Source organism: Chiloscyllium punctatum, chromosome 42, assembly GCF_047496795.1.
Source record: "Chiloscyllium punctatum isolate Juve2018m chromosome 42, sChiPun1.3, whole genome shotgun sequence".
Lineage (NCBI taxonomy): Eukaryota > Metazoa > Chordata > Chondrichthyes > Orectolobiformes > Hemiscylliidae > Chiloscyllium > Chiloscyllium punctatum.
The window spans coordinates 24092279-24364471 of record NC_092780.1 but is presented as its reverse complement, the minus strand read 5'-3'; the positions used below and the strand labels follow the sequence as shown (position 1 = coordinate 24364471).

General features: G+C 41.2%; 1 protein-coding gene across 5 annotated transcripts; it reads right to left on the bottom strand.

Annotated features, from left to right (window-relative positions):
• Positions 1 to 40031: 40031 nt before the first annotated feature.
• On the bottom strand, positions 40032 to 262548 carry LOC140465833 (neurabin-2-like). Of its 5 annotated transcripts, XM_072561666.1 has the most exons (12): positions 262453 to 262548; positions 254002 to 255684; positions 120690 to 120822; positions 118603 to 118723; positions 112511 to 112615; positions 95094 to 95229; positions 79284 to 79439; positions 67769 to 67822; positions 62577 to 62806; positions 56684 to 56780; positions 45851 to 45916; positions 40032 to 44192 (listed from the first exon to the last, which is right to left on the bottom strand). In XM_072561666.1, exons 2-11 carry the CDS (start codon positions 255550 to 255552, stop codon positions 45887 to 45889), a joined length of 2613 nt encoding a protein of 870 aa, XP_072417767.1. In that variant the 5' UTR covers positions 255553 to 255684; positions 262453 to 262548; the 3' UTR covers positions 40032 to 44192; positions 45851 to 45886. The 5 variants fall into 5 exon arrangements, with proteins under 5 accessions (XP_072417767.1, XP_072417763.1, XP_072417764.1 ...); XM_072561662.1 differs by lacking the exon at positions 45851 to 45916; XM_072561663.1 differs by lacking the exons at positions 45851 to 45916; positions 262453 to 262548 and adding an exon at positions 261944 to 262086.
• Positions 262549 to 272193: the final 9645 nt, after the last annotated feature.

Genomic DNA, 272193 nt, shown 5'->3' with positions numbered 1-272193 from the left:
ATACCCATGAGCAAATCCAATGTAGTGTACAAAATCCCATGCAAGGATGCACAAAACACTACATAGGACAAACAGGAAGACAGCTAACGATCCGTATCCATGAACACCAACTAGCCACGAAACGACACGACCAGCTATCCTTAGTAGCCACACACGCAGATGACAAGCAACATGAATTCGACTGGGACAACACTACTATTATAGGACAAGCCAAACAGAGAACAGCCAGGGAATTCCTAGAGGCATGGCACTCATCCACAGATTCAATCAATAAGCACATCGACCTGGACCCAATATACCGGCCACTGCAGCGGACAGCTGGAACTGACAACCGGAAGTGGCAGATTCGAACCACTACAACTACCGGAGGAAACATCACAGAAGCGCTTCACAGGAGGCTCCCAAGCACTGAGGATGTCACCGAGACAGGGGACGAAATGTCTGCAACACAAATTCCCAGCTCGGCGAACACAACCACAACTTATTAGTAATATCAATAAGCAAACAGATTTTAAAGCTGTCAAAGAACTATCAAACCGTTATAGGGATCTGTCAAGACTGTCAAGTTATTTTAAATTAGTGTAATTCTTTTAAGCTTTGAATAAAATGTCTAGTTTTATTTTAGTAGATTGCTTTCTATTTCACTCTGTTAACATAAGCCTGATTATTTCCAATCCTGGATTAGCTCTTCATGGTTGATTTCTGAAGGATCCATGATCAGAGTGATGAGTCATCAATCTCAAGAAAGTGGTGACAGTTGTCACTGGCCTGGTAATCCAGAGCACCAGGTTAATGTTCTGAAGGCATCAAATCCACTACAGCAGATGGTGAAATTTGAATTTAATATCAAGCTGGAATAGACTCCTAGTGTCATGGTAACCATGTCATCACCAATTGTTGTAAAAACCCATCTGGTTCACTAATGCCCTTTAGACAAGGAATTCTGTCCCTAGGTCTGGATTCTTAATGTGAATCCAGATCCACAACAATGTGGTTGACTCTCAACTGCCCTCTGGACAATTAATAATGAATGATAAATGCTTCTCAGCAAGCAATGCCCATATACTATGAGTGTATTTTAAAAAATATTATTTACAGCAACAGATGCTTTTGGGCTATTCATGTAGAACAATGAATTTCAATAAAAACAAAATGCTGTGAATGCTGGAACTCTTGAATAAAAACAGTGAGTGCTGCAGAAAATCAGAAGGGGTGGCAGCATTTTTAGAGACAGACACAGGGTGAACATTTCAGATCCAATATGACTTTTCCTAAGAACTGAACGTTTTTGTTGAGTTTTTCCAGCACATTATATTTTTGTTTACAATAACTTCTAATGCCTAAAGTTGTTTTGGACTCTTTGATCTGATACCATGAATTCCAATGTCTGTTGAGCTAGAATAAAATGTTTGTTTTCTCGTAAGGCGTAATTGAGGTTAGATCATTTAAGTTTAGTCAATGTGTGCTGATGAAAGTTTTCATTATCAGTGTAGCAAATTATGTGATACACTTACTTTATTTAATAGAACTTCACGTTTTGTCTCCTATGCATGGCACCTGAGCTGAGTTGGCATGATAAATGAAAAGCTGAAAATGTGTTGCTGGAAAAGCGCAGCAGGTCAGGCAGCATCCAAGGAGCAGGAGAATCGACGTTTCGGGCATGAGCCCTTCTTCAGGAAGAGTGTGTGGGGTCAAGGAGGGGGGGGGGGACTGCGAGGGATGGGGGGATGTTTCATAGGTTTGTCTTTATTTTAAAATTTTAATACAGTGCCAGCGCCCCATGGCAGACTTTCTGCCTATTCCTCATCTGCAAAGGTTAATGTCAGGACCCTGAACAGCATTGATGTACAGAAGGATCTTGGAATTCAAGGCCATAGTTCCCTGCAAGTAGCCACGCAAGTAGATAGGGCAATAAGGAAGGTGAATGGCATGCTTGCCTTTATTGGTCGGGGAAATTGAGTACAAGATTCAGGCGGTCAGGTTACAGCTTTACAAGACTTTGATCAGGCCACACATAGAGCACTGCGTTCAGTTCTGGTCACCATGTTACAGGAAGGATGTGGAGGTTTTGGAGAGGGTGCAGAAGAGGTTTATCAGGATGCTGCCTGGATTAGAGGCTATGAGCTATAAGGAGAGGCTAGAAAAATTTGGGCCGTTTTCTCTGGAGCATGGAGGCTGAGGGGAGATTTGATAGAAGTCTATAAACTCTCTTCTCAAAATTCGCTAAGAAGTCTATAAAATTATGAGATGCATAGATAGGGTTGATGGTCAGACACTTTCCCAGAGTTGAAATGTCTAAAACTAGGAGGCCTGCATTTAAGATGAACAAGTGGAAATTTCAAAGGTGATGTGAGGTGTAAGTTTTTTACACAGACTGGTTGGAGTCTGGAATGCACTACCAGGGATGGTGGTGGAGGCAGATACAATAGAGGCATTTAAGAGACTTTTAGATAAGGGCATGAATATGCAAGGAATGGTGGGAAATGGACAAGGGCAGGCAGAAGGGAATAGTTTAATTTGGTGTAATGTTCTGCACAACATCATGGGTTGAAGGGCCCATTGCTGTGCTGTACAGTTCTATGTTGTATCAGACACCCTGTTTAAGTCTTCTCAGGTTGATCACCCCAGTTTTCAATCCAGCCCTCTGCCCAGAACAAAAATGGGATAGTCAGGTGGCCATTTTTAAAGGTCAGGTTCATGGTACCAAGAATTAGAGTCATAGAGATATACAACATGGAAAGAGACCCTTCAGTCCAACTCGTCCTTGTCCATCCTGACCAGATATAATAACCTAATCTAATCCTATTTGCCAGCACTTGGCCCATATCCCACAAAACCCTTCCTTTTCATATACCCATCCAGATGCCTTTTTAATGTTGCAATTGTACCAGCCTCCACCACTTCCTCTGGCAGCTCATTCCATACACGCACCACCCTTAGCATGAAAATGTTGCCCCTTATGTCACTTTTAAATCTTTCCCCTCTCACCTTAAACCTATGCCCTCTAGTTCTGGACTCCCCTGCCTCAGGGAAAGACCTTGTCTATTTACCCTATTCATGCCTCTCATGATTTTATAAACCTCTATAAGGATAACCCTCAGCCTCCCACACTCCAGGGAAAACACAGCCCCAGCCTATTAGGGGTGGCACAGTGGTTAGCACTGTTGCCTCAGAGCACCAGGGTCCCAGGTTCGATTCCAACCTCGGGTGACTGTCTGCGTGGCTTTTCTCTGGGTGCTCCGGTTTCCTCTCACACTCCAAACAGGTGCAGGTCAAGTGAATTGGCCATGTTTAATTGCCCATTGTGTTAGGTGCATTAGTCAGAAGGAAATGAGTCTGGGTGGGCTCCTCTTCGGAGGGTCAGTGTGGACTTGTTGGGCTGAAGGGCCTGTTTCCACACTGTAGGTAATCTATTGATCTGTGCACCTGACCAAAGAACAAAAATTGGGGCCTTAGAGTTTCCTCGCTATCCTTGCAATTCTAATGACTTGAGTATATGCTCTAAATATCAAGTGCCTTGATGGCAAATATTAATCATTGCTGTGATGAGGTTATTTACACATTGATAAATTTGATCATTTTTACTCACTTCTGTGCTGCTGATCATATTTGTTGTCTATGTCTCTTTGTTAGATGTTGAGTTAATCAGTCATTTTAACCTCATCGGTAATACAGTTTTGGCTGAAGTGAAATATTTAAATTAATGCTAAGTGCAAGGTTACTTATGATTAGCACATCATTTTGTCATTTAAATAGAGGAAACTAGATTTTAAAATCACATTTTCTGTAATGGATTTCATGCAGAGTATAATTGCAATCAGGTGAAGTTATAAATAGAGGATTGCATTAAGCAGCAAAATGAGTTTACAGAATCTTCCATTTCTAGAAGGGGAAAGAAGGAGTGAGAGCATGTTAGGTGGGTGAGAATCAAAAATTCAGGATCCCCCCATGGAATAAACAATTGAAATTAAGTTCTCTGATCTTACAAAGGTGCAAGTGCCAGGAAGCCTATTTGCATGTACTGGCAGCACAATCAAACAGTAACTCCCTGGAATTTAGTCTTCTGTTCTAACCAAAAAAACCCTGCTCCTCAGACCTTACTGCATATAGGGGGAAGCTTAACTTCTTCCTGAATGTGTAAATACTTCGATCCTGTCCCTATAGCGACACACCTTTAATCAAAGGCTGCATTAAGTTAGAGTTTACATTCTGGCAAATACAGTCAAAGCAACAACTCTGAGAAGTGAGGTCAAGGAGAAAGAGCAAAGTGGAATAAAGGTCAAACGGGCAGGTATGGAGCACTGTTCATCCACAGGTGAAAGGGTAGTCATCACAACATTTTCTTCCCTTTGCTGGGTTGGCTGGCAAGGGAGAATAATAGAATGTTTAAGGTGTGCTCCTTGCTGTATCAAGCTCACGTTCAGGGATGTGTCTGGTGGTACTGTTTGGCAGAGGGTATGCTGACAGTCATAAGGAGAGTCGATGTGGTTGTGTAGTGTTATTGTTAGGGATTGTACACTCTCATGACAGAGGTTCATGGAAGGAATGAATGCAAGTGGCCTCAAGAAAGTAAGCTGTAACAAAATAGGGTGATACAGTGGCTCAGTGGTTAGCACAGCTGCTTCACACACTGCCAGGGACCCAGGTTTGATTCTAGCCTTGGGCAACTGTCTGGGTGGAGTTTGGATCAGAGCATCTGCAGTCCTCATTTTTGCCTGTATGGAGTTTGCACGTTTTTCCTGTTTCTGCGTGTGTTTACTCCAGTTTCCTCCCACAGTCCAAAGATGTGCAAGTCAGGTGAATTGATCATGCCAAATTGCCCATAATGTTAGGTGCATTAGTCAGAGGGAAGTGGGTCTAGGTGGGTTACTCTTTGGAGGGTCAGTGTGCACTTGTTGGGCAAGGGACCTGTTTCCACACTGTAGGGAATCTAGTCTAAAAGTTTGATTAACCAAAGGAAGGAAAATCTTAATATTGAGAGACTTTGCAGGTTTCAGTTGCAAGTGAGATTGTTTGAATAGACAAGTCCATGATGTGCTTATTATAGTGTTATTAGTATTTATTATATTGATTTTTATAATAACTTTAATTCTTGCAATGCGATAGTTTTTTATTCCTGCGTATTATTATTGTCTTGTCCCCCTGTTATTCCACTTGTCTCCCCCTACCTGCCCTCCTTCTTCTCTTCATCCCCTCTTCTCTCCATTGGCTCTGCTCCCTACTACACTCCATTCTCTGCTCCCTAGCTGTCTCCTACCCTCTTCTACCCTCCTAACATCCCTCCCATTCTCCTTCTGGCACCTGTCCTTCCAGCTTGACTGGTGGGGAGAGGAGGGTCATTGAGTGATCATGGGGCGGTGATGGTCCATGCTTTGTGTTTGTAGACCAAGGACCAGTCTGGGAAGATGACACGAGACTCTCCAGAATTTCATTACTCAAGTGCTCAGGAACAGCAGGCAGATGGGGGCTGTGAGGAAGTGAGTTCCAGAACTTTGACCCAGAGGCAGTGAAGGAGGACAATGTATGGTTTCAAGAGGAACTTGAAGGTAATGGCATTCCCATGCATCTGTTGCAGTTGTCCACTTAGGTGGTAGAAGTCACAGGTTTGGAAGGTGCTGTTGAAGGAGCTGTGGTGAGTTGATGTATTGCTATTTTTCTTTTCATCATCATATACTTTTAAATCTAATTCTACTGCACTCTTATTTCTCCAATGTTGCAGCCTTTTCATTGTTGACTATTTGACGATCACCTTGCCATTTCTCTGGTTGAGCACCTCTTTGCTTCACAGAGTTGGTCACTCTGGAGGAGTGGACACAGGGGTCACCTTGCTCAAATGGGCACAGAAGGATCACAAGGAAGGTCAATGGAAATGTTGATGGAAACTCCTGGGAAGACATGAAAATATGTTGTAAGGAATGTTTATTATTGTTTATATCACAATAGGAAATTGCATTTGATGCCCACGTACCTGCATTGACAAATATAACAAGCAGCGATCACTCTTGAATGCTGATGATCACCTTGACAAATTCAATAGGTTCAAGCATGATCATCTGTCATGAAGTCACAGAATCCTCCATCATGGAGACCGGCCCTTCAGCCCAAACTGGTCCATGCCTGGCCTGTGATCAGGCCTCATTTCCAATTTCACCATCTGATGCCCATTGATGCTAGCTGCAGCTTTGGGCATTTTAATTCATATTTAGATGTTCATTGTTTTGTTTTTACTGGTGAGAAACCTTCCAGCTACTATCCCTCAGGAAGAGGGCAATTGAATTGAGGGCGATTTAGTGGTTTGGATCAGAAGTTGGCTAACTGAAAGAAGACAGATGATAGTGGTTGATGGGAAGTGTTCATCCTGGAGTTCAGCTACAAGTGTGTACCGCAAGGATCTGTTTTGGGTCCACTGCTGTTTGTCATTTTTATAAACGACCTGGATGAGGGCATAGAAGGATGGGTTAGTAAATTTGCAGATGATACTAAGGTCAGTGAAGTTGTGGATAGTGCTGAAGGATCTTGCAGGTTACAGAGGGACATAGATAAGCTGCAGAGCTGGGCTGAGAGGTGGCAATTGGAGTTTAATGCAGAAAAGTGTGAGGTGATTCCATTTGGAAGGAGCAACATGAACACAGAGCACTGGATTAATGGTAAGATTCTTGGTAGTACAAATGGCAGAGATCTTGGTGTCCGTGTACATAGATCCCTGAAAGTTGCCACCTAGCTTGATAGGGTTGTTAAGAAGGCATACAGTGGGTTAACTTTTACTGATAAAGTGATTGAGTTTCAGAGCTATGAGGTCATGCTGCAGCTGTACAAAACTCTAGTGCGGTCGCACTTGGAGTATTGTGTACAGTTCTGGTCACTGAATTATAGGAAGGACGTGAAAGCTTTGGAGAGGACTCAGAGGAGATTTAGTAGGATGTTGCCTGATATGGAGGGAAGGTCTTATGAGGACATGCTGAGGGACCTGAGGCTGTTTTCATTAGAGAGAAGAAGACTTAATTGAGAAATACCAGGGTTAGACAGAGTGGACAGTGAGAGCCTTTTTCCTCAGATCGTGATGGCTAGCACGAGAGGACATAACTTTTCTGATGAAGGGCTTATGCCTGAAACGTTGATTTCCCTGCTCCTCGGATGCTGCCTGACCTGCTGTGCTTTTCCAGCACCACATTTTGATTCTGATCGCCAGCATCTACAGTCCTCATTTTCTCCTGTGTGACAGCTGCCAAAGGTAGTTTCTTTACCCAGAGAGTAATAGCAGCATGGAATGCACTGCCTGTAACAGTAGGAGACTTGCCAAATGTGAGGGCATTTACATGGTCATTGGACAGACATATGGATGAAAATGTAATAGTGTGGGATAGATGGGTTTCTGATTAGTTCCACAGGTCGGGACAACATTGAGGGCCGAAGGGCCTGTACTGCACTGTAATGTTGTATGTTCCAAGAGGATCTTTCTCCTTTCCTGGAGGAACTGGACCAGTACCTCAATTGAGGTGTCAGTGAATCTCAGAGCCAGGTTCTGTCTGCTGTGAGATATGTCCAGGGAGTAGGTGGGAGACACAAAATACTGTGTGACTGACCCACAGAGAGTGAATGCTTGCCTTATGCTTGTTAGATATAGCGCCTGGTAACGTTAAGCTACTCCTGTTCAGCCTTGCCCTGTAAGATTTGCCACAACTCACGTGTATTTGTAATGACCTGAAAACTGTGAATACATGAGTAAACATATTCTACCCCAGATGGAAGTGATGACATCTTGAGACACTCAGCCCCAAATTTAGAGTCTGTAATGGAAGGTGACACCCTAAATCTTAGCTGGAGGAAGAAGAAAGAAACTGGTGTGGAATCACATCAGTGTGTCATTGGTTTCATTTCGGTCTAATGCATGGTAAAGGCACACGAGGGCAAATGCTTATCTTGAAATTTTAGGCTTTTTCTGCTGCCTTTGTCTGTTGTTGGAATACAACAAGATTTCTTTTTAATCTTTTTTAATACCCTTCATTAAGACATAATGGAGAGCTGTTTATATATAGTACCAGTGATAACCCCCACAAGGTTCATGGGGAATCACTAATTAATCTCCCAGTGGAATGTGTTGAGTCTGAATTACCTTACTAAAAGGCTAAGGTGTTTCCAGTTAAAACTTATCACTTGGGCCCTTAATGAGGGGAATGTCCCTAGCTCTGAGCCAAGAGACCTGGGTTCAGGGCCTGCCTACTCTGGAGATGTATCATAACATCTCTGAAAAGATTGTTTCAAAAATATATCATAAAGCAGACCAAGAGGACTCTCATGGCACAGCGGTAGTGACCTTATTATTGAGATAGGAGGCTGAGGTTCCAGTCCCACCTGCTCCAGTGGTGTGAACAACATGGTTAGGACACTGTTGGAATATTGTGTGCAATTCTGGTCTCCTTCCTATCGGAAAGATGTTGTGAAAGGGTTCAGAAAAGATTTACAAGGATATTGGCAGGGTTGGAGGATTTGAGCTATAGGGAGAGATTGAATAGGCTGGGGCTGTTTTCCCTGGAGCGTCGGAGGTTGAGGGGTGACCTTATAGAAGCTTATAAAATCATGAGGGGTATGGATAGGATAAAAAGACAAAGTCGTTTCCACGGAATGGGGGAGTCCAGAACTAGAGGGCATAGGTTTAGGGTGAGAGGGGAAAGATATAAAAGAGACCTAAGGGGCAACTTTTTCACTCAGAGAGTGGTACGTGTGGAGGCTAGTACAATTGCATCTGGATAGGTATATAAGTAAGAAGGTTCGGAGGGATATGGGCCAGGTGCTGGCAGGTGGGACTAGATTGGTTTGGGATATCTGGTTGGCATGGACGAGTTGGACCAAAGGGTCTATTTCTGTGTTGTACATCTCCATGATTCTATAATATTGCTGAACAGGCGGATTAGAAAAAGTTATAAAGTGGACCCAGATATGGATTTGCAGAACTGCCTGTTCTGGGCTGTGACTAACCTATGGATGTCAAGAGTAGTGACTTGAATTTGGTGTTCAACAATAAATGATGTTCTTTTCTGGTCAGACTTCCTCTGTTATTTTAGTATCATATATAAATTCTACATACTAAATACATGTTTGACAAGTGAATGGAAATGGTGGATTTTGTACATACAAACCATTGGGCCTAGAGTTTCCTGGATTTCTCTGTGGAGTAAGGAAGCGGCAGAAACATCAAGGATGGTGAAGTCTTCTGCCAACCTCACCTTCACCAGCTTGGATTTTTTGCCCCCGCCAAGGTAAACACAAAGAATACTGGAGAAACGCAACAGATCTGGCAACATCTGCGAAAAGAGAAACAGGATTAACATTTCAGATCTGGTATGACTTCTTCTGGACTCCATTTGTCTCTCTGCACAGATGCTACCACACCTGCTGACTTTCTCCAGCATTTTTGGTGTTTCTTTCTGGTTTCCAGATTTGAAATGCTTTGCTTTTATTAGAGGATTAGAAGCAAGCAGAAGCTAAAATTATGTGGCATATTGGTTCACTGGCTCCATCTTTCCTCTGGGAGATTGTTGTTGTGGGCACATGTGGTGGGATTAAGGTTTGTTAAGGCCACTTAAAGGATAGAGTCGAGAAGTTTGGCACTCCAGGTCCAATGGTTTATTTGTACAAAATCCACCATTTCCATTCACTTGTGAAATAGGTATTCAGTATGTGGAATTTATATATGATACTGAAATAACTCAGGAAGTATGACTAGAAAAGCACAGCAGGTCAGGCAGCATCTGAGGAGAAGCAGGAAAGTTGAAGCTTTGAGCATAAGCCCTTCATCAGGAATGTCTTAAAGAATAGGCCTGCTGGGATTTTTCAGATACCCATTTTGGATGCCTGGCGGTGGACAACAAGCAATTGGCTGATGGGGCACCTCAGAGATGAATGGAAATGTAGATTCTGTATAAACAGGCCTTTGAGCCTAGGTTTTCTTCCATACTTCTGTTTGTAAATAGAGTAAGATAGCAGCAAAAACATCAAGGAAAGGCAGATGGTGAAGTGTCCTGCCGACTCTATCGCCTGGCAGACTTAGAGGCTTTCCTGACCTGCTCAGGGAAAGGAACAATCACAACAGTCTCCTGTTGACGAGATTCATCACCTTCTCTCTACAGTAGTGGTCTGGCTAGCTGAATCAATTTTTTTACCTAAATGTTTGAAAAATTGTACTACCATGTTGCAGCATCCTCACTAGTTACTGTAAATTGTTACCCCTCTCCAGTATAAGTTTTCTGACAACATCGTCCAGCCCGTAGGCCTAAGCAATTACTCTTAATTGGAGGGCAAAGGCAGCCATTAATTGGTTACCTCAGGGAAAGTCACAGCAGACTGTCACCCTTTGGGGTTTGAGTTCTGACTTATGCTTCCCACTCCTGGAGGGAAACTCTGGGAAGAATTTGAAAAATAATATCATAATCATTGAAAATAAACCAATTATTTACACACCTCCCACCTTCACCTTATTAAAAATTTGGGAAGGTCTGTACTTTCTGCCTCAGGGTAGTGTTGTGTAACTAATGCAGCATGTTTGCATTAATATAATTCACATATCTCTTCACATTAGCACAACAACAAAAAAAAATGGCATGTGGAAACACGCCGCTGGGAACTCTGGGCCAATGGCTTCTTCTGTTCTTACATTTTAAAAAAAATTCTTTTGCTTTTTTTCCTTTCAACCTCACTTTCAAATTATCTGAGACAAAAGCATTGTCAATGTAACCCAGCATACATTTTTTTTTCAATTCCCTAAGGGAATAATGCACAGTACACAGAAACATACAGCAAATTCTGCCCTTGAATTTACATCAACTGGCATTCATGATGAGACGATAAAGTATGCCAGCAGTTAAAATTGTTTGTTCAGTGTATACAGTGCTCAGTGCATTTCCTCAGCAGTAATCATGATGTGGAGGTAAAGTAAAGCTGTACACATTAGCCCCTAAGCTTGAGAAACTACAAACACTTTTATAATGAGGGTTTAACTTAGAAATAAACACATAGCATCATTTCAGTTGCAACTCGGTGAAAATTTGACTCCTAAGTGTGATATTTCAGAACAATATTTGCTTTCATATTTTCTCTGAAAGAAAATGCCTATACTCCAGCTTGGAGATATTATTGCAAGAGGGTAAATAAGAACACTCCAAAATACTCTCCTGGGGACAACCCATCTTGCATGTACCAAAAATGGGTGCCGATGCATTGGTCCTTTTCAACGAAAAGGAAATGAATACAAGGTGAGAAATGGAATGCTAACACATTACCAACCAGTTAGTGTAGGGGTCTAGGGTGAATCACAATGTCTGCATCACACCACCTCACCCTATATCACTCTTGGGAGTCACAAGTCATGACACAACTACTGGTTCAATTGGTAAAGCTGAGTATTTTTCAAACATATTTTTCTTCTGAATGATGTCTCAAGCAGTCAAAACATTCTGTTCCTTTATGTGTGACTGGGGCTTAAAATGATTGCGTGAGTGGAAATGTTAACCTGTGCACCAGCTCCTGTGTGAGGTATTGCTCATCAAAGTTGCATACTGGTCTGTTCCAGCATAAAGTCAAATTTGGTTCTTCTAACTTTACCCACTGAAGAGAACAAAAGCTATGCCAGAGCTGAAGAGAGTTCCTCATTAACAGCCTTTGGATTGAGAGAACATTCGATCAGGAGCCAGGAGTCAGGTGTGCACACAGCACTAACCATTGAGGATCAGGATCTGGGGGGGCCTGAACTCAATGGTCAAGAGACATAACTCAGAAAGAGAGAGAAAGTTTGCAAGGGCAGGGAGAAAGAAAGAAGTTACAAGGCCAGGGAGGACTAGGGAGATTATCAAGGATGAAGGTAGAGGAAGGCTACAAGGAATTAGGAGAGAGGGAGCCCACAAAGTGGAGGATGGAGCCTGAAAGGTGGCTGTGTGACTTGATGAAGGCTGCAAAAAAATGTGAGCAATTCTAACCTTGTCAATAAAGGAATACTCAGCTAACTAGGAGCCAGGAAAACTGAAAATCCCTGAGGTAATGCATTTTTGGAAAGGAATATAGAATCTGTAGTTTAAGGCTGCAAATGTTCAGGGATTGCTGCACGTAAATTGGTGGAGACTGTATTGGATGCTTTTGAAATGAACATTGTATTGATAGTAAAATGTAAGCTTGAGATGAACTGAAAAGAATTGTACCTGTCTGGTTACAATTTTCCAGCTTTGTGCATCTGAGATGGAATCAACAGTCCACTGTGAGCTCACTGGTTGTTGAAGGATGTTTAGGTGATAAGTGCATCAATTTTCTTTGAAGGGACAATCCTTTTGTTGCTAACTTATGCCAGTTGTGATCTGCCAATTTAAATACCATGTGGGGTCTAAGAAAATAATGTTTGAATTTTTCGTGGCTTTAAGTTTAATGGCAAATTGGTAATTATATGGAAGATTGATGGGTGTTTGTCTAATTCCAGTTTTGTGTGAGTTCAAATACATGAAACGTTGACGCAAATACAGATTTACCACGTGACTACATGATCAGTCTTAAAATACGTAAGTGCCAATGAAAAGTAGTCCCGAAAATTAGTAAGTAGCCCTTGGAAGGTCTTAAAATTAGTGCATTGAGTGAGGGAGAACAAAATATTTTCATCCCTGTTCCTAATTCTGAAGGATGTCATGGGGAGGTCTGAAGGATTTGAAGTGGTGGTGGAATAAGGGGCCCAAAAATACATGCAGCACCAGAGACTACTATTTCTCTCCCTGGCCCTGATGTCAAGGACATAAATAGTAATATGGAGACAATTCAGCAAGCTACAAACAGCAGAGAAATAACAATACTGACTTGTTTGTTTATTCAAATATGAGGATGACCATTGTTAAATAATGGCAGTTAATTAAACAGGAAAGTTTATAATCTAAAATCAGCAGATGCACAGATGCACGTGCATCTTACAATCAAGGATTATTTCTGTCTCTTTCTGAGCATGTACCCTCCCAGAGTTTGGGAAAAGATCAAGTGGAAACAAAGTCTTTACTCAGAGAGTAGTAAGGGTATGGAATGCTTTGCCTGCAATGGTAGTAGATTTGCCAAGTTTAAGCGCATTTAAGTCATCATTGGACAGGCATATGGACGTACATGGAATAGTGTAGGTGGGCTGGTCTTCAGATCAGTATGACAGGGCGGCGCAACATCAAGGGCTGAAGGCTGCGCTGTAATGTTCTATGTAAAAGTCCCATTGCAGGCTATAAGAGTTGAAGAAAGAGAAAAATAAAGCTGAGAACTTGCCGTACCCACAACTTGAATAAAATGACAAATGAGCCTGTCATCACCATTAATTTTGCTGCTATCTATATTCTATTAAAGACTTATGAGTTATGTGCCCATAAGCATGCATTGCAAAACAAAAGGATTGTATTAAATTCAGTAGCATTAAGTGAAAAAAATTGTGCATAATCACAAGTCAAGATCTGTAAGAGAATATGCATCATATTCTGCATAACCCAGCACCAAAAGACAAAGGATAGCAAGGCATTATTTTATTCTATATTTTATAATCATTCGGAATGATGCTTCAGCTTAATAAGTTTGTTTGATGCCTGTGTTACCCACAGTGTTGCTCAGTGTTGCTAGGATAACGTTTATGTATGGAAATGGTGAACAGTGGTCTTAAAAATCCAGAGCTTGCACTGCCAACATTGATGCCAGGTCTGCACACATTGGCAAGCTTTATTGCAGATTCCACAGGGTTGGACAGACACATGTGACATTTTGGGCATATCTCTGCAATTTACCTGCTTGAAATAAGTAGAATTTAAGATGTCTGCCTACCACTGAGGACCGTCACTCAGGCCTCACCCCTTCCAGGATTCCTAATGTCTTCACACTCAGCCCTTTGAGTTAGAAAACTGATCAAACAGGAGAAGAACTCATATTTCTTTGAGATTTAACTCATTCACTTATGGATAATTGTAGCCATTTCTACTTTTTAGTATTTTTCATCTGACCCAATGTTCTATACCCATCTTCACCTCGGAAGTAAAATGAACAGAGAGCAAAGTCAGATGATTTCTATAATGCATAAGGTGGTCGGTTCGCTGGATGGCTTGTTCATGATGCAGAATGATGCTAACAGTGTGCATCAGCTGAGGTTACCATGGAGGATTTTCCCTCTCAACATCTCTCCTTGCCTGAGGCATGGTGACCCTCAGGTTAAACTACCACTCATTTCTGTCTCTTCAGAGACCTAGCCCTATGGTCCAATAGGACAACAGTGACTGTACTTAGAAGCAGATGGAATCCAACCTGAAATGTCAATTTTTATACCCCAATGTATCTGAATAATTTCTCCCTAACAACACACAAGGATTAGCTTTTATGCCAGTTTTCAAGGTCAAACTCAGGGGTTGGTTTTGACTTTTTGGACACTCCATACAGTCAACAGTATGATTTAAAAATTACCGCAAATCTAAAGCCCGATTATCATTTAGTTAGAGCTGGGGAATGCCCTGGTTATTGAGGATGGCAAAACAGAGTCACAAATATTTTTGGTAGGATTGTTGATGTCACTTGTCATGGAGTAGTCTGATGGATGAATTGCAGAACAACTGAGAACTTGATGAATGTAGATCTTGTCCCAACTCTGAGAGATGAATGCCACAACAGCTTTGTGTTAGATCCGCTGCTAAATCAGGGCCTTTGTTGCCTTAATTTGCAGCATTTCATCTAACACTAGGCACCCTCCATCAATAAAACATGGGTGTTAAACATGATAGACAGCGCTTATCTTTTCACTGTTGATTGTTGACGTAAAATGGGGAGGGGGCTGCTTTAATCATTTGGAAAATAAGTCTTCTAAACAGAAATTAGAACTTGTACAATGAAAATATTGACAAGGGATTGAAATTCATTAGGATTGTCAGAGTCACGTACCACAACAGTGTGTTTTGTTTTTAAATTGGGTAAAGGAAATATCTCCTTTGATGAATTTACATGCAATCGTAGTAAGCAATGCCCAAGTAAAAATCATGAATATAATGAAGGTAAACAACCACCCTGTCATGTTCCAATGTTACAGCTTCCTAACACCTGTTGCAAAGAGTAAATACTAATGGGAAATACAGCACAAGTTGACATGAATAAACATCCATAAATCTGCCTTCAAGTCTGTGGGATTGGAAGAGGTGGCTTTAAATTTTATTGGAAACGTGCAGCCTTGTTAGAAGAGAAATTAGAGCTAACGTTATTCAGAACTAAGGAAGGGTCACTCAACCTGAAACATTGACTCTGATTTCTCTCCACAGATGCTGCCAGATGTGTTCAACGTTTGAAGCAATTTCGGGTTTTGTTTCTGATTTTCAGCACTCGCAGTTCTTCGGTTTTTATTTAGCCTTATTAGAAAATATTTTCATGTGGGTTGCTGCAAATGAAGGTTAGTGGGTCTTTGTTGCCTTAATTTGGGGCATTTCATCTAACATTAGGTACCCTCCACCAACAAAACATGGGTGTTAAACATGATAGACAGCCCTCATCTTTTCACTGTTCTGTGCTTTTGATCGTTGACATAAAATGGGGAAAAAGCGATTTTAAAGGCCAAGGATTGTTGCACTTTAAAAAAAATCTGAAACTCATTGTAAATGCTTTTTACACAATTACTTGTTCAAGAAGCATTGGAAGCATTGTTACAAGTTAGAGCCAGGGACCTATAAAAGGAGCTTTGACCAGCAGCATGCAGCTGATTGGGCTGTGGACTTGGCATCACTTGTTGCCTTCTTTCTGGCAATAATTATGTGATTGGCTCCCAGTAGCTGAACAGCCTGGGAGTGAGAATATATGGAGCTTTTAGAAAGGGAGTAGTTGTGTTTTTACTCAGCAGTAAAACGCTTCTCAAGCCTGTAGAAAACAAATTCATTTCCATTCATTTGTACTTTAATGTACTTTTATTTTAATTAATAAACCAGAGATATTTATGTGTGAATCAGTCACGCTGACTTCGATTGGCCCATCCAGTCCTTACTGCCAATAGTATACTATTACATTCTCACACGAGCCCTAAATCCTTGAATGTTACAACCCTTCAACTGATTAATCAAGTATTTTTTAAAGGTGAGGCTTCCTACATCAACTATCATCCCAGGCAGTGCACTTCAGATTCTCACCACCCTCTGGGTGAAAAGGATTTTCCTCAAATCCCCTCTAAACCTCCTGCCTTTCATATTAAAATTATGCCCCCTTGTTATTGACCTTTTGACTAAGGGGAACAGTTATTTCCCTTGTCTATGCCTCTCATAATAGTACACACCTCTATCGATCCAAAGTCAACCTTCTCTGCTCCAAAGGAATCAACCCAAGCTTAACCAACCTCTCTTTATTGCTTACGTGCTCCATCCCAGACAACATCCTGGTGAGTTTCCTTTGCATCCCTTCCAGTGCAATTACATCCTTCTTATAGTGCAGTGACAGGAACTACACACTGTACTCCAGTTGTGACATAATCAAAGTCCTGTCCAGCTCCAACATGACCTCCCTGTTCTTATAATCTATGCCACAACTGCTAAAGGCAAGTGTTTCATATGCCTTCTTACCTATTCTATTAGTATAAGATTTACTAACAGTGAAAGAATCTAGAGACAGAGATCAAGAAAAACACTCTGATGAGTAAAAGAATAAGTTCAGCAAACATTGTGGTCAGGGATGACTGGACTGTGTCTCCTTTGAGGCAACAGTGGTTAACAATGACACCTCCCGGGACCAGGGACCCAGGTTCAACTCCGGCCTCGGGCTGTGTCTGTGTGGAGTTTGCACATTCTCCCCATGTCTGCGTGGGTTTCCTCTGGGTGCTCTGGTTTCGTCCCACAATCCAAAGACGTGCGGGTTAGGTGAATTGGCTGTACTAAATTGGCCATAGCATTCAGGAATGTGTAGGTTAGGTGCATTAGTCACGGGTAAATGTAGAGTAATAGGGTAGGGGAATGTTCTGGGTGGGATACTCTTTGGAGAGTTGGTGTGGACTTGTTGGGCCGAATGGCCTGTTTCCACACTATAGGGATTCTATGTTTGACTGTATCTGTATGAAGAGGGGGAGTTTTATAAGTGGGCTACAGTTTTAACTAGGAGAAAGTGAGGACTGCAGATGCTGGAGATCAGAGCTGAAAAATGTGTTGCTGGAAAAGCGCAGCAGGTCAGGCAGCATCCAAGGAGCAGGAGAATCGCATTTCGGGCATAAGCCCTTCTTCAGGAATGAGGAGGTTGTGCCAAGCAGTCTAAGATAAAAGGTAGGGAGGAGGGACTTGGGGGAGGGGCATTGGGAATGCGAAAGGTGGAAGGACGTTAAGGTGAAGGTGATAGGCCAGAGGGGGGCGTGGGGGCGGAGAGGTCGGGAAGAAGATTGCAGGTCAAGAAGGCGGAACTGAGTTCGAGGGTTGGGACTGAGATAAGGTGGGGGGGGGGGGAACTAACTAGTCAAGGTTTTTTTTTGTCAATGGTCGTAGTTCTTTTTCCATTAATGAAAATCTATTATTTAGAATACAAAGTCATTCTTGTTCAGTACATAGACCTGGTCTGTGCTTTCTCTCAACCTAGTTCTAAGGTACAAGAAAATTGGTGAATTTGCATACCATTTATTTGGGATTTAAGACCATATGAAATGATGGTTTTCAACCTGGAGTATCAGTGACTATAAATCAGGAGGTAATTGCTGCAGGTTTCCTAGCTTCTAACCTGTTGTTGTAGCCATAGTCTATATATGCCTGGCCCATAATACCTGCCTCTCCCCCATTTCACAAGGATAAGGAGGTCGAGGTGGGTGGTAGGCATTCAACTGCTTACCTTTGACATGGAGGTCCCAAAGCACCATGAGCGACAGACTGTGTTGGAGACTAATGTGAGTTCTGGGAGCCTCTGGTCAATGGTAACCCTCAGAAAAATGCCTAGAATCCTTCTTCATAGAATATATACACTGTGCAAAGAGACCATTGACCCATTGAATCCATACCTACCCTTTGAAAACCATCCCACTCAGACCTGGTCCTTCTACCCTATAGCTGTAACCCAGCATTTATCCTGGTTAATCCACCTAACCTGTACACTATGGGCAATGTCGCATGGCCAATCCAATTAAACTGCACATCTTTGGACTTTAGGAGGAAACTGGACCATCATTAGAAAACCCCTTTCATAGGGAGAATGTGCAAATTCCACACACAGAGAGTCACCTGAGGCTGGAATTGAATCTAGGTTCTGATGCTATAAGGCAGCAGTGCTAACCACTGAGCCACCATCTTGTTGGACATGATCATTGTCCTCTCTCGCCATTTATTTGCCCAAGTCTGAATTCTGCCTTGCTGCATTTGGACACCGATTGTTTCAGTATTAAGGAGTTGCGAATGGAGAGCACCATGCAATCACCAAGAAATATCACCATTTATGACCTCAGGATAGGTAGGAAGCCATTACATTTCCAAAAGCACCTTTATGGAATGGAATTGTCTTGTATTTTGTATTGGTGAATGGATCTTAAAGTGTTGCATTGAACTCCTAGTGAAAAAGTGCCAACCAGAGGCAGGTGTAACATTTGCATAATGACAATCTGGATTCATCCAAAACGTAAAGGTAAACAAAAATCAACAGATGAATATCCACTCTAAGCCTGGATGGTTGGATGTGGATCTCTGGACACACACAGTAAGACAAACATGGCTCAGGGATACACAGGATTAGCAGCTTAATGTTCCATGATGCAAATGCTACAGGAAGGACAGAAAGGGAGGCAAGATAGGAGGGGGCGTGGTGTTTTTGTTAAGGGATTGTATTACAGCTGTACTGAGGGAGGATATTCCCGGAAACACATCCAGGGAAGTTATTTGCGTGGAACTGAGAAATAAGAAAGGCATGATCATCTTATTAGGATTCCTGAGGGACAGGATGTACATATATTTGGAAAGGCAAGGACTAATTAGGGATAGTCAACATGGCTTTGTGTGTGGAAAATCATGTCTCATTTAACTTGATTGAGTTTTTTTGAAGAAGTAACAAAGAGGATTGATGAGTGAAGAGTGGTAGATGTGATCTATATGGACTTCAGTAAGGCGTTCGACAAGGTTCCCCTTGGGAGACTGGTTAGCAAGGTTTGATCTCATGGAATAGAGGGAGAACTTGCCAATTGGATACAGAACAGGCTTAAAGGTAGAAGCCAGAGGGTGGTGGTGGAAGGTGGACTGCCACAAGGATCGGTGAATGATTTGGATGTGAGCATAAGAGGAATAGTTAGTAAGTTTGCAGACAACACCAAAATTGGAGGTGTGGTGGACAGCGAAGGAGGTTACATCAGATTATAACTGGATCTTGATCAGATGGGCCAATGAGCAGAGAAGTGGTAGGTGGAGTTTAATTTAGATAAATGTGAGAATGCTGCATTTTAAGAAAGCAAGTCTTAGCAGGACTTATACACTTAATGGTAAGGTCCTTGGGAATGTTGCTGAACAAAGAGACCTTGGAGTGCAGGATCATAGCTCCTTGAAAGTGAAGTCGCAGGTAGATAGGAGAGTGAAGAAGGTGTTTGCTATGCTTTCCTTTATTGGTCAGAGTATTGAGTACAGGAGTTGGGAGATCATGTTGCGGCTGTATAGGGCATTGGTTAGGTCATTGTTGGAATATTGTGTGCAATTCTAGTCTCCCTCCTATTGGAAAGATGTTGTGAAAGTTGAAAGGGTTCAGAAAAGATTTACAAGAATGTTGCCAGTATTGGAGGATTTGAGCTTTTGGGAGAGGTTGTATAGGCTAGTGCTGATTTCCCTGGGACATCAGAGGCTGAGGGGTAACCTTATAGAGGTTTGTAAAATCATGAGGGGCGTGGATAGGATACATCAACAAAGTTTCTTCCCTGGCATCAGGGAGTCCAGAACTAGAGAGCCTAGGTTTAGGGTGAGTGGGGAAAGACATAAAAGAAATCTAAGGGGCAGAGGGTGGTCATGTATGGAATGAGCTGCCAGAAGAAATGGTGGAAGCTAGTACAACTGCAACATTTAAAAGGCATCTGGATGGATATATGAATAGGAAGGGTTTGGTGGGATATGGGCTGGGTGCTGGCAGGTGAGGCTAGATTGGTTTGGGATATCTGGTTGGCATGGACAAGTTGGGCCGAAGGGTTTGTTTCCGTGCTGTACATCTCTTTGACTCTATGACTCTAAATGATAACAGCGATGCTTTCAAAACCACCTGATGAAGGAGCAGTGCTCTGAAAGCTAGTGCTTCCAAATAAACCTGTTGGATTATAACCTGGTGTTGTGTGATTTTTAACTTTTAACTTTGTACACCCTAGTCCAACACCAGCATCTCCAATTCAAAAGAACAGGCCATGTAAGAACAGGGAATGGATATATATATATTTATATATGTGTGTAGAGAGAGAGAGAGAGAGAGATGACGTTAGTAAGTTTTATTTTAAAACCCTATCCTGTTTCCTGGAGGGCTTGGAGGCATTTGATCAGGAGAGAAGGTGTTCCCAAGTCCCACACAATTATGTTTAGACGTTTCTACCCTTGGCAACTTTGCGTTGTGCTGAATGACCTGAAAAACATGAGCTTTGTTGAGATTTATGGCAGAATTGCATGAAAAGTTGGGTGAGATCTATCTCAATGCTGGGAGCAACTCGCTGCATCTTTTATACATTTGCCAAGGAGCATGCCAAGTTTCTTGCTAGGCCACGGCAAGGTTGCCACACTTAAACAACTAAGACTCCAGCATCTGCAGTCCTGACTATCTCCTAATCGCGGTGAGGTACCAACTAAGATGTTTATAGCTTACGAAATGCATTACTAACGAAACAACTAGCCTCATTAATATGCAGTTTCATATCTTAGCAAACTCATCAAACAAACCTGACGTTGAGGAAACTTGACAAGGAAGCTGGGGCAGGGTACCTGGAGACTTTAGTTTTATGCTTACCCTAAAAGACTTGCATGTTGGATAGCAGACACCAACACCTCAGGATATGCTTCATGGGCACTGGCTACAAACAGACCACATCACTAGGCACTGGCACGTGACATGTTCTCGCCATAAAAAACCCCATGGCACATGTTTGGTCAGCCTACAGGATGACTCTGCACTACAATGCTGCATCTCAGGTTACATTGACAACTATCATTGTAAAGCTGCTGCAAAGGTGTTGTGCACTCAGAGATATACAGTCAGCCTATGGACTGGACCAGACTTCATCTCCAAGCTATCTAGTTGTTGATTTTACGCTCGTCCACTCTGAGCCTAACTCCAACACAGTCTGTCACTCATGCCGCTCAGGGATCTTCACATCAAAGGTAAGCAGCTAAATACCTACCACCCACCTTGACCGCTTTCTATCCTATTGTGGACTGTTATCCTTGTGAAATGGGAGAGAGGCAGGTATTGTAAGAGATGAAAATGAATGGCACAGCTGCTAATTTTGGTGGAGGTGGGGAGGTTTCCCGAGTGAATGGGTAGCACCAAGGGCATACATGAGTCGTTCTGCCTGGGGTTGGGATGGGTGAGAGTGTGAGGCAATAGTGAGAGTGGTAAAGCATGTACCTTGGTTGGAGGATATTACAGTAGCAGAGACTGAATGAATGTGAAGTATTGGAGAGAAGATACATTGGTGAAGTGGAGGACGTTGACCGTCTTCCTCCAAGGCTGTGTATTCCTCCAGCTGGTTGAGACTTTAACCTCTGACCAGGTTGCATGGTCTGGTGTCCCTGGCTGGTCCTGAAGGAAAAGGATGTCCCACCTGTGCACCAGGACTTCTAGGTGCCTGCCCACAAAATGGGACAATAAATCCTCCTTCACTGCCATGTCCGGGACAGACGTCAGGAACCAGGCAGTGCTTGCCTGGGTGTACACAGGGGCTTTTAAAGATGGTACTGGTGCCTGAGGTGCTAGTCAATTCCAGGATATCCCCAGCAGCGGTGCGTTGCTCTGGGAATCAGACAAGTGGAATGTCATGGGGGAAGATAGTTAATGAAGTCAAAACAGAAATTGCTAGAGAACCTCAGCAGAGTCTGTAGAGAGAAAGCAGAATGAATGTTTCAGGACCAATGAACCTTCGTCAGAACTCTGTGGAATCTTAGACAGCGGTCTCTCCCAGTTGGTTGAAATGGACTGTAGCTGTAATGTTTTTGAAGAAGCTGTTTTATTGTCTCACAGTGAATATATCAGTTTATTGTTAGGAGACATGCTCATGATATCATTAAAGTATCATGGCACGTGGCCTGAGGGTATAAAGTTCTCACACTCCATCTTACCTCAGGATTATCTGAAACATGATACACTAGGTGAAGTATGATTCTCTACTGTGAGCTATTATCTGAAGACAATCATGTACATGAGGAGCAGTAGTCTTAAAGGAACCAATGCCATTATCACAGCAGTTTTAACTTACACTGATACAAAAGAGAAACACAGTTTAATGTGGTCAGTGCAAAATTTGTAAGGCAATAACATAGATTGCAGAAACACCACCATGAATTGGGCGGACAGTAACACCTTTACTGAATTACAATTATTCAAACTACCCATGCAATTCTATTTTACAGATCAAACTATAGAAAATTCTGAGAAAAAAGTTCTGTCATTCTTGCTTTTCATCGGCTCATCTAGGTTTTCCTTTGTCAATCAGAAATATCCATAAAAAATTTAGAAGGTACTTGAAGACGAATTCAAGGTAAAAATTAACTTTCAGACTAAGAGGCTGTAACTTATGTTTTACAGACATCAATTCCACAGTCTAGTGATTAATTTGTCCGAAGATGCTGCACGAAGTGTAAGACGGATTTTCTGAAGAGAATCGGTCAGAGAAGCTCATTGAGTTAAATATCGTCAAATTCACCAATGCCTTTCGGAAGGATTTTTAGGGAAGAGAAAGGGCCATACCATTGACATTTTACTTGAGGATGGATATAAGTTTGCAGACACTGTGGCTGGTCAAAATGAATTACATGCTTTAGGTGGAGAGATACTATTGGTGCAGTCAGCAAAATGCATCAAAGCAACAAAACTAATAACAGATGTTGTTTGTTTCACCTGCCCAACAGCTCTCCAGCTTCTCTTGACATTTGTAAAACATGTGGAATTAACAAACATTAGACAGAGTCATAGAGATGTACAGCATGGAACAGACCCTTCGGTCCAACCCATCCATGCCAACCAGATATCCCAACCCAATCTAGTCGCACCTACCAGCACTCGGCCCATATCTCTCCAAACCCTTCCTATTCATATACCCATCCAAATGACATGTCTGTGCAGGAAATCTGATTGAAAGGTGAGCACACACCCCAGAACTAAACTCAAGTGTCTACAACAACAACAACACTGGCAGCAAGCATAGTGTTAAGAAAATGCACAAATGCAAACAGATTTCCATATTGTCATCTTCACACACAATGTTGACAATATAAGGTGATCCGAAGCTTTTACAATCCTTCACATACCCTGAAAAGGCAAGACAAAAGCAAATACTTTAAACCACATCTACATGAGAGTTACTGTCAGCATATTATCACTAGGTATCCTGAAAGTCATGTACCTCAGCATGTGGCACTTCATGATACAGTCTATAAGTGAACTATTTCACAATGAATAAAGGATTAACAGTTCTGTGCATTAGGTAAAAACAAGGATTGCAGATGCTGGAAACTAGAGTCTAGATTAGAGTGGTGCTGGAAAAGCAAAGCAAGTCAGGCAGCATCCGAGGAGCAGGAAAATCGACATTTTGAGCAAAAGTCCTTCATCAGGAATAGAGGCAGGGTGCCTGCAGAGTGGAGAGATTAATGGGGGGGGGGGGGGGGGGGCAGTGAGGGTGAGGAGAAAGTAGCATAGAGTACAATAGGTGATTGGGGGTGGGGATGGAGGTGATAGGTCAGAGAGGAGGGTGGAGTGGATAGGTGGAAAGGAAGATAGGCAGGGAGGACAGGTCATTGGGACGGTGCTGAGCTAGAAGGTTGGAACTGGGGTGAGGTGGGGAAGGGGAAATGAGAAAACTGGTGAAGTCCACATTGATGCCCTGGGGTTGAAGGGTTCTGAGGCGGGAGATGAGGCGTTCTTCCTCCAGGTGTCGGGTGGTGAGGGAGCAGCGGTGGAGGAGGTCCAGGATCTGCATGTCTTCGGCACAGTGAGACGGGGAGTTGAAATGTTGGGCCACAGGGCGGTGGGGTTGATTGGTGCAGGTGTCCCGGAGATGATCCCTAAAGCACTCTGCAAGGAGGCATCCAGTTTCCCCAATGTAGAGGAGACCGCATCGGGAGCAACGGATACAATAAATGATATTGGTGGATGTGCAGGTAAAACTTTGATGGATGTGGAAGGCTCCTTTGGGGCCTTGGATGGAGGTGAGGGAGGAGGTGTGGGCACAGGTTTTACAGTTCCTGCGGTGGCACGGGAAGCTGCCAGGAAGGGAGGGTGGGTTGTTGGGGAGGTGAGTTCTGTGCATTGGCAAAGCACACTGTAACACCAAAACACAAATTTATCTTGGCTCCTCTACCTGACAGACACCAACAATTTAGAAATGGTAACATTACCAGTATGCACAGAACTAGATATCGTCAAAATTCATGAGATTCAAACCATACTCTCTGTGGTAGACAGATTACAAGTGACACAATTGAATTGGTTAATGACCTCATGCATTTATACAGATGTGACAGCATTGACAATTTGAAAGGTGATGACGTATGGCATCAGAAGGATGATGAAGCTCAATTTATTAATTCTCCAATGAAGTGCAATGTACACATTCAGTAGGAGCTTCTAGCAACTGAATGGGATTAGTGAAGCAACATTACGTGTGTTTGAAGAAAGTTGGTGGGATAAGAATTGTCGAGATTGAAGGCACCTCAAACTTTCACTGCAAAGATGTCAACACAAAATAATGGAAGAATTGGTGGAAGATTTAATGCTGGAAGAATTAAATCCTACATTTTACAGTAGAAAATATGTCAAATGCAATGCATGCATATCGGTTTGTCCATCTGGCAGAAGAATCCTAAGAGCTCACGGCATTGGTGATTCCATTTGGACAATACTATTTCTGACAGTTACCATTTGGACTTTCAATTAGCCAAGACATATTCCAGCAACATGTGGATAGGATTATTGATCAGAATTACACAGCTGATGATATTGCAGTCACAGCTCAGTCAAAGGCAGAGCATGATCACAACCTTCATCTACTGACGACAGGAGCATGGTGACAAAGGCTAGTCTTTAACATGAGGAAGCACTATCTGTGTCACCAGTCATGGCGTCTGAACTGATCGAAGCAAGACCAAGGATATTAAACTAATGCTGATTTCACAAGATAAAACGCATTGAGGATGGTGTCTTGGATTTTTCAATTTTCCAGTGTGAGGTCAAGGTATCTCCATTGAGAAGACTGTTCAAGGAGGATGCCCATGTGGCAAGACAATCTCCATTTTAGAGTCTTTAGAGGATTTCTGTGCAACATTAATGGAGAAGTGATTGCCATCCTCAGCTCTGAAAGAAAGTGCAATTGACGTTCCCCCAGTAATCAATTTTCCAACTATTTTGAGACAGATTTCAATTTTTAAAGACAGAGGAGAACTAATATTGTGTTTTCTGTGGTGACAGGTGGAGATCAAGGTAAACCATTTCCTAAACTTCGTGCTCAAAGCCCCAGGAACATGCAATACCCCAGCCTCCTTTCCTCATCTCCTCTGTTCTCTCTCTCCCTCCTCCCCATCCCTCCCTCTCCTTCCTAATACCTCCTGATCCCTCATCTGTTCTGATCCCTCTTTGTCTCTTCTATTTGACTCTTGATTTCCCAGAGCAGGCTCAGGATACATCTATCAAACACCATAAGACCATAAGACATAGAAGTGGAAGTAAGGCCATTTGGCCCATTGAGTCCACTCCGCCATTCAATCATGGCTGCTGGGCACTTCAACTCCACTTACCCGCATTCTCCCCGTAGCCCTTAATTCCCCGAGACAACAAGAATCTATCAATCTCTGACTTGAAGACATTTAGCGTCCCGGCCTCCACTGCACTCTGCGGCAATGAATTCCACAGGCCCACCACTCTCTGGCTGAAGAAATGTCTCTGCATTTCTATTCTGAATTTACCCCCTCTAATTCTAAGGCTGTGTCCACGGGTCCTAGTCTCCTCACCTAACGGAAACAATTTCCTAGCATCCACCCTTTCCAAGCCATGTATTATCTTGTATGTCTCTATTAAATCTTCCCTTAATCTTCTAAACTGCAATGAATACAATCCCAGGATCCTCAGCCGTTCCTCATATGTTAGACCTACCATTCCAGGGATCATCCGTGTGAATCTCTGCTGGACACGTTCCAGTGCCAGTATGTCCTTCCTGAGGTGTGGGGACCAAAACTGGACACAGTACTCCAAATGGGGCCTAACCAGAGCTTTATAAAGTCTCAGTAGCACAACGGTGTTTTTATATTCCAACCCTCTTGAGATAAGTGACAACATTGCATTCGCTTTCTTAATCACAGACTCAATCTGCATGTTGACCTTTAGAGAATCCTTGACTAGCACTCCCAGATCCCTTTGTGCTTTGGCTTTACAAATTTTCTCACCGTTTAGAAAGTAGTCTGTGCTTTTATTCTTTTTGCCAAAGTGCAAGACCTCGCATTTGTTCACGTTGAATTCCATCAGCCATTTCCTGGACCACTCTCCCAAACTGTCTAGATCCTCTGCAGCCTCCCCACTTCCTCAGTACTACCTGCCTGTCCACCTATCTTTGTATCATCGGCAAACTTCGCTAGAATGCCCCCAGTCCCTTCATCCAGATCATTAATATATAATGCGAACAGCTGTGGCCCCAACACTGAACCCTGCGGGACACCGCTCGTCACCGGCTGCCATTCTGAAAAAGAACCTTTTATCCCAACTCTCTGCCTTCTGTCAGACAGCCAATCCTCAATCCATCCCAGTAGCTCACCTCAAACACCATGGGCCATCACCTTGCTCAGCAGCCTCCCGTGTGGCACCTTATCAAAGGCCTTTTGGAAGTCTAGATAGACCACATCCACTGTGTTTCCCTGGTCTAACCTACCTGTCACCTCTTCAAAGAATACCAACAGGTTTGTCAGGCATGACCTCCCCTTAGTAAATCCATGTTGACTTGTTCTAATCAGACTCTGCCCTTCTAAGAATTTAGAAACCTCATCCTTAATGATGGATTCTAGAATTTTACCAACAACCGAGGTTAGGCTAATTGGCCTATAATTTTCCATCTTTTGTCTTGATCCTTTCTTGAACAATGGGGTTACAACTGCGATCTTCCAATCATCCGGGACTTTCCATGACTCCAGTGACTCTTGAAAGATCTCAACCAATGCCTCCGCTATTTCATCAGCCACCTCTCTCAGAACTCCAGGATGTATCCTATCGGGGCCAGGAGATTTCTCAATTTTAAGACTTTTTAGCTTTTCTAGCACTATCTCTTTTGTAATGACAACCATACTCAACTCAGCCTCCTGACTCCCTTTAATTGTTGGGATATTACTCTTGTCTTCCACTGTGAAATCTGACGCAAAGTACTTGTTAAGTTCTCCTGCTATTTCCTTATCTCCCATCACTAGGCTTCCAGCATCAGTTTGAAGTGGCCCAATGTCTACTTTTGTCTGTCGTTTGTTTCTTATGTATTGAAAGAAACTTTTACTGTCGTTTCTAATATTACTGGCTAGCCTACCTTCATATTTGATCCTCTCCTTTCTTATTACTCTCTTTGTTATCCTCTGTTTGTTTTTGTAGCCTTCCCAATCTTCTGATTTCCCACTGCTCTTGGCCACTTTATAGGATCTCTCTTGTTCTTTAATACATTTCCTGACTTCCTTTGTCAGCCATGGCTGTCTAATCCCTCCCCGGATAATCTTTCTTTTCTTGGGGATGAACTTCTGGGGATTGTGGGGATGAATACAATCTCAATGTACACTATCAGCAATGGAAGAGTGACTTTGCTTGGAGGCCTGAACAAAAATTTAACCCTCCTCCAGTGGACCTTCAACATTTCACCTGGAAACCAAACCAATAACAAGCTGCAGCTGGTACCCTGACATTGACACTCCTAGCAACAAGCTCGTCCGTTGTAACCTATTAACTTAATAATAACTCAGACACTCGTGCCCTCGAAACGTGAAGCATATGTTATCTGTAATAACCTTTTTTGGATTCTTCAGCTCCAGAGTATCCACACCGCTTCTGGCAAAGTACCCTTTTGGAGGGAGAGTCACACCATGATGAAATCCATGGCTCACCTGCTTTCTTTCCTAAAATACGTCTACGAGGAGTTAAACGGAGATAAAAGGGATTGCATTAATGAACAGAAGATATGCAAATGCAACAGCACTAGGAACATGAATTATACTTTATTCAGATTTGCTACAAACTTCTTGTTGACCTTTATTCTTTCTCAAACGTAATGCTTCTGCTACGCAGATTAAGCACAAATCCCAGGTCAATCAACTTTTGTCATTTATATTGGACTCCAACACAAATTACAGAGTACCCACAGTGACAGTAATGCTTTTGTTTCCACAAAAATGTACAGTACAGACAAGTGTTAAATGCATTGTTACTAGTGAGTATGAATTTATCAAATGGATAATTATTAAATATATGTACACGACATGTAATGGAGAGTAATAGATTAAAGAGCAAACACAATGTGACATACAAAGATAACACTTCAGTAATGTTAGAAGAATGTACCTTCAACAATATTGCAATATGGGGGAAAATCACAGAGAAAGAAAAGCATTTTATAAAGTGGAACAATACATTAAGAAAGAAACAACACAGGAAGCTGCAAACGATGTTGTGAAATGTACACTGCATCACTGTAAGTAGTACATTAAAATATTTACCGCAAACTGTGTTTTATTAAGACTCATCTGATGCTTTGCTTTCTCAAATTGTGAGCCTGACTGTGCTGATGACAAAGGTAAATCAAGAAAAGTGTCTTCTTAACATAAAAATATCACTTCAATAATTTGAAAATAAGATGTCCCAAGTTAACAGAAATTGATCTGAAAAATGAACACTTCAGTTGAGGCTGCACTGATTGTGTCTCTGCTCATTGAGAAAATTATTTGATGTGGGATGGTAAGAAATACAATAAAGAAAGATATTACTGTCTTTTTAGAAATACATGTGATAGCTCTTACCAAGACTTTAAGCTCAGTCAGTAAACTTTAAAGATTTAAGTATTAGCAGTAAGATGGAAAATAGGTAAGTTATGATCAAACTATCCAAGCCTTTCAGAAAGCAAGCTGTGTACTTCATATAGGCTTCTGTAGAGGTTTTTAAAGGGTTAGAAGGAGATACATGAACTTGATCTTCCGATGGGAAGCTTGTTGTGGCAGCAGCAGAGATAGGAGTCATGCACTGAGATTATGTGTAAGTCCTGACTCACCTAAATTCATGAGAATTGCCCAGGAAGGTGGAACATCTGATGACAAATTATCTGGTTTTTGCAATCTTCTGAAAAAGTCTCCAACTCTGAGGCAGTGTCAGAGATTTCGGAGGGTTCTGATTTGCTTACCCAAATAGTTGGCCAGGAAAGATTAGAGGGATCACACTTATTCTAACTCCTGGCTAAAAATTAAACTGAAACCTCGGACTTAACACTCTTGACTACCCCCAAGCCCAACAATCTGACCTGATGCAATTTCATTCTCTCTCCCTTTTAATCAAAGTTAAAATAATTTTGCATATCGAATTGGCACTGTTGTCACATTTAATTTGTTATTTCATAACTTCACTAATAACAGTAGTACAGAAAGTTGTATGATACACTCAGATAAATAAGCCTCTTCAAATCTTTTGGATGCCTTTGTGAGTAAACAAAGCCAGCATTGTAGTAAATTTATGAAAAGCATCCTTTAGTGTTCACAAAATATAAAGTTGTAAGTAAAGTCTGATGTTTTGAACAATGAATGAATACTGATTGATACAATCTAAGACACAGAACTGTAGAGTGACAAACTGTAATATTTTCCCATTACTGCAAGATTATTTTAAGGTACTTCCTCATTCCAGAAATTCACAGAGAAGCAACTAATTAAATTAAATTAAATTTCTGCAGGCATAGAAAAGAGCAAAAGCTGCTTAAACAAATGCACAGAAAACTGCAGAAGATTCAAGGGTCAAAAAGACCATCCATACATTTGCAGTTTGCTATACAATGGAACATTTACACATATATACATAGAAAATAATTGCAGGCCAGCTGCACATTTTGATTTGATCAATTGCAAGATAATACAGTTTGCAGAAAAAACCTATTGGATAGGCCATACTGCCATGGCTTATAGAGTTTATTGTAGCTTACAGAGTTAGAGTTGCTGGGTTCAGCGCCATTTCTTTATTATTCTTCATTTCTTGAAATGTATGCTGTAGATATTTGGTACTGGATTAATGATCTCAAGCATTTAATGTCATGAACTTCACATTTTAATTATTAATATTCAAGATTTCTGCTTTCGAGTAAACTAAAACAAGTCATACAGTCACTAAGTAAGGAAAATATCAGATAGCAGGCTAACTAAAGGGTTTATCATTGGCTTACCATACTATCATTTACCATGCAAACATGGAAATAGATTAAAATAGGAATACAGAGGCTATGTATACACAAAGAAGTTTATCCTACCATAGATTCTCAATGATTAATATTAATAAATAACTTTGGAAATATGTCTTCATGTTTCATAAATGCTCTCATAGCTATCAAAGAGTTAAACTCAGTGAAGCAATAAAATCTTAGTCATTTTGGTCCTTTGTACTGTAAATAATGACCCAAACTATAAAGAAGCCAGACCTAATTACATTAATAATGCCTGCATCAATTTCTTAGGAACTGAGATGGCAAATATGAAGAAAATATCTGATCAGTCAGCAAACTGGCCAACAAGTGCAAGCTTTTGGACATTGGCCAGTTAACATGAAACTGGTACCACAATGCGTGAGCCGACATGCCTAAATGAAACTTTCAGACATTTGCAAATTTTTGTCTGTGCAAACTTACTACTCGCCTCATATCTGTGTATATATGCACCTGCATATTTTGTGGCAAATAGGCATTATGCAAGATAACAAGTCAGTAATGGTTCACTATGCAGATTCTTGAGGAAGGAGTTATTTTACAAGGAAAGGCTGAGCGATTGGGCCAAATTCATGAGAGTTTTGAAACATGCATAGTTACTTTATTGAAATGTGTATGATTCTTGACAGGGTAGTTGCTGAGAAATAGTTCTCTTTGAGGGGGAAGCTAGATCAAAAGGAATAAGGTCTCCCAGTTGATACAGAAACGAGGAGGAATTATCTCAGAGAACAGCTAACCTTTGGAGTTCTTTCTTCCTAAGAGCAGTGGAGGTTGGGTCACCAAGTATAGTCAAGGGTAAGTGAGGCAGATTCTTTTATCTACACGAGAGTTATGTGTTGGCGATAGACAAATTAATTGAGACCATGATCAGATCAACCAAGATTCAAGGGCAGAATGATTAGATTACTTACAGTGTGGAAACAGGCCCTTCGGCCCAACAAGTCCACACCACCCCACCGAAGCGCAACCCACCCATACCCCTACATCTACCCCTTACCTAACACTACGGGCAATTTAGCATGGCCAATTCACCTGACCTGCACATCTTTGGAGTGTGTGAGGAAACCGGAGCACCCGGAGGACACCCACGCAGACACGGGGAGAATGTGCAAACTCCACACAGAGAGTCGCCTGAGGCGGGAATTGAACCCAGGTCTCTGGCGCTGTGAAGCAGCAGTGCTAACCACTGTGCCACCGTGCCGCCCACCACTACTCTTGTTCTTGTTTCGAATGTTTCTATGGGAGGAGTCTTCCTAGATTTCATTGAGTCACTGACATCATTGTGATGATGTTGGAAAATCATGTGAGGTGGCTAAAAAGGAGCTTCTCAACATCAAGAGCCAAAAGTCCCCTTTTCCAACCAAGTGTTCAACAATGGGATGATATTCTCACACTTTGAGCACTAGAGGACTACTTGCATGCACTAACATCTCATTTTTAGTTAACCCCACATTATGAATATGGAGTTTCCCATTTGCCCACTTGTCAGATAGAAACTAAACAGCAAAAATTCCCAATGTGAAAGTCAGAGTGCGTACCTGGCAACTCCGGCTTGCTCCACTGACTTCCATCCAGGACACCAGTCACCAATATCTCAGGTCACACTCCATGGGCAGTGACCACCAACAACACCCTCAGTTGGTAGACTGTGCATAACGACATTAGGCTACACAAAGGTGTAGTGCTGGTACTCAGGGAGTAATGATGAGAACTGCAGACATAATTCTCAGGTGGTGTGCGCAAACATATGGAGAATCTGTACACGTGGGCCATCCAGTGTGACCCGAGAAGGAAGGGATTGTGCTGTTTTGTGTGTGTGTGTGTGTGTGTGTGTGCGTGTGTGTTGGGGGGAGGGATGGAGTGGGGTTTCTGCAAATTAAAAATGGCTCTGACCATAACTGGAGTGGACAGAGACAAAGGCTCTTAATCTGGGCTCTACTCAAGAACAATGTAAGGCCCTTTAAGAGACAATTGCATTAATCTGGTATTTTCACAGTACAGGCTGAAGTCATGTACATGTGAATGCACACAGTGTGCAACTGTATGGGGTACAAATGCTGATCACAAGCATGTTATTTATCAGTGCAGACTGAAGACAGTCATCTCGATGAAGCAGAGGTCATCACAGGCCACCTTAAGATTTGCATCTGCTGACCACCGTTCACAAAGACAAACAAACATCTCACAGAACTGATGCCCTCTCACCTTGAACTGTAAATAATTAGCAACATGGATTCAGTCCTCATTCAGCACTTACAATCTCCTACTATCTCTCTGTGACACAACTGCTATGCATTCATTAGCACAAGGCTGGGATAATTTACCATGGAACCACAAAGTTGAGAGGGAATCTGATCAAGGTGTTCCAGACTATGAGGGGGATAGACAGGGTGGATAGGAAGGCACATTTTCCATTAGCCAAGGTGTTTTTCATTCAGAGTGGTGAGAATCTAGAGCTCACTGCCGGAAACAGTTGTTGACTCAGGAACTCTCATGTGAGATATTCACTTGCGTGGCCATAGCCTGGAGGACTATGGGCCAAAAGCTGGCAAATGGGATCAGGGTAGTCAAGAAGTGACATGATGGACCAAAGGGCCTCCTTCTGTGATGCAAACATCTTTGAAACTATGATTCCTATGCCAAAATTCCATCTAACGGCATTCCATGGCCCTCCATGTCAGTGTCCTTCACGTCATACTGTGTCAAGGAGTATGCTAAAGATCATATGTGAGTGATGTGAATGCTGACTGCTCACATTACTGAAACCCTGTTCCATTTTTTATGCTCCACAAGTTAATTGTGAGTGTGACTGATGGATCCAGCCAGCGCAGGGGTTATCCTCGCTGTTGCTATGATGCAATAAAAGTGTAGGGAAATAAAGTCAGAGATGTGACACCAACGCTAGGACCAGCAGTAGGTCCCAGCTGACAACAAACAGCCCGTGTCTGAAGAGGTCGCAGGTGAAGATTCACTTTTAAATGCACAGGAAGGACAAATTCTATTTTCCTTGCTGCCACTTCCTTTAGACGAGCATGGTACAATGCCACCACAGGATAAGGATGCCCTGGGACATTGTCACATAACTAACCCAGCAGCTGGAGTGGGACTTGTGAGCTGAAAGGATGCTTGGCCATCAAGGTGACACTAAGGTTTTACACAATTGGCTGCTACCAAGGAGCCACTGGGGACTTGTGTGGGCTCTCTCAAACCTCAACTTACAATTGCATCATGGCTGCAACTGATATACTTTGTGCTAGATCACAACATCTCATCTTGTTTTCCTCATATTGAGGTGAGCAGTGCAGTACAGGGAGTTGGCTTTCACCAACATCACTGGCTTCCTCCAGGTGCAGAGTGGGATAAATTGTACATGCATCGAGATAAATTGTCCACACTATAATGCAGCCGCATTCATCAACAGAAATGAGCGATCATTAGAATCACATTTTGGACATCTGCGCCAGGAAGCTGCCATGATCCTGGAGAAATCTCATTTCAAGTGCTGAATGGTGATTGCACATGAGGCTACTCTCTGTGACCATGCTGATGACTCTATTACACATCCAACTGACTCAGGCCTCATGCTGATACAGTGTAGCCCATTCTTCAACCAGGGCCATTGTAGAGCAGACAGTAAGTGTCCCAAAGGTGAGGTTCCAGTGCTTGGAAGATCCTGGTGAGCCTTGCAGTGCACTCAGAGTGTGTCACACAATCTTTACATGCCATGCTCCGTACATCGTGAGCAGGCAAAGGGGGAATATGACCAACACTGAAGAGATGGAAAGCAGCAGCAATCTTCTGAGGAGGAGGATAAGCAGGTGGAACATCACCTTCTGCATGATAGAATGGTGCAGTATTGGTTGCAACAAACCAAATAATGCTCAGTTCCAGTAAATGAGAACTGGGTGCAATGGTCATTCATTAACCGTTGTTGTTCGAAAACAAGCAGTCCACTTCTGTTTGTCTGTTGTTTGTTCACTTTTGTTACTGAACAGGCGTGAATGTTGTGAACTGTTTAAAGGCTTCCCTGCATATGATGTCCATGTTGTACCACATTGACAATAACAAGATGTTGATTATACTTGACACTGAGGAAAGAGTAGCTCTTCCTCTGACAGTGTCACCAAGGATGGGTAAGTTGTGTGGTGTGTATCCCAAACAGTGATAGGTGTAAGACTCTGCAATGAAATGCCAGCCGTGCCACCTTTGTGTCCTGAGAAGCAGGACTTTCTGATTGTCCTCCCACACCGTACACAGCACAGGGTAACTCCAGACTGCCCACACTTCACCAAGTGCACTGCTGGGCTTCAACTATGGCATTGGCCCAATGAAACCTGGCACCCTCTGAGAGTGATGAGATTTCTGCTCGTGGTGAGTGGGAGAATATATGGAGCAGTGCCATAAAGATGTGGCGCATAAGTAATAATGAGTTTGAGACAAGTGGCGTCACAGGGAGAAACCCTCAATGAAACTTGCCAAAAATAACTGCCAATTTCTGGTAAGATTCAGTGTACTGTCATTACAATTCCCAAACAATCCATTAAAATAAAATCTAGTGACTGTCCAGCCAAGGTCACTTGGCACTGAAGCATCTTTTTCAACACACTTTATATGTGAACATTTTGTACTGCTTTTTAAATCTTGTATTTATTTACATTTTAGCTTTCCCCTATGAGCTAGGAAACTGTAAAAGAACATTAGTGCTGGTGGGGCTGTGTGCATGTTAGTTCACTTTGGCTAGAAAACTAATGTGTGGGTAAGATTAATACCAACAGCATGGGATTCAATCCCCATTTCAGATGTGGTATGCTTGGGAATTGCCTCTTCGCCTTTCCTATGGTTAACAAAAAAATCACGACACTTTGAATAATCACCCACTAAACTAAAGAAGATGACCATGAACATTGATAGTCAATGGGCACATGCCTTGTTCTCCCACAGCTGATGTGAGAGATGTGGATTATTTCCACAGTGATCGAGCAGAGAAGCTCAATTGCAAATGTTTAGCAGCTTGATGTCCTTTGGCTAACACTTGAATCCATGGCCAATGGAATCCTGGATTGTGTACCTTCCTGCTGGTCTATCGGATTCCTTGTTCTGGAAAAAGTTTGTGAACTAATTGTCTATCAATGTTACAAAAATCAGCCATTCAGCTATTGAAGAATGTACACATTATAATTAAAGAAATATAGGCTACTTCTCATTTTGATGGGTTAAGAAAAGTTTTAATTGTTGATCAAATGTTTTAAAGTTAACATCTGTAAGTTGCAGAAATGGTGTGAAACAAGACTTGCAATAATTAATATATTTCACATGACTAGAAGAATAGAAATGTTTTGGGGATTAGGAAAGATGGAAGAGATTCATATGAAAATAACATACATGGACTTCTAAATCCAGATTCTTAAGTTAGTGACAAACTGTTCCTCTCTATTTGCCAAGCATACAAATTATCCTATACAATTTAGCCCTAACCCTATCACTTAATGGGAAAATATTATAGAATTGTTTCCAAATGGTATCTTCTTCCTTCAAATTTGAACCTTAAAGTGAAGTACATGTCTGCCATTTTAGATTTATTTTTATGAATTGGATATTTTATATCCTAGAAAACAGTATAGTGATGATACAGCTATCACCATATTACGAGTGTGCATCATAAAATCACTTCCCTGAACTAAAGAATGCATTGCTTAAGTAAAATTAGGAGAAATTGGGAACACATTGATCATAAAACTACTCTAGGATGAGAGGGCATCATCTCAGAGCAAGAAGTCGCACAGTAAAGAGAGATGAGATGGAGTTTCTCCTTTCAAGGGTTCTAAATTTGTGGAATTCTTTCCCCGAGAGTGCTGTCAAGACTAGGTCATTAAGTATATTCAAGGCAGTAAGGGTATCAAGGGTTAGGAGCAAAAGACAGGCAAAAGGAGTTGAGGATTATCAAATGAGCCATGATCTCATTGAGTGGCACAGCAGACTTGATGGGCTGAATGGCCTACTTTTGATCTTTTGTCTTATGGTATTGACAGATTCAAGCTGGCTCCTGAGCCATCAGTTCCTTAGGAAGAATTATTTGTGCCCATGTACATTAATTATGTGTAACACGACCTGTGTACATTGACCTTTCCCAGTGTCCTTTTGCATGTGCATTTTGGTTGCCAAGCCCATCAATCAATTTCCATCTTTCTTTTAACATTTTTTCCCCTTTCAACCCTCAGACTCCCATTTTTACATTTTTAAAGCCTATCTTTCTGTACCATTTTTCTGTCACCTGAACGACTACCTCATGTGAATGCTATCTTACTTTGATTTTCGATGTTCCAGTGAAATGCTTTGGCTTACTTTAATACATTGAAGGTGATATGCAAATATAATTTTTAAATTTTAGGGATAGAAATTTGCTCTTTTCACATGGTCAGGCCTAAGTACGACTTCAGACAATGCAGTTGACTCTTAGCTGCCTTCTGAAAGATCCGAGCAAGTTCCACAGTGTATTCAAGTATGTGCCTCAACACCACTTCATAAGAGAAGTTAGGGATAATCAATAAATGCCATAATATGTTCACAGCTCCGAAATGATTATTAAAATAAAACAGTTTTTACTTGGCTGTAAGTCAATCAGTATCAGATAGTTATTATATGTCGCTGAAATATCCATTAAATTGATGTTTTATATTAATTCAGTCAAAAAGCTGGATCTTAACTTCAACCACTTATGAACTTGTGAATAAAGTCAACAATGGGTTCCATGCATCCCCACTGTTTGTAAAGTTTACTGCAATGTTATGTACAATAGCAATAAATAAAAATGGAACAATTATATAATAGCTTATTAAGGAACACACAATCATTAATCAATAGCATTATTTACTCAGCACCATAAAATGATCGATTAGGAATGTTATCAAATAACAAGAGTAACATTTAAATAGGAACATCACTGGCTGAATGAAGTACTCAGGTTCCATTATAACTCGAGCACAGGTTAGCCTCTTTAATGATCATACTCATTAAATATAAAGTCTAACAGGTTTCTATGTAAACTGAATTATTATATATACATGCATGTTTAAAGGATAGTTCTTTCTAGAATCTCATCAATTGTTCTGTCAAGCTTTTTGTCACAATTATTCAGCTTGCTTTCCGCTACAGTAAACATTATCAACAATGAATTGAACTGATTTTTACTCCATTTATACCAGGCAATTATCCGTCCTTTGTTGTGCTGTGATCATCAAAACAATTCATAACTTCCAAGATATGCTTCATTCAAGTTTACAGTATCACAAATTAATATAAAATACACTTATAATTACACTTTTCTTGTTTAAGGCTTCCACTTTGAGTGTTGAAACTTCACAAACCATAGTAAGGAAAAGGAAACTGAGAACTAATGAATCTCCAATCACAATGTCTTCATCCAGAAGCCCTACTTCCGGTTTTGACATACGCAAGTTGTTGTCTCACTTTTAAATAGTTCTATATTACAGTAATTATGGTTGAGATTAAACTTCAAAGAATGCAATCCATTTACTTACTAGCTGCATTCACAGACTTGACTAACAGCTGAAATACTCTTGTCATTGTCTAATATTGCTGCAATAACAATAATGCAAGTTCTTAATGGATTAAAAATACAAAAGTATTCTGCAGAGGACGAAAAGTGATACTACTTCATTTAAATCAAGGATGTGAACTATGTTGTGCAGCAACAATGTTAACAATTTTTGTATTTGTTATCTACTTATCCCTTCCTGCTTCCCCCCATGAAGTTTCTGCTATTTTCATGCCTCATTTCCTGATGTTGCTAACTCAAGCCAGGGTATGTTTCTGTTAAACAGCTCTTCAACACCCAGCACAAGTAGCTATTCTGTTGATATTAGCCTTTCTTTTGCATTCATTTAGTGGATGTGGGCTGAATTTACTGGTAAGCTGATAAACATTGACAGGATTTTGTTTCCATCAGGAAAGCATAGTACAGGAGCCAGATCCGGTCCACATTGGCTATCCGCACGGTTTCAATTTTGTATTGGATACTCTGGATAATTTGCATGATAACTTGTCTAACTGTTAACTGCATTGGTATTTCAAGCATGTATGGAAGGATTATTCTGGCAACTTTTTAAAACTTAAATCAAAAACCCTCTGATGAATGATTCTTTTATAACCCTCTCCCAGTGAAGGAGGTGAACACCAACACCAATCAAGAGGCTTATAGCAAATTAGCAAGCTATTTCAGACACTTTCTAATCAATGTGTTCAGCAGCACACTTCTGGAGTAGGTGAGGCTTGAACGCAGACCTCCTAGTTCAAAAGCAGCAACATTACCACTATGCTACAACAGTCCCTTAGCAGCCCATTTTAAACAAATGTATCTCTAGCGGTCAATTCTCTATCAGCCATTGGCTTCAATTTCACCAACAAAGTCTTGATACAAACCTTTGTGAAGTTTTTGTATATAAGAAGAGAAAGTAATCTTCATCATAGAAACCCTACAGTGTGGAGACAGGCCATTCAGCCCACTAAGTCCACATCAACTCTCCAAAGGGCATCCCACCCAGACTCACCCCCTACCCTATCCTTGCATTTCCCATGGCTAATCCATCTAACCTATACATCCCTCAAAACTATGGGCAACACAAGGTGGCTAATCCACCGAACCTGCGCATCTTTGGACTGTGGGAGGAAACTGGAGCTCCAGAGAAAACCCATGCAGACACAGGGAGAGTATGCAAACTCCACACAGTTACCTGAGGCTCAAATTGAATCCTGGTCTCTGATGCTAGGAGGCAGCAGTGCTAACCACTGAGCCACCATGCTGCCCCACCACAGCAGGAAAGATAATTATGTCATTTTACCCCTTCTTGGTCAATCGCAGTGCATCTACCCAAATGTTGGCAGAGCTCAGCTTTATACAGACCCTGTCGTATAATCAGGGGATTTACAATCTCTGAAATTCAATATCACTCCAGGTGGCACATTCACCAAATGAGCCACTATTAATGTGCTGCCATTATATCTGCAGAATAATTTTTTTTTGTTCACCCTCCCTACACTATGCACTATTTATTGATTGAAGAGTGAGTAAGTGATGTACTTGTAAGTCTCTCTATCTCCCTACATATACAGCTCTTCAGCTGATCTTAAAGGCAGACACCCAGGCAAAGTAAATTGAGCTGACCTCAGTTCACCTCTCTTTCTGGAAGCGAACAATCTTCAGTGCCTTCCCAGTGACTTTGTTTATACGATACAGCTTTTATACATATGCTGCTCCTTTGCATTTTTGGTTTTTCGTGATCATACCATTAAATTATTTTAAAGATTCAGGTTTTAATATTGAAAAGAGACTGTGCAAGGGATATGTCAATCTTTTTTATGCAATAACATCTGAAGATGGAAAATATATGAACTTAAAAGGGCACATCCTACAAAAGTGGAATTGTCAACTTTATTCTGTGCTGTTTGAATTCATGCTACACATCATTAGAAGAAATGAGTTCAGATATGTTTAATATACATTCAAAATAAGGTAGGTTTTAAGAGATGACATTCAAATTTAACATGGGGCAAAACACCAGGAGGAGTCTATCTATCATTAGCAAGACATTCCCAGAAACATTAATAACTCTGTTCCTACTAATTTCTTGTAACAACTTGATGTGATCCTTGTTATATAACTTAAGAATCTTTTGGAGAAGATTAATCATAGTAAAAAAAAACAGAAGGTTAATAATTTCATATAAGCTAGATAATACCTTTTCAACAGGAAATTTAATTAACATTCAGCTAACATGGTTGAAAGCCATAAAATAAACAATTTAACTTTGTTGAAGTTTGTATACATTTCACCAAATACAATTATCACATAAACACAAGTGAAATCAATCAATCCCAATATAATCTCAAACAGTGGGCACAGGGCTTAATGCAAACTATTGGCTGCTGAAATCTCAAAACTATAACAGTCTGCAGCAACAGCACCTGTGTATGTAGTTAACAAAAACCCAATATGGCTCAGTGTTTTCTACCTCTCCTTCCAAAATGGTGGAGAAACGGCAGTTCTAAACAAGAATTTGAACCAGGCTAGATGTGTAGCTTGCTGCTTAAGCTCCAGTACTTTCCATATTTGTCTGTGAGTGTACATTGCAATATCCAGTATAATGCAGAGGCATTTTTGTGCTCTTCAAGGTGACGGATGTCAGTGCTAGTGGAATATTTTACTACTTTTTGCACCTTGTATTAACACAAACCATTGTGACGACATGACTAAGATGCAAAGTCATGTTTCCTCTAGACCATTATAATGATGTCCCTTAACTGTACTCTCATTTCATATAACTCTATCACGCTGTGTGATTTGAAATCTAATGTTAATTATTGCTGAGAAATTGGCTCAGACTGACCAATGACATCCACTTCAAATCACTAGAGACAGGAAAAGGACATTGTCACTCTATCAGTTTGGAAAAAGTTCAAAGGACAATGTCACAATGAACCACCCAGTCCTTTGTAACATATTACTGGCCACTTAGTATAGGTGGAAAAGTTATAAGTAATAAGTAATAAGACTTCATGAATTTTCTGTTTCCAAAATTGTTTTTCTCCCCCTAACCAAACCTCCAGTTTGCCACACACAAGCACGTTCCTTACTTTCTCTAGAAAGATCAAGGAGAGAGGAGGTAGACCTAGCTTTCCTTCAATGAGCAGTACAAATAGACTGCAAGGTTCTTACTCCAGAGGCTAATCTAACCACCAGGAGACCACAATCATTGAGTGTAATACAATTCAAGTAGTGGCAATTTCATGACAGTAGAAATTACGATTTGAACTTGCATTTTTAATGGACTCTGGAACTCTACTTCAAGCAATACTGCCATTTATATCTAATGTTTCAATTGGCTTAGAGAGATAGCAAATATCCAGGACTGGTATAAACTTTCTAGGACCCTGATCATCTCATTTGCGAGGTGTTAGGAATATTAAGGCAAGAACAGCCGGCAACCAGCAGTCAGTGAAGAGCCGTGTTGCATAAACAACAATTTTAGTAATGAAGAGGGTTTGCGACATAGAGGTGAAAAACTGCAGGGTACAAGAGGTGACACAGGCTGGGTCTGATAGGTAGCTAGACAAAACTTCAGAGAATTTTATTCAAAATGGTGACTTTAGCAATGATATCTTCAAATGGGGTAGATACCCCATTCTGAAGTCCAATGAAACTTGTGCACTACTGTTGTGGGCTGACTCAGAACACGCTTCGCATAGGCCCCCTGCATTGGGTTTCACTGGGTATCTCTACAAGATGACAGGATTTTTGCTTTTATGCCCTATCATAAATGGAACAGAAGCTTATTATCAAATTTCATCCCTTACTTTAAGCAAGTCACATGTAAATATTATCCAGTTGCATACTCATTTCTCAAAACTTAATTGATTGGATCAATTTCTGCACAGTCTAGGATGTAGCTTAGATGTCCCTACAATTGTTACCCATCCTGTAAAACATTTTTTGTTGCCCACACACTTCTTTCTAGTGTTGCTACATTCAATGAAGTTGCGTCATGCTATGAAATGAACATGTGGAGCACACAAATGAGTATAAAGAGGTTGATCACTGGGGGTTCTCGGGAGGAACTTACTAGTTTTATTGTCAATAATTAATCCGAAACTCAACAATGTACAGTACTTTTTGGGTAACTCATCTGGTCATGATGCCAACAATACAGATATCAGATCCAGAATGGACAGCTTACATACTTGGAAACTTGGCCAAGCTGAATATCCAGCCTCTCCCAGTAGCTTGTAGTGAGACTGGGACAGAGCATGCTGGTAATAGAATGGTACTCATTGGTTAAATATTTATGGACAAGTATAGCAACTGTAGAAATGGAACAACGTTCCATGCAAACAGCAGCATCTACCTCCACACCATACCATTTGTACATATTCCAGTATGAAATTGATTATAGTGTGGACATGTACTTTTATTCTTGTTGGCATGGTAACAAACAGGAAATAGAACTGCAGACTCTTTCGCACATTCAAGTCTTAGTAAGTTCTCTGAAGAAACATGCATTCTCTCTTCACCTGACTCAAACCATCTGTTTCTATCTCACCGCATTTGGAACTAGTAAGCGAGTGGTCATAGCCATTGAGAAGTTACAGGAAAAGTCAGAAATTGGCTTTCGCTAAGGAATAAATCTGTGATGATCAGTGGGTAGAGCAAGTTAAAGGGTTCTAAAAAATATATGCTAGAATGGATTGATATATGTATATATATTCCTTGCACTACCATCCTCCAGCCTGTGGAGAAATCATTCAATCACAATATCAGACTCCTTTGCTTTTGTAATACACAGCTCTAGAACCAATCTTGCCATGTAACATACTGTTTTTTTTTACAGTGCTGCGCTGTTCTTTCTTGTTCTTACATTTTACACGACAAATTACATGGATTTCAGCTATACACCTACACAAACACTCATCTTCATTTCTGTACATATGTAATGTCATTATTGAAAAGATCTACCAAATATGGCACAATGAATAACAATAGGAATGAGTGATTAAGCTTGATAGATCCAAGAGAAGCATGGAATAAAGAAGCAGATACAGTAAAAAACAGCCAAATACCAGGAATGAAATATTTTCAAAATCTTTAACTGAACAACCATCTACTTCATTAGTCCATTACAGTGACCACTATTCAACGTTACATTCCCAGTTTAATATACAAGTTTTTAATTCCACTTCATACTCACTTGTTCAGTAACAAAGTAATGAAATTTGGTTTATCGTTTTAAAATTATATGTCTAATAACAATTTTTGTTGAGACAGGTACTGGTACTGTCACACTGTGCAGATGTAAAATGAACCATCCACTGAGGTGACAATATTATTAGTAATATAATGCTTTCCAATACAGAACAAAATAAAAACACAAATAGATAAAGTAAGTATGGCTTACATTAATTTGCAAAAGTAAATTACATATAACAAGAAAAAAAATACACCATTGGTTGAACCTGCCTTTGAGTTCAGACAGTAAAAAACTTGTGCATTCTCACATGACATAATGACAAGTTACACCCTTCTTTTATTCTTAAAGTAATAGTTCACCAAAGACTTAGAACTAACAGCAACTCTGCAATTTACCTTTGTATTAATGATGCCCTCAATGAACATTCATTTGTTAGAATCTTTTTATTATTTTTATATAAACTAAATAAACTGAATGGGACAGTCCTAGTTCTGTGGCTGGAGGAGCAAGTCCAATCCTAGTGCAGACCAGTTCATTGCTGCCCATTCCTACTTCACTGAGCAGCTCTGATTTGGCCATCTGTTTGAAAGTGACTTGGCAAATTGTTTTATGTAAGACAACAATGCAAAACTTCCCTTAAACACAATCCTTTGCACTGAGTGCAACTTGTACAAACCTTCCAGAGGAAAACAAACAGGAAAATGTCAATTTTCCAAGGCCTGTTGCTCCGGCGTGAAGGTTTTATTTCAAGTACAGGTGATGGAAAGAGATCTTCATGTCTAAATTGCATTGGAATTTTTCATTGACTCTAGACTTGTCTCCAGTTCGGTAACCTGTAGAAAATATTCATGAAACAGCAGTGAGAAGTGTGTCTAAAAGTACATATAATCATTCTTTTCATATATTGCTACCCTAATTTTAGTTATTTGACTGCACCATCCTTTAAGTGGCTGTCATGGAGGCTGGGGAGGGGCAAGTGCATATGGGCAGGACAATTTGCTTTTCTCTGAGCGGCAGAAATAGGTATTTGGATATGCCATTCAGTCCCTGAAGTTTGTTCCTCCTTGAAGTTTATCCCATCACCCAGTCACTTTTTTCTTACACATGCACTGTTCAGGACACTGATCAGCTAGCTCAGAACCAATCCCTGGAATAAGGAGACTCTCTCAATCTCCCGTTTATATCTGCCAGTCAGGGTTCCCTAACAACCCCATTCAAAGATCTCATAGTCAATGAGATCCAACTGCACCTCATTCCAATCACTACAGTTGGTACCTATTTTAATTTCACAGACTCACTTTGGCTCCATACCCCTTTAAAACTATTACTAATTTTTATGTGCGAAAAATTTCTCCGGATTTCATTCCTGAACAGTATGCTCTAATGGTATGTTTACGTCCACTTGTTCAGGACTTGTTCTGGATATAGTTACTCTCCACTCACTCTGTGAAATCATTTTAAACATCTCATTTGAAAAAAATGTTAAATCCTCCATTCTTACGGCAATAAAAGCTTCAGCCAGGCCATTTGTTCGTGTAATTATTAAGCCTTTTAGCCCCGATATTGTTCGGATGAAGCTGCTTGACACTCTATCCATTCAAAGCCAATATATCTTTCCTGAAGTCTTGTGCTTACTCACTACTCAGAGCTTTATGGAAGCAGAGTTTTAAACAACACAGGATAAATTCTATCTGTTTCTGTTCCAGTTTTCTCAGGTTAACATTCTATTAACTTCTTTTTTACTATCTTTTGCACCTGGATACAAAATAAAAAAGAAAATGATTTGGACTTTTCCAAGAATGAACCAAAGAAACACTCTTCAACATTCCTGATGAAGGGCTTATGCCCAAAACATCGCTTCTCCTGCTCCTCAGATGCTACCTGACCTGCTATGCTTTGCCAGCACCACACTCTCGACTCTGATCTCCAGCAACTGCAGTCCTCACTTTCTCCAAAGAAACACTACGATAGTGCTGTTACAATGACTGCAATTCCAGTTGTAAAGGTCTCTTTCCAATTAACTTTCAAAAAAGAAAGATTTGGACTTATGCAATTCATGAACCCGCAATGTCTCAAAGTGTGGCACAGCCAATTAAGTCCTTTTGATGGATAGTTACTTATCTACTATAAGAAATGTAAGAATTGCTTCAATTTAACATTCTTCCTGATCGGACCACATGCAGACCAATTCTCTACCTTAATCAACCCTAGTCATTACTGTTGACTATTGTCATAATTCAATTTAAATGCATTTCCCAATGGATAATGGGCTAGTCACGAACAAGATTTAAGCTCTGGTGACACTGGGATACGGTGAAAACTATCTGATTCACTATCGGCCTCTTTCAAGGGGTCAAAATCTATAAGAGCATAAATCTCTAAAGATGTTCTTTCTTATATTTTGCTAATAGATATGTCATATAAAAGGAAGAAATAATTCAAAAATTTCATTTACATGTCAAATTTTAACTTGGTTGAGTGGGTCGCTTACCATTCAGACACATATTACAACTTGCAAAGGCTGTGATTAAATGTTTTGAATTATGCAAAGATGAGTCTGAAAGATAATATATTGATAGCAATTACATTACTTGGCCGACAAATGTGAGGAGATCAACTCTGAAAAGTTAAATAGATATCGAAAGGACTTCAAAATTAATTTAGTGCTTTCATTCCAAGCCTTATTACGACAGAGGCAGTAACAAAATATTCATTAAGCTTGGCAATTCACATTAATTTATATGCAAGGAGTCATCGACTGTTTTATTATTTGTCAATTCAGGAAAGCAGGGCACTATAGGGATATACCAGGAGTATATAGGTGAATAAAGCAATATAAACCACATAGTAAGGTACCGAAGAAGCACCAGGTGAGCACAGAGGGAGGCCTGGAGGACTGTGGGTAGTGTAATTGTCTGGATGCTTTAGGTTAAAGTTCCACTCTGAGACTTGGTAGTCATGGAAGGCGTGGTAATGGCATGGCCAAACAGGCCAAAGATAGTAACGACTGCAGATGCTTGAAGTCCGAGTCGATAAAACATGGAGCCGGAAAAGCACAGCAGGTCAGACAGCATCGAAGGAGCAGGAAAGTCGACGTTTCAGGTCAGGACCCTTCATCAGGACTGGGAGGAGGAAGGGGCCTCAGAGATAAATAGAGGGGGGTGTGGCTGGGGAAAAGGTAGGTGGGATGGTAATAGGTGGACGTGGGAAAGGCAGGTGGGATTGTAATACAGTACAATCTCGATTATCCAAACATCAATTATCCGAATTTCAGATTATCCAAACAAGATCTCAAAGTCCCATAAAAACAGCATTAGGCAACTCAGCATTCATTTACCAGTTAATCGGCATTATGGTGTGCATTATCACATAACCAAGGCATGTTCAATAACCAGCACTCAAATTACCACTTCCTTAAGATCAGATCAGTTATCCAAACGAAATACTCCCTGCCCGTCTCATTTGGATAATCGAGGCTGTACTGTATATCTTCTCCTACAAAAAAATGTTATTTTGCATTCAACAGTGTTAATTTGTGATCGTCTGCATTCAAAAGTGATCCTTTAGTTATCATTTGACATAAAATATTGGTCGAAAGATATAGACGGTGATCAATTGCCATGAAATAAAATCATAAACAGGTTAAACAATATCATCTGTAAATACTGAGCTTAAATTTGAGTGTCCAGACGGTATTCAACTGACAATGAAAGCTATTAAGAAATCTGTTCAATAGGAAAAACTCTAAGTTACAGCAGTCAGAGCAGAATTGAGCAAGGGGGTCACCAGAAGTGGCAGGCTAATCATAAGGCTAGCAACCTCAGGAGTAGAAAGGCGTTGCTCTCCTCAGCGGATCCAGTGTTTTTTTTAACTTCTTAAAATGCGATGGGGATTGCAGGAAGATGGCATCTTTGAGGAAAGGTTGGGGAGTGGCTTTGAGATGTTACCCCCTTGACACCCCACTCATAGCTATGCCTCCAGCTGCCTCTAAATTGGGGCAGTTGGAGCTCAATGTCCCCAGACTGTCAGACAGGTCATCTTGGCTTCCCATTTGGGGAACTAGGCACATTCCTCACCCGCTAGGAATGTACACCACAATCCTAGGGAGGTGGAGGGCATGAGGAGGTCAGTGAGGCCTTAAATGGCCATAATACTACAGCTAAGGGTCTTGGGTTGTGGCAGGTTCCAAAAGTCCTCTGTGGGCCTTCACACTCAAAGTAATTTAACTGGTCATGTGGTGAGCATATGGCAGGGATCTATCTAGGAGCCAAACCACCCAATTTTCTTCCCCTTCTCCTCCAATCTCCAGAAAGAGGAAAAGTCCACATTTCAACTTCAGCTATCAAATCTTTCTAAGTCCTAGCGGAGACAGTATTTGCACACAGTGAGTATATTGTTTAACATAGTATCAGTGTAGAAATTACTATATGATTATATAGTGGAGGGGGTGCAGAAATCTTGAGGAACTGTAGTTTTAACAAATTTGAGTGGAGCTTCCAAAGCCATAGAAACCAATGACCAGGAGTAGGCCATTCAGCCCCTGAAGTGGCTCCCCTGTTCTAGATCATTGCTGATCATCTGCCTCAAATCCAGAACACCATGCCTCCCCTAGAACTTGATATCATCAGTAACTAAAAGCTATCAGTATTTATCTTAAACTTAGTTAAAGAAAAAGCTTCTACGTCCTGCTGGGGGTAGAGAATTTCAAAGACTTCCTATCTTCTGTGGAGCAATTCTATCTCAATGTAGACCTATATGTCTTGCCTTTTACTCTGATGCCAGCTCCTGTTCAAAGTAGGGAGTTGATTTGCACTGTCTTTGCTGTCAGGACACAAGCAGAAGAACAAGACGTCATTCAGAAAGAATGTGTATTCACCTGATCAGCTTTTCGAGAGGAAAACAACACATATCACTGTCAAAATGTAGTAAACCTATCTGCATGGGTATGTTCGGGTATCCAGCACACTTGGTCAGCTTGAAAGGTTAAAGTTGATAGCATCTCAGAGACTCACAGACAAGAGAATTGGATATCTTGGAGCTATGTTTCTTCCAGATGAGAGACAACATGTCCATCTACTGCTTTAAGACTTGAGGTGTTACAGGCTGCAAGCTCTGGGTCTCTGATGGATGCATGACAGTGGTCAGTTTCAGGGCTGGTACAGGTGCACAGAAGATGGTTTAGTATTTGGGAACAACCACCAGAATGTCCAGCAGGTAGTATCTGGTCTCACTCCACCAGCAGGGAACCAAACCGCCCTCACGGGCTGAGTGCTCAGTCACGGCAATGGCATCGGCGATGGCAAGTGAGCCTAGCGTGGACTCGAGTGGGTCCTGTAGAGACTCCCAGCAGAGGCGGTGAGTCTGGGTTCCCAGCAGCTTCTGTATTGATGAGGCGGTCTTAGTGCCAACTGAAGGCTGCTGCAAAGGCGAGTTTGGGTTCCCGTGGGCATCTATATCCATCGCCATGGAGGCATTAGTGGGGGCTAGTTTAGGCCCAGCGACAGCAGCTGCTTTGGCAGGATGGGCTCATGGCAGTGGTGGAGTCAGGTTTGAGCCAGTACGGTACCCAGCAACATCAGTGGTGGTTGCATTGGCAAGGTCCAGTGAGTACTCCCAGCGGTGAGGATGTCAGTGGAGGTGAGACGGCTCCAAAGTTTGGCAGTTGTTGTCCCACTGGTGGAGGGGTGGCAAATTGGTCTTTGGCAGAGTACTTAACAAGAAGGACTGTGAAGTTGAACACTTTTTCTTCATTTTTCTACCTTCTATGTTTTGGTTTATTTTTCTGCATTTTAAGGGAGTGGCGACACCACACAACACTTTTCACTGCATTTTGTAACAAAATACACATGACAACAAATGAACAAATATCCTGGCAGAGAGATTTGCTGCTACTCTGAGGCTTTAAACTAATAACGTGGCGCTTAGGAGTGGGAATCAAAGTAATAGTGAGAAAAAAGGCTGATGCTGATACAGTAGATACGGAGAGCAAGTCAAATAGTCAAGACAGACACGAGCTTGGCTGAGAATGAGGTAAGACTGATAAATTATATTGTATTTACTTCAATGCAAGAGGCCTGACAGGGAAGGCAGATGAACTTCAGGCACAGTTGGGAACATAGGACTGGGATATTGAGAAACGTGGCTCAGGGATGTATAGGACCAGCAGCTTAATGTTCCAGGGTATAGTTGCAATAAGAAGGACAGAAGAGGAGGCAAGAGAGGAGGGGGAATGACATTTTAGTGGAGGAAAACATTAAGGCTCTACTTAGGGATGATATTCCTGGGAGACCGTCCAGTGACGATATATGGGCGGAACTGAGAAGTAAGAAAGGGATGATCACTTTGTTGGGATTGTATTATAGGCCCCCGAATAGTCAGCACGAAATTGAGAAGCAAATATGTGAGGAGATCTCAGATATCTGTTAGAATAAAAGGGTTGTAATGTTAGGGGAATTTAACTTGAGATAGTGTGAAGAGCTTGGATGGGGAGGAATTTGTAAAGTGTGTACAAGAAAACTTTCTTTTCAATGTGTGGATGTATCAACAACAGAAGGAGCAATATTTGACCTTCTTGGGAAATAAGGCAGGGCAAGTGACTGAGGTGTCAGTGGTGGCGCACTTTGGGGCAAGCGATAATAAGTCTATTAGCTTTAAAATAGTTATGGAAAAGGATAGAAATAATCAAAAAGTTAAAGTTCTAAATTGGAGTAAGGCCAATTTTGACAGTATTAGAAACTTTCAAAAGTTGATTGGGGGAAGCTATTCGCAGGTAAAGGGATGGTTAGGGAATGGGAGGCCTTTAAAAATTAGATAGTGAGAGTTCAGAGACGGTATGTTCCTGTAAGTGTGAAGGACAAGGCTGGTAGATGTAGGGAATGCTGGATGACTGGAAATTGAGACTCTGGTCAAGAAAAAGGAGGCATACATCAGGTATAGACAGCTGGGATCAAGTGAATCCCAAAAGGAGTATAGGGGCAGTAGCAGTATACCTAAGAGGCAAATCAGAAAGGCAAAAAGGGAGTGTGAGATAGTTTTGGCAAACAGAGTTAAGGAGAATCCAAACAGCTTCTATTAGTACACTGTGGGCAAAAAGAATAGCATCGGAGACAATAGGGCCCTTTCTAAGTGTGGAATGCAGGAGATGAGTTAAATACTAAAATTAATACTTTGTATGAGCATTTACTGTGAAGAAGGACTTTGAAGAACATGAAATAAATAGTGATGTCTTGAAAAAATTTAATATTATAGAACAGGAGCTCTTAAAGCACCTAAAGGTAGATAAGTTTCTGGGACGTGATCAGATGTTTCCCAAAGAACTTTGTGGGAAGCCAGGGAGAGATTGCTGGGCCCCTTGCTGAGATATCTGTATCAACAACAGTCATGGGTGAGGGTTTGGAAGACTGCAGATTGCTAATGTGGTGCCACTATTTAACAAAGTTGGTATGGAAAAGCCAGGGATTATGGACTGGTGAGTCAGACATCAGTGATGGGTAAGTTGTTGGAGGGGATTCTGAGGGACAGGATTTACATGCATTTGGAAAGGCATGGACTGATTAGGGATAGTCAACATGGTTTTGTGCGTGGGAAATTGTCTTATTTATTTGATTGAGCCTTCTGAAGAGGTAACAAAGATGATTGTTAAAGGCAGAGTGGTGGATGTTGTCTATGTCGAATTCAGCAAAGTTCTCGACAAGGTTCTGCATAGTTGGCTAGTTAGTAAGAGTTGGGATCCAAGATGAGCTAGCCAACTGGATACAAAATTGGCTTGAAGGTAGGAGACAGAGACTTGATTTTCAGACTGGAGGCCTGTGACCAGCAGTGTACCGTAAGGATTGGTGTCAGGTCCATTGCTTTTCATCATTCATATAAATAATTTAGACATGAATGTAGGAGGCATGATTAATAAATTTGCAGATGACACCAAAATGGGTGGGGGTCGGGGCAGTGAAATAGATTATCTCAGTGTACAATGGGACCTTGATTAGATGGTCAATGGGCAGGGGAGAGACAGATGGAGTTTATTTTAGATAAAGGTGAGGTGTTGCATTTTGGTAAGGCAAACCAATGCAGGACTTGTGTACTTAAATGGTAGGGTACTGGGAAGTGTTGCTTAACAAAGAGACCTAGGAGAGCAGGTGCATAGTTCCTTGAAAGTGGAGTTGCAGGTGGACAGAGTGGTCGGGAAGAAGGCATTTGGCACGCTTGCCTTCACTGGTCAGTGCACTGAGTTTAGGAGTTGGGATGTAATGTTGCAACTGTACAGGACATTGGTGAGGCCACTTTCAGAATACTGTGTACAGTTCTGGTCATTCTTCTATAGAAAAGATGTAGTTAAACTTAAGAGGGTGCAGAAAAGACTTACAAGGACTGGAGGCTTTGAGTTATAGTTATTACATAATACTATATTTAAAATAGCCAATTGGTTCCTCACAATATCGCTTCAGAAAACTATCTCAAACAAATTTCAGAAATTCTTCCCCCTCAGCACTGGTGCTGATTAGATTGATCCGTGACTACTGCACTTACCTTGTTACATACACCTCTAATTTCCTTATGTAGACCATGCTCTGCATCACCACTTGTGTTTGGTGACCTATAAACCATTACCGCCAATGTCTGCTGCACCTTGCTGCTTCTTAGTTCCACCTAAATGGGGTGGCACGGTGGCTCAATGGTTAGCACTGCTGCCTCGCAGCATTTGAGACCCAGGTTCAATTTCCAGCCTTGAGCCACTGTATGTATGAGGTTTACATATTCTCCCTGTGTCTGCGTGGGTTTCCTTTGGGTGTTCAGTTTTCTCCCACAGTCCAAAGACACGCAAGTTCGTGGCTTGCCCATGTCAATTTGCCCACATGACTAGGGATGTGCAGACTAGGTGGGTTAGTCAAGAAAAATGCAGGGTTACAGGGATAGGGTATGAGGGTGGGGCTGGGTGGAATGCACAATGGAGGGATAGTGTGGATATAATGGGAAGAATGGCCTCTTTCACACTGTAGCGATTCTATGATTCTGATTTCACATCCTGTTCATCCACCTGGAGATCCTCTCTTACTAATACACTGACCCTAACCATTATTGTCAGCACCACCCCAACTACATGAAGTGCACACTGACCCTCAAACAGCATTCCACCCAGACCTAAGGATTGGAATCATGCTACTCAATTGGTATCTAAATATACCATGCATAGCATATATTGACCCTTAGTAAATGGTGGATGTGGGTTGGAGAATTGGAACTGTACTGCTATATTGTTATCATATAATAATATTCCAGTGCTGAAGCCTGAAAAATGACTCTAGCTGCACAAAATGAAATCGGGTTGGCTTTGTTTCTTTGTCACTTGAAGACAGACAAACTTTGTTAAAGCACCCAGTTTGTTACCTAGAATGAACAACTTGCATCCCCGTTTATTTACACAACTAGCATAGTAATCTTACACTGACCTTATCATGGTAGAGACACTCCATAGCTTTCCGGACTCTATGCTACTTAGTTATTGCTTTATTAGTGAGTGAAATCAACCTTTTATTTCAAATGTATTTACACAAGGTGTGGGAATTAGTGAATAGGCCAGCAATTATTGCCCAGACGGCTGCTAAGTGTTAACCACTTGTCTGTCTGTTACAAGAAAGATGTTAAACTTGAAAGGGTGTAGAAAAGATTTACAAGAATGTTGCTGGGGTTAGAAGGTTTGAGCTGTACGGAGAAGCTGAATAGGCTGGTGCTATTTCCCTGGAGCGCTGGAGGCTGAGGGTGACCTTATAGAAGTCTATAAAATCATGAGGAGCATAGATAAGGCAAATAGCTGAGGTCTTTTTCCCAGGGTACGGGAGTCCAAAACTAGAAGGCTTCGGCCTAAGATTAGATTCCCTACAGTGTGGAAACAGGCCCTTCAGCCAAACAAGTCCACACCGACCCTCTGAAGAGTAACCTACCCAGACCCATTTCCCTCTGACTAATGCACCTAACTCTATGGGCAATTTATCATGGCCAATTCAACTAACCTGCACATCTTTAGACTGTGGGAGGAAATCAAAGCACCCGGAGGAAACCCAAGCAGACAACATGCAAACTCCACACAGACAATCGCCCGAGGCTGGAATTGAACTCAGGTCCCTGGCACTGCGAGGCTGCAGTGCTAACCGCTGAGCTACCGTGCCGCCCAAGGTGAGAGAAGCTAAGTAGGAGTTTTTTCGAAGAGAGGTGCTGCTTGTACGGAATGAGCTACAAGAGTGGTGGAAGCAAATACATTAAAACGGCATCGGGATGGGTATATGAATACAAAGGGTTTAGAGGGATATGGGCCAAATACTGACAAATTGGACTAGATTAATTTAGAATATCTGGTTGACAAAAACTAGTTGGCCCAAAGGGTCTGTGTCTGTGCTGTACATCTCTATGACAATGTTATGGGTCTAGTGTCACATGTGGGCCAGACCAGGTAAGGGGGGCAATTTCCTTTCCTTAAGAACATTAGTGAACCAAATGGGTTTTTACAACTTTGAACAGTAGTTATATTGTCACCATTGGGTTAGTTTTTGTCTTTCAGATTTTTACTGAATTCAAATTTCACCCTTTGTGGGAATCAAACAATATGCCTGATCGGTAACCAGAGGGGTGAACTCACTGGTCCTGTGATATTACCACCACACCACCACTGTCCCACGCTTCTGCAATTTTGAAGCCTTCTCTGTTCCAGCCTTTTCTTCAGGACAGGAAACTTTCAATCCTGGGCAGAATTCTTCTGGATGGCAGGGTTTCTTGCACTGTCACCAAAAATATCTTTGGGGGGATCTGACTGAGGCTTACAAAATCATGAAGGGTATAGACAGGGCGGATAGAGACAAGCTTTTTCCCAGGGCGAAGGATTCAATAATGAGAGGTCATGCTTTCAAGGTGAGAGGTGGAAAGTTTAAGGGGGATACATGCGGCAAGTACTTTACACAGAGGGTGGTGGGCGTTTGGAACGCGTTGCCAGCAGAGATGGTAGAAGCAGGCACAGTGTGAGAGTGAGGCTCCCCTCCTGCCCAAAGCTACCCCATTGGGTATGCCCCAGACTGTTCCCAATGGTGCCCTGCATCGCCCTGTGTCCTAAGGAAATCAAACAGCCACCTGGGAGGCGGGGGGGGGGGGGGGGGGGGGGTGAGCAAGTGCCACATTCTATTACCCCTTCCCTATCTATTCCCAGTGAAAAATAATAGAGGTCCCAAGGATGTGCTCATGATATCAACATCATGGTTAGGGCTATAAGGCAGAGGTAAAAGTCTTACCCTCAAATTTGTGTCTGTATCATTGTTTATACATGTCAATTTTATCATGAAATTAGAGAACAGGAATAAAATTGAGCTTTGGGGTTGACGAAATCGTGGCTTCGAAATCACTGTTGCCAACACCAGCGACCTAATGCCTAACATTCGAGTTCATACAGCATTCTTACATCAGTTTACCTGACTGTTAAGCGACTTATTTTAAATGCTTTGATCTTTCTGCAAAAAGTTAAATGTCATGCAGCTGCATGAAGTACCGATCTTTAAAGATTACCAGCAGTAGATTCAAGATGTCTAATCACTGCAGCACATTGCCATGCTCTTTCTGAAGATGGGAAGGTTCTTTTTACATGTTTGTATAAACGTTACCTGATGATACTACAAACACTATATTACTGATGAGGTCCCTGTACCCTACAGTTTCAAAATCTGCACAGGTATTAAACCTTCAAAATACATTGTTTTTGAAAATAATTGATATGGAAAGTGTAATGGAAATTGGGTTAAAAAAGTGGCTAAGTCCTTGAGGAGAACATAGCCATATAATTCCTGACAAACTATGATTCTTATTTTTTAAAGTGGAAAACATTCTGTTTCAACCTGTAAGAGGTTTCCCATCAATTTAGAGTAGTACAAGACTGAATTCTCCTGGGTTGCTCCAACAATATAGTGCTAAATGTTTACGTTCCTCTATACTGCTCTTGCCAAGGTATTAAGTGTGTCTGGAGGTGAAAACGTAGTGCAGTTTGAACGCTGAGTATGTTATTCCAGTTCTGAAAGGGATAATCATCAGAATTGAACCACTAGACAAAAGTATTGTTCAACGGAGGCAGCTTTACACCAGCGAACACTGTGCACATTATCAGACAAATTATTTTGTGTGTTTGCATTGTCTGCTTACAATGTGGTCTGTGCTTTCACTTGCATCTTAAATTTACATTTAAAAGTTGCTCCTGTTGTAAATCAGAGATGATGGAATATGTATGCCCCAAAAGCATACAGTCGCGGAAGTAATAATTGCATCCCAGAGGGAAGAGTGCCCTCCAGTGGACATCCTACTCCTAATTCATTTCCTTGAAGGGTTGATGAGTGAACTTCACTGCCAGCATCCTATTTTTAATGAGTTTCAAAACAGACATGATGGATTCTTTATGTTAGAGCCATGACGACTCAATATTAATTATGGCTTATGCCAGCTGGTCAGTTCTGTTGCACCTGTCAGTGCTCCCCAACACAAATTGGTTGAGACAGCTGCTGCATAGAGAGAGAATAGTTCTATTGTTGTCTGAAGTTTAGAAGAATGAGAGATAATCTCAGTGAAACTCACTGAACAAATGAAATTCTTTGAGAGTTTGATAGAACAGATGTATATAGGATACAGAAGTTGACAGTGTGGTGCTGGAAAAGCACAGCAATTCAGGCGGCATCCGAGGAGCAGGAGAATCGATGTTTCAGGCAAGAGCCCTCCATCAGGAATTCCTGATTAAGGGCTCTTGCCTGAAACATCAATTCTCCTGCCACTCTGACACTGTCTGACCTGCTGTGCATTTCCAGCACCACACTCTTGACTCTGATCTCCAGCATCTGCAGTCCTCACTTTCTCCCTGTATAGGATATAGGCTGCTTCTACTGGTTTGAGAGTCTAGAATTAGGAATGCTGGTCTTTGGACAAGGAGTAAGCAATCTCTGACTGACATGAGGAGACATTTTTTTCACTCAAACAGTTATGAATCTTTAGAATTCTCTACCCCAGAGAGCTGTGGGCACTCAATTGATGACTTTATTCAGGATGAAGCTGATGGATTTTTGAGCACTGAAAAACTTAAGGATTAAGACTGATATAGAAATTAAATCTCGACTTTATCGTATGGACGAACAGGTTTGATGGGTAATATGGCTAATTCCTATTGTTTATTTTAATAAGGTTTTCTACCTAATCTTAAAATAGTTAAGGGATATTCGAGGTATACAATATTGATATATACAATAATATTTAAGATAGGCAAATGATATATTCACTGTATTCTACTATTACGAGGAGGCTGGAATCATACCTTGCTCTGAAGTTTCTCAATCTCTTCTTTATGTGAGTTTTCAGTTTCTTCTAAAGTTCTCCTTTGAGCTGTTTCCTTTTTCAGAAATTCTATTTCCCTAAAAAGAAGTTTAAAAAGCCATGTAATAGAAATTAAAAACCTGAAATTCTCAAAGTCCAAATTTCTGTTATTCAAATAATGAGTTAGACACAATGGATAAAGTTTTAAGCTGTTATGTTAAGTTCCTGAGTGTGCTACTGTTGGTGATGTGGTAATCTAAACTGAAGATAAATAATGCACAAGGGGCAATGAGATGAGAACATTAAATACATCTGCAGACTGGAAGCCTTTTCTGAGCATCTATTAATGTTTTATGCTTTTTGATATCATTCAACAGGAATAACTTAGAATAAACGACCAATGATGCTTAAGTTCAAATAACTGGCTGAATTGGAATTTGTTTGTAAGTCATATGCAATTACCTACGCAGCAAAATGTTCTGCAAAATAGCCCATTCACATTCTCTTAGATCAGAGATTGACAGAATTTTCGTAATTTTAAAGACTGAAATGACCCAAAAATCAATAGATTGAACATGACAATTGCAGCAGATTTTGCTTTGGTGAGCATCTGTACCTTTCCTACACATCTCCAAAGGTTTTATTAACAGTTAATGTATTACAGATTAAGAAAAAGAAAGAGAAAATCTATTTCTGTAGTGCCTGCACAAACTCTAGATATCTGAAACGGCTGTACATTGGCAATGTAGTTACTATTGTGATGTAGGGATTACACCAAGGGCAGAATTTAATGGAAACTCCATCGTGAGGTTGATGAAAGGGGTACGTTTATCCTGATGAAAGGGTGCATGCTGAGGATCCATGCTACCTTTAAGCTTCCACCCAGATGAAGTCTGAGGTAGGAAAGCCTGGGAATGGCCTGTCCATCCTGTCACCAACTGGACATTAATTACCCACTTAAAGGCCTGGTCCGATAGCCCGGAGCTTTCCACACAGAGTCATGACAAGCAAGCCTGTGTTGGGTTGTTTGTAAAATACACCTCTGAGGATCGAATGGGAAGATTTGGAGGCTTTGTTCAAAGCTGTACGATTGAGAAATCCAGCCTCGGTAGAGAGTCACCCACTAACAGAAACTTTGAAAACAGAAGCAGAAGTAGGCCATTCGGCCCTTTGAGCCTGCTCTGCCATTCATTATGATCATTGCTAATTATCCAATTCAATGGCCTGTTCCTCCTTTTCCTCCATTTCCATTGATTCCTTTAGCTCCAAGTGCTATATCCAAATCCTTCTTGAAATCATTCAATGTTTGATCTTGTTGGCTTTCTATAGTAAGCAAATTCCACACTCTCTACTTTCGAGGGTAGCAAATTCCACACTCACTACTCTCTTGATGAACTTTCTCCTCACCTCAGCCTGAGACCATATCTTAGACTGTGATCCCTGGTTCTGACCTCCCCCATCATTGAGAACATCATTCCTGTGTTTACACTATCGAGTCACTAGAATTTTATAGGTTTCTATGAAATGCACCCTCATTCCTCGGAGCTCCAGTGAATACAATCCCAAATGATGCAACCTCTCCTCATACATGTAGCGTCAGAGGCTAAGGGGTGACCTTATAGAGGTTTACAAAATTATAAGGGGCATGGATAGGATAAATAGGCGAAGTATTTTCCCTGCGGTTGGGGAGTCCAGAACTAGAGGGCATAGATTTAGGGTGAGAGGGGAAAGATATAAAAGAGACCTAGGGTCAACTTTTTCATGCAGAGGGTGGTACGTGTATGGAATAAGCTGCCAGTAGAAGTGGTGGAGGCTGGTACAATTGTAACATTTAAGAGGCATTTGGATGGGTATATGAATAGGAAGGGTTTGGAGGGATATGGGCTGGGTGCTGGCAGGTGGGACTAGATTGGGTTGGGATATCTGATCAGCATGGATGGGTTGAACCAAAGGGTCTGTTTCCATGCTGTACATCTCTATGACTCTATGTGTCCTCCCATCCCAGGGACTAGGCTCGTAAACCTACGATGCACTCCCTCTGTAGCATGAACATGATTCCTCAGAATGCAAACCAAACCTACACTCAATATTCCAGAAGCAGTCTCACTAAGGCTCTGTATAGTTGCAATAAGACATCCCTACTTCTCTACTCAAACCATCTCACTATGAAATCACCTCACCTGCTGCATCTGCACGTCATGTATGAGATCACTCAGGTCTTGTTGCATATTCAGTTGCAAACTAGTCTTTACATAGAACTACCAGGGGAGCAATGATGGGAAGAGAATTTTGACCAAATTCAATTGAAATCCGGTTGAAAGATACAGGATTCCATATACTTAGTTGGATTCTTTCCCTGTCGATACTCTTCATCACATACATGGTCAATCATTAACTTGCCTTAGATATTTGACACGATATAAAAATACTAGCCCATTGTATTGTCTAAATTGATATGAGTCAGAAATAAGTAGAAAATCCAACTGCTATTCCTATTCCTAATAGCTTTGGACTTTATGAGCATCTACATAGAGAATTCAATATCCCACTAGAGGCTTGAGTGGTAACAGGTAAAATATGGAGTCAATTTCCTGATCCTGATAAGACTTGGAAATGTCATCAAATAACAGATTACCCTAAGGATCACTATCAGAATGTCACATCAATTGTAACTGACTTACACCAAGAATATTCTACTCATTCAATTAATGTAAAAATAGCAAAGGTTTCCACGTAAGGGATGCAAAACTCTCAATGACAGAACTAACTTATAGTGTTGTGGACAACCATCTGAAGGTCCCACAATGAATTTGTGTCAAATTGCCAAATAATTCATGTTAAACAATTGACCCCTTTTAATTCAACCCCACTTTTACAGGTCAGAACATATTGAGCTGATGGCTGTTCCCTTAAAAAGTGAGCTCTTCGTCTACATCCAAATTTCTACAGACTGCATTATTTTCCTGCCAGGCAGGAGGTGGCACACTCAACCTCAGCCCCTCCCACAGCTCTATTTCTCAGAATTGACCAGCTGAAATGCCATTAAAGGCAGCTATTCCATGGTAGGAACAAATAAGTAAAGGCATTCCAATGAATTAACATTAATGTCACTATGTTTTGAGGTAAGCTCAGCATCTGGCAATACCACTGAAGAGAAAATACAGAGACTTTCTGATAGAGACAACAAAGTTCGGAAATTCAGTTTGGGCTCACATTGGATGCCAAGCTTGTGAACTGCCTGGTTCTGTCTCAGTGTCTGGAAAGGCGAACAAGATTGACTGCAAGTGTAGAGAGTTTGTTGCATTGTTCAAAGAAGGTTCAACTTCTCTAAATGTGATATTCTGTTCATTCACATGCTGCTTATCAAGGGAACCATTTTACTGATTTATAACTGACCTCTCACTCAGGTGTCTATTAGTCCACTTTCAGAGGGCAAGCAGAATGCAAATAAAGAAATGAGTGAGATTGCGTGATTTAGTTTGGACCACAGTATTTTTCTGACGAGATATTTTCTCAAAGTCATGAAAATCTGAATACTAAATTTACAGATAATTCGAAAGGTAGAAAACTACATTGTGAAGACAATAAAATGAGTACAACGGGATCTTGATCAGATGGGCCAATGGGCTGAGAAGTGGCAGTTTGAGTTTAATCTAGACAAATGTGTGGCTCTGCATTTTGGAAAGGCAAATCAGGGTAGGACATTTACACTTAATGGTAAAGTCCTGGGGGAGTGCTGCTGAACAGAAAGACCTTGGAGTGCAGGTTCATAGTTCCTTGAAAGTGGATAGGACAGTGAAGATGATGTTTGGTATGTTTGCCTTTATTGGTCAGTGCCTTGAGTATAGGAGTTCGGAGGTCATGTTGCTACAGTACAGGACATTGATTAGGCCACTTATGGAAAATTGCGTGCAATTCTGGTCTCCTTGCTACAGGAAGGATGTTGTGAAAATTAAAAGGGTTCAGAAAAGATTTATAAGGACGTTGCCAGGGTTGGGTCGGAGGGTTTGAATTATAGGGAGAGAGGCTGGGGCTATTTTTCTTGGAGCATTGCAGATTGAGGGGTGACCTTCCAGAGGTTTATAAAATCATGAGGGACATGGATATGATGAATAGCCAAGGTCCTTTCCCAAGATAGTGAAGTCCAAAGCTAAAGGGCATAGGTTTAAGGTGAGAGGGAAAGATTTAAAAGGGACCTAAGGAGCAGCTTTTTCACACAGAGGGTAGTGCGTGTATGGAATGCGCTGCCAGAGGAAGTGGTTCAAGCTGGTACAATGACAACATTTAAAAGGCATCTGGATGGGTATATGAGTAGGAAGGGTTTAAGGAGATATAGGCCAAATGCTAGAAAATGGGACTAGATTAATTTAGGATACCTGGTCGATATGGACGAGTTGGATTGAAGGATCTGTTTCCATGTTGTACAGCTCTATGACTCTCATAGGGTTGTGAGACTTTGGACTTATGGGATGGAGGTGGAGTAATTGGATTTGTTTTATGGAGGAGGTGGATTAGTTCTTGTTAGGCAGGACAATCAAAAATTGATGGGAACATGGAATTTGAAACACGAACAGTTCAACCATGATGTTACTGAATAGCAGAGCAGCCTTCAAGAGCAAAACGACCTACATCTGCCCCAAATTTATATATTCTCTGCCATAGGTGCAGGTCATAGTCTGGAAGTTATCCTTGGGAATATTAACAGATTAATGCATGATATTCATGCACAAATTATGTTTCTCTCCTCATAAATGATTTGGAGGTGCCGGTGTTGGACTGGTGTGGACAAGGTTAGAGGCCAACAGGTTTATTTGGAAGCACTAGCTTTCGAGGCACTGCCTCTTCATCAGGTGTGATTTTTAACTTTCTCATAAATGAACTTTGCTAAATTAGTGAACATAAAGATATGATGTTATCATGTTTAGTATTTATCTGCTTATAATAATGCCTCTCATGTGTAAGTGTGCCTATCTGCTATAATGCCAAGATGTTTTCATGAGTATGTTCATCACATGATTTTCCAAGGAACTATCAAACTAAACTAAACTCCTTACCCAAAGAGTGCAGAATCAGCACATTGTATATGTACTCATAAAGAGGCTAATCCCAAACAATGTTTTTAGCATCCAAATGGTGTCAATGATCAAAATATTGACAACGGTACCCTCAGATGTCCAGTTGTAATAGAACTGATCTTTCATCACCAGACATTGCTGTGTATTTCCATCCTTTCCTGTTCTTTCTTTAAAATTTTCACAATTTGCATTTCTTCTCGATCATGTAATAGCCATTCCCCATGTATAAGAATAAGGATTTAAGCCTCTGCTCATCGTTCCAATTGAGGCCTATTAAATAATGTAATCTAATCAGTTTGAAAATGACTGACGTCTCAAGATTTTTGTCATTTGTGGCAACTGATAAACCAAGTGAACAGGAGAGCAAACATTAGCTGCTGTGAAAGATCAGCCAACTTTTGTGGGCTTCAGCACATTAGTTGTATGGCGAGCAGTTTAGGAACCGCTTAGAAGCACTGATAGTGATTTGTAAAGCATGGGAGCTCTTGGAAAGCACAAAGCATTTTCCTGCATATGCTTTAAAAAGTGGAATATTTTAACCATGATTTATTATCTTCTTTGGGTACCAAAACCAATCCTTATTTTTTTGATAAATACAAGCACTCTCCATATCAGATTAATCGGGGTTGAATTTTTCATCTTCACCACCTGGACAGCAAGGTGGTGGTTTCAGTCACTCATCTGTTGAATAATGTGATTTTCAGTCCATTTATCAGAACGTTAATCAAAGGCAGGGACCCAGTCCATTCAATCAACAGCCAGTTGGTGAAAATGAAAATCTCCATTAGTGTAATTATACAGGAGTGGGACGTTGCTTACTTCTGCTGGTACTCCTTGATCAAGCGTTTTGCTTTGCTGTACTTTCTCTCTAGGGCCTGGTATTGAGCCTGGGTCTCTTTCAGATGTTCGTCCACAGCTTGACAGAGTGTTTGGGCCTCCATCCAGTAACTCTCGAGCTTCTCCATACGTTCCTTGTTTTCCTCAACACTCTGCTCCAGCTGGGCCTTCTCCATTCGCCAACGCATTTTTTCCTGTTCTGTTGAATGAAGCTGAATGGACATGAGAAGAAAACAGGAAGATAGACATTGGTTTAGTCAGAAGCGTCATGAAGGATGGTAACCACCAGAGAAAGCTACTTTCCCATTCAAAAGGAAACATACTGTAAAGACTGTTTTCTAATCGTTAGTTCTAATAAAAAATGAGATACATCAGATTAACAAATGGAAGAATCAATATAGAATTTACTTCCACTGTATACTAAGTTTGGAATGCTTATTAACATGTTCACAAGCAATTTTTTTAATTGAGCTATTTTGACAAAGCCATTGACTTCTATAAAATAAGCAGATTAAAGGTTTTATTAGAAAACAAACTAGACATTAATGCATTTAGTAATAAGGTAAAAGCAGCTCATGGGGCACATTCAACACACCCGACGAGGTGTGGAATGTAGTGTTAATGATATGAAAATCCCAAATTGAAAAAACATTCAGACTAAGAGGGTTCTAAGGAGACCTAACTGATGAAAGTTATATTGAACATGCTCGGTAATTTTATGTTGGAATACAGAACGGATGCTAAAGATTCCAGATAGGCCATCAGATAAATGAAGAAGTGCTCGTAATTGTAAAAGCTAAAAAGGAACTTTAGAAGTAATGTCCAGAAACAAAATGTCAGTATTTCAGCCATTTGATCAGAACAGAAAAGTTACACAAATCCCCTTCAGATGTCAAGGTGGAGGACAGCTGAAAGAGGGTTCAATCTTGGCATGACAGATGATGGATGCCACAGAGAGATTACAGTGAGCTGCAGAGAATGTGCAGACAATGGCCAAATCTGCTTACCTGTGACTTGAGGTGTTCAGCTTTGCAATTTTACTGAATGGTGTTACATGGACCTCTGAAAGGTGCTCAATGCAACAAACTGTTGGATGTGTGAGGGGTCATGGAGTAAAAAGTACAGTATCAGCATGGATACAAAACTGGCTGAGTGGTAGGAAGTAAAAAATAATGGTTGATGGGTATTTTTCAGATTAGTGGTAGGTTTGTAGTGGAACTTCCCAGACTCTTGCTTTTCCTGATATATATTAATGATCTAGATTCTTGAAGTGCAGGGGACAATGCCAAAATGTGCAAACAATATAAAGCTTGGAAACGTAAACTATGAAGAGGACAGTGTAGAATTTCAAAAGGATGCTTACAGGTTGGTGGAGGGGCAGATAGGTAGCAGATGAAATTCAATGCAGAGAAGTTTGAAGTGATACATTTTGGCTGAAAAAAACATGGAGACAATATAAAATTGAGGTTACGACTCTAAAATGTGCAGGAGCAGAGAGAGTTGGATGTTTATGTACATCAGTAATTGACGGCAAGATACACAAAGGGTGCAGCTAATAAAATAAATAGTCCCTCATGCATTATTAATCGTGTCATAAAATACAACTGTAAGGCAGTAATGTAGAACCTGTAGTAGACACTAGTGAGACCTTAGCTGCAGTACTGTGTACAGTTTTGGGCACCACACTTTAGGAAGGATGTGAGTGCAGAGGGAACTTGTACATCTTACAAAACAGTTTGCAAGAATTGTTCCAGGGATGAGTAACTTCAGTTATAAGTACAGATTGAAGAGGTTAGGACTCTTCTCTTTGGAAAAGGAGAAGGCTAAGAGGGGATTTGATAATGTTTTCAAAATTATGTGGACTCAAGAGTGAATTGGGAGAAAGTGGTTTCCACTCAGAGAAAGGTTTTGGAATGAGGGATCACAGACTTAAAAGTGATTTGCAAAAGAAGTAAGTGGGATGGGGGAATTTTTTTTTTCACATGTTAAGTGATTCAGGTCTGAAAGGCACTGCCTGAAAGAGCTGTGGCAGTAGCTTCAACTGATATATTCTCGAGGGCATTTGAAGATTATTTGCACAGAATTAATGTGTAGGTTGCAGGAAAGGGTGAGAGAATGGCACTATGTCGTTATGGTCATTCAGAGAGCCTGTGCTGACACAATGACTCCTTCTACACAATTCCATAATTCTGCACCTGTGATTTACTGCCAATTGATTCCATTGGTGGGTCAATGTGCTGTAAGCACCTGAGAAGATTCTACACAACAAATTACACGTACTGCATGTTCAGCTGCATGTCAAATGGTATTTCTCTGTCAATTGCTGAAATTTTCTGATCAACCTCTGCAGAGATACTACTATACACCACTGAAGTAGGTGGGATTTGAACCCAGGCCTCCTGGCTCAGAGATAGGGACATTACTACTGCATCACAAGAGTCTAAGATGTAGATGGAGAGTATTGATTGGATGTTTAAATGAACCAATATAAAGGGAGACTGCTACATAAGCTGAGTGGTATCAGGAGATATATATGTTTTGTTGAAAATCGCAATATTCAACATTTGTGAATCAATACATCCCAAGTAAACACCAGCTTTGGATCCATCCTTCACAAACCCGCCTTTCAGGAGTATTACTGACATTATCCACACGAGTTCATCTTTGAAGGAAGCAAATATACAAATCACAGAGCCCTATGTGACTCCTGGAATACAATTAGCCTGTCAGTGCTTCCTAACCTATTGCAGGGACACAAGCAAGAGATGCTAGTGTCACTGTTCATTTACATCCAAACAGATTGGAAACATGTTATATTTTATTCTAATCTTTTCAGCTGCATGCAAGAGTGATTCAATTACAGAAACATGTGGATAAAGCATTACAAATAGCAAGCAGACGAGTATTTGCATATTGGAATATGATGTAATTCCGAATAATGGGTTTTATCAGATCTGCGTTTAAGTGGGCTTCACTATACTTTGGCAGGAATAACATATATTGTTAAAAAAAAAGCAGTGAGCTAATTATTGCAGTTTGACAAGAGAGATGGCTATATACCAAATAGAAGGCTCTGCATTTCCGGTATTCAGAAATAATGAAATCTATACACAAATTTATACACAGTCATACAACTATGTCAGAAAGAAGGGGAATTTCTGCCTCATATTACAAGAAATATATTTCAGTGAATCAAGTTAGACATTAAGGCATCATGGAACCAGCCAAGAAGTTGCAAGCAGAATTTAATGCAAACTTGATGTTTTTCTTTGGCTGCATGTTTTTCCTGGTTCTACTTAATATCTCAGAGATCCAGAATTCTGTTTAATAAAGACAAGCTGCATGGAGGGAAAGAAACAGATGAATACATGGAGGAAACTAATGATAGAGGTACAAAAAAGGTCTGTGAAATTGAAATTTACTGGAGTCCAGCTTTGCCAGTATATATGCAATGATGAAGAATTTCTGTTCATCAATACCCAATGCTAGGCACCCTGTCTCAAGTTCCAAGGACAACTGTATTGAGTAAATAAGATGGGTCTCTGACCTACTCAATTGTGCATCAGCAGTGGGGTGCAATCTAAAGTAGAGTTGTCTGAAGGTCTAACTACACAATAGTAAATATTTAAAATGTCATTCATGTTTTGAATGCAACTGTGGAGCCTGGCCAGGAATTCAATTACAAACTAAAATGAGGATGAACTTCTCTGCAGCTTGGTCTGTTTTTTCCCGTTGAACGCCTATCTTCCTCTATAGACTTGCTAAGTAGCTGCTTCTAGCAGCTACCTTTTCCTCTGTGTTTCCTTTCAACAAAAGCTAACTTCCGTAGTCTCCTTCTGCACTCTCGCTACCAAAAAGCAGGTCCAAACCACTGCACCGTGACCTCCAGCATAAGTCGGGTGAGGAGGTAGGTCCTGAATCCAAATCAGACAGGACAAGGATCAAATCTTGCCCTGAGGGCACCAATCTGATTCAACCCAGCCATCCAGCTGGATTCAATGACCCCAAGTGGACCAGAAAGCTCTGGCAACATACACATTTACATACATTGTGTAGTATGGAAGTATAAATTGTTTCAGTGGAGTCTCCAATTTTCTTTACATCACATAGCTGACCAAGAATTTCCCCAAGCCGGACCACCTAGCTGTCCTGAAGATGTAATGCCAATGAATGCAACTTTACAAGCACCATGTACAACATCATACGTAAATTAGAAGCCAGGTGGTGTGGAGGGAGTGTTCATGTGGCAAGTCACCAGATGTATGTACAATAGCTGGCACAGTGAGATGGAACCACACAGGTCCTAGGTCACTGTAGCTGGGATGGTATCCTCACTTTGCGGCAGAGGGTTGAAATGCCAACTTTAATGATCTAACATACTGAAGAAGAGCAATGGGAATATGTCAGGTCAAATGGGATGCCCTGGGGAGTCTGTCGCTGAACAGTCTTGTACATTATGTCCTGCTCCAACCTGTCTCAAGGCTTTATGAAAACAGAGACCATTCTGTCAAGATGGGTCAGATAGGCCATTCTGCCAACACAGTCGTAGCACTGACTAAATTGTGCAGGCCTCTCCAGACAGCTCTCACTCATAGCTGCCCAGGAAACTCAGACATTTAATGTCATGGTTTAGCAGGCCAATTTAGACAAGGCCTGAAAAACAGGAGATCATGTCTGAACTTTAAGGTTGTGTTAGATATTGCCACAGCGAGGACAGATAATCAATGCATTCAAATATCTCACAAATAAATGTCTGATTCACAGCAATGTCACTGTCCTGATTAAAACAACGGATAATTTTGACCTATACTTTTCAATTACTGTAGTCGACTCATGTTGAGGTGAGCTATAGTTTTAAACAGATTGTAGATCTGAAATTCTAGTGTATTTGAAATATATTAAAATCTGACAATATTTAAATCTTTAAATTAACAATGACAACATCCACAATCACAGACCTCTTCCATTTTGATGCAGTTCATGAAATTAAACACTTTTTAAATAACCTTCTGGTGAGAGTGCATACCACATAGATTTCAGAAAAGCTCAATAAAGCTCATCAATTGCAACATGCATTTTTACATGTTAGCCATTTCTTCAACAACAAAAATGACTGACAAATAATGTAACATCTTCTTGCAAATATCAATGTCACCGGGAAACAGAAAACGTACCTTTCTTTTCAGCTGCTGAATCTCCGCTTCTGTTACAGCGTGCTTTATTTGAAGCTGATGATTAAAAACAAACCATATTATTATTGATAGCACATGTTGGATTTTTATGTTTATTCATTTGTCTTTTTGATTTCAGATAATACAATTTGCCAAATCACTTAAAACCAAAACTGTTAAAATACTAGGACCAAAAAGTGCACTGCCTTCCAATCAATACAAGAAGTTGTCAACATTGCAAAATCAAATAATATTTTGGACTGTAGGTGATTGTTGGGAGGTGGTGGGGAAGGTGATGATTTGGACTGGAAGGCTGGAGTAGATTAGGTAAGGAATGATTTCAGCAGCGACTGTAGCCAAGATACATTTAATATTGAGCCTTGAACCCCACTTCAATTAGACCTGGGGTGGCACGGTGGCTCAGTGGTTAGCACTGCTGCCTCACAGCAACAGGAACCCAGGTTCAATTCCAGCCTCGGGCAACTGTCTGTGTGGAGTTTGCACATTCTGCGTGGGTTTCCTCCTGGTGCTCTGGTTTACTCCTACAATCCAGAGATGTGCAGGCTGGGTGAATTGCCCATAGTGTTAGGTACATTAGTCAGGGGTAAATGTAGGGCGGAGGGTCGGTGTGGGCTTTTTCAGCTGAAGGGCCTGTTTCCATACTGTAGGGCATCTAATCTAAGAGCTTTAGACGCTTTAGGAACTCCATGTAGCTTGCAAAGGTGGATCCTAGGAATGAAGGGGTGATCAGGGGAGGAGAGGCAATTGAGATGGGAGGTGATTGGGAGAATAATTTGTGGTCCAAGATCCTAGGAAGTTAGTCTGGAGGAGTGGGAGGCAATCAGGAGGAGAAGGTGATGTGGAAAAGGAAAGGGGGAATGGAGAAGAGCTGGGACTGGTCTTCTGAGAATCATGGAATTGACAGCAGCACTCAAATTACTTCCAGCTGCCATTTCCAATGAAATGTTGTCTTTGAAATAATTATTCAGATTGCTTCTTTCAGGGCCACTACTTTGATCCCATATAGATTCAGTTACCTTGATCTGGGGCAGGTAGAGTGGCTGGGTTATGTTTAGCTCATTATCTTGAGCATGTCCTGAAAGGGGCATTAGACTCCCAATCTGTGAATGTCTTTATTGTTTACAGTTCTGACAATTTATTCATTATTCTCAGGTGAGAGTGTGGGAAGACCCCAATTCAGATCCACAAGACCTAAACTGAATTTACCAGATAGTGCGGTAGTTATCACGTTACAACTTGCAGGTGTCCAGCTGCCTTAGATTTTGAGTTGTTTTACAAGACATGAGTAATGGAATGCTGCTGCAAGATTTAAAAGATTGCAACTGGTTTTGGTCAAGAAACAAGAACCTGCATTTTAAAAAGTTTTTCTACAAATGCAGGGGGCATCACAGTACATCTCTTTCAGAAAGATATTGGGTGTACAGTTGAAAATGAAATATTTTTTGAGTGATGGGTAAAGGTTAGGAGGAGTGGGATTGATAGGGTAGCTTTTCTAAACACTAATAAAGACACAACTGGACAAACAACCCCATTCCACATTGTAAAATTTTATAATTATTAACCACTATCTAACAATGCAGGACATGATTACAAGGAGTGATAGAAGCTGTGAATTATTTTCTGCAAAAGGTAACTGATGCCACATCAATTGCTAATTTTAAATGTGAGATCCCACAGATCTTTAGTAAGCAAAGACATGTTATGACATGGCCAATGCAGGTATCAGGATCAGTTATGACTCATTAAATCATGTAACAGGCTTGAGGGGCTAATTGTTCCCATGTAATTCTCAACTTTTTTTTTGAAATTATTGTGTAGTCCATAAAATACTAGAGCAAGTTATAACAAGAGAACTGCAAAATCAATCATGGCTGATAAGCTTCGTTAGCTAAAGATTAAAGATTCTGATGTCAAAAAGATGCCTGCCGTGTATCAGATCATCAGTGTAATGTTATCTTTATTTTAACTGTGATTATTATTTCAGTTGGAAAAGTTTTTAGCAGTAAGTACATTTAAGACTGGATTAGCAACCCTATAGAGTACAGTAATATCACTGGGAGCCCCAAAGACATTATTTCTTAATAGCGGAGTTAAGGGCAGATAATGCCTCTTCCATGGATGCTCTCAATAATCCCAGAAATTCAGAGCGCCACAATGGAGTGGGCGTCTTTTCTGGCTCAAAGGATCCAGCTGGGAACATAGGAAATAGAATGGGCATGACTGATTATCTACTTGTACTTTTTTTTATACTCCATTACCTCCATATCCCTTGATGTTAATACTCTCCAGAAAAGCATGAATTCTCGTCTTGAACATGCTCATTGATTGAGCTCCCACAGCCTTCTTGAGTTGAGAATTCCAAAAATTCACCATCACCTGAGTGACAAAATACCTCCTCACCACAATATGAAATGGACTGTCCCTTAATCTGAGATGTTGTCCCTTTGTTCGAGACTTAGCCTATCCACAGCTACCTTGTCAGGCCCTGGAAGAAACTTGTAAGTTCTATGGACATCACCTTTCATTCTTTGAAACTACAGAGAATACAGTCTCAGTTTCCTCAAAATACAATCCCGCCAACCCAAGGCTTATTTGGTGGATCTCTGTTGCATTTCCTTTATAGCAAGTGCACTGTTCCTTAGCTAAGCAGATCAAGACTGTAGGCAGTATGGTAGGTGCAGTCTCACGAAGGCTCTAAAACAATTGCAGGAAACCATCACCACTCCTGCTTTCAAATTGCCTTGCGAAGAAGGCCAACATACCTTCGGAAGGTACACAGGGCTCATTAGCATCATGAGATTTGCTATTCTGCAGACCAGTGGTCATGCTCAGCTAGTGCACTGTACTAGTGACAAGTCACAAATGAGAACACAGGATGCTACTGTTTCCCAGCAAGGTAGCATTCACTTCCTTGTGTTTGTACATATAGCAAAAACGATGCAAGAACTCTGCAGCGGATTCATTGCAGATGTCAAAGCAAGACCCAAACTAGACCCAAGATTCCCCTGCAACATAGTGAGTTGTCCTCCACATTTTATTCAAGCTGTTTCTGCACCTGTACTGGTTAGGGAAGCATTGGACCAATTCTGCAGCCAACTCCAATAATGTACATCAAGAGGACATAAAGGAAAATTAAGAACACATTTGCATCAAACCTTGTAGATGCTATCCACAATCAACAAATTTTGTGGCAGAAAATGGATGGATGCAAAAAACAGTTGCAGACATCCTGCTGAATTTTCATATTGATGTTGCTGATCATACAGCCCCTGCAGGTTACAGCAAGAGTTCCAACAGGAGAACCTGATATCTCCCCATGGCATTCAATAGCATTAGCATCACTATGCTCCACCATTAACATCCCATATGTCACCACTGAAAGTCAACTGGACGACTTAGATGGATATGACCGCAGATCAGATCTGAGTATTCTGCAGAGTGTCTAACTTCGTAACTCCTCAAAACTTCACTTCAACATATTAGGCACAAGTCATGTGTGCAATGAAATACTCTCCACTCAAGAGGATGGAGGAACACTAAAGGCATTCCAAAGGCTTGACACTATTAAGGTGAAAGCATTCTACTTGACTGAATCCTCATCCAAATATAACATCAAACCCTTTCACTCTGGCTGAATAGATTAGATGCCCTGCAGCAATTCGTCAAGATTTCTTTGGCAACACCTTCAAAAACCATAATTTCTACCAAACCGAAAGTCAAAAGCAGTAGGGTCATGGAAACATCAGCATGTCTAAATTCTATCCAAGTCACACACCAATGGACATATAACATTGTTCCTCAATCAGCAATGGTCATGATGGTGGAATTGCCCACCCAGCGGCATTATGGGAACTCTATCACTACACAGTCTGGAATGCTTCAAAGAAATGGTTAACCATCACTTTCTCTGGGCAATAGTAGTGCTCATTCCAGCAATGCAGCACAAGAATGAATCTTTCAACAAAATAGCTTTAGATTCACAAGTTACTCAGCTATGAACGCGTCACTGTTAAACCAGATTCCAGCATTATCCATTATGAATACTTCCACAACCAAATTGTCTATTATTTGATAACTAGTATGGGCATTTGATTTGTACAGCTGATAAAGACTGTTTAGCTACTTTTCCAGCTTCTTGTATGATACCTTAGGACTTGCTACCAGACAAAAGGCCACATACCTGTCTGTGGTACAGCGTTCTCCCTGCAAAAACAAGTGTGGATTTTTCTCTTGATCATTCACTTCTCCATTCTCTTTCACCCCTTGTGATTTTATATACTGCCAGACTTCATAAACTTAGTATGTATCAAAGGTGAGTTTAATTATTGCCTCAGTCTACATGTCCTTCCCTCAGGGCCAAATCCCACCTGATCCAGAGGTAGACAATAACATTCTCAACAGTCTAATTAGAAAATATCTATATCTGTGTCCAACAGAGGTTACTAAAATTTGTAGCTCTAGCCAATTTTCTACTCCATTAATGAGAGACACTAAGCTCTTCAACCATGTCGTGAAACAAACTCGCTACCTCAGCCACATTTGCTTCCTCAGTGCCTGCCTCCGTAACCAACTCATCCCACAAAGACTCCGGACCACCTTTAAACCAGCAGAGTTCAGACCCGAACAGGACAAACAGTACATACTACAGATTAAAAACACCAGCAACAGTTCTCCTTCAAGATCCTCCGCTCCACGCTTGCAGCAATGCGCCGGCACCTAACCTCTCTAAAGTCAGCCCTGCCTCAGCTGAGGGCCACACTCTCTCAGAATTGCAAAGGACCCACTCTGTACTACATCCTCAGGAGAATTCATCCTCTCAACAAACAGTATTTCAATTCCATCTCAAACATCAAAAACTGTAAGTACAACAAACTTTTATCCACCCACCTCCATAACCAGCGCTCCTCAAACATTCCAGAAGATTCCCCTGGCCTCGGAATCTATTCCGCCATTAGCCATGCGGCTGATGCAGCTCCCACCCCCATGCTGATTGATGATGTCACTTCCACCCCATCATGGCCGCTCACACAATCACTTACACCCCTCACAATTCCTCATGCATCACACGTGACATCACTTCCGCACTTCACATCATCGCTGATGCCACATGCTCAGTGACTTCCGCCACCTCTACTGCCGTGGTCACCACCACTTCCGCCCCCACCAGAGCCACTCACCTACATTCTGCTGAAATGCCCCCCACAGACCCCACCGTCACTATCCCCACCCCCCAGAACCCCGAGGGGAACACTACCCCTGCTCATGACTCCACCCCCATTCCACCCATCATCACACCCACTCCAGTTACAGGTTCCACCCCCACTCTCAGCTCTACACCCACACCAGATCCCAGCTCCCAGCCCTGCCGAGTTTTCACCATCCCCCCAGACCTCCCCCTCACTGAGGACAAACGATCAGTCCTCAGCAAAGGACTCACTTTCATCCCCCTCCGCCCACGCATCAATGAATTTAATACACGCCGTGACGTCGAATAATTCTTCTGTCGCCTCTGCCTCCGAGCTTACTTTCACAATCAGGACTCCCGCCCACCTTCCGAGGACCCCTTTGCCCACCTCCAACACACTGCATCCACCTGGACACCCCGCGCTGGCCTATTACCTGCCCTCAACCTCTTCATTTCCAACTGCCGCCGGGACATTAACCGCCTCAACCTGTCTACCTCCCTCCTGCACTCCAACATCTCACCCTCACAACGCGCAGCCCTCCAATCCCTCTGCTCCAGTCCCAACCTCACCATCAAGCCAGCGGTTAAAGGGGGCGCAGTGGTAGTCCGGTGTACTGACCTCTACACCGCTGAAGCTAAACGTCAACTCGAGGACACTTCTTCCTACTGCCCCCTCGACCATGACCCCACCCCCCATCACCAAACCATCATCTCCCAGACCATACAGAACCTCATCACCTCAGGAGATCTCCCACCCACAGCTTCCAACCTCATAGTCCGGGAACCCCGCACTGCCCGGTTCTACCTCCTTCCCAAGATCCACAAGCCTGACCACCCTGGCTGACCCATTGTCTCAGCATGCTCCTGCCCCACTGAACTCATCTCTACCTAACTCAACACTGTCCTATCCCCCCTAGTCCAGGAACTCCCCACATATGTTCGAGACACCACCCATGCCCTCCACCTCCTCCAAGACTTCCGTTTCCCGGGCCCCCAATGCCTCATCTTCACCATGGACATCCAATCCCTCTACATCTCCATCCGCCATGACCAGGGCTTCCAAGCCCTCCGTTTTTTCCTCTCCAGACGTCCCCAACAGTACCCTTCCACTGACACTTTCATTCGTTTGGCCGAACTGGTCCTCACCCATAACAATTTCTCTTTTAAATCCTCCCACTTCCTCCAGACCAAAGGGGTAGCCATGGGCACACGTATGGGCCCCAGCTATGTCTGTCTCTTTGTTGGCTACGTAGAGCAGTTGATCTTCTGTAATTACACCTGCACCACTCCCCACCTCTTCCTCCGCTACATTGATGACTGCATTGGTGCCACCTCGTGCTCCCGCGAGGAGATTGAGCAATTCATCAACTTCACCAACACATTCCACCCTGACCTTAAATTTACCTGGACCATCTCTGACACCTCCTTCCCCTTCCTGGACCTCTCCATCTCCATTAATGACGACCGACTTGACACTGACATTTTTTACAAACCCACCGACTCCCACAGCTACCTGGATTACACCTCTTCCCACCCTACCTCTTGCAAAAATGACATCCCGTATTCCCAATTCCTCCGCCTCTGCCGGATCTGCTCCCAGGAGGACCAGTTCCACCACAGGACACACCAGGTGGCCTCCTTCTTTAGAGACCGCAATTTCCCTTCCCACATGGTTAAAGATGCCCTCCAACGCATCTCGTCTACATCCCGCACCTCCGCCCTCAGACCCCACCCCTCCAACGGTAACAAGGACAAAACGCCCCTGGTGCTCACCTTCCACCCTACCAACCTTCGCATAAACCAAATCATCCGACATTTCCGCCACCTCCAAACAGACCCTACCACCAGGGATATATTTCCCTCCCCACCCCTTTCCGCCTTCCACAAAGACCGTTCCCTCCGTGACTACCTGGTCAGGTCCACGACCCCCTACAACCCACCCTCCCATCCTGGCACTTTCCCCTGCCACCGTAGGAACTGTAAAACCTGCGGCCACACCTCCTCCCTCACCTCCATCCAAGGCCCTAAAGGAGCCTTCCACATGCATCAAAGTTTTACTTGCACATCCACTAATATCATTTATTGTATCCGTTGCTCCCGATGCGGTCTCCTCTACATTGGGGAGACTGGACGCCTCATAGCAGAGCACTTTAGGGAACATCTCCGGGACACCCGCACCAATCAACCACACCACCCCGTGGCCCAACATTTCAACTCCCCCTCCCACTCTGCCGAGGACATGGAGGTCCTGGGCCTCCTTCACTGCCGCTCCCTCACCACCAGACGCCTGAAGGAAGAACGCCTCATCTTCCGCCTCGGAACACTTCAATCCCAGGGCATCAATGTGGACTTCAATAGTTTCCTCATTTCCTCTTCCCCCACCTCACCCTAGCTCTAAACTTCCAGCTCAGCACTGTCCCCATGACTTGTTCGGACTTGTCCTACCTGCCTATCTCCTTTTCCACCTATCCACTCCACCCTTTCATCCCTGACCTATCACCTTCATCCCCTCCCCCACTCACCCATTGTACTCTATGCTACTTTCTCCCTACCCCCACCCTCCTCTAGCTTATATCTCCACGCTTCAGGCTCACTGCCTTTACTCCTGATGAAGGGCTTTTGCCCGAAACATCGATTTCGCTGCTCGTTGGATGCTGCCTGAACTGCTGTGCTCTTCCAGCACCACTAATCCAGAATCTGGTTTCCAGGATCTGCAGTCATTGTTTTTACCTCACTAAAATCAGAAGCCTAGTTCAGGTCAGCTATTTGTTGAATGAATTCTCTGACCCATTACCAAAGACCAGTTCCTTCATACAATGGATCTATCTGCCAATTGTGAGAATTCTTACAAAGGCACTTTTTATTTACTATTGCTTGGAGGACTTGAAGAATTGTGGGTAATGGATTTAATTCAGATTTTGAGGAAACTCCTGATATTTGAAAAGAAAAGCCTTCTTGTTGAGTTCAGGGTTACAACTATATGTTCGTTTGAAAGAATGGTTGAAAGAACACCTCACTGTTGCATTTCCTGATCAAGCTATGCCTATCAGATTTCAGAGAAAATACTACGTGATTAGTGACTGGACCATACATGTTCGAACATCAATGCAATAGACTCCAGATTCTATACTTTTCCTTTTAGATAAAAGTAAAAAGTTGTCAGAGGATTATATGGCTGCTCTCTCATTCAACAGACATGATTGGTGGTGTGTTTAACCTGCAAGTACTGCTGGCATGACTCTGCATTGCAAATGAGGCAACTGAGCTAACCACGACTTTTCAAGTATAATCCATTTGTTTTTCAGAAAACCATTTTCTGCACAGAAATCTGTTGACTTTTTTCTCTTTCCCAAAGCTGTGTGTATGGTTTTGACAAGTTTAGAGGGATAAGCATTTATACTTCTATATTATTGACTGTGTATACTAACTAATTACTGCATCTTCACTGAATAAATTTTGTTTTGATAATAAGTACATGTTTGTGTTTATTAAGAAATATGGTTCATAGATATTATTGTTTAAGATCTGATATATAAACAAGTATTCAATTTGCACACTGGCTGCAGGAAAGAAGTCTTTCTATTTTAAGTCATGAAGTAGTGAGATCAGAGCAATGATGCACTCTTCTCGCCTCAGTTAAAATTCAATGTACGTTTGGTTTATTTGTTCCTAAGAAGGGGCGGCATGGTGGCTCAGTGGTTAGCACTGCTGCCTCACAGCGCCAGGGACCTGGGTTCGAGTCCACCCTCAGGTGACTGTCTGTGTGAAGTTTGCACATTTTCCCTGTGTCTGTGTGGGCTTCCTCCAGGTACTCTGGCTTCCTCCCACAATCCAAAGATGTGCTGGTTAGGTGAATTGGCCATGCTAAATTGCCCATAGTGTTAGGTGCATTAGTCAGGGGTAAATGTAGGGTAAGGGAATGGGCCTGGATGGGTTATTCTTCGGAGAGTTGGTGTGGACTTGTTGGGCTGAAGGGCCTGTTCCATACTCTAGGGAATCAAATCTACCTAATCTAATCATATATGCATGCTGATAAATCTAGCATTTATTGCCCTTCCCTAATTGCCTTTGAGAAAGTGGTAGCGAGCACTCTTCTACAGCTATGCAATTTCTGTGGTGTGATTCACCCACCGTGCTGTTAGGAAGGAAGGTATAAGATTCTGATCCAGAGAAAGTGAAGGAATGATGATGTTGTTCCAATCAGGAAGATCTGTGGCTCAAAGGGGAGTTTGCAGGTGGTGGTACCCCTATGCAACTTCTTCATTCTTCATTTCATTTAGAGGTCATGGATTTTGGAAGTTGTTTTTGAAGGAGGCTGCAGTGCATTTTGCCTGGGTACACTGCTGCTATTGTTTCTGGTCAATGATAACTCCCAGGATAATGGTGGTAGAGTTCTGAGCGAAGGCATTGCTATTGAATAGCATTACCAGAAGTTAGTAATATCATGACATCATGTGATCGACCATCTTACAAATTCCTTATGGCGTCATGTACTAGAACACTAACATTGAGTCATATAGCATGGAAACAGACCCTTCGGTTCAACCAGTCACATTGACCATGTTCTCAATATAAACTGGTCCAACATTTCTGCATTTGGCCCATATCCTTCCATGCCTTTCCTATTCATGTACCAGTCCAATGTCTTTTGAATGTTGCAACTGTATCTGCATTCACCACTTCCTCTGGCAGTTCATTCCACATACAAACCAGCCTCTGGGTGAAAAAGTTGCCCCTCAAGTCCCTTTTAAATCTTTCTTCTTCACCTTAAAAGTATGCCCCCTAGTTTTGAACTCCCCCATCTTATGGAAAGGACCCTTGCTCTTCACCTTATCTATGCTCCTCATGATTTTATAAACCTCTGTAAGGTCATCCCTCAACCACCTACGCTCCAGTTAATAAAATTCCAGCCTATCCAGTCAATTTTTATACTCAAACTTTCCATTTCCACTAACATCCTGGTAAATATTTTTTGAACCCTCTCCAGTTTAATAATATCCTTCCACAACAGGGCAACCAGAACTGCACAAAGTACTCTAGAAAAGGCCTCACCAATGTGATGTACAACCCCAACATGTCATCCTAACTCCTATATCAATTGAAAAAGGTTCTCTAATCACCCCTGAACCCTTTTTTTTAAACAGAACCTTCTCAGGCAAGCAGAAGATGGAACACCTGTCCTGTTACATTCTCATTCCTCACAGTCCAAGGTCCCAAATTTGCTTTCATTTTCCTTTTGCTGGGCTTCAGTACATATTCCTTAATGCTATGGAGATTAAATGCGGATTGGGTGACCATTTCACAGAATACTTCCATTTATTTCACAGACATGACGCAGAGTTTCCAGTAGTATGGCATTTTAATTTGCCAAGTTGCTTTCATGCTGACATCTCTGACCTTGCCCATTTTCACTGCTCCAGTGAAACTCAGTGCAAGATTGAGAAACGGCAACTGTTGGCACTAATCAGCCATCCAAGCTCAATACAGCGTGTAACAATTTTGCAACACAACCCGATCTTCGTTACTTGTCTTTGCATGTTTCAACCAATGGCTCTAGGTATGTATTTTTCCTTTCTCTGTTTCTTTTCTCACCCCAACATTACTTCCTTTACCATAAAATGATTAACCCTTCTATCATTCAATATCCCACATTCCACCCTATTGCAGACCTTACATTAGTCTTGTACCATCCATCCAACCTCTTGGTAAACATTTGAATCTCTAACTTTTTCCAACTCAGGTGAAAGGTCAGCAACCTGAAAAGTTAATTCTGTTTCTCTCTCTCTGAAGCAGAGTAGTGTACAGTGTAGGCACAAGAACAGGCCATTTGGCCCCCTCAACCTGTTCTGTCATTCAATAAGAGCATGACTCATTTGATTGTGGCCTGAACTTCAGATCTTTGCTTAATCGCCTTCCCGCCCCTTGCTGACCCATCAACCTATGACCGTTGAATCCCTTTGTTAGTCAAGAATCCATCCAACTACGCCTCAAGAGATTTCCAAACTTGCTGCACACTGACAGCATTTCCTGTTTCTATATGGTTTCCAGCTACAGTGGATTCTTGAACTCAAATGTGCCACACTTGTGCCACCGTGTAGAGGTCAAACATTTCTCCAAGGGATGAGAAACTGGACAGCCAACAATTCTAGACTGCTCTTCTAATCCCTGTGAAGCTGGCTACTGAATGGCTTCAACTGAAGGGAATCTGTGTGGAGACACAAAGAAGTGGCAGGGAGGGAGGAGGAAGGGAAAAAATGATGATAATAATAATGCTTTTAAGATGTGGCAGAATGGCTATAATAAATCTCGTACCTCCTTGAACTTATGCACCAGCTTTTCAGGATCCATCTCCACCGGTGAAAGCATATCTTCATTCTCTGCTAGATCAAAAACTTCAATTGCCATGTCATTGTTAACGAACATAGGGCTCATCTCTTCCTCCTCTTCATCCGTCGCATATTCTCCAGTCTGATGGTGACATTAGGCAGATTATAAGCAGTGTTTTCTCTCCCCAAATCCACAAAGTCATTCAAAAGAGAACTAGGGGATAATTACTGAGAAACGGATATTAATGTCAAACTGCTTCTGTCTGTCAGACGTGAAGTATTGTCTAAGGCATACATTAGCTCTAACTCAATGCTACTCAAGATAAATGCACTTGATAATGGGAAATGAAACAACATGAGAACAAAGCAAGAGTATATAATTAGATGATTTAGACTCTTTCTGTCCATGGGACACACTTTTTTTTCAGGTATCTTCAATCATTTCTGTCTGCCTTTCCTCCACACCCATGGAAATGAAAGACTGGATATTTGTGATAAATACCAGAAATGAAAGGAAATAAATTAGTGGAAAATTGCTTCCAACAGCTCTCCCCAATTAACCCTGAAGTGTACTGAAAACGGATGGCCTGGTCACAGCTCCAGCAGTGATGGACTATCGCGACTTATTCTATTCCACAATTGACATGCAGCATGACTTTCAAAACTGCCACCAACACAAAGTTTCACACACGCTGTTCAAGCCGAAAAGGAGAAGACAAGAGAAAGAGACACTTTCAAAAACATGAGCACAATTGTTAAGGGCCATATTAATGCATCAGATACTTATCCTGCACAACCTTACACAGCTGAACAGGTTTCACTTTCAAATGCAAAATATGTGAATCTCTTTAGTGAGGTGACCACTCAGTCATAAGCGTGTAGCCCATCCTATTCTGACATGAAATATATACCTTTAGGAAACTACTACATCTGATCTCAACAATTAATCAAAACAAAATGTAGATTTCAGAACAATTCATTTTAGTCCACCAGGCTAAACTGGAACTGCCTGAAATAGCAACCTTACATGCATTAGTCATTCAATATCTATGAAAGATTTCCCCTACTTGAAATTTCATTAGATGGCCACCGCATATAAATTTCATTTTCTTAAGTGCTGAGCTTTTTACAACCTCAGTCCCATTTGTCTTTATAGTATTTTCGAAAAGGCAGCATTGTAGTTTCTCCAAGAGCCATTTAATTATTTTGACATAATGCAGCTGGACAAACTGAAGGAGGTGACCATGACAACAACAAAATCTTGCCTTAAACTGTAACAGCCATCAGTCTCCCAATTGGTGCTGCAAAGTAGCCTATGTTGTTCCACCTCTGCCAAATATCTAATAAATATAATTTAAAGAATGCTTCACCAAAGAGCTGATTTTTTTAAAAAAGTGATAAATTAATCAAGACATTTTTGAGCTACTTAGCAACTTATTTTTGGCACAGACAGAACCATCGTGTGGCTTCCTATCTCAGACATAGGGTGTAGGAAAAGTCACAAATTATGAAAAGCCATTTCGTCTGGAATACAATGACAACACTTGAATAATGCACCTTTACATCCTAAGGTAATTGAAAGATCTATTATCAGATAAAATTTCATATCTAACCACGTAATGGGATATTGAGATAGAGACCAACAATGTACTCATAAGAAACAGAATTAGGAAGTATTTTGAAGAAGCAGAGATGTTTATGAAGGGAATTCTCCAGAGGGTAAGGTTTAGATGACTGAAAGCACAGACAGCAATGGAGCAGGGAAGACATCTTTGATGCACAAACCGCCAGAATTGGAGGAATGCAGAGTGTTCCCGAGCTGAAGGAGGTTACAGAGGGTGGACAGGGCAAGCAAGGCCATGCAGGGATGTGGATAGGAGCATGGGTATGTTAAAACTGTGGCACTTCTAGACCAAGAGCTGGGTCATTGGGTGAAAATGACTTAATGCAAGTCAAGATAAAGGCAGGTGGGTTTTGGATGATTAAGAGGAGGGTGTCAGATGGGAGGCCATTCAGGAAAGCTTTGACGTAGTCAGGACTGGAAGCAACTGAAGCATGCCTGAGCAGCAGACTGGCTGAGAAGGAATGAAGATTAACAGAGTAGAAGTAGCTGTTCTTAGTGACAGAAAGAATTCAGGAATGGAAAACTCTATTAGAGGGCAGAAAGGTTGCAAGTGTTTTGGTTCAGCATCAGCTGGGGCTGTATTTGGTGCAAGTTAAGGTGTGTTACTAGGGCCTCAAATCTGTCTTCTGTCTTCTGATAGTTATCTGGAAGGAAATTCATGTTCCAAAATTAGTAACAAGTGATAAATGCCAGATAACAATCAGGTAGTTTGAAACGCTTCACCAGCTACACTCAAAGTGGAAATATTGAACTGGATTTTCACGTTCAACATGGGGATGCAAAGTTGGGTGACAGCTTTTAATCTTGCCTATCATAATGTTCCTGATTTCATACTAGGGTTCTCTCATAATTTGCAACTCCTTGAGGAGCTGTGACTATGTCTCCTGTAGACATCTGACTGACTCCATCAAAATTGCAGAGTCAGGGCAAGGGGGTATACCCTCACAATACTGCACGCAAGGGCAGGTTCGCTAAGCACAGGAGATTTCCGCCAGATTATTCCAGTCAATGCAAATTCAACAGGACTGGAATGGGGATAAAAATCCTGAAATCAGGTCCTACCTGCCATCTTTAAATCCCTCCTATCTCTGTTTTAACTTGAATTGAAGCTTGAAAAGCCATTGCATTCAGAATCAACTTGCATTTCCTTCCTTCGTTTACAGTAATTGAAACAATAATAGAATGTAAAATAACTTTCTTTACTTCACTGTCTCTAACAGTACTTATTGTTTTACTCCAAATGTATAGGACATTTATTTGTCATAATATTTTTAACAGACACTGTTCCACATCTCCCAAATGTACATAGAAAACATCCCAACTACAATCTCCAAATTAGTGGTATCTTTTGTAAGCTGTAAAAGTAATTATCAAAAGTTAAACTTTTTCATTCTGGTTTATTTTAAATTTCTCTGAACTCCAGGCAATAGAAAGGGTTTTATTTTAAAACGCAAAGTAAATGTAAGGTAAGTATTCTACGTAAACTATTGGTAAAAACAATAGCTAATACTTTAACTCTGTTCCTTCCTCAACAGATGCCATTTGATCTGATGTTCCAGCACTTTCTTTTTTTAATTCTGCAAACATCATCTCTTGTAACTCATTCCAGCTCTAAGTTGACACAACTTGATTTCCCATGGCTAAATCTACGTTTTTAACATGGTGAAATCAATTACAGATTTGCTTTTAAGTCAACAACAGAAATGTGAAGGCTACGCCCTCTGAATGTGGTTACCACCCCAGATCATTGTGGTTCCAGCATCAATGTACTGTTTTTGAAACATGCGTCCGGTCTACAGAGTCATTGTCTAGCTATTGAACTTTACTGATCAAAACAGTAACTTGCTCCCATTTGAAACTCAATGGACACTGATGAACTCTCCTTATTTTACCACTAGGTGACAGCAAAAGATCCCAATTGTTATGATGGATGACTCATTTTTCACAAGAAATTCAGGTGAACTGAAGTGAAACATTTGATTCACATGAATACTTAATTGTGTATATAAAATCATAATATTGGTGAAAATGTCATGAAGATTGGCTCACCTCTGAATTAAATTTGAAATATATGGAATAACGGGACTATTGATAAGTCATGATATCAGATTATATCACAAATTGCTGAATGGTTTTCTCTTGCTTTGGTTATTTGAAACACTTAATTTTGCCAAAATATATATCCACTAAACAGTGTAAACTGTGCTCTGCATTCCCTTCCATTTTTGTTTTCTAGAACGGGTTAATGGAGAGATTATGCTAACAGTGGCAACCATGGTTAGCACTGATGCCTCACAGCGCCAGGGACCTGGATTTGATTCCTGCCTCAGGCAACTGTCTGCGTGGCCTTTGCACATTCTCTCCGGGTCTGCATGGGTTTCCTTCTACAATCCAAAGGTGTGCAGTCAGGTGATTGGCCATGCTAAATTGCCCCATAGTGTTAGGTGCATTAATCAACGGTAAATGTAGGGTAGGGGAATGTGTCTAGGTGGGTTAGTCTTCGGAGAGGTGGTGTGGACTTGTTGGGCCAAAGGGCCTGTTTCCGTACTGTAGGTAATCTAATCATTGTACCAGTTTGAGGTTGGATTGACCGTCCTTTTAGAGTAACTGAAATACTTTAACTGCACACCTGAGACATCGTGAGACAAATAATTAGAGAAGCAAATGATATTTTGGTATTTATTACAAATAAATGGGAATATAAAAGCAAAGAAGCAATTTTGAGGAGCCTTGGTGAGACAACGGCTGGAATATTATACTGTATGTAGTTCTGATTTCCTTACCTGAGGAAGGATATACTTAAAGAGAGCGTATGGAAAGTTCACTAGACTGAATACGGGGTTAAGGGAGTTCTTCTATAAAGAGAGATTGAGTATTCTCGGTTTCCTCGATTCCCAAGAGTATAAAAGAATGGGGTGATCTAATCCTAAAGGGGTACGACAGGTTATATTCTAAGAAGATATTTCTCCAGGCTGTGAAGCCTAGAACTGGGAGCCATTTCAGAATGGAGAGTCTGACTGAGATGTGGAAAAAATCTTCACTCAAAGTGCTGTGAATCATTGGAATTCTCTTGCCTGGAGAGCTGTTCAACCATCATATGTGTTCAAAACAAAGATCAAAAAGTATGTTGGGTACTGACCGAATCAAAGAATACAGGGATAGTGCAAGAGAAAGGTGTAGCTGAGATATGTCAGCCATGATCTGAGTGAATAGTAGAGAAAGCTTGAAGGGCCAAATGACTTACTCATGTTTTTATCTCTTCTGTTTTTAACCGAAACTAATAGTGTATTCACGTAGCTTCAACTAAATGATGGGTGTGCAGATAATCCTTGGAATCGGCTGAGGGTACATTTGCTGCATTTGGTGGTCAATAATCAAACAAATGGCTTGCTGTGGGCAATCCAATCAGAGGCTTTTTGGTAATCCTGTACAAAGTCCCACAGGAATGCCAGAAGAGGACAGTGTATAATATGCAAGAGTGAGTAGCTGGCCTCCCAAGAGAGGTATTATCTAAAGCAATCTGCACAGTAATCACATAAGAACCCTACAATATGAAAACCTAGTCAGGGCTTTCCAGAAAACTTCCCATCATCCACCCAACATATGCCAGGAAACAAATCTCTCCTCGCGTACGTTGATGTTCTGTCAGATTCCGGTTGAAGGCATGAGCCAGTTTGTACTTCAATTATTCCTTTGTGCGTAAGCCTCTGAAAAGGCACCAGTAACCCAAACTATAACAAGCACCCTATCATCTTCAAGTCATGCTGGGATGGTGGACTGCCACAAAATTGAGGCATAATGGCTACGATCGAAATAGCAGACAGTGGTCTGATTGATTCACTTTCAGTGATTCATCACTTCCTAGAAATCAATGAAACGGAGATGTTATTCATTTCAGCAGGGTGTGGGGTTTCCAATTTTATGTGCCTTCAACAAATTTGTGTACTTTTGAGAAATCAGCCATCTGGAAAGGAGAAGTGCAGTGCTATCTTATGTTGCTGCCTCTTTCATGTTGGAAAAGTGATAAAGTTGTTTCCTTGGCAATCGAGGCTTCATTTATTTGGTGCGTCAGTGTACAGATGGCGTATTATTTTGGCAAACACTTCTGCCAGTAGCTGGGAAGGATATGGGAGTATACAAATATAAAGCTGTGGTCATTGCTTCAGTCATGGGCAGAGCTATAATTGTGGTGGATGTTGTCTGGAGGTCAGACTCAGGGTGACATGTGATTCATTTACTATCTCCCTGGTGACACAAAGTAATCAAAGGCAGTGCCTCTTGGCATATACCCACTAGGCTTAACAATCTCATGTTAGAGTGACTGCCAATTGAAGAAAAAAATCAAGCTTTAATTGTATTTCTGTATCGATGCTCTACAGAAACTCTTTTGTCTTTCATATTGAGGGACACCAAAGCTCTTGCCACTCTGATCAGTTTTTTTGCTGCAATTAAGCTTACATGAACATGTACTTTTAATAAGACAACATCTCAAGACCAGGTCATCAGGCCCATGGAACATGGCAGCTGGGAAAAACTGCAAACTCTGATATGGGATCAATTTACACACGCTTGACTCAACTTAGCTACTGCAAGGACATTCCCCCTCATCCACATCACTGAATCTGCTGGGTGTCCAGAAAGTGAGTGGAATTGAAACTGCATAATGTGGGTCTTGCCTGACAACTAGAGAGTCAGCAAGACCTGTGCCTGGCTTTCATTTGGGAGGGGGGGGGGGGAGGTGGGGAGGGAGAAAGGTCTGTCTTTTCAAGTGCCTGTCCAGAAAACAACAACACCATGCTTGTCAGTTTGATGATGATGCTGTTGTTGGCCCTGAAAAAATGGAGTGCTGAATATTCAGAAGGAGAAAGGTTTCAATCCGTACTCCTGTCAGGTAGACTGCAATGTACATTCTAAAGACCACAGGGATACTACAAAGTATACTCCATGAGAGAAGGTTCCATGCATGTCTATTTCTATATATGTGTTCAGTTGCACTCCCTTCCCAATAAATACTAATGCTTTAAAAGGATGTGCAGCAATGTTCAATTCTTCAGAAGATTTAAATCACTATTTAAGTTATTTAACTGTGTCCGCAGATTACTTTACAGAGTGGCTTTGTACAGGAATTGAGTTATAGTGTATCTCAGGTATACTGACAATTTTGTGTAGGAGAAATCCCTTCACATCAGTGCAGAAATGGTGGAGAATAGCTGTCTATGTGATAAAGGAAAGCCTGTTCCATTTGAATGATGCAAGTTTGTGGTTGTGAAATATAAAAACAAAGATAAAATCAAAGAACCAACTGTAAACTTGACTAGATTGTGTAAATCAGCCATCTGCAAAATGAAGATATCTACAACGCAGTGAGAACACTATCAATATGTCACAATTTTGTTTTATTCATGTGCTTACATTTTGTTTTAAAAAAGCCTTGTCCTCTATATCATTGCTAAACTATGTATTCATCAGTTCAGAGGCCTGGGAGGTTTGTATGAACAATCTATCTGGTGATAATTCTGGTAAATGATTCACCCCACAGCCCTTCCTGTTTCATAGAACACTCTGACTTCCATTTGGTGTCACACTACAGGCGGGAAGTCAGTATGATTATAAACATAAGCATCAGCGACATCATTCTGTGGCACCATCTGTTGGCATTCCAATGCACTGCATTAACAAACAGCCGGAATATTTTAAAAAATTCAAACTACAGCTCTTGTAAATTTGCTTGCAAAGCTTTCCTTATTTTTAGAAAAGGGACACATTTTGAAGCCTACAGCCCAATTTGATTAGAAAAGATTCCACTGAATATGGGTTAGTAAATCAATTTCACTCAGAGGCAAACCAGAACTGCAGCAAAATGTTTGATCGATAAAGGACACATTATGGTGGTTTAGATCAAGCAGTTTGGTGTAGGTGGGATATAGTCATCAAGAGACCAGTTATTGTTTAAAGCTGTGCATCTCTTGGCATTCTAAATTGCCTCAGTGTCTTCAAAGGACTATCTTAGGTTTTAAATACAGCTTTTGTTTTAACACTACTCCTTTTCTGAATATTTACTGCTGAAGAGAGTAATAATGATATTTTGGACAACACGCAATGGCCTGGATTTCTATTTTGCATTGCCCAACACATCACGGTCCTGAATAGGAGATATTATTAGAATGGAAAATACATTAAATCTCCGCCAATCTAGGTTAGAGCTTAATCTTCCCAAGGACAGGTGTGGGAAGACAACAATTCGGAAATTCTCAAATCATACCCCAACCCTCCAACTTTCAAACAGAGGTGGTTCAGGCCCTCAAACTGCTCTCAGAAGGTGGTGAAGCTTTTAAGACAGCCTCCATTTTAACACAAATACAGTTTTAAGGCATGGAGCTGAGAATGAATTCATGAGGCAAGTCCCTTTATTGTGCTGGATCAAGAGGAACTAAAGTGTTATACCCCAGGCCTAAAATTTTAGCAGACCTCCTGAGTGCAATCTCATTTCTCCTACATTCTCTCTCTCTCTCTCTCTCTCTCTCTCTCTCTGGGAATCTGGTTACAACTCCTGCAAACGTCATGGTATGCCACAGGTATAGTGTGTCTGTTCAAGACCTGGATTGGATTCAAGGGGATCAGAGGGAAAAAATGTCCTATTGCTTCCTGTAAGGGAAGAAATAGTGTAATGTAATGGAAAAGGAATCTTTCAGTTCTTGGACTGGTAACTGGAAAAAATGGAAATAAAATGAGGGCCATTTCAATCTGACTTGTAATAAAATTGGAATGTTCACTAAAAGCATGAAGTTAGCCTTCAATGTCTGGGATGGGGAGTTGTTGACCATTTGGAGAAAGGAGTTATTTCACTTGGTGCCTGATCTACATTATATATGATATGCTCAAGTCTGATATATGATGGTGACACTGCTTCCAAAATGAAAGCTGGTGTTCATTCCAACAAACTGACATTCATCACCAAATAATATTTACATTACAATATATAATGAAATTCCTGCAGAACAATATTCCTTTCAAAGACATCAGCGCTTGAAATTTACTCCCAAATAGACAAAGAAAAAATATCAGGGACCCATCTACAGTTAACTGTCAATTTTATCATCAGAGTTCCTGTTAGTGAAATTGTTTTCTGAGGTTTTTAATGGCACTGAAAAGTCATAGGTGAACACAGAAAAGACTTTTAAGGCTAGATTTTCCATGGCTTTGCCACTTTGCTTACAGCAATCCTGAGGTACAAGAAGACAGGGAAGTACTGTAGGTTTTCCTAACGCTTCCTGTCATTAATATTATCTTTGTGAAAAGATCTTCGCAAAGGCAGGTTTCCACAACCAAAAGGAGGCAGTTATGTGAGAATGATGATTATATCCATTATGCCAGTCATAATACTGGCTGTGAGCAATGACAGGAGGTCAGAGCCTGTAAAGATGTGCAATTATTTTTGGGAGAAACAGACTACCCTCCTCAATCCTTCGAGTGTTATTCAATTTGATCCTTCTCATCAATTGCCTCGAAGGAAGGCCATCCTGTTAAGCTGCCACAGATGACTAAGGTCGACGCTATGTATTTTCTTCTGTCTACCAGAGGAAGGTTTCCCAGAGCAGGTAGGCAAGCTGACAGATCTTAGGAAATTTAGTGGTGTCACTGTCATGGAAATTAAGCATTGCACAGTCTGCCAGTCTGATTTACTCTCCTTCCAGCGAAGTGGAAAATCTAGCCTTTAATGCCTTAGGAAAGGAAACACCAGTGATAGAGCTGGCCAGAACAGAATAAAGCAGAGGTCACACCATGCACTGGTTTCAAATCCAAGATCACAAACCTTTACAAACTGACAGCTGTTGTTATTATTGTGATTACTGTTGAAAAAGCCACTGGCTGTGCTGTTCCTGTCATATGAAAAAAGCTCTAAATCCTACAATGCAGTTCAGAACAGAAAATGAAATTATTGGTTATGAGGCTTCATACTGTGATTGGAAAAAGATATAAACAGTGAAACACTGCACTGAATGGCATATAACTTTGATTGTATTCAATACTGAAGGCATTTTTTTCAATCTTATTGTGCTTAACAAATTTGTTTTTCTGGAATTTTTGCTGCAGATTCTAACATCTTAATGGTCCATGCCACCATATCCATATACACTATTTAGTATAGAAATTACAATTCATGAAAAAGGCATATTACCCAATCACTCTGTTTTGATGCAGATCCTTTCTAGTCCTCAATAGTCCTAAACATATGTTGTGCCTGTGTCCTTTTGCACCTTTTCATTCAAGTGCCTATCAAACCTAATCTTGAATGTTAATAGTCCCTTCTTTAATTGTTGACTGGTGCAGTTCATTGTCTCACAAAACTGGAAAGGTTTTACTCCTCAGTCCTAATTGATAGATTCAATTCTTGATCCCTTAATCTCTTCTTTTCTAACCTGTCCTCTTTTCATCCCTATCGAATAATTCAATAATCCCTCTGCTGTAACAAAACATAGTTGCAGTGGCTTTATTTTGTATGTATAAACTCTAAAATACCCTCCTACACCCGTCTCTCTAGCTCACTCTTTCCCTTGAGTACATTGCTCAAAAAAGACCTCTTTGACCAAATATTTTGAAACCTGCCCAATGTCTCCTTATGTGGCTTGATGTCATACTTTGTTTAGTTTGCCTTGGAATGGCTTATTACATTAAATACAAGTTTGTATTGTGTTTATCTATAACTGGTTGCAACATTCAAATGAATCTGCAGTGCAGCCTTTCTATTGCCTCAAAATGCTTCTATGCTGTGGAGTTCAAAAATATACCAATACTCCTACTGGAGTCTTACTAATATTCTAAATAGATTTACCATGGAATTTCATCTTTTACATTCAATACTTCTTAGTTTAAAACATAGTTCCACTGCAGGTGCTGCCTTTAAGATATTGTAAATATGAACGCTCAAATTTATTTGCTCATTCTGATCACCCAGCTTTCTCCCAGTTAAAGTATATACGTTTATAATCAAAATGCACCAAGTGGTATTAAATTTCTATTGGCATTTATATTGTGTGGTACTGCTCATCGTTCTAAGCATGAAGATCCCAGAGTCTACTGAAATCCTGCAATATCGAATCACTTTTCAAATGATGTTTCTATCTATCATGTGTTACACTGGCTTCATGTGTACTCATTCTTGCAGACTTGAGATTGAAAGGTTCTGGCAAAGTTCAGGTCAATGAAAGGACAGTGGGGACACTTTCTTCAGAAAGGCATTTCTTGAAAGTCATGTGTTTTGTGATGACTGCTTGTTTACTGCAGGGTCCTTGCCTGGGCTTAAGATGTGTAGGTTGCACCTCTGGTATAGAGATTGTTTAAGTTCTTCAATTCGTAACTAAACTGGGGGAAAAAGTAAGAGCTTAGCTCTCCCGTTCAGCCTCTTGCTGTAGGTGCAGTGTGGCACCTGGAGCCAGAACCTCACTGTGCTCCTGAAAAGCATCTGGATGAATCTTCAAGTAATGATTTTGCCCCTTCCTCCAAGGAGGCACTAATGCCAGGGCATAGATACCTCTTGCTTCCTTGTGTCTCAAACAAGTGGTCATTATTCCTGTGTAATCTGTGGAAGTGTTGGCAGGTGCTGCCCATTAACTAGCATTATGGCCAGGAGGCAGCCTGACTTCTCCTCATTGTTAAGAGACATGTCTTTAGCAAGGATTTGCTGTCATGTTTATTTTTAAAGCAAGTGTTAGAAATTTGAAGCTGAGCTGTCTGATCTGAGCCCAGTTAGCTTTGTTTTTTTTTAGAAAGGTAGAACAATAGAAGCAGCCTGAAGGGGTGGGGCCAAGCTCCCACAGAGCTAGGATTTCTAGTTTTAGCTTTCAGCAGTTGCTGGGGTCTTGAAGCTGGATGTGGAAGCTCTTATTCATCTCTCTATCACTGGTAAAAGCTAGGATCTCTTCTGGCTGTTCAAATTGCATGTGAGACAATCTGTTTTACTGAATTCGCCTTTGTCAAGGGTGTGAAAATGGGATGTTACTGCATTGGATCAATTGTCGTTTAGTGGTTAAATAATCGATTGTTCTTGTAAGTTTTCCAGTAGAGTTAAGTTATTCCAATGTTATGTTTTTTTCTTATGTTTGTATTTTAACTACAATGTAAAAGTAAAATGTGTTTTGCTTAAGCCAGGTAGTTTGTCCAATCAAATTACATCCAGAACACAACACTTTATACTTGCTTTTTAAAATAAAAAAAGGGGTATAGGTTATCCTATTTATTCTGAGAGGGTTTGGTCTGGTCCATATATAATGTTCACCTCCAAGTGTGGTAGCTGCTCAACATTGATTGGGAAAATGAAACACTGCCTCATTTATCCTCCTTGACAAAAAAAGGTGTTACGGATATTTATAGTTTGTTTACAATTGATATAACTCAGAGAAACAACTCAGCATAAGGGGTTTCAGGTGGAGAGGGAATGAACGATTAAATCTGGGATAACTGTGGTCCATTTTGCTCATTCATTCAATCCATTAGTGAAGGCTTTAGAAAGCCTCAGCCACTGGACTTTTGAGAGAAAATTTAGCCACATGAATAAAATAAACCAGCCCCATCCACATTAATAATGTTATACAGGTATATATCTAAATTCATACTTGAACAGGACAATTGGACTCAATCTTGTGTTCCATTTATCCTTTCAGGGTTGAATTAGTTCTTGCGACATTTTATTAAAAAATAATCAGTTTTCCATTCTTAATCTCCACCAGCTATTCTGAGATGCCAGGAATGGGTTAGATCACTGATCTCAGGATTAACATATTCAAGAGTCATTACAGAGATTCATAAGCTGAATAGAAATGCAGTTGTTCCACAGTTAGTAAACGAGAGCTCAATTTAAAATGCAGGTTTTTTAAAAAAGCTGAACTCAACAACGAAAATGATTTCATTGCATGTGACTATTATAGCCCCAAAGGCTGGACCAATTGCATTACCTTTGGAAAATCCAAAACTGCAAGGGTGACATATTCTGCCATTGCTTTCACATAATGGGAAAGACAATCAGGCAAGGTGGAAAATGGAATACTGTTTTGCTATCATTTGCTTTGATTAGATTAGATTAGATTCCCTACAGTTTGGAAACAGGCCCTTTGGCCCAACAAGCACACACCGACCCTCCAAAGAGTAACCCACTCCCCTCTGACGAATGCACTGAACACTATAGGCAATTTGGCATGGCCAATTCACCTAACCTGCACATCTTTGGACTGTGGGAGGAAACTGGAGCACCCAGAAGAAACCCACGCAGACATAGGGAGAATGTGCAAACTCCACACAGACAGTCACCCAAGGCTGGAATCAAACCTGGGACCCTAGTGCTGTGAGGCAGCAGTGCTAACCACCGAGCCACTGCGCCGTCCCCAATCAAGACCAATTTCTAACCCCTCATTGCTTTTGAGCAAATCGTGAGAGAAATTAAATACTGTTCAATCATAAAGTTAAAGGTGTTTATTGGGTTCACAGCTAATAACAAAAATACTTTAATGGCAGAGGCCCTTTACAGAAATAATATACAGAGGTTTAACTTTATGGAATTAAAAGCCAGCTGAATGTCACAGATAGAATCCCAACTAATTATCCGTTGGTTTGTGCATTTTAAATTATTCAGCATTATTGTATTTACAAATATTTGTAAATCAGACTATAATAAAAGGAACATCACCATAATCTTACCAGACCATCTCTCATTAGACAGAGATGCACTTCTAACAAAGGGAGAGGTTGAGAAGGAGAGTCCTTTGGGGTAACCTCATCTGGTGCAGGAATTAGACCCTCGCTGTCAGCATCAATCTGCATTGCAAATGAGCTGTCCACTGAACTTTGCTGTTAAAATTTTTGTTCACTTCTTGTAAGATTATTCACTTTAAATAAATATGCACCCTCCAAGGAGTACAGACTATCTTGGAAGGCTATTGTGAGGCGACTCAATTTTTGGTGGCAAGAACACCGAGAGAAAATCTGAAACACAAGCTACAAGTTTAAAATGGGTGCAGAAGCAGAGTGACCTGGGTGTATATTTACAGAAGTCATTGAAGGTAGCAGGATAGATTGAGAGCATAGTTAATAAAGCACGGAACATCCTCGGCTTTATTAATGAATGTGGCCCATAGTACAAGACCAAGGAGGTTAGGCTAAAACATTGCTTCAGTCTATTCTGCATCGAGTTCTGGCCACCATATGTTCAGAAAGATGTCAAAGCATTGAAGATTCATATGGTTTCAGGAATGAGGTACTTCAGTCATGTAGACAGATTGGAGAAACTGGATTTGTTATCCATAGAGAAGAGAAGATTGAGAGAAGAATTGACAGGTGTTTAAAATAGTGAAGAGTCTAAACAGAGGTAAAGAATATTCAAACTAGTGGAAACATGAAAAACAATAAAAATGAAGGGAATTGGAAACACAGAATGTTTGAGGCAGGTGCAATCAAGGTTTTCAGGAGGACATTGGCTGAAAATGAAGTACAGGGTTACTGGGAGAAGGTGGGGAAATGGGAGAAGGTGGAGGAAAGGGAAAAGGTGGGGGAATGGGAAAAGCTGGGGAAATCTGGAGTGCCAGTGCAAAATCATTGGGCTAAATGGCATCCCTTTATGCTTTAATAATTACTCTGTGAATCCTGAGCATGCAGTGCCATCCTATGGTGTTGCAAAGAATGTAGTGTACACACTTTCACATTATGTAAAGCTCCAGGATCTACATCTGCGATGTAGTCCAGCATCCACATTTTTTTCACTGGTTTACCTTGGGCCTTTCTTCTACAGGATATAAGACACCGTTAAGACGCCTAGATTGCTCGATGCTAGAGACATAACAGAACTTCCACACAACAAGAACAATGTTCACACTCTGACCTTGCTTGTGATGGATGTAACAATTGAGAAACAGTTCCCACATCCACATAGAAAAGGGATGTCACCTTAAATTAAATGCTCAATACTGGCGTGATGCCATTATTTTCTCAACATTGGCTGGTGGGTGCTTAGCAAAGCTAAACATGAATGTAATGATTTCTTAGGATTGTTTTGTTTAACAAGTTTATTTGCAATAATGTAGGAGCCATTCTGCAACACATCCTTAAGGAAATATCTTGTACTCCCAATGCATGCGGAGGTGAATTCCAAGCTTTGGTGAGTGTGCATTGTGCATTCTGCAAGAGATTTAAAGTTTCTGATAGATATCAATGCACGCTCAATTATAATTAATTTCTGGACTAGTTCTGACAACAAATCGCCAAAGCAGTAAGTTTCAAATTCCAAATGCATCTTTGCCTTTTGGATACTAATATTTGTGTTTCAGGGGTTTTTGAGAATGTCCTTACCTCTGGACCAGAAGACCAAAGTTTAAACTCTATTATGATGGGCAATGGGTATTACCATGCAATCCAAACAGAATTGTTTTCCCCTTCTTTTGTCTACTTTACCTGAAAGGGAGAAATATGATACTTTCTTCCGCCCTGTCACCTAACAAGGGAAAGTTAAAATGTAATGCATAATCTTGAACAGACTGTATGAGTGATGATTAATCTGCTTAACTTAAAACCTAGTGTAGAAAGGTTAAAGAGTGGAGTTACGTGTTTACAGTGAGGCTTGGGGTTAGAGGGAATACATGGAGACTTTTGGAAATCCAGAGAAATAGTGGAAATTGGACTGATGCTGTTTTCTCTGGGTATCTGCAAGTCTAACAAATAAGTGGGTATTCAAGAGAATGCCAATGGAAAATCAACTGCTTTGTCTCAAATCTGTTGGTGACAAGAAATCTGATGAAAGAAGCCTTTTACAGGGGAGAAATGGATTGGCAGGTCATTAGACTTTAGATACCGAGAGTCAAAGAGTGTTAGGATAGGCAGGAATCTGGACCAATCAGATCAGGATATTATTAACAGGCAGAGCAGGCTTGAGGGGTCGAATGGCCTACTTCAGACATTAATGACTCAGAGACAGTCTGCACCATCACAACAATGTTTTCACGTATGCACTTTACACATGGTTGCCCAGAGCCTATCAAGCTAGTTTACATTCCTTGCGTGTGGACCTTGCAAAACAAAGAATTTTAAGTTCTTTCATGTGATACACAGTCAATGCTTGTGTGCCAATGAAATGGGAGTTGAAATTGATTCCTGAAAGGTACATTTATTATGTTTTTGCAATTTTCTTACCTCCTCGTCATCATCGACATATTGCCCGTAATGTTGTTCCATCATTTCCCTCTGCCATCTCTCCTGTTCCAAGGTTTGCCGAATCAGCTGAGCCACTTCACTGGTTTCTCCAGGTTTCTCCCGTCCAATCAAAAACCTAAAATTGAGGCCATTCTTGTCAATATATTTCCAATTGTCTCATCAACATTACAAGGCTGACTTCCAGTCACTGTTTGCTTCTATCTCATTCAGAGATACAGAAGAAAGGCGGGTTTAGTGACATAAACAAAATCAAAATGAAATCTGAAATTAAAACAGAAAACACCAAAAGTACACAGAAGGTCAAGCAGCTTTGATGGAAAGGAAGACGGAGTTAATATTTCAGGAACCTGATTTGATAATAACAGGTCATTGACTTGAGATGTTCACTCTGTTTCTGTCTGCATAGATGCTGCTAGACTTTGTAAGTATTTCGAGCACTTTTTTTATTCCCATAGAAATGTTAAGACCACAGCCTGATAGACTAAAACTACACGGGTTCCCAATATAAACTTCAGCTTGATGACAATCTCAAACTGCAGACTGATAGAACAACAGGAAAAGCTTAGAGCTTCCTTTTACACTTGTAATAGAAATAGAAACATGTAACACTGAAGGTGTGATTATATGATTAGACACAATGGCAAAACCTGGTTGTCAATTCTCTCTATTTTCTCTACACTATTTCTATTAAACACCAAATATGCAGATGTTGCTGGAGAAAGATAAGCTTAACTGGTGTTTTGAGATTCTGCAGCATATTACAGTCAGGTGTTCCAGCACAACCATCAGGTGCCAGTATATCACAATTTTTTTTGGGTGAGAAAGTTGAATGGTATGTTTTAATAAATCAGTCATAGTTGTTAATAGACCCAGTCATTTTATCTGGAAGGTATGGTGAGGAAACATCTAACGTCAGGCTTAAACCTAAAAACCTAAGGACTGAATCTCCTTGCCCAGGTTGGGTGCATAGATTCAGAAAATTCCCAAGACAAAGTGCACTGTAAGGAGATTTATTTTTCCCAGGTGGGGGTGGTTAGATTATCTGGGTTCATTCCCAGAAATGGATGCAGGGTGAGGATATGGCTGGAAGGCCTGCCTCAGTGATTCAGCATTGTGTTGTCTGTGAAACATTCATGAGTAAAGTGTGACTAATTCCCCTTTCCATCCCTGCAGAAGTGGTAGTTGCTGAGTTCAGGTGTTGGATTCCCAACTCTGGGCTTTCTCTGCCAATTCCCAACAGACAAACTCTCAGTCAGTGCTAAATCCAAATGCAACATTTGTTTTGAACATGTGGCATCTTGTCATACTCTGAGGCTTTAATTTGAAACAATATTCTGGGTTAAGTACATACATTGCCCATATTTACTTTCCATGAGCAATATTTCTTACTTGTTCTATAATATTCACACATTATTAATTTCATCTAGCATCATTTGGCCCAAATATTTTGGTTAAATCATTCTATAATTTCAGCAACAATCAATATTTAGTAAAATCCTGCAAATTTGAGCAGTTTATTTTTGAGTTTCTGAATCCAAATAAATGATAAATGCCAGTTAACTAATTTTAGGGTGCCCAGATTTTTCTCCCACTTTGTCATTACATCTCTAAGCTGTAATTATTGTTTTCTACCTAACGTCTATATTTTTATCCATATCTAAATTTATCTCTAATTCCCAGAGCTTTGAATTTAAGTCAAAAACCTTTGAAACAATAACTACCTTCTGGACTCAGTCTCTTAAAATGCAATGTTGACAAAAGTCCTCCTCCATAATAACTGATCTGTATTTTTATTCAATAAATATAACTCTTTAAAGTTGTAAATATAGTTACTGGTCTGTGACATAATTAGGTTCTAGATCCTGTCTCACTGTCAAATATCTGATCAAGGTGAGTATTGTCTTTAGTAACTTCCCCTTAACCTGGGGTCACGAAACAGTGGTGAATTACATTTGCTACCTTCAATTCTAAACACCAGGATTTACTCAATTTACAGAAAACAGTCATTGAGTAAATTTTCCCAATTCCATGTACCCTTTTAATCCCTTTGTGCGAATAATTCTTAATTCAGCCTTGTAAAGACCTTGTAACAGACCACAATGACAACTTTTAGCCAACATTATTTCGGATTTTCAAACATTGCAGATTTCTGACAATTCTTACGACAAAGTATCATTTACTAGGAGGTAGTGTGGTTGATTTGACACACCGAGTGGCCAGACATTCATTTACACCTTTAATTTTATAAGTGAACTTATCTCCTTTTCAAAATACTGACCATAAACAAAACAATACTTTCCTTCACAATTATTTCATCAACTGACATCTGGTAGTTATCAAGTAGGCTGAATATCCATGACTCAGTCTAATCCTGTACTGTAGGCTTGGGTCTCATTATTCTATGTATGGCTTGTCCTGCTTTATGGGTTAATAACTGACTTTTTGTTTGGTTTAGTGAACAATTCCAAAGGAAGGGTTCTTGCGGATTAGTGGTAGTGTCCCTACCTCTGTGCCACGAGACATAGGCTCAAGTTCCATCTGCTCCAGAGGTGTGCCACAACATCTCTGAACAGGTTTATTAGAAAATATATTATTGAAAAAGTTCCAAGTGACAAAGGGATTTTGAATTATTCTGGTGAAGACACAATTGTAACGACACTGTTATAACAAGTGCGTGAAATCTTGATGACTGCTTTTAGTACCTCAGCCTTGAAAGTTATTAATAGTGGGTTAATGGTTAATTGAAGTGCCGGAAATGACCTTGCTACTTTAGGCATCAACTGAGTCACTGCTTCTGATTGAACTGCAAAGAAATTTTATGCAAACACATTTCAATATTATGTATGGTAATTCCTGAACAATATTTTTTTAAAATTTAGATTCCATAAAATTCCTACAGTGTGGAAGCAGGCCATTCGGTCCATTGAATCCACATTGGCCGTCCAAATAGCATCCCACCCTGACACCCCCATCCCTGTAACCCTGTATTTCCCACAGCGAACCTACCTATCCTGCACATTCCCAGACACTCGGGGCAATTTAGCATTGCCAATCCATCTAACCTGCACATCTTTGGACTGTGGGAGGAAATGGGAGCACCTTGAGAAAACCCACCCAGACACAGGGAGAACGTGCAAACCCCACACGGACAGTCAGCCGAAGCTGGAATCGAACCCCAGTCCTTGCTGCTAACCACTGAGCCACTGTGCCGTCCCTTTTTGATTGTGCCAATAAATAAAATAAAATTCTCATTGGTTTCTTTGGAAGCTGCAAATATCTCTTGGCAACCTCCCCTTCTTTTGGGTTCCGTATGGCATGATGGTGGTTGGCATGATGGCCAACATCATGCATTCCATTCCACAGGAGCCTTATGCCCATTCTCTTTCTGCTGTGGGTTTGCAAAATTTAGTGGTTTATAGCTAGGCCAACTTGCAGCAACACTTCGTTCCTCCTCGAGACCTAGATTCAAAATATTATAACATAAATCACTTGGCATAAAGCCTGAGGCCCACCAGTTGACTAGGTGAAACACTGACCACTGTTGACCACTCTCATACTTGACCACCTGCGCTGGCAGCAGGAAATGGGGATGCACTACTGATCATCTCCACAGGGGCAGAAACAAAGAGGAAAACATACTGATTCCAAAAGTGCTAAGTACACACAAGTGGAAATTTCTTCAGAGGAAGTCTGTGCAGTGAGCAACACTTTTTCTATCCAGTCATTACCACTGAGCAAACTAAGCAAAATAAAACAGGGAATTAACTCATGGTTCGGCAGATGCTTTGCCTCAAGCAAACATTTCAGTAACAGAGTGGCCATTATCTCGTCACAGTTTCCATTTATTTTATTACTTCATCTTACAAACACAGGGTTATACAGACAGACAGACTGCTCAGCAGTTTTGCCACTATCAGTATTTGCCTTTGTAAATATGTTACATTTTTAACAAGTGGGCACCTGGATTATGTGCAAGAAAATCTTGTGTAAATCTTATGAGAATCTGTTTCCAGCTGATGCAAACAGACTTCATCCCATCATAGGAACAACTGACGGTTTAAAGAAATAACTGTTGATTAGTGTAACAAAATGTAATAGAAAAATTCAAAGAAACCTTTGAAATAACAAGCAACAACAAAAGGTGATATAATTGGACTAATCAATTATGACTGAGATGAGGATAAATTTCTTCACCCCTTGAGTAGTGAGCCTGTGGAATTCTCTGCCATACAAAGCAGTTGAGACAAAATATTGAATGTTTTCAGGAAGGATATATAATTATGTAATTAGAGCTCAAGGGATTGAAGGGTATGGGGAGAAAGCTGAAACAGGCTACCCATGGACATGTTGAATGGCGGAGTAGGCTTGAAGGGCCTATTTTCATTCACCAATGGGTAATAGTACATGAAGATACAGCAAACATTATTTTAAAGAATGCATGTAAGGCTAAACAAAAATTGACTTCTGGTCTTTTCCTCACCAAACTCTATATGAGGTTTAACACTGGTGAGGGAGAATTGTAGTCAACCTGGGGACAGATCAAGTCCATGAATACACTGGCAAATACCCATTGGGATTGCTATCACTGGGGAATCGGAAACTGGCTTGGAGGTTGAAGTTTGGCAAAAATGTACTGGAGACGAGAATTTGACAGGGTTTGACAGGGCAGCACTGTGGCTCAGTGGTTAACACTGCTGCCTCACAAGGCCAGAGACCCGAATTTGATTCCAGCCTCAGGCGACTGTCTGTGTGGAGTTTGCACATTCTCCCTGTGTCTGCGTGGGTTTCCTCCGGGTGCTCCGGTTTCCTCCCACAATCCAAAGATGTGCTGGTCAGGTGAATTGGCCATGCTAAGTTGCCTGTAGTGCTAGGCACATTAGTTAGGGGAATGGGTCTGGGTAGGTTACGCTTCGGAGGGTCGGAGTGGACTTGTTGTGCCGAAGGGCCTGTTTCCATATTGTAGGGAATCTCATCTAAATAGGCCTGAGGGTGTGAGGAGCCATTTGATCTCCGGAGAGGAATTAAAGATTTATTCAAATGTGATTTACATCAATATTTAAAAAGTCTCTATGTCCTTGGACTGCCATGTATAGCACTTAACATAGCACTGTGCTCATCCAACAGTATTTTAATGCATCTTGGAATCCACACCACTGATTACATCTTGATGTTAACCCCTCATTCCTGATGAAGAGCTTCTGTTTGAAACTTCGACTCTCCTGCTCCTCAGATGCTGCCTGACCAGCTGTGCTTTCCCAGCACCACACTTTTTGATGCGAGCCACTCATTGCCTCAACACTTCAAAATTAACTTCCCAAACAATCTTCTTTGCTAAGTACAAATCTGGCTACTAGAGTTTCCACTTAGAAATTGACCTTGACTCCAAAGGTGACTTTCACTGTTCAAGAATCCTACCTGAAGAAGGGCTTATGCCCGAAACGTCGATTCTCCTGCTCCTTGGATGCTGCCTGACCTGCTGCGCTTTTCCAGCAACACATTTTCAGCAAGAATCCTACCTGAACTGATTTTAACAGGACTTTACCTTGACTGGCTTTTGGTTTGCAACATCTGGGAGCAACAAACTCATCAGGGCCAGCTAACAGAGATGCCAACTGAGTAGACAGAAACACTCCCAGAGAGGCAGGGGGCGCGCTTGCAATTTTTACTCTGCCCTGCGGGAAGAAATTAGGCATGCAGACTCATTAGATCACTCATGGAATTCCATTGCTGACATCCCACCCGCAACTCTGAATGACAAGTTTTACCTTGTCATTCACAGATTTGAAATGTTTGGGGCTGATCTTAGTAGCACAGATGAGAAGTTGTCAAAAAGACAAGAGACAGAGTGTGTTGGGAGAGATGGGCATTTCTCAGACTGGAGAGGAGTTGAAAGTGATATTCCCCAGACAAAGTTGTTGGGAACCTTGCCTTTTCTGATTTATATAAACAATTTGGGCATGAGTGTTGAGGACAAAATAGCAAAAATTTGCAGATGGTATTAAACTAGGGCGAATAGTGAATTGTGAGGGTGATGCTGACAAGTTGGTCACGGGGTAGACACCTGGCAGCTGAATTTCAATGCTGAGAAATGTCAGGTGATGCATTTTGGTAGAAGAAACACAGAGCGACAGTACAGGCTCAATAGCACAAATTTGAGGGGACTATAGGAGCACAGGATCCTTGGCCTTCAAATGCATAATTGCCTGAAGATGCCCAGGCAAGTTGAAAAGTTGTTGAGAAGGCTTATAGGATTATTGGGTTTATAAATATAGGAGAATAATATCAAAGCAAGGAAATGATGCTACATCTCTACAAATCCATTGGTCAGACCACATTTGGAGTACTGTGTTCAATTCTGGACACCTTATTTAAGGAAGGTTGTTAAAGCCCTGGACAATGTTACTGGAATCATACCAGGAATGAGGGATTTCAGATACAAAGAACTATTAGAAAAATGTGGTATTTCTCCTTGGAACAAAGAAGATGAAGAAGTGATTTTACTGAGGTGTTCAAAACTATGAACAATTTTGACAGGGTAACGAAGCATATTCTGTTTCCACTCGGTATTTCGGTAACTAGGGATCAAAACTGTCAGCAAGGCAGCCTAGACAGAGATGAGGAGACCCTTCTTTGGTCAGACAGTTGTTCGAATTTGGAATATGCTGCCTGGGGGATGTGGTGAAGACAGATTCCATAAGAAGTTCCAAAAGAGAACTGGATATACCTTCAAAAGACTTTGAGGGCTCTGGAGATCGGGCTGGAGATTGCGACTAGCTGGGCATCTCTTTCAGGAGCTGGCACAGACATGATGGGCCAACCAGCCTCCTTCTGTGCTGTAAAATTCTACGATCAATACTGTTATGAACAGGGCAGAACACCACCCAGCAGAATACAGCGGAGTCATCAACATTAGATTCCAAGAAAGTCATAACTTCTTGACTGCAATTAAACTGTGGCCCCTGGAGGAGAAGTGCATTATTCCTGCCAGGATAACACAATGGGAAGCGGTTTTGAGGTCAGAACATCTATACATTAAGGAAAACCTTTTTTTTAACTTTTAGTTTTCTATTATCTTCATCAGATCATTAAGTGTGCACTTGATCTTTGATGACCCCAACGATCGTTGATGTATCCCTTGTCCCTCATCCATCCTACGACCTGTACCTGAGCGCAAAAGACTCTTCCTTTGGTTCCTGCCAGCTGATGTGATATCCCTGTCTGCCCTATCACTTTGGTTTTGGGTGAGAAACTGGCTGGAAGCACACAAGCACCACAGCATTAAATCAGGGTTAACTGGTATCATGCTAACATCGCGAGTTTCCTGGAACAACTTGGTGACTTTGCCTGCACACTACGAAGTGAAGTCACTTGGTTTCTTTAAAGGCTGGGAACTAGGAGAGAAGAAAGAAATCAACAAACCATTGGTGGATGCAGGTCCAGTTACAACGTTTAAAAGAAACTTGGATAAGTTCATGAACAGAAATAGTTCATAAAGGCTTGGAAGGACCTGGGCAAAGTGCAGGCAAGTGAGACTAGTTCAGTTTGGGAACATGGTCAGCGTGGACTGGTTGGACTGAAGGGTGTGTTCCCGTGCTGTATGACTCTAAGACAAATTCAAACTTGGCACCTGTTCTCTGGAGCAACAGACATGTGTGCCTCCACATTCGTTTAACGATTTCCCACCAATTATTTACAAAGTCTATTTTTAGTCAGCACAATGCTGCAGCACAACCACGACAGGACTTTGTTCAGATGTGACACATTTTAATAATAAATAAGTGGAAAGACACTTTGCATGATTTATATAGCATTTGTTTGATTTCCAATTATATTCTTCCTGTGGAAATCTAACGCAGATGAATGAATTATTGCTACAAGGCAATAAAAACTGTGTTACTATACCAATTTGTAACTGGAAACTTTTTAACGTTTAATTTTAAATGTGCATTACACAAGATAAAGCTTTGATGCTGTTGCATGTCTGAATGAAATTAATTAACACAAGTATACTCTGTCATTGAATAGTTGACAATTGGATTGAGTTGATTAATTAGGAAAAAGGTTTCTTTTTTTCCACTTTTGTTGTTCTCTGAGCAACCCAGACAGAATTGAGGACAAAAGTGTCTCAACAATAGGGGTATGTTCGCAGTTATAATAATTAGATTAGGCTGGATAGCAATATTTTACATTGTAAGGATAAGCGTACAACTTTACACTTTCAGCAATAAGGACAACGTGGTCTGAGATAACATGGAATGGAGATACAGCTAAAATAGCATTGTTTGTCTGGGTGTGCACAGTCAGAAGTTACACGACACCAAGTTATTGTCCAACAGGTTTATTTGAAATCACAAGCTTTCGGAGCGCTGTTCCTTCATCAGGTGAAGACTATCACATCAGTGCTCCGAAAGCTTGCGATTTCAAATACACCTGTTGGACAATAACCTAAAGTCATGCAACTTCTGACTTTGTCCACCCCAGTCCAACACTGGCACTTTCACATCATGTCAGAGTGTGAATATAAAGATAAGCTCAACAATGACAGTCAGCCAGTTTAACTTAAGTAATGAGGAAGCTTTTAGAAATTATAGTTCAAAGTGAATTTATGTTTTTTTCCAAGAGTAGTTTGTGTGTGAAATAAATTTCTAAAGGAAATGGTGAATGTAGCTACTGTTACAATGTTTGAAAGACATTTAGATAAGTGCATGAATCTGAAATATTTGGTGGGATATGGGCCAAGTGCAGGTAGGTGGGACTGGTTTAATTTGGGATTATGGTCAACATGGACTGGTTAGACTGAAGGGTCTGTCTCCATGCTGTATGACTATAATCTATAAAATTTAACAGTCATTTAGGGAAAATGCAAGTTAATTAGGGAAAATAAACATGGATTTGATGCCAAATTATGTTTTCTAACTTGCTTGAGTTTTCTCAGAGAGAGTTGATGAGGGCAATACTATTGATGTACTACTGTACATAGAATTACAAGTAAATTAGACAAGTGACATATAACAAATCTGTGAACAAAGTTGAAGTTCATGGCATAAAAACAACAATAGTAACATGCTCCAGTATGGAATATTCATCCAACTCTCATCCCCACATATAAAGACGGATGTAAAGGCACAAGAGAGAGGGTACAGAAAAACATTCAGAAGAATGGTTTCAGGAATGAGAAACTGCAGTGACACAGATGGATGGGGAATGTTGGGACTGATTTCCTTGGAAAAGAAACAATTGAGAGGCGGTTTGAGAGAGGTATTCAAAAATCACGAGGAGTCCAGACAGAGTAGATAGGAAAGGTTGAGAACTAGAGGGCACAGATTTTTGGGAGCAGACAAAGAAATAATGATGACAGAGGCAAACCTTTATGCAATGAACGGTTAGGCTATGGAATGTGCTCCGTTAGAGACTGGTCAAGGCAGATTCCATTGAAGTTTACAAATGAGACTGAGATCATGGAGTGGAAATTTCCAGTCTTTGGGACTAAGTGTGGGACGAGTGTGTTTGGTGGAAACTGACATGTCACCTCCACTGCTGAGATAACCCATCCACTGTGTGCCAGTCAGCTCTTTAAGAATTGAAAGGCAAGTGTGAGTGACCTTCTTGGCAAGTCACAGATCCTGGTACTAGTGCCCTGGATCAACAGAACCTGCAGCCAATCAGACACCAGCATTTTCTGGGTCTTAAAGACCATTGGTCTTCTTAGGGGATGTAATGGCAAGAAGCTAAATACTTTTTGTCGTGTCATGGCTTGTGGGGTCACAGGGAGATGAGAATTGGAGACTGGGAAAAAGACATGATTTTCAAAGGATGCAGGCAGAACCTGACTATTCCGGCAAGAAAACAGTGAACTTTCTGACGGACTGGGAAGAGAAGTAACCTGGGACGCGATGGATTGAGGCCCTTAAGTGACCATTAATTTACCACTCAAGGGCCTTAATTCTTGGCCAGTCAAGAAGGGAACTGAAAATGTGTTGCTGGAAAAGCGTAGCAGGTCAGGCAGCATCCAAGGAGAAGGAGAATTGACATTTCGGGCATGAGCCCTTCTTCAGGAATGAGGAAGGTGTGTCAAGCAGGCTAAGATAAAAGGTAGGGAGGAGGGACTTGGGGAGGGGCATTGGAAATGCGATAGGTGGAAGGAGGTAAAGGTGAGGGTGATAGGCCGGAGTAGGGGTGGGAGCAGAGAGGTCAGGAAGTAGATTGCAGGTTAGGAAGGTAGTTAGGGAGCTACTCGAGTAGCTATGATCACCCACATGGGCTCCAGCTATGCCTGTCTCTTCGTAGGATATGTAGAACAGCCCATCTTCCGCAGCTACACTAGCACCACCCCCCACCTTTTCCTCCACTACATCGATGCCTGTATCGGCGCTGCCTCGTGCTCCCACGAGGAGGTTGAACAGTTCATCCACTTTACCAACACCTTCCACCCGGACCTCAAATTTACCTGGACAGTCTCAGACTCCTCCCTCCCCTTCCTAGATCTCTCCATTTCTATCTCGGGCGACCGAATCAACACAGACATTTACTGTAAACCGACCCGATTCCCACAGCTACCTAGACTACACCTCCTCCCACCTTGCCCCCTGTAAAAACGCCATCCCATATTCCCATTCCTTCGTCTCTGCCGCATCTGCTCCCAGGAGGACCAGTTCCATTACCGTACAACCCAGATGGCCTCCTCCTTCAGAGACTGCAATTTCCCCCCCAGACGTGATCGACGATGCTCTCCACCGCATCTCCTCCACTTCCCGCTCCTCCGCCCTTGAGCCCCGCCCCTCCAATCGTCACCAGGACAGAACCCCACTGGTCCTCACCTACCACCACACCAACCTCCATATACATCGTATCATCCATCGCCATTCCAAACGGACCCCACCACCAGGGATATATTTCCCTCCCCTCCCCTATCAGCGTTCTGAAAAGACCACTCCCTCCGTGACTCCCTCGGCTGGTCTACAACCCCCAGCAACCTAACCTCCACTCTCAGCACCTTCCCCTGCAACTACATGAAATGCAAAACTTGCGCCCACACCTCTCCCCTCACTTCCCTCCAAGGCCCCAAGGGATCCTTCCATATCCGCCACAATTTCACCTGCACCTCCACACCCATCATTTACTGCATCCGCTTTGCCCAATGTGGCCTCCTCTACATTGGGGAGACAGGCCGCCTACTTGCGGAACGTTTCAGAGAACACCTCTGGGACACCCGGACCAACCAACCCAACCACCCTGTGGCTCAACACTTCAACTCCCCCTCCCACTCCACCAAGGACATGCAGGTCCTTGGACTCCTCCATCGCCAGACCATAGCAACACGACAGCTGAAGGAAGAGCGCCTCATCTTCCGCCTAGGAACCCTCCAACCACAAGGGGTGAACTCAGATTTCTCCAATTTCCTCATTTCCCCTCCCCACACCTTGTCTCAGTCCCAACCCTCAAACTCAGTACTACCTTCCTCACCTGCAATCTTCTTCCTGACCTCTCTGCCCCCACCCCCACTCCAGCCTATCACCCTCACCTTTACGCCCTTCCACTTGTTGCATTTCCAACACCCCCCCCCAAGTCCCTCCTCCCTACCTTTTATCTTAACCTGCTTGACACACCTTCCTCATTCCTGAAGAAGGGCTCATGCCCAAAACGTCGATTCTCCTACTTCTTGGATGCTGCCTGACCTGCTGCGCTTTTCCAGCAACACATTTTCAGCTCTGATCTCCAGCATCTTGCAGTCCTCACTTTCTCCCAGTCAAGAAGGGAAGCCAGCGAGGAGATTGCAGAGCCTTTGGCTTCGAGCTTTATGTCATTATTGTCGACAGGAGTAGTGCCAGAAAACTGGAGGATAGCAAATGTTGTTCCCTTGTTTAAGAAGGCAAGTCGGGACAACCATGGTAATTATAGGCCAGTGAGCTTACTTCGGTTGTGGGTAAGGTGTTGGAAAAGGAATTAAGAGATAGGATTTATAATCATCTGGAAAGGAATAATTTGATTAGGGATAGTCAACACTATTTTGTGAAGGGTAGGTCGTGCCCCACTATATTGCATTCTTCGAGAAGGTGACAAAACAGTTGGACGAAAGTAAAGCAGTTGATGTGGTGTATATGGACTTCAGTAAGGCATTTGATAAGGTTCTACACAGTAGGCTATTGCACAAAATACGGAGTTTTGGGATTGAAGGTAATTTACCAGCTTGGATCAAAAATTGGTTAGCTGAAAGAAGACAGAGAGTGGTGGTTGATGGGAAATGTTCATCCTGGAACTCAGTTACCAGTAGTGTACCCAAGGATCCGCTTTGGGGCCACTGCTGTTTGTCATTTTTATAAATGATCTGGATTGGGTGTAGAAGGATGGGTTCATAAATTTGTGGATGATACTAAGGTAGGCAGAGTTGTGCATAGTGCCAAAGGATGTTGTGGGTTACAGAGGGATATAGATAAGATGCAGAGCTGAGCTGAGAAGTGGCAAATGGAGTTTAATGCGGAAAAGTGGGAGGTAGTTCACTTCGGAAGAAGTAACAGGAATGCAGAGTACTGGGCTAATGGTAAAATTCTTGGAAGTGCAGATGAACAGAGGAATTTCGGTGTCCTAGTGCATCAATGCCTGAAAGTTGCCACGTAGGTTGATAGGGTTGTTAAGAAGGCATATGGTGTATTGGCATTTATTGGTAGGGGGATTGGGTTTTGGAGCCACGAGGTCATCCTTCAGCTGTACAAGACACTGGTAAGGCCGCACCTGGAGTACTGCATGCAGTTCTGGTCACCGCATTATAGGAAGGATGTGAAAGCTTTGGAAAGGGTTCAGGGGAGATTTACTAGGATGTTGCCTGGTATGGAGGGAAGGTCTTAAGAGGAAATGCTGAGGGAACTGAGATTGTTTTCATTGGAGAGAAGAAGGTTGAGAGGTGACTTAATTGAGACATATAAGATGATAGAGGGTTAGATAAGGTGGACAGTGAGACCCTTTTTCCTTGGATGGTGAAGGCTAACACAAGGGGACATAGCTTTAAACTGAGGGCTGATAGATTTAAGATGGATATTAGGGGTAGTTCTTCACTCAGAGTAGTAGTAGGGCATGGAATGGCCTGCCTGCAACAGTAGTACACTAGCTGACGGTAAGGCCATTTAAATGGGCACTGGACGTACTTATGGATAATAATGGAATGGTGTAGATTCGATGGGGATCAGATTATTTTCACAGGTCGGTGCAGCATCAAGGGTCAAAGGGCCTGTACTGCGCTGTAACGTTCTATGTTCTAAGGCTACCCATGGAGCTTCCTGCCTGACAATAACTGCTAGAGTGGCATGAAGGGGTAAGAGCAAAAGTCTACCCGATAGAAAACATGCAAAGCTAAGCGTGAAAGGTAGTGCAGTGGCACACAATGCACTGCTCCTGTAAAAGCTCAGCACACAAACTCCAAAGGCCATACAGCCTGTTTCTACACTAATGAATCTACACTAAACACAAGTTGCAGAATTTAAAATTTAAACTGCCATCTTTTCCTATTTTAAAATTACAGGTGTAAATGCAAATAATCACCATACTTACATTTAAATTGTGGCCCTTTTTAAAAAAAATTTTAACATCGCTTCACTTCAATTAGGAACCACTGGAGAGGATACAGACTGAAGATCTACTCCAAAAGACTGGTGTGTGACTCTTACAATTAATGCGTTACATGTCAGATGTTATCCCAAGGTTACCCTGACCTGTATGCTGCATGGATATGACTGCACACAAGGAGTGGAATATAATACCTTCCCTCGAGGTGGTTGGGAGCTGTGTGGAAAGATGAGCATTTTTTTGGTAAGGGAGAGGATACTAGGTGGGAACCCTGCAACTTTCCTGTTGCGTCCCTTGAGGCAGGAGTCCTTCCTTCTGAAACTGCCCAACTACATTTCCCAGGGTCAGAGAGCATTCCAAGGGCAGGTCAAGTTCCCAGTGGAAAAACAACAAATCTGGTATTTCCTCCCTACACCTTCCAATGTTCACCTTTTCAACCTTAAAATCCGTATAATTAACTTCTGATCCAAAATAACCATCAACACCACCACCAGCCTCCCTCCCTCCCCTCACCCGCCAACCAAAAGCCTGCTCTAGGTCAGCATTCACTTTGTTCCGATTATGCCTCTGCACAATGTTTGTGAACATTCCATATGTTGAAGGTGCTCTGCGAATGTTGTTGCTGCTGCTTTTGTAAGAACCTTTTATAAGTGCTGTTTTGGACCTGTGTTTCACGAATGTGAATTGATACATACCTTAAGTTTCCTCCTTTAAACAATTATAAGACATTCATTCATTAGTAAGTTACTGTTCTTTATATCAGTTATAAAAGTATAAAATATTTTCTATCAGTTAATGTCATTTCCTGGGCAAAATGCCATTATTTCATTAACTGATTTTTTTTGTTTCTTCCGATTTGCTTTTCATCCAAAACAGTTTTCACTTTGAAACATTCTCAGGCCTGCACTGTTTTGCTATTAACTGCACCATGGGTCCTTTGGGCTTTCCTGTGCATTGCTATAATAAGCAACAGAACAATGTGAGGTTTTGGGATCAAGGGTAAGGCTAGGTTGTTTTCTGAGTCATCAAGACTTCCAGTCCTGCATTATATTTCAGGGCAATTTAATGCTTAAGCTGTATACTCACATGTGCTAATGCCTCCCCAGTCAATCCTCTGGGTATTGTACAGGGTGGCACTTTCAGGACAGGAATCCCGAATAGCGTGGAATAGAGAGCAGGACAGGAGTTAGAGGACAGACGAAATAAAAGGAATGCCCTGAGGATGAGTGAGAAAAATGGTAAGGAGAGGTAATGCTAGAACAGTGTGAAGGGGAAAGGAGTGGGAGGGACTGGGCAAGACAGGAAAAGAGACAAGAGAAGGTGAGCGGTGAGAGAGAGAGCAAAAGAAAATACAGTGGTAGCTAAAACTATATGGAGGGGAGGAGAGCCAGTAAGAGAAGGAAAGGGGGTCGAAGAAGAATGAGGAGACCTGGAGAGATGGGAGAGCAGAAGGCAGAAAAGGGGGAGAGGGAAGGAGGAAGGGACTGGGTTAAAAGGAGAAAAGGGAATGGCCATGTTCAGGAAGAATTAGAGGCCAGGACAGTTAGAGGGAGGGACTTGGATGCAGAGGGAGAAAAGTGGAAGAAAGTAAGTGGACAGGGTTCAATCTGTATTCTGGTTGAAGTAGACTGGGCCCTGTCTCCTCACCCTGCCCTGTCAACCTCAAATAACCAAGGGTGCTACTTGGAGAAGGAGGGTCCACAGATAATTTGGCTGACCATATTAGGAGTTCCTGGGTGGAAAGCACTTCCTGCTGAAAACCTTCTTTGCCTTCTGTCCCTGGTCTCTCCTGCTGCTGCTCAGCTTGTCCTCATTAACCGAGGGAGGATTTGGAGGAAGCAAAGGGCAACAATGAACAGGGTGACAATAACCAACCTCTCCCCTTCTTCCAATCCCTCCTGTAAAGTGTACAAGGAGGAGGAAGAGTAGCACAGAACTCATTGCTTTCTAGGTGAAGTCAATCTTGTGTATTGACAAAATACCTCCAATCTTGTGTCTGAAAAGCTCTCTCCTGACACACCGTAATGAGTCAATTTCCAGTATGAAGGGCACAGTTAAAGCTCAGCAACATAGCTGGCTGTTATTAGAAGAGTTTGTTAAATGAAGTGCTACCCAACATAATGGTGTGTCCTTTAACTAAGTCTCTTTAATGACTGAAAACAGACATCACAAGTGACAAACAATCCCTCAATGATTCTTCAGGCAGTTGCTCCTAATGCAAACCTCAACCTCCTAATTAATGTGGCATCTTACACAGGCCAAAGCATCATTGTGGCTTATAATCCCATTTAAAACAAAAGGAACTAAAGTCTTCAGCAAAACTCAGCCCCTTCATGCCTATATTAACATGTTTAAACTATAGGCTGTTGCACTTATAAATATGATACAAATCCCTATTTACAGGGATTAAGTTTCTCTCTAATTCGTAACTCTCCTGATTGGAATTTTTAAAATCAAATTTTGGCCATGATACTAACAATATTAACATATGGCAGCCAAAGTAACCAAAGGAACCAACAAAACATTGTGTATCATCACACTGAGTGATGCTGCTAAACAAACTTGCCAACTACGACAGAACTGACTGCTTCAGTCTACTTGGATGTTTTCCCAGCTATTGGCTTCACAAACCGGATCTCCTGGCTTCTTGTGAGTGAGCAGTTACAAAAGGCGAAGCTAAACAACAATATCATGCATTTATTTAACACCTTCAACATGACAAGTAGTTTAATAAGTTTGAGGGAGCAGGAGGTTGATCCATGAATAATAGGAAGATGGAAAAGCATAACAGGAGATGGGAGAGAAGAAAACTGTGTAAGTTTAAAGCCAGTGCAGGGGGTTCTTCATAGAAAGTCTGGGCTAGTGGAATGTTCAACTGATCTCAAAATATAAGGGGCAGTGAAAGGAATTGGTTGAGAGTAGCTGAGACTGAATATGTCTGCCGATCCAGAGCTAAAGACGTGAAAATGCCTCCATGGTTGTTGGCTGACAAGTATGGTTACTGTGTTTGAAGCGATCCTCAGAATTTAATGAACAAAATGTCTGATGTGACCTGAAGCCAAGTACACTACAATGTAATTAGCACAAATGTATTGTGATTTTACTGAAAGGGTAACTACAAAACAGAACTGAACTTTCTTCAATGATGTCAATTATTATACTGACTGGGTAATAAAGAAAAAAAAACATTACAAAGGATTCTGCCTTTAGGAGAATTTTGGACTCAGAACTTGAGATGTATTTGTTGGGTGGCACGGTGGTTAGCACTGTTGCCTCACTGTGCCAGAGACCCGGGTTCAATTCCCGCCTCAGGCGACTGACTATGTGGAGTTTGCACATTATCCCCGTATCTGCATGGTTTCCTCCGGGTGCTCCGGTTTCCTCCCACAGTCCAAAGATGTGCAGGTCAGGTGAATTGGCCATGCTAAATTGTCTATAGTGTTAGGTAAGGGGTAAATGTAGGGGTCTGGGTGGGTTGCGCTTCGGCGGGTCGGTGTGGACTTGTTGGGCCGGAGGGCCTGTTTCCACACTATAAAGTAATCTAAAAATCTAATATTCAATATTTGAAGCCATTATTAATGGAAGTGTAACATAAATCTTACATCCTCCAGAGCTCCATACTGAAAAAGTTGAAGTGTTATACTTCCAACAACTGATGGTAGCTGTTACTTCGATGGGAACATGCAGTTACAGGGTATGTAATGTGTGATTGAATGAGTGAGTCAACATCTCGGAGTCTTCTGTCCAACTTTCAGCAGGAGACTGGAAAAACCTCCGTCAAAATTCCATATGTTTATTTTGAAGATCTAGTTGTCTGGGACTTCCATGAATAGTATTACCTGACAGTGCCTTTTGTGTTTCGAAGGACTGAAGCTGCAAAGCTCTGGGTCACACCAACTAGACTGATGCCATCAACCTCCACAATTAAATCATTCACTTGGATTCTGAAAAGAAAAAAAAGGAGGAAAATCAACATTTATTGGATATAAATAACTTCATGCTGTCTCTGCAGCAGCTATTTTGAAGACAGCGATTAAGTCTGCAAAATGTCACAGTCAAGCAGCAAACAACAATTTTGATGTTTTTTTTAGTTCAAATCACAACATGAATAGAAAGTGGCATTGCAAGATGAATAATTATTACAGAATACCCTGCAATCAATTCCTACTTTGAAATAAAAAATGGTTCTCATGGATTGGATGGAGCTCAGATTACATTTGCAGTTTTGTTAACTTCATAATCAACATGCTTGAATAAAATGTTCGTTTGCAATGAGAATTTAGATCATGGTACAAAGAGTTTATTCGGAACAGGATCTGATTAATTTGCTTCAAAATGTATGACATTCAAAAGGTGATGACTTTACACGGAAGTAGTTTTATGACAGAATAGGGCTTGATAAAAACTAAAGAACAGAGATTTTATCTTCAAATTCTAACAGTGATATATCATTATGACAACTTTACTACAAGTGAAAAGGAGGGGGGCAATCCTTTATTTCATATTATTCAAATAAACTAGGAAGCACCATGCATTTTCTATTAGGCAACGCACTTGACAGATTCACTACTGGATCTGACATACGCATAATACAGTATGACCCCAAATCCCGCTGCAGCAATGTTTATATTTGAAGGAGTAATGGAGGGCTAACTAAGGAATCTGGGAGGGGAATGTCATGAGGGGCATGGTTAGGGTAAATAGACCAGATCTTTTCCCTATGTTGGGGAGGGGGTCGGGAGTCCAGAACTAGAGGGGTCTAATGTGAGGGGGCAAAAATTTAAAAGGGATATAAGGAGCAACGTTTTCATATACAGGGTGGTGCATGTATGGAATGAGCTGTCAGAGGGAGTGGTGGAAACTGATACAATATTTAAAAGGCATCTGAATGGGTAATTGTATGTGAATAGGAAGGGTTTGGGGGATATGGGCAAAGTGCTGGCAAATGGGACGACATTAGTTTAGGATATCTGGTAGGCATGGATGAGTTGAGCCGAAGGGTCTGTTTCTGTGCTGTACAACTCTATTACTCTAATTCCAACACCAGTCTCAGGGTTATGCGTGAGCAAGGAATTCTAGTTGGCAATGTCAATCCACATGGTTTTGATTAATTAAAGCTCAGTGACTAATCTTAAGTGCTAAAACAGTTACTTAATAGTACTTCCAAATAAACCTGTTATACTTTTCATGACCTAAGCTGGTCATGTGTTAAACTGACTCCTTTACTTCAAGGTAAACTGGAATGTTTTACAGAGGGGTGGATGACTTTTGACAAAATCTTGCCAGAAATAAGCCCGTATGACCTGATGGGGATAGAGGTGCATCTCAAGACTTATTGAACACAAGGTGCAAGTTTTAATACCCAGACACAAAAGTAGGCAGTTGCTTTTGCTAAGTACAGATGCACAGATTCTCAGAGTCAGCCATGGTTAAAACTCCCCTCTCCGTGGATGGTCTCACTTCTGGAGTTCTGCATGCTGGGCATTCTTAGTCAAACTTCATTATCCAGTTCAAAAGCTCAAAATAGTGCGATGATAATTTTGAGGGATTAAGGGTTCCAAAAAGCAGAGACGTGAATTATGCGGAGTTCCTCAGAGGTTCTTCCTCTCAGCTGCAGTTACTCGCAGAAGGTAGAATACTCACACCTTCACTGACTTGTTTGCAAACTCTTGGAGGGTCTGCAAACTCCAGGGTCATTACTGTAAACAATAGCATTGATTCCATACATTGCTGGAACATTTGACTGAAACCTCAGCAGCACACCTCGATACTGAAAGTGTTAACTTCTGCTTTTATGCACAAGTGCTCCTTGACACATGAATAGATCTTATTTATTATTTATTACAGTGTTAATTATGCATGTGTAACACTGAGCCAAATTTAAAGGGTGTGAATATTCTTGTCTGACTTCAGGCATGACCCTGATCACAACGTAACTTAATCAATTGAGAGCCTAACTTTTACAATTCCACGTCACTGTTTAATGGAAAAGGCAACTTTGACTTTCGGAAAATACATTAGAATTTTATTAGCATTTTAGTACACCTATAAATAGAGTTAAAGAGAATGAGGGTAAATACTGATTCTCAGGAGGGTTTCAGAACAAAAATTATGTGTTAAAATACTTATTTGAACAAAGAGATGAAAACCATTGGATGAGAAAAATATGAAGTGACCTGTTCCAATAACTCATGAGCAGCAGTCACTGAGGGACTTTAAGAAGTAGGTCGCATGCTGGGCATTGCTTATTTGACAGAATCTCACAGCTACAAATCAGGGCTTGAATGATTCATCTTATCATAAATACTGATTATAGCTTGAGTAAAAATTCAAACCAAGTTCGGAACTCCTCTGATCAGAAACATTTAACAATAGCGTGCGCGTGACAGTCCCTCAAAGCAGGCATGGCAAGAACGTGCGTGGAGATTTTTAACATGGTGAGGTACTGAGTTGGATTATCAGCTATAATCATATTGAATAGTGGAGCAAGCCCAATAGGCCAAATGGCCTACTCCAGCTCCTATTTTCCACGTTTCAATGTGGCTGATCACTCTTACTGCTTATACGCATATCAGAAGGCTTTACAGACTGAAACAACCTGTTGGGTTGCACTTCAACACATATCCCATGGTCATCAAGAGGAGACTTTATCCTGGACTTTCTAGTCCAGAGGCAGGGATGTGACCACTGCATCACAAGACATCAACCTCTTAACTGATAGTTTATTCTCTCGAGAAAACACTGATCTTGACTAAAATTACAAAAGCAGAGGAGCCAGCATTAACACATTTTTCTTGGCCGTTTTATTTCTCAGAGATAAGTTACACTTACAATCATGTGGATGCAGCCTATTCTAATCTGCAAGATCTGAGTGAGGTAATTTTCATGTATGGGGCACCATGGGGCCAGGATGTTCACTATGCCTCTCCTGTGAGCTTGTGCTCCAGAGGAGTTTGATTTTATAATCGGTTTGAATGTAATTTGGAACTGGAAGCTTCTGGTCTATTTGTGCTACTTAGGAGCAGGTTATTTGAGTGGTGGAAAATTGGGCAGATATGTCACTTCTTAAAGGGGTTGGGGGGGGGGGTGACATTCTCCTTGTTGGCATGTGGAAACTCAATTCTGGATAAATGAATAAAATGTTGATGGGTTATAACTTTTGGATAAAGAAGGCAAAACACAGTGGCACAGTGGTTAGCACTGCTGCCTCACAGCGCCAGAGACCTGGGTTCAATTCCCGCCTCAAGCAACTGACTGTGTGGAGTTTGCACATTCTCCCCGTGTCTGCGTGGGTTTCCTCCGGGTGCTCCGGTTTCCTCCCACAATCCAAAAATGTGCAGGTTAGGTGAATTGATCATGCTAAATTGCATGGGGAAGGGGTAAATGTAGGGGAATAGGTCTTGGTGGGTTGCTCTTCGCCGGCCAGTGTGGACTTGTTGGGCTGAAGGGCCTGTTTCCACACTGAAAGTAAGTAAAAGTAATCTAATACCAAATCTCAAGGAGTGAAGTTTACGATTAGCATTGGCTGCCTTTGATCAATGCAATCAGTTTAAGATGGAAATCTGGAAGAGACTTCAGGTTTCTCGAATAACAAATAATTCAATCACTATTTGCAAATATCTTCAGTCACTGCCGTGCCCTCACTTACAGCTGCACAATAAACTGCTACTAATATTTTTGCAAACTAACTTTCATTTCCCTATTTACCAAACTCACAAATGTTAAGAAAGGAAATTGAATTATCAGTTCCAACAGAGCAGTACTGAGGAAGTAAGGTGAATGCATCCTTCCATGCTGGACAAGACTATAAAAGTCCAGGAATGCATGTGAAGGGCACAAATATTAACATTGCGAAGAAATTGAATCTATCAAACCACTGTGCAAAACCAGTTATCTAGCGGAACGACAACGCTGTATGTTTGGGCACGTCAAATACAATGGTGTATATTGTTATGTTTCTCTGCTTTGACTTCTAAAACAGAACATAGCATTGCCCTGAGCTACCTATGGCTATTTCACATTGCACTTCAGTAAAAAGCTGATTGCAGAGGAAAGCAGCCCTGAAATAAAAGGCATTTTTAAAAACAGGGTAGAAGTTCATCAGTGATGTTGTTCACACATAAAACAATGTTCATCTTTGATTGGAATTTAAACCAACTGGACAAAACAAAATGATCAAAGAACGCAGTTGAATAGTTAGAAAATGAAATACTAAATAATGATCATCTTTGTTTCAGTAGGCAAGAAACATCCAGCTTTTCTGTCAGGAATGTATTTATAGCCAGCTGCTGCTTTTTTCAACAGTTCCCTTCAATAACCACAACCTGAGACACAATACATGTGTTTCTAGCTGCATGGAAGATCCTTTTAGCTGTGACATAGACAAATGCCTTCATGGAGCTGTCTTAAAAGTGCAAATGCTGGACTACATTAAGATCCACCAACAACTCATTTTCACACCCCGTTGCTTCTCCAGTTCAAAACCACTAAATTATTCAAAACGCAGCCTGTCTTTCACACGTGTTTTCCATTATAACTGTACTGAAAATTTTATCTATTCATTACATCTTAACAAAGGATATAACTTCCCATACAAAAGAAAGCTCAATGATTCACCCAGATTGGCAGCCATAATTTGATCTTTAAGATTTAGTGAAAAGACAGTAGAATACGTTTCAAAGCCGAGATAACTCAAACAAAATTGTGAGCTGGTTTTGGAAAACTACAACTGAAATATAATTTTGGTATGAAAATGGTGACTGCTGCTAAAGCTGATAGCACTGAGCTACTGCACTGAAGAATACTGCTTTCCATTCAGATATGAACAGCGAGTATTTTCAGTCCTTCATGGAATGTATTCCATATTATTGCAGCAAAATAACAAAAGGATTATGGGCGACTGTCTGGTTACATCAATGATTTGTGACATGCTCCATAATAGGATAACCTACCTTGCAACTTCTCTTTGCACAGAATTCATGCCATTTGTAAACCCAGTCACTCTAACCACAAGCAAAAGTGTTGTAACATCAGCAAAGGGTGCAGCAATATCATGGAATTTTGACACATAAATTATTGCATAATCAGGCTCATGCAAGGCTAGCAATCCCTGGAGCGTCGGAGGCTGAGGGTGACCTTATAGAAGTTTATAAAATCATCAGGGACATGGATAGGATAAATAGACAAAGTCTTTTCCCTGGGTTGGAGGAGTTTCAGAACCAGAGGGCATAGGCTTAGGGTGAGAGGGGAAAGATATAAAAGAGACCTAAGAGGCAATTTTTTCACTCAGAGGGTGGTACGTGTATGGAATGAGCTGCCAGAGGAAATGGTGGAGGCTAGTACAGTTGCAACATTTAAAAGGCATTTGGATGGGTATATGAATAGGAAGGGTTTGGAGAGATATGGGCCAGGTGCTGGTAGGTGGGATTAGATTGGGTTGGAATATCTGGCCAGCGTGGACGAGTTGGACCGAAGGGTCTGTTTCCATGCTGTACATCTCTATGACTCTATGACTCTATGACTGTAATTCATGTTTCTTTCATGAAACTAGAATAGAATAACCTTTATTGTATTTTAATAAGCAAATAGTTATGATTTCAATCCAAGTAGAAATCTGAGTCTCACCAACTGAACTTTCACTTGAATAGCAGTTTTTAATCTTGAGGCATTTCTGGCTTTATCCTCTAGCCTTCACTAATTATTTGGTAAATATTTAGCATTTCCAATGCTGCATACAAATTCCATTGCAAGCTGACAATATCTGATGATGAAATATGTCAATTTAGGGCCAAACTTGGTCTTTACCAAAACTGATAGCCAAACATTAGCATCTCTTGCTTTACATTTGCACAGATATGATATTATTTAGGTACATAGTGTTCTTGAATATTGTAAATAACTTTAATTCTCGTTAAAACATAACAAGCCGTACCTGCCATCCCTGTGAGCTGCTCCCCCTTCAGTTACTGTCTTCACAAATATTCCAAGCTTTTCCAAGCCCATATCAGCTCCAGCTCCCATACCAATGATACTGATACCCAGGCCATCACCATCTATAGTCAGAAAGAAAGGTTAATCTCAGTTTTGGAATTAATTTACATACATAGCACTTTCAGCAGAATGAAATATCCCAAGCTTCATTAAGTAGAGAGAAGCATAAGGAACATATACTAAGCAGAAGTTATGAGGAGATTTTAGGACGATGATTGATGGCATTGTCAAGTACATCAGATTTTATGGGATATTTGAAGGTGGAGAAACATCTGGCAGGGCGGAAAGCAGAGGAAACTAACTCCAGAACAATGGAAATATTATTGAAGTGTAATGCTGTGATGGATGAAATGCGTGGAGGTGGGGAATGGGTGCACTGTAGAGCCAGATTAGGGAAATGAAAGGTGACTGCATGTGTGGAGTTTGCACATTCTCCTCATGTCTGTGCGGGTTTCTGCAGGGTGCTGCAATTTGCTTCCATAGACCAAACATGTGCAATTTAGGTGGATTGGCCATGCTAAATTGCCCATAGTCACCAGGAATGTGTAGGCTAGGTGAATTGGCCATTGCAAATGCAGGGCTACAAAGAAAGGGAAGGGGAAGTGTGTCTGGGTGGGATGCTCTTGATGGGCCGAATGGCCTGCTTCCACATTGTAGGCATTCTATGAGAAACTAAGGAATAATACTGAAGTTAGCTGACACAGTCCTTATATTCTGTGTGGCTTCCTCCCTTACTGTAACCTTCTATGATTCAATGAGTAAGATGAAATGAATTCACAAATTTTTGTAGGCAAGATTTTGCTGTAGGATAGGTGAACAAATACAGTAGAAAAAGATTATAAGATGCATGGAATAGAACTTGAATGAGATAGAGTTTATGTCAAATGGAGCTTGGATATTGGAAAAGCTGAGCTTAGAGGTGATGAAAGCATGAGTAAATGTTTCAGAAGCAACGGGTGGAGGGTAGGGGGGTTAATGTTCAAGCACAGTTGAGCTCTGTTACATGTAAAAGACGGAGACATTGACAACAAATCTAGTGTGAGATTTGAAGATTTGTTCAGGGTCAAGCAAGATGCTGATATTGCATTCTGTATTGGCCCATACTGACAGATACCAATAAAAGGCTGCAATTCATTGACAAATTAGGGATAAACTGCAATGACAGAAGAGAAACTGCCAGAAAAGTGCATTTGCTGTGTGGGAGCACTAAACAATGAAACCATGATGGGGTAACAGCATGGAAAACAGTCACTAGAGATGATAAGCTGAAAAGTACAGGGTGGTTAACAGTTCGTGCTGTACCATAGACTAACATCGATTCTCCATTAAACTTCTCATCAGTGTCTCTCAATTTGCATAGGTTTTGTCAAATATTACATAAAAATAAAAAAAAGAACAAATGACTTTAAAATGAGAAACAAATTGCATCTCTAAGCTCTGTTGCCTTCATGCTCTATCCTCTAAACCCTTTGCATCTTAAAAAAATACATTTTGTCTCATTTCTCTGTGTGACACATAATATAACATACACATATATGAAATACATATAAATTTCTCTAATCTTTGGAATTTTCTGTGAAAAATATTAGATCACGCTAATACCATTTAAACATTTTGTGAATACATGTTAAAAAAAATTACTTAATGTTGAAACAGATTACTGTTTATGAATTTCCACAACTATTTCTGCAATTTTACCAGTGTTATTAAACGTTGGTGGAAATGGTACAATATGTCATCTGCTGATCAGCAGTATTATGCTAGTAACTTCACGTGTCCATCTAGTCCCTGACATATTAATCATTTTCACAGCCTGAGAACAAGACACCAGAATTAGAATGAAAGTACTGCAGATGTTGGAAATCAGAAATAAAAACAGGAAGTGTTGGAGAAACACAACATGTCTTGCAGTATCTCTACAAAAAGTGGGAGTGCTTTGCAACATTATAACCTGCCTTAAAACTTTATATCTTCAAAACAAGTAGATATGAAATTAGATTAATATTTTGGAGCACAGCTATAACTTACCCTTTTCAAGTTCCACAGGAAAGAGATCCAGCCTTTCCACACGTTTTTCTAGTTCATACTCTGCTGATGCTGCCATGGGATCCACATCATCGTTTCGTCTGTCATAGTCCTCATTGGAATAAGTAGTGAATACCTGGCAGAACAACAGTGATACCTTTTAATAATAAAACAATTGATGAAAAGTACTCCCATATGATTAGCTTGAACCTGAGTTTGTCAAATAACTGATATTCGAATAATCAAAAGGCAACAGAAATTATACTCGCATGGATGGTTGGGTATTCAAAGGTCTTAACTCTCTCACAGATAAAGCTTTTCCCTTCACACCTTAAACATATCTTCATGCTTCAGTACCTCATACATCGAGTTAAGTTATACTCAGGCCTACTTGCAAAATGTGCCGCAAGTATTTTCTGAAAGAAAATGTTCACGGTCCTCAGTTTGTTTAAAGAGCCTAAGAGAATGGTCTGTCTTTCAGTGTCATTTCTAACAACCTGATATCCACTTAGAAATAAAACCAGATTTAAGTGAAGTGGAAGCAAGGTTGGGTAGGCTTCAATGCACATACATAGCAGCCCCACTCAATAAACAGAAGTTAGAGAAGAGTGTTATGATTCATCTTGTGAAATGAAAATCCGACTCCCAGTTTTACATGAAATCACTTTTAGAAATGTGTTGAAAAATATACTACTCTTAAAAAAAAATTACAAAACACATTTGCAATTACACAATACCTTTTACAAGACACTGCAAAGGACTCGACAGCCAATGAAGCAAAGCCAATGCAGCAAATGTAATAAACCTTATAGCCACTTTGCTCATAGTAAGGTTCCACAAACCAGCAAAATGATAATGTCCAAAAGTGACCAATAATAACCTGCCTTGGATTTGCTGATTGAGGATTAAATGTTGGTTATAGCAACAGGGCTCCCTTCCCTCATTTCTTCAACATAATACCACTGGATTTTTATATCTACCAGGAGGCCAGCAGGTCATTGGTTTAACATTTTTAAAAAAACCTCTGGCAGTGAAGCATTCCCTTAGCCATGTATAGATTGCAAAGCCTGGATAACATGTGTAAGTCTCTGTTAGACTTGAATTAACAAACTCCTAGCTCAGAAGTGAGAATGGCACAAACGATCCAAGACAGAAAAGGCTAACAGCCATGATTTGATTGCCAACTGAAATTGATCTTCAGTCCAGTCCTTGTCCACCTTTCATGGCATTAATCAGAAATTATTAATTAAAAGAAACAAATTTTCAAACCCTTGCTTCCTAAATTTATTTAAGTAGTAATTGCATTTCTAAATATGTAATTTGCATTGAATAATACCCAGAAAAGATGAAATGGAGACAATGGATACCTAAAGTAAATGACAGACATGGTGTAAAAAAAGCACTGATACAATTTCTAATGATGCAGGGTTATTGCCACTATCTCTGATCCAGGATACCTGGCTTCAAGTCCCACCTGCTCCAGAGGAGTGTGATAATATTTTTAAAGACAAATGATCAAACAAAAAGAGTGAGTACATAGGCACACAAATAGGTGGAAATATCAGATCGTATTCATTTATGGTAAATGCTTACTGCGGATGGAATGTTAAAATCACATTATTGCAAAATTATCAGAGGTTATGAAAATTCTCACAAAAGGCTAATTTCTTGATTTCAAGAAACAGCATAACTTGAGGTTTTTGACTCCATTGTTGAGTCATAATTGGGAGAAATAACATATCCAACAATGTCACATAGTTCACATAAACCAGGCTTATATATTTACTTCAGTGTGATACAACATCTTATGAGCATTATTGATAAGTTTTGTTCCATCATGATAACATGTAGAATGTAAACTTAAGGTCAAAGGAAAATAAGGTTGTGCTCATACCCTGAGGTGCAGAGAGGTGAAAGGAAATGCAAAGGGAACATAAACACCATCATAAACCAATCAGGCTGATGCAGTCTCTTCTGCCACTGAAGATTCTCTATAACTTCATTTAGCACTCCATACTGCCTCAAACTTTCAGGAAGTAGCTGTGAAATTCGCATTTGTATTACATTGAGATCTGATCAGTCAACAGATGCAGTTGGAGGAATATGTATGTGAACTAATTATTAAGATTTCACTGCATTATTGCCGCCTGTATGGTTTTCCATAAAACCAGTAAAGTGTTAGAAATTGTTGTTGGCCTCCTGGTTAATTAGTCTAACTAGTGGCTAAATGCAGCCACCACTTCTTTCACATAATGTCCAATTGGCCACTTAAACTGATTGGGGTTATTTGCACCTTGCTATTTTACTTAGTATTTGCATAAATTTGTTTCAAGTTTTTACATGCATAGATGGTTTTCTTTTGTGTCACTGTTGTTGCAGAGTACTTACGATGAGAAGGTTACCATGGTTACATCCACGAGTCTATCTATGAAAAATTGCTGGTCGCAGTTTACTGAGCCTCCTTTAATTTGAACTCCTGATGTTCATGATGGGGGAAAATTAGGATGAAATTCCTACTGGCTGAAAACTGGGAGAGGGAACAGAGCTCCTTTCAGGATGGAATGTTTATGTCTGTAACAAATGTTCCACTGTGTTGTATATTGGAATATGGAAGAGACAGCTAAAATACTGAGGTCACTCATCCACCAGTAGATGCACATAACACATTGTATTCCAGAAATTCAAGATTTTTAGCACAGACATTTGCAATTCTATCGCCAACACTACTGCTAAGACTTAGTCAGATGTAATACACAACTGAGTACAGGTTGCTCTGCTACAAAGCGCATTTCGTTAGCGCAATTGACAAGTCGGACACTGTTTTTAAAGTGCAAACTTTTAAAACGTGTGTTGGCTGTTACATGATTACATCGCCAACACGAAGCGCTGTTTCGAAAGCATGATTTTTCTACAATATGGGATTGCACAAGAACGCAACCATTGCATTATAGAAGAACTACCCGTATATTAAGAGCTATGTTGATTTCTGAAAAAACATTAATACATTAAGATTATGAAGAATTAGATTGTATTTGTGTTGAACTATCTCTAAATTCCACTCTGGGATTAGAGATCTGATGCAGGAGGTCAGGATTACAGGGTTCCTAATCACTGGGTGTTGCCCAGATAGACACACTGAACTGACGAGGTCACCTTGGCCTTCACCTACTGATGTTGTCATGAGGCTTTGCCCGGCTTGCAAAACGGGGCTGAACGCAGTTAATGTGTAAAAGTAGACTGGCAGAGGGCCACAGTCTTTTTATATTCCAAGTACCCACGCATCTCCTTGGAGTGGATAGACTGATTGCCCACTGTAACACCCCAAAAAAGCCAAAACTAGACAGCTACAGCAAGTGTGGGTTGGGAAACTGAGCAACATCTGAGTTTAATAAACTTGACTTGACTGAAAGCCTCCAGTTTTCATTTGGGTTGAATTCCCTCTTTAATCTGTCTTTGTGGAATTTTAGTACTAAACCAGCGACCTCTGGCATGATGTATCAGGTTTTCAGTACATGTTCCTAATAAGTTATATGCACCTGAGATATCTGGCATAAAATAATCTTGGCATTAATGGCTCCACCACTCAGATATCAACATAAAATAATTATTTCCAAAACACAAGTAATATGATTCTAGCTGATGGTACTACTGGACAGATCCCAGCATAGACCCGATATTTAACTTTTGTAGATGGTTCATGAGGTGTTTAGTCATCGAAACACATTGACATGAGGCTGCAAATGTTCTTCAACAACAGAATATAAGTTCATTATGACAAAGAAAAAGAAAAGGCATCTACATGACAGAAAGAGCTTCACTCAAACAGCAGAGTTTCTACCTGTTCTCATCACTATCCTTTCATTGATAATCAATTCCAAAGAAATTTCACTCCTATCTTAATTTTTAAAGTTTTAATTCAACCAACTCTTTCCAATTCCTTTTCCTTTAATCATTGAGACAGTGTATGATTCCTTGCTGATGTGAATGACATGAATCTTTCACAAATCTACACTTTTTCCTTTCCTATGGGGAGAGTTTCTTCCCTCCCACTGCTAGAAATAACAAATACTGGATTGCTTTTTTATACACTAACCTAACACTAGCTTCAGCTATTGAAACAACGATTCAATTTCAAACTGGTATTCAGCAAGTGAACGTGGCTCAGAGATTTTTGTACTGTCCTTCTGTGACATCAAACATGAATGTGCCCATATCCGTGATGCAAGTAAGTTCTGGATTTTCAATTTCCATTTTGACTGAGGACACTGCAATTGCATCTTCAGCCCTTGTATTGGCACCTTCCATGTACTTTGCTTTTGCTCTCTGCACACACTCCTGCTCGATAACGCCTGCTTCTGTTTCCATATGCACATGTGAGGATGCCAGATTCCTGAGCTAGCTTTGGAGCTAGCATGAGCTCAATCTGGATCATGACTGCAAAGAGGAACTTTCCCACAACCTGAAATATTACTGTCCCTTTACTCCTGCATGCTGTCTGGATATGATCGAATTTGCCTAAAAATGAGGCCATTTAAATATTTGGTGACTATCATGGCAAGAGTAGCATCTACATTTCTGACTCTGGGATCATGAACTTGGCATGAAAATCCAGTCAATATTCCCTGTTGGCTCAGGAAACGAATTCCCTTGCAATTTGCAGAAATATTTTCTGTGATAATCGATGGCTATACCCGCATTGCAGACTTCCTTCCACATCAGCTTATTGCCTTCACTCAAAATCTCAGCCTTTTATTGTCCTTCTGCAGGCAACTATTTACTGAACCAACTTCATTTAAAGCTCCCAACATTACTTCTTGTCAAATATTGATTGTTTAAAAAATATATGCAAATGTTCAGGAAAAAAAATTGAAAATCCTATTGTACATTCAGTCACATAAAAGCTTGGATGTGACAACAGTTAAAAAAATGCAATCCAACTAAAGGAGTGTTGATGCTGGATTACTCATTATATTTGGGAAATTATACACGTACTCCATTTTACATTTCAATGTTTTAGTTTCTTTTTTAATTGATGAAGGAGTGTAGTTTATTTTAAGACCTGAGTAGAATGTTATTTGTCTTCTTTACTATTTTCTGTTTAGAAAGGCGTAAATAAAGTTATTTCAGTAAAGCTTGTTTCTGGGAAGCCTGAAGGTGTAGTTTTCTCAGAGCACTTTAAAACAGGAGTTTTCCTCACACCTTGTTTCGGTTTGTCACGGACTCATTAATGGAGACTGACTGATATTCTTCATAGACACCACTTCATCATTAAATCATATGGTTAACAGGAGCAGAGAAAGTGAATTAGATGGACCTTCTTGAGCTGAATATTACCATCTTTGACAAAGTATGATTTTATTTTGAATATTATGAAGTTTTCTCTTTGGCAGGCCGAGCATGCGTTCTTGTGCCATCCTAAGAATAAGAGGGTGGTTATGGTCGGGGATTTTAACTTTCCAAACATAGACTGGGACGGCCATAGTGTTAAGGGCTTAGATGGAGAGGAATTTATTAAGTGCGTACAAAAAAATTTTCTGATTCAGTATGTGGATGGACCTACTAAAGACGGTGCAAAACTTGACCTACTTTTGGGAAATAAGGCAGGGCGGGTGACTGAGGTGTCAGTGCGGGAGCACTTTGGGGCCAGTGACCATAATTCTATTAGTTTTAAAATAGTGATGGAAAAGGATAGACCAGATCTAAAAGTTGAAGTTCTAAATCGGAGGAAGGCCAATTTTGACAGAATTAGGCAAGAACTTTCAAAACCTGATTGGGCGCAGATGTTTGCAGGTAAAGAGACAGCTGGAAAATGGGAAGCCTTATGAGGTGAGATAACGAGAGTCCAGAGAAAGTATATTCCTGTTAGGGTGAAAGGGAAGGCTGTAGGGATAGGGAATGCTGGATGACTAAAGAAATTGAGGGTTTGGTTAAGAAAAAGGAAGAAGCATATGTCAGGTATAGACAGGATAGATCAAATTAATCCAAGGAATATAAAGGCAGTAGGAGTATACTTAAGAGAGAAATCAGGAGGACAAAAAGGGGAAAATAGAATTAAAGGAGAATCCTAAGGATTTTTACATATACATTAAGGACAAAAGGGTAACTAGGGAGAGAATAGGGCCCCTCAAAGATCAGCAAGGGCAGCCTTTGTGTGGAGCCACAGGAGATGGGGCAGATACTAAATGAGTATTTTGCATCAGTATTTACTGTGGAAAAGGACATGGAAAATATAGACTGTAGGGAAATAGATGGTGACATCTTGAAAAATGTCCATATTGCAGAAGAAGTGCTAGATGTCTTGAAACGCATAAAACTGGCTAAATTCCCAGGACCTGATCAGGTATACCCTAGAACTCTGTGGGAAGCTAGAGAAATGATTGCTGGGCCTCTTGCTGAGATATTTGTATCATCGATAGTCACAGGTGAGGTGCTGGAAGACTGGAAGTTGGTTAATGTCGTGCCACTGTCTAAGAAAGGTGGTAAGGACGAGCCAGGGAACTATAGACCAGTGAGCCTGATGTTGGTGGTGGGCAAGTTGTTGGAGGGAATCCTGAGGGACAGGATGTACATGTATTTGGAAAGGCAAGGACTGATTCAGGATAGTCAACATAGCTTTGTGCATGGGAAATCATGTCTCACAAACTTGATTGAGGTTTTTGAAGAAGTAACAAAGATGAGGGCAGAGCGGTAGATCTGATCTTTGTGGATTTCAGTGAGGCGTTCGACAAGGTTCCCCATGGGAGACTGGTGAGCAAGGTTAGATCTCATGGAATACAGGGAGAACTCTCCATTTGGATACAGAACTGGCTCAAAGGTAGAAAGCAAAGGGTGATCAGTGGAGTGCCACAAGGGTCGGTGCTGGGTTTACTACTTTTCATCATTCATATAAATGATTTTGATGTGAGCATAAAAGGTATAGTTAGTAAGTTTGCAGATGACACAAAAATTGGAGGTGTATGGATAGTGAAGAAGGTTACCTCAAATTACAATGGGATATTGATCAGATGAGCCAATGGGCTGAGGAGTGGCAGATGGAGTTGAATTTAGATAAATGTGAGGTGCTGCATTTTGGGAAAGCAAATCTTAGCAGGATTTATACAATTAATGGTAAGGACCTAGGGAGTGATGCTGAACAAAGAGACCTTGGAGAGCAGGTTCATAGTTCCTTGAAAGTGGAGTCGCAGATAGATAGGATAGTGAAGAAGGCGTTTGGTATGCTTTCCTTTATTGGTCAGAGTATTGATTACAGAAGTTGGGAGGTCATGTTGCAGCTGTACAGGACATTGGTTAAGCTACTGTTAGAATTTTGCGTGCAATTCTGGTCTCCTTCCTTGTGAACCTTGAAAGGGTTCAGAAAAGATTTACAAGGATGTTACTAGAGTTCGAGGATTTGAGCTATAGGGAGAGGCTGAACAGGCTGAATCTGTTTTCCCTGGAGCGTCGAAGGCTGAGGTTTACAAAATTATGAGGGGCATGGATAGGATAATTAGACAAAGTCTTTTCCCTGGGGTGGGGGAGTCCAGAACTTGAGGGCATAGGTTTAGGGCGAGTGGGGAAAGATATAGACTACTTACAGTGTGGAGTCCAACAAGTCCACACTGACCCACCGAAGCGCAGCCCATCCAGACCCATTCCCCTGCATTTACTCCTTCACTTAACACTACGGGCAATTTAGCATGGCCAATTCACCGAACCTGCACATTTTTGGATTGTGGGAGGAAACTGGAGCACCCAGAGGAAACCCACGCAGACATGGGGAGAATGTGCAAACTCCACACAGAGAGTCACCTGAGGCGGGAATTGAACCCGGGTCTCTGGCGCTGTGAGGCAGCAGTGCTAACCAGTGTGCCATCATGGTGACCTAAGGGGCAATCTTTTCACATAGAGGGTGGTGCGTGTATGGAATGAGCTGCCTGAGGAAGTGGTGGAGGCTGGTACAATTGCAACATTTCAAAGGCATTTGGATGAATATATGAATAGGAAAGGTTTGGAGGGATATGGGCCGGGTGCTGGCAAGTGGGACTAGATTGGGTTGGGATATCTGATCAGCATGGACGAGTTGGACTGAAGGGTCTGTTTCCGCGCTGTAAATCTCTATAGCTCTCAAACTCGCCTCATTAACCAACCTACATGCCCCTATAGTGCCCATCTCGCCAGAAGCTGGTGGATGGTATGATGCAGAGGATGACGTCCACTTCCTCCAGGGACCAGAAGAGGAGGTCACACCATCAGAAGCTGCCGACTTGGTCTACTGTTGGCACAAGGTCAATGCAGTCTCAGCCATCAGGAGCAACTTCCTGTCGTGTACAAGGTATGTGCCACCATCTTCCCTCTACTGTGTCAAAACCATCAACTCTGCTTCTACCACCAGTTTCCACCAGGCTCATGCTCCATCACTATATCTGTTCCCTTCAACATTTTCCCACACAAATTGCCCACACCACTTAGCCTGCATGCCCTCTGTGCTGCCTACCCACTCACTCTGGAGTCCTCACCAACCTTCTCCACCTGCACCACTACAAACAGCCATGTCACTTACTTTCATTTCACTCGATTCTCCCACGTCACTCATTCCAGGGGAAATCAGCACACAATAGGGCAGCAAAAGCCAAGACTCACTTTGAGGAGATCCTCCTGACACTATCACCCTGAGCAGCTGAATGTCCGAGCGCCAAGTCCCTCGACTGTATCAGAGGCTGCACTTGACCTATTGTGGCAGGACCCACTGTCTGAAGGGCTCTCCCTTTCACTCGCTGTGGACTACTCCCATTAGATTTAAGATATTACCATTTGCTTGAAGTACACACTGCGTTTTCCATGTGTGCTGCAGGCACATAGTGCAGGTGTGAGACCAACATAGCATGGAGTCATGCTGCAACAGGTAACCAGAGGTAACCCTTTGACTGATAGATGCTGACACCAATGACTGGCTTTCTAGCTTTGTATTTGCACAAGTTAAGACAGAAATCCTGTGCACCTTGCAAAATGATAAAAGGCAAGGCAGGATGCAGGAAGGCAAAGCAGGGATGTTGTGAACAGGCAGATAGGTACTAAGTGAGTGTGTAAGAAAACAAGTGAGTAGTCCTGTGATGCATGCTGGTCCAATCCATGCACTACACACTTATCCCTGCACACAAAGTGTCCCCATAGCACCATTCTAATGATAATTCCCACTGCACTCGAAACTGCAGCATTCAAGAGCAAAAGTGTAGTGTAAGTGGATTGCAGATATGCAGAGAGACTGGTATGTACTGAACGCCCATGTCAATGGACATGGGGTGTGTGTAGCAACTATTCATGGAGCATTCCCTGAGAGATTGGTGCTGGGTGTCTAAGGTGAATGTCCAGAGCGGTAAGTAGCAAGCTGGAATTGCCAAGCACCCGCTCTGATGTTCAGATCAGGAATTCGAGTTTCTGCGCAGTGGGTGGTAGAATCAGAAAACGCCTATTCATGCGGTGAGCTTATCGAGGTTTGGAAGTTAGTTATAAAATGTGACTTCTGGCTCCCTGAAAGAAAGGCCTTGCTCAAATTATCACATGATTCTCCCAAATTTCTTGAAATCGTCCATGGTCACTCTTGGCCTGCCAAAATTCCACGCGTAGTATTCCTTTCATCAAGCAGTTCAGGTTTTAAGCTAGAATGCTTTATGTTAATAGTAAACTGTATTTGAGAAAGATTTTGTGAACAATCTCTCCCATTCTGTTTGAAACTAGAGTAGAAATAGGGGATATGTTTCCTCCACTCCACTCAGCAGTCCAGTACCTCATTGCACCCCATTAGTGGCTCAGGATTCTCCTCAGCCTCTTCAAAAGTTTCTGTTGACAAATGAATTTCTGTGATGTATTCATCTGTTTTTATCTTTTAGACAAAGCAGCTGGAAATCACACAGCGGATACACAATTGAGGCAAAACTCAGAGAATCAAAACATCCTTGTATGCTGACATTGCATTTCATTCTGTTTTTATACAAAGCCTTTCAAAAATGGCACAACAGAGTCAAAACCTCAAAAGAACATCAGTCAACTTGACTCACTGTTCTCATAATGATAACAAGGGAACAGGTACTTGAAGAAGGTTGAGGTGGGGAATCACTAACACCGTGATCAGGCTTTGAATGCAGTTCCCCATTGGGAATGTGGCTTTGTTGAATTTATTTCCTCATTAACAGCAATTTTGCACTATTTTCTCTGGCTGCTCAACTGAATTAACCTAAGTCAGGTGCAAATTTCATTTATTAAGCATGCCAAACTGATTCTTAGAAGTAATTAGTGACAAGGTAGTCTTTTTATAAACAATGATTTGCTGTTACAACCTGCAAGGAAAAAGTAAAAATAAGGGGACAAATTCATCTTTGAAGGGACAAAGCAGGAGACAGTCTATCCATTGACGACTAATGTACTGCCAACACTGATTTTAACCTCTGTTAGGTTTATGAAATAATTTTATTTGAAAGCCCAGTGGGAATTTTATTGCCTCATTCCTATCAGCGAGTATAAAAGCGGGGTCGAAGCATGGAGAGAGAGAACTTATCAAACAACATCGCCTTACACACCACCTTCTCATCTGTTCTTGACCTGTCTCCCATGTTGCACTGGGGTGGACAATGACAGAAGTCACATGATGCCACGTTATAGTCCAACAGGTTTAGTTGAAATTACAAGCTTTTAGAGCGCTGCCCCTTCAGCAAGTGAAGTCAGCTCTTGGGCTCTTCAAGGCCCTTCTGTCTCCAATTAATGTCTGGTTAAGGTCTCATTCCATCTTTGGCATGACAATACATGTAGCAGGTAATTAAAGACAGAGGTCAGGTAGGTAGGTCAGCAATTCTCAATGAGTTTTCCACTTCTTCTCCCCTTTGCTGGGGTCTGCTAAGCGGTTAACACCTCCATTTGAAATCTCAGGTCTCACATGAAGTCCATGATTCCATCAGTTTTCTTTTCCAAGATGGCTGGCCACTGCTCAGTGCTGGTACTCGGGGAGAGTGTTACTGGTCAGCAGCTCTCTGGAGTGGGGCATCCCAAAGTAATATTGCTGCAGGGTAACAGGACTTTGTGAGGACAGGCAGACACAGGGAAATCAGTTGGAGGTGGGCAGTGGAGGGAGTTATCTATGCAACTCCGCCCTGACCCCACCACGAAAATCTTTTCTTTTCATTCACACAATGAGGGTATCGCTGGCTAGGCCAGCATTTATTACTCATCCCTAGCTGGAATAACATGCAGGATAGACCAGGTAAAGCTGGCATTAGTGAACCAGATGGTTTTCCCCCAACAATTGACAATGTTTCCTGGTCATCATTAGACTCTGAATTTCAGATCTTCACGGAGTTCAAATTCCGCCATCTGCAGGGTGGGATTTGAACCCAGGTCCTCAGAACATTACCTGGACCTCTGATTAACAGTCCAGCGATAATATCACCAGGCCAGCACCACCCCCTTATCTTGTAATCAATCTTGTTAATTTCATTCAAAGTTTTATTTAAGTAACAAATTTGATTTTGTGTTTAATACCTAATCCACATTGTTGTTTCATAGTATTATTTCATAGTAATAGAAGGAATGTGCCATTTGGCCAGTTGGGCCTGCTCCTCCATTCATTAAGATCATGGCTGATCTATCCATCATCTCAGCTCCTCCTACCTACATTATCCCCACAACCCTTAATTCCCCGACCATGTAAAAACCCATCCAACTGTATCTTGAATATATTTAATGAAGCAGCCTCTACTGCTTCCTTGAGCAGAGAATTCCATAGATTTGCTACTCTCTGGGAAAAGCAGTTCCTCCTCATCTCTGTCCTAAACCTACTCCCCCTAACCTTGAGGCATGTCTGATAGTCCCACCGGCGGAAACAACTTGCCTGCCTCTATCTTATTTATCCCTTTTATAAATATATATGTTTCTATGAGGTCCACTCTCACTCTTCTGAATTCCAGTGAGAATAGTCCCAGGTGGCTCAACCTCTGCTCATAGGGTAACCCCCTCATCTCCAGAATCAACCTCGTGAACCTCCTCTGCACCATGTTCAAAGCCAGTACAATCTTGCTCAAGTAAGGAGTCTAGAACTGCGCGCAATTCTCCAGGTGTGGCTGCACAAACACCTTGTACAATTGCAGCAGAAGATCCCTGCTCTTAAATTCAATTCCTCTTGCAATGGAAGCCACTTTTCCATTTGCATTCCTGATTACCAGTTGCACCTGTAAATCAATTTGCAGCGATTCACGTGTGAACATTTATGAGTTCCTCTGCACAACAACAATGCTGCAATCTTTCACCATTTATATAATATCGACCCATGATTTTTACTTCCAACGTGGATAACCTCACTTTTACCAACATTGTACTCCATCTGCCAGACCCTTGCCCACTCACTTAAACCAAGTCTCCCTGCAGACCCTCCACATCCTCTGCACAGTTTGCCTTCCCACACAATTTAGTGTCATCAGCAAACTTGGATACATTACACTTGGTATCCTCTTCCAAATCATTTATAAAAATCATGAACAATTGCAGGTCCAACACCTACCCTGCAGTACCCAGCTCACCACTAATCTCCAGCCAGAGAAACACCCACTTATCCCAACTTTCTCCTTCCAAGGTTGGTTACTATCAATGCTAGTACATTCCTCGCAACTCCAAGCACTCTTACGGATTATTCTTTTATGCGACATCTTATTGAACGCCTTCTGGAAACCCAAGTACACACCATCCACCTATTCCCCTCCATCACTGTGTTTGTAGTTGTCTCCATTGGAAACAACTCAGATGCCTTGGCAGATTCACTACTCTCAATCCTTCTTATTGCTATTAATCTAGATGTACGTTAGCTCACTGAACTGCAAGGTGCATTTTCGGACGTTTCGTCACCATACTAGATAACATCAGTTAGAGAGCCTCCAGTGAAGCACTGGTGGTATGATCCGCTTTCTATTTGTGTTCAGGTTTCCTTGGGTTGGTGATGTCATTTCCGGTGGTGATGTCATTTCCGGTTCATTTTCCATGGGGTTAGTAAATGGGATCCAAGTCAATGTGTTTGTTGATAGTGTTCTGGTTGAATTGCCATGCTTCAAGAAATTCTCGTGTGTGTCTCTGTTTGGCTTGTTCCAGGATGGATGTGTTGTCCCAGTCAAAGTGGTGTCTTCCCTCATCTGTATGTAAAGATAGTGAGAGACGGTCATGTCTTTTTATGGCTAGTTGGTGTTCATGTATCCTGGTGACTAGTTTTCTGCCTGCTTGTCCAATGTAGTATTTGCAAAGTAGTTCTTGCAAGGTATTTTCTAAATGACATTAACTTTGCTTGGTGTATGTATAGGGTTTTTCAGGTTCACTAGCTGCTGTTTTAGTGTGTTGGTGGGTTTGTGGGCTACCATCATGCCAAGGGTCTGAGTAGTCTAGCAGTCATTTCTGAGATGTCTTTGATGTCGAGGCGAGCGGTTAGGGTTTCTGGACGCATTTTGTCTGCTTGTTTGGGTTTGTTGCTGAGAAAACGGCGGACTATGTTCATTGGGTACCTGTTCTTTTTGAATACACTGGATAGGTGATTTTCCTCTGCACTTTGTAGTTCTTCTGTGCTGCAATGTGTGATGGCTCGTTGAAATAATGTTCTAATGCAGCTCCATTTGTGGGTGTTGGGATGATTGCTTCTGTAGTTCAATATTTGGTCCGTATATGTTGTTTTTGTGTTGACGCTGTTCCCCATTGACTATTGATTCTAATGTAATATCTAAGAATGGCAGTTTGTTATTGTTTTCCTCCTCTGCCAGTGAAGGTATTATTGATGTCATCACTGAACAAAACAAATTAGAGGAAACCTTCAAGACCATCAATAATACCTTTACTGGCATAAACTCCACTAAAGAGGGGGAAAACAACAACAAACTGTCATTCCTAGATGTCGCAGTGGAGCGAACAGCCAATGGGGATCTTCAAACCAGTGTCTACAGAAAAACAACACACACTTAACTACAACACTAAATACTTAACTACAGAAGCAATCATCCCAATACCCACAAACAGAGCTGCATTAGAACAGTATTTCAACGAGCCACCACACACTGCAGCACAGAGGAAAATCACCTGTACAGTATATTCAAAAAGAATGGGGACCCAATGAACACAGTCCACTGCTTTCTCGCAACAAACCCAAACAAGTAGATTAAACGTGTCCAGAAACCTTATCCACTCTCCTCTACATCAAAGATACCTCGGAAATGACCGCCAGACTACTCAGACCTCTTGGGATCATGGTAGCCCACAAACCCAGCAACACACTAAAACAGCAGCTAACGAACATGAAAGACCCTTTACAGTCACCAAGCAAAACTAATGTCATTTACAAAATACCTTGCAAGAGCTATAACAAACACTACATTGGACAAACAGGCAGAAAACGTGCCATCGGGATACATGAACATCAACTAGCCACAAAAGACATAACCCACTCTCACTAGTATCTTTACAGATCAGGAAGGACACCACTTTGACTGCGACAACACATCCATCCTAGCACAAGCCAAACAGAGACACATGCGAGAATTCCTAGAAGCATGGCAAGCTGGAACTCTATCAATAAACATATTGGCTTCGATCCCATTTACTACACCCTGAGACAAAGAACAGGAAATGACATCACCAACCCAAAGAAACCTAAACGCATAAACAGAAAACAGGTCATACCACCAGTGCTTCACCGGAAGCTCACTGTTGATGCTACCGAGTATGGTGACGAAACATTTGAAGACGAACCTTCTAGTTCAGTGAGCAAACTTACATCCAGAACCTCAACTTAAGCTACAAATATTCTTACAACTCACTGCTATTAATCTAAATTCTGATAGCAGTTGGGAAAGGGTGCCAACAGATAGTCTTCAGCAGAAGTGAGGCTCAGTCTCAATAAAAAGAATACGTTTATTATATCAGACTTAAGAACAAGTTACATTAGATCAGAGTTACATGACAGTTCGTTCCCACAGGTGTATTTCAGTGTAGGTACATATTACATTCAACTATCTCTACTTAGCACTGAAATGGAACAGAGCTAGAACCTATCAAAGTTGCTCATTCCAGATACCGTCCTTAAGGACTGACAGCTTAAAAATGTGTTGCTGGAAAAGCGCAGCAGGTCAGGCAGCATCCAAGGAGCAGGAGAATTGACGTTTCAGGCATAAGCCCTTCTTCAGGAATGAGGAGGGTGTGTCAAGCAGGCTAAGATAAAAGGTAGGGAGGAGGGACTTGGGGGAGGGGCGTTGGGAATACGATAGGCAGAAGGAGGTTAAGGTGAGGGTGATAGGCTGGAGTGGGGGTGGGGGCAGAGACGGCGGGAAGAAGATTGCAGATCAAGAAGGCGGTGCTGAGTCCGAGGGTTGGGACTGAGATAAGGTGGGGGGAGGGGAAATGAGAAAGCTGGAGAAATCTGCATTCATCCCTTGTGGTTGAAGGGTTTCTAGGTGGAAGATGAGGCGCTCTTCCTCCAGGCGCCGTATTGCTATGGTCTGGCGATGGAGGAGGCCAAGGACCTACATGTCCTTGGCGGAGTGGGAGGGGGAGTTAAAGTGTTCAGCCATAGGGCGGTTGGGTTGGTTGGTGTGGGTGTCCCAGAGGTGTTCTCTGAAACGTTCCGCAAGTAGGCAGCCTGTCAGGCAATGACTGACAGGCAAAGCTTATCGCATTGATGCCAGCTCTTCCAGGGCATTTGTTCCCTTATACAATTAGTAATATTACACAATAAATCTAACTTAAAATTGAATCCATTCAATTTTATTTTCCCCATAGTACTTTTGTCGCCGTAACTAGCAATTTTTAAAACTATTTTAAATTTGCTGATATGCACGACTGCTACTTAAGAGAGTCATTTACATATCTACCTCTGAGAACAGCACTTCCCAGTTCCAGACAAGGCACCATGCTTTCTTATCTTGTCTGTCTATCAACCTCTATTTAATTATTTATGTGCTGAAACAATTTTAACCCATCACACTTTGCATATCTGAATTCAAAATGTCATACTTCATTATAAATGCAAATAAATCTTAAGATCTTTCTCCTTGTTGTTAACCAACCAGAGAAAAATAATATCCATCAAAAATATACTCAAAAGGAAGAATATTATTCATTGTGTGCTATTAAATGTGACTGTAAAGAGACAGACTAGCTATGACTTAGCAGCCAAAATGATGCAGTGGTGTGTTGCATATTACAGTGCTACTGTTTCATCATGTGGCTTACCAAACGTAGTGGTCCACTGGCAAGGTAATAAGAAAATAACATTGAACTGGAAGAGACCATCGTGCTAGCTTCACTGCAATGGAAATAATGAAAGCATTTCAAAGGTGAGTAAAATACTCGATACAGCATCTCCCCATTACATGAAGCAGCAATCCAGACCACCCGATCAGCACCGGTGGCCCCCACGGCAAAATATCAACAGATCACCCTTTGGTACATTGAGAGGGGAGGGGTTTCATGCGTGTGGTCTTGAAGAGGACTCACACTGGAATTGAAACATTAACACCATTTCTCTCTCCACAGGTGCTGCCAGACCTGTCAAATTTCTCCAATAAGCCCTGTCTTTGTTTAAGAATCTATCCACCTCCACCTCAAAAATATCCAAAGACTCCGGTCTCTATTACCTGCTGAGGCAAAGAGTTCCAAAGTTGCACAACTGTCTGAAAGTAAAGATTTCCTCTCACCTCTGTCCTAAAAAGGGTAAACCCTCATTTTAAACACAGTCTCCACCCCCACCATTCTGGATTCATTTCGAAAAGTAAACATACTCTCAGTGTATACCCTGTCAAGACCACTCAGGATCACTTTTCTACACTCCAATGGAAACAAGCCCAGCCTGTTTGATCTTTCCTTCTAAGACAAACCACTCCAGTTTTCATTCTAGTAAACCACCACTGAACTAATTTTGGTGCATTTACATTCTTCCTTAAATACGGAAACTAAAACTTCACACGGCATACAAGATGTGGTCTCACCAAGGCCATGTAACTGAAGGAAAACCTTCTTACTTTTATGTTCACTTCCTTTCCTAATAAAGGATAGCAATTCATTAGGCATTTTAATTGCTTGCTATTTTTTGTATCTCTGGCTAGAACACCTTGATCCCAGCGTACTTCAGAATTTTGCAGACACTTTCCATTTGTGTAGTACTACACTTTCCCACCAAAGTGAATAACTGATCATTTTCCGCCATCTGCCATATTTTTGCCTTTCAATTAATCGATCAGTCTGCAACCTTGTTATATCATCTTCACATCACACTTTCCGATCTATCTTTGTGTCATCTGAAACAAAATCCTATGCCTCCCATTTCCCTCATGTAAGTCACTGAGATAAATTGGTAAAAGTTGAAGCCTCAGCAAAGGCCCGTATGAATGACAATCTGAAAAAGACTCATTTATGCATACTTTCTGTTTTCTGCCAGCCAATCTTCTAGCCATGTTAATCCATCCTTAAGATCCCACTTTGTGCAACAGCCTCGTCAAATGCCTTCTGCAAATTCAACCAGCCTCATTTTATCCACAGCATATGTTACTCCTTCAAAAGTTCTAATAAATTGGTTGAACACAATTTGCCTTTTATATAGTCATACTGACTCTTCCCAATTACCCCGGGGTTTTGGAAATACCCAATTGTAGTCTCTTTAATGATAATTCTTAATATGTTTCCCATGACAGACGTCAAACTAACTGGCCCACAATTTCCCATTTTCTGCCTCCTTCCCTTTTTTGAATAGAGTGGTTAAATTTTCTACTTTACAGTCAACTGAAAATTTTCAGAATTTAATGATGCTTGAAAAATTAATACCTACTACCTCAAAGTCAGAAGTTACAAGAAACCAGGTTATAGTCCAACAGGTGTATTTAAAACCACAATTTTTCGGAGCGCTGCCCCTTCGTCAGTTGAAGTCATTATGCTTATTCTTTTCCTGAACCAGCGGAGCAAATTCAAGGCTCTCCCTACAACTTAAATACATCATTTGTCGTGACAGGATCTAATATTGTGAAAGCTTGAAAGAATATCTATTTATTGATGTCCATTTATCGTCAAGTTAAAGAACAGTAGTTATTAAAACACTAGTGATCCTCTGAGACCCATGAAATAACGAAGAAATCAATACGTATTGATAAGTGAATCAAGTGGGAGGTGATGTTGGAGGGCAGAAATCAGCTAACTCTGGATCAGTGTAGCAAATATGTGAAACCACTTCCATCCACCACCCCAACATCAGGCACATGTTTTTAATGTTGCAACTGGGTGCAAAGCTTTGAAAGAAGTGTGAGAGCAGGGTATTAGTCTAATGAAGTCATTCTCCAGGGAACTGGTCTGTGCACTCTCAACATTGGATGGGTGCTTTGAGCAAGATTTCTGACCAAAACAAAAAGGGTAGGATTTTAACTCATGCAAAACTCTCATTCATTTTGCAGAGTAATGACAGAATCTTGAGAGACAATTCACAATCCTGGAGGACACGGAAATGACTATGGGGTCAAACTTGATGATTTTAACCACATAGAAGGAGAACACATATAAAACTTTGATGGATAGGGAACAGCATACAATATGAGTAGAAAACAGACTGCCATCCCTACCTTGCTCAGTGGCAACAGCTATAGCTGCTCCATTTTTCAACAGCAGTTGTGTCATAAGGTGCCAAACCAAACTGTATTCACGCACTTAGATCAGAAGCAAGACAACAGTGTGAAACTGCACTGTAAATTTAATGACATGCAATGAAAAGCACTATAAAACCATTTAAACTTTGGGATTTAATGTTCATGGTTTGAAAAATTTTAACACAACAACTGGGGTTTTGGACATCATAAGTCACATCACTGATAGCTTTACTTATTCACAATTTCAATTTTGTGGATACAATGAAGTACAAACTACTTAAGTTAAAATAAAATCCTATACTTAGTCTGCAATTGTACCTATTAGTCTATTTTTATATTCATTAAAATATCTGTATTGATCTTGTCAGAAAGATTCTTAGATGCTATGCTGTTTCATTTCTATCAAATAGACACAAAATGCTGCACTTTCATTGAGTCTATACTTTGCTGCTCGCCAAGTAGTGACTGAATTGATGGAATGGGCTCGAATTTGTGCTTCTTTCACTGTGCACTGGCAATTATCATTGATGGCAACTAGCCCCCTGCTACTAGCAGCAACAAAACCATCCTATTGGCACTTAAGTTCCATCCGGCAGGATTTGTTGGCTGACCAAGTGCTGTGCCTCTCAAATCCTGCTTTATTTGAAGCCAGCCAGCTAGTCAGAGGCTGTCAACCACTGGGAGCTGGAGAATGTCACTAAAAGCTCAGGCTGTGCAGTCATGAAGACCTGCCTGGCAAGAACGGAAGTGTTTTTTATCTGGTGGGCATGGCAGGGGGAAAACATGAAAGACGGTCAGAGGGAAAGCGGCACTGGGATTTGGAGGTCAAAGGCAAAGCCAGGAGGGTAGCTTTCAGCAGTGACCCTCTTGCTCCTAAACAGTGTCTTGCTTGACCCAGATTGGGACAATTAGACGCCTCCTCCCACGACCTGGCAAAGCGGCTAATCTGGCATCCCTGTTTGGAAAGCAGCCATTTTTGGCTTTGCCAGGAAAGCAGGCAATCAGGCCGGTGTTGGGTGGAAACCCTGAAGAGGCCACTAATTGATTACTTAATGACATTATCTGGTGGCAGGTCAGGGAAGCTTCTTATTGCCTAGATTGCGATCGTAGTGATGGTGGGAAGAGTAGTTATCTCACTAATGCCAACCCGCCCAACTACTTTTCAATCCTGCCATCTGACTCATTCCCCCAGGAGTGGAAAATTCCACCCATTGATTTGTTCTTATCACAAGACATCAATGCAACAATGAATGTTGCACCCTGGCACTTTACAAATAATTTAATATTAATTTAACAATATAACATCAGGATTTGTTTTTTAAAATGAACTAAACATCTACTTCGCACAAAAGCATGATTATTAACAGCTTCTTTTGCACCTTGTACATTAACACTAACATTTTTCTTAGGTCCTTATAGTTCATTTGGAAATTAGAAAAAGTAATGAGCCTAATTCTGAAAATCCAGTCTGCAAGGCACACTTTGTTCATTTGATCCCCTTATTACCTAGGGATCCTGGTTCAGTTGCCTTGGGCAACTGCCTGTGTGGAGTTTGCACATTCTCCCAATGTCTGCGTGGGTTTCCTCCGGTGCTCCGGTTTCCTCCCACAGTCCAAAAGATGTGCAGGTTAGGTTAATTGGCCATGCTAAATCGCCCGTAGTGTTAGGTGTAGGGGAATGGGTCTGGGTGGGTTGCTCTTCGGAGGGTTGGTGTGGACTTGTTGTGCCGAAGGGCCTGTTTCCTCACTGTAGGGAATCTAATCTAATCTATCAATAACCATGCGGGGGGGAAATACATCAGTCTTTCTTAGTGACCCATCATTTTTGTCTACTCTCCCTCTTTCCTCCTTCCCCATGACCTAAAGCAGCAGTCCTCCATTAAACTTCAATCAAATGGTCTAGCCACCCTTGGGAGCCTTGACACTGAATATTATGAAATGCTGGTCTCAGGAGCAAGTCACAAAACCTGATGCAAAACAGGAAGCTGCTTTTGCAATCTGAGTTATGCTCTGGTCAATAGCTATTTGGACTACTTGATTCGGAGATGCCGGTGTTGGACTGGGGTGTACAAAGTTAAAAATCACACAACACCAGGTTATAGTCCAACAGGTTTAATTGGAAGCACATTAGCTTTCAGTGCGACGCTCCTTCATCAGGTGATTGTGGTGGGCTCGATCGTAACACAGAATTTATAGCAAAAATTTGCAGTGTGGTGTAACTGAAATTATACATTGAAGAATTGATTGTCTGTTAAGCCTGAAAGAAGTGAAACTATCACTGTATTCTAACAGATGAAAGGCTTAACAGACAATCAATTCTTCAATGTATAATTTCAGTTACACCACACTGCAAATTTTTGCTATAAATTCTGTGTTACGATCGAGCCCACCACAATCACCTGATGAAGGAGCGTCGCTCTGAAAGCTAATGTGCTTCCAATTAAACCTGTTGGACTATAACCTGGTGTTGTGTGATTTTTAACTATTTAGACTACCATTACATTGCTGAAATTTAGCAAAGGGAACCTCTTTTCTAACAAAGCAATTTGGGATTCCATAGCGAGTCAGTGAGAATAATTGGATAGCTCCTTCAGAGAGTCAGCATAGACAAGGTGGACCAAATGGCCATTATGTTATAACTGTATGACATTCTGAAAACTCTGCCCAGTGAGCTTTGAGGTTTGGCCGTTACAGTGCAGGAAATGTGCGGTGTGGAGTCCAGGCAGTGTTGCAGCAGCTGTCATGTGTTGCTTGTGCCAGATCAGAAGTGAAAATGGCAAAAAATCCAAATTACTTCCCATTCTACTGGGAAATGATCCACTGCAAGGAGGCGAGAATAAAGCTTAAAATGGTAGTTTAAAAAAGAAATGCTCTAGGATTTTGCACACCACTCCAATGTTTACATCATGCATTGAGATGGCATGCAAACCACTTAACACTTACAACAGATAGCTTTTGAGGCTGGTAAAGTCATGCAATACCAAAAGGGTTTATGGAAGCAAACTATTCCCATGTTACACAAAAGCAAATAGCCACATTCACTTTTCAATAGTGGTGGTCCATTATAACACCATAAGAAATCCCAGTTTATTAATGGCATAGGAATTCTGGTAGGGCAAAATGAAATTTCTTTATTTAAGCCAGCTTGATTGGAAATATAGAAAAGATAAGTTTTTATGGACATCAGTGCTAACTGTGGGCTAATTTCTGGGACAAGCAGATATGTCTGGGAGGAGTCAGGACCTGGTGGCATTGTCTCTGAACCATGAGTACAGATTTCCAGACTCATGTTCTGGGCACATGGATATGAATCCCTACATGGAAGATGGAGAAATCTGAATTCAATAAAAATCTAGACTTAAAAACATATCTAGGCGAAAGTGAAGGGTTTTTGCCTGAAACGGCGATTCTCCTGCTCCTTGGACGTTGTCTGACCTGCTATGCTTTTCCAGCACCACACTCTCGGCCCTTAAAAAACATATCTAACAGGGTCCCTGTAATTATTGTCTGTAGTCATAAAAACCCATCTAGTTCGCTAATATCCTTTAGGGTATAAATCTAACATGGCCTACATGTGACTCCAGACCCACAGCAATTAGGGATGGGCAATAATTGCTGGCTAAGCCAGTGATGGCCACATCCTTTGTTACAAATAATAAAATAAAGCAATGGCACAGGTAAATAACTGAATGAAAACAGACTGTGCTTTCTCTTCTGTTTTACATTCATGATTATTCTTGAACCTGAAACAACTCAGAGCTACATATTACAAACACAAAACGTGCGCTATTATAAGGGTGGTGCTAATCAGGCCTAGTAACTTTATCCTGTCAATGGAATAATGTGTGCTGTATAATTGCTGATGCCAATATATCATGCCTTCACTGATGCCTTGAGTTTAATGAAAATACCACCTTTATTTTATAACTGTGGTGCAGAGTAAACATGCTTCATTCATCCTTTGATATGGGAGGAAGTCAGTGAAATGTTCACAGTGACGGTCATTTAGAATCCAGGATCTGAGTCTAACTCAAATCTTCTCAGGTTTGTCAAGAAAGTCTTGCGAAAGGATTTTGTTCAAATAAAGCAATGAGAACCAAGATCCCTGTACGTTTTGGGACACAATTATTTCAAAGCAGCATAAATAAATAACAACAGGTTCAAGAACAGGTTTTTCCCTGCTTTATTTAAACTTCTGAACGGAGCTCTCAAATTTCAAATCTAATGTTGTACACCTTCTTTGCAGCAGTAACTTTGTATTCCTCGCACTATTCAATCACCCTATGATCTTTGTATGGTATGATCTGCCTGTATTGCACGCAAAACATTTTCATTGTACCTAGGTATGTGACAATAATAAATCAAATCAAATAAACCAAAAAGGTTTAATATTCCACAATGTTGTATTTATTTTGATGCATTTATTTTGTCTTCTCTGGTACTACACTACAAACCTGGATTATGAAGACAGCTGAATGACCCCCTCTCAAGAAACGTGATTCACTAATCCACTATTCATCACTTGGTAGTACAGAACTCGAATCCTGCTGTCCAATTAAAGAATTGTATTTATATAGAATCCCTTAAGCCCATCAAGTCCACACCAATCCTCTGTAACCCACCCCACTATCCTACCACTTTAATTTACCCCTTGTAATGCACCTAATATTCACACCCCTGAACACTATGGGGAATTTAGCATGGCCAATTCATCTAACCTGCACATCTTTGGATTATGGGAGGAAACCTACATGAACACAAGGAGAATGGGCAAACTCCACTCAGACAGTTGCCCAAGGCTGGAATTGAACCCAGGTCCCTGGCGCTGTGAAGCAGCAGTGCTAACCACCAAGCTACCGTGCTGCCCACAACAGACACTTTGTTTTGAGTTTTGTAAATGAAGGCTGGTTGTGATGCCAGGTAAATACGGCAGTATAGTCCAGAGAATAGCTGATTGACTCAAATGGCATGTTGTTTTAGCTGTTTGTAACAGGCAAAGTGCGAAGTATATTCAACTAGCCCAGGCTTGCAAAAGCTAAAACAAAACATATACTGTTGTGTGCAATTCTGCAACTTAACAATTTAATTTGCTTAACAATCTTAATAACTACACATACAGTCAATTTCACATCATCAGTTAAGTGTGTGATGTGTCTTATCTACACAAGCTAAGAGGCGAGATACATTCATAAGTGGGAAACCATTCTCCGCAAGCAAAAACAACATGTTCAAGACTTTTGCCTTTTTTGAGCCTGTGGTTGCCAGTTGCTTTCTCCACTCTACTCTAACCAACACCCTCTTTCTCCTGTACAATAAACTCCTGCAGTCATTTGAAATTTGGAGCTCTTGCATCCATGTCCTGATGAGTGTGAGAAAGAAAAGCTATTTCTCTTTTCAACAATAATCTATGATTAGGAATCGTACATTAAAAAGGTAAATAAAAATTATACATTAAACTCAATCTGCATTCCCCCCCAACACCATTTCCCAAAATTCTCTCTGGCAAAGAAAATTTGTCAGCTCCTTTGACAGTGTCTGAAATATCTCCTCTAAATTATAGAGTTTATGCTTAGGATTGTGAGAGTAAACCTGTGCATAGGGAGTGAATGATGCAACCCGTTGGCAAAACAGGGTGCACCATTACTGGAGTATCGACCTTCTGTGATTGTCCTTCCCTCCTTCCCATATCTTGAGTCAAGAAGTAGAAAAACAGACTTGCAAGTTGACAGGGAGAAGTCCAGCTTCTGGATTGAGCTACACCACTCCTGTTCAAAACATCCAGGCAAAAGTACACACAATATTCAACTGTGTAAATGTTGCAAGACGCTTTGGGGAAAATGAGTGCAATATGAGTATTGAAGGAAACTGTTCAAGAACCAGTATTACATTAAACTCATCGGTGTAAATTGACTTATTAACATACAACCAGCTATTAATTACATAAATATAGCAGTACTCACAATCCAATAAAAACAAAATTTGGGAGCATGATGGCTCAGTGGTTAGCACTGCTGCCGCACAACACTAGGGACCTGGGTTTGATTCAGGCCTAGGGCAACTGTTGAGTTCGCACGTTCTGCATTGGTTTCTTCCGGATGCGCCGGTTTCCTCCCACAAACCAAAGATGTGCAGGTTAGGTGAATTGGCCATGCTAAATTGCCCATAATGTTCAGGGATGTGTAGGTTAGGTCTATTAGTCAGGGGAATGGGTGTGGGTGAGTTACCCTTTGGAGGGTCAGTGTGGACTTGTTGGGCTGAAGGGCCTGTTTCCACACTGTACGGAATCTGATAACCAGATTAATGACACGGCAAGACAATTTGCTCCCTGCATCTCCTTTTTTTGTGATTACAATGGAGAACTACGAAGTGTGCTGAATTACTAATTTATGAGTGATATACCTTGACATGAGGTCTACAGGGACTAGTGCGTAGTCTGTGTGTCTGCGTGGGTTTTCTCTGGGTGCTCCGGCTTTCTCCCACAATCCAAAAATGTGCAGATTAGGTGAACTGGCCATGCTAAATTGCCCGTAGTGTTCAGGGGTGTGTACATTAGGTCCATTAGAAGGGGTAATTGTAGAGTAGTAGGATAGGGAAATGGGTCTGGGTGGGTTATTCTTCAGAGGGTTGGTGTGGACTTGTTGGGCCAAATGACCTGTTTCCATACTATAGGGATTCTATGATTCCATTCTATGAAATGTTAAAAAAAGAGCATTAATCTACCTGGATTATTCCTAGACAGGGGTTAAATCGCTGCAGGTCACAATCAATCAATCAGCTACAACAGGACTGCAAATGGCAGTACCCTCCAGTGCTAAATCTGTTATATAGTCATTTGTACAGAGCTACAGATGCATGCATTCTAAAGATGAATCTTGTTAAGGCATCTGAATGTCTCACCTGCTGCCTGCAAAGCCAGCTAGAGACCCATGCTGCCTTGTTAGGATGGCCACTCGGATAAATCAGTGAAAAAAAAAGTCATACTTGGAAATGAACATATTGGTCGTACTGGAGCATCATTCTGAGGTATATAAGACCAATTGGACCACAGTAAAAATTTGCAATTGACACATTGTTTTTCCTTAAGGACAGTAGAACCAAACATAATCAAGTAGGCGTGAGGAGTCCAGCAAGGGTCTTTCCCAGAGATTTCCCACCTACGTACATTCCTCCTTGCCTCTGAGCTCACTGCCAGTGTGGGCAGAAGACTCCACCCTAAAGATACATCTTAGGCAATATTTCTTCAAATTCACATCAAGATACCAATTCCCATTTGGGCTATTTCTTCTGGAAACGAATGCACCACTGACCAAAATCACTAACAGTGCACTTTTAACTCTGACACGGTATTGGAAATTCAAGCAAGCTAGTTTATGGAGGAAGAATACAGGACCATGGGAACAAGAGAACAAAAAACAGCTCCTTGTGCATGTTCTGATATTCAATGAGATCATGGCTGATTTGTGACCTAATTCCTTTTGGGCTAAGTGCCTTAAAATCTTTTTTTATTGCAGTTTGTTAAAGTTCCACTACTTTAATTGCTACTTGCATGAGAAGAGTTTCTCAATTTCATTCCTGAAAATTTGGGTTTTATTTTCTCATCTGTGCTCCTTGGACTTAGACTCTCCACCAATCAGAAAAAAAAAGCTTTCTCGGTCTACCCATTGGTCCCGTTAATATCTGGAAAATGTCAATCAGATCATTCCTCAACCCAATAATTATACCAGGTAATGGAACTTTAATTTCCTTAATCTCTCCCCATGGCTTAAACCTTGGAGACAATATATCATTCTAGAAAATCAAAGATGCATTCCCTCCAAAATTGAGGTATCCTTCCTAAAGTGTTCTACCTGTTGTATTTGGGTCTGAGAGGGTTAATGTTGATTCAGTATCGTAAGCATCACCCAATGGGAGGTGATGGCCTAGTGGTATTATCGCTGGACTATTGATCCAGACACCCAAGTAAAGTTCTGAGGACCTGAGTTTGAATCCCACCACAGCAAATGGTGGAATTTGAATTCAATAAAAATGTGGAATTAAGAGTCTAACAATGACCATGAATCCATTGTAGGTAAAACCCATCTGGTTTACTGATGTCCTTCAGGGAAGGAAACTGTCATCCTTGCCTCATCTGACCTACATGTGACTCCAAACCCACAGCAATGTGGTTTACTCTTAACTGCCCTCTGGGCAATTAGGGATGGGAATAAATTCTGGCCTAGCCAGAGACACCTACATCTTGTGAATGAATAAAGAAATGGATGAGGGTTGTGGGGACTGTGCCTCAGAATCTTTAAGGAGTCAGACCTAAGACCAGGTCCTCCTAACAGTCTCCGTAATAATGTAAATGCCTGCAGAAATGCAGTAAGCTCAACCCTCTTTGCTACAAGATTTTAGTTCTTTACCTCTAGTTGGACTAGAGGTTGGTTACTCTCATCCACACCCAAACACACGAGCCTTGAAGAGACATATACCTATAGGGTACAGGTCACAGCACATGCAGCAAGACACAGAACTGCTTACAATCTGGCACATGAATGCACAAGGATATTCTAAAGCAACCTATTGAAATACAGGGTTATTATAAGACAGGGAGTTTCACATTCATTAACTGATTTATTTTCTGAGGCACAACAGAGACAGCAGGTCAGGCAGCATCTGAGGAGCAGAAGAATCGACGTTCCGGGTATAAGCCCTTCAACAGGACATTCCTCCTGCTCCTCGGATGCTGTCTGACCTGCAGTGTCTTTCCAGCACCAAACTCTCAACTCTCATCTCCAGCATCTTCAGTACTTATTTTCTCCTAGCACAACAGAGACAGTCTCATTTTGGATGTAGGTTTGCTCGCTGAGTTGGAAGGTTCATTTTCAGATGTTTCGTCACCATACTAGGTAATATCTTCAGCAAGCCTCCGGACGAAGCACTGCTGGTTTTTCCTGCTTTCTATTTATATGTTTGAGTTTCCATGGGTTGGTGATACCATTTCCTGTAATGACATCATTTCTTATGGAGATATCATTTCCTGTTCTTTTTCTCAGGGAGTGGTAAATGGGATCCAAGTCACTGTGTTTGTTGATAGCGTTCCGGTTGGAATGCTATGCTTCTAGGAATTCTTGTGCATGTCTCTGTTTGGCTTGTCCTAGGATGGATGTGTTGTCCCAGTCGAAGTGGTGTCCTTCCTTATCTGTATATAAGGATACTAATGAGAGAGGGTCATGTCGTTGTATGGCTAGTTGATGTTCATGTACTCTAGTAGCTAGTTTTCTGCCAGTTTGTCCAATGTAGTGTTTGTTACAGTTCGTGCACAGAATGTTTTGTAAATGACATTAGCAAGAACTGTAACAAACACTACATTGCACAAATAGGCAGAAATCTAGCCACCAGGATACATGAACATCAACTAGCCAATGACTTGGATCCCATTTACCACCCCCTGAGAAAAAGAACAGGAAATGACATCACCATAAAAATGACATCACCAACTCAAGGAAACCCAAACATATAAATAGAAAGCAGGAAACACCAGCAGTGCTTTGTCTGGAGGCCCATTGAAGATGTTACCTAGTATGGTGACGAAACGTCTGAAAAGAACCTTCCATCTCAGTCAGCAAACCTACATCCAGAACCTCAACCTGAGCTCCAAATCTTCTCAAAACTTGCTCGTCTCATTTTGCATCTGACCCTGTAAGTGATACTTGATAACAATGAATATCAAAGGCATTGAACTTTACTTTTGCTAATTATGTTGAAAGTATACCAGAAATTTAAAGAAACTAAGTACAATGCTCATTGTCTCCTCTGAGGTCTTTTAGAGCCAAACCTGCAAAGCCAGAAAGGTTATCGCAAGGAAGTTTTCTGAAATCTTCCTCAAATACTTCATTCAGACAAACTCAACTGGTTCCATCCCACTCTATTTAAATCTACAAGCATTTCCACATCTATAAATCGAAGCTTCACAATGCCCATAAAAACTGAAGGCATTCCAACTTATTACAATGTCATTTTCATAAAACACAAGAGACAGGAAATGTGACAAGCTGTTGATTGAAACAGGAACAACCAACCTATTCACTAAAATAATGGCTTTATTGGTTGAATCTGTCTTGGGCAATCATTAAAGAAGCTGAATTACTAGTAACAGGATTAAATGGCATATCAATAATGACCAATGTGTGTAATACTTACGCTAACAATGAGTCTCTGTGCAGACATTAGTCTCAAAAGGCTACTGCAATTCCTCTGGGTGCCCTTCCACATTACTTAGGGCAGAGTTTCAGTTGCTGCCTTATGCCCTTATAAAACCAAGTGAAGAGGCTCATAGGTTGAGGCATCTATTTGGTCAAAGTGACATAGGATTTTAAACAAAAACTGTCTGTAAGAATGACTACAATATACTGACACATATGGAGCAACTCTTACAGCTCTGTGGCAAACAAGGGGATTTCTCAGACTCCAGATATTCCTTTAAGACAGAACTTTAGGGGAAATTAAAACTTTTCAAAATCAGGAAGTTTATTTACAAATCTGCTATCTTTTACCAAAATCTGCTTTAATCTTGTTTCCAAGAAGATGAAAAAGCCCTGGAAGTCCTTCCCTGATAGCACTGTGGGTGTATCTATACTACAAAGACTACAGTGGTTTAATCTGGTAGCTCATCAGCATCTCCCTAAGGGCAGTTCAGGGCGGGCAATAAAGACTGCCCCAACCAATGATGGCGCACATCCCATGAAAGAAATGTAAAAACTTTAACTCAATTAAATTGGAGATTTGTCAGCAGATGGATTCTTACACTACAGTCATGGCTTAAATGGTAAGGTCCTAGTGAGTGTGGCTGAACAAAGAGACTTTGGAGCACAGGTTCATAGCTCCTTGAACATAGAGTCGCAGGTAGATAGGATAATTAGGAAGGCGTCTAATATGCTTTACTTTATTGGCCAGAGCACCAATTATACGAGTTGGGAGGTTATGTTGCTGCTGTACAAGACGTTGGTTAGGCCACTTTTGGAACATTGCATGCAATTCTGGTCTCCTTCCCAGCGAAAGGATGTTGTGAAAATTGAAAACGTTCAGAAAAGATTTACAAGGATGTTGCCAGGGTTGGATGATTTGAGATATAAGGAGAGGCTGAATAGGCTGGAGCATCGAAGGCTGAGGGTTGATATTATAGAGGTTTATAAAATCATGAGGGGAATGGATAGCATAAGTAGACAAAGTCTTTTCTCTGGGGTGGGGGAGTCCAGAACTAGAGGGCATAGGTTTAGAGTGAGAAGGGAAAGATATAAAAGAGACCTAAGGGGCAACCTTTTTAATGCAGAGGGTGGTATGTGTATGGAATGAGCTGCCTGCCAGAGGAATTGGTCAAGGCAGGTAAAACTGCAACATTTAAACATCTGGATGGGTATATGAATATGAAGGGTTTCGAGGGATATGGGCCAAGTGCTGGCAAATGGGACTAGATTAGGTTGGGATGTCTGGTCAGCATGGATGAGTTGGACTGAAGGGTCTGTTTGTGTGCTGTACATCTCTAAGACTATATGACTTGGATCTCTTTTAGATCAGGATGATGTAAGCAAGATGTCAACCATCTCTTTATTGGATGAATACTCAGATTTCATGCCAAAATATCTCTCCTCTTCCAATTAGTTTTCTAGTTGTTTTTCAGAACATTATTATCTGTGACTCCATTCCAAGTTAGCCTAAAGAATTTCCTCTTTTGAGAGTTTCGAAGAGACGCGATGATAAATCATCTGCTCTGCACAGTCAAATAGATACTTCCTTTTTGCAGAAATCCCCAGGACCTATGCTGTTGTGTGGCTTTTCTATGACCTATCATTCAATCAAAACTAATCTGTTTTTACCAAAGCCCATCAAAACTCTGCCCATGCAGGATTTGAGTGGAGGATCCTCAATTTAGCATTTAGCGTTTCATACATTATGTTGTTACATCATTCTGGTAAAGTAAACAGCAACTTTGGGTAAATACCACAGCCTTACTTAAGTTATCAATGGAAATAGACTGAAGGTTTTGGGAAAGGAATCACATCCCCTGGGTTTTTTTCTTTTCAAGATGATTCACTTATTGTTTATCTGCTGCATAATCACTGGTTTGGCTGTGGTCCTTGCACCGAAATAAATAAATAGCTATCAAGACCGATCAGTGCTCTGCATGACAAGCAAAATAATCTTGGTTTCTGCATCTCTTCATAAAGGAAGCAATGTTGTGGACTGACGAGCATCACAGTGGACAAAGTAACAAAAATGCCAAACAATTTTTGGAGGATAAGACTAAGCAGTTAATGTCAGCCTGTCAGAAAGCCAAACCAAATCTGCCCAATCTATATAAAAAAAAAGGGTCATAACTGACTAACTGTTGAACATAGAACATAGAACAGTACAGCACAGAACAGCCCCTTTGGACCATGATGTTGTGCCGAGATTTAATCCTAATGTAAAATATAGTAACTTCACCTACGCACCCATCAACTCACTGCTATCCATGTGCATGTCCAGCAGTCACTTAAGTGTCCTCAATGACTCTGCTTCCACCACCACAGCTGGCAACGCATTCCATGCATTCACAACTCTCTGCATAAAGAACCTACCTCTGACATCTCCTTTATACCTTTCTCCAAATATTTTCAAACTATGACTTCTCGTACCAGTCAATCCTGCCCTGGGGAAAAGTCTCTGGCTATTGACTCTATCTATTCCTCTCATTATTTTATACACCTCAATCAGGTCTCCTCTCTTCCTCCTTCTCTCCACAGAAAAGTCCAAGCTCATTCAACCTTCCTTCATAAGGCAAGCCCTCCAGTCCAGGCAGCATCTTGGTAAACCTTCTTTGCACCCTCTCCAAAGCCTCTGTATTTTTCCTATAGTAGGGCGACCAGAACCGGACACAATATTCCAAGTGTGGTCTCACCAGGGACTTGTAGAACTGCAGTAAAACCTCGCGGTTCTTAAACTCGATACCCCCGTTAATGAAAGCCAAAGCACCATATGCTTTCTTAACAACCCTATCCACTTGGGTGGCAACTTTGAGGGATCTATGCACTTGCACACCCAGATCCCTCTGTTCCTGCACACTGCCAAGAATCCTTGAGGTGAAGGCAGCACGAATAATGATAAATGAAAATTAAGAGCTGGATCTCCCATTCTCTAACTCCTTAAACTAAGGGGAGTGCTCTTGAAGTGAACTTTACCTGACCTTCCCTTATTGATGTCCTGCCTCCATTTCACATTCAATCAATTCACCTCGAACCATGAGGAGAAATCCAGCTCCCTACAGCAGCGGCAAGCCTTTTATCATGTGGTTTGACACCATATATCGAGTTTGGGTTCAAGACAGACTGTTTGAGAAGAGTTGTATTCGGATTTAAACTTCAGAATAACCGTATTTCTGATACAGTAATACTAAACACTATCATGCATGGTGGCTCCAACCTTATAGTTACACTAGGGAATGACTAAACTTCCTCCTCCGTGTGTTCATATTCATATGCTTATTTAAATGGAGGAAAACTGCAGAAAACTGCGACATAAAACATAGAAAGCCAGCACATAAGCCAACAGGTAATCAGGAAGGCTAACGGTATGTTGCTTCTTATTTCAAGGGGAGGTTGGAGTGTACGAGTAGGTAATTTTTGCTGTAACTGCACAGGGCATTGGCAAGACCATATCTGGAGAACTGGCAGCAGTTTTTGTCACCTTCTTTAAGAAATGATATAATTTAATTGGATGCAATTTAGAAAAGGTTCACCTAGTATGGAGGGATTGTCTCAGGAACTAAAACAGGTTGGGACTCTATTCACATGGGTTTAGAAGAATGAGAGATGATCTCATTGAAATATATATGATTGTTAAGGTAAAGGATGACAAGGATGTTTTGCGTCATGGGGGAGTCTTTGACCAGAGGGCATAATCTCAGAATAAAAGGGTGTCCTACTTAAGACCGAAATGAGGAGGAATTTCTTCCCTCGGAGGGTTGAGAGTCTTTGGAACTACTTGTGTGTATTAACGGTTGAGATAGATTCTTGATCAAAACGGGAATCAAGGGTTATGGGAAAAGGGCAGCAATGGAGTGTGCAGTGTAGAATCAGGGGTCAAATGGATTATTCCCTTTCCCTTTTTTTGTGGATAGATTAGATTAGATTCCCTGCAGTATGGAAACAGGCCCTTCAGCCCAACAAGTCCACACCGACCCTCCGAAGAGTAACCCACCCAGACCCATTTCCCTCTGACTAATGCACCTAACACTATGGGCAATTTAGCATGGCCAATTCACCTGACCTGCGCATCTTTGGACTGTGGGAGGAAACTGGAGCACCCGGAGGAAACCCACGCAGACTCAAAACAGACAGTCGGCCGAGGCAGGAATCGAACGCAAGTCCCTGGCGCTGTGAGGCAGCAATGCTAACCACTGAGCCACCGTGCCATCCCCGAACAGCTCTCAAGTTCTGTGTAAATGTCCACTCTAGTGTAATCTGGTCCAGTGTGGTTTAATTCCATCCATACTGTGCAATTTATGATTAGTGACGTGCAGCTCCGTGACCTCAACGCAAAGTGGCTCCAGGGTTCTGAAGCACCTTGCACACAGTAATGTTTGCTGGTTGCAGGTATTCAAAACAACAGCAGCGAGCCTTCAGCTACAATCTTGATCCCGCTTAGAAAAGAAAACACATACATTTAGGATCCCGCCAATGCCATTCTAACCCCTCTCAGAACATCTGACTGGGATTGTTCTTCCTGTTACGCTTTCAAATAGGCATGAGGGTAAAAGCGAAACAGTAATGTCAATATACATTCACATTCACATATGTGAGCTTCCCTGGAGGGTAAGCACTCTGGTGTAACTGAGATCAACAACTTACTTTTTGCTCTCTTTGTAAACTGGCGCAGAGCGGTCTCTTATTGGAGAAAAATAAAACAAATGCCCCCTTAAAGTCACATGCTCGAAGGATTTCAAATACTGAGTTCTCTAGGTTGTGATGAACCAAAGTAAGGCCCCCAGTTCGGAACTGATGAGATTCCAATGTCAAACACGAGAACGAAACCGAATATCAGCAGCTAATGCTCAAACAAATTAAATGCAAATAGCTCATGACTTGGCTCCTTCATCTTTTTATGAACCTGATGAGAACTAAATTTCAACACAGCATGGAATAAATACTAAAGAATATTATATGAGTTAGGAATAACTGACATTGTACCACAAGGGCATTACGTACAGAATGCTCAGCAGGAACACATCATAGTGGATTCTATTAATCAACAGTCAAAGGTCTCAAGCAACCACTTCTCTGAATTAAGATTGACGATATGCAACTCCTTCCAAATTGTGAGAGAACTACAAGGACATAGGCTCCCGCTTCTGTTGACTGCAATAATATCTCTGAACTACTGTGTGCAGTCAAATAAAGGATTAGCAATATAACTTTTATTGTGTTTGATCGTACTGTTTAAAGTACACAGGAAATGAGAACTTCATTATAGATAATCCCCACCATTAATGTCTTTGTGTCTGATTGTATCTTTTAAAGTACACAGGAAACAAAAACTTCATTATAGATAAATCCTCATCATTAATGTCTAGGAATGAGACCCTGTAACTTCAGCAGGCAATCGATCTGAGGATCAGTTAAACATCATTCCTGCAGAATTTATCAATTTACTGGAAAAGGGACTCTTCAGCCTCAGGGACGATACAGCCTCTGATACCAAACCAAAATATGAGCCAATTAGCCTCTCTTTCAGTAGCTAAACCACCTACAGTGTCCCGAAGTAACATTGCAAGATTCAGCCAATCACAAGAATAAACTGCAGAATAACACCCAGAATCTTATCAGCCCTGCAGGCGTGGCTTTGGAGCTAGGAGAAAGTTTTGAAAGGTTGTCTACCTAGCATGCTTTCTGCCTTTCAGAGATCCAGCCGGAGGCAATGTCAGACTGAGACTGGCTATCCATTTGCCAGCAGTGTGTTGCCAATTTAACAGCAATTAAGTACCAACTTGGGCACAATTTGAGCAAAGCCATTGGGGATCTTCATTCTGCAGAGACCATTCCCTCCGCAACTCTCTTGTTAGGTTCACGCCCCCCACCAACCCACCCTCCACTCCTGGCACCTTCCCTTGCTGCTGCATGAGGTTTAAAACCTTTGGCCACACCTCCCACCTCACCTTTGTCCATGGATCCAAAAGGATCCTTCCATATTCAGCAGAGATTTACCTGCACATCCAAACATCTCATCTACGGTGTCTATTGCTCTCGATGTGATCTCTATATTGGGAGACAGGACGGCAACTCATTGAACATTTCAGGGACACATGCACCAAACAAACCCACCACCCTGTGGCCGACCACTTCAGCTCTCCCTCTGACAAGGAAATGCGAACCCTATGCCTCCTCTCAATGCCTGGAGGAAGAACGCTTCATCTTCCAGCTTGGGACCCTCCAACCACATGGCATCAACATTGATTTCTCCAGTTTCCTCATCTTCCCTTTCCCTACCTCATCTCAGATCCAACCCTCTATCTCAGCATCACCCTCATGACCTGTCCAACCTGTCTATCTTCTTTCCCAACTATCCGCTCCACCCTCCCCTCTCACCATAACCACCACTTTCATCTACCTATCGCCTTCCAAACCACCTTTCCCCAGGGCCAAGCCCCTCCTATTTATCTCAGTCTCCTTTGGCCTTCCTCCACATTCCTGATGAAGGCCTTATGCCCAAAATGTCGACTCTCCTGCTTCTGGGACCCTCCTGACAACAATCACACTCCCATATCCCAGCTGACGCTGAAGGTGCCTCGAGCAGGCCTCCCCCCAGTTAGCAGGATGGATGGCCAGCAAAGTTTCCTTGAACTTCCCCACCCTATTCTCTAGAACTAGTGGTACTGGAGGGCCACAGTTATCGTGTATTGGTGTTCCCTTCTTCACAAGTATAGTGCAACAGCATTCACTTATTTCATCTTTAGATTCTTTTACAGGATTTGGATGCCTGTCCTTATTGCCTATCTTTAACTGCCCTTGAAAAGATAAAAGCCTTCTTGAACTATTGCTGTCAATGCTATATGGGTACATCCTCAGTTTTGCGAGGAAGGCATTTCCAGGAGCTTGACCTAGCAACCATGAAGGAATGGCTATACTTCCTAATCAAGATGGCGGATAGATAGAGCTTGTAGGGAAACTTGCAGGTGGCCGTGCTCCCATGCATCGGCCTTCTCGGTGCTATAAGGTCATCCGTTTGGAAGGTGTGTTGAAGGAGTTCTGGCGAGTTGCTGCAGTGCATTTTGTGCGTCGATGGTGCAGGGAGTGAATGTTCGAGTTGATGGATGGGATACCCAATCATGCAGGCTGTTTTGTTCTGGATTGCGTTGAGTTTCTGCCGTGTTGTTGGAACTGTAACCATTCAGGCAAGTGGAAAGGTCTACATCACACTCTTGTCCACTATCTGCAAGGCACAAGACATGAGCATGGAGAGGCAGGAAGTGAGTTCCTTGATGCAGAATTCCCAACTTCTGACTTGTTCTTGTCACCACAGCACTTCTATAGCTATCCCAACTCAGTTTCCAATCAGTTGTAACCCTCAGGATATTGATCAGTGAATTCAGCAGTCATTGAATGTCATGGGGAGATGGTCAAACTTTCTTTTGTTGGAGATGATCACGACTTGACATTTCTGTGGCAAGATGATTTCCTATTTTTACCAGAGTTTTAAGTCTTTCGTGCGTACTTCCGATTTGAAACCTCCATTTGTCGACATTTCGGGAGCTCTCGTAGGTGGATTCATTTTAACACCACAGTCAGGATCACTGTTCAGTAAGAGTCTGCTCAACAATAGCATATAGTAGTGACATTTGTAGTGTCTATCCTGGATAAATGCTGATCAAAAAAAATTAATGTTGAATTGAATTGAATTGATTATCATGTGTACCGAGGCACAGTGAAAAGCTTTGTCTTGCAAGCATTACAGGCAGATCAAAGGCAAATAGCATAGATAAGTAAATAATAGGTAAACAGCGACAAAAACAAAAACACAGGTACAGGCAAATGCTAAGCATCTGTGAGTCCATTCAATATTCTATCAACAGTGGAGTAGAAGCTGTTTCAAAACTGGCTGGCGCATGCGTTCAGGCTTCTGTACCCTCTCCCCGATGTACAGGTTGTAGAAAAACACTGCCAGGCTGGAATGGATCTTTGAAAATGCTGGCGGCCTTTCCTTAGCAGTGGGCCTGGTAGATGGATTCTATAGATTGGAGGTTGGTCTTTGTGATCGTCCGGGCCGAGTTCACCACTCTCTGTAACCGTCTCCGATCTTGAATGATACACTTGCCAGACCAGGTAGTGATACATCCAGACAGAATGCTCTTAATGGCGCACCTCTAAAAGTTGGCAAGGGTTTTCGCCGTCACACAAAATTTTCTCAGCTGCCTGAGGAAGAAGAGACATTGTTGGGCCTTTGTAACCAGTGTATCCACATGAAGTGTCCAAGAAAGCTGGTTGTGGATGACCACTCCCAGGAGCTTGACACTCTCCACTCTATCCACCTCTGTGCTGTTAATGTGTAGAGGGGGCATGAGTAACATCCCACTGAAAGTTAATGAGTTCCTTGGTTTTGACGGCATTGAGAGCTAGGTTGCTCTCATTGCACATTTTTCCAGGTCTTCCACTTCACGTCCGTAGTCTGTTTCATCACCATCTGAGATTTGACCAACTATGGTGGTGTCACCAGTGAACTTGAAAATGGCATTAGTCTGGTGTTTGGTGACGCAGTCATGGGTATACAGTGAGTAGAGTAGGGTGCTGAATACGCATCCCTGGGGGTCTCCAGTGTTAAGTGTTAGTGAGGATGAAATATTGTCCTCAACCTTCACTGATTGTGGCCTGTGGGTTAGGGAACTGAGGATCCAGTTGCAGAGAGTGAGGCTTAGTCCGAGATCACTAAGTTTAGTTATCAATCTCGAGGGGATAATAGCGTTGAAGGCTGACTGTAGTCAATGAGTAGGATTCTTACGTAGCTGTTCTTGGTGTCAAAATGTTCTTGGTAGGAATTTGCGATCCAGACACCAGGTTGCACTTTAACAAAGAAAAGAGTCAGATCAGTTGATGTATCACAGCAGTGCTTTGGAAGTTTTCCAGGGCCAAGTTAACGCTTTAGTTCCAACTGACTGAGAAGCTATGTGAACTGTTCTATTATCTACTTGTGTGGGCACCCTATCTATTAGGATAAGTTTGTTACCAAACTGAGTTGTACTGGACACTGTTGAAGAAGGAGCTTTGGAATCCATTGTCCTCAAAGTCCAAAGATGAGATTCCTTGAATTTATAGCACTTGTTTACTTGGTTGTGACCGGTTTGAAAAACGTGACCCAGATGTTCCTGGTTGGTACATTTTGTAAACTCCATGCAATTTTGGGTAATTTGGGAAATGACTCTTTTGTGCAACGATCAGGAACAACATTAATTGTAAACAGAGTATATAATGTATTTAGGTCTCTGACAGACGTTGATGCAGGTTTCATAATCCAAGTGTTGGATCAATTAGCTCGTTTTGTTTCCTTCAATGTATTTGATGGGTCAGTGGTTAGAAGCACAGTGCACAGTGCAATGAGACCACGCTTGCCCTCACTTACTACAGTATATACTTTGCAAGTTCTTTCTTCCTAATTATTCTTTGGTTTTGCCTTCTTTAGTTGTTCTTTTCTTGGCCACCTTCAGAACACAGAATTGGTCACTGATCTAACCGCACAGCAACACAATGTGACAGTTCTTTCGTTTGCTTGCTTGGTGTGAGAAATTAGGATATGACCATTTATGGCCCAGCACGAACAGTGTTGACATATTAACAGCTGGGGAAACCCAAGAAAGAAACGTAAAACTCGAGATGGGGTGGATAAGTTAAAATTCGAATGTCACATTCAGTTAAGCTATTCCTGTCATTCGCTTGAAAGTGCTGGGCTGCATTCTCCTTTAATCCATGCTGCTGCCATGAGGCAGGACTTTTGTCTCCCATGTCACTCACACAATTTCCTGTTCCAGAGGTCATCGTTCATAATGACAGGCTCCTCAGAGGGAACTGAAAGAGATGGCAGCAGCTGAAACATTTTAAGTAAATGAAGCCAGAGCGAAACAGATCAGCTGAACTCTTAAGACAGTAACTCCTTTTTAAAAGAAAGGACAAATGGAAGAACAGCCTACTTTCAGGAAGTGCCACTCATGACCTGATGATGTCCCAAATTACAGCCAATCAAATATCTTTTGAAGTGTTGGCACTGTTATAATATAGCTAGTGTTCTCACAAGGTCCCACACACAGCAGGAACAAATTGGCTGTATCAGTCCTTTATACAAGATAATCTGTTTCTGGGATCGTGTTTGAGGATAAATATTGAATAGGAGAGTGACATGGGATCTTTTAGTTCCACGCCTCTACATAGCAGGGCAGACGTTGAAGCATTGATTTAATGTGTGTTCAGCAGATAACATCCTTAAGACTATTGGGCACTTTCAGTACTGCACAATATGTCATCCTAGAACTTATGCTCTAGTCCCTGTAGTGGGGGTTTAAACCTACAACCTTCTGTCTCAGAGGCAAGACTGCCTGCTCCTGAGTAACAGCTAATAATTGAAAGATGAATCCTGGAGGCCTGAGTCGAAATAAAAGTGTTGAATAATGGGGTACTTTCCCTGTAAATGGGGTAATGCTGGCCTTCCATCACTCCCTAAGTGATGGATGCTCTCTCTTTCCTGCTAGTCTCTGGATCCACATGTGATCCTCATCCCTGCTTCGTTACAATGTCAGTAAGAGTCTGCTCAACAACAGCATATGGTAATGGTATTTGTAGGCATCTATCCTGGAAAAAAATTAATGTTGTGACGCAACTGCCAGGTTGCAACTGAACAAGAAACAATTGGAGTCAGACCACTTGCTGTATCCGAACAATGTACATGTTCTCAAGAGATGGAACTGGTGTCGGAAGAAAGGAAAAACTTTAAGCTTACTGATTCTCGAATATTGCTGGTATTTCCATGTGACAAAAAAAATCCTTCCTGGTTGCAGCAGTGGGATTTGAGATTGGTATGGGTTCTCTAAACTCTATGCTGCTAAGAGAATTGATAAAGTTAGATAGGAACAGTCAGCTGGGGAAAATTAAATATCCTAAGTCCTGTGGTTTGATACATGATGTCAGTTCATGAGGTCACATGGACCAGGGGCTCTCTGAAATATGGTTTCTCCATTTCATCATAGTGCTGCTATTAGTGAACAGAGACCACAAGATGAAGGCAAGTGGCCATGCCAAAGGAGATCTGCAATGTTTCAGTAAACTGTGTCTCCTTTCAGTGCAATCACACACATTTGTATTCATGATTTGCCTTGATCATGAACGCAACTGAAGTAATTCCAGGCATGGTGCTGAACTGAATAACAAAGAGGTTTTAGGAGCCATCTCTCGCTTGGACAATCCTAATAGAATCACTGATATTAGGAATCACTTCATTTTATCTTACTTCAACACTGTTTCTTTTCATATATGCTTAATCTGTTTTTTCTAAGAAACTTATTCAGAGATGTTATTCAGGGACTTGAACCTGCCCCTCCTGGTCCAGGGGTACAGATACTACCACTGTGCCACAAGAGGGCCCCAAAAAGACTGGTCTTCTAATCTGGGTGAACACTAACTGTCTGTTGAAGGAGCAACTACCTTGAATGTAAATGAAATTACTGAGGACATATACCATGGTGAGTGTACACCATTCAGATTGGTTCCACAGGTCGGCGTAACATTGAGGGCCGAAGGGCCTGTACTGCGCTGTAATGTTCTATGTTCTTTCCTTCTAATGACCTGCACAGTCACATTCCCATTTCAGTGGACAATGGCCCAAGCTTTTACAAACTGGCTGTTTTACCTCAAATTTGCATTGAAATACTAATCATTATCTAATCCTAATTCAATGACAGTTCAGGTTTGCTGCGCAAACGGATTTGCAGTCACCAGCATTCAACAGCACTTAACCTGCTCTGTCGTGAATCCGCTCACAAGCATTGAGTATGCTGAGAGTCAACAATAGACTGGACGTGTCTAACCAGTAGTGTGCACAGCTTTTTGGTAACTAGTTCGTGGCCTTTGTGTGGAGCCACAGAAAATGGGGGAAGATACTAAATAAATATTTTGCATCAGTATTTACTGTGGAAAAGGATATGGAAGATATAGAATGTAGGGAAATAGATGGTGACATCTTGAAAAATGTCCAGATTACAGAGGAGGAAGTGCTGGATGTCTTGAAACGGTTAAAGGTGGATAAATCCCCAGAACCTGATCAGGTGAGATATTAGTATCATCAATAGTCACAGGTAAGATGCCAGAAGACTGGAGGTTGGCAAACGTGGTGCCACTGCTTAAGAAGGGCGGTAAAGACAAACCAGGGAACTATAGACCAGTGAGCCTGACTTCGGTGGTGGGCAAATTGTTGGAGGGAATCCTGAAGGACAGGATGTACATGTATTTGGAAAGGAAAGGACTGATTTGGGATAGTCAACATGGCTTTGTGCATGGGAAATCATGTCTCACAAACTTGATTGAGTTTTTTGAAGAAGTAACAAAGAAGATTGATGAGGGCCGAGTAATAGATGTGAATTATATGGACTTCAGTAAGGCGTTCAACAAGGTTCCCCATGGGAGACTGATTAGCAAGGTTAGATCTCATGGAATACAGGGAGAACTAGCCATTTGGATACAGAACTGGCTCAAAGGTAGAAGACAGAGGGTGGTGGTGGAGAGTTGTTTTTCAGATTGGAGGCCTGTGACCAGTGGAGTGCAACAAGGATCGGTGCTGAGCCCTCTACTTTTTGTCATTTACATAAATGATTTGGATGCGAGCATAAGAGGTACAGTTAGTAAGTTTGCAGATGACACCAAAATTGGAGGTGTAGTTGATAGCAAAGAGGGTTACCTCAGATTACAACAGGATCTGGACCAGATGGGCCAATGGGTTGAGAAGTGGCAGATGGAGTTTAATTCAGATAAATGCAAGGTGCTATATGTTGGGAAAGCAAATCTTAGCAGGATTTATACACTTAATGGTAAGGCCCTAGGGAGTGTTGCTGACCAAAGACACCTTGGAGAGCAGGTTCATAGCTCCATGAAAGTGGAGTTGCAGGTAGATAGGATAGTGAAGGCGGCTTTTGGTATGCTTTCTTTTAATGGTCAGAGTATTGAGTACAGGAGTTGGGAGGTCATGTTGCGGCTGTACAGGACATTGGTTAGGCCACTGTTGGAATACTGCATGCAATTCGTGTCTCCTTCCTATCGGAAAGATGTTGTGAAATTTGAAAGGGTTCAGAAAAGACTTACAAGGATGTTGCCAGCGTTGGAGGACCTGAGCTACAGGGAGAGGCTGAACAGGCTGGGGTTGTTTTCTCTGGAGCGTCAGAGGCTGAGGGGTGATCTTATAGAGGTTTACAAAATTATGAGGGGCATGGATAGGATAAATAGACAAAGTCTTTTCCCTGGGGTCGGGGAGTCCAGAACTAGAGGGCATAGGTTTCGGGGGAAGAGGGGAAAGATACAAAAGAGATCTAAGGGGCAACCTTTTCACACAGAGGGTGGTACGTGTATGGAATGAGCTGCCAGAGGATGTAGTGGAGGCTGGTACAATTGCAACATTTAAGTGGCATTTGGATGGGTTTTTGAATAGGAAGGGTTTGGAGGGATATGGGCCAGGCGCTGGCAGATGGGACCAGATTGGGTTGGGATATCTGGTCGGCATGGACAGGTTGGACCGAAGGGTCTGTTTCCATGCTGTACATTTCTATAACTCTATTTAATCTCCACTTCTTTTGTAACCAAAAAATATTGGCTTCTTTGCACATGGTTTCTGTTCTGTCATGTAAAATGATCCTGCTTTAGTTTGAACTGAACTGTGCTTCCCATGCATGCTCGCATCAAACAACCATACTTTCTGTATACCGAGTAATAATATAAATAATCCATATTGGAAAAACAGGACAGTCTGGTTTCTAGGCATATTTTACTGAGCTGTAAATTTGTTTAAGCAAATTTCAATGCAAAATACTTGACAAGCTTCAAGCGGAGGCAGGCCAGTTGCTGGAGACAAGAAGCTCACCTAAAATTAGGTGTCAAGAGTTATTTAATAACAGACATAAGTTGCTGAGTCCATAACATGTCCAGAAGAAGCTTTCTTGACCTCTGTCTCCTTGACAGCAGCCTCAGTAAGTATTGCAAGCAGTTGTGCAGAAGAGCACAGGTCAGCTTAATATGGACTGGTGATGTCCTTCAGTGGTGCTACAGAAGCTGGAAGGGGTTCCCTCGATCTGCAAGTCAGGGCATTAAAAGAGAAAACAACTCGCTTAAGCAGTTCTTCCAAGACCTCTAGAAAAGAAAGGACTAGTTGCAGAATGTATGCTACCAAAAGGACCCAAAACAGGCTCAAGGCATCTCCTAGCATATTTCGTTTGCTCCAATTTTACTTTTAGATGATCACCAGAAACATCTAAAAAAACAGCAATGACCACTGCAGAGTTGGCCACTCTGCCAGTCCATTCATTCTAAATGTTGTATATTGGGTGCACTTTATGCGTGAGACATGGGCAAAATGAACACTGACTTCAATCCCACTATAATTAGTTGATCAATTAGAATAATTCTTGAGTGATGTAGAAAAATCCATTTGGATAGTCTCCCTCAGTCTCTTTTTCCCATCCAAACTGATCAAAATTGTAAACGACCTATTTATTCCACGTTTCTAAAGTATTACTGTGCTTAGTTTCTCTCAGTGATCTTACAAATGAGGACAAAGTTGGAGCAGCTTACAATGCCCCCAGTGGAATTAGGAAGAGTTTGGTAAATTCATTGGCAATTATAATTCATCTGCTGCATTTTCAGCCAGGGAGAGAAAGTCATTGCTTAGATCTAACTGCTGAGATTCAGATGTATTCAGAATTATTTTTTCTTGATGTTGAGATCCAAATATTTTTCAATCTCATTGTATTTTCTCACATTTCTTTCCATTGCCCACATCATTCAAAGGCTGTGAAACATCCTGCCTTTAACCTCTTATCTGCCTACTGATGATTTGGACGCTACCCACAAGGATGATTCATGAATATTAAAGAAAGAATTTGTACTTATATAATACCTTTCACGTCCTCAGAATGCTCCAAAGTACGACAGAAGTGCTTCCATTGTTGGACACTAAGTGAACTTAGAAATCCATTTGCACACTAGGTCCCACAAAAATGGAATAATTGATCAAGTTTTCTGTTCACATGGCACTAATTAAAGGAAATATGTTATTGATGACCCAAAGTAGAACTTCTGACCTCACTAAAAGGTGGCACCCTGACAGTACAGCATTCATTCAGTCCTGCGGGTAGATGCCAACCTAAATAATGCATGCAACTGCCTGCAGTGGGATTGAGCCCTTGGCTTTTTGACTCATAAATAAGCCTGCGACAGACAAACTGAGACTGACACCGGAGACGAGAAATGCGCAGCAGCATGGCTGATATTTAAGGGAAATGACTTGACATGCTGTAATTTTCTTCAACAAACTCTACAAGGTTCTGGACTCCCGGTTGCAGCACACGCAACTATTCAAACAAACAATGTCATGTGAAAAGTTCGCAAATGCCCTAACATGTGTTTTTGAATGATAGCAACTCACTTGCTATTATAACTCACTTTTCCTGTTATTATCCAGTCTTAGGTTTTCACAGCGACAGGATGTTCAAAATACTTAATGGCCAATGAACTACCAATGGAGTTCAGAGATATTTGTAACATAAGAAATAGAAGACATAATTTACACAAAGCAAGCTCCCAACATCAGCGCTGTGACAATCTGCTTTGTGTGTTGTTGACTAAGGGATAAATCTATCCCTGGCTAGGCCACCAGTGATAACTACTCTGCTTCTCTTCTGAATAATGCCATGGAATGTTTGATATTCACCTGAGACAGCAGTCCAGTTTGCTGTTTGATAGCTCATCTTAAACACTAAATTCATTCAATGGAATTTTCTTACTCCAAAGAACACAGTGAACATCCCTAACACACTTCAATTGGAGGTCTAGCCAACTTTATTAAATTCAGTTCTGACACTTGTGCAGCCAACTGCAAGCTCCTCCTGAAAAGAAATGAATCACCATACAGGCCAAAGCTTTTGGCCAATTTAAATTTATGTAATAAAATGGTCTCTGAAGGCAATGTGTGTCTTGAATAGATTCTTTGTTTACATTTTCTCACTAAAGTGGAGGAACTGATGTCAGAACACGCAAAATTATTTTTCGCGAGCTTCACTGTATTAAAAATTTATTGCTCTGCTCTGGGAGCAGTGTTCCCAGACCTATACTTTAATAATTACTAGTATAGCAGTAAAAACAGCTGGACAGGAATTATTGTAGAGCGTATGAACAGTACAGAAGGTAATAACTGGTTTTCATGATTGGAATTTAGAATAATTAGAAGTCCAGCAAATTAAGACATTGGGTTCATGACTTCCCTTCGCTTCCTGCTACTATTTTGCATAATCCTTTCTCTTGTTTGAATATGGAGCCAGATTTCTGCAGCCCAGCATGCATTGTTACACAGCTCTTTAATTTGACAACTGCATCTCCTGAAATTCAAGGATGACGATTAAAATGTTGACAAAGGGACAAGTAGCTTCCATGGATCACAGCATGCAAGTGATTTCAGAAAACAGAAGTGACTGGATCTAAGGCTTCAGCTTCATTGGTTTATATTGAAAGATGAGGTGGGGTGGGGGGGGCACATATGCAATGAGCTTTTATATCATTTGAAATAGCAGATGGGCCACTCAGTTATCGAATCTGCTATGAACCATTATTATCAGCTTGATCACAAGAAAGAAAGTAATTATATGTTCATTATTAACTGAAAATGTGCGCACTAGCCTGATGAACTGTTTTATTTCTTGCATATTATGTACACTGTCATTTCCTCCACTCCCCCAGAGGAATATTAATGCTTCTACTGGATTCTTTTGAAGATGGGAATGGGATTTGCCACACAGCTTATTTCATTACATTCCTTCACAAGTTAATTGAACTCAGTGGTGAATAGCCTTCCTCAGAGGGGCCCTAGTGCTGAATGGAGATGAACAGTTAATACCTGCAGTTACAAGCTCCTTCTCAATGCCTGTTGCTCAGAATCATTCTCCTCAAAACTGAGAAACTGCAACTGAGATCCTACAGTCATAAACCCTTCGGTCCAACTCGTCCATGCCGACCACATATCCCTAATTCAATCCAGTCCCATTTGCCAACCTGTCGCCCATATCCCTCTAAACCCTTTATGGAGCCATCCAGAAGCCTTTTAAATGCTGTAATTGTACCAGCCTCTACTACTTCCTCGAGCAGCTCATTCCATACACGGAGCACCCCCTTAGTGAAAAGGTTGCCCCTTAGGACCCTTTTAAATCTTTCCCCTCTCACCTTAAACCTATACCCTCTGAAATGGTGAATCTTCCTGTCTTTCTCGTAACAAAATCATGCGAAAAACACCCTTGGCTCTGAAATAATGTCACATCGGTTCTGAATGCCAAGCAGAACCTATCAGAAAGTTTCAAGTTTAAAATATATGGATAAGCATAGAAGGGCTGATTTGTAACTAATGTAGTTTAATGCAGAAATGCATATTTTAATCTCAAAATGTGACTCCCAATTGAAATATTTCATTAAATTTATGGAAATATGTTAAGCAAGACATACTAGTGTCTGTAACATAATCAAGATTCTCAAGAATTAATTACCTTTCTTGACGAGAACAACTGTTGTTTTCATTTCATTTCTCCCATTTCTGTGGTCAGTTATAATGGGAACTCAACTTCCAACTGTACAAGATGCTTTGGTTCAGCCACATTTGGAATACTGCATACTGTTCTGGTTGCCACGTTACCAAAAGGATGTGGATGCTTTGGAAGAAGTTCAGAGGCGGTTCACCAGAATGGTATGGAGGGTGCTAGCTATGAGGAGAGGTTGAGTAGATTAGGATTATTTTATTGGAAAGAAGAAGGTTGAGCAGGGACCTGATGGAGGCCTACAAAATCATGAGAGGTGTTGAAAGGGTGGATAGCAAAAAAGGTTTGCTCAAAGTGGAGGACTCAATTACTCGGGGTCATGAGTTCAAAGTGAGAGGGGAAAAGTTTACGAGGGATATACGTGGAAAGTTCTTCACGCAGAGGGTGGTGGGTGGTTGGAATGAGTTGCCAGCGGAGGTAGTAGAGGCAGGCTCGATTGTGTCATTTAAGATGTATTTCGACGCATGCAAAGGGATACAGATCCTTAGCACATAGGCGACAGGCTCAGACAGAGGATCTGGATCAGTGCAGGCTTGGAGGGCTGAAGGGCCTGTTCCTGTGCTGTAATACTCCTTGTTCTTTGTTCAGTCAGCTCTCTAAGTTTAGTTTTGCCTGTTTTTCTTCTACCCAGCCAGTCTCTGGCCCTTTAATATTTTTTTTAAACACTGCAGCTAGTGGCAACCGGCATCATGCCTTCCGACCAGCTGCAGTTAGGAACATAAATTTGCCAAAATCTTTTATTCTGTTGGAAGAACAGACCTACTTTTCTATTGGCGGGTGTGATTAAAATATCCAGTTCAGCTTTTCTCCAGCCACCTGAAGGAGAACAATGTTAGCAAAGGTTCAGAAGCTCAGTGCTGCAAATAGCAGTTTTGAATCACTCCACAAAAGCTTGCATTAAAAATGAAAATTGCACAAGTATTTCATTACATGGAACAACTCCAGGCTGTGAACAGTTCCAGTCCAACAGAAGTGTGCCAAAATTCACTCTTTCAGTTTCATAGGAAAAACTACCTACTGAAAACCAGATCCTGCATCTCGTTAAATGTGGCCTCTGGAGTTTTCTATTCATGTGTGCTTCAGAGAATCAACAATCCACAGTGACCATCCATCATGCCTGCTACAATAACCTAGATACCGTGGATGCTGGAGATCTGAAACTAAAACAGAAAGAGCTAGAGAAACTCAGCAGGTCTGGCCACCTCTTCAGAATGAGACCTTGAGTTGATGTCCCGTGAGTGATGTGACTCTTCTTCAGAAACTCAGAAGGATCCCAAAGACAGAGAAGAACTCCAGGATTCCAAAGAAGAGTCATGGGACTTGAAACATTACCTCTGTGACTCTCCACAGATGCGGCCAGACTTAACAAGCATTCTGTCTCTATTTATCTAATACTTTTAAAGGTATCAAACATCTCAAGGGCTCAAAGCAGCATTATAAGACAAAGTATGGCAACAGACTACAAAGGAGAAATTAGGTTAAACAATTAAAAGCTTGGTCAAGGAGAATATCTTAAAGGAGGAAAGGGAGGTAGAAAAGTGGAGAGCTATAGAGAGGGAATTCCCAAACTTGGGACCTGGAAAACTGAAGTTGGGATCTGGCCACCAATGGCAGAATAATTATGATTAGGAATGTACAAGACGACAGAAATAGAAGCGCACAGATACGTCCGATCACTGAAGGTTGTCTCACTGGTCTCAGTCAATGAAACAGTGCTCTGCAAGGGGTCCCAGACTACAATGTTAATTAATGATGTACACTCTCTGATTAACATAGTGTTTGTAATTGTAACTGAAAATTGGATGGAAAAGGTAGGCAACTGGGCAAATGAAACAAATAACATAAACTTTTGCTCAACTCCACTGTTAATGGGACAATTCTGATTTTTCTTTAAGTTGGTTATACGCTTATTATCTATCAGTAACCAATCAATGAAAAATGCAGGGATTGGATAATCCTACCATTTCCATCCTACTGTAAAAATCTATATTCCTCTCCTAACAGACCTCTGATCCAACCAATCATTGCTGAACATAATCCCTAACTAAACTAGTCCTACCTGCCCGTTCCTAGCATGTATCCCTCCAAACGTTTCTGATTCACGTACTCTCCCAAATGTCTTTTAAATGTTGTGCTGTGCCCACAGTGACCATTTCCTCGTGCCCACAGTGACCATTTCCTCAGGAGGTTCATTCCACACACTAACCCACCCTCCATGTAAAACATTTGCCCATTTCTTTTTAAGTCTCTCTCGTCTCACCTTAAAGATGTGGCCCCTGATCTTGAAGTTCCCCATCCTAGAAAAGAGACGATTACTATTGCCCCTCATTATTTTATAAACTTTTATAAGGTTTCCTCTCAACCTCCGACACTCCAGTGAAAGAAGTCCCAGCCTCTGATGAAATCTGACTGCTTAGTACAACATAACATACCCATCTCTTGATAATAAATGGGCCAACCATCACCGAATTGCCCATTATCAACACCTTGGAAATTACTATTGATAAGGAATTCAACTGGACCAGCTACCATATAAATACTGTGTATACAAGAACAGGTCAGAGGTTGAAAATTCTGAAGTGAACAAGTCACCTCCTGAATTCCAAGGCCTGACCAACATTTACAAGGCACTAATCAATACTGTACATTCCACGTGCCTGGATGAGTGCAGCTTTAAAACAGTTCAAGTTCAAAAAGTTCTATATGCCATCAAGCAGTTTGCTTGATTAGATTCGCCACAGTATGGAAATAGGCCCTTTGGCCCAACAAGTCCACACCAACTATTTCCCTACCCTATATATACCCCGGACTAATGCATCCAACACTATGGGCAATTTAGCATGGCCAATTCACCCGACCAGCTCACCTTTGGATTGTGGGAGGAAACTGCAGCACCTGGAGAAAACCCACGCAGGGGAGAATGTGCAAACTCCACACAGGCAGTCATCCGAAGCAGGAATCGACTCTGGGTTCCTGGCGCTGTGAAGTAGCAGTGCTAACCACTGAGCCACCATGCCGCTCACTAATTGATTGGCATCTCGTCCATCATCCTAAACATTCACTGTCTTCATCACCTATTCACAATGGCATCAATGTGTATCATCTACATGATGCACCTTCAGCAATTTGCCAAAGGTCCTGCCACAGCTCCTTCCATGCCCATGCCCTCGACCAATTAGAAGGATAAAGGCAGTAGGCACATGGGAGCACCACTACCTGCAAGTTGCCCTGTAAGCCATACACAATCCTGCCTTGGGAATATATCACTCCTTCTCAACTGTTTTGGGATCAAAATTGTGGAATTCCCTTCCTAACAATACTATTCTATGAATGATGCCTACATCACATGGTGGCTCATCATGCACTCAACAGCAACACCCACATTCATGAAAGAATAACAAAGATAACACACAATTTCAGCTCTCAAGAACAGACAGGAAACCAGCAACACAATGAGTTGTGGGATTCTGACCAGTTTCTTTAGCTGCTGATTCCGGGAGTTTATATTCCTGGTACAGACAGGAAACACAACTTACATGGCTCTGGAAAATGTTCCAAATGTGATAATTGTTAATATGCAAAGACATTCATACATGTCAAAAACATGCAATGAATCACATCATATTGCAGTCTCTAGCAGCAAGACAACCTGAATATTACTTCAGTTCAAAACGTTCATGCATTCACAGCAACTTCTTCAGTTAGCGATTTTAACAGCAACCTTAACAGTTTTCAAAACATTGCAGCACAGAAATAGCAGATATAGATTAGATTAGATTACTTACAGTGTGGAAACAGGCCCTTCGGCCCAACAAGTCCACACCGCCCCGCCGAAGCGCAACCCACACATACCCCTACATTTACCCCTTACCTAACACTACGGGCAATTTAGAATGGCCAATTCACCTGACCTGACCTGCACATCTTTGGACTGTGGGAGGAAACCGGAGCACCCGGAGGAAACCCACGCAGACACGGGGAGAACGTGCAAACTCCACACAGTCAGTCGCCTGAGGCAGGAATTGAACCCAGGTCTCTGGCGCTGTGAGGCAGCAGTGCTAACCACTGTGCCACCATATAGTGGTGGACAGTGTCACAAAAGGGGTACTATCTGACTAGCTGCTGTTGTACACACCTCCTCTTATTAAATGCATTTACTGCAATGGAGCTGTATATGAAGGGGAAGAACTTGCTGAACCCCAGGAGTTTATATTCCAGTAGTAAATGTAAAATAAATTGGATGGCAAGAATATTCCCATTTGGAAGTTCATGGTTAGTATGTATTTAACGATGGGGGAATATAAAGTTAATCTACCACAGAACTGATATATTATCGGCACACATCTCCCCCAGTTTTGGGCCCCAAACCAAAATATGCTTGAGACACACCCAATGTAGATTCCACAGCTCCAACAAAATAACCTCTAGGAGCAGCTCACCATTCAAAGGGACTGCAGGTACATGGACTCCTGATGCTGGAAGGTCAAAAGGAGACCCTACAAGCACTCAGAGTCCAGTAGCCCCACTAGTTGAGATGAATGCTTCCGAACTTAACATGAAAGCAGTGAAAGTACATTTTCTCTGGTAAAGACCACAGTCAGCATACTATGATTCCAGACCATGGCCATCAGCTGTGGGCCTGCCAGACAATGTGGGAACTGGGAGAGATCTGTCACATGACCCTTTTAATCCCCACCCACACCTTCCCCATAAATGGTTCAGGCCAAGGAGGGCAGTCTCCAGGTCCCAGGCAGCCAAAATGGACTTTTAATTAACTGTAATTGAGCTCAAGTGGTTACAGGAAGGGCAGCTGATTTGACTCAGAGCTACCTTCATTCAAAATGGCTTTGGGCCGAGAATCTGGCTGTCAGCCAAAACATGGGCCACTGGCAATAAACTACGCATGGGACCGCATGAAATCTGAACCCTGACCAGCTTCAAAATTCAGCTCAGATTTCTGTCTAATTTACTCAGATTTGCATAAAATACCAGCCAGTCAAATTAGGCCATAATGCCTCCACCAATAAAGGAAACTGTATGTGCCGTAACTAATGAACATCCTCTCTGTCTGGTGTTAACAATGACCTCAGAGCCGGTGAAAGCCATGTTTTGTGCTTGGTTCTCAATTTGTGAGCCCCTTACTTAAAGCAGTAAAATAGTCACCGTGCAAATTCAAAACGCATTGTCTAAACGTGGTCCTTTCACACTGACATTGTGCTTTTATGCTCGATTGCTCTTGAAATCTGTAAACAATAGTTCAAACGAGGCATACATTAAACAAGTTTAAAAAAGAATTGATTTAGCTTCACCCCACAAGCCATGATACTTATGATATAACCAAATACACAATTGTATGCTGCTGATTATTGAACTTATGAATGTAAAGCATCTGTCAACAGTATGGAATCTACATGCTAACACAGAGATCCAAGATACTGATAGCTGCCAAGATGAAGCTGACAGGTTATTAGAACCCAGTCAGATGCTGAAAAATACTTGAGGAAGTCAGGAAAATGTTATGGAAAAATCTTCATGTTGCAAAGATTCCATTATCAATACAATTGGCTACAGAAAGCCATTGAAGTTCAGCAGTGATTGCAACAAAATGATTTGAAATTATATAACAAAAGTGGGTTTCACACATAATTTTGGTCCTACTTGCTGATGGTAATAAGTTGAACTTTCCTCAAAGTGCAAAAGGGGATAGCTGAAGGATTAATGCTCACTGATAAGACACAATGTTCACAGAGCATTTAAGGAAGGCTCCACATATCCACCTCCATTGAAGATACAGAGTGCACTGAATGACGCACAGCACAAAGTTTCAGGGTAGCTCAATTTTGGACATAGGGTTGACAAACCAGACAAGATGTTTCTACATCCACAATGGGGGAAGAAAAGAGTCTTGACCTGAATAAAACATGGTGCAATTTTAGATAGTGTAAAACTGCCTCAGTAATAACTTATTTACTTCATGGATGACTGTATTGGCGCCACCTCGTGCTCCCGCGAGGAGGTTGAGCAATTCATCAACTTCACCAACACATGCACATGCACCTGACCTTAAATTTACCTGGACCATCTCTGACACCTCCCTCCCCTTCCTGGACCTCTCCATCTCCATTAATGACGACCGACTTGACACTGACATTTTTTACAAACCCACCGATTCCCACAGCTACCTGGATTACACCTCTTCCCACCCTACCTCTTGCAAATATGCCATCCCGTATTCCCAATTCCTCTGCCTCCGCCGTATCTGCTCCCAGGAGGACCAGTTCCACCACAGAACACACCAGATGGCCCCCTTCTTTAGAGACCGCAATTTCCCTTCCCACGTGGTTAAAGATGCCCTCCAACACATCTCGTCTACATCCCCCACCTCTGCCCTCAGACCCCACCCTCCAACCGTAACAAGGACAGAACGCCCCTGGTGCTCACCTTCCACCCTACCAACCTTCACATAAACCAAATCATCCGCCGACATTTCTGCCACCTCCAAACAGACCCCACTACCAGGGATATATTTTCCTCCCCACCCCTTTCCGCCTTCTGGAAAGACCATTCCCTCCGTGACTACCTGGTCAGGTCCACACCCCCCTACAGCCCACCCTCCCATCCTGGCACTTTCCCCTGCCACCACAGGAACTGTAAAACCTGCGCCCACACCTCATCCCTCACCTTTATCCAAGGCCCTAAAGGAGCCTTCCACATCCATCAAAGTTTTACCTGCACATCCACTAATATCATTGATTGTATCCGTTGCTCCCGATGCGGTCTCCTCTACATTGGGGAGACTGGGCGCCTCCTCGCAGAGCGCTTTAGGGAACATCTCTGGGACACCCGCACCAATCAACCACACCGCCCCGTGGCCCAACATTTCAACTCCCCCTCCCACTCTGCCGAGGACATGGAGGTCCTGGACCTCTTTCACCGCTGCTCCCTCACCACCAGACACCTGGAGGAAGAATGCCTCATCTTCCGCCTCGGAACACTTCAACCCCAGGGCATCAATGTGGACTTCAACAGTTTCCTCATTTCCCCTTCCCTCACCTCACCCTAGTTCTAAACTTCCAGCTCAGCACTGTCCCCATGACTTGTCCAGACTTGTCCTACCTACCTATCTCCTTTTCCACCTATCCACTCCACCCTCTCCTCCCTGACCTATCACCTTCATCCCCTCCCCCGCTCACCCATTGTACTCTATGCTACTTTCTCCCCACCCCGACCCTCCTCTTGCTTATCACTCCACACTTCAGGCTCACTGCCTTTATTCCTGATGAAGGGCTTTTGCCTGAAATGTCGATTTCGAAGCTCCTTGGATGCTGCCTAAACTGCTGTGCTCTTCCAGCACCAGTAATCCAGAATCTGGTTTCCAGCATCTGCAGTCATTGTTTTTACCTCGTTGATTTTAACCCTACAACCCCTGGCCTCTGAATAACTTATTTACTCCCAATCTGCTGGACATTGTTAGGAGAGTGGATTGGGTCAAGCACCAATCAACAAAATGTTGTGGAACCTCATTAATAAGCATTAACCGGTAATTTAATTGGCAATCATCCCTTAACAATCTTCTGAATGGCCGTGCTTACTGCAAACTTATATTTCTTCACCAAATTTGGTGTGTCCACACTAAACACAGCAAACTGATGGAAGAGGAGAAAGTGAGGACTGCAAATGCTGGAGATCAGAGCTGAAAATGTGTAGCTAGCAAAGCGCAGCAGATTAGGCAGCATCCAAGGAGCAGTAGAAGATTCTCCTGCTCTTCAAACTGATGGAAGAACCAACTAGGAAGCTATTGAGCAACTGAAGGAACTATCGAAAACTTTCCCCACTGTCGATCAGTAAAACAAATCTCAATTCGATGTGGAACAGGATACCAAGGCTTTGCACAGATTTGGTAGAGAAGGCAGCTTGATGCTGTTACTTTATGTTTAACGACCGGTGGAAACCAACAAAAAACTGGGGTTAAAGAAATAGAAAGGAAAGATCATTGTGAGATTATCCAAATCAAAGGTATTTGGGAAGTATCATAACATTGATGGAGGCTGTTGTAAATGTTAGAGAATCAACCACTAGCACGCTGCCACCAAACCTCCTTTCTAGATAGTCTCTAACCAATATGTTTGGAAATGTTATGACATCCCTCTGCAGCAGGTAGGACTGGAACCCAAGATCACTGGTTCAGAGGTAGACAAACTATCATTGCCTGTTTGGTGAACTGTGATAGCAAGCCTGAAAAGAGGCACTTGTCTTAACAACAAGTAGTTTTTTTTTCCATGACAGCTATAAATCCAAGCCAGTGATTACATTTCACCTGACCACCCACGACTACCTGGAGTCTGGGAGGACACATCTGACTACACTGGGATTTCGAGCTTCAGTCCTCATACTCCACTTAAGACTGTATGATATATCATATGGAGTATTGTGTTCAGTTTTGGTCACCTGGTTACAGGAAGGATGTATTAAACTGGGAAGAGGGCAGAAGAAGTTTACAAGGATGTGAAGTATCATTCCACAACCACCTGATGGAGCACAGCTCCGAAAGCTAGTGCTTCCAAATAAACCTGTTGGACTATAACCTGGTGTCGTGATTTTTAACTATGGATAGGGTGAACCAACTCAGTCTTTTTCCCAGGGTTGGGGAATGAGGACTAGAGGGCATCAGTTTAAGGTTAGAGGGGAAAGAATAAAAGGGAACCTGAGAGGCAACTTGTTTTTTTATAGAAGGTGGTACACATGGAATGTGCTGCCAGCAGAAGTGGTTGAGGCAGGTACATTAACAACATTTAACAGGTATTTGGACAAATACCTGGATAGGAAAGGATTAGAAGGATATGGGCCAAGTGCAGGGAAATAGGGTTAGCGTGGACAGACATTTTGGTCGGCATGGACCAGTTTGGGCCAAAGGGCCTGTCTCAGTGCTGTAGGACTCTATGCCTCTATCAGATTTACAGTTTCCAACATCACATTTTCAGAACCATTAGTTTACACAACAGGGGTAACCATGGTTACAGAAAGATAACCTAGGATATTAGCAGTATACATTTGTAAACAAATCTCTTTAACTGACCTGTAACTATGTATGATCTGAAATACATACCGGTACCTTTTTTCTGAAACACTGGTGGAGCATTTTTCTACCACTATACAAAACAGTAAAAGCCAATTCACATGAATCAATTCTCAATAAAAACATTTGGCCAGTGAAAGGGAATGCTGCATGGAAAGAAAAGTCGAAAGGAATTAGATCAAAAAGAAACTGTTAAGAAGAAACTGATTCTCAAAGATGTTCAATTCCCTACATCCCTCCTCCCCGAATCCAAAATAGCTCCTTTGAATAAACACAGAATTTTAGCAAACCAGGCGCATTCAAAATAAATGGCTGCATCTTCGAAGACAAAGTCAGTTCAAACAGAAAATGAAAAGCAGCATTGGGCTGCACCCAAACATGCCTTCTGTGCACTAAATGTGAATGTCAGAGACTACAGTTTCCAGAACAATGTTTTCTATTCACTGAAATAGGAAACAGTGAACTCAGACTGGCTCACAATGTTGGCCAATCTGAAATCACTGGGGCTGGCTTTTGCTGAGAGATTCATGCTCATCTCGCTCAGCTCTCACAAAAGTCTCCAAATAAGAACTCTCTGATTGTACAAGTTGAAATGACCGATTTGAATGGCAGCCATTAACAACGGAGAGAGGGAAGGACAGCCAATCCTACTTTTTCAGTTATCTTCACTGAAATCTGCCCTGTTTTCTGTTTCTCTGAACATATTTTTGTAGCATCAGTACAAGTAAGATATTAAAACAAAATTTCTGCCTCTTCATGTTCCTAAGCATGGGGAAAGGAATGAGCACAAATGATAGTTATTTGGTTTGAAACTTTAATTTTCGTACTTCGAATGAACATACGATAATGAATTCAGCATTTCCCTCAACCCAATTATATTAATGCGACTGACAGGAAATTTCTGTTTGAATAGATATTGGCAGGATGGATGTGTGAAGAAATGTAATTTATGGTCTAACTTCCTGATTGTGCCATCTCTGGAATTAAATTCCTTTTGCTTTCACGGTAACAAATCCTTTGATGGTGCAAAAATCTATGCACAAGGACAGTTCCCCAATTCCTGGCCCTCCACTTCTGGAAGCTAAAGGAGGCAAGTATGAGGTCAACATCATATGTTCACAAACAAAGTGGTTCCTCATTTTAACTAACCAATGCATATGAGTGTGATCAGTAATCAAAACAGATTGTGATCGAAACACAGCTTGCACCAGATTAGCCTTTTTATGCATATTGCAAAAAATCTAATGAGGGACCACTGCTGCTTGAGAAAGACAGCACCAAATGGCATTTTTACAGGTTATATAAAGTCAATAGATGTAATTTGTGCAGCTTCAGGGGTGTAATTTCCTGAAATGTTCTATTTCTTAATGTCGGTGACAGCAGGATACCATTTGTCATTGTACTTTTCAACAGTACACAGTGAAGTATGTATTTATTAGCTGAGTCATGACTGCAAAACCACATGATTATGAGATACTAACTGTTGTGCCATGAGTTGCCTGCTAATGTCACATTATCCAGCAAAGTATATTTACACTGGTAACAATCAAGCCATAACATGGAACAATGTCAGAGCATTGTTGAAGGGAATGTGTTGACCACTGAACTTCAAACATCTCGACATTTAATTTTTCTACTTGTTCTGTTCCTCACACTTCTCATCTACTGCTGTTTACATACAGTATAAAGATCTCAGATAGGTTTCTTGCTCAGTGATGCCACACCCAAACTGCTGAGTTGTGTGTTTCTTGAAGCCAATCTGAGCAATCCATGTATGGTTAGGTAACTTTGTTAATATCTTCCAGATTATGACCCATAATTGTGGAAGCATAAGATACCATGAACTTTCAATTCAAATAGAGAATGAAAACATCATCAAATTGAAGATAATTTGTATTTGTATATAGTTCAGAATCAGGAAGCTGGGGTAATCTACGTTCCAAAACTATTGCTATCCATGATGACTGACAACATGTGCAGTTTAAACAGAAGGAACTGGTCAATTGCAAAATTCTGACTGCCGTGATCTTGATTTCAGTGAAGATCAAATTTGAACACTTCTTTCAAAAGTTGTTAACCAAGACAAAATTTTACTAAAACTTCATGCAATTAAGACAAAAAAAAAGAGTTGAATTACTGGAAGCATGAGCTCAGTGTTTTGACTGAGAGTCAAATATTAAAGAAATTAAACTGCCTGCCTTGTGGTCATTAATGCACCATAACATTCTTTTAATGCTTTCTAAATTAGTTTTAGAAGAACTTATTATTTGCCATTAGTGACCACAAGACTAGTAGTTTATGTTTTAGAATATCTGACTCTCAATTAGAAGACTGAACTCAAACCCAAGGGCTGCAGCTAATTTTTGCTGCATTCTAAATTTTGTTTCATGGATCAGTGTAAGAGGTACAGTTAGTAAGTTTGCAGATGACATCAAAATTGGAAGTAGAGTGGACAGCGAAGAGGGTTACCTCAGATTACAACAGGATCTTGACCAGATGGGCCAAGGGGCTGAGAAGTGGCAGATGGAGTTTAATTCAGATAAATGCGAGGTGCTGCATTTTAGGAAAGCAAATCTTAGCAGGACTTATACACTTAATGGTAAGGTCCTAGGGAGTGTTGCTGAACAAAGAGACCTTGGACTGCCGGTTCATAGCTCCTTGAAAGTGGAGTTGCAAATAGATAGGATAGTGAAGAAGGCGTTTGGTATGTTTTCCTTTATTGGCCAGAGTATTGATTACAGGAGTTGGGAGGTCATGTTGCGCTGTACAGGACATTGGTTAGGCCATTGTTGGAATATTGCATGCAATTCTGGTCTCCTTCCTATAGGAAGGATGTTGTGAAACTTGAAAGATTACAGTAAGGATTTACAAGGATGTTGCCAGGGTTGGAGGATTAGAGCTATAGGGAGAGGCTGAACAGGCTGGGGCTGTTTTCCCTGGAGCATCGGAGGCTGAGGGGTGATGTTATAGAGGTTTACAAAATTATGAGGGGAATGGATAAGATAAATAGACAAAGTCTTTTCCCTGGGATTGGGGAGTCCAGAACTAGAGGACATAGGTTTTGGGTGAGAGGGGAAAGATATAAAAGAGACCCAAGGGGCAACCTTATCACACAGAGGGTGGTATGGGTATGGAATAAGCTGCCAGAGGAAGTGGTGGAGGCTGGTACAATTGCAACATTTAAGAGGCATTTGGATGGGTATATGAACAGGAAGGGTTTGGAGGGATATGGGCCGGGTGCTGGCAGGTGGGACTAGATTGGGTTGGGATATCTGGTTGACATGGACAGGTTGGACTGAAGGGTCTGTTTCCATGCTGTACATCTCTATGACTCTTATCAAGTCTTGAAACATAAATCCTCACATTCCTTGTACCATGTCGCTCAGTACAACCTGACTCATAGTTGGGTGGTCAGTGACTAAATTACCTTCCCATCAGACTTGCCTGGTCAAGAGATTTCTGGAGTCCCTGCAAGATGAAAAGTCTCAATAATGGGAAACTAACCTCACAGGCTAGTGAACACCCACTTGGGGGATACTAGTGTTACATCCTGGAGTGAAGTAATGACCCCTAATGCTATCAGCCAATCTTGCATTAATCAATGTTGACTAGTGTTAAAGAAGTTGACAGTTGACATCCATAGGACTAGGCAACAGATAGATGTGCTAGTTGGGGTGGGACAGACATGTAACAATCTAGGAGAAGCACCTTCCAACAAGCTTTGCCTTTACAGCAGGGCATCTCTGATTGATCATGTGTTTATCCACATCACAGAGAATTGAAATTGACAACCTGGAAGACAAAGACATTGGCAGTATAAGCATGCTCCAGCAATTGCACTGAGAGGCAGAAAGATTGAGGACTGACATCACAGTTCTTTCGGAGGTCAAACGAAGTCAGTGCCTTGAACATTCTATTTTAGTAGAGAAGAAAAGCATCACCATGCAGTGGGTCTCTTGGTGTCACCAAGACTTGGTAAAGTTGTAAAAGCATTGAAGCCAATAAGTGATAGGATTGTAATGAAGAGAAATAGATATGAAGCCCAAAAGGTATAAGTATCATACAGTTCCATCTCCCAACAACTGACACGGGTGATGACACAGTGTTGTCTGTGTTCAAAAATCCAAGAGACTACTGATGCATCTTCAAATTCAACTTGGCTCTACCACTGCATTTGAATGTGCATTTTAATAAACTGCCCAACACATTACAATCCCCCAAAATCTCACATGCCTGGCAATGAAATTTAATCAACTCCATTTGTAAAGGTGACTCTATAATGGCAAACAGATTGGATTTTTTCATGTCTTGCTTGTCAACAGAATTTGAAAATGGAGTCGGAATAATGGATTAGCAAAGCTGGGTTTAATGATAAAAATATTTATTAAAGGTTTAAATACGTGGAAACGCGGATTTGATATCAAAGCAAAGCTTGCTGAGTATGAAATATTCCCCATGGCAATTGGTAATGCCACTTTACCATACATGTTTCCCTAATTATTTACTGCACAGAAGCTAAAGTCTTGCAACAAATATGGAGCTGAATCATGATAACGTGTTGTCTGGGGAATGGCATTGAAAAAAATCATGCACTGTACACAGAAGTGATCAAACTTCTCAAATGTGATATTATTTCTTGCTAATGTTCAATACTAGTTAAATTTTTGGAAAGGGATGTGATATTAAAGTGCTGCATTTGGATGTAGAACTCTAGTACCTAATCCACTGTTTGCTGTTCAATATTACTTAGTTCAATCCAGTTGATCAATTGTTTTCAGCCTTAGTTTTTCTCTTTGCTACATGATTTTCAAATTACCGGATATCTCAGATTTTTGTAATGCAAACAGTATTTTACTGTATCAGCTGGAAGTAGGAATGGTTAGATTAGAATTTTGCTCTTAAATCATCCAAGAGTTGATTGCCCCTGCCTGATTGCACTCAAAAATATTGAACAACGTGTGGAACTATATTTAGTTGAGAGTGATAACCATTCCAGGCTTATAACAAGATTGAACTTGCTGCTGAAAATTCAACAGCAGGCAACAGTCTCACTGTTTGGTGATTTACTGTTTTCTGTGCTAAGGTAATGGCACATGGATCTAGCCATGATATTCCTCATGTGGGAAAATCAGTGAGATCAGTAACAAGCACCCTTACAATCTGAGCTTTAACAAAGTAGTGACTTCCTGTCATGAGGCTATCTTCTCTCACATGTTTGGAGATTGGGGTGTGTGTGGGTGTGGGGGGGGGGGGGAGCTGAAGAGGAGATGAATTGTTCCAATTTCCATGTAATCCCACTAGTCGTAGCGAGTCAGCTATGACATGCTTCTCCTTTGTTTTGGGACAGAGGCGCACAAAAGCAGGAACATGTCAACCTGCGAAACTAACTCTTGAACCACTATTTCCAAAGATTGCAATACACATGCCAGCCCACTCTGTTGCTCATTTGCTTCCACCATCTTTTTCAAGTGGGAAACTATTGGGCTTATTTGGTCTTGCGTGTTAGACCGGAGTGGGTTTCTTCTAACTAGTGTCTTGCAGTTAACATGATATTTATTGCATAATAGCAACTATTTCCAGTTCACATTGATCTGATAGAGATGGTTATAGAAAATTTGAGGATTGGCCAGATGTTATATTTCATTCTTAAGAGACCCTAAATTCTTCTGCAGGTCCATGTAATACTATCACAGTACTGCATTGCTAGGTATTAACTCTTTTAGACCCATATCCAACAATAATATGTTAAAATTCTGTCCTTTTAGCTATTGTGAGAAAAATTTCAAATTCAGTTTTCTACCTTTGTAAAAGACATTCAAGTATATTCCAAAAAATTTCAAAGCATTGCTCAACCCATTTATCTGCAGTATTCTGTATCTCCCTGAAACCATGCCTTATTTCTGTTCGCCACAGTGAAAAGTAGGGCAGTTCTCTAAATAACTTTCCATCCTGCAATTACAATGCTTCTATCACCTCCACAACTGAGACTCCTGGGTCTACATGACTTCAGAGCTCACTACAAATGCACCTTGTCCTCAGCCATTACAACACTAACTTTTTCCCACATCTACTGCTCTCCAACTGAACCAGAAGGTAGATTCAAGAAGAAACATCTTTTCTAATTCATTTTCAGATCAAACATAAAAGAAATCAAATCAAATCAAAATGGGCTTTCTGACAGGTTTAATTCTAGTTTATCTGATAAGGTAATATAAGAAATGAATATCTGACACAGTTTTTTTACCCAGCTTGCATCATTTTTGGTATAAAGGACTGGACAAAGGAATGCCTCTCACATATACAGTAATACTTTACAGAAACAGGAATGCTTTCATGTCATTCTTTCATTAATAACACTGCAGTGACTCAATGATTTTATCAAAGGGTATTTTATTTCCATCATGATGTATCACACTAAACTTAAAACTCCAACCAAGTTCCATGAAGGAAAGTTCAAGAGTTTTCAGGTCTGGAAACAGTTTGGAAAGTATAACTGTCCAATGATGAAAGATGCCATCGTTAATGAGATGGGTTCTCAAAAGTTGTTTTTATTTTTTTGTTATATAATTCAGCATTTCATATGTCCTTTTGCAATTGAACATTTAAAGAAATTCTCTGGGTCAGGATGTGATATACTGACAAAATGTCAGAAACATACAGCAATCAAAATGCTCCGACAATGTTGTTAACAAATTGCGTAAAACATTCAGTTATGTTTGTCCATTCACGTTTTCAAGATCATTATTGTTTTTATATCACAACCAACTTTGTAAAACAGTAAAGATGTGAGTTTCATCAGTGTCTGAAAACTAACCCATTATAAATTTGTGAACAGAATGGCAAGTTGACTAGAACAAATCCACTGGTAATTGGCTTTCTAACAGTACTAGCAATGACCTGTTAAACCTGGCATGTGATGAGTGAAAGAAATAAAGAGGATAAATATTACATACCTGCATGTGTCCTATCACTCTAGAATTAATGAATATATCTTGAAATCTGCAGATAATATATACCAGCACTTCACTTTGGCTACTCTGAATGTACTTTTATAAAATAAATTATTTATTGGAATTAAATGACCTCTTATGTTGTTTATTATGGGTTTGTAGATTGGAATCTCACCCCACTCCAGTCCAGCAGGTAAAAGTGCTCAGTTTATCATGATCTTACACACTTAATGGTAAGGTCCTATGGACTGTTGCTGAACAAAGATCTTGGAGTGCAGGTTCATTGCTCCTTGAAAGTGGAGTTGCAAATAGATTGGATAGTGAAGAAGGCGTTTGGTATGCTTTCCTTTATTGGTCAGAGTATTGAGTACCAGAGTTAGGAGGTCATGTTGCGGCTGTACAGGACATTGGTTAGGCCGCTGTTGGAATTTTGCGTGCAATTCTGGTCTCCTTCCTATCGGAAAGATGTTGTGAAACTTGAAAGATTACAGTAAGGATTTACAAGGATGTTGCCAGGGTTGGAGGATTAGAGCTATAGGGAGAGGCTGAACAGGCTGGGGCTGTTTTCCCTGGAGCATCGGAGGCTGAGGGGTGACGTTATAGAGGTTTATAAAATTATGAGGGGCATGGATAAGATAAATAGACAAAGTCTTTTCCCTGGGGTGGGGGAGTCCAGAACTAGAGGACATAGGTTTAGGTTGAGAGGGGAAAGATATAAAAGAGACCTAAGGGGCAACTTTTTCACGCAGAGAGAGTGGTACATGTATGGAATGAGATGTCAAAGGAAATGGTGGGGGCTGGCACAATTGCAACATTTAAAAGGCATTTGGATGGGTATATGAATAGGAAGGGTTTGGAGGGATATGGGCCTGGTGCTGACAGGTGGAACTAGATTGGGTTGGGATATCTGGTCGGCATGGACAGGTTGGACCAAAGAGTCATTTTCCATGCTGTACATCTTTATAACTCTATGGCACCAACACATGAACTGACATCACCAACCCAAGGATACCTAAACACACAAATAGAAAGCGGGCTATAACACCATTGCTTCAGTGGATGCACAATGATGTTATGTATTATGGTGATGAAACGTCTGAAAATGAACCCTCCAGCTCAGTGAGCAAAACTACATCCAGAACCTCAACCTGAGCTACAAATTTTCTTCAAACCTGCCAACAGTATTAAATGTAGAACTCCACTGGTGGTCTAACCAGTGTTTTATTAACAGGTTAGGCATCACTTTCTTGTTTTTGTACTCAAGAATCCCTAATGAAAATAATCCCTAAACGTTCATGGAATCTAAGATCACATATGCTTTGCTAACTACTCTCTCATTTCACCCTGTCACCTTCAAAGATCGATGCATGTCTACTTCCAGGACTTTCTGTACATAACATTTGAAATTGTGCCATCGAATCTAGATTGCCTCTCCCCAGCCCTCCTGTTAAAATGCATCACCTCTCACTGCTCTATATTAAATTCCATCTGTTGCACATCTACCTATGTCCAATTACAGGCATTTTGTATCATCCTCAGTGTTTGCCACTTTTCCAAAATTGGTATTATCACCAAAGTTTGGAATTGTACTGGATAGCCCGATTTTAAAGACAATACTTTGGGAAACAGCACTGTCTACCACCCAACAGTTCAAACATAATCTACTACAGTTTCCTACTTTTTATCATTTAGTCATTTTTATACCAATTTTGCACTGATATTCTTGCTCAACAAGCCTCAAATTAGTTAATCAACCATTTCTGTGGAATCTTGTCAAATGCACTCTTAAAATCCATACAAACAACATCTACCACATTCCTCTTAACTGATTTCCTGTCTTACACCAAATTCAGCTGAAAGACAGTCCATGTTACTTGCTTCCTACAATCTACGATATCCTTCAAACTGTCTCCTTTTTCTTTCATTCTTCCCTACCCCCTGCTTGGCTGTTCTATAAACATACAGCCAACTCTCACTATTAGGAGGAGAAAGTGAGGACTGCAGATGCTGGAGATCAGAGCTGAAAATGTGTTGCTGGAAAAGCGCAGGTCAGGCAGCATCCAAGGAACAGGAGAATCGACGTTTCGGGCATCAGCCCTTCTTCAGGAATGAATTGCTGAAGAAGGGCTGATGCCCAAAATGTCGGTTCTCCTGTCCCTTGGATGCTGCCTGACCTGCTGCGCTTTTCCAGCAACACATTTTCAACTCTCACTATTAACCCTAATCAGATTTAATTGGACAAGGAACTCTTAACAGCAGTGGAATGAGTGGAATTTCTCATATCAGAATCTCACTTTGTGAATGAGGATGGTTGAACAACAAAGGGATTCATGTGAAAAGCTCGAAGCCCAACATCTGCTTTGGTTCTGAGCTAAATGTGAATGGGCTAAAGGTTAGTCAAAAACCTACATTTCATGCTTGCTTATTTTGACCAATTCACTGAAGATTATCAAAAATACTCTTCAGAGGTTATATACTTGAAATTTGTTCCAAGAAAATGGGCTAAATGGCCTGTTTCCACACTGTAGGGATTCTATGAAATTTCTTTGAAAAACAAAATTCTATGAACTTGAACTCAATCTTGCCCACCCTACTCCAGTTCTTCAAGAGCACTTAGAATATCGAAAAACTGTTCTTCAGCTAAAATATTCCTGCCTAGTGTTGAGTCAGACAGAAACTAAAAATCCTATGAATTGATGTAGCATAGGAGTTCACCTAGTGTCCCAGCATAACTCTTTACTTCATCCCAAGGCAAAATTAATTGGCTGTTCACTTCATTGCTGTCAATGTGGTTACCTACATAACCCTCAACTCTCTCCTGCAAAATAACTAATTGCACTTGCATTGTTGACATTTCTGAAAATATGATAAAGTTGTAAATGTCAGGCTGGATTTTCTTTGTGAGATACTGAATTCCGTTGTGAACAGAGCAGACCCCCCCCGGACTTTATTATGGAGATAGCCTAGACCCTAACCTTTAGATTTTTCTAAAGTCAACTTTAAGGCGTTCCAGGTATGCATCGATTGGTCCACCATTCAGCTTTTATCAAAACACACTTTATTCTTCCAACACATTTAAGATCCAATAAAAGAAGAACTGGAATAACTTTATCTTATCAAGTATTTCAATAAAGTAATGCACCATGTAAACACCAATCATCAACATTTTCAATGGAGGCAGTATAGCATAAACACATTCTTGGCAAAGACAATTTAGCAACACAGTTATGATTCTCAAGTTATGTCTTTCTCTAATCTGGTAGACAGAAACATCTAAAGAAACAATCTGCCCTTCTGATTTTTAAGAGGAAGCTTCACTGTATAAGACTTTAGCCTTCCAGCAGGGAACTCAAACTTTCAGCCCCAACAGCAATAAAAAACAACCCACCAACAATCTGAAAACAAAACTCGAGCCTCTTTTTTTGGTCTGTGTGAACCCGACCCTACCCACTCACGATTCTTTTGTCTCACTAAAGCACACAGGGAGAACTCAAAGCTGTCTGTCTAAAGGAGCTAATCTCAGCGCCAGTGTGTCCAAACCCCTCAGCAAGAGAAACAGGACAGAACACATCTCTTAAAGGGACAGTATTGTCATAAACCCATCATTGGGTTGACACTGTGGAGAAGGTACTCACTCAACAGGATATTCCACTCTCCAGAGTGGTCTCCTCCTGCTGCCTCAAGCAGGTAAGTGGATGAGGCCTGGAAGCTTGCCTAAAGTTCTAGGCCCATAATTGCCAGTGGGAAGCTGCATCCAGATAGTTAACTGGAGTTTGCAGCCTGCTTGAATCTGGAGGCTGACTGAAGATTGCCGGTAAATAAGTGTTAACTAACCTTTTTTTTTAATCGTTAAAGCCTCAATCAACCTTGACTTTGTTTAACTGGATATCGACTACATTCAACAAATGACCTGGACAGGATGGAGCTGGTTTAGTGCTGTTTACCACCTTTCCTGGTTCTCCAAGTCAAGTCCGAAATTTTTGTTTATTATGACAAAACAGTTCAATATTGCCTCTACAAGGGCAGACGATCAGCTAGCAACTTAGCCAGACACAAACTGCACTTACTCTCAGAAATTACTTTTCTGATAGAAAATGCAAATGTCTTACTATAGCAACCATCTTTTACATATTCTAATTTATTTAGGTGAATGGGACATCTTGCTTTCAGTTGTACAGCTAACTTATTAAATCACAACATTAGATTAGATTACTTACATTGTGGAAACAGGCCCTTCGGCCCAACAAGTCCACACCGCCCCGCCGAAGCGCAACCCACCGATACCCCTACATTTACCCCTTACCTAACACTACGGACAATTTAGCATGGCCAATTCACCTGACCTGCACATCTTTGGACTGTGGGAGGAAACCAGAGCACCCGGAGGAAACCCACGCATACACAGGGAGATCGTGCAAACTCCACACAGTTAGTCGCCTGAGGCGGGAATTGAACCCTGATCTCTGGCGCTGTGAGGCAGCAGTGCTTACCATTGTACCACCCATTGTGGGCGGCATGGTGGCACAGTGGTTAGCACTGCTGCCTCACAGCGCCAGAGACCCGGGTTCAATTCCCGCCTCAGGCGACTCTGTGTGGAGTTTGCACATTCTCCCCGTGTCTGCGTGGGTTTCCTCTGGGTGCTCCGGTTTCCTCCCACAGTCCCAAAGATGTGCAGGTCAGGTGAATTGGCCATGCTAAATTGCCCATAGTGTTAGGTAAGGGGTAGATGTAGGGGTATGGGTGGGTTGCGCTTCGGTGGGGCGGTGTGGACTTGTTGGGCCGAAGGGCCTGTTTCCACACTGTAAGTAATCTAATCTAATCTAAGTAATCTAATCTGAACAACATCTGTCGTTACATTGAATGCAATGCAGTAAGTTGTTGAGTAATAATATGAGCCAAGTCTGAAAACCAATTAGGTAGAATCACTTACCCTCAAAAGAATCAACAGTGTGATAGATTTTTTTTTGTCTGGTACAATAACTCAATGACATTCTTACAACCTTTACAATGCCTAGACATTTCCTCTACATGGTAATGAGTAACAGAAATAAATGTCAGTCAGCCTTTGCATCAGTGTCCACTGTGGCTTTAGACAAAGGAGTGGGACATTTAATTCCATATTTATCTTTATTTATATTTTACGAAAACATTCATGTCAATGACAAAGCCTTTTTCTCCCCATTCCATAAGGAGTCACCTTCTGCTGTAACCATATACCTTTGCTACTCTCCTTCTGAAATTAGTAAATTTCAGTTTATTAAATTAGTAAATTGGCATTTTCCACCTCTTCTTCTCATGAACAAATTGATGAATATGATCAGTCAGCTGTCAGCATTTTAAACCGATTTTAAAGAACTGCCATTTTGATCCCACTTGACTTCATTCTATCTTGTACCCAATGTTTCTGCTCTTAACTCAGTTGGCTGGGGTTTTTGTTTACTCACTTGTGGGACATGGGTGTCACTGGCTGGCCAGCATTTATTGCCCATCCCCAGCTGCCTTGAACTGAGTGGCGCGCCAGGCCATTTCAGAGGGCAGTTGAGAGTCAACCACAATGCTATAGATCTGAGGTGACATGAGTTAGTGAGGTGGATTTCCAATAATTGGCAATGGTTTCATGATCATGAATATATTCTTAATTCCAGATATGTCTTTTCAAACTGAATTCAAATTCCACCATCTGCCATGGTGAGATTCAAACCTGGTTCCCCAGAACATTAGCTGAGTTTCTGGATTAATAGTCTGCTGATAATACCATCAGGCCATCACCTCCCTTTAATGGCTGGTTTGCAATACAGAGTGACACCAACAGCATGGGTTCAATTCCCCACACCAGCTGAGGTTACCATGAAGGAGTCTCCATTTCGACCTCTCCCCTTGTCTGAGATGTAGAGAACCTGATAATATCTATCATCTCCGTCTGGTGAAACAGCAGCCCTATGGCATTCTGGGAATACAAAGTTAAAAATCACACAACACCAGGTTATAGTCCAACAGGTTCAACTGGAAGCACTAGCTTTCGGAGCCCCGCTCCTTCATCAGGTGGTTGTGGAGGACACAAGTGTAAGACACAGAATTTATAGCAAAAGTTTACAGTGTGATGTAACTGAAATTATACATTGAAAAATACCTTGATTGTTTGTTAAGTCTCTCATCTGTTAGAATGACAATGTCAGTTTCATTTCTTTCATATGAAAATCATACATTTTTTTTCATTCTCAGGTGAACTTTAACAATTAGTGTCAGCCCAGATAATATGTTGAAGTCCCAGTCCAACACCAGCATCTCCAAATCATTTCTGGGAATATGATGATTTTTTCTTTAACCGACACTTGCTTCCGCTCCACCAAAGGCCCACTTCCTACCTCAAAATCCTTCCTTTTCCACTTTCCTTGATAATCCCACTCAACACCTCTCACTGCCCTCTGCAGCCCCACTAATCCCACTATCGTATCCCATTAATTCCAAAGGCAGCACAGTGGCTCATTGGTCAGCACTGCTGCCTCACAGTGCAGAGACCCAGATTCGATTCCAGTCTCGGGCGACTGTCTCAATGGAATTTGCACATTCTGTGTCTGCGTGGGTTTCCTCCCACAGTCCAAAGATGTGCAGGTTAGGTGGATTGGCCAAGCTAAATTGCCCATAGTGTATAGGGATGTGCAGACTAGGTAAATTAGACATTGGAAATGCGGGGTTACATGATAGTGTGGGGAGTGGAGTCTGCATGGGGTGCTCTTCGAAGGATCAGTATGGACTCGATGGATCAAATGGCCTGCTTTCACACAGTAAAAATTCTATAATTCTGTCTCATGTAGATATTTTTAATCAACCTGCCCAGACATGTTATGATGCACTTTTGGTGCAGGTGGGACTTGAACCTGGCCTTCTGGCCCAGAGCTAGGGAACATTGGCACAATAATCAAATAAGCTCTGCCAGAGGCAGGTCCTTGGCTCATGGTCAACTGATGTTCTTCCTGAGCCATTTTCTTGGGAATATTTTTGGGTTTTTTTTGTTTTTCATGAGCTGAATAATTACCCTATAACAAATACATTGCACACAATGAGATCATGAGAGCTTCCAGATGCTCTGCACACAATTCTACATCAGATTTATCCACCCCATCCCTACCAAATAAAATCAACTTGCATTTACTTAACGCCTTTTATATCAGAATAAAAAATCCTCTTGAAAGTCTAGAGAGAAGAGTAATCAGAGCTACATAATAATCTGCAAACTGTTCATCCAAAACGGTTGAATATATTTCCAGTGCTTTTCCTACCAAAGCTCTTTCAGAGTATTGTCCACTTTTCTTGTGACCATTTGAACTTCAATTGTAAATAGTTGTGCTTAAACTGTCCACTTCATGCCACAGAAGGTTGATATCCAAAGAATAGCGAATCAGCATTTTTACCTGGATACAACAACCACATAGTTCACATTTTGAGATGCTTTGAGATGGGAAGCAATTGTGAGGTTGAGTTGGAGGCACAAATATTGTGATGACCATTTCAGCCTGAGGAAACAGTTTCTGGCTATCCATTCTATGCCTCTCATCACCTTGTACACCTTTATCAATTCACCTTTCATCTTTCTTCGCTCCAATGAGAAAAGCCCTTATACACCAAACATTTCTTCATAAGACATGCCCTCCTGGCAGCATCCTGGTAAATCTCCTCTGCACTCTCTCTCTAAAGCTTCCTCATCCTTTCTATAATGAAACAACCAGAACACAATATTCCAAGTGTGGTCTAACCAGAGCTTGACAGCTATAACATAAGCTCATGGCTCTTAAACTCAATCCCCTTGTGAATGAAAGCCAACACGCCATATGCCTTCATAACAACCCTGTCAACTTGGGTGGCAACTCTGAGGGATCTATGTTCGTGGACCCCAAAATTCCCCTGTTCCTCCATACTGCCAAGAATCCTGCCTTTAACTCTGTAACCTGCATTCAAATTCGACCTTCCGAAATGAATCACTTCACACTTCTCCATGTTGAACTCCATCTGCCACTTCTCAGCCCAGCTCTGCAATCTGTCAATGCCCTATTACAACTTACAACAGCCCTCCACACTAGCCACAGCTTCACCAACCTTTGTGTCATCGGCAATCTTATTAACCTATCCTTTTCTTGCAATCCACTACCAGCCTGATTTTCCCTGCATATTGAAATCCCCCATAATCACTGTAACTTCGATTTTCCTACACATCTTTTCTATCTCTTGCTGTATCTTGTGTGCCAGCTCCTGACTGCTATTTGGAGGCCTGTACGTAACTCCAACTATGATATTTTTACCTTTGTAGTTCCTCACTTCTATCCACACAGATTCTACACCATCTGCCCCTCCTTCATTTCCTACTATTGATTTAATTTTGTTTCTTACTAATGAGGCAACCCCATCCCCTTCTGCCCACTTACCTGTCTTTTCAATATGTTGGTACATCTTTGAATATTCAGTTCCCAATCCTGATCCTCGTGCAGCCATGTCTCCGTGATGCCCATGATGTCATATCTGCCAATTTTGATCTGCGCCACAAGTAGTTTCTCCTCAATTCAGTTTTAAATTTGCTACCCCTTATCCTAAGACTATGACCTCTCGCCCTAGTATGCCCTACAAGAGCAAGCATCCAATCTACATTTATTTTATCCATACCTTTTATCATCTTGAATACAACAGTTTGATCTCTCTTTATTCTTCAAAATTCCAGAAAGTATAGACCTAAACTTTAATCTCTCTTCACATGACAATCTCACCTCTGGGATCAATCTAGTGAACCTTCTCTGAACTGCCCCCAATGCCACTACACCTTTCCTCAAATAAGGGGACCAAAACTGTGCACAATACTCCAGGTGCAGTCTCACCAATACCTTGCACAGTTGCAACAATACTTCCTCACCTTTACACTCTATTCCTCGAGCTATAAAAGCCAACATTCCATTTGGTTTCTTTATTATCTGCTATTCCTAAATGCTAGCTTTCCATGACTCATGAACAAGTACACCTAAACCGCTGTGCACCAGAGCACCCTGAAGTCTCTCCCCATTAAGATAATAGGTCGCCTTCCCATTTTTTAACTTGGCAGGTCCAGCTTCCTCAGAGCCAGCTCTCAGAGTGAGCAGAACCTCTGACACTCCTTTTTATAGCTGTCAGCCAGGTCTCCCTGATTGGACCAGATTTAAGGCCCAATCAGGAAACTCAGTCCAATTGGTTGATTACATATACTAATTAGATGGATTTTACAACCTCCCATCATCACAGTTATGAAGTCTAGCTTTCAATGCCAGATTCTTAACTGAATGCAAATGCCACCAGATGCCGTGGTGAGATTAAAACTCATGTCCCCATAGTAATAGCTTGTACCTCTCAATTACTAGTCGAGCAAAGTTACTCCTACACCAGTTCTCCATCTGCCCTGGAAGGCAAATTCCTGGTATCTTTCCTGACAGACAGACCAACTTCTCTAATTATCAAAGTTTAACACAGAAGTGAAGGTAACATATCACAGCAACACAAAAGTATTCTTTCCATTTAACATATAATGGTTATTCATACTTCCAGCTACAAACATCTGCCTACAAACCAATGTATTAAGTGATAAAATCAGGAACACAAAATAGCTATTACATTGGTCTTGCTTTAAATCCACTCCAAAGCCATTCATTTGAATGGAGTTAAAATTGGATTTAATAGTTATGAAGAAAAATACCAGACAATAATCAGTGCAAAGCTCAGATGCAAGTATAGAGTAAAAAAACCCACAAATAGATTAACAAATTAACTCAAAAGCAGAGGACATCAATAAGCTGAACAAATCATACATTGGTGAAGAGACTGTCATGCATAACCAACAGGTAAGTCCCACCATGGGCAGCACGGTGGCTCAGTGGTTAGCACGACTGCATCATAGCGTCATGGACCTAGCCTCAGGCGACTGTCTGTCTGAAGCTTGCACATTCTCCCAGTGTCTGTGTGAGTTTCCTCTGGGGGGTGCTCTGGCTTCCTCCCACAGTCCAATGATGTGCAGGCTAGGCGAATTGGCCATGCTAAATTGCCCATAGTGTTTAGGGATGTGTAGGTAAGGTGCATTAGTCATGGGAAATATAGAGTGGGTCAGGGTGGGATACTCTTCAGAGAGTTGGTGTGAACTTGTTGGATTGAATGGCCTGTTTCCACACTATAGGGATTCTATAATTCTATGAAATGTGACAAAGCAAGCGACTACTCACATGGACAGACTTTGGACATACAGAAACATTTCATGAGCAGAACACAAGCAGAGAAAAGCAGCAGCACCAACTAAGGATACATTTCACAGGACAAGGATCAAACTCATTTCTTGGGCAACAACTGGTCAAACATTAGGAGGAATGATCACAGATGAACACAGTTCACTGTAACCAAGAAGACAGGATATTCGCTCATTGGCCTAAACACTGAACAAACCCCAAGCCACGCTTTATCAATAAAACAAAGACTGAGGATGAAGATCTGAAACAAAAACAAAAATCTGAATCAGACAAGAGTCAACGTCAAGTCTGCTTTCTCTCCATAGATGCTGCCATATTTCGTTCTCCAGTAATTTCTGTTTTCGTTCCATGCTTTATCAAGATGCTTGGGTGAAACTGAAAAGCAAAGAGTAGTGATAAACGGGTCCCTTTTGGATTGGCAGGCGGTGACTAGTAAGGTACCACAAGGTTCAGTGCTAGGACCACAGCTGTTTACAATGTACATTAATGATATAGATGAAGGCATTCAAAGTAATACTAGCAAATTTGCTGATGACACAAAGCTGGATGGCAGGGTGAAATATGAGGAGGATGATATGAGAATGCAGGGTGACCTGGACAGGCTAGGTGAGTGGATGGATGCATGGCAGATGCAGTTTAATGTGGATAAATGTGTGGTTATCCACTTTGGTGACAAGAACATGAAGGCAGATTACTATCTAAATGGAGTCAAGTTAGGTAAAGGGGAAGTACAATGAGATCTAGGTGTTCTTGTACACCAGTCAATGAAAGCAAGCATGCAGGTACAGCAGGCAGTGAAGAAAGCAAATGGCATGCTGGCCTTCATAACAAGAGGAATTGAGTTTAGGAGCAAAGAGGTCCTTCTGCAGCTGTACAGGGCCCTGGTGAGACTGCATCTGGAGTATTGTGTGCAGTTTTAGTCTCCAAATTGAGGAAGGACATTCTGGCTATTGAGGGAGTACAGCATTGGTTCACGAGGTCAATTCCTGCAATGACAGGACTATCATATGTTGAAAGATTGGAGGGATTGGGCTTGTATACACTTGGGTTTAGAACACTGAGAGGGCATCTGATTGAGACTTATAAAGATTATGAAAGGAATGGACACTCTGGAGGCAGAAAACATGTTTCCGTTGATGGGGGAGTCCAGAACCAGAGGATAAAATTTAAAAATAAGGGGTAGGCCACTTAGAATAGAGTTGAGGAGAAACTTCTTCACCGAGAGAGTGGTGGGTGTATGGAGTGCTCTGCCCCAGAAGGCAGTGGAGGCCAAGTCTCTGGATACTTTCAAGAAAGAGATGGATAGAGCTCTTAAGGATAGTGGAGTCAAGGGTTAAGGGAATAGGGCAGGAACAGGATATTGATTGTGGATGACCAGCCACGATCATAACGAATGATGGTGCTGGCTTGAAGGGCCGAATGGCCTATTCCAGTACCTACTGTGTATTATCTATTCTCTATAAAACTAGCATGGTCAACACCGACATGACAAACAAAATGGGACACTGCTCTGAAAAGAGAAACTAAATCTGTCTACATGCTAATAACTAATGTCACATCAGACTTATCATTATGATATTTAATAAATAAATGGTTTTTTTTCTAAATAATGTATCTACAATGAAAGGAATGTTCAATTCAGCATGAATCCATTGATGCACATAATGACAAAAATAACAATGAAAATTAACTGATTGGGTACAGCCGCTTCCTCTGGAGTAATCTCCTAATATACTGCTTTTCCTCTTCCTCTCTGTGAGGCAGTTATATGTTTTATGCAAATTGATTGGATGCTTCCTGTTCACCCTGTCACTTCAGCTCAAGTGCCTCAGCTGAGTGAGTTTAAATCAGTAGATCAGCCCGAGCACGAAATGGAGCACCCTGTGAAAATGAAGCATTGCATCCTAGGGTTGAGGAGAACGTGACATTGTTGAACCATCCCACATTAAATCATTCTTCCTGCTAGTTAATTCCATTGACAATCTGAGGCTATTTTGTCCCAGCAACCTGTGAAAGACTTTGAAGAGCTGGTATGGGGAAACCATGCAAGGCAAAACAACAAGACTGCTCTTGTGGACTTTTCATTTCAAATTACGGTCTTATCTACAATCAAAATGAGGCTGAGGTGTAAATTGTTTACAGGCTGACACCTTGGGTAGAAATTTCTCAACTTAGCTCATGGTCAGAACAAATGTATGTCACAACCCTGTGACAAGCTGCTTCTGTGTTGCCAAGACGATTTAACTGATATATTAGCATACTTCTCTGCCCAGCCCAAATAGTCAGGAAGTGTTGGGGGGAAGATAACAAGCATATTCTGTCAAAGGAAAGGTGCCTAACTGATGGGTCTATGACATTCATGATCTTTGTGTTTTTTTATATATGTTTATCCAGATATTGTTGAGGTAGATGTTTTAAATTTATTTACAATACTCAGTATTTACAAGACTACAATGTCACAGAATTACACAGATCTACGTCTACTGAGGTTACTGTACATTATATGTAAACGACTGACTGAAAACACTACACTGACTCCATTCTATGCAGAAAATGACTGAAGACAGTTGAACAAAAATTAATTGACTTGTAAAGCATCTTAATTGATTTCCTGCAGATCCAAAGGGCTCCACGCTCACCAAAGAACCCATCCTGGATTGCTTCGGAACAATATTGTGATCCCAAGCCACTGCTACTTTTAGGAAAGCACCAATTTCCTCAACTTGGAAAAATTCCATCTCAACAGTTTTAAATCTAAGAGTGCAACAACAGACTATTCAGCCCAACATGCTGGTGTTTTATTCAGGAAGTACTGTCTTGCAAATATCTCCAAAAACACATCCGAGCATGCACCCTCCATAGTGGTTTTAATGGGTTCCACTGTCAACCTCTCTTTCAACTTTAGATGCACAGCTTATGGTCATCCCATTTCCAGACTGTGCAAATTTCTTCCCAAACCACACAGCCTCATAACTGTTCTTTAACATTTTCTGCAAAAACCTACTTCTAACCATGCTTTTGATTTTATACTCATTCCCTCCTCATGTAAAAAAATCTTGGAAACTGTCTCAAGTTCCCTTTCTGAATCCTTTTTGATAAGCACGAATGGGACATGAAGTTGATGTTGCTGTGCATATTTTGTGCAATTTATGTTAGTTTGTGTGTATCTAGGTAAACGATGTTAATGAACTGCACAACAAATCCAGAAGTATTTCTTTCTTTGTGTTCTCACATCAACCATTCTAAAATTGATTTAAATTCACTGGCCATTGAGAGATGTTTGGTCCAATCTATGCGAATGAGAATTAATGTTGCAACTGTTAACATTTTGCTGAAATTCCTATAGTTACTAAAGGTTTATCAGAACCAGCAATGCAATATAAATATCACAATATTTGTATTATTGGTTCTTGTATTACACAATTCATGATTAATATGAGCAGATCAATACAAAGCAATGACTGCCAACCTGTTCTCTTCAATTCAGTTTGGGCATGCATTAAACTAGTTTGTAGCAAACCGGTGCTCTACTATTTTTATGCTATTGCTATGGTAACAGCAACCAAACAAGAGTAACAAAATTGCCTGGCTGCAAGACAAGCAGCCCACAAGCTTTGGAGCATCTACAACAAATCTGCTTTCCCTTCAGTTTACATTTCACAAAACGTACACAATCTTCCTAAACAAGTCACCTTATATGACATGCAGTTTATACCTTATATTAATTTGCTGCATTTTACATTATGGTTAGCGACTATATCGACAAACCCACATATAAATGTATGACTGCAGATGATGTTTGTGTGTGCACACTCATTAACCTCTGCAACACACTGCAGAGCAAATATTCAGATGAAAAATGGGACCTTATGAATGTGCTGCTTACTGTCAGGATGCAAATGCAGGATTTGCCTCGGCGAGAATTATCCAGGAGAAAATTTCCTTTTGTCGAATATCCAATGCAAAGTGCACTGCTCAGTATGACATGGAGAATGATAGGACATTACGAAGTGCAGTTATTCAACCATATGTTTGGCAACACCTTACCTATGATTACAAAGAAGCATTGGCAACACTTCATTCAGCAGGTAGCCAATGTTTGAAGAGAGAGAAATGAGAGAAAGAAATTTAGTGAAATAGAATGGCAGATTATTTAATGCACAATTCCTAATTTTTGTTTCTGACTCACCCTACCTAATCAATAAAATGGTGAGAGGCTGGACAAAGTGGCGGTATTCAACTTTGATCAGCAGCGGCTGAAACAAGACGGTAACAATGATTATTAATATTGGAGTCCCCAACAAATGTCAATTTGTACACCGTAAAGAATTAACCCAAGGTCCACAATGAGTCACACATAATGACAAATGCTGTGCTTGCACCACAGCTCATGTCTATCATTTAGCCTAAATCCTTGGTGAGAGAACGCACGCAACATCAAGTTATGATAGCATGTTATGATCCTTTTCCACTCAGAGGGACAGTTCATGACTGCAGCTTTTAAATATTTATAGATGGAGCAAAGCTAATCTTTGTCCTGCTGTCAAGCAACTGTGTAAGATTCTCACAGATTAGAAACTAAGGCAAATGGGACCATTCCTTTGTCAGAAAGTAATTGTGTATATTGTTTAAAAAGCAATTGACAGGATATTTTGAACATTATAAAAAGGTATGAAAGGGACAGGCCTATTCTTGTCACATTCATATTGGTTTTGGGTGTTGCTCAAACTTGGAAAACATCGAATGTGTCCATAAAATCTTTCGAGGTGGCAGTGGGTTAGGATGGCCGAGTCTGGGACCTATCCGCTCCCATTGCTTTCTTTCTCTTGTTTTTTCTTCTTTTTACTTTTGCTCTTTTTCTTTTTTCTCCTGTGTTTTACATAAAGTCTGAAGAGTAGTGAGAGAAGGAGGCAGCCTCCCGCAGCAACACCAGGACGAGCCTGGTTCCAACCTAGCCCAGGGACCCCAAGGAGCAAGAAGCTGCTCCTGGGATGAATCCTCCAGCCCAGACTCACATGCTGAGCCGAGCTTCCAGGTCCACAGTTAGGACCAGGCGCCCAAAGGAGGAAAAAGGGGGCCTCGAGCCGGTGTGGTGGTTGTGGCCCTGCATGGTGGTCTTGGTCCACATCTCCCAGTGTAGCGGTCTTGTCCCAGTGTGTAGGTCTTCTTCGTCCAGGTATTCCAGAGGTCTGGCAGGCAGTCTCGTTAGGAGTGGTGGTCCTGGCCCACCATAGTGGTCTTCTTTGGTGGAGACCTTCAGTCGATTATTCTAGTGGCCCAGCATAGTAGTCTTGTCCCAGTATGGCTGTCTCGTCCTGGCTGCAGCTTCAGGGTATTCCATCATTCCTAAATTGGTTTTCCCCGAGGCAAAGAGTCATTACCTGAACGGTGATGAACTTTGGCTTATATTTTACTTTTTTCATTATGTGTGACTTCTGTCAATCAGGTAAGCATGATGAGGCAGCTTATAAAAAACTTTTCACTGTACTTTTCACATAAAAGTACACAACATAATAAATTTCTATTCTATCTAATTCTAAAACTGGATACAACAAACTCATGAACAGAGCTATTGTTAACACCAGCTTGTCCCATGCACAATGATAAGGAGTCCATTGACAATGAGGTGACAATGAATGTTATGTCTCACTGTTGGTATACCTTTAAGAGAATGCTCATAAAATCATCACTGCATCACGTGACTGAGGGGAGAAAAATCTTAAGGCATGACCAGAAGCATACAGTTCTGTTATAATTCAATATCCTAACATTAGCCCAGATACTTCAATGCCTGAGGAATGTACTGCTTCCACACAATAGTTAATTATAATAAATACTAAAACAGTTCTCCACCACCACAATATTCAAACCCAGTTTCTTAAGTTACAGGAGGTAACATTAGCATTACTACGTCAGGTAAAACATCCCACTGCAGACAAATTCAACTTGGAGGACTGGAATCCCTTGTCACTGGACTTTCTGAAATATGAGAAAAAAAACACAGGGACACAAGTACTGAAAATAAAATCCAAGGCTCAACACAAAACACAAAAAGGTAGGCTACTTTACAAGGGTTTAACTTCAAACATTCCAACACAGTTGATACTAAGTATGTAAGTTAGCTTACTGAGCTGGAAAGCTTGTTTTCAGATGTTCTGTCACCATGACTAGGTAACATCATCAGTGAGAGTCTCTGGTGAAGCGCTGATGGAATGTCCCGCCTCTCTATTTATAGGTCTTGGTTTCTTAAGGTGGGTGATGACATTTCCATTTTTTTTTCCAAGGGAAGGTAGACAGGATCTAAATCGATGTGTTTATTGATGGAGTTCTGGTTAGAATGCCATGCCTCGAAGAATTCTCATGCATGTCTTTGTTTCGCCTGTCCTAGGATGTGTGTGTTGTCCCAATCAAAGTGGTGTCCTTCTTTGTATGTATGTAGGGAAACTAGTGATAGTGTGTCGTGTCTTTTGGTGGCTAGTTTGTGTTCGTGTATACTGGTGGCAAGTTTCCTGCTTGCTTGTCCAATGTAGTGTTCTTTACAGTTCTTGCATGTTATCTTGTAAATTATGTTAGTTTTGCTGGTATTATCGGATGGATCCTTTAGGTTTATTAGTTGCTGTTTAAGTGTGTCTGTAGGTTTGTGGGCTACCATGATGCCAACGAGTCTGAGTAGTCTGGAAGTCATTTCTGATATGTCTTTGATATAAAGTAATGTGGCTATCATTTTTGGTTGCATTGTGTCTGCTTGTTTGGACTTGTTTCTGAGGAATTGAGAGATTGTGTTTCTTGGGCACCTGTTTTTCTTGAAAATGTTGAATCAATATTTTTCTTCTGCTTTTTGTCGTTCTTGGGTGCTGCAGTGTGATGCAGCTCGCTGAAATAACAGTTGATACTATTAAAACAAGGTCGGTTAGCTCAGCTAGCTGGATGGTTGATTCGTGATACAGAGTGATGCCAGTAGTGACGGCTTAATTCCCTCACTGGCTGAGGTTACCGGGAAGATTCTGTCATCTCAACGTTGCCCCTAGCCTGAAGTGTGGGTGATCCTCAGGTTAAAGCCACCACCAGCTGCCTCTAGGATGAAAAGGTAAACCAATGGTCTTCTGGGAGCATGATAGCTTTATTTTTTGTAAAAATAGGGTTATCTGCACTCTGCGTTTTCATGATTCATACGTCCTTGACTGCTTTTCCACCTGAACCTCCACAGCTGCTTGTCAAAAAATAATCAGTGATTTTATTATGATTCCAATTACCAGACATGTCAGATTCTAATCACTAACCTGACCAGAACCATAGATTTTGTATTTATGATAAAGAAGTTTCTTAACAAAAGAAATTAAGAAAAGATAGAATAAACCAAATGAGCTATTTACTAACACAACTCAAACACTTCAAATGCACAGGGTAGGTATAATCCCATTTATTACAAAACATTTTTTTATCAATTGAAAGAAACAAAGGCATACAATGTGGAACCAACACTAATACTTTGCTTTTTGGTAGCCTAGTTCACGATATTTTGCTGTTCTGTGGGACAGGCATATCAGGTTTGAATCATTAACAATTTTATTCTCGCCACAGGTACTGCCAAGCCTATGGAGTTTCTCCTGCATTTTCTGTTTTCGTTCCAGATTTCCAGCATCCACAGTATTTTGCTTTTAGATCAGTAATTGCCCTCCTTTCTCAGGAGCCTGGGTCTACACAACTAACCGATTCCAAGGACTTCACAGGACTATTCCACTCAAAGTAAAAACTGAAACCCAAAGTTATGGATGTTTTCCTTAAAGAAAAACAAGCTCTTGAAGTGTCTAACAAACTTGAGGCCTGTTATTTACCTTACAACAGTATAAAGCAATCTAAAATGGACAAAAGTCCATTAGGACTGCAGAAACATCATTCACTCGAAAAACTGGTCTCAAGAACAATTTTAAAAGAAATCATTATGACTACAGAAATAATTCCAACTTAATTAGAAACTTCAGGGAAATTTAAAAAACAGTTTTAATTAATCAAAACCCAAATTTACAGTCAATAATATTAAGAATATATTTAAAAGTCCCTCAGTTTACATCATTCTTTGCTTGTGGTTAGATAAAATATTAAGATTCCTGTAAAGCTCAAATACTCCCAATTATGGTGTAAAGTCTGGTGAGAAAGATAATGCTTACTCAATCATTCTCTTGTTTCTGTAGTTAGCCATCTGTTACAATCTCAGACCAGACCCCAAAATGTGGTTCCAATCTGTATAAAGACCAGTAATGTTTTGTTTAAAGGAGACAAAATTTGTAACCTCCAGTTCTAAGAGAATAAGGCCACAAGATTCTACGTGCTTTAAAAAGAAAGAAGAGATTTTTATGGTACAGAAGTCTCCAAAGCAATCAATCAAAAATACCCATCTTATATTCTGATAGCTAGAATTAACATGAGCTAAACACAAATACAATACAACCTACAGGTTTAATGGAAAATACAACAAAGAAAGATCCCACGAATTTCTCAGTAACCAACCCAGATGTCAAATGAGCTACAACTTTCTTGAAATTTCTGTTTCCATCCCAATAGATCTCAGTTTTGTTTTGGAGGTCTATACTCTGAATTCTATTAAAAGGCAAACCAACTCAATGACCACTCACTTCCTGGAGGCCCAATCTCTTCTCCTGAGACTACATTCCACTAGATCAAAAGGCTTGACTCCAGTCTTGTCCAATAATATCAAATGGAATCCAATCACTGATATAATTCTACCTCTCCAGCTACTCAGAACAGAATCCCACTACTCACACAAATTTCTCTGCCATAACTGATGACTTCGCTACCATGCCATGATTGCTTAATGGATATTTCTTGGCCAGCTGCTCGTTCTTCAGCAGACACTGTTCGGTCAACTGCATTGAGCTTATCAGTGCATCAGGCTATCCCTGAGCCGCAAATGCCCAGCAGCAAGGAGTTACTGAACATTTCTCAGATTTACCTGAACCTCACATGCAATGGAACCAGCGAATGCCACCACTTTATCTGCAAGGAGACTTTTGTGTTGCTGACTACTAATTGAGTGATCATTAATTGCTGCTCACTGGCCCTTGAACTCATTTGTGTGAGCTAATATCCCAAGAGGGTCTTTCCCCTAGTCCTAGGCAAATTCAAATTGAGCAACTGTTGAAACATTCTGTGCCTTAAATGTAACAACCTCCAGTTATCCAATTGTCACACTACACAGCTTTCAAATTACTGATCACATGGAGACAATAATATTAAAAGGTTTTTAGCATACATCCTCCATCTATATTTCATTGATCCCTGCAGTTTAATTCATTATTGACTTTGAATGAAATGCACCAGGCAAAGTTGTTTGATCCTTTGGACAGAAAAGGCAATGATTCTGCTTTATGATAATAGGAGGACGTATATATCATAATGGCTCCTCACAAGATTCTTTCTGCAAATTGACATAAGTTTAACTGTCACAAGTGACTACTGTACTACAACCAGCCATCGTTAACCAACATCATACAAGAAATTAAGCAGCTAAATAATTGATTGAAGCACATCATAGAATCCCTGCAGTGTGAGTGCAGGCCATTCAACCCATCAAGTTCACAGTCACCCTCCAAAGAACATCTCACCCAGACCGACTTCATCCTTGTAACCCGTCTTTTTTTGTGGCTAATCCACCTAGCCTGCACATCCCTGGACAATATGCAGCAATTTAGTTTGGCCAATCCACCTAACCTGTATATCTTTGGACTGTGGGAGGAAGCCCACGCAGACGCAGGGAGAATATGCAAACTCCACACAGTTACCAGAGGATGGAGAGCACTGTGAGACAGAATTGAGTCACTATACTGCCCGTTGGCAGGACTGAAATGAAATACTACATTTTAAATGATTTGATTTGCTCATGGGATGGAAGCATCACAATCAAAACAAGCATTTATTCCTATTCCTTAGTTCTTCTTAATATACCTTTTTTTTGCACAAATGTTCATTAAGCATCAAATTGACAGCCATACACCAGCTTTTGGCATCTTCACCAAAACCAGATCGGCAGGATATTTCAGTATTACTGCGGGACTTAAAAGGGATGTCTCCATATCATGGAATGACTGTGTGTTTCTTGCAGTGACAAGTATGAAAAAGGCAAATTAAAACGATAATTACTTTATGAATAAATTGCTTGCCTCAATGGCTGGCCAACACTTATGCCTTTCATTAAGAATTACCCTGAAAAGAAAATGAGAGAGAAACCAAAGGAGGTAATTTAAAGGAGCAAATTATAACAAAATTAATTCCCAATATGTATTAGCAGAAAGTCACAGAAAACACCAAAAGAGTCATTCTGTAATGATGGATGAGACTAACCCAGATTAGGCATCAACTAATTTAAACACAGAGCAGGGGAGTACTTGATGACAAATCATGATTGATTTTTCTTTAAGCAGTTAGAACATTTTTATAAAAACAATTTAAATGGCACAAGAGTTCTTGTCTTTTTAGTACTTATAGTCGTGTGTAGCCTCTATCCTTTTCTAACGAAGTAAACAATCACAGTCATGAGGCATTAACACTGCTGAACGAGATTCACTTCCAAAAACACCCACACTATCATTGTATATTAAAGTGCAAAATTTCAAATCATGCAATTAGCTTGAAGCTTTCAATTAAACATTTCATGTGATGGTTGCGTGCATGGTGAACTTTGAACCAAGGTGACAGAATATGCTTACGCTCTACTTAGTTCTGATCAGATAAACTTGCCTTGGTCCCAAAGGACCATAAGGCTGCTCTCTCATTACAGATCAGTTGACTGGGCAGCTGATTCGTAATATAGAGTGACATCGACAGCGAGGGTTCAATTCCTGCTCTAGGTGAGGTTGCTCTGAATGATTCGCCTTCTTGACCTCTCCCTCACTTGAGTTGCGGCGAATCTTAAGTCAAATGACCACCAGTCATCTCTCTCTAATGAGAGAGCAGCGCTATGGTCTGGTTGAACTATGACGACTTTAGCTTTTACTGATCAGGCAGTTCACAGAATTAATCTAATGGGTACTTTCGCAAACCTGAGTTATTGATCTTCCCAATAAGCATGCTCCTTTCCTCAATGATATGGTCATTGGTTGGCAAAATAAATCTGTTTTACTAGCATCTCTGACGACGATGTGATCAAAGTACTGTAGTGATCAATTCACCAACATTATTCATCATGGATCGCATTAATGACATTTCTCAAGAGTCACTACCAACTGACGCAGAGTAGCCAACAATTACATCCATAGTCTTTGTAACCACACACTACATAAAGCTGGCAATTATTTTTAAAAACTTTGTTGACAGTAAAGATTGAAGGATAGACATGATCAACGATCTAGACAGCGTGATATTGTAGAGAATCTTTCAATTGAAATAAAGCGTTCAAAGTAATTGATGATGTACTTCAATTTTCATTGATTGATAGGTACTGTCAAAGGATATGAATTGCTTTATTTTCTAAGCCAGTTGATTCATTTTCCAAATGTGTAAGTTTCTTTAGATAAATAGCTGTTGCCTGCATGCACTTATTGTCAAGGAAGAGAAAACTGTATTGATATTTTAAACTCCTAGGTTCATCTGGAAAGGGGCAAGAGAGGTGTTAGGCCCACTAAAATGGTCTGAGGTGAAACACATTTGTCACACGATCATGGCCCACCATCCTCTATCATCATTCTTACTAACCTCAATTCAGACACAAGAAAGCTACCCATCAGAGGAACAGGAACCAAATTTAACAAGAAGTACCAAGTCCCAGGGCATAAATGCCATCTTAACTGATTGGACTTCAGTGGCAGATTATTAATTCTTGTCTATGTTGTGACAATGCAGTACTTATAGCTCTATAAAATGATGCAGTGTTTGACAAAGGTATCGTTTCTCAGTTGATCTATCACAATTCAATTGTGGCGCTGCTCAAGGTTTGCTAATATTGACCCATGTCCATTCTCTATGATGATGCTCTGGCAGTTTGAGAAGAAACACACATTGTTTTTTCACTGCACGACTGTATCCATGCTGCGAGTATGGCGCAGATACAGCTGCAAGGTGAGGAAACATGGTGCCTCACAATGTTTTACTCCATCAAAGTGATAGCTAGAGAAGCTGAGGTGATTGCAGATAGTGCCATCTGCTCATGAAAATGCTCAAATTATCACAGTTACCACCAACAGCACGACCAGGCTGTTCTCATTAGTTGCATCACAGTGCACCAACACTTGAAAACTTTGCTAAAGGACAATAACACAACTTTATGAAATGCACCTTTACAGAATCTGACCTGAGCCAACAAAATGTACTTCTTTAGGTAATTTGTTTTGGGATATTTTAGCAAATTGGTTTCCTTTTCACATTGGCGTCAAATTGACTAAAGTTGAATCAAACACAAATCCAAATCTGGGTCATGGTCTTTTTCTAATTTTTAAAGAGCTCCATGAAAAGTGCTTGGAGGGGGGCTCAAGGGCTCCACATATTCTTTATCAAGGTAGTGGCTATTTCAATAGGCCCCCAGACCATGGCCCCATCATCTAGACCCCAACTTCTTGGTTTGCCATCTTAAACCTGAGGTGAGATAAACTTACCTCATTGATCAAGCTTTTTGTATGCCTCCTCACATTTCACCTTTTTCAGCTCAGTGTCAACATTTGCCTTTCAACACTGAAAGGCCCTGGAATATTTTTCTTTGTTAAAGACACAATACCAACAGATGTCCTGCTGTTATTTCAAATGAACACAAGCAAATTAAAAGCATTTATTTTTTAACAAAGTCACAATTTAACTTGACCCTATCAACTAAATGGTTATTACAAATGCAATAAATCCCAGCAGGTACACCGCAGAAAAAAAAAATGAGATGGTCTTTAGTTGCTTACTGGGAAAATCTGATATGCTTTGCAAATTAATACAGGCCTCAACAGGATGGCAATTACCAAGCAAACTGCCTCTATGTGCCTCCTCTATATTTGTATTACTGTCTAACGTATCCTCATTATCGACAAATGGTTTGAGAATCACACCTGCTCAAGCAGTTGGAACCACTGCATCTGGAACTTTGGCTGTTTGGTCAAAATCTAATTTTACCAGTTACTGTTTTTACACTCCTTCAGGAATCCGAGAATTAAGGAACAGGCAGCAGGCACCCATAAACGCGGATGGTCCTTGATCAGTTTTCTGGCTGTGTGCACCATTAACTCAAGAGCATTAAGTTGCTAAAGCTGGCATACACTTGACTAAAATAGGAAATAATTTTTGTTTGTGACTGATGGAGCCTTGGTTCCTCTCATTTTGTACAATCTAAAACATGCTATGACTTCCACCTGGATTGAGAAAATTATTTTGAAAGATGATTTGCTCTCCCAGAGGACATGACCAAATGAATCTCTGATTTTGCTTTCGTGTGACGTTAAAACATAGAATAAAAGACATGGCAAAAGCTCTAGCACCTCTGAATCCTGAGCTGAACCTTGTAAATTCTAAGTTAACAGTCCCTGAGGAGGTCAGCAAAGTTTGGGCTTCGAGTATCTATCAGAGTAACTTCCGCAAGGAATTGCGTTAAATTTTTGCACATTTCTGGGGACCCTCGGTCCTCATTGTTTTTGGAAGTACTGTCATTTGACTTCGTATGGGTATACCAGCTCACTACATTCTATGAGCTAGTACTTATTAAGAAGATTGCTGCCACTATCATCTTAAATGATAGGTAATAACACAACCTGTTTATTTGAGTGTGGTAGAGGTAAACCAGTCTCTAGTAGTTTTCAAGGTACAGATTTTTGCATGTAACCAGTTACAGTGGGCAGCACAGTGGTTAGCACTGCTGCTACACAGTGCCAGAGACTGGGGGACAATTCCTGCCTCAGGCGAATGACTGTGTGGAGTTTGCACATTCTCCCCGTGTCGCGTGGGTTTCCTTCGGGTGCTCCAGTTTCCTCCCACAGTCCAAAAATGTGCAGGTTAGGTGAATTGGCCATGCTAAATTGCCCGTAGTGTTAGGTGCAGGGGTAAATGTAGGGGAATGGGTCTGGGTGGGTGCGCTTCAGCGGGTCGGTGTGGACTTGTTGGGCCGAAGGGCCTGTTTCCATGCTGTAAGTAATCTAATCTAATCTAATCTAAAAAGGTTATAGGTTATATTGATATGACACATATTGCTACAGGGAGTTTGAGGACCAGATGTTCGGTCACATTGCTGCAAGATCCTAAGTTGTCTGCCCACAAGTTCATAAGACAACATCACAGTGAACGGTACCATTATGGAATGCAGCAGTATGAACCATTTCAGACCCCTTCAGACCCATATACAATATCAACCAAAGGAAAACAATGCAGGAATAGCAGATTGTGCAAATAATTTTAAATAACAAAAGTAATGTGCCATTCAAATCTCATGATTCTGAAGGCTATTTCATCTGCTTCCCAAAAATTTGGAAATGTTCAATTAAGATTCTAGCCCAGGGACAATCATGCAAGAATCTCCAGCCCATTTTGAACATTGCTGTAGCAGAATAGAAGTTCAAACAGCTTTGTTAGAAGTGCTCACTGTAAATCATTTTCACTTAAGAAGAGATTGAATGAAATTGAAGATCTCAGTCAGCATTAATGTTATTAGCCATTTTTTGTTATATGACACAACGGAGTCAACCTGTCTCAAGCTGCTTCTTACATATTCCACTATGTACTGCTTTTGACAGGAAGATGGACAGGACCTCAGTCTAACACATAAAGACTTTGAAATTGTGACACTCCCTAAATGCTGCACTAACGTTAATTATATTTGGGACTGGATTCTTGACTCAAATGCTAGAGTGCTACACTAAACCAAGGATGACAACTCAAATTACACTGAAAAATACTGACTGCAGTATTAACCTCGACACTATTCTCCTTTGGTTGGTGAGCAAATACTTCTCTATTCAGCTCACACCACAAGGGAGGTCATCTAATCAAACACTAGATGTTACTTATACTTCAGATAATGAGTATCATATAAAAACAGTATTCATAGTAATCTAATGAAAGTGGTGCTGTATGACTTAGGATAACAGATGCATCTTACAAAGAGAGAAACTGTATATATTACTGTCGGTTGAAAAATTATTGATACAAGTGAATGTCAGGAACCAGCTATAAAATTTTAGCCAAAAGTTTATTGCTATTTCCATAACTGTGACTTGTTTTGCTCAGTATTTACACCATTTTCTCTTTTTATTTCCAGTTTCCATCATCTGTAGTATTTTGCTTTTATTGTTGCTATGTGCTGTTGAATGAACACAGCGGTATTGCAACATGACATGTGCTGCAACAGAACTACTCAACCTTGGCAGCAAGATAATTCAAAAGTAGAGTCTCACCGCATGCCCATGACTAATGTACATGATGATATGCGGATCTCACTGCCCATTTAATGAAGGAGTCAAAGACAATGATATTCTTCCTTTCAAATCAGACTGCCCCACCCTTATTCGAATTGCTGGCCAGTCATTTATGTTGATTGAAGCCTGGGAACAGAATAGCAAAGACTCAGAGAAAGAAGTATTAAAAAATACATCATATTCAAGAAATAACATATGAGAGTGCATCATGAATATTATTATGCAAATATAAACTACAAACTGATCTGACCAATAGTTTTCACCAAACTATAACTTATTACATTTTTGAGTTGAAATCGGTTATCGTCTATTGGGGAGGGGGGTATCACAGTTTAACAAATGTGACAATTGTTCAGGATGAACTGTAAATCATATGGGAATGTCTCCCAATAGAATATACAATGTATACAGTCTTAACACGTCCATGACAGAATGCTATGATGTAGTCAAACAATGTGCCTCTGAACGGATAGTTTAAGCTTCTGATTGAAGGGAATGCTTTTGTTAAGAGCTCACATGTTCTCCTTTTAAACATCACTAAAAAGAGTTATAAAGTTAAAGCGTTTTTCTTCTTGCACATATCAGGGCTGACACAAAAGGTATCGAACTTGGAAAAGGGAACACCAATTTAGACAGCTAGATGACATCATGATATTTTACACTTTAGTACAAGAAGTCTCTGTTATTATTGATACCTTTCAAATAAATGGATTCATGTGCTAATCTGTGTTTTATTTCTACCCGTGTAGCATTTACTTTCAACATGAGGGACCATAAAGGTCACTCAGATCATGGATAGACTTGATGTTGCGATTTGGAATTTTTAGTGTTGTAATTGAAATATTTGTTACCTCATAGATCAATACAATACATAGTAATATGCATGCAGAGTCAGACTAATAATAGAAGGTAAAAGATTTCAGGTGTCCATCCTGAAGAGGAGTATTGACATTTATGACAGATAACGTCAATCCATGCAATATCAGGCCTATTATAAGTAGTTACATTAATTGTGTATGGACTGCACTACATTATTAGTTTCCTGAATACATCCAGGTAAGAAGTAGGAGAGAGACGTTTACACTTGCATCAGGGTTAATCTTGGCATGTAGTGCATGTTAGAACAAAAAAATCAAAGAACAGTACAGCACAGGAACAGATCCTTCAGTACACCAAGACTGAACTGACACATGATGCTTTTCTAAACTTTTGCCTCTATGCTGTCTGTATCCCTCTATTCACTAACTATTCATAAGTCTGTCATTGTTATTGTATCCATCTCCACCCCCTTCTCTGGCAGCACATTCCAGGCACTTACCCCCATCTTTGTAAATAGACTTGCCTCTCATATCTCCTATAAACCATCCTTTTACCCTAATCCTAGGTCCCCTAGTAGCTGACATTTCTACTAAAGGGAAAAAGACTCTGACTATCCATTCTCCCCATGCCTTTCATAATTTTGTTGTCTATTTTTTTGGCATATATCACTTGGATGGAGGTAAAGACTTTAATTTATCTCCCAACATCCCCATGGTATGTCAAATTAAGTACATGCTGTGTGTGACTGGGGTCTGCAGGGTATAACATTGTCAGAGCCTCTTGTATTTTGTGGAGGTGTTTGTATGCCATGGACAGAACCTTGGAGGGATTATTTTGGCACTGTTATTTTATTAGGTCTCCTTCATATGCAGCATTGTGTTACACTTTTGGTTTCCCCAAGTAATTGGACTTCTTGCTCATTTAAGGCAAATTTCCTCTTGAAAAGCATTGCTTGCATTTACAGAGGATCCTCGATTATCCAGCATTCAATTATCCGAATGTTGGATTATCTGGCAAGATTGCAAGGTCCCGATGCTTGGCTAAACTATGTTATCCAGGATTTGACTTTCCAGATTTCGATTAACTGAACAAAATACTACCCGCCCGTGTCCTTCGGATAATCAAGGTTCCTCTATATCATGTAATACTCGACATTCTCCCGTTGGAAGAGATGTGGATTGTCTCACCTAAGATTTGGATGTTTTACTGAGCCTCTTGATGGCTGCATTAGCTGTTGTAGGGTCAAGTACTTGTAGGTGTGGCTGTCCTGCCATAATTGCTTCGAGCTTGCATCCTTCTTTAGAGTATGACAACAGGACAATCTTTCATAATTTCCTGAAGTAACTTTTAGAAAGATATGATAGCTGTAGAAACAATTGCCAGTTCCATCAGCTTTTCAGATAATATAGCTTCCGTTACATCACAAATCATTCTTTGGTACATGACAGCTGCCTACTGTGTAGACTGGATCTTTTTATTTTTCTGCATTTTTGATTGAAGTGAAATTGAGAAAGGACTGTTTTAAAAAGGATTACGGAAGTTATTAAAAGAAAGTTACTTGACAGCATTGTAAATGCAGTTTACACTGCTATTTGTTCAGAGTAAGAGGAGTTTATAAATGCCAAACTGGAGCCAGAGGGTTTGTATAAAGGGAAATGCAACTGGCAAGAATTAGCTGATTAGCCTGTGGAACAGTGACCAGTTGTCATTGACAAGATCTTCTGCCAACCAACAGCTATATAGCAGGTTGCTAGGTAACTGCACACCTTGTGGCTGTGAACGAGATCGTCAGAAGTCATCGGATCTCTGGGAAGGGAAGTGCTGTCCTTTTTTCTCTGGAGTAAGAAGCACCTCAAGTCTGAAGAAAGCCAATTTATTTTCACTCATCTGTTGTTGTTGGAAGCTGTGGCTTTTAACTAATAAGCTAGAGACTTTTTGTTTTGTGAACCGGTTACCTTGTGCCTCCTGAAAGTATCTGGAGAAGAAAGATCAAGGAGCAGCAAGGCCTGACAAACAAAACGGGTCAGTTTAGCAAAGTCTCTGCACAGGGACCACGGAACTGCCTTGTCAGTCTTTTCTTCCACCCTTAGTTCCCACATTTTAATGTATATACTTTTAATATATATACATGTGTGTGTGTGTGTGTGTGTGTGTGTGAGAGAGTGACAGAGAGAGAGAGAGAAGGGAGATTTGTAAGGGGGTTAGAATTTCAACGAGTAGAGGTATACGTCAATGGTCCATAATTGTTTATCTGTAGCTAGAATCTATTTAATAGTGATAAACAGTTAATACAGAAACCTGGTCCAGGCATTTTGTCAATCTGGGTCAAAAAGACAAGTAACTAAAGGAATTTCACGAACTTTTTTAAGAAAATGCATCATTTGCAGTGACTCCGGGGAAAGTAGGGCTTGATTTCCAGTGTGCTACCCTCGTAAGCTATGACACTATCAGCTGATCAATATTTTCACAGGACTGTTAGCTGTTTGTGAATCATGACAATAATCACAGAATGTGAATCCCTGAAAGTAACTCTGACCTTAAGCTGATCTTCTAAACATTGGAAATTTATGCCAAGATATTTACAGCCATCGCTAGAAATATCAGACTTTATTCTTCACAATACTTCATTTCACAAAGCAATAACAAGTTTGACTGCCGGCCTTTCTTGATCAGCTTTCTCTTCACCTATGAAATGACGATTCACTCTTTTGCTGAAAAACGTAGTTCTGACAGTGTCACTGCAGTGCCAGTTCATGGGTAGATGTTAACTTTCCATCTTTACAATGCAGTTTTGTGCTCTTTCAAAAGTGCCAGTTTACAAATTCCCTCACTGTGAAGGGCAACATACCATTTGCCTTCTTTACCATCTGCTGCACCTGCATGCTTACCTTAGTGACTCCTGCACGAAGCCACCCAGGTCTTGTTGCAGTCACCTCTCGCAATTTATAGCCAGTCAGAAAATAATCTGCCTTCCCGTTTTTGCTAACAATGTGGATAACCTCACATTTGGCCACATTAGACTGCAACTACACTACATTTTCTCACTCGCTCAGTTGTCCAAATCACACTGAAACATTTCAGCATTCTCCTCACAGCTTACCTTCCACCCAGCTTTGTGGCATACTGCAAATTTGGAGATATTACATTGAGTTCCCTCACCCAGATCATTAATACATTATTTGAATAGATAGGATGCCAGCACTGATCCCTGCCATGTCACATTAATCACTGGCTACCATCCAAAAAAAGAGCCATTTATTCCTATCCTTTGTTTCCTGTTGGCCACCCTGCCCAATACATGACCCCAAATCCCAGTGCTAATCTTTAATGTGAGACATTACCAAGAATCTTCTAAAAGTCCAAATAAATCACATAAACTGACTCCCCCTCATCAACTCGATTGGTCACATCCTTTAAGAATTCCAGTAGATTTGTCAGGCCTGATTTCCGTTTTGTTATCCTGCCACTGTTTTCCAAGTGCTCTGCTATTAAATTTTTTATAATAAATTCTCAGCATTTTACCATTCCCAACGTCAGGCTGACTGGTCTATAATTCCTGCTTTAGCTGCCTTAACGGTACAATGCCTTGCTGGGATCTGCACAATAATATAGCATTTACAGTTGTATGTACAATGGGTATAGGTGAAAGTGAGTACTGCAGATGCTGGAGAACTTAGTCAAGAGTGTGGTGTTGGAAAAGCACAGCAGGCCAGGCAGCATCTGAGGAGCAGGAAAATCAATGTTTCAGGCAAAAGCCCTTCATCAGGAATGCACAAAGGGTAGAGGCTACTCTAGTGGGTCTCAGGATTAAAGGCGTGTCTTGGAAGATAAACATAATTAGCTAAATCCTTTCTCTGAAGTGTGCTACCTTACAAAGGGGAACAGATCGCAGGGAGCTACCCCTGTGTTTTGATTTTATCTGCATGCTTTTTAACAGATACAGACAATTTATATCTGGAACAGGGACAGCTTGAAAAGAAGCAGCGAGAGAAAATTGAAAGCAGCTGCAGACCATTCAACAAAAAAGGCCACAAATGCCCACTACTTCTGGAGAGTTACAGAGGAAATCTAACCCAGTGCTAGTGGCAAGGTTCTTAAAAAGATATTACACCTCAAAAAACAGAGGGCAGCACCAAAATAAATTCCCAAGAGCTGTGGGACACCTGGGGAAATGTGAGACAACCCTCAAAAGAAAGCATAAGGGAATTATCAAGCAGAACAAAATAGAATGGAATGCGACCCATAGAGGTTTTTGTGCTTAGCAAATAAATGCGTACAAAATACAGCGGTTGTTAATAGGACTTGCTTTTCTTTTTGTAGAAGATTTAAATAAGGATGTTTTGTTTAGAACGTGAAACCATGTGGCGTAATTGTCTCTGCTAATAACTGGAAGCTTAAATTTCTTTCCAAAAGGCAATGATCTCCCTCGAGAAGGCAACACACAGGCAGAGATAGAGTCTGGTGGTTTATAGGCAGCTGGTCAGCTTTTCAGAAAAGGATATTCTGAAAGTTGAGCTTGTCAGTGTTGACAGTAGCAGTCTGCAGCTGATACAGTTCTCAACTCTTCCAGCTTGAAACTGGACTGGAGGAAGACAAATGGAAGTTTGGGCTAGCTTACTGTCAAAATAGGGCCAGCTCTATTTATTCATGTGTGATCATGACTAAAGTATCATTCTGTATATATTTTTGAAATGTACTTACACAGAATAAACATGGAAAGAATTTACAACAGAAAATAAAATGGATCAGTTGAACTCCTCTCTCACCAACTACAAAGTGAAAGAATTTGAACTGTATGAGCTGAGGTTACACATGTCTTCAAGGCAACATTAAAACAAAAAAAATTGAAATAAATGTTAGGATTAATCACCAATCTTGCTGAATCTGACTTTACATTTTGTCATCAATAATCCTACATGTGGTTTGACAATTTTTAAAAATTCATTTACAGGGTGAGGACTTCACTGTCCAGATCGGCATTTATTGTCCATCCCTAATTGCCCATAGGGCACTTTAAGAGTCAACCAAATTGCTGTGGGTGTAGAGTCACATGTAGGCCAGTCCAAGTGAGGATGACAGATTTCCTTCCCTGAAGGACATTAGTGAACCTGATGGGTCTTTTGGACAGTCGACAACAGTCATCAGTAGATTCTTCATTCCAGATTTTCTTTTGTATTGAATTCAAATTCCGCCATCTGCCATGGTGGGATCTGAACCCAAGTCTTCAGAACATTCGCTGAGTTTCTGAATTAGTCTAACAATAACACAACTCGGCCATCACTCCTTCATACCCACCCACCTCCGCCCACTCTGGCATCCTTTTAATGTTGATACTGCTATGCTCCAGTGTACGATCAACTTTCAGGCAGTACTTTAAAATTTTAAACAAGGATAGACTGTTAAAAGGCCCAGATGACTTCTTGCAAAATCACTTCTAAACAACTCAAGGAACTAGCTAATTAAACATGGCCATTCACAGTCAGCCAGGGTTTCTTTAAGGATAGAACTTCAATGAAAGGACGACTGCAGTTGCAACCAATACCATTTTAACACATTCAAAAGGGACACTGCAACTTGACAGACGTTAGTTAAATCTGAATGGATTCATATAACCTCTCTCATTGTATTATGATGGTCTCTCATCAAATCACAGGCTGACTAAATTTCAAAGAGTCAAATGACAGTTATTGAGCTGATCATCCACCTGATCTGTAAAGGAATTTTGGATTTATAATAGGTCACGTGGATGAGACAACCCTTGTTATTGCATGCTTTTTAACAGCAAGAATCAGGAGCGGAAACACACCAAGACCATTGTAAGAACTGAACTAACTGCAGTCAACTGAGAACTAAAACAATCACTTGAAAGTGGAAGGTGACTAAAATTAAGAACCAAGCTCCTGGTAACACATAGCCTCAGAGCTCACTGACAAACCTCTGGCTCACTCCAGCCAAAGAATCAACTCATTTAAGAACTACAGGACTACCACAAAAGAAAGGCAGAGATGCCTATATATTATAATCAATTTCTTTTCATATTTATCTAATCTTTGCAGGTATAAGTTGAGTGAGTGAAACAAGTGAGTCGAACAAGTGGGGTGTTGTGTTTTTAACCTCATGGAAAGTAACTAATAATAAACAACTATCTCTATTTTTAAAACTCAAAGAATGCCCAGTATTTCTTAAATTGGGCCATCACTATGTGCTTCAAAAAAACACACACATTCATCACATACAAAATACACTGATCAAATTGCATAGGAAAATACATAAGTCTGGACTTTAATCACGATAGTATCTTCTAAGTGTCTTGCCCACCCCCAAACAGGACAATTCTGAATTACAAGGGGGCGGAACGGCTGCAATTCACATTTTACATTTGCATATTTCACAGAAGCAGCTGCCCATTTAAATCAGCATCCACTTCCACTCAAGATATATTTTGCCAGGAGTGTGAAGCCTGAAGTATGCAGAATAGAACTAGTAGGAACAGCTTACTCCTGGATAAAGCAATCTCAGTCAACTAAAACATGCATGTAGAATGGCTGGTAAATGTTGAGACCTGGTTAAGCACCCATGCTTCCACTGTCACTGCTAAAATCACAGTTCCAGGTAGGCACTGCCAGCACAGTATGGACTGTGAAGGCAAAAATGCTTACTATGTGCAAATTCTGTGTGAAGTGAGGAGGATTGAGTAACTGAAACACTCTGATGCACTCCTATTCTTAAACAATCATGTCTATCCTAAAAAGCAAGGTTTATTTTTCAGATCAAATGTTGGCTGAACTGTTTTTAACAGGTCCACAACAAAACACAAATGACTAGCGTTTCTTTTGGCTTTGCCGTTAACGGAGGGTGTTTAAGGCACTCAGTATTTTACTAGAGTTTTTATTTCAGTGTAACTTTCAACATGGGAGATAGTGATTTAAAGTGGAAGGTACTTTTTTTTTGGAATTTATGACACTGCCCCCAATTTTATGGCCCTCTCTTATTTTCAAACCTGCCCCCACTGACTCAAAATTCATGGCACAGATTCAGTATAGGAGGAGATTTAAGAACCTGATCAGTGAAGCAAAGATGAGATCTGCACCTTTCCATTCCCATTTAGATGCACCTCACCTTTCAACTGCTCTTTCTTGGAACCTCACTCCAACCACAAGTTTCACATCTCCACTTGCTTCTTTCACACGCACGGGCTGTTGCACGAGTTGTTCCTGCCCTGACATGCAGCAGTGTCAGTATATTCTGTCAACAGTGCCAAGGTATAGCTACAGAATGGCAACTGGAAAATAGTGCACATTCAGCTTTCTCTCCTAAATCAAATCAGATTCTGCAATGTATGTTCTGCAAACGATCGCATCTACAGATAGATTGCTGCTGTTATGTGATTTAACTAGCTCCTGAGAAGCTATTAATCCCTGTTCAAAGTCCGGTATTCACAGGATACTGATTCAATTTCATAGGCAGCACTATGTGGACTCTGCAAATTCTGTATGAGGTAAGGAAGTTAGGTTTAGTGAAACACTCTGGTGCAATCATATTCTTTAACAAACTCTCGCCAGTCCCAAAAAAGGAAGGTTTAATATCAGATCAAATGTTGGCTGAACGGTTTTTAACAGGTCCACAACAAAACACAAACAGAGGGTGTTTAAGGCACTTTGCATTTTGCTAGAATTTTTATTTCAACATGAATTTCAACAATATGGAAGACAGTGATTCTAAATGGAAAATAGTCTTTTTTGAAAGATATACAACATAACTTTGAGAGCTTGGGAAATTTGCCTGCTTGAGCTGGAGTCAGTGAAGCACTGAGGCAGTCCAGCGAGACAGTAACTATATAGAGCGGCTCACTGCCAGACATATCAGCCAGTCAACAAATGGAACTGGCAGGAAACCCACTCCATTCTGCGAGCCAGGTTAATATCTACAGAGGCCTGTGAAAGTCAAATGAGAATCCTGATGCAGAGTGTTGGCTCCGGCCTACAGAGTATCAGTGGTCCTGAGGCTGATTGAACCAAGAGGAAAAGAGATGCAAGTTGTGGTGTGCACTGTAATGAAGGAGGCTTTGGGGAGTTCAATAATGTAGCAGCCATATTTTTTCTTAGAGATCCCAAAGGCCCTACTGCACCCAGTCCAACAAATATAATTGTATTACTAACCTTCTCATGCATGCTCCTTCTGAATGGGCAAGTTTCACTGAGGGTCCACCCTACAGACAGTGAGGAAAGCACCGGTATCATATAAAAATTGTTTGCAGAACTTAGTGAGGCTCCTAGCTGACTTCAGGGCCTGTCCTTGAATCAGCTGACCATAGGGAAGGCCTCAAGATAAATGACAGCAAGTCTGTCAACATTGCTGTTACTGACGTGTTTCTATCAGAGAGGTAGTTCATAACTAACCCATTGAGTTTATTTGGGAATGCTAGAAGCCATTGTTTAGAAAATTCTACGAGCCTTTCAAAGTGATATATTTTCAATATGAATCAGTATGTAGTTAGCAATATATCGGCCTCACCACCACCTTCTTAAGAACAGATGAGCAATACATGTCAGTTGTGCCCATATCCTGACAATTAAGCTGAAAAACCTTTGTTTTCTTCCATCTTCTCAAGGAAAATCATGATTTAATATATGCAACAGTTGAGATTCTGGATGTAGGTTTGTTCAATGAGCTGGAAGGTTCATTTCCAGATGTTTCGTCATCCTACTAGGTAACATCTTCACTGGGCCTCAGGCAAAGCACTGCTGATAAGCCCTGATTTCTATTTATATGTTTGGGTTGGTGATGTCATTTCCTGTGGTGAAATCTTCTCAAAGCTTGCAACAGTTGAGAGATTACAACGATTAAGCCACTTCTACTTTTCTGCTGCAATTGTGGTTGAAATTTGTCTTATTAGTCCAATTAGACTATACTGGACTAAGAAAAACCATTCTGCCACAGTGTGCCAAAAGGGTCTGACTGTAGATTTAGCATCAAGTGGAGATACAAAATGTAAAGTGACAAAACATGACTGGTCACATTGTGCTTTCTCAAATTACTGGTTGTGCTTTAACGTTACAATACTTTAAAAATTATCTTCCACTTCTAGTTTAAAATGACTACAGTTTTAAAATTTATTTTAAAGAATTAGTTGCAAGATTATTCCATTCAGTCTCTCCAGCCTGCGCCTACACTCAATAATTCCATGGTAGGTCTGAGTGTGGCTTCAACTCCACATTCTCATCTATCTCTCATGCCTTTTAATCATGTGTTCGCCAAGAATTCATCTACCTCTGCTTGCAAACATAAAACCATCCCCCCCCCAACCCCAGCTCCACTGTTCTTTGGGGAACAGCATTCCACAGACCCATGACTCTGAATTAACAAAATATTATTTTTAATATCTGCCCTTAATTCTAGTCTCTCCTATTGCACCATCAGACTGAACAGTAGATAAAAAGAAATGTACGCCAAGGAAATGTCAGAACAGCCACAGAACAATCTAAAGTTCCTGCTAATAACCTCCAAACATGGGAAAGGTAAAAAGGAAGAAAATCAATTGCCCTAAAAAATCAGTTAGTAACTTAAAATGAATTGGGTAGCCCTGCAATTACATCCAACGGACATTCTAGAAGAAAAAATCCTGACAGAATTAAATACTCCTGTTATCGCACTAATACTGCTATAAACTCCTTGACTGCACAACATTGTCACGTATCTATTGGCCAACGCTAACTCTGTGGTAAATTCCAGGGTTTGGACACAGACTAAAAAATAAAAAATATTTACCCTCCGCAATCTCACATCAAAATCACATAAAAATCCCATAACAGATCTTCCATGGCACAGCTCATCATTGTTAAAACACTTATGAGTTTTCAATGAAGGTGGCGTCATCAGCAAGGTATAATGAAGAAAAGACAACATAAAATAAGAAATACACAGAAAATGTACATTGTAAAGGTTTTGGGCAATACAGAGAAACCATGCAGAATACATAAAACCCTAAGATATAGGAGCAGAAGTTAAGCCATTTAGCTCATCGAGTCTGCTTCATCATTCAATCATGGCTGATAATCATCCCCATTCCTACACCTTCTCCTCATAATTCTTGATGCCCTAGATACTAAAGAACCTATCTATCTCTGTCTTAAATACACTCCATGACCTGGCCTCCACAGCCTTCTGTGGCAATGAGTTCCATAGATTCCCCACTCTCTGGCTGAAGAGGTTTCCTCTTATCTCTACTCGAAAAGGTCTTCCCTTTTCTCTAAGGCTGTGCCCGGGTCCTAGTTTCTCCTACCAATAGAGGCGTCTTCCCAACATCTACTCTGTCCAGGCCATTCAATATTCTGCATGTTTCATAGATCCCCTTTGATTTTTCTAAAATCCATCAAGTATAAACTCAGAGTGCTCAGACGTTCCTCATTTGCTAAGCTCTTCATTCCTGGGACCATTCTTGTGAACCTCCTCTGAAAACATTCCATGGCCAGTACACCCTTCCTGAAATATGGGGCTAAAAACTGTGAACAATAGTCCAAATGTGGCCTGACCAGAGCCTTCCTAGTCTCAGAAGTACATCCCTCTTTTTCTACTCAAGTCCTCTCAAAATAAATGCCATCATTGCATTTGCCTTCCAAACTACTGACTCAACCTGCAAGTTTGCCTTGACAGGATCCTGGACTAGAGCTCCCAAGTCTCTTTGCACTTCAGACTTCTGAATTTTCTCCCCATTCAGAAAACAGTCCATGCCGCTATTCCTCCTGCCAAAGAGCATGACCTCACACCTTCCCACATTGTACTCCATCTGCCACTTCTTTGCCAACTCTCCTAACCTGTCCAAATCCTTCTGCAACCTCCCTGCTTCTTAAATGCTGCCTGCTCTTCTATCTATCTATCTTGGTATTAACTGCAAACGTAGCCAGAATGTCCTCAGTTCCTTCACCTAGATTGTTAACGTATAAAGTGAAAGGTTGTGGTGCCAACACTGAGCCTTGTGGAACACCACTTGTCACTGACTGCCATCCTGACACAGACTCTTTTATCCCACTCTCCGCTTCCTGTCAGAAAGCTAAGCTTCTATCCATGCTAACACCTTTCCTCTAGTACCAGGGGCCTTTATCTTACTCAGCAGCCTCCTGTGCGGCACCTTGTCAAAGGCCTTCTTGAAGTCTAGGTAGATATCATCCATAGTCTCTTTTTGGTCTAACATGCTTGTTCCTTCCTCAAAGAATTCTAACAGATTTGTCAGGCTTGACCTCCCCTTGATGAAACCATGTTGACTTTGTCCTATTTTACCATACACAGCCAAGTATTCAGGGATCGCATCTTTCACAACAGATTCCAGGATCTTACCCACAATCGCAGTTAGGCTAATTAGTCTGTAATTTTCCATCTTTTACCTTGCTCTTTTTTTAAACAACGGGCATTACGTTAGCAATTTTCCAGTCCCCTGAGATCCTCCCTGATTTTAATGATTCCTGAAAGATCCATCACCAATGCCCCCACTATCTCTTCAGCTATCTCCCTTTGAACTCTGGGGTGTAGTTCATCTGGTCCAGGTGACTTATCCACCTTCAAGCCAGTTTTTCTGTCACATTCACCTTGGTGCTAGACCCCTTAAATATTAAAATTATTGTTCAGTCATCATGATATATGTCAATGCCATCAAGGCTGTAAATATCTATATTTCAATTTATCTTCTTATTTAGAAGATTTTCAATTTGGCTCAAACTGAGCTGAGAACTGCAAAAGAAGGCTACAGCTCAATGCACTCATTGCAGTGAAATAAAATTGATTCAGCGAATACTATACATCACTGGTTGAATCAAACGACAGAATACGTGACAACAACACCTCCATGATAATTCTCAACAATGGTGCCTGTGAGAATGCATATTCAGACCCTTACCAAACTCCTTAAACATTCTACAAGTTCAACACTAATTCAGTTAACAAACTTGCTGATGACACCACAGTAGTGCGTTGGATCTCAAACAACGATGAGACAGATTACAGAAAAGAGATACAGAGCTTAGTGGCATATTGTAAAAACAACAATTTCCCTCTCAATGTCAGTAAAATGAAGGAGCTGGTCATCGACTTCAGGAAGCAGAGTGGAGGACAGGCCCCCATCTGTATCAATGGTGTTGAGGTGGGTGTGGTCGACAGTTTCTTCGTTCTGGGAGCAAATATCATTAACTATGTCTTGGTCCAACCACGCCAATGCTACAGTTAAGTCACACCAACACCTCAACTTCCTCAAAAGGCAAAGAAAATTTGGTGTGTCCACAAGAACTCTTAACAATTTTTATGAGCGTACCATAAAAAAAAAGCAGCCTATCTGAATGCGTCACAGCTTGGAATGCAACTGCTCTGTCCAAAACTGCAAGAAATTACAGAGAGTTGTCAACACAGCCCATCCATGATGAAAGTCAGCCTTTCTTCCATTAACTCAGTCTACTCTTCCCACTGCCTCGGGAAAGCAGCCAATATACTCAAAATCCCCTCCCACCCCCAGTTATACTCTTGTTCACACTCTTCCATTGAGAAAATATAAAAGTTGAAAACACGTATCAACAGATTCTTCTCTGCTATTATCAGACTTATGAAACGGACTACTCGTAGATTAGAGTTGATCTTTCTCTTGAACTTCTCTGTAGCTTTAATACTATATTTTTCACTCTGTTCTATTTTCCTGTTGTATTTACGTAAGGTATGATTTGTCTGGTTAGCACACAAAACAGTACATATTACTGCAACTCAGTACATGTGACAATAACAAATCAATCATTTTTAAATGAATATGCATGACTACATGGTAAACTCAATTTTTTTATTATGGAATTATAGAAGTTATAGCTTTTCTTAATCTCTGGCGGCTAACCAAGATTGAGGAAAGAAGTACGACAGTTAGAATTAGATTGATTGTCATGCGTACTCACAAGTATGGAAGTACAGGAGTCCGGTAAAAAAGTTACGATGTCCCCCACGCGGTGTCATCTTAGATACAAGTCTTAGATACAAAATATGAAGTCATTGGCCAACCACAGATATCAACATTTCTCAACCTTCTGTTAGAAGGTCAACAGTTATTCAGATCAGTCTGATTATAGAATGCTTTGAATTGGAAATAACTGCTCCATGATCAAAATTAGGCATGGCTTCTTCAAAAATTGTTTTCAAACTTCTCTTTGAAATTTCAGTTTCCATTTGCTTTCTACCTGCTCAAATTCAGGATAGAAAAACTGAACCCAGTCATCTAAGAATGCCTCGAATGCCTCATAATATTTGAGTCGAAAGTATGAAATTGATCCATTTTAAAAGGAGCCTTCTGCCCTCTGCCTCCCCTACCACCACCACGGTGAAATTGTTCATCATATTGCATGATTCACTCACTCTTTACTCAGCTGTTTCTAATTCACCTGAGTTTCAGTAACATCTTTCTCACATTGAAAGGATAAAGGATACCACTGAAAGCTCATAGTTCTTGTGAAAAATTTACAGCAATTAAACTGCTATGGCAACCAACCTATCCTCAGTAACTGAGTGCAATCTTTTCTGTCAGGGAATAAATAGAGAAAAGCCAATAAGACGTAGAAAGACCTGCAAACCATTCAATGTCGGCAGTGTTAACGTGACGCTGAACTGCAAACAGGCTTGATGTGTGAAGTTTTGAAATTAAGACATTATATCAAGGGACTTGTCTCAATTTCACATGCACCTCTATTTCGGTATTTGCAAAAATAAAGTTACCTAATCTTTGACTTGAAGAGTAGAGATTCTATGATTTGGTTTTTAATTCAGACCCTTCTCTTTCACCGAGTCTCTCCCTCACCTTTCGATTTCCAGATACAGTTGAAGGTATTTTGCTGATGGTAGAGTTCTGTGGATGAGTCACTCCTGTATCTTCTCTGATAACCAACAGATAAGCAACCAAAGCCCATGTGATTTTAAGAACAACTGTTTACATGCAAACAGTAAGTAATTTGTAAGATATCTGTTATAGAGTCATAGAGATGTACCGCATGGAAACAGACCCTTCGGTCCAACCTGTCCATGCCGACCAGATATCCCAACCCAATCTAGTCCCACCTGCTAGCACCTGGTCCATATCCCTCCAAACCCTTCCTATTCACATACCCATCCAAATGCCCCTTAAATGTTCCAATTGTACCAGCCTCCATCCTCTGACAGCTCATTCCATACACGTAGCACCCTCTGCATGGAAACGTTGCCCCTTAGGTCTCTTTTATATCTTTCCCCTCTCACCCTAAAGCTATGTCCTCTAGTTCTGGACTCCCCCACCCAGGGAAAAGACTTTGTATATTTATCCTATCCATGCCCCTCATAATTTTGTAAACCTCTATAAGGTCACCCCTCAGCTCCGACGCTCCAGGGAAAACAGCGCCAGCCTGTTCAGCCTCTCCCTATAGCTCAAATCCTCCAACCCTGGCAACATCCTTGTAAATCTTTTCTGAACCCTTTCAAGTTTCACAACATCTTTCCGATAGGAAGGAGACCAGAATTGCACACAATATTCCAATATTGGCCTAACCAATGTCCTGTACAGCCGCAACATGACCTCCCAACTCCTGTACTCAATACTCTGACCAATAAAGGAAAGCATACCAAATGCCTTCTTCACTATCCTTTCTACCTGCGACTCCACTTTCCAGGAGCTATGAACCTGCACTCCAAGGTCTCTGTGTTCAACAACACTTACCATTAAGTGTATAAGTCCTGCTAAGATTTACTTTCCCAAAATGCAACACCTCGCATTTATCTGAATTAAACTCTATCTGCCACTTCTCAGCCCGTTGACCCATCTGGTCCAGATCCTGTTGTAATCTGAAGTACCCCTCTTCGCTGTCCACTACATCTCCAGTTTTGGTGTCATCTGCAAACTTACTAACTGTACCTCTTATGCTCGCATCCATGCTGAGATTAAATTTTGTACACTAAAATGGTTTTGAAAAAAATTTCAATAAACCTTCCTAATAGCACTGCGGGTGTAACTTCTTCAAAAGTCTCAATCCTAAACGTGATGTATTATGTTTTGAAGAAGTTTTCTTCTCTGTATCTCTGTTTTTTTCTGTTTTCAGTCATCTCCCATTCTGTGCTCTATCACCTCATCAGCAGGTTGTCTTCATTTACTTTTGATGAATTCTCCTGATCGTAAATAGCCATCAAAGTTCCTCTTAGCCACCTGATCTCTAAACAGAACAGCCCACAGAGAGTCATGTCAATCTCTGCAGAACCGTGGAACCATTCTTTGGATCCTCTGAAAACTCATTTTCCATGATTTGAGATTATTTCAACATTGCCCACATCACTTTCCAGCCACATGACCGCACTGCTCCAAATGATTGGGCAGTTGATGAAGCTCAACCTGTGAAGTACTTACACAAAATATAAGAATTTCAAATATAACTGTTAGGCTCAGGAGGAGCTCATTCGATCCCTCGGGTGTCTGCCACTACTCGAGAAGTTTATGGCTGATCTGATTTTGGCCTCAACTCCATTATATTGCCTTTTCCCAGACTTTTGACTCCCAAATTGTTCAAAAATCAACTCAGTCTTAAATATATGCAATGCCTCAGCTGCCATAGCTTTCTGGGTTAGAAAATTCTAGCATTCATGACCTTCTGAGAGAAGGAATTTCTCTTTCCTTCTTTCTCTTAATGAACTCTAGTTCGCTGTAATGGTCTTACTCTGCATATTTCTCAGCATCAACATTCTACTGCTTTCTTTGAAACTCAATCCTCATTGAAATACCAAAAGCATTTTACACAATCAAACTTCAAATAATTGCAGCAACTTTACGACTTTATCAGCAAATTTAAACTTAGCCTAACTGTCGGTAATGAAGCTGCAGCTGCCTCAAAATGAGGTCAATAGACTTACGACCCAGTACCACCAATATTCTGACCACACTAATTCGAAAGGGCTGCGTTATTTGCATCTGTTTTACCGAGTAAACCCTTTTAATATGCAACCGGTTGATCCATGATGAAAGACAATTGGCAGAATATGCTCCAAAATGGTAGCATTTAAATTACATTTGTGCTTGAGTTATTTTAGCAAGGTCAGGGACATTGATCAAGAAGAGGAACACTTTTCTGCTCACTTGGGTTATTATCTCTTGACTGCTTGACATCACTCACCGCTATATGGAAAAGAAAACTAAGCTGTTCTGATCTACTAACCATGCAGAGTGGGTGGCTAATATTGCTGACAAGTGTGATAGATAATGACGGTGTCATTAATACACATACATTGCTTATCAGAGCTATATTATTGCTGTGACATAGCCAGGAATCAAATCATCTAACATCCTTGAAATTAAGATGTCAGCATTTGTTGCCAAACCCTAATTGCTTGGGAAACAATGGGAGAAAGATGTTCGTGATGACCCACTGCTGTCAAATAAACTTTTTCTTTTATTTTATATACATTCAAGACGGAGATGATTTTTTCAACTACAACAGAAGTCAAAAACTGGGAAACAGGCAGGAAAGTGGAGCTGAAGCCATGAGCAGTTGAGGCCTGCACACATTGAATTGTGAAGAAGGTTTGAGGGCCTGAATGGTCTAATCCTACTTCTGCTTGTTCAGCTGAATATTCTCACAGTCTGTACAAATACTTCACAGGTCCATACACGTCAAGTGCCCAACCACTGGTGGCAGAACACAGTAATACAGCTGAAAAACAATGTGGAAAAAAGTCAAAATACTGTCAAATCATGGAAAGTTGGGGACCCAAAGAATGGTCCCACAGGATAGAACTTTGTCACAAATGGGGACACACTGGAATAGGCAGGGTTGTTCTCTTCAGAGCAGAAAAGGTGAAGATAAACATTGATGGCTGTTTAAAACCAGAAAAGTTCCACCGAAAATAAATACAGTGAACCTGCTTGTATTAACTGAAGAGGTTATAACCAGTTTGGGAGAAGATTTGTCGCTCGGGTGCTCATTGTTGTGGTTCTGTACGCCGAGCTGGGAATTTGTCTTGCAAACGTTTCGTCCCCTGTCTAGGTGACATCCTCAGTGCTTGGGAGCCTCCTGTGAAGCGCTTCTGTGCTGTTTCCTCCGGCATTTTTTAGTGGCCTGTCTCTGCCGCTTCCGGTTGTCAGTTCGAGCTGTCTGCTGTAGTGGCCGATATATTGGGTCCAGGTCGATGTGTTTGTTGATAGTCTGTGGATGAGTGCCATGCCTCTAGGAATTCCCTGGCTGTTCTCTGTTTGGCTTGCCCTATAATGGTAGTGTTGTCCTAGTCGAATTCATGTTGCTTGTCGTCTGTGTGTGTGGCTACTAAGGATAGCTGGTCGTGTCGTTTTGTGGCTAGTTGGTGTTCGTGTATACGGATCGTTAGCTGTCTTCCTGTTTGTCCGATGTAGTGTTTTGTGCAGTCCTTGCATGGGATTTTGTACACTACATTAGTTTTGCTCATATTGGGTTTCGGGTCCTTTGTTCTGGTGAGTTGTTGTCTGAGCGTAGCTGTTACAGGAAAGCCACACACACAGGCCAAGTCCTAAACTATGAAAGCAACCACCCCAACACACACAAACAAAGTTGCATCAGGACACTGTTCAAAAGGGCCACAACACACTGCAGCACACCAGAACTGCAAAAAGAGGAAGAGGAACACCTATACAAAGTATTCACCAAAAACGGATACCCTCGCAGTTTCATCAACAGATGCCTAAGGGAGAGACAACGGAACGAGGACATGCCACAACCCAAAGGACTAGCCACACTACCATACATCAGGAGCATTTCTGAACTGAAAGCCAGACTACTGTGACCACTAGGACTCATAACAGCACACAAACCAACAGCCATGCTCAGACAACAACTCACCAGAACAAAGGACCCGATACCCAACATGAGCAAAACTAAGGTAGTGTACAAAATCCCATGCAAGGACTGCACAAAACACTACATAGGACAAACAGGAAGACAGCTAACGATCCGCATCCATGAACACCAACTAGCCACGAAACGACACGACCAGCTATCCTTAGTAGCCACACACACAGATGACAAGCAACATGAATTCGACTGGGACAACACTACCATTATAGGGCAAGCCAAACAGAGAACAGCCAGGGAATTCCTAGAGGCATGGCACTCATCCACAGACTCTGTCAACAAACACATCGACCTGGACCCAATATACCGGCCACTACAGTGGACAGCTCGAACTGACAACCGGAAGCGGCAGAGACAGGCCACTATAAATGCCGGAGGAAACAGCACAGAAGTGCTTCACAGGAGGCTCCCAAGCACTGAGGATGTCACCTAGACAGGGGACGAAACGTTTGCAAGACAAATTCCCAGCTCAGCGAACAGAACCACAACAGGTTATAACCAGATGGCACAGAATTGAGGGTGACTGAAAACAGAGAACCAGAGATATCAAGAGGAAAAACTTTATTTTTAAGAAGCACCATGTTTCATATTTAGAATTCAGAGTGAATTGGCAGATGGAGTGGGAGGAACAGTTTCAATAGTGGCTTTCAAATGGGAATGAGCTAAGTACTCAATGGAGAAGACATTGCAGTGATATTGGGAAACATATGTAAAGCAGAATTGCACATCAAAAGAGATGATGTTACTTTGATAGAACCGAATGATTTCCTTCTGCGCTGTACTTTTTGTGGTTGCATGAATAAGTTATGGTCAACAGGGAATTAAACTTTAACAGGGAAAATCCTGCAGTGTTGGCTGACAGGATCTTAATTGGCACCTACCTAAAATACTTGAAGACACAGTCAAAGACTTATTGCCCTGAACTTGGCACCAGTTCCATTTCTGTATAAAAAAGCACTTACACATCTTTACAATTATTTGATGGCTTTTGTCAATTCAGTCTGTCAATCCAAGAAAATATTTCAATACAAGCTTCATTCCTTTTCTGATAAAACCTGAAAGTTAGTATCTCTTTATAAAGAGCAAGACCAAACTTTGCCTCACTTAAATCCATTCATATTCTATATTACAGAACAAATTGCATTTCTTAGGTTCTGACATATTGCACAAACCTTGCAGCATCCAATCTTTGCTGTAATCTTTTTAGCAGTGGTTTTCATTCAAAGCAGACTGAACCAACAGTAAGGTGCTAATCGTAAATTGCCATAAGCACCACGGCATAATTTAAAATAACATATCTTTGTGCAACTGTGTGTTTCATGAGATTATGTTTGTTTATGTTTAGCAAGCCAATTCAAACCCTGCCAGTGAAATACATTGAGGAAGCTTCTTTCTGATCACGAACAGGCTGAAATTAAACATCAGTAGTTCAGACAATTTCAGTCTAATTCTCAAGAAAGCACAAGTACACATGATAAAAATGCTGAAACAACACAGTACAACGACGACTGTAATTGGCAATCTCACACAGAGAGAAGTCGTGAGAACATGCATGCTACTGCTCTTTTATTGTATATCTTAAACAAATCGTCAGGATATCATATATGAATGCGACCTGAATGTAACCTGTTTGTTTACCTGTTTGAAGAATAGATCATTATTCTCGTCATAGCACCGCCCTCTTTCACTCCATAAGTGCAAATACATTTCAAAAGGAAATCCATACAAAGGAGTTCCATTCAATACCTAATTATAAGATCATGTTCTCTTATTGAAGAATCAAAGTATATAACTGAGGAAAGGTAAGTCCTTAATACACAATCACTCCTGCTATTTAATGACTGGATTTATTCCTGTATTCAGTATGAACAGGCTTTCTTCTCATTATCTGAGAAACAAACTAAATTATTTTGAAACCCAACAGCTTCAAGGATATTTGCCACAAATTATTTTAGCCTAAATGCAACATACAGTTGTGCAGATTGAAGATTAATTATAAAAAGTATGCATGCAATTGTCTTTCCACTGATCAACTGGTGACATTATTTGATATTTTATAATGCTTAGTTAATGAGTATCATCACTACAATCTTGCTTATTGCATTTCAATGTGTAACCTCTAAAACAGTAACAACTATACGAAGGACTGAATTGGAAGGGGACTAATATACTGGCAGGGAGATTTGCTAGAGCTGTTTGGTAAGATTTAAACTAGTAAGGTGGAGGGGTGGGAGCCATGGACGTAGTGAGGAAAGAGATCAATCTGAGGCCGGTACAGTTGGGGAAGAAGCAAGTCAAACAGTCAGAGCAGGCAGGAACAAGGCAGAGAACAAGGTAGGACTGATGAATTAAACTGTATTAATTTCAATGAAAGAGGCCTAACAGGGAAGACAGATGAACTCGGGGCATGGTTAGGAACATCAGCCTGGGATATCATGGCAATTACAGAGATGTGGCTCAGGGATGGACAGGACTGGCAGCTGAATGCTCCAGGATGCAAATGCTACAGGAAGGACAGAAAAGGGGGCAAGGATGGGTGGGTTGTTGGCATTTTGATAAGAGATAACATTATGGCTGTACGTGGGGAGGATATTCCTGGGAATACATCCAGGGAAGTTATTTGGGTGAAACGGAGAAATAAGAAAGGGATGATCACCTTATTGGGATTGCATTACAGACCCCCCCCCCAATAGTCAGTGGGAAATTGAGAAACAAATTTGGAAGGCGATCTCAGTTATCTGTAAGAAAACAAAGGTGGTTATGGTAGGGGATTTTAACTTTCCAAACATAGACTGGGCTGCCATAATGTTAAAGGTTTAGATGGAAAGGAATTTGGTAAGTGCGTACAAGAAAATTTTCTGATTAGTATGTGGATGTACCTACTAGAGAAGATGCAAAACTTGACCTACTCTTGGGAAATAAGGCAGAGCAGGTGACGGAGGTGTCAGTGGGGGAGCACTTTGGGGCCAGCAACCATAATTCTATTAGTTTTAAAATAGTGATGGAAAAGGATAGACCAGATCTAAAAGTTAAAGTTCTAAATTGGAGTAAGGCTAATTTTGACAGTATTAAGCTAGAACTTTCAAAGTTGACTGGGGGCAGATGTTCGCAGGTAAAGGGACGGCTGGAAAATGGGAAACCTTCAAAAATAAGATAATGACAGTCCAGAGACAGCATGTTCCTGATAGGGTGAAAGGCAAGGCTGGTAGGTGTGAGGAATGCTGGATGACTTGAGAAATTGGTTAAGAAAAAGGAGGAAGCATGTGTCAGGTATAGACAGGATAGATGGGGTGAATCCTTAGGTATGTATAAAGGCAGTAGGGGTATACTTCAGATGGAAATCAGGAGGGCAAAAAGGGAACATGAGATAGCTTTGGCAAATAGGATTAAGAAGAATCCAAAAGGTATTTTATAAATATATTAAGGACAAAAAGGTAACGTGGGAGAGAATAGGGCTCCTCAAAGATTAGCTGGGCAGCCTATGTGTGGAACTGAAGGAGATGGTGGAGATACTAAAAGAGTATTTTGCATCAGTGTTTACTGTGGAGAAGGACATGGAAATTACAGAATGTGGGGATACAGATGGTGATTTCTTGAAAAACGCCCATATTACAGAGGAGCTGGTGCCTGATGTCTTAAAATGCAAAAAGGTGAATAAATCCTTTGGACCTGATCAGGTGTACCCTAGGACTGTGTGGGAAGCTAGGGAAGTGATTGCTGGGCCCCTTGCTGAGATATTTGGATCACTGATAGTCACAGGTGAGGTGCTGGAAGACTGGAGGTTGGCTAACATGGTGCCACTGTTCAAGAAAGGTGATAAGGAAAAGTCAGGGAACTGTAGACTGGTGAGCCTGACATCGGTGGTGGGCAAGTTGTTAGAGGGAATTCTGAGGGACAGGATTGACATGTATTTGGCAAGGTAAATGCTGATTAGGGATAGTCAACACGGCTTTGTGCATGGGAAATCATATCTCACTAACTTGATTGAGTTTTTTGAAGTAATGAAGAGGATAGATGAGATTAAAAATCACACAACACCAGGTTATAGTCCAAAAGATTTATTTGGAAGCACTAGGTTTCGCAGCACTGCTCCTTCGTCAGGTGATTGTGGATTTTTATTCGGTACGTTTGCAGATGACACTGAAATTGGAAGTGTAGTGGACAGCGAAGAAGGTTACCTCAGAGTACAACAGGATCTCAATCAGATGGACCAATGGGCCAAAGAATTTAATTTAGATGAGAGGTGCTGCATTTTAGAAAGTCAAATCAGAGCAGGACTTATATGCCTAACGGTAAAGTCCTGGGGAGTGTTGCTCAACAAAGAGACCTTGGAGTGCAGGATCAAAGTTCCTTGGAAGTGGAGTCGCAGTTAGATAGGATAGTGACTAGGAGAAAGTGAGACTGCAGATGCTGGAGATCAGAGTCAAAATGTGTGGCGCTGGAAAAGTACAGCAGGTCAGACAGAATCAGAGGAGCAGGAGAATCAACATTTCGGGCATTAGCCCTTCATCTGCCACACTTTGAGATAGGATAGTGAAGAAGGTATATGGTATGCTTGCCTTTATTGGTCACAGCACTGAGTATAGTAGTTGGAAGGTCATGTTGTGGCTGTACAGGACATCACTTAGGCCACTTTTGGAATATTGTGTGCGGTTCTGGTCTCCCTCCTATGGGAAAGATGTTGTGAAACTTGAAAGGGTTCAGAAAAAATTTACAAGGATGTTGCCAAGGTTGGAATGTTTGAGCTATAGGGAGAGGCTGAATTGGCAGGTACTGATTTCTCTGGAGTGTCGGAGGCTGAGGGGTGACCTCATAGAGGTTTATAAAATCACGAGAAGCGTGGTTAGGGTGAATAGACAAGGGATGGTGGAGTCCAGACCTAGAGGGCATAGGTTTAGGGTGAAAGGGGAAAGATTTAAGAGGGACCTAAGAGGCAACGTTTTCACATAGAGGTTAGTTTCTGTATGAAATGAGCTGCCAGAGGAAGTAATGAAGACTGGTTCAATTACAACATTTAAAAGGCATCTGGATGGGTATATGAATAGGAAGGTTTTAGAGGATATGTGACAAATGCTGGTAAATGGGACTAGTTTAGGTTAGGACATCTGGTCGGCATGCACGAGTTGGACCGAAGGGTCTGTTTCCATGCTTTTGTACATCTCGATAACTACGACTCGATGAACACCCACTAAGTCCTTTTCATCCATCTACATTGGCTCCTGTCAAGTGACACTTTGATTTTAAATGTTCATCCTCATTTTAAAATCTCTCTGTGACCTCACGACTGCCTATCTCTGTCATCTTCTCCCGCCCCACCACCTATAAACTCCTATAAACTTAACCTGAATATCCTGATTTTAATCACTTCATTATTGTTGGCTGCACCTTCAGTTCCTGTGACCTTAACCTCTGAAATTTTCACCCAAAATATTGCCACCTCTCTATCTCAGTGCTCCTTCAAGACATTCTTTAAAATGTTTTCTTTAAAGAAGCACTTGAGAAACAATGAAAGAACTGCAGATGCTGAAGGTCTGAAACAAAATCAGAAATTGCTGGAAAATCTCAGCAGGTTTAGCAGCATCTGTGGAGAAAAATCAGAGTTAAAAGTTTCAAGTCCAGTGAATAAGGATCTAAAGGAGAGTTCAGGAATTTCTGTTTTTGTTTCTTTAATGAAGTTTTTGGTACTTGAACCAAATATTTACGAAATGTGGCTTGTCATGTTTTATTTTATAATGTCCCTGTGAAGTCCTTTGGGATGGTTTGTTACTTTGGATGTGTTATATAAATAAACATTGTTGTTGTTTTAAGCAGTGCCATTCAATGTTTTCATTCAGGATTATGGCTGAGAGTTTTTTTTTCAGGTTATGAACCAAATCATTCGTGTTGAAGCTAGGTAATTTAAATTAAGTTGCCCATTAAGAAAGTCCAGCCTGCAAATAGTTTAATGTGAATGTCAACTTACCCTTCGCGTCTCATGGACACTTTAGATTGAATATGTATCAATGTAATGCACATTTTTTAAATAACCAATCTCTGATACAAGGATTCCTATTAATTATATTTTAATAGACTACTTCAGTGAATACAGTGAAAACTAGTTCTATTGTGCTGAATGGCAAATTTTAGTCTATTTTATAGTCACCGAAAGGCAAGCACTGTAATATTTTATCTTAATAAACATATAAAAGCAACTTAAAGAGGACGTTCATGCATCATTTAAATCAAATACTTCATTAACTGATTCTCCGTGACACAACAATAACTTATCTGCCTGCTTAAATTCATATCAGAATACAGCCTTTATTGAAACAGGTTAAAGCAGTGATGTGATTTCAGAGGAATGCTGTTAGCGCACAATTCCAATAGCTACTAATCAATAAATGCTTTTGACTTAAGTTTAGACCAGACATGTCGAACAAATCAATTATTCTCCTCACTGGAAGAAACCTTCACATCAGGAATTCTGAAGAAGAGTCATTGGATCCAAAACCTTAACTCTACTTTCTCTCCACAAATACTGCCAGACCTGCTGACTTTCTGTAGCAATTTCTGTTATTGCTTCACATTAGCAACTCTGTGTACTGTCTTTTCCCATTAAAGGAGCTAAGAATAGGTTGTAGGTCAATAATCCAGACAAAATTGTGAAAAACTGTGAACTTGAAACTGTCAAAAAAAATACGGCATTTAATGTCTTTGAAAACTAGACTTGACACTATTGGATTCATTCTAAATCGTGTTCAGAACAAACCTGGTCCAGGTGAAAGAATGGTGGACAAAGTAGTATCTGAACTATAAGGGGAGAATATTTTAATGCTATTATTTTGTACCTGCACTGAAAATGTTATTGCTACAAATGTTAAACTTTTGGTTTTAAAATGCGCTGCTTTTCATTACTTCATTTATCCAAATAGTTTTCCAAGAAATCAAAATACAAGCAAACATGTTTAACTTACACTTCTCAACGCCAGGGATGTGGCACTGCAATGACCATGTTTAACACTGAAACCTGAAATACATATATCTAATAATATAGGTAAAACTGATCTGCAAACAGAATACAGAAGACGACTATTCCAGATTTTAAATATTACTTAAATTTAAAGCTAAATGGGGAGCTCGAAACACAATGAAAACCAAGCAACACTGCACAGCAGATCACCCTGAGGTATGCTCGACTGAAGGAAATATAAATGGAGTCGTCGAAAAGATGTGTTTTTTAAAAGTCATATGTGAGTAAAAGGAAGTAGAGTCATTGAGATGTTCAGCACAGAAACAGACCCTTCAGTCCAACTCGTCGATGCCAACCAGATATCCTAAATTAATCTAGTCCCATTTGCCAGCACTTGGCCCATAATCCTCTAAACCCTTCCTATTCATATACTCATCCAAATGCCTTTTAACTGCTGCAATTGTACCAGCCTCCACCACTTCCTCTGGCAGGTCATTCCAAACGAGCACAATCTTCTGCGGGAAAAAGTTACTCCTTAGATCCCTTTTAAACTTTCCCCTCTCACCCTAAATCTATGCCCTCTAGTTCTGAACTCCCCCACATGAGGGAAAATACCTTGTCTATTTACCCTAAGCATGCCACTCATGATTTTCTAAACCTCTACAAGGTCATCCCTCAGCCTCCAGGGAAAACAGTCCCAATCTATTTAGGATCTCCCTACAGCTCAAACACTCCAACCCAGAAAACATCCTTGTAAATCTTTTTGAACCCTTTCAAGTTTCACAATGTCCTTCCTATAGCAAGGAGGCCAGAATTGCAAACAATATTCCAAAAGTGGCTTCCTCTACATTGGGGAGACAGGATGCCTTCTTGCGGATCATTTCAGAGAACATCTCTGGAACATCCACACCTACCAACCCCACCACTGAACACTTCAACACCCCCCTCCCACTTTATCAAGGACATGCAGGACCTAGGCCTCCTCCACTGCCAAACTGTTACCACCTGACGCCTGGAGGAGGAACACCTCATATTTTGCCTTGGGATGCTGCAACCATACGGGATAAATGTGGATTTCAACAGCTTCCTCATTTCTCCTCCCCCCACATTATCCCAGTCCCAAGCCTCCAACTTGGCACCGTCCCCTGGACCCATCCAACACTGCCCCCTCTGACCTATCACCTTCTCCCTCACCTACCACATTCCCAGCTACCACCCCTCAACCTCACCCCTCTCCCATTTATCTCTCAGCCCCGACCCACAACCCTCAGTCCTAATGAAGGGCTTATGCCCAAAATGTCGATCCTCCTGCTCCTGGGATGCTGCCTGATCTGCTGTGCTTTTCCGGCACTACACTCTCAACTCTGATCTCCAGCACCTGCAGCCCTCACTTTCTCCCAAGTAATTACTTGTTTTTGAAAAATCTCAGAAGTTTACTGTAACACTTCCTTAAATGCCCAGACACAAGATTAAAACATTCAACATCACAATGCTTGGATAGTATCAGTAAAGGAAAACTTAGAAGTGGAAAATAAGACACTGCACCAGCAGAACCAAAAGACAGTCCTTTGTGGTTAGCTTTTAAAACTTGCATTCTTCAGGTTAAATTTTGCCAATTCTTGTTGTATTGCCTGGCAAGAAACAGATCACTCACAGAGAAAATCTGAGGCAAAGAAAAACAGTATAAGGTCAAGCTGGGAAGATAAAAAACAAAATCAAGTAGTGAAATGACCTTCTACAGACAGTAATAGCCAACCAATTTGGATAACATCAGCTGACACTGTGTGATACACCTCCTTAGCATATTATACATGAGCCAGATGGTACACAAGATGTAAACACCAAGGAGATTTTGGTCACTCGAAATGCTCAGGGCTCTGGCCAAATGCACCCATCTTCCCTTTATTTATGATACATCTCGCGAAACCTTGTAAAGATAATGCATATTACACCCTTTATATAACACACAACACTGAACATACAGGGCGAATTGGGAGTGGACTGGAAATTCTTATGCCTCATCAGATTAACAGATTTATGAGTAGCTTTAATCATTACATTCTTAATTGGGCAATAATATTTCATTTTTTTCTATAACTTTGTATCTCTGTCAAAAATGCTGTTCTCACAAATTAAATGCTATGCTCAAATTCTTTTACATCAGCAAAGCTGCCACCTATTCTCTTCCCTGACAGAAACTTACAGAGCTTGCTTTTGTAGTGCATGGTAAAAGGAAAAGGCACCTGCTAGCCAATGTGAAGAGGCTCTCTTATTAAACAAGATGTCGTCTATTGTGGGCTAGCAACTAAGCACAAAGTACATTTAATGGTAGGTATTGCAGCTGAGAATATAAGGGACACCTCAATGATAAGTCTTACTCCTTTAAGAACCAAAGCTGTTTTCTTGTCCAAGACCATGTGACAACATCATATTGGCGGTGCTTAGCGCACTGTTTGGCATTAACTTTTTCAAACTTTGTGAGAAGCGAGGGAAATGATTGCTGGGCCCCTTGCTGAGATCTTTGTATCATTGATAGCCACGAGTGAAGTGCGGAAGACTGGCGAGTGGCTCATGTGCTACAATTATTTAAGAAAGCTGAGAAGGAAAATCAGGAAATCATAGGTCAATGAGCCTGACGTTAGTGGTGGAGAAGTTTTTTTTAGATTAGATTAGATTACTTACAGTGTGGAAACAGGCCCTTCGGCCCAACAAGTCCACACCGCCCCGCCGAAGCGTAACCCACCCATACCCCTACATCTACATTTACCCCTTGCCTAACACTATGGGCAATTTAGCATGGCCAATTCACCTGGCCTGCACATCTTTGGACTGTGGGAGGAAACCGGAGCACCCGGAGGAAACCCATGCAGACACGGGGAGAACGTGCAAACTCCACACAGTCAGTTGCCTGAGGCGGGAATTGAACCCGGGTCTCAGGCGCTGTGAGGCAGCAGTGCTAACCACTGTGCCACCGTGCCGCCCAAAGTTGCTGGAGCGGATTCTGAGGGACAGGAATTACAAGTATTTGGAAAGGCAAGCACTGATTAGTGATCGTCAACATGGTCTTGTGCATGGGAAATTGTGTCTCACTAACTTGATGGAGCTTTTTGAAGAAGTGACAAAGCAGACTGATGAAGGTAGAGTGGTGGGTGCTGTCCATATGGACTTCCGCAAGGCATTTGACAAGGTTCTGCATGGTCGACTAGTTAGCAAGGATAGATCACATGGTATCCATGGAGGCTAGCCATTTGGATACAAAATTGGTTTGAAATTGAGGGACAGAGGGTGATGATGTAGGATTGGTTATCGGACTAGAGACTTGTGACCAGCGGTGTGAAGCTGGGTCTGTTGCCTTTTGTCATTTGTATAAATGGTTTGGAATATGGGAGGAATGGTTAGGACATTTGCAGATGACACTAAAATTGGTGGCGTAGTGGACAGTGAAGAATGTTATCTCAGAGTATAATAGGACCATAATCAGACAGACCAAAACTCTGAAGAGTGGCAGGTGGAGTTTAATTTAGGTAAGTGTAAGATATTGCATTTTGGTAAGGCAAATCAGGGAAGGACTTAACCATTTAATGGTAGGGTCCTGGGAGTGTTGCTGAACAAAGAGACCTTGGAGTACAGGGTCATAGTTCCTTGAAAGTGGAGTCATGGGCAGACAGGGTAGTGAAGAAAGCATTTCGTACATTTGCCTTTAATGGTGAATGCATTCAGTATAAGAGTTGGGATGTCTTGTTGTGGCTGTACAAGACACTAGTTAGGCCACTATTGGAATATTGCATTCATTTCTGGTCTCCCTGCTATAGGAAAAATGTTGTTAAGTTTGAAAGGGTACAGAAAAGATTCACAAGGATGCTGAAGGTGTCAGATGGATTCAGTCTAAAAATGCGGTGCTGGAAAAGCACAACAGATCAGACAGCATCCGAGGAGCAAGAGAGTCAACGTTTCGGGCATAAGCCCTTCATCAGGAATAGGGAGGGGCAGGATAGGCTGGGGCTATTTTTCCTGAAGCATCAAAGATTGAAGGGTGACCTTATAGAGATTTATAAAACCATGAGGGGCGTGGATAGGGTGCTTTATCGAAGTCTTTTTCCAAACGGTAGCAAAGTCCAAAACTACAGGGAATAGGTTTAGGGTAAGGGAGAAAGATTTAAAAGGGATCGAAGGGGCAACTTTTCCATGCAGAGGATGGTATGTGTACAAGCTGCCAGAGGAAGTGTTGGAGGCTGGTTTAATTATAACATTTAAAAGGCACATGAATGAGAAGTGTTCAGAGGGATATAGGCCAAATGCTGGCAAATGGGACTGGATTAATTTAGCATATCTGGTTGCCATTGGATTGAAGTGTTTGTTTATGTGCTGTGCAACTTTATGACTGTCGGACCTTTACTCATTCACAACACTGTCTATATAATCATATTATTATGACTGTCATACTATATTTTATACACTGACCATTTTAAAACCATAGTTGAAAGGAAGTGGACAAGAGGTGCTAGCGAGGGGTGCATTTATTGACCATCCACAGATAAGAGAAATATCCCTTTTAACTGTAACATTGTTGTAGTAATTGTTATGAGGTCAGCCACCTGGACTTCATAGAAGGGGTTATTAACCTGGTTCAATCAGGGAGCCCTGGCTGACAGACAAAAAGGAGAGAGAGCGTCAGAGATATTGCCACTCTGGTAACTAACACTAACTGAGGCAGTACCAAAGTCAAGGGCTGCTTGTGTGTAAATAAAAAGCATGACTTGACAACGGGATGCCAGCCTCTGAGGAGCTGTTTCATTTGTTGGCAATTTAATAAATTGGCCGGGTCAGAATGAGAAGCTGTTGAAATAAGACATAACAATAAAAGCTCTGAAATTCTTTGAGGTACCCCCATCTACTTTCAGAGCAATACAAGACCAGATGGAGTTTTAACAAAACACAGTAAACATCATTTTCAATAGTTTTCACTTGGTTACTGCAGGGGAGCAGGAAATCTCATGCAACATCAAAGCTAAAAGCTACACTACTACAACTCAGTGATTCATGTATAAGAAAAAGACAGATAGCTGCAAGATGTCAACAATGAATGTCATACCTGTGTCAAATCTGTGTGTCACATTTCAATTATCGCCTTAAATAACCATGTCTGACACTGATTAAACTCCAATCGTTCCCGCGATCAGTCCGTATTAGAGCCAATCATCACAGAAGCATTCAATCAAATGGGTCAAATAATCTCTTTCTTTGGTATCATTTCATTCCTCACTCTGGTGAGGAGTATACACTGGAAATAGCACAGCAATTTTAACCTTGCCTGCTTAATAAGCAGCTTAAAGCACGCAGATAAATCTAACCTGCTGGAAAATGAGAGGGAGCAGGATTTAATATTGGGTCCTTTCTTTTTCCTCATACATAGTATTGATCTAGATTTTGGTGCATAACTTAAATTGTTTATAGTTTATATTTTAAAAAATGTGGAAGCATTGTAAGCTGTGAGGAGTCCAGTGTTGAACTCTTATAATGGACAAAGGCAAGTTGGCGGAGTGGGCAGACAAACAGCGGAGTCCAATGAGAGGAGTGGGAGCTGATGCTTTGTGATGGCTTTTTGAAAGAACTAAACGATTAGTCCCACAGTTCCTCTGCAAACTTTCCCTTTTTAGCATTTATCCAATTCCCTTTGAAAAGCTGAATCTGCTTTTCGTAATGTTGGTTGAAGGGCAGACACTGGGCAGGGACATCAGTAGAACTCGATCATCACTAGTTTCTGCTGTGAATGCGTCAGCATTCTGTCAGCATTTATAGACAACGCTGCAAAAAGTGTTTTAAAAAATGTTTTACAAACATTACCTCTGAAGGGTTTTGTATCTTTTGGTTCCAACATCATGTTTGCACTTTACATCAGCAACATGACATAAGGTGGGGAATTATTGAGAGATTTTTGGAGGTTTCCAACAGAACTTTGCTGGACACCCCACAGCAACACTGGAAATGATTATTCAAACCCTTTCTCAGAGATTTTCATCAACCTTCCACAAAATTATACTGAGGGATCAGAAGGAACCAGGTTATAATTCTACTCCATTACCTTGATAAATCTGATGGGATATTGCAGTGGCATTCCACTGCGATTTCGCATGTCACACGAAGGTTATGGAGAATGACTAGATCATATCACAAACCAAACCATAGATCCTGAACTTCCAGAGTATATCCTATTGCAAATCTACTTGCAGCATGTATAACATAAATGCAAGGTCAAGATTAAAGTGGGGTTGGAAAAGCACAGCAGGTCCGGCAGCATCCGAGGAGCAAGGAAATCGACGTTTTGAGCAAAAGCCCTTCATCAGGAATGGCTATTTCAGGAATACCATTCCTGATGAAGGGCTTTTACCCAAAACATCAATTTTCCTGGTCCTCAGATGCTGCCTGACCTGCTGTGCTTTTCCAGCACCACTCTAATCTTGACTCTAATCTCCAGCATCTGCAGTATCCACTTCTGTGCATAACATAAATGCAGTACATATGATACAGTTATTTGAGAACTGTGAGGGAAAAGTATCTGAACATTTGTTATTTTGTTTCCCACTTCTGAGTTATTGATGTTCTTGAGTTTACGTCTCAAATAAAAATACAGCATACTCCTGACATATATAGTTGTTTCCTCGGTTCAAAATGCAATCATTTCAAGAGAGGAACGCAATAGCAGACTCAGTATTTAATGTTCCAAAAGGTGTTGAATTATCATATAATCCGAGTTGTGACTGATTTAAAAATTTCTCCAGTCAAACATAACCACAAAAGGTCACATTGCCTGACTCAGGATTTACAATGGACTACCATTTGTTTTACTTACATAAACAAATGACGTAAACAAATGGGACCGAACTGCTTTCAATGGCAAATTGTAAATTTGAATGCTCAACAGATCATATGTCAGAGTGCATCTAAAAATTCAAATAAGATTCAAAGCCATGTGAGTTGCAACCAGCGTCGAGGGCTATTGGATTTTCATACAAATGCCATGTAAATTAACATTGTGCTGAAACATGGGTCTACAAAAGAATTCGAAACATGAAGGAGATTTTTTTCTCTGCAGATGCTTAACAGAGAGAGAGAGATTAGCAGCCAATCCTTCCACCCTTAGCATACTATGCCTGCAGTGTGCACTAACTATAGGCTTTGAAGTCACTTGTCAAGGCTTTTTCACCACTGCCTCCCACATCCATAGCTCCACGATAAAATCTAGTTCAACTTGCAGTGTCACATTTGCCTGGCAGCATAGTGCAGCACTGCAGAGGCACTGTTCCCTCTGCAACTTCACTTTGCTCTACAATGTACTTCTGACATTCCAAGGAAGCTGCCCCAATTATGGATGACACAGTAATGAGGGGAGACTTCTTGTTTAATTGTTGGAAAACTGGTTCAAACTAAAAATAGCCAAATGGCTGGTCAAATGCCAATGCTCTGTCATTCAGAGAATTGGACAGTTTTCACAATCTATATTTTCTGACTTACACTTATTTAATATCAAGTAAAAATAATATCAGGCTTTAGCTGTTTTATCCCCGGAGCCAAATAGCTCTCCTTAGTTTAGTTCTGCTTTGCTCGAATGAGACACATCAAAAACCTTTATCACTGATAAAACTGGGACTTGCATATTTACAGAATCCTTTCCTTGCCTGACCTCATGGAGGGGGAGTTGTTCCTGGATGCAGCACTTCAGCTGCTTCTGGGTCTCCTTGACCATTTTTCCAATTGGCTGTTGCACAAATTAGGGGACAACAACACATCTTCGCATAAACTGGTGAGGTAACTAATGTTGTACAAACAACACAAGCATGTCCATTGATGGATTCTTCATCATTTATGTTACTTGAGCAGTTGAAGGAATCCTTCGAATTTTAAAGGCCAAAAAAACCTACCGCTGGGATAGCTGAGTATTTTCGTTTAATTTTCCAGTTTTGTTTTGACACTTCAAAAGGCATCAAAGAAGCCTGATGTAGCCAATTAGCACTCTGTCCTTCCAATAAACTTCCCTGAATGTACTGTATTGGACCGAAACATTAACTCTGTTTCTGTCTCCACCAGACACTGCAAGACTTGCTGTGTTTCTCCAGCACTTGTTCTTTTTGGTTTGTGATATTCTGCCTTGTCAAGAACGTTCAGGTCATGTAAGCATCGTTTGCAGACATTATTTGTTTCGTTTCAAATACCATACAATATTAAACAAGTGTATTCCAACTTACAAAGTTGCTTGACTAAAGAGTACATGCATGACCCAAATTCTTATCACTTTAAGAATTCGTGTCCTTAAACAAACGGAGGGTGATTTTACCAGCTGAACATAACATTGTACATTAGACAGCACAGCGCTCCTGCCCTTTGAAGACCATGTATCGTCTGTATTGTGTAACAAGGATCTGAAAGGATTAATGTGGAGGAGTGCCTTAGATACCACTCACTATGATGATCTCATATCAACTTGGTGAGAGAAAAGCTGAATATATTGAAGGATTAAGACCCACTATCAGGATCTTACTCATGGTCTCTGTAACAACACACTGAATCTTGTGATTTCTTTGACTAAGTGCAAGTTGTGTTGGAAGCTTTGCAGGGATTCTTGCCCACGAGGCCCAGTCGGTTTTCTCATCATAACTTATCAATTGTGCCTCACCCCATGGCATTCCTCACATTCAATTCTCACTCCATTTTACCATGTGTCATTCCACAAATCACTAGTCCGTACTAGTCACTGGAAGACTGGCATCGCTTGTGCCTATCCATCTTTGAAAGGTCACTGTGCAGTCAGACAAGCATGGGCAATCTGCTATTTCCCCTCACGAGCAACATAACGGCACAACTGCCACACTGTCCAAAACTGACACTGCTTCGCACATGCAACCCCATTCTCTCACCCTAGTTGCAATTTGACCACAGGCCGCATGCTTTACCTGCCTCGAGATACATCCCAGCTGAAGACCCTCTAAGTCCCTGCTACTATTTCACGACCAACTACTCGTTTGCAGTTTATCGCCATCTGCTGAACCCAGCTCTCATCTACCAGAATCAGGGACCAATTGGGCCAAATGCTGGCAAGTGGGACGAGATCAGTTCAGGATAGCGGTCAGTATGGTTGAGTTACCTACTCCGATTGTGTGGAACATAGCATGCCAGGATGGTCCAGCACACTTTGTCCAGATTATATTGCTGCCACATCCCCACCTCCCCCCCCCCCACCCCACCCCCAAACCCACTGCCAAACCAAATCTTCAGGAGCCCAAATGTTTGTTGCACCGGGTCCTGCTTGAGCAATTCGGTGAAGTTGCTGCAAACGTTATTTGAGAAAGAAGGCTGCAGCACAAAAATATCACCCAATATCAATATCTCTTTTCATTACATTCATGGAGTCACAGACTTATGCAGTACGGAAACAGATCCTTCATTCCAACTCAACCTTACTGACCAGCGATCCTAAATTAATCTTGTCCCACTTGTCAGCATGTTGCCCACATCCCTCGAAAGCCTTCCTATTCATATATCCATCCAGATATCTTTTAAATGTTATAATTGTTAACCACCTCTAGCAGCTCATTCCATTAGATTCCACTGTCAGACTTCCATGGGATTATCTTGCAGCGATGTCCCCCATAATCCCACAGCACCCTTGGAAGGTCTATCAACAACAGGCTGCTTTTCTCCAGGATCCACTTTTGTTATTACTGATAATTTCTCCATCAACAAGAGGACAACATTAGTTCAGCAAGCACTGACAGCACTGCAAAATCTGCCTCTGGCTGACATTTAGTGCAAAACCATGTTCACTCTGTATGCATTGCACGTGTGAAGAAATGTGTGCAAATAAGATGTAGATGCAGTTTACAAAATAACACGTTTGCCCCTTCAATGTCCGAGCTTCCAGCAGAGATGCATCCTGCAATTGCATCCATTAAATTGACACTCACACTGCCCACCCTCAGCATTGTCCGAGATAATTTTCAGTTGTGCTGCGCATCTAGAGAATGACAAGTGATGGCAGGCAATACAGCTCACGACAGACAATGTCAGCTTGAGGTTCTGCCTATTCCCCAGGCAGACCTCTCAGAGCCTCGACATCCCCTTTATCCCAACCTATCCCAACAGTCCACTTCCAGCCTCACCCAACCTCCCACCGTGTGGAAACCCACTACATCGAACTTCACGTTGAACTGCCCTCCCTGATTCCCGAGCTTCAACCTTACACCTTGATGATGTCCCACACACCTCCTATACATTCCTGCTATGGAGGCCTTGGTGGGGGTCACTGTCGACAACCTCCCTCCTCCCCCACCCCGACCTCTCACAGCCTCCAATGCCCTTTGGTGCTGCTCCGCATACCCTCAAACCATCTTGTGTTTCCTTCCATCACTCTCCATGTTCATATCTCCACAACTGCCTCTGCTTTTCCATCAAAGCCTTGAATTTGCCACCGCTTTTGATCTCCATTCTGCCCCCTCAGGTTTCTCCCACTAACCCTCCATAACAATCCAGGATTGTATTTGCCCCAGACCTCCAAATGACTGATGAACACTGCGTAGACACGAGTGATCAGACCCGAATGCTCTCTTTTTCCAACGATTTCCCGATAGCTGCTGCTGGCTCCACAGGACGGACCATTACCCGTTTCCAGGGTTGCAGTCAGACAGATCACTTGATGGTGAGCATCCCAAGTTGAAAACTGACTGGGCCCTACCCGCTGGACTGTGTGCAGACTGTGCCTCTGACTGATGATATTGGGACCCTCTGACTCCCTCTTGAGTGAACTGCAAACTAGATCCATTTTCTTACTTGGCCATTTGGTTGAACAACTGTGCAGTGTGTTTGCCACGCAGGCAGCTGACACATGCTTTAGGTGTTAAATTGACATCACTGTGTGGACCAGAAAGCAAGATGCCCCCCAGACAGATGTCTACTGACAAGTAACATGTCTGTGTGTCTGCATAAAGCAGCCTGTCAATACAGCAGTGATGATAGCTCTCAGCTCTGTTTGAAGAACCAGGCAGGACAAGACAAGGTATGGATGCTGTAAGCACACAGGGTAGGTGCTCACCATCTGAGCGCTAGGAGGGCAAGTGAGCAGCCCTGAGATATTGCCTGACTCAATCTATAAGCTGGGAGCCTGTCCCTGCACATAAAGTGTCCTTACTGCAGCAATACAAATTGTCAGATTGCACGGTTTTGTAGGTCAGTGCTTCCTAAATGGCCTGCAATTGGATCAGAGAGGGACCACGATGATTGTGAGGTGTTGGCAATTGTCAGATGCTAATGTCCATTTTCAAGAGGTTGGTATGGTTAGTGCCTGTGGATCGTGCCCTGCAATGCTGTTTTGCGATTGACTGGGAGGCTGGCTGCAGACAGCGATGAGCTGAAGTCAACTGCTACCTTCTCTGATTTCCATGTGGAGCTTTCTCAACATCTGGCATATTCAGTAAAAAGGGCATTGATTGTTAATGAAGCAAGTTGGACCATCAACAAGGCATTTAACAAGTAATAATCCCCTTTAATTTGCAACTGGCCTCTACCTAAGGAGAAACTCTTCAAGCTATGCTCAACAGAAACGTAAAAGATACAATGAAATGCTCACACAATATGGCTAGCTGGACTTCCTGTCTCACTCTGTCACAGTCTCGCTAAAGCCCACATTGATCACAGCCCTATAGGATTCCACCAAATGGCTATCACATCAATGTAAAGTGCATATAGTTGCTGTGTGAATGAACATCAATCTCATTTAAGGTAAGAGTCTCTTCTTGATAGATTATCAAGTGGCTTTTCTCTACCATACAAGAGCAAGGAAGCTCTGTAGATCTCTACCAGGACAGAGGCTGGTAACAGAAAATCTGCCCGATAACAATGAGTAGTGGTAAAAACTCATCTTGCAACAAGCTGGTCTGTGAGTAATGTTAAGGCAGAATTGTCATCTTAAAATGGTGCCTCTCAAAAGCAATTAATGTCAACCATGATTTTTCAATTGCTATAAAATGTTATGCATTTAAAATAAATAAAGGATCACAGATGAATATATATATAATATATTAGAAAGAAAAAAGATTCTAAAAGGAAAAAACTTATTTCACTAACAAATAGAATTATTTTCAGAAAGCCTTTTAATAGAAGGCTTTAATACTTAATTGATTTCACCAGTTATTCATTAAAAAGGCGAACAGTCAGAATGCTGGCATATAGCATGACAGGAATTGAATTGTATAGAACAGACACCCAGCGGTGATGGTACTGGATAGGTCCAGAGGTGGTTGCTTCAAATTTTGTCAAATTAATTTCAAGAATTCTGATAGCAGCAAAAAAATTCCCTGATGTCTTTTAGTGAAAGAGAATGCCAGTCTTTCTCAGTCTGACCAACACGTGACTCCTGTTTTAACCTACATATCTAACTCTTTATATGTCTCAGAAGCAATCTTGCATGCTTTCTCTGGTAAGAAATCCCGAGAAACTGAAGAAAAAAGAACCAAAAGCACTGCACCAGGATATGGCTAAAGCGATCCCAGCCCAGTAAACACTGTAAAATTCTCCTTGTGGAAATATTAAGCACAGAGTATTGCATTCTTGTCACCAGCATAACACCTGATTTACAAAGAGTAATCCCACAGGAGGTCACGACATACAATGTACACTCAGACAAGTATGAATCCGAAGAGTGGCCTGCAAGGTTGGATTAAATGCCTTTTCACCATGTAGGCATGACTCTGCTGCCAAGCTCAGAGCGCCTGTCAGCAACACCCTGGGAGGAGATCAGCTAGTTAAGAACAAACTAATCGCTTGAATTACAGGAAACACCAGGTTTCAACTAGTGGGCACCAAAACTAACTAGGCGATGACAAGAAAAAATATTTTCCAAATGTCATAAGGAACTGATGTACTGGATCATACACTACCATCTTGCTTCTTCATAAGGTTTGTACCTAATTAAAAAACTAACAGCCACCTCAAATGTTTGAATTCCATAATGCTATTCCATAACACCAATCTCGAGAAGTCAAAGTTGTATTTACACTGAAGCAGATGGTAAAAGAATTTTGGACTACTATTTGAAATACCACTATCAAGCTGTAATCAACACACCTCACAATGTTGCCACTGACTCAATCAATTGAAATAATGTTTGCATTAATAATTTGTTGTTAATTTCAAACAAAACAATATCAGCCTCCATCATTAAATTGACTTTCATTGTTCCCCAAGTGCCAAGTGCAACAGACAGCCAATTCTTCCCCTAGGATCTCCACCATTTGTGTAGTTATTGTGATTATCCTAAGAGGCAGAAGGCCCTTTTGCAGGGGTTGAACCAAGTGCTTGTCTTTTTAAAAAGATGATGCAAAAACCAAAGCGGGACCTGAGGTATTGAATCTCAGTGTGTGCTGTAGTTGACATTGGTATACCCCTTTCAGGCTGAATGCTGGGCAATTCAATAGCTCCTCAGTGGTTAGAGCAACTTCAGATTCACCGAATCTTTGAAGACATTCTGATGCTACAACGAAAATAAAAAGGAACAGTCATCTTTTATAACTAAGGGCCACTCAGCACTGTTGTCCATTTACTCATTCTGCACAATTTAATCACTCTGATATTGCAGTCAGTCATAAAAATATTAGCACAAAGTCATCTAAATCAGGGAAGCATTAGAGTAAGAAGATTAATATAACTGGTTTGGGGAACCACAAAATTCAAGCACCATGAACGTTCAGATTCTTACTTGTCTGAGTGTACATCATATATGAGGAACAGCTGGTTCAGTTCGCACTGATTGTAGAAAAATACTCGGGCCAAAACTTGATGGGTCGAAATTGGTTGAGAAAGAAAGATTCACTTAGATTGGCTCAACATTTGTCAATTAGGAAATGGCTGCCTGAGTGAAGTCCTAATTAAATACCCAGAGGTTTGTCAGGAAGGTCGAGGGACTACCAAAAGAGCCAAGGCCACCTGGCATGTTGACCTGGAAGCAACTCCCTAATTTTGCAAGGCCCACCTGGTGCCATTTACCTTAAAAGGAAAAAGCAGAGGCAGAAATCAGAAGGCTGGAAAATGAAGGAATCTTCAAACCCGTCCATTTTGCGAATGGGCAGCACCAATCATACCATTGGTGAAGCCCAACAGTTCAGTTCACTTTGTGGGGATTTTAAACAAATGGTAAACCATTTGAAGACATTCTGATGCTACAACGAAAATAAAAAGGAACAGTCATCTTTTATAACTAAGGGCCACTCAGCACTGTCCTTCACATAGAGGATTCATATGCAAAGATTCATATGCAAAGGGGGACTGTCTTTCATCAAGTTTGACATGAACCATGTGTATTTGCAATTGCAGTTCGATGAAGATTCCCAGAAGTATACGACAATTAATACCCATAAAGGTTTGTACCAATATACAAGAGTACCATTTGGAGCATCGTCAGCCTTTGCAATTTTTCAGCAGACGATGGAGAACATTCTCCAAGATCTACCTCAGGTCACTATATGCAAGCTAATAACAGGGAAGACCAATAGGTGCACCTAGACAACTTGGATATTGTCCTTCGGCATTTTTCCCCAGCAGGCATACATATTAGAAAGGAAAAATATATTCCAGGGACCCCAAATGACTTACCTGGATTACATAGTCAACAAGACCATTGAAAGATAAAGTGAGGGCGATCAAAGTGCGCCAGCTCCTATATCTGTACTGGACTTACCTCTATCACCATACAGGACAGTGTATTATTATGGGGAACAAGAATGATTGTACTGAGCAATGGTCGCTGCCAGGTACTAGCTGAACTCTGCCAGGGTCATGCAAGGGTTTCCAAAATGGAGATGGTGATGGGAAATTATGCCTAATGGTCAGGATTGAATGCAGACATAGCTGCATTGGTGGGGCAGTGCTCAGGGTGCCAACAAGGAATAAAATTACCACCTGCAGCTCCTCCATATTTGTGGGAATAGCAGGATAAATGCTGGACTCAGTAACACATCGACTATGCAGGTCCTTTCACGGGCTCAATGTTCTTAGTCATTGTGGACACCCAATCCAAAATGGATAGATGTGCATAGATTTCATTCATTAACACAGGTAAAAAGACAGAAAAACTGGGCGCATCTTTTGCAGTACATAGACTCCCAGAAGTGTTGGTCACAGATAAAGGGCCTTCATTTAGAGACATAGAGATATACAGCACGGAAAAAGACCTTTCGGTCCAACTCGTCCATGCCGACCAGATATCCTAACCTACTTCAGTCCCATTTGCCAGCACTTGGCCCATCTCCCTCTAAACCCTTCCTATTCATGTACCCATCCAGGTGACTTTTAAACGTTGTAATTGTACCAGCCTCCACAACTTCCTCTTGCAGCTCACTCCATACACGCACCACCCTGTGTGAAAAAGTTGCCCCTTATGTCTCTTATATTTTTCCCCTTGCACTCTAAACCTATGCCCTCTAGTTCTGAACTCCCCCACCCCAGAGAAAAGACCTAGTCTATTTAACCTATCCATGCCTGTTATGATTTTATAAACCTCTATAAAAGGTCACCCCTCAGCCTCTAATGCTCTCGGGAAAACAGCACCAGCCTATTCAGCCTCTCCCTATAGCTCAATATTCCAACAGTGGCCTAACCAATATCCTGTACAGCCGCAACATGACCTCCCAACTCCTGTACTCAATACTCTGACCAATAAAGGAAAGCATACCAAATGCCTTCCTCACTATCCTATCTACCTGTGACTCCACTTTCAAGGATCTATGAACCTGCATTCCAAGGTCTCTTTGTTCAGCAACACTCCCTAGGACCTTACCATTAAGTGTACAAGTCCTGCTAAGATTTGCTTTTCCAAAATGCAACACCTAGCAGCAGGGAATTTGAGTAATTCCTAAACTCAAATAGTATTCATCATATAAAGACAACTTCATTCCATCCATCATCCAATGGCCTGGCAGAAAGAGCAGTCCAAACTTAGAAACACGGCTTAAAGAAATAGCCCACAGCTTCACTCCATACCAACTGTCCCAGTTTCTATTTGATTATCGGACCAGCCCTCACACAACCACGGGGATAGCTCCAACAGAAATGCTAATTGGAAGAAGACTCCATGCCAGGTTAAATCTGATCTTCCTGGAGTTGAGAGGAAGGGAGCATCAATGCTGGACACAAGACTCCACCAAGTGAGTGAAACAGTTTGATACAGGTGACCAGGTTTGGCGAAGAAACCATGGGATTTCCCTGCATGGGAAAGAAGCAAGGTTGATGCGAGGTGTACGGTTCAGGTAGGTGCGATGGTCATGAATCAGAATGAATTTCTTCTGAGATGCTCCGAGCACAAGAACCGATCTACTGTACATTACCGCCTGTATCTGAGGCAGAGTCGTAGGAACATGACCCGGTGCCAAGACTCCCCAGCAGAAGCTACAACAAAAAAATAATACATCTTCAGACTCAGAGGGGGAGGGAACTCATATTCTAGGAGGTCTACCTGGCTGACCTTGTTGCAGTCACTACATATTCCTCCCCCCCCCCCCCCCCCCCCCCCCCCCCCCCCGAGTCCAAAGACATAGACCAGTCTTTTTTTTGTTGCTTCTCCTGGGGTGTTTTAGCACCGGGTCAGGTGCTTACGACTCTGCCTCAGATACAGATGGTAACACACAGTAGCTCACTTCTTGTGCTCCGAGCAACTCGGAAGTAATTCATGCTTATTCGTGACCATCCCATCTTCCTGAACCTTAATCTGGTCCAATCAGGGAGCATTGACTGACAGATAAAAACAGGCATATCAGATATTCTGTTCCCTCTGAGAACTGGCTCTGAGGATACTCAATCACTGTCAAGAATGTTCCACATGTAAATAAAGGATACCTTGATGACGGGATATAGCCATAATGGAGTTTTTCAGACATTACCAAAATTACTCATCTCTTCCTTTCTATCTCTGCTCAACGGAACACTGCATCAGCTTTTTCAGTCTCTGCACATAAGTCAAGTCACTCAAACCTGGTGCTTTCTAGTAAATCTCTTCTGCATTCTCTTCAAAGAGTTAGTCTCATACCCAGAATTGAACACAAAACCTCATCGGAGGACTAACCAGCTTTAACATGCCTTTGGCTAATAAAGTGAAGGAATACAGATGCAATTCTAACAACTTTTTTAGCTTGTCGTCAAAGACACGTATGTACATACACTCCTAGGTCTCTCCATTCAAAACTGTGCTATTTAAATTTTATAAAATTTGCATTCATACTCTCCACGCAAATAAGAATCACTTCACACTTTTATAAGTTCAATATTATCTGTCTTGAGTCTACTCACTTGATCAATCTGTCTACTTCTTATTGAAGTGTTATATTTTATAATCTTTCTCATTGTTTATAACATTCCCAAGTTTCTCATGATTTTAAACCTTTGAAACTATGCTCTGAATAGTCAATTCTGGGTCACTAATATATATATTAAAAAGTACCATGGTCCAAATCCCCACCCATAGGGTATGGATTCCAGTCCAAAAAAAAATCACCATTCACCACTACTTTTTGTACGTTGTCACTCAGTTTATATTGTATCCTGCCCCTTTTAATCCTGTGCCCTTTCATTTTGCCAACAAGTCCATTATGTAGCACTTCTGCAAACACTTTCTGAAAGTCCATACACACAACAAGCTGAGTCAGGTATTAAATATTGTGAGAAAATCCGGGGATGGTACTGCCTTAAGAAAACAAAAATCCTTGTCTTTTTTGTTGACAATAGCAGTGGTCAATTCGTACAATGAGCTAACAAAAAGTGAGACATTTCTTTCATGAGGATGTGACATCCTGTGTACAATGACAACTGTACTTCAAAATTCATCGACTCTGAGACAACATATAGAGTATAAATACAGGTATTAGCCTTTACTCTTCATTACAAAGGTCAACAAATAATTGATTACATGTCAGATAGAAAGCATGTGAATTAAAAACCACTGGGACTTGTGGATTTTTTTAAAATTGCAAAGCAAACAAGATTCAGAACTTTAAAAAAATGCAATTTTATAGATCAGATAGGCAATTAACTTCCAGATGAGACATGACAGGTCTGACAGTACTTAAGACGAAATCGGACATTGAGAAGAGAAGTGGCGACACATATTTCTTGGATGGATGAGGTGATTGGCCGACTGGCCTATCCTTTCATCATGTCGTAACATTCACTAAGAAATTCAAGAATGCAGCTGATAGAAAAACAATTTCTGTGGGTTAAAATATCAGCAAAATTCCAACTTATTATAAATATCTTAACAAAATCAACACTGCTTACGATATATAATCCCTGACTAAACAAGATCGCTGATGTTGAAAGCTGTCTTTAAATCAAACTCAATTTTCATTTGAAACTTTTACACAGGAAGTCCTGACATGTTGCTTCCTGTTGTGTGTAGGAGGTTCTGTGGTGACCAATTAGTCAACCAATTCTGAATAATAAAGTGGGAAAAGGGAGAAATAGCAACAGTTCTAAAATTCAATCGCTCTCATTTGACAACTTAAAAAGGTCATAAATATGGCTGGTGCAGACAGTTTAAATCACTGGTAATCTGACAATAACTAAATCACAACACTGTTCATGAAATTCCAAAACCTAACTATTCAATGAACTTTACAGATTTGTCAAACAATCTCACTTAATATTATTCTTTTGACTTTTGAACGTTTATAGTTAAACTCATGTTAATATAACAAAAGAAAAAATGTCAATTAACTCCAGATTGCATTTATCATTAAATCCCAAATACTCCTAGCATCCCCACAGTTGATAGTTTTCCTTAATTTACAGCAGCAGACTCCAATATACATTGTGAAGGAACAATGCACTAACTTAAAACGTAAAGTATGGTTATGTAATAAAATAGATTGATACACTTAGTATACCAGTGAACTTAATGTTTTACCTTGATACTTCATGTTCACCTTTCAACATAAGAAACTAACTTGATGACAGTGCTTAGTTAAGATGTGCAAATGCAGTCAAACTGATCCCACCCTCGTATAGGAATATTGGTGATTTCAGTTACTAATTTCCTGGGTATATGCTGCCTGGAGTTAACAGCCTTTTAGAATTGCTGGTTAATTTGCAAAATGTCCATCTACTGCTGTGAAAAAAATATTCAGACTGCCACCTCATTATAAAGTGACTATAAATCCACACCAGTCGTTTACAAGGGAGTCCTAAAAATAATTAAGGTTAAGTCCATCAAGTTGGTAAGACTAGACAAAGTTGTATTCTACTAAAATTGATTAAAGCCACTATTTATCTATTAAGTTGTTTAATTCTGATGTAACTCTCAGATAATAACCAAGAACATATAATATTATTAATGCATATTTCCACACTTCAAAGATTAAGAATAATTATTCATGTTCAGTCTGGATATGAAAACCATAAAGCTTTTCATTCACCAAAAATTTAAGATTACATGTTATAAACTGTAATATATTTAAAATGATCCTTTCCTGAAGCTTCAAGTCATTTAGACACATAAGTCTTTAATAGACATTTCCAATGACTAGGCATGTTCCTTTTTATCAGGACTTACTTTAATTGATGCAGTGCTGAAGCGAATCTTTCTGTGTGGCATGGGTTCCTCTTCATCTGATAATCCAGTGATCTCTGAGTAGCCACTTTCTGGTTCAAAGACATCATCCTCATCATCGTCCAGACAACTTCCTTCAGATTCATCACCAACCCCACTAAAGGCGCTAATATCCACCATATCTGCCTCAGAAACACCTTCATTTTTTTTGCAATGATCGAAAAGATCTAGATCATTTTTAACCTGCTCACCCTCTTCAAAGGAATCTGCTTTAGATGACAAGGACTCCTCGACCTGTTGCACAGTCCCTTCTGCAGATTCCAAAGGAGGGGACTGGAAATGATCCAAAGAGTCTTTGGGAAGATCTCCATTTTCTGAACCAGCATCATGGAGCAGTTCTCCGGTCTCAACCGGTTTAACCTCACAAGTTTCCAAAACGGCATCTCCCTGTTGGAGTCCAGTGCCATTTTCAGAGTCCTTAACAATGGACTCTAGATCCTCCCTTCCATCATCCGTCGGTCCAGATTCCTGATCTGACACTACAGCATCTTCCACTTCCACTGGCCTAATTTTTCTGACCTCCTCGACTTTCTGTGACCTCTGTGCAGTTGCGGTTGGCCTGGTTTCTTTCAAGCTGTCCCCATGCTTCACAAGAGATGCCAACTTGCTAGCTAAATTATTTCTGGACGAGGAACCACCCAGAGACTTGTCAGACTGCGGCTCCTCAGCTTCTTTTCTAATTTGGCCAGAGGTCCCAGGTAGATCAAGAGAGAAGTCGCCGTCACTGTTGCCCCCACCTTCTGTCTTAAGCGCCTCTTGCTGGTTCTTAAGAACTAATTTGGATTTTCTGGACAGTGGTTTGGAACCGAGAGGGCAGGTGCTTGGCCGTGGCCCTCGCTCCAGGGCTTTGCGTTGGTTGGCACCACTTTCGAAGACAGCACTGAGCTGACTGACCGTGGGCGAAATGGCCTCCGTCTCGAGGCTGTCCAGTGACTCGGTGCTGCCATTGAAGCGGACCACCACGTCCAACTTGCTGTCCTTGAGCCCGGCCCTTTCCTTTTTCAGCAGGATCCGGTTGGAGACATTCTTCTCCTGGATGTTCTTCTCAAAGAGCTTCCTGGTCTCCTGCAGCTTGGAGAAGGGTCTCTCGCTCTTGGTGTCAAAGCGGCTCACTCTCTCGGAGACACTGGTGCCAAGCTTCAGGAGGGCACTGTGGTCTACATTCTCATTCAGGCTGCTGGCTCTGGGCAGGGACAGGCGCACAGACCTCTCCTTGCCTTTGGCTGGGATGCCAGTCGCTTCATTCGGGGTGGTGCCCATCTTCTGCAGGAACATGTTTTTGATCCTGTGGACATTGGATCCATACTTCTTGCCCCGGCTCTGCTTCCTCCCCTCGGCATCCTCGGCTGCCTTCTGCTCTCCATTGGCAGTGGGTTTGCTGTCGCTGTTGTTTTGCTGCAGAGCCTGAATCTCTGCCTCATAGGCATTGCGGTGCGGAGATGGGCTCCTCAAGCTCGCTGCTGCTGATGCTGAGGATGTATCGGTCTTCATCATGTTTAATGCAGCGCTCCTCTTCCCCAGAGCTGCATTCTTCCCGATCGGCAGACACACAGAGAAAGAAACAGCTACAGCGTAAGGCTCATGGTTGCAATTCTGCCGACCTCAAGAAGGCTGCTAGTCCTCCATCTACAAAAGGGGAGGAGGGGGGGGAAAAAACAAAGACTAAAATAAAAATCCGGGAATAAAGCACCAAATGCAACATCAAAGAATGCAAGCCGCCTGATGGATTGCAAACATTTAATCCTTTGATTGTATCATTTTGGTCGCAAAAGGCTGATCGCTTGATCCTTCTGCATTATCAACCTACACCGGACTACAGTCATCGGCACTCACTGGGTCCTATTGCCCGCCAGATGAAAAATACAACGTGCAGGCTGCTTAGTATATTATCCTACACAGGCTGCTTAGCACATTGTCCGACAAAATACATATAATGCTTGCCTTTATTTTTAAATTTTAACTTATTGGTACAGTTAAGTTTTCTTTAAGACCTCATTTTAAACAGAAAACTCACAAATATAGACTGTTCTTCCCAATGTTGTCACTCAGGTCGACAGATTTCCCACTGTTTATTACCTGTTGGTGAAATTGTGCAAGGCACAGAATGTGAGAGGGTTGTGTTTGTTCATTTGCAAGCCATGGTTCTCCAGGAAATGAGGTCAGAAAAAAAACCCAGTGTCCTGAAAAATTATAATATCCACATTTACATTGATGATAACACCCCAAAATTACCTTGTAGTCTCTGCTATTTCAAAAAAATATTATTGAATGGAAAACAATGATTCCGCTAACCAATTTGACATATGAAGAGAACAATGTGGAAGTAAAGCTTTGATAGATCTTGATTATAAATAACACTAAATTATCAAGGAAATGCATACTTTAATTTCCCAACCCCTTCTAAAAAGCGACTTAATTATACTTTAAGAGGAAAATCATTGACTCTTTATGTTTAGAAATTACATCCAACGGTTGTTCTTTAGTGAATACTGAGTACAACATTCCGTATTTGCACAATGAGAAACTCCAATAAACTGTAATAACAAGAAAAATCTTTGAACTATGACTTTTTGAAAGGATGATGATCTAAAACCTAATGCCACTACTTATGAAGATAATTGGAATGTTTTTGAAAAGTTCTAAAACACTTGGTTAGTTTAATTATACATCTCTAAAGCAGTTAAAAAATCTCTCTAAAGTTATAACAGATCATTTCAGAAACTGTATAAAATATTTTGATTCTGTCTGTAAAGGCCACAGTAAAATTGTTATTTAATTAAAAGATCCCTGAATAGGACTGCATAATAATACAGTACATAACTTATTGACAGTAAAATCCTGTCCTCAAAAGCAACACAAGGTCCAGTGACTGTGCAAATTTGAAGTTGCAATGAATTATATAGGGTGCTTAAATAATATGAATAATGGGGTTAATATTGCTGGACCATTTTTTAAAATATGGGATTATCCATAACAATTTTTGATATATCGGTCATGTTTGCGATATTTCTACTTTCTGATTAGTAAAGATCTCATGACATTTGAATTTTATTTGGTTCTTATTGATTATTCCACCAGGTAAAATAACCATTTGGATTACATTAGTAAGCATTTCTGATTTGCTACTGTACTTCCCTATCTGCCAGTAACATTCCACAAAACACAATGCTCTTTGGGTTTGTGCAATAAGTGGCTGTCGCAGTAACCAATTACATTTGTTGGAAAAGGAGGACACTGACTATATGTGCATGGCATTCACTGTACAGTACAGCCTTAAACAGCTCACATTGCAAGATGAAGAGAAGGAAAGACAGTACATTTTTAAAAATACACAAACACAAAGTCACAGTATGAGAACTAAGAGATGTGACTTAAGCTAACTTGAAAATAGAATTTTTGAGAATGACTTAAAGATGAAGGCAGACGTGTAAACACAGTAATGCTAGAGATTTTACCATGCAAAGCATTGACATAAAAAACTGTGAGCAAGTATTGTCAAAACATGAAGTATGTTTCATTGACAGGAAATATATTAACATTTTATGACTAATTGATATACCTAAATAACACATTTGAAGATCCATGAGCATTAGGGGTGTTATGTCTATATATATTTCCATTATAAATTCTCATAGAGTCACAGAGTCATAGAGATGTAAAGCATGGAAACAGACCCTTCAGTCCAACCTGTCCATGCCAACCAGATATCCCAACCCAAAATAGTCCCACCTGCCAGCACCCGGCCCATATCCCTCCAAACCCGTCAATACCCATCCAAATGCCTCTTAAAATGTTGCAATTGTACTAGCCTTCACCACATCCTCTGGTAACTCATTCCATATACTTACCACCCTCTGCGTGAAAAAGTTGCCCCTTAGGTCTCTTTTATATCTTTCCCCTCTCACCCTAAACCTATGCCCTCTAGTTCTGGACTCCCCACCCCAGGGAAAAGACTTTGTATATTTATCCTATCCATGCCCCTCATAATTTTGTAAACCTCTATAAGGTCACCCCTCAGCCTCCGACGCTCCAGGGAAAACAGCCCCAGCCTGTTCAGCCTCTCCCTATAACTCAAATCCTCCAACCCTGGCAACATCCTTGTAAATCTTTTCTGAACCCTTTCAGGTTTCACAACATCTTTCTGATAGGAAGGAGACCAAAACTGCACGTAATATTCTAACAGTGGCCTAACCAATGTCCTGTACAGCCGCAACATGACCTCCCAACCCCTGTACTCAATACTCTGACCAATAAAGGAAAGCATACCAAACGCCTTCTTCACTATTCTATCTACCTGCGACTCCACTTTCAAGGAGCAATAAACCTGCACTCCAAGGTCTCTTTGTTCAGCAACACTCCCTAGGACCTTACCATTAAGTGTATAAGTCCTGCTAAGATTTACTTTCCCAAAATGCAGCACCTAGCATTTATCTGAATTAAACTCCATCTGCCACTTCTCAGCCCGTTGGCCCATCTGGTCCAGATCCTGTTGTAATCTGAGGTAACCCTCTTCGCTGTCCACTACACCTCCAATTTTGGTGTCATCTGCAAACTTATGCTCGTATCCAAATCATTTATGTAAATAACAAAAAGTAGAGGACCCAGCACCGATTCTTGTGGCACTCCACTGGTCACAGGCCTCCAGTCTGAAAAACAACCCTCCACCACCACCCTCGGTCTTCCATCTTTGAGCCAGTGCTGTATCCAAATGGCTAGTTCTCCCTGTGTTCCATGAGATCTAACCTTGCTAACCAGTCTCCCATGGGGAATCTTGTCGAACGCCTTACTGAAGTCCATATAGGTCACATCTACTGCTCTGCCCTCATCAATCTTCTTTGTTACTTCTTCAAAAAACTCAATCAAGTCTGTGAGACATGATTCCCACGCACAAAGCCATGTTGACTACCCCTAATCAGTCCTTGCCTTTCCAAATACATGTACATCCTGTCCCTCAGGATTCCCTCAAACAATTTGCCCACCACTGGGGTCAGACTCACCGGTCTATAGTTCCCTGGCTTGTCTTTACCGCCTTTAAGATTTATTATGGAAATTGCCCATGTAAACCTGTCACACCCTACTTACAGCTGCCCACCGCTAGTGGCATGATAAAAGCTGCAGTTTTGTGCTGTGTGATTTCTCAAACTATTCTGCACAGAACCCCTTGTTCCCACCAACTATGTATCTCTGTTTCATACAAATTAGTATATATTTTTATTGCAAAAATGATAAAATGTAACATTCAACCATATTTTAAAAATTGGCTTCAAAATTCACACTGGGTAAAATCTGAAAACCATATAGACATGGTCATGATATAGGGACAGTATGAGAAATCACTACTTACGTATAAATTGGTAAAGTACCATAATTTGAGTTGATTTCTGAATAATTTAGTGAAAGTGCATTGTACCTGACGGTATTGGCTAAGCTGTCTATCACTAAAAACAACTTCATATTGCAGTATATCGTCTTCCCTGTGCACTTCATGATTGCATTTCACCTTGGAATGTTTCTCCTCCAAAAAGGTGCTGGAGTAGTACTTAATTTTTTTCTTGTTTTGTCTAGTCTCCTCAATTACATGTTATCACACATTTTTTTCAAGTTACCTGGATTGACTTGTCTATCCAAAGCAACAGGAGTTCTCAATTACATTTTAGCTGCAAATATAATTGGTTCTACATATTTTTACATAATTGTACATATAATTAAAAATTTAATCTGAAAAGTAAGCTATTGATCAAAAACTAGGTAGATGTATATCTAAGATATCACTGTATATTTTTACTTCTAACATACATTTATGAACCTGTAAACATCTGTTTTATAATCAGACCATTTGCCTACTAAAAAACATATACCTACACTATACCTATTACATTAATGGAGTACACCTCCAATGCTATAAGGACTGTATTTACAATATAATCTTGAATTTACTATTTAGGATATGGCATGGCTTTAAATCAGTAACAGTTGAAGTTAAGATCATTAAAACTTCAAAGACAGAAGCAGTTATAGGAATAGGCCTTTCAATTCTTTGAGCTTTGTCTATCATTCAATAAAATCATGGTTGATCATGTAACAACTCCATTTTCCTGCACCATCCCTATATCCTTTAATTCCCTTAGTGGGGCTTGGTTAGCTCACTCGGCTGGACAGCCGAATTGCGATGCAGATTGAGGCCAATAGTATATGTTGAATTCCTACACCAGCTGATGTTACCCTGAAGGGGTCTCTTTCTCAACCTCTCCCCTGACCTTAGATGTGGTGACCCTCAGATTAAACCAGCACCATTCATCTCTCTCTAATGAGACAGTAGCCCTCTGGTCTGGAGGGGCTATGGCAACATTTTTAAAAATTCCCTTAGTTTCCAGAAATGTATCAATTTCTGTCCTGAATATACTCGATAACTGAACAACTCTGGAGTACAAAATTTCAAAGATAGACAACACTTTGAGCAAAGGTATTTCTCTTCATCCCCATTCTAAATAGCCAAATCCTTAGTCCAAGGATCTTAATTCACCGCCATGGAAAACCTTGCTCCAGAATCCACCATACAATATCCCCTGAGAATTTTGTATATTTCAACGAGATTACCTCTCAATCTCGTACATTCTGGGGAATCTAGGCTTTGTCTACTGAAAGGTCAAATTATTAGTATAAATTTGTCCAGGGATGTGTAGGTTTGGTGGATTAGCCATGGGAAATGCAGGGTTACAAGGATACGGTAGTCATGATTTGGAGGTGCCAGTGTTTGAATGGGGTGTACAAAGTTCAAAATCACACAACACCAGGTTATAGTCCAACAGATTTATTTGGAAGCACTAGCTTTCGGAGCGCTGCTCCTTCATCAGGTGATTGTATCCCTTCCATCAGGGATAGGGTAGGTGGACGAGTCTGGATGAGATGCTCTTTGGACAATCAGTGGAGATTTGTTAGGCCGAATGGCCTGTTTCCACACTGTAGGGATTCTATAATTGTATGAAATTTAAACTTTCAATTCTTGTTGTCATTAAAGTGAAAACTAAATGAACAGAAGTCTTTTACCTCATTTAGAGTTATTCAGAATTAATTCTGAATAGGTACATTAACTGTGTCCCATGTTCATAAACAACTTCCTATGAGATTAAACAATAGAGGATGATATACTTATACTATGTTTGAACAGTTCAAACGTATTTAATTATATTTCCATAACCTGTACAGTATAAGTTTCACAATTACAAGTTAGACCTCACAAGTGCTAAAGAAGCATCTCAGCTTTTACTTTCCAGTGTTCCTGTCATGTTTACAAGCATTCACAGAAACATTCAACTCTTATAATTACTGGCTCTACTGAGTCAAGTTAACCCTACTTTTTTTTGTAGATGCACTGAATATATAATTCAAAAAACATGCACGCACACTTAAATAAAAAGACTTGCATTCACATAGCGCCTATAACGTTTCCAGGATGTCCAAATCGTCTCATAGCTAATCACGTACACTAAAAGTGTAATCACTGTTGTACTGTATGAATTTATTTTTTTTTTAAAGTGCACAAGTACGTGTATGATCATGTCCATTTAAGTCCTGTCTCTATGCCTATATAAACTACAACTGTTTTGAATGAGAGACTGTTCTCAGTCGCACTAGGATCCAGGAGAAAGCCACTACACAAAAGGCCTGGCTACGTTGCGTTTCCTGCGCGTTATTTCCCATTTCCCTAATAACTGTCATTTTAGCCCAAAACGTCGGATCCGGAAAGTGTTACAAACAGGAAACGTTCCCCCATTAGATATTTTCTCTGTGTGTGTCTCTGTTGGAGAAAACCCGTTAGTTGCTCCTGTCATTCAGCAGCTGCAGCTCTGCGCTGGGGAGGAGTGGGAGAAGGAAGCTGACTTACATTGTTAGCCGTTTGCAGTTCTGTTTGTTTCCTTGTTGCCGTCTATGTTTCCCCGTCTGTGATGTGCCGCAATACTGGGTTTCACCAGCTACACATGTCACATCGTCTTAAAACCACCGACAGTCACGCTGCAGGCGGAGCTTCTGCACAATACCCGAGTGTACAGTCAATGTTGATGTCGCCTTTGTGTGTGTGAACTCGCAACCTCCCGCTGTATATTTATTTATCTTAATTTTTTTTAAAAAGCTCATTATCAGGTAATGCAAAATAATTTTACCAGTCTATTAACACAAGTTGTTACTCTGACAAGGTCATTATGCCTTCCATTCAAACCCTCTCAGATTCCAGGCAGTTCCGGGAAACATTCTAAACGCAGTGATTATCAGTTTAGACAATTAGACTGAAACAAACTCCCCTCCGCAGTCATAAAATGCACATGCACTACTGTTTCTGTAATGATTATATTAAACAATTATAAGCCACTTCTATTTGTGTCTTTCCTTGCCTACCTTCTCTCTTGTTCCATCCTGACTTGTAGTTTATACCATGACAAAAAAAAACCCCTACAGCACCAACTCAAATTCCTAATTCGTTTAGGAAGTGGGACACACAGCGAAAAGAATAGTTGCTCCTGATTGGATGAATGCAACCCCATAGCCAGTGGAAGCTGAGAATTTTGGAGATTGACAGCCACATCATCGTGGCGACCAGGTCAAACATACGCTTTTTTTGAAGAGTCAGAAATGAATGGGTGAGCCATAACATTCGGGTCTAATTATTTCTTTAAGACGTGTTCAGAAGCTGAATAAAAATATTTTGTCAAATTCACTGCTCCATTGCTTTTATAAGTATATTAGGATGTAAAGATTGCTAATATAAATGCGTTGATCTAAGATATTAAAGATATATTCATTAATAAATGCACTCACACATCAAACATTGCCGGTAATGCCTTGGAATGTTGTGTATCACACTAATCGAATTTTAATGCTTGCTGATTCGGGAATAAAGTCGCCATTGTCCGACTGGAACACAGGGCAGCTCCCTCATTTGACAGAGGCGACTGGTGGTGGTTTAATCTGAGGGTCACCACACTCAAGTGAGAGGAGGAGCTGAGAAGGCGACAACCTTTAATGGTAACCTCAGCCAGTGAGGGAATTTAACACATACGGCTGACATCGCTCTGTGTTGCAAACCAACTGTCCAGCCAACTGAGCTCTTGCAGTGGCACCCTAATTAAATTCTAAAGGCAGAGTCTTTCCACATCCTGAAATGATGTCGGCCATGACAAGAGAATTGGGAGAATTGCATGGGCAGTCAAGTGAGGCCTTTCTCAAGTCACATTTTCTAATTAAGTTCCAACCATGGAGATGAGATTCTCACCAGCGAGTGGCAGGAGGTCTCATAATGGAGCTTATCACTCATTGTCACCTTTATTATTACACTATTGCAGCTCACTAATATGCACTCTCCTAGCACACAACAAATAGAACCTATACACCAAGGATCCCAGGCATGAAAGTCAGAATGGGTACATCCAGACTGCCAGCTTGCGCATCCAACACCAGTGTCCCCCCTACATCTGCAGGCTTTGGCATCCAACAAATGCCTGCCTCTCTGCACCATCATAGCACAGCCCTGTTCCACTTCAAGAACACTTCTTATTTCCAAGCTGCACTTTGGGTGCACAAGGGTCTCTCACAGATTCTGCCAGTACCAGGGACCCCCAGTTATCCCAGCAGTGGTGAGTACCTCCATACAAGGCAATTGGGATATTTGTGCTAGTATCAGAACAGAAAGATGAGGTGGAGTGTGATAGGAATTAATGAGGTCAGTTTAGGACAAAAGCGTGAGTCTGAGATATGTCTTTGCAGAATTTCCATGGAGTGCCAAATTAAACAGACGGCCTGAAACATGAGTAAAATCATTTTTTAGAATTATTATTTGGAAACACAAAACACTCTAAAGGCAAAATTACACTGCAAGCACATTATCCAAAAAGATGCAACAGCTCTTGATTTCTTCAAACAAAACATTGCATTATGCAACCATAATTGTCCAAAGCTAGAACAGGTCACAAGGAATGACCCTATTGTTACATTTTGTAAGGTGGGTTTCTCCCTTTCATTTGAGTTGAAAGGATATGGCAAACATTGATGGGGGAGTAGGTCAAAACAATGACTGCAGATGCTGGAAACCAGATTCTGGATTAGAGGTGCTGGAAAAGCACAGCAGATCAGGCAGCATCCGAGGAGCAGTAAAATCGATGTTTCGGGCAAAAGCCCTTCATCAGGAATACAGGCAGAGTGCCTGAAGGGTGGAGAGATAAATGAGAGGAGGGTGGGGATGGGAAGAAAGTAACATAGAGTACAATAGGTGAGTGTGGGAGGGGATGAAGGTGATAGGACAGGAAGGGGGGTGGAGTGGATAGGTGGAAAAGAAGATAGGCAGGTAGGACAAGTCATGGGGACAGTGCTGAGCTGGAAGTTTGGAACTGGGGTGAGGTGGGGGAAGGGGAAATGAGGAAACTGTTGAAGTCCACATTGATGCCCTGGGGTTGAAGTGTTCCGAGGCGGAAGATGAGGCGTTCTTCCTCCAGGTGTCTGGTGGTGAGGGAGTGGCAATGAAGGAGGCCCAGGACCTCCATGTCCTCGGCAGAGTGGGAGGGGGAGTTGAAATGTTGGGCCACAGGGCAGTGTGGTTGATTGGTGCGGGTGTCTCGGAGATGTTCCCTAAAGCGCTCTGCTAGGAGACGTCCAGTCTCCCCAATGTAGAGGAGACCACATTGGGAGCAACAGATACAATAAGTGATATTGGTGGATGTGCAGGTAAAACTTTAATGGATGTGGAAGGCTCCTTTAGGGCCTTGGATGGAGGTGAGGGAGGAGGTGTGGGTGCAGCTTTTACAATTCCTGCAGTGGCAGGGGAAGGTGCCAGGATGGGAGGGTGGGTTGTTGGGGGGCGTGGACCTGCCCAGGTAGTCACGGAGGGAACGGTCTTTGCGGAAGGTGGAAAGGGATGGGGAAGGAAATATATCCCTGGAGGTGGGGTCCGTTTGGAGGTAGCGGAAATGTCGGCGGATGATTTGGGTTATGCGAAAGTTTGTAGGGTGGAAGGTGAGCACCAGGGGCATTCTGTCCTTGTGACGGTTGGAGGGTGAGGTCTGAGGGCGGAGGTGCGGGATGTAGACGAGATGCATTGGAGGGCATCTTTAACCACGTGGGAAGGGAAATTGTGGTCTCTAAAGAAGGAGGCCATCTGGTGTGTTCTGTGGCGGAACTGGTCCTCCTGGGAGCAGATACGGCAGAGGCGGAGGAATTGGGAATAGGGGATGGCATATTTGCAGGAGGTAGGGTGGGAAGAGGTGTAATCCAGGTAGCTGTGGGAGTTGGTGGGTTTGTAAAAAATGTCGGTGTCAAATCGGTCATCATTAATGGAGATGGAGAGTTCCAGGAAGGGGAGGGAGATGTCAGAGATGGTCCGGGTAAATTTAAGGTCAGGGTGGAATGTATTGGTGAAGTTGATGAATTGCTCAACCTCCTCGCGGGAGCACGAGATGGCGCCAATGCAGTGATCAATATAGCGGAGGAAGAGGTGGGGAGTAGTGCCAGTGTAATTACGGAAGATCAACTGCTCTATTTAGCCAACAAAGAGACAGGCATAACTGGGGCCCATACAGGTGCCCATGGCTACCCCTTTAGTCTGGAGGAAGTGGGAGGATTCAAAGGAGAAATTGTTAAGGGTGAGGACCAGTTCGGCCAAACGAATGAGAGTGTCGGTGGAAGGGACATCAGGAGAGGAAGACACGGAGGGCTTGGAGGCCCTGTTTATGGCAGATGGAGGTGGAGAGGGATTGGATATCCATGGTGAAGATGAGGCGTTGGGGGCCGGGGAAACGGAAGTCTTGGAGGAGGTGGAGGACGTGGGTGGTGTCTCGACATGGAGGAGTAGGGTCCATTCCAATTTCTTCAGAAATGAGTCATTTCCATTTAGAGGACTGATTCCTACCGAGACATTCATAAGTGCAACTGTCGAGTGTTGACTAGAAGTCAAACATTCCTTGTAAAAATATGTACAATGATGGCTGTGCATGTGTAGCTACAGAGACAAAGAAATAGCAAAGGAAGTTATCATTCTTTAACATGAAGATTAACCATTTGAGAAAGGCAAAGGTTCCAAAATCACTGACATCACAAAGCTGAGTGGAAGGCTATGAGAAGGATGCAGAGATGCTTCAGTGCGATTTGGACAAGCCAATTGTGTGGGCAACTGCATGGCAAATGAAGTATAATGTGGATGAATGTGAGATCATCCACTTTGGTAGCAAAACCAGGAAGGCAGATTATCGTTTGGATGGCCACAGACTGGGAAAGAAAAAGGGGTGCAGTGGACCAGGATGTCCTGCCTGGTATAACAGTTACAGAAAGCAGCTTGAATGTACAAGTGGTAATGAAGAAGGCAAATGGAATTTTGGCCTTCATTGTGAGAGGATTTGTGTACAGGAGCAGTGATGTCTCATTGCTGTTGTGTGCAGCCTTGGTTAGTAGACCACATTCAGAGTATTATGTGCACTTTTGGCCTCTTTACCTGAGGAAGGTTGTTCTAGCTATGGAAGGAGAGCAACAAAGGTTTACTCGTCTGATTCATGGGATGGTGGGACTTATGTGTGAAGAGAGACTGGATTGGTTAGGAGTATATTCACTGGAATTTAGAAGAATAAGTGTGGATCTCAAAGAAAATCCTAAACAAGACTAATCAGGGTAAATGCAGAAAGAATGTTTCTGATGACCGAGAGCCCAGAACCAGTGCTCTAGCCGAAGGATGCAGAGTACGCCATTTACAACTGACAGGGGAGAAATGTCTTCACCTAGAGAGTGGTGAGCCCATGGAATTCTCTACAGTTGTGGCAAAAAATGTTGTATGTTTTCAAAAAGGAGTTAGATATAGCTCTTAAGGCTAAAGGGATCAACGGGTACAGGAGGAAAACGGAAACAGATTGCTGAGTTAGATGATCAGCCGAGATCATATTGAATGGCTGGACATGTTTAAAGGACTGAATGGCAGATTTCTATTTCCTGTGCCTCCATGTTCAAAATTCATGAGTTAAAATCATGGGCAGAGTCTATCATATCTTGCCCAAGATCACACAAAAGTGTTGGACACGGAAAAAGTATTGAGGAAATATGCCAACCTGTTTTCATGTGCTTACACTTCGTCCATACAAGGTCTGAGATCAATGTAAATATTTCTGATCTACAAAGGAAATGTTATCATTAAAAGAATGTGCTTTCTGATTACCCCTGATCAGTATATTTTACGATGAAAGAGGTTTATGTTATCTTATTGGTGCTCTAGTTCCTATTAAATAATAACAGCGGGGTGTTTTAGTGAGTTTTATTTGAATAAAACTATTTTCTATGTTATACATTTTCTGAAAATAAAAAATATTCCCACACATTTACCCCAAATTTAAAATATATCTCACACACTCATTCCCCCATGCACTAAGTTGGTTATATGAATGTAAATTCTCACAACTCAGTCTCCAAATCCCACCAAGCCCCCTGAGAGTTGTGTATATTTCAGTAAAATTTGCACTCACTGTTCTGAACTCTTAAAAAATAGAGTTTTAACCAGTTCACCTAATCTCAATTAGTCCACCCCCTCAGTCCAGGAATGAACTCCTTGAACCACCTCCATTGCTAGTACATCATTTCTTAAATGCAGGGCCAAAACTGTGTTTAGTACAACCGGTGTAGCCTCATCAACACTGTGTATATTTGGAACAAGACTTTCCTATTTCTAAATTACAACACCCCAGTAGTAAAGTCCAAAGTTTCAGCATTTTCTTAGTAATGAACTCTAGCATTTTCTGAATGACTGATGTTAGGTTAACTGGTCTACAGTATCCTGAACTTATGTCAACTTTCCTCCTTGAACAAGGGCATCATATTAGTTCTTATCCAATTTGCTGGCATGGAAGTCGAAAAGAGTGGTGCTGGAAAAGCACAGCCGGGTAAAAATAATGACTGCAGATGTTGGAAGCCAGATTCTGGATTAGTGGTGCTGGAAAAGCACAGTGGTTCAGGCAGCATCCGAGGAGCAGTAAAATCGATGTTTCGGTCAAAAGCCCTTCATCAGGAATACATGCAGAGTGCCTGAAGGGTGGAGAGATAAATGAGAGGAGGGTGGGGATGGGGAGAAAGTAACATAGAGTACAATAGGTGAATGGAGGAGGGGTGAAGGTGATAGGTTAGGGTGGAGGGTGGGGGAAAGTAGCAAAGAGTGCCTGAAGGGTGGAGAGATAAACGAGAGGAGGGTGGGGGTGGGGAGAAAGTACTCTTTGCTGCCTTCCCCCACCATCCTCCCTGACCTATCACCTTCATCCCTTCCCCCACTCACCTATTGTACTCTATGCTACTTTCTCCCCACCCCACCCTCCTCTCATTTATCTCTCCACCCTTCAGGCACTCTGCCTGTATTTCTGATCAAGGGCCTTTGCCCAAAATGTTGATTTTACTGCTTCTCGGATGCTGCCTGAACTGCTGTGCTTTTCCAGACCACTAATCCAGAAAAAAGCACAGCCGGTCAGGCAGCAGCTGAGGAGCAGAAGAATTGATGTTTCGAGCATCCCTGCTGGAAGGGAAGAACAAGAACAAGAACAATACAGCATAGGAACAGGCCCTTTAGCCCTCCAAATCTCTGCTGCCACATTTTACCCTTCCAAACTAAAACTATCTTCACTTACAGGATCCGTATTCCTCTATTCCATTCCTATTCCTGTATTCGTCTAGGTGCTTCCTGAATGCTGCTATTGTGTCTACTTCCACCACCTCCTCTGGTAGCACATCCTAGGCACTCACTCGTCTTTGTGTGAAAAACTTGCCGCCCCATCTCTTTTAAACATTCCACTCTCCCCCCCACCGCTCCCCCCACCGCTCCCCCCCCCCCACCCCCACTCCACCTTGGACCTGTGTCTTCTAATAATTGATCCCTCCACCCTGGGAAAAAGCCTCATACTCGCCACTCTATCTATGTCATTCACAACCTTATAAACTTCTATTAGGTCTCCCCTCAAACCTCCTGCATTCCAATGAAAACGAACCAATCTATCCAATCTTTCTTCATAGTTAAGATCCACCTTACCAGGGAACATCCTGGTAAATGTTCTCTTTTCCCTCTACAAAGTATCCACACCCTGCTGGAGGTCTGGTGACGAGAACTGTGCACAGTATTCTAAGTGTGGCCTAACTAAAGATCTATAAAGCTGCAGCATAACTTGTCTATCCTTATACTCAAAGCCCCTTCCTATGAAGGCAATCATGCCAAAGGCCTTTTTTACTGCCTTCTCAACCTGCGCTGCCACCTTCAGTGATCTATGGACCTGCACACCCAGATCCCTCTGCATATCAACACTCCTACTGGTTCTACCATTAACTATATAATTTCCACCTGTACTTGACCTTTCATAATGCATCTCCTCACATTTTTCTGGATTACAGTCTGTCTGCTATTTTTCTCCCTATGCCTCCGTATGATATATCCCGCTTTATCCTCTGGCAATCCTCCTCACTTTTCCACAACACAACCAATCTTTGTATATCTGCAAACATACTTATTAGACCAGTCCTGTTTTCCTCCAAATCATTTATGTAGACCATGAACAGTAGAAGTCCCAGCACTGATCCCTGTGGAACACCACTAGTCATAACTCTCCATTCTGTAAAGTATCCTTCCACTGTTACCCTCTGTCTCCTCTGACTAAGTCAGTTCTGTCCATCTTGCCAGCTCACCCTGATACCATTTGACATCACCTTTAGGACTGGTCTGTCAGAAATTATGGAATATTTCAATCAATGCCTCCACCAACTCTGCAGCCATTTCCTTTTGACCCATTTTGATGCAAGCAACCGGGTCCCGATTATTTATCTGCCTTCAGTCTAATAAAGTTTGGTAAATACTTTGTTCCCAGTGAAAGACATTGTTACGAGATCTTTCCTCCCATTAGCACTTTGCCTAAGAACTTACCTTTGAAGACCAAACAAAATTTAGTTTAAATTATCTGCAATTTCCCTGTTTCCCATTGTTAATTCATTATTCTCATCCTCCAAGCAGCCTACATGGACTTTAGCAATTCTGTTTCCTATTATATACTTGCAGAAGCTCTTGCTAAATATTGCATTGTTTTTTACTAATTCAGTTTCATAATTAATTTTCTGCTCCTTTATTTGCTTTCTAGTCATCTGTTGTTGGTTTCTGAAACATTCCTGATTCTCTGCTCTATCACTAGTTTTTGTTGCTTTGAATACCTTAGGTTTTAACTAGATACTCTCCTTGAGCACCTTTGTTTAACATGGGTGGATCATCCTTCTCATCAAGTCTTTCTTCTTGACCTAACCAATTTTTTGGTAAGCATTATAAAACATGCGTTTATCCTAACTAGGGGCAGCATGGAGGCTCAGTAGTTAGCACTGGTACCTCACAGTGCCAGGGACCTGGTTTCAATTCCAGCATCGGATGACTGTCTGTGTAGAGTTTGCATATTCTCTCTGTGTCTGTGTGGATTTCATCTAAGTTCTCTGGTTTCCTCCCATAGTCCAAAAATATGCAAGTTAGATGGAAATGTGGATTTACAGGGATAGGATGGGGCTAGGGGTCGGGGAGGGGGAAAGTCTGGGTGGGAAGCTCTTCAGAGGACAAGTGTGGACTTAGTGGGCCAAAAGGCTTGTTTCCACAATGTAGCAATTCTATGATTGTCTGCTACTGACTTTCTTATTTGTATATTTTAACAGCTGATCAGAGTCGAGAGTGTGGTGCTGGAAAAGCACAGCAGATCAGGCAGCATTCAAGAAGCAGGAGAATTGATGTTTTGATGAAGGGCTTATGTCTGAAATGTTGATTGTCCTGCTCCTTGGATGCTGCCTGACCTGCTGTGCTTTTCCAGCACCACACTCACGACTCTATATATTTTCACTGCCCACTTTAGATAACTCTTTCTTCATACTCTGTCAAGCCTTTATTTTAAGTTGAGGTTTGAGACTGTTTTGAGACCCAAATTGCTCCCTCTTAAACTGAATTTGAAATTCTACCACAAATTGAATGGTTTCCACAAAAAGATCCTTAGCTAAACAGATATTTTAATAACCCTTCATGATCACATTTTACGAGATCTAAAATAGCCTGTTCTCAAATACAGGAGATTCTACAATGTACTACTTTAAGAAACAATCCCCAATGCAGCCTCCAAATTTGTCTTCCATGTTACTCTTGCTCATTTTATTTGTCTAGTCAATATGCAGATAAAAATCATCCATGAGAATTGTAGTGCCATCCTTACATGCCTTCATTATATCTCAATTTATTCTTTGACCTCCAGAGAAATAATTCTTTGGGAACTGATAGACGACTCCCATGTGACAGCTTTCCCTTGCTATTCTTTATTTCCAACCAAGTTCTTCCACATTACTATCTATTATACCTATATTGTAATTCATCACCACACCAATACAATCCTTTATTAACAAAGCTACCCCAACCTGCTTTTCTTTCTTGTCCATTCTTCTAGAATACCCTTAAATATTGAGTTCCTAGTCTTGATAGCCCTGTAACTTTGCCTTTGTAACAGCTGTCAAGTCATATTCATTTATTTCAATTTGAGCTGATCACCAATTTTGTGTGTAATCAGATAAAGAGGTTTGACTTTTTCCAATTACTACTTCCTCTGGTTCTAAATTCTGCTGCATTCTTCTTTGTATATTCTCTACTTCCTCCTGTCATTTATTGATTATCATTTGCCTCTTCCCTACTCTGTGCCTTTCTCTCTCATTTTATTTTGCTTTATTAAATGCCTCTTCAATTGAACCATTTTGCCTACTAATTACTTTAAAGCTCTATCTTCAGCCCTCATTATATTATTTGCCAGGATAGTGGCAAATGTACCAGCATGTTTCAAATCAAACCCACCCCAATGGAGCATCTCTCTCTTTCCCCTGTACTTGTGCCAGTGACCCATGAATTCAAATTTGGTTAGAGACAAAAAATCTGCAAATGCTGGAATCCAAAGTAGATAGGCAAAAGACTGGAAGAACACAGCAGTCCAGGCAGCTTCAGGAGGTGGAGAAGGGCGGCACAGTGGCTCAGTGGTTAGCACTACTGCCTCACAGTGCTAAGGTCCCGAGTTCAATTCCAGCCTTGGGTGACTGTCTGTGTGGAGCTTGCATGTGAATTGGCCATACTAAATTGTCCATAGT

Coding starts and splice junctions, on each gene's coding strand:
- LOC140465833 (XM_072561662.1), bottom strand. CDS start 255,552: ATGATGAAGACCGATACATCCTCAGCATCAGCAGCAGCGAGCTTGAGG. Junction 120,823..254,001: donor TCAGCACTGCATCAATTAAA/GTAAGTCCTGAT, acceptor TTGTTCTGCCAG/GTATTCACTACTTATTCCAA. Junction 67,823..79,283: donor TGGTGCATAAGTTCAAGGAG/GTACGAGATTTA, acceptor TTTAATCATCAG/CTTCAAATAAAGCACGCTGT.